At 48.8% G+C, this 286565-nt stretch overlaps 5 protein-coding genes across 7 annotated transcripts; 3 read left to right on the forward strand and 2 right to left on the reverse strand.

The window, feature by feature from the left end:
- Positions 1–11761: 11761 nt before the first annotated feature.
- On the reverse strand, positions 11762–25018 carry MPZ (myelin protein zero). Its single transcript, XM_073322556.1, is given in 6 exon segments — positions 11762–13792; positions 14384–14444; positions 15602–15737; positions 17477–17690; positions 17798–17964; positions 24791–25018. Coding segments are annotated over 6 exon segments (948 nt in total). The 5' UTR covers positions 24858–25018; the 3' UTR covers positions 11762–13489.
- A 29151-nt stretch (positions 25019–54169) lies between these two features.
- SDHC (succinate dehydrogenase complex subunit C) lies at positions 54170–74029 on the forward strand. Of its 2 annotated transcripts, none has more exons than XM_073323634.1 (6): positions 54170–54197; positions 62673–62729; positions 64438–64539; positions 65504–65565; positions 69658–69821; positions 73004–74029. In XM_073323634.1, exons 2-6 carry the CDS (start codon positions 62722–62724, stop codon positions 73106–73108), a joined length of 441 nt encoding a protein of 146 aa, XP_073179735.1. In that variant the 5' UTR covers positions 54170–54197; positions 62673–62721; the 3' UTR covers positions 73109–74029. The 2 variants fall into 2 exon arrangements, with proteins under 2 accessions (XP_073179735.1, XP_073179734.1); XM_073323633.1 differs by lacking the exon at positions 54170–54197 and adding an exon at positions 54209–54282.
- Positions 74030–79634: 5605 nt separating this feature from the next.
- CFAP126 (cilia and flagella associated protein 126) lies at positions 79635–86601 on the reverse strand. Of its 2 annotated transcripts, none has more exons than XM_073323053.1 (5): positions 85685–85761; positions 84174–84236; positions 83580–83660; positions 82501–82677; positions 79635–81000 (listed from the first exon to the last, which is right to left on the reverse strand). In XM_073323053.1, exons 1-5 carry the CDS (start codon positions 85709–85711, stop codon positions 80305–80307), a joined length of 1044 nt encoding a protein of 347 aa, XP_073179154.1. In that variant the 5' UTR covers positions 85712–85761; the 3' UTR covers positions 79635–80304. The 2 variants fall into 2 exon arrangements, with proteins under 2 accessions (XP_073179154.1, XP_073179155.1); XM_073323054.1 differs by lacking the exon at positions 85685–85761 and adding an exon at positions 86244–86601 and having other exon boundaries at positions 79637–81000.
- A 3769-nt stretch (positions 86602–90370) lies between these two features.
- LOC140902916 (NACHT, LRR and PYD domains-containing protein 12-like) lies at positions 90371–124506 on the forward strand. Its single transcript, XM_073323501.1, has 11 exons — positions 90371–90407; positions 90666–90792; positions 101753–101820; positions 102181–102347; positions 104109–104286; positions 105687–105752; positions 106857–108591; positions 112855–112941; positions 114125–114295; positions 115499–115666; positions 119706–124506. The coding sequence occupies exons 1-11, from the start codon at positions 90371–90373 to the stop codon at positions 119785–119787; spliced, it is 2886 nt and encodes a 961-aa protein (XP_073179602.1). The 3' UTR covers positions 119788–124506.
- A 4852-nt stretch (positions 124507–129358) lies between these two features.
- Positions 129359–152625, forward strand: LOC140902917 (NACHT, LRR and PYD domains-containing protein 12-like). Its single transcript, XM_073323502.1, has 10 exons — positions 129359–129443; positions 129768–129875; positions 133031–133197; positions 136467–136644; positions 140455–140520; positions 141736–143470; positions 145896–145982; positions 148682–148852; positions 149207–149374; positions 152470–152625. The coding sequence occupies exons 1-10, from the start codon at positions 129359–129361 to the stop codon at positions 152549–152551; spliced, it is 2847 nt and encodes a 948-aa protein (XP_073179603.1). The 3' UTR covers positions 152552–152625.
- The last annotated feature ends 133940 nt before the right edge of the window (positions 152626–286565 follow it).

The following is a 286565-nucleotide window of genomic DNA, read 5'->3' on the forward strand; positions in this document are numbered from 1 at the left end:
GGAACCCCCTTTCAGGTAGTTGAAAGCAGCTATCAAATCCTCCCTCATTCTTCTCTTCCGTAGACTAAACAAGCCCAGTTCCCTCAGCCTCTCCTCATAACTCATGTGTTCCAGTCCCCTAATCATTTTTGTTGCCCTCCGCTGGACTCTTTCCAATTTTTCCACATCCTTCTTGTAGTGTGGGGCCCAAAACTGGACACAGTACTCCAGATGAGGCCTCACCAGTGTCGAATAGAAGGGAAAGATCACGTCCCTCGATCTGCTGGCAATGCCCCTACTTATACACCCCAAAATGCCATTGGCCTTCTTGGCAACAAGGGCACACTGTGGACTCATATCCAGCTTCTTGTCCACTGTAACCCCTAGGTCCTTTTCTGTAGAACTGCTGCCGAGGCATTCGGTCCCTAGTCTGTAGCGGTGCATGGGGTTCTTCCGTCCTAAGTGCAGGACTCTGCACTTGTCCTTGTTGAACCTCATCAGATTTCCTTTGGGCCAATCCTCCAATTTGTCTAGGTCCCTCTGTATCCTATCCCTACCCTCCAGCGTATCTACCTCTCCTCCCAGTTTAGTGTCATCTGCAAATTTGCTGAGGGTGCAATCCACACCATCCTCCAGATCATTTATGAAGATATTGAACAAAACCGGCCCCAGGACTGACCCTTGGGGCACTCCACTTGATACCGGCTGCCAGCTAGACATGGAGCCATTGATCACGTCCACTGCTTTCCCCATAGCTCCAAAGCCAGTTATCTCATCATAGAAGGCAGTCAGGTTGGTCAGGCATGACTTGCCCTTGATGAATCCATGTTTACTTATGATGATAGTGACCAGCTTGAGGTGCTATAATCCCTTTTGCCTCCTTTGTGGTGCTGCTCTCTATCTCAGGTCCTTGTAGGTCCCCCATTACCATAGCATCTGAACGCCTCCCAGTCTTTACCATATTTCTCCTCACAACCGGCCTGTGGGGCAGGGCAGGGCAGGGCTTCCGTCCTCATTGTACAGATAGGGAACTGAGGTCCACAGAGGCTAAAGCCCAGATTATTAAAGGCATTGCAATGCCTAGCTGATTTAGGAGCCTAAATTCCACCAACTGTCCCTTTAAAATAGGATCATCCACCTCTTATTTAGAGCAGCAGACCCATGAATTCTGAGAGACCCCTCTCTTTTGTGCCCTGCCTCTTCCCTGCCAGCAATGCTGCCCCACTCCTAGGTCTCTGTCCCTCCCTCCCCGCAGGTTGTGAGCCACACTTTCTGTGCCCACCAGCTTCATGCCATGAAGTCCTCTCTTCCAGCTGTGCTGTTGCTCTGAGCTGCATGCGTCGAGAGCGGCTTTCTCCTGGAGTAGCATAACTCCCCACTCGCAGCAGGAAGGGGAGACTGTTATTCCCATTACGCAGGTGGGGAAACTGAGGCACAGAGCAGGGATGTGTCTTGCCCAAGGTCGCACAGAAAGTTGCTTGCAGAACTGGGAATAGAAAAGCCCAGGAGTCCTGCTTCCCAGTCCGGCCCACAGAGTGAACATTTCCCTTCCGGAGACATGATACAGTAAAGTAGCCCTGCAAAGAGCTACTGTAAACTGTAAAATGTGGAAAGAAAAGGAAGAGGGACCAGACCCTATGATTTATATCTGGGAACTGAAGATACCAGATCCTATGGCCTGGTTAGATAGCACAGCTGGTTTTCGTGGGTGGTAACTGCTGAGTGGAGTCAACAAGCAATCTTGTGTTGGCAGGAGTGCTCAGCTGGAGTGAGGGGGTGGGGTGTGTGAAGAGGGCAGGGGGTTGCAGGAAGCACTTTGTCAATGGAAAATCGTGCAGCTCTGACACTTCTAGTCAACAGCAGACGTTTGTGTGTCAGCTGGTACCTCTGTGTGTGTGTGAGGGAGAGAGAAAGGAAGGGGGTGAGGCAGACTCTTTCTGCAGCCCCAGTCTCACCGCACAGACCTGTGAAAACTTCTGTTCTTCTAAGGATATAGCTTTGGTTTTGCACAAGCAAGAGCCCTTTGGGATGTTACTGATTAAGCCCATTAACAGTCACAGGGAAGCACCAGGGTCAGGGATGCAAGGGGGCCTCCAGCCTGGGAGGGGCGGGTCTGTGTACTAAAGTAGTTTGGTTTCCAATTCACATGCACAGACACACACAGGTGAGCACACACACATACCCACACACACAGGGTCTGTCTTCAGGGCACAGTTAACTCGAGCTCCCTATGCTCCGATGACTCGACTCGAGTCAGCCCAGCTCACGTGAGAGCAGCCCCACTGTGCAGTAACCCTCCAGCTGCTGTGTCCACATTGGTGCTCCTGTGAGGCGCTATGGCTCCTGGGGGCACATCCCCTGGTTCTTAGCGCTGCTGTGAGCTGCTGCTCTGTGGATTCTTTCCCAGTGAACTAGGGGAGAACTTGTCTGTCCTTGCTGGGCCCACAGGGGAATTGTAGGAAGGTGCTGGAGGACTAGCAGCACTCGAGTGGAGCTGGTCTGCATCCACACTAGAGTGGTTGTGTTAGCTGCTGACTAGTTGTGCCCACACGAGCCGTCGCCTGTACCCCCGATGGCCCAGCCAACTCCAGTTAAAAGCAGCACACTCGAGTGAGGGGTTTGTGTGTGTGGACAAGACTCAGGTTAGGGGGAACACCCGCCGGAGAACTCGAGTTAACTCTGCAGTAAAGACAAGTGATTTCAGAGGGACCTGCTCACTCACACACCCAAAATTAAGCTGAACATGTATGTAGGATCAGAGCCTAAGTTACACACATGTGCTCTGGGTCATAGGCCTGCCCTGATCGGCTTGAGGAAAGGGGTGAGTTTTTACCCCACTATCAGGCAGCATGCGGGGAGGAATAGCTCAGTGGTTTGAGCATTGGCCATTTAGGGATCTGGGGCAAAAATTGGGGATTGGTCCTGCTTTGAGCAGGGGGTTGAACTAGATGACCTCCTGACGTCCTTTCCAACCCTGATATTGTATGGCATAAAGTTAGCACTATGCTTCTCCTGGGGGTAAAGGGCCTTTTTCTTCTGTGTTTTTTCCTTGGGAATATTTTTTAATTTCTCTGTAACTAGTTTCATGCAGCTCTGAAACCAGCCTCCTGTATCCTCTGCCGAACCTGCCCTCTGAGAAAGGGAGGCAAAGGCACAAACTCTTCCAATTTTTACTTTGTGCAGTTGCAAGAGATGTGAGGCCAGTGCTGCCCACCTCATGTCAGGCCTGTGTTTGCATCTGAGCTAACAGCGGGGAGGATCACAATTATACTAACCCAGCCTCCTCAAAGATCTTTTGAAAATGGCCAGTCAACAGCACACGCACCCTGTGATGTTCCCCTCTGGTGTTATCTGGACCAGTGATCTGCTAGGTCACTCCAGTCCTGGACTCTGGGAGCCAGCCTTATCCTGCCCTGCTGTGAGAACCCCCACTCCTGGGCTGTTCACGCACAGCCTCTGGCATGTAAGCTGCTCCTTGGATTGTGCAACCGAATGACACTAGCCAATATCTCTAGTCCCAGACACCACCCTAGGAACCTCCATTTTGCAGTGTCCAGTTAAGCACACTGGACACTGCAAACCTACATGAGTTTGTCAGTTTAACAAAGAAATTGATATGTACAAGGCTTGTTATCCCAAGAGGAGTCTTACATGCTTCAAACCAAACACACTGCTTCAGGTAGAATAAACAAACAAACAAACAACATTTATTAACTACAAAGATAAATTTTAAGTGATTATAAGTCAAAGCATAACAAGTCAGATTTGATCAAATGAAATAAAAGCAAAACGCATTCTAAGCTGATCTTAACTCTTTCAGGGCCCTTATAAACTTAGATGCTTCTTACCACAGGCTGGCTGGTTGCCCTTCAGCCAGGCTCTCCCCTTTGATCAGCGCTTCAGTCGCTGGGTGGTTGTGGTGTCTGTGGATGTAGGTGGAAGAGAGAGAACGAGCATGACAAACATCTCTCCCTTTTATCATGTTCTTTCTTCCCTCTTGGCTTTGCTCCCCCTGCCCTTCAGAGTCAGGTGAGCATTACATCATCGCAGACCCAAACTGACCAGAGGAAGGGGGGTGCCTCACTCGAGAGTCCAACAGATCCTTTGTTGCTGCTTAGGCCAGTGTCCTTTGTTCCTGTGAGGCTGGGCTGGGTTTGTCCCATACATGCCCTGATGAGGTGTGAACCTCTGCTCTTGGACAGTTTTTTCCTGGGCTTATTTTAAGCCATGAGGATACATTTTCAGACTCATAACTACATACATGAAATTATAACCTAACTATAACATTACTGTAACAATTACTATAACATCGCTGTAACAACCATGCTCAGTGCATAATGAGCCTTCCAAAAACACCCAACATGACAAACTTTGCACTGGATACCACACAATCATTTTATAAGGATGAACATCGGAGTGCAGGGTGTTCCCACAAGGTACAGAGCATCACATACACTAACCCAGCCTTCTCAAAGACGTTTTGAAAATGGCCAGTCAACAGCACATGCAGCCCAGCCCCCAAATGATGCCACTTCACTGTAGGAAGGGGGAAGGGGAACTCCTGGGCCAATGCTAGTTTCTCACTGGACAAGAGGGGGTGGGAGAAGGCGGGACTTGTGGTCCTACATGGGCTTCTGATTTATGGGTGGGGATGTGGCACCTATCAAAAATGGCATGGTGATGAAAGTTACTGAGGTTTCTCAAGTGAAAGATGGTTCACAGGGAGATGGGGGTTGCCAGAGTGGCTCAGAGCATTGGTCCATTGAGTTCAGAGGCTTTTCTTATGGTCACAGCCTCCTGGGCAGTGATGGGGGGTGGGGGGAGGAAGCAGTGGCTCCTCCCCTGGGGCTGTCAGCAGGGTTTGGTCCCTGCCTTCCTCTGGAGCCACAAATGCCAGAGGACTAGGCAGCTGGTGTGAATTCCTCACCTTCCCCAGGGTGGTGGGGTTTGGGCTTCTAGCTTCAGACCTGGGGTGGCAGCGCCAGGCTCCGGCCGCAGGGTTTCAGGCTCCATCCCCAAGCTGGGCTCACCTCATCGCCCCTGGCCTCCACTGCCTCCCTACTCACCTCTCCATCCATGGCTTAATTTGTCCCCAGGCTTGCCGGGGCTGCGTAAGTCTGCTGTGAAAAGCGATATTTGTATGTTTTTTAATACAACTTTTCATTGCCTCCCTGCTAGCTAGCAAGTCTACTGCTGTGAAAAGTGATACATACAAATATACAAATATCACTTTTCATAGCAGCAGCCTTACTAGCTAGCAAGTCTAAAAGAAAAAAAAAAAAGCAGCCAAAAAAGCAAAAGAAACAACAGTAAAAAAGACAAGAATGTGCAAAACACCTTATTTTGTTTCTATTCTGTTAAGGTCCAGTAAAAAACAGAGACAACTGTACATTATTTTTATTACTGAGTCTGAAAAACAACCCTACATAGATAAATGACAATGATTTGGACGTGGATATGTGCATATTTATTTATTTTTCCTAAAGTTAATCAAGTATTTTCGGAAAAATTGTCAGAGTGGCCACCAACAAGAGTTGGTGGCCGTACTCTGAGGCCACCAAAACATTTCTTGTGAGAACCCCTGGTTTAGCATCCGGTCCGTAGACAGCATCAGCTGCTTGAGAGGGAGGTGCCGGAACCCCACAGCAGACAGGTCTCAGAGTAACAGCCGTGTTAGTCTGTATTTGCAAAAAGAAAAGGAGGACTTGTGGCACCTTAGAGACTAACCAATTTATTTGAGCATGAGCTTTCGTGAGCTACAGCTCACTTCATCGGATGCATACCGTGGAAACTGCAGCAGACATTATATACACACAGAGATCATGAGACAATACCTCCTCCCGCCCCACAGCAGACAGTTATTGAGTGAACCACCCAGAGGGCGGATTATCCCAAGTCCAGTAGTCCAAGGTTGGCTGAAGGCTGTACCCCAGCAGTTACTATTACTGTTATAATACTGGCTGTTCTTGCTACCTAGACAAGTCCAAGTACAAAAGCTTTGTTTTACGGCTTCAGGTTGGGTAAGCGCGATCCCCTCAACATATACCTTGAGGACAAGTGATGGGTCATCTCTTAGCCAGGCCCTAGTGCCCACACAGTACATTTCCACTGACAACAACTGCCTGCACACCTCCACTGGAGCCTTCCTTCTGTCTCCTGTCGATAAGGGAACACCCTCCAACTCACAATCAGCTCCCTGCAATTAGAGCTGCCTGACATTTTTCAGACAAACAGTTCATTTGCCAGAAAATGCAGTCTCAGGGTGACTGAAACTTTGCAGATTTGGGCAAATCATTTTTGGGGTAAATAATAATTAAAAAAACTAATCCCCCCCCAAAAGTCCAAAATTTAGCTCGATTAATTTTTAGAAAAGTGTAAAAATGCACCTGAAAACTAAATGACCCCTCCCAAAAGTTGCTAGTTGAACAAAATGTTTTATTCAGCCTGAAGCAATTTATTCGTTATATTTTTATTTTTCATTTTTTTTATTTCAGTGAGCAAAACCAAAAGGTTTCAGTTTTGGGTTGACCTGAAATAATTTATTTTATTTTATTTTATTTTTCATATCAGCCACCAAACCCAAAAATCAACTCTTTGCTCAGCAATCCCCACGGTACAATACAAAGCAGGAACGACAACCTCAGCAACATGTGCACCTGTGCAGTGTTACTGTCTGTGCAGCGAGCTGGGCGTATGAGGTTGTAATTAAGGCTTTTTGGGAAAACGCAGCTATTCTGAGTAAGGGAAAATTGTGAATATAACAAGAAAGTTGGGGGGGAATCATCAATAACTTTGCTTAATTACAACCTAATCTCTCCAATGTACGTTCGTGGCTAGTTTGCCATGAGTCATAACTACATGAAAGTGTGAAGGACACAGAGCAGCCTTTGGTTAATAAACGGTACAAAAAAGGTGAGCTTCTGCAGACATTTTTTCTTGAACATCACATTTTAAACAAGATTTAGCTCATAAACTGAGTAAGAGATTTAGTTGAAGAGTCCCAGGAAATTCAGTTTTTACCCACAGCCTAAGTGCCGTAAGTGTAAGGGGACTGTTGCCCCCTTACTAACATTCAGTGGGTGTGTTTTAGTTGCTAGCTCCCAGTAATCAAAGGGGAAGGGTCGATGGGGAATCAGGACCCTGAGACTGACAGCCCCTAGGAACAATGGGGAGAGGCCAATGTCCAGGTCAGCCTGAATGACAGGGCTGGCAGGCTAATCAGGAGTCAGGAGGCCCCGTCCTCTGTGTGAGCTGGATTTGACTGGGTCAGACAAAGTGGGGCCGAGCTAAGGAGATAGCAGGGGCCTGAGCTGAGCTGGGGAGCAGAGCTGGGCCAGATCCAGAGGGACCAGAAAAGCAGCCCAGAGAGAGCAGAGCCTGTCCTGGGAGCAGAGCTGCAGCAACCAGAGCCAGAGGGGCCAGAGAAGCAGCCTGGGAAGCAGGTCAGTGCTGGGAGCAGAGTCACAGAAGCAGCCTGCGGAGCAGACCTGTCCTGGGAGCAGAGCTGCAGCAACCAGAGGCAGGGGGGCCAAAGAAGCAGCCCAGGGAGCTGGAGGCAAAGCAGCAGAGACAGAGTGGTGGAGCTGGGGCTGGAGCAGTCCGGAGCTGGGTGCGGTGAGTAGCTGGGGAAAGCGAGGGGGACCCTGGGCAGCGGGTCCAGCACAGGGAGGCCCCTCAGCCAAGAGGCTCTGCAGGCCAGACTTGGATCGTAACCCCAACAGGGCAGGGGTAACACCAGGAAGAAGGGTCCTACCACTTAGAGCCTGAGAGCTTGTGGCCACCACCAGAGCGAGTGTCCAACCCACAGCATCCCTGCAGCGCAGCCAGGGCCTGAGAAGGAGGCCTGGGACTTACAAGGAACAGTCTGGGAACTGCCCTGACGTTCCAGAGACACTGTTTGTGATGTTCCCTGCCACAGAGCGGGGTGGTGTGTTTCCTTTAACCTTTCCCATTTCCCCTTATTCTTTTTAAAATTAATTGTTGATTAAATAACTTGCATTTGCTTTAAATTGTATGTAATAATCAGTGGGTCAGAGAAGTGCCCAGTGCAGAGAGAGTACCTCGGAGTGGGGACACCCTAGCCCCTGTCCTAGGTGACCGCAGCAGGGTTGGGGGGTCGAGCCCCCCAGGAATCCTGGGCCCAGCGTTGTTGGGGTTACGAGGATTCTGCCAGATGGGAGAGTGGACGGGGAGTCCTCAAGGGCAGGGAGGCCACTGGGTAAAGGGAGTGGGAGCGAGGACTCAGATCCTTTCACTAGCCCACCTCATCGGGGTTATGCAGAAGCCAGGAATGTTCCCCACAATAGCGGGACTATTCCCCCGCTTACAGAAGCTTGGGAAAGATACGCTGCATTCTTCATATGAAGCGGAAAGGCTGAATCTCTGCTGTGAGTGAAACCGGAGGCGGCTGCTGCTGCCTTTAAGCTTATGAAGCCCATCCTTTACCCATAGAGGCTCATACTTTTAGATCCACAGGCCATAAATTCAGTCCTGGAAGGTGACCCACCCAAGGGGGTTGTTATAAAAACATCCAATGCTTTCTTGAATTCTCTGCTAACTCTTGGCCTCAGTGATAACTTGTGGCAGAGGATTCCAAAGGTTATTGTGCATTGTGAAGTAGTATTTCCCTTTGTTGGTTTAAAATCGGGTATCCCTGAACATCCCCTTGTTCTCTGAGGCAGGGTGAAGCTAAGGTACCTGGATATGCACAGTGCCCCCTAGGACCTGAGCTCAGGCCTGACCCCAGGAGGAGAGGGCTACTGGCAACACTTCCTACAGCCTTAGACCAGATACTGACCAGCCCCAGCCTGCTGAGATCCGGAGCTGAGACTGCATCCAGTCCTCTAGCAGGCTAAGGTTTTGAAATGAACCTGTTTATGCTAATTTACCTTTTTACAGTAAGCAAGTCTGGCAGGAAGGACAAGGCCCCAGCTCTGGTTAAACCGCTCTGCAGTACCAATAGTGCCGGCCAGCATCCCCCCAGAGAGCCCCGGGAGCCAGGAAAAGCAAGGTGAAGGGTGATGGTGAAGCAGAAATGACCTAGAAAGGTGTCTGCATTTCTCATCCATCCCAGCCAAGTGCTGCCCTGCCCTGCCCTGCCCTGCCTCACCCTGCTTAAATGGCCATTGTGTGACTTTGGGCAGACCACGTACCTCAGTTTCCCAGTCCATACTGATCCATGGCCCTTCCTCATGATCTTTAACCAGAGGCCTCCAATCGTTTTGCTAACCCTAGTGAAGCTCTGCAGCACCGCCTGGGGAAACTAAGGCACATAGAGAGGACGTGGAGCCCAGTCCTCTGCTCTAACCACTAGCCCCCACTCCCTTTCTATGGGGTGCACATGGCGAATGGGAGTCATACCTACTGCAGAGAGTGGGTGATTGGAAGCCTACAGTCCCTGGGACCAGAGCAATTCACCCCTCATGAGCCCAACCTTGCCCCTCTGGGCTGGGCTCCTGGGCAGGTAGGCACCCAGAGAGATTCTCTGTGCAGGGAGAGTATATGAGCCAGCCCCTGGGCTAGGCTCCAGGGGCTGGGCACAGAGCACCATGGGAGTAGCTCCAGGGGGCAGGAGGCTTGGAAAGGGGTTCTTCTGGAGTTTAGGTGTCTCCAGGCCCCCCCCCGACACATCCCACCCCCCCATCCTGGGCTCAGAGAAGGTCACCCAGCTCAGAGGAACGCAAGCCCACTAGTCACTGGGCTGGAAGCAGGAGTCCCAGGGTGAGGCTCTCTGGCCGGTACTAGGCCTGAGCTCAGCCAGGGTGAACCGAGCAGCCCCTTCTGGCCTTGCTCTTGGGGACCCCTGATTCGCTGCTGCCCTGCCCGCTGTGCCGTTGTGTGCACCAGGGCCCAGTGGGGCAGAGTGCTGCCAGATCTGGTGCAAATGACTGCACAAGACGCGGGGAATGGAGATGCCATGAACCCAAGGCACACAGCCCCAAGCCCTGGGATCCAGTGTGCCTATTCACACCCGGGCCCCAGTGCTCGGCTGGGGGCCACAGGTAACGGCAGGGCTGGACATGCCCCCCTCAGGGACTAGGCAGATATGACATGGGGACCCACAGCAGGAGTGGATGGGGTGAGAGGGTACTGAGGGGCTGCAGTGGCTCTTGCAGGCTGTCCAGTTCCCCTGCTAACCCCACTGTGGGACCAACGGGAGCAGGGTGGGTCAACTGACCCCTTCTTGGCATCATACCCTTCAAACCTGGAAGGAAAAAGCTGCAACTGAGCTTCACCTCATGCTGCTCTCCCCTCCTGTGCATGATGTGGGGGAAGAGTCCTCGTGCGTGAAGGGCTCCTTGCCCTGCCCTTCCCATGACCATTGACTATTACTTCCCATGAGCGATGCAACCCCTGTGCCCCTTTTGAAAATGGAAACCTTGGGAGCATCAGCTGGGGCAGTGTCCTGAGTTCCCTGCACAGGGGACTGCCTGGCCCCAAGGGAGTAGTCAGAGCCAGCTGTGAAGGGAGCCAGCACAGACAGATCCTTCCGCATCCGTCTGCCCTGCTACATCCACAGCTGCCTCTCCCAGCCGGCTGTTCAGGCTCCCCCATGGGATTGGGAGGAGAAGACTGGGGATGGGCTCCTTCATGCCCTTGCCCAGGCTCTGCTTGGCTGTGCCAGTCTTCCCCTGCGATATTCCAGCCACAAGTATTGTGTCCCCCGGAGCCTGGCAGAGATCTGAGCTCAGCAGCTTCTGGCTCCAACTTGTCGCTGAGTTTGTAACTGGCTAACAGCGTGGGTGGCTCGGGAAAGGATTTGTGTCCAGACGCCATTCATGGAGTAGCCAGGGCAAGTGACCACATGTAGCCCTCGCTGGTGGTTTGGGTGGCATGTCACCAGTTTGGCACAATGATATTTTGCAGGGTAGCTGGGACACCCCGCCCCCAGGGCCCCTGGAACTGGCTTGGACATGCTTCCTCCTCCTCCCAGCAAACCATGCAGTGGGGCATCCCCTACTGCGCTGCTTGGGTGCTACTCTGTGTGCATGTCCTCTGGGCAGCCCTCACCCTGCTAAGGCACTATAGGATAGCGGCCCAGATTTTCCCAGAATGCCCTGGGCTGGCAGCGTGGATGTGATGGACACAAATCTAGGTGCCATCCTGTTGCGTTGTGACAAAAGCTGCGGTAAGGACACAACTCAATGGCTATCCTGTCCTCGTGGCTGGGCGCTATGCGGGTGTTATCCAGACAGGGTTGCACTCTCAGGGTGGGTGAACAATTCCCAGCACGACACACTGGGCACAGGGTCAGTGAGCCAGCCAGGGAAGGGGACAGAGTCCCAATGGCACATGATGACAGATCTAGAGGAAAGCCATGTCACATCTGTCTAGACCCTGACTGGGGGAGGGCTCAGGGGCCACAGCCCTTGCATCACTGGGTCCAAGTCCAGCCCAAGCTGGTAGCAACCCAAAGTTGTGCCACTGGGTGGCTCATTTGGGCAGCAGCATGAGCTGGGGTGTTCTTTGGTTTCCTAGGAAATAATTGTCCGTGTCACAAAACTCCAGTGGTGCTAATGGCCAACTCCAGGGCCTATGTGGGTCAAAGGCAAAATTCCCAGCACGGTGTCAGGCCCTAAAGGGCTCCTTCCAGAGCAGGGAGGCCAAGGACTGAATTCCCTGCTCGCCCCTCCATGGGGTCCCACTCGGGCAGGGCTGAGGCTGTGTGGCATGCTTTTGACTAAGCCAGCCGGCCTCCTCTTGCCCATGGCTGATCTGTGGCAAAGGCCACTCGACCCACGGCGGGGGATGAGGGATAACAAGCCCAGCCTATTTGTCTGTCTTTTTGGTCCTAGAAATGTCAGTTTTTATTAAGGGTTTAATGGTGTCTTTGTTGCTCAGGGGAATGTACAGAACGTAGAAAATACACCGCGCTTCACTGGACACACACAGCTGCAGTTTAGTGGTTTAGAACAGCTCCTCATGGACGGACGTTATCTGCACAGCACGTGCACACAGCCTGCTATAGATACTGCTGTATCCACATACACCCAGAGTGACCCGATGGCCTGGCCCTGAGGGCACAGCCAGCCCTGGCTTGTCTTTCGGGGAAGGGCAGCCCAGCTTTGGGGCAGAGAGGAGGCCACAGGAGATGGGGGTCCCAGCAGCAGCCTGGGCAGGGGGTCCTCAATGTTGTGGCACCTCCTGGTCTTGAGGCAGTATCGCCTACCCCAGGAGCCGTTGGCTGCTGGCGAGGGGCCCCAGGGGCACAAGGGGGTTACCGAGTCCATCCTCACGACAGGGGTTAATCCAAAAATGGGCAGGGCAGGAGCGGAGAGACCTGGAGGGAGCGAGGGAGGGAGGGTCACCGTGTGACATCATTTGTGCTCAGTCACATCCCAGGAAGAGACGAGAAAATGGCAAGAAGGGACGAAAGAGCAAAAGGGACGAATCCAAGGTGAAAACCCGTCCATCACTGAGGGTTTGGAGCCGGGGGGCTGGGGGTGTCCCAGGATGGTGTAACTCCCACGTGGGCTGTGGGGCAGGGAGCAGGGGCCACGGGGCAGACATCGCAGTGCAGGGGGGTGGGAGGGCAGATGCTGGCAGGCACTGGGGTGGGACTAGCAGGTGCCCCTAGCTGCCCCTGCTCAAGGGAAGCCCCTGGGGAGGTGGGGGTTAAACCATCCTGCTGAATCCCAGAGTCACTGATTGTATCTTCAAATAAAAAATTACACCTGTGCCCGGGGTGCCGGGCGGGGGAGGGATTTTTACAGATGTTCACGCAGTGGAAGGTACCATATACAGGGGCCTCATGTCAGGGAAGAGGGGCCCCGGCTATCCCGTCCTCGTGGCTTCCATGTCTCGTCAGGCTCAGCGGCTGCTGGGAGTCCGGTCTCTCAGGCCGGGGCATTGGGCGGCCATTTCTGTGAGGACCCTGTCCAAGGACCACACCCAAATCCTTGTAGGGTCCCCCAGACTGAGGGCAGGGGCAGGCCCCGGAGGAGTCGGGGCCAGGGTGAGAGATGCCCCGCTGGCAGCACCCTTCTCCCCTGGGGCCGTCTCCTCTGCTCTGTCCCAGGCCTTCGTGTCACCTGGCCGGCCTGTGGCCATGTGCGGTGCACGCAGACCCACCAGGGCAACTCCCACCCTCATCCTCACACAGCCCCAGGGCAGGAGCAACCTGGCACCTCTCGCCAACCAGGCGCCTGCTGATGGGATTGGCACTGCCCTCACCCTAGCTATCTTAGCAGGGGCGCGTGATTCTGCCTGGCAGTGTCTCGCCTGCGGTGCCGGAAGGGGCTGACGCCCCCATCCCGGCTTGCCTCTGGTCTCCTCAAAGATCCTACATGCAGCTGCTCTGCACTGGGGTTCATGTAACCTCTGCAGTTGAGCCTAGAGAGAGGAGCCCGCACTGGTGTGCCATGGCCTAGCCCTGCCCCTCAGCCCGACCGACCAGTGCGGAGAGGTGAAGCCAGGAGGAGGGGATGGTGGGGCAGGCATCCTGGCCCCCTCCCTCAGAAAGCCTAGGGGGAGGGGCAGGACACCCCTTTCCTCGGTTTGGGGGCGTTCATCATTTTTCCGAGTCCATCTTGATGATGTTCATCAGGGCGTTTTTGAGGCTGTTCTTGCTGGGGGACTTGACGGCAGGTTTGAGGCTGGTGGCCTCAGCCTCGTCCCCCCTCAGTTCCATCTCGATGGTCATGACAACCTTTGAACTGCGGGGGGACTCGGCGCCCGCCTTGGGGGTACCTTCCCTGCCTGCTAACCGCTATTTCTTGTCCTTGCGAGACTCGCCCAGGCCGCCCTTGGATTTCTTCTCGCTGGCAGACTTGGTGCTCCGGCTGTGGTCCAGCATGGCGTACAGGACAGGGGGCTGTAGGGGGAAGGAAAGCGGTGAGGCTGGCAGCTGCAGTGGGGCAGCGAGGCTGTGGCTGATAGGTAAGCTCCACCCCTGAGTGTGTGGGGAGACACTGGCAGCAAGCGCTGTCAGGGCCGGCTCGGGGCAGTGTGGGGGCCTTAGTGTGCTGGGCCGTTTCCTGGGTCTGTAAGCCTCCTTCCAGCCCCGCTGGCACTCAGGCCCTGAGCCCGTGGGGTGCTAAGGGCAGCTCACAGGATCAGGCCCTAACTTGGGACCTTTCTGTGGGTCCCATTGGCGGCAGCGGGAGATTTACCAGTGACTTGAGGGAGAGCAGGTTACTTCCCTCTCTCCTTCCCAGGGTTGCGCTGTTTTCCTTGTGGGGCTGGAGTGTGAAGCTGGGAGCTGAGATAGGTGGGTTCTAGTCCTGCCTCCTGCTGCCCGTGTGTACCTCACTGCTCCTCCCTGGGCTTGTGTTTCCCTGACTGCAAAGGGGGACCCAGGTGCTTTACTCCCTTTGAAATCTGGGGCTGGCAGTAGCTCTGTTAGTGCTGGCCTATGAGTCTTCCCTCCCCGCTTTCCCCCACGGTCATGTTCTCTCCTGCTCACCTGGCGGCCTCGTTTTGACGAATCCTTGGCTGACCTCTGCAGTTTGCCTTTCTCCATAGCACTAAATGAGAACAGAAATTGGTCAGCACTGCCTGTAAGATGCCCAATTCATAGATTCCGCAGTCAGAGGGGAAGATTGTGACCATCTAATCTGACCTCCTGAATAACACAGACCATAGGACTTCCCTGAATTAATTCCTGTTTGAAGTAGAGCACAGCTTTTAGGAAAACATCCCATCTCAATTTAAAAATGACTAGTGATGGAGAATCCCCCACGACCTTTGGTAAGTTCTTCCAGTGGTTAATTACCCTCATTGTTAAAAAATTGCATCTTGTTTCTAGTCTGAATTTGTCTAGCTTCAACTTCCAGCCATTGGATTGTGCTAGACCTTTGCTAGACTGAAGAGCCAGTTATTAAATATTTGTTCTCTATGTAGGTACTTACAGATTGTGATCAAGTCACCCCTTAAGTTTCTCTTTGTTAAGCTAAATAGGTTGAGCTCCTTGAATCTATCATTAGGAGGCAGGTTTTCCAAACCATTAATTATTCTCATGGCTCTTCTCTTCTGACCCCTCTCCAGTTTGTCAACATGCTTTTTGAATTGTGGACACCTGAAATGGATGCAGGATTCCAGCAGCGGTCACACCAGAAAGGTGAAATAACCGACCGACTCTAACTTGATATTCCCCTGTTGATGTATCCAAGGACTGCAGTGGCCCTTTTGGTCACAGCCTCACACTGGGAGCCACGACCCCCAAATCTTTTGCAGAATCTCCTATCCTGTAAGCATGGCCTGCATTTTTTGCTCCTATGTGGAGACACTGACATTTGGCCATATTCAAATGCAGACTGTTTGCTTGTGTCCAGCCTGCCAAGTGATGCAGAGCAGAGCACGGGCAGCTGGATTCTGAACTAGCTGGGGGCTTCCGAAAGGAGCCGCTGTCTTCACACCAGCCTCACCATAGCTTCCCTGCAGATCGCAGCAGGAGCCAGGATGAGATCGCCCCGCCCTGCCATTACCCATCCTGTGAGCGAATTAGCCACCTGAGCCTTCCCCCTGCAGACACCCCGTAGGGGATGCCAGCCCAACATGCAGCCCCCAGCACAGCTCTTCCCCCTCCACCCCCTGCACAGTGCTCCACCCCATGCTCCATCTCCCAGCCCTCCAGCCCAGCACACCCCATGTCCCTCCAGCACTCTCTCTAAGCCATCCCTACCTGAGTTGCCTCTGCAGCGTTGCCTGCCTCCTTAGCCAGCAATACCTGATGAGATAGCCTGTCACCACCACGAGGATGACCAACCCCAGCACTCCTCCGATGACGGCCCCCAAGACCACACCATACCTGGTGGGCACTGTGGAGGAGAGGGACCTGTTACCAAGGCACATGCCCTAGGACTTTGGCTCAACCACCATATAGAGAGGTTGGAGGCTGGAAGCCCTGGGGGAGGGTCTCCGGCCTGGGTTCTGCAGCAGCTCTGACTAGGGTAGGCCCTCTGGCCTTAAAATCTGTGAAACCCATGGGGCTTTGGCGGGGCCCTCAACATGGTTCCTTAGCCGTATTTATTATCTGTAGTACAATCGCACTGAATGACCCAACTGAGAACAGACCCTCGTTGTGTCAGATGCTGCACAGACACACAGTGTCTCCAGGGAGCTCACAGTCTGAATATACAATGGGTGGGAGGGGAAACTGAGGCATAGCGAAGGGATGGGGCTTGCCCAAGGTTGGTGGCACAGCTGGGATTAGTGCACACACAGGAACACCTGGAATGCTGCTCATGCTCAAAGCTGGGGTGGTGGGACAGCCCGAGATACATGGCTCCAGTTCAGACCCCCATGGTACTGCCTGGGGGTGGTTCCTGTGTCACGACTGGGTCAGATGAGTTATTTGGGGGTCTCAGTGCTGCTCCTAGTGGCTGGCAGCAGATTAGCCTGTAGCACAGGGGCGGGCAAACTTTTTGGCCTGAGGGCTGCATTGGGTTTTGGAAATTGTATGGAGGGCCAGTTAGGGGAGGGGGTTGTGGCCCGGTCCACACCTCCTATCCACCCCCGCCATTCCCTGACAGCCCCCTGGGACCCCTGCCCCATCCACACACCTCCGCTCCCTGTCCCCTGACCGTCCCCGGACCCCTGCCCCTAACTGCCCCCTGCTACCCCATCCAACCCCTCCTCTCATTCCTGACTGCCCCCCCCAGGACCCCTGCCCCATCCAACCCCCCTGTTCCCTGACAGCCCCTGGAACCCCTGCCCCTGACTGCCCCCTGCTGCCCCATTCAACCCCCCATCCTTCCTGACTGCCCCCCATTCAACCCCCTGTTCCCACCCCAACCCCTATTCACACCCGTGCCCTCTGACCACCACCCTGAACTCCCCTGCCCTCCGCCAACACACCCTGCTCCGTGCCCCCTTACCGCACTGCCTGGAGCACTGGTGGCTGGCGGTCCTATAGCTGTGCCACCCAGATGGAGCTGGGCCATGCCGCCACCTGCCACCATGCAGCACAGAGCACCGGGTCTGGCCGGGCTCGGCAGCTGTGCTGCCCCAGGACCTCGCAGCCCCACTGCCCAGAGCATTGCGCCAGCGGCAGAGCGAGCTGAGGCTGCAAGAGAGGGGGGACAGCAGGGGAGGGGCCAGGGGCGAGCCTCCTGGGGCAGGAGCTCAGGGGCCGGACAGAAGGATCCCGTGGGCTGGATGTGGCCTGTGGGTTGTAGTTTGCCCACCTCTGCCGTAGCAGCATCAGCCAGTGACTGCAGGACTCCTTGCTCAGGTGTGTTGAGGCAGCCAGGCCTGTGGTGGGGTGAGAAATGGGGGGGATGGACGAGGTGGCTGCCAGTCTTGCCACTGGCTTAACACGAGGCCACTTATGGGTCTGAGGGGCAGGTTGGGGTCATGTGTGGGTTGAAGGGGCAGGACAGGACCATGTATGGGTTGAGAGGCAGGGTGGCGCCACATGCAGGTCTGGGGTGGGATCTGGTGTGGGGCAACCCAGATAACGGGCAGGCGAGGAGTGTGTTAATGGTGTGACTGGAAGTTATCAGGCTCCCACATCTCAGTGGGGCAGGGCCACGCTCTGAGCTCCTCCCCGACGTACCTTTTTCGAAGACATAGAGGGTGACCTGAGACGACTTGCCGCCAATATCGGGTGGGTTCTTGACGTCGCAGGTGAAGGTGCCGTTGTCGGTATAATCCAGGTTGCGGATGATGATGGAGCCGTCTTTGCGGTGTGGGTCCCCCACCCACTCCATGCGATTCTTGAAGGCACCCACTTCATCGACATAGGGCTGCCCTTTTACGAAGTGGAATATCTGGGGGAAGACAAAAGCGAGTGATGAGGATGCGAGCTAAGCCGGGGCAGAGCCTAGGGGATGGGACGGATGGACGTAGGGGCCTTCCTGAGCCGCCAGCCTCTTACTGAGATGGTGTCCTTGCCGCTCTCTGGCTGGAACAGCCAGGTGATGGAGATGTCATCGGAGATCCACTCGCTGGACCAGAAGCTGCAGGCGAGGGTGACCTGGTCTCCCACCGTGCCATGGACCTCCCGGTGTGTGTAAACGTGGATGGCCCAGGTTGGAGCCAGCACTGCAGGGAGACGAAGCCGAAGAGTCATTCCAGCCCTGCTGCCTAGGAGCAGGTCCGAGCCAGCCCCTGCCCACTGCTGTGTGAGTATGTTAGGCCCCTAGGCACCCTGCCCACATCTGCATGTGTAGGCAGGGAAGGGGCAAAATACCCAGCAATGGAGAGTCCCGGCTAGTAAATGACAATTCTCTCTCCCTTCCAGCCCAGGGAAGCCCTGCCACAGCCCGGGGCCTTGGTGTCTCTGTCTCACAGGGAGCACAGTGGCTTGCCCGAGTTCACGTCGCCAGGTCATGGCATAGCCATGACTGTAGCATGGATAGCCTGGATGCCAGGCTGGTGCTTTAGCCACAATGGGATCCTTCCCCTGTACGTGGAGCCAAAGCGTGGTGCCATGTGTCACACAGCTCCTCTCCTGGCAGGCAGAGGCTGTCCAGGCTGCGTGCAGGCCAGCAGCAGTGGAAGGAGATGTTAGCAGCTCCCATGGGACTCCCTTTTACGATAGCCCCCGTGCCTTGTGCAGTGGTGTAGGGCTATGCCACATGGGAGCACCATCTCCTGTCACCGGTGGCATGCCCGGTGCTGTGCTGGGCATGGAGAGTCTAGGGGGGTTTCCATCCTTAGTGCCAGGTGGAGGTGTTAGCAGAAACCCCTCTGCAGTGCGGTTGCTCCGACTTCTCTAGAGGAGCTCAGCCAGCCCTGACTCCCAGGGCAGCAGGTGTCTTGCTCCCTCAGGAGTCTGCGTGCCCACCTTGGCACAGCGCTTGCTGGAAACATGCCGGAGCCCCATGCCAATGCTACCGGCTGGGGGGCAAAGGCCCCTTTGTTCTATTTTGGAGAATACACAAGAGCTGGGACCTGACACTGGCCCATTGTCCCCACTGTGTATGGCTTTGTTCTGGTCCCCTCCCCTCCGCCCGGCCCAGCTCTGCTGGAGGAGGCTTTGGCGGGCTCACTGGGCTCTGGGTCGGGGGCCAGAACATTGCTGGGCCTGCTGGAGCCACTTGGGTGACACTGAGCTGGCAGCTCAAAGGGGGAATTGTGCTCCAGACAAGCACTTGCCTAGGCTTTTGTCCACCCCCGAGCTGACATTTCTGACAGTGGGGGGAGATTTCCCTGCTGTTCCACCCTGGCTTGGGGCCTCACCCACTTGCTGGCTTGAGGGGAAATCCTGGGCCAGACAGAGCAGCGGGGGCCAGACACCTCTCAGGAATGTCTGTCCAGCCTGGACCAGTACCACTGGCTAGATGGCCATTCACAGCTGCATCCAGGCCGGGGGATGCCCTGGCTGACACCAGAGGGGCCACTGCCCTCTGCGCCCCGTGTCTCTTCCAGCTCCCTTGTGCAGCCCTGTGGGGGATGGTGCCTCCTGCCCCCACATCAACGCTGAGGTGCTGGCTGGAGGCCAAGGCCATGCTGTGGCCTGGTCTGGGGCTCATCTTGGCTAGGAGAGGAGCTGAGCTTAGCTGATGCGTGCTAGCTAAGCTCCACCTCTCCCCTACTGCAGATGCCAGGTGCCCCTTGTTGCTGGTTTTAGCCATGGCTTCTCCTAGGATCTGACTCGACCACCTTCCCTCAGTGGGACGCACCCTAGCAGGGTGGTTTAGAGCCGCTGGGCCCTGTTCGGTGCCTCTGCATGAGCTGGACCCAGCCAGCACTCAGTGTTGCTCCTCTCTCCCGCTACAGGCAGCAGATCCTGTCCGATGGAGCTGGTGGGAGCTGGCAGCTGGTCACAGCCAGGCAGGAGCCATGGCATTTAACAGGCCAAGGATGGGGCAGAAAGCGTCTGTGAAACCAAAGGACCCTCAATTGCTCCCAGGCCACTGCTGTGGGCAGCTGGGCCCGGGAGCCAGGCTGGGCCCCTGGGGCTGCTTGTGGGGAGAGTCGTGCTGCTGTAGCTCCAGATGTCTGAGCTGGAAGTCTGTACTGTGCTCTGGTAACGCAGACACTCCTGTCAGCCACTGGCCCACCTCACATCACCTGCCCCACCCTGACTAAGGGGGGTCAGACCCTGCACTCCCCAGCCCCACTTACACTGATCAGGCAGGCCAGCGCTGTGGGGAAATGCCCCTGTGCAGGGGGGCGCACCAGGCCCATGTCTCCCTTCCCTCCCACAAGGACTGGTTGGAGCGGAAGGATGGCCCTATGGGCAGGGCACTAACATAGGAGACCTGCCTTCGATTCCCTTCCCTGCTATGGGCTCCCTGCCTAACCTTGGGCCAGTCACTCAGCTCGTGGGGCTTCACTTCCCCTCCTGTCCTCTCCTAGCTCTGGGGGCACGAGCCCTGCCCTGCCTCCCAGGGGGCTGTGAGGAGAAATACACTAATGACTGGGACGTGAAGGGGCCTCGAGAAGCACCCAGCACAGCTGGCTCAGGGCTGGCTGAGACTGGCATTCAGGAAAGCCTCTTATCTGATGCCTCTCCAAGGGAATCCCTTACCCGGTGGGTCGTGGCATCCTACCAAATACAAACTGAGCCATTGGGCCATAGGTCTGGGGGAAGGGCAGAGAATCATCGCAGCTGATGGGTAGAGGAAGCTCTAGGCAGTAAGAGAAGCAGGGACATGTCTGCCAGGTGTGCAGTGCCAGCCTTGTGCTGCTCTCTGTACCACCCAGCCCAGCTCTCCTTGAGTTTGTGCTTTAGGAGCTTTCTGGCAGTAAAACGTCCGTTCCCTGAAGATTGCTGGGTCCTCACAGCTGGTAAGGGGGGGCAGCTAATTATATTCCCCTGTGAGCTAAGGGGACGCAAAGCCAGAGGCAGACGCATGGGGCTGGCTGCGAACTTCCTCTCCAGACGGTGCCACAGAAGGGCCATTTTGGGTCTGAGGAGGGGAGGGGATGCAAACTCTGCAGCACGGCAGGTGTGCCCTACCTAGGTGCACTAGTGTCCCATCAAAGCGGCAAAGAGTCCCGTGGTACCTTATAGACTAACAGACGTATTGGAGCATGAGCTTTCGTGGGTGAACGCCCACTTCGTCGGATGCGTAGTGCCCCACGCAGCATGTCAGGTGTGCTCTAGCTGGATGCACTCGTGCTCCACGCAGTACAGAAGGTGTGTTTCTCCCAGGCGTACCTGGAGCCCTCTGTGGCCGAGCAGCTGTGCTAAGTGGGCTCCCTGGCAGCTCAGCAGCAGCAGAGTGGTAATGGGAAGTGCCAGCACACGTGCTTTAGCAAATGTGGTGGGTACCAACCAGGTAGCCAGGCCTTTCTGTGTTCAGAGAAATGGCGGCTGCGGATTTAACTCCCCTTTCCGCTTGTGTGCTAGCCATGGACATGAGCAGAGAAAGGTGCCATCAGACTTGCTCAGCACCTGCTAGTGTCTGTGCAGCTGGGCCCCCGGGAGGAGAGGGGGAGAGATGAAAAGAGCAAGCAAGGGGGAGAGGAGAGCGAACAGCCAAGGGATGAGCCACTTGAACCCCAGAGTGCAGGTTCCAGGCTGCCCAGTAGGAGAGAACATGCTGGTTCTGCCCCTGCCCAATGAGAACCTCCAACACTGCACATGTTAGGGACAAAACCTTTGCATCCTCCTGGGAGGCGGTCAGGATCGTCACTGCACAGATGGGGAAACTGAGTCACAGGGTGTGTGTGTGTGTCGGGTGGGAGGGGGTGACTTGCTCCCAAGGCTACAGAGCAGGTTGGTCACTCAGCTCCCTCTGTGATGCTTCAGCTACTGCATTAGGCACAGAGTGGATCACACGGGGTGCCCAGACTGCACTGGCCTCTTAGCTGCTTCCAGTTTGCAGGATGGAAGCTCTGCAAAGCCCAAAGTGAGCCCCCTGTGCCATGGAGACAGCTCAGACTGGCTGGGAGGATGAGCTTGTGAAGAGGTGAGGCCTGGCCCTCGAATTCGCAGTCCCTGAGGTGGTGAAGAGTCTGGCTCTGCGGGCTGTCCTGGTCCGCTACACCTGTGGGGTTGGATTGCAGTGTTTATGTGCAGCTAAACCCTGGGGGAGGTCGTCTCCCTGACATTTGCCATTCCAGGGCCATGGTTTTCGGTGGGTGGGGGTTTGGCAGGACCATTCTCCTGATCCAAGGGACAGTGTCATTTGGGCCAGGAGGCTGTGATGGGTGCATTTCAAAGACTACAGTAAATCAGTGTCAAAGCCAGGAATGGAACCCGGGAGTTCTGGTGGCAGCTGCCTCCTCTCACCACTAGACCCATTGCCCTGTCCCTTGTGTGGGCATTTTCACCAGTGCACAGTGGCTGTAAATGCTGTCACACCAGCATGGTGGCGCTGTGCACTGGTGTAAACAGCAGCACAAGGGACAGGACAATGGTGAATTTTCCCTCAAGGACTCACGACAGGTGTAACTCAGCCTAGTGCCAATGGCAGCCCATGGAGCAAGGCTGACTCACATCAGTGAGGGGTCTGGCCTGTTATTCACAAACCCAGGCAGGGACCAAGGTCAGCTAGACATGGGCGAGTTCTCTTCTGCTCTGCACGGCCCGCACCGAATGGCCAGGAACTCCTGGTGCCATCTCCAGGCAGGCACTGCTCTGGCAGGACACAGGGCTGTGCCCGCTGTCCCTGAGCCTTAGAGCTGTCAGGACAGGAGGAAAGCAAGGGGTGGGGGGAGGGAGATCTTCCCACATGGGTCTCCCCAACCCCTGCTCTGTTGGGAGAGCAAGGAGCACAGGTTCATTCACATGGTAGCCAGGCTGCAGTCTGAGCCAAAGGGCTTCCAGGAAGCTGGCACTGGAGCCTGGGCTGGCGGAGGAACTAAGGGGCAAGGAACCAATGAGGCTGGTGCCGTCCTGCCTGGGCTCTGGCCCTGGCCACTGGGCTGCAGCCTGATGCTGCCTTGAGAGACACAGAGCCAAATATCCCCAACTGACCCGAGGAAAAGAGACCCCAAAGGCAAACCTAGCTCTGGGGTAAAGGCAGGAGGTGGCGGTGGGTGTGTTCAGAGGAGCTGCCTGTTGCCACTCCAGGGACATGGTAGGCAGTGTGTTGGGGGCTGGCAGGAGCGCACTGTGGTGCTGACCTCTGGGGTGTTCTCTGAGTCGGGGGCCTGCCTCTTCCCTGTCCTCCCATCGCCCTGGGAGGAAGATGGGAACTGAGCAGCTAATCCTGATGAAGGAGATGGGATCATAGGAGAAATTGACCTGTGGAACTCACTGCTGCATGAGCTGGCTAGGAAGACACACCCTGCGGCTAGAACCCCACCAGGTTCTGCACTGACTAGGACTGACACAGGCCATTGGGTTAATCAGAGAGAGCAAACTCCATGCTCCAGCGTGTAAACTGATTACGCTGGGGTCAGGAGTGGGTTTTTCCATCACCTTGTGCAAGCCTGCCCAAAGTCCCTGGTACCACAGAAGGCAGGACAGGAGTGGATAGAAACCTGGTTCAGTCTAGTAACATTTGTAAATTCATTGATTCCCAGCAGAAGAACTGGTTCTAGCTTCACATATTATTTGTAATATCAGATGACTTGGACCAAGGAGCTGCAGGACATGGGGCTAGATACACCAACGATCTGACCTCACATGGCAGGAGAAGGGATACAAAACTATATGGAGGTACTGTCCATTCTGGCGCAGCAGCTCCAATGCTCTGATAGCTACAGGAGAGGTGCCATGAGAGCCTTGGGATGCTGCGCCTGCCATGTCACTGCTGGGGAGGCAGGGGGCAGATTGTTACAGGGATTTAGAAGCCTTGTGGGATTTTTAAAAACACCTTGATGCCGACTAGGCACCTAAATACCTTTACCAGTCTGGCCCTGAGAGCCTGCTACAGTCCGGGATGTGTCAGCCTGTTACACCCTCCCCTGACAGACATGGGGTCTGTTACCAATGAACAGAAATGTGTGCTGACGTGACAATGGCAGCCCCCCCCCGGGCCCAGCCGAGGGGCCCAAGAAGAGGGAGAGGGAAGCGCCCCTGAAGTTGCCCCCAGCAGCAAGTGCTCTGAGCAGCCGGGTCCTGTCTCTGCCCCACAGGACAGGAGGGAGGTTGGTGGGAAATGCAGTGACAGGAGCCAGGAACCGTCCCACGTGGGAATGCATGGAATGAAACAGGCCAGAGGATTCATCCCAGTTTGTGCCAATACCCCAGCCAGAGGTGGGCTCTTACTTCAGCCCCCAACTGGGGATGGAGGAGGCATCTCCCAGGGCCGGTGCAGGATTCTTCCCTCCTATCTTTGCCCAAGGACTGCAGGGCTCTCTGGACAGATGGGAACCAGATGTGCCAGGGGGTCATTGGCTCAAAGCAACGAGGCAGTTCAAGGATAGAGATGCAGATGTAATGCTTCAAACAGTCCCTGGAGCAATCCTGCTCCAGCCCCACCTCTGGCTCCTGTGACCCCAGAGACCCCATGAAATGCTCTGTCCACCCAGACCTTCCCCACTAATGTCACCCCCTTGTCTCCAGCTCCCTTGCACATGCTCCTCATTACAGGGCAGCTGGGTCCCTGGCAGCGCTGAGGAGACACCCAGAGCTGCATGCAGCTGGGTTCTGTTCCTGTGGCCTGGGAAAAACTTTGGGATCCTCAGGGAGGAAAGTGCAAGGGAAATGCCGGCTGTATGAGCAGCTCCTGGAGCAGCAGCATGGACCTTCCTGCAGAGGGTGCAGGTGCAGCCCAGCCTGCCCCGTTTTCCAGGGGCAGCCACTGCCAGTCTAACAGTCACAAAACTCGTCTCCCCATGAACCGAACCCCTGGCACTGGGGCTGCTCCACAACAGCCTCCCATCCCCACGTGTCTTCTGGTTACCACCGAGACACGCACCTCACAGGGCAGGGCCCACTCCCACCATGTGCCTCGCCACCCCTCCGGTCTCTGTGGGGACAGGGAGAGAACGGCTCCCCGCCCCCATGGGAGAAGTCACTTACCCAGTGCAGAGAACAGGGCAGCGACCAGCACGAGGCTCCCACTCCCCGAAGTGCCCTGGGACCCCATGGCTTCCAGTTACTGTATGACTCCTAGAGGCATGGGCAAGCCAGCAGTGGGACCAAGAGTTCCTCGCCGAAGGATGGCTGGAGAACGGCCCTGGGGTTTAAAAACAGCCAGTGCTTCGGTGATGCAGGGTCTGCAAAACGCCCGGGCCAATGGGAGCCTGGCATCCGGGGTGGTGGGGGAAAGAGAGAGAGAGAGGAACAAAACTGAAAGGGGGATTTTGTTTGGTGTGTGTGAGCGAGTGGTAAACACGCTGCGGGCACACAGCCACCTTTGTCAGGCAGCATTCTCGGCGGGCGCGTAGGGGCCGCTGCAGCCCCCAGGAGGAATGCAGTGCGAGCCAGAGGGCAGGAGCATGGCAAGCCCTGGCAGTCAGACAGATCTCAGTCCCTGAAACAGCTGGATCCATCGGCGGCAAAGAGCAAAGCGAGGAGCCCTGGGGTAAATCACCTGCCCAGCTCTATTTTCAACCCTGAGCACCTCCGCTCCTCTTTGCTGCTGTGCCACATGCAGGGCTGGCAGGCAGGACACACTGCCCCGGTCCTCCTGCCTCTTCAGGGGGCTTCCCTCTCTTGGGGGCGCATCACAGCCCCGCCATACAAAGTGCTGAAAAGACAAGCAAGCAGCCACTCTGAGCTCTCTGAGCTGGTAAAGGCAGTTTACACTGGGCATGAGCCCTGAGCTGCCAGCTGGGCTCTCGTTGTACTGCCCGGGAGTTCATGCTCTGCCTTCCCCCTGCCCCGTAGATCCCGTAGGCCCCTGGTGCTAGGAGGCCCCCGCATTGGGATGTGGCTCCTAACGTGGGTGAAGATTCCATGACGAGTCCCGAGGATGGTGCAAGGGCCTCGCTGTCATTGTCTGCAGGAGGCCTGGCCTAGCATGTCCTCAGGCCAGGCTGAAGGTGCCTGCTGGATCACAGTGGCGGGCAGACCCTAGACTTCTAAATCACACACACACCAGGGGCTGGGACCCTGCCACCCAGCTCCCTGCACAAGGCTGAGCTGAAGGAGACCTTCTCTAGCCTAGCAGCAGGGCCCTGATCCTCTCTGGGGCCAGGGCTGCACACCCCAAAGCCGGTCAGTGACCCCCTCACACCAGAGACCTCACTGCTCGCTGCATGCAGGGGGACAACCGTCCCATGCGAGGGCACCAGGCTGGTGTCCTTTGTGCTGATGAGAGGAGGTGGGAAAACAAGCTGTTGCCTCCTGGAGCAGTCCTTAGTGCTTTGGAGTTGGGCTGCCCTGGGTGGAGGCAGCAGTCGCCCATCTGTGAGGGAGCTGGGTGGGAGGGCCAGGAGCCTGGGCCAGGGGGGCAGTTTGTTACAATGGGTAGTTGGATTCCCTCCCATTTCACTGTGAGGCTCCTCAGCGGGGTGGGAGCTGGAAGGTGCCTGGCTCAGTCCCAGGGGGAGCCTGGGTGACCAAGCCCTGCTGCTGCAGTTCCCATTATAAATACTGGGTGGAAGCCAAGGTCAGTGTGAGGCATATGGTGGCAGAGGTGGGATGCCAGAGGTGGTCTGAAACCGGGGGTGATGTGGTAACTAGAACAGGATCCACCAGTCCCAAACCTAACCAGCCCCGCAGGTACCAAAGACAAGTGAAGACAAATGTTGCCAAGGAGACCCCTAGCATCCAAACCTTTTGTCATTGTTTACATCCCAGTGCCACTGAGAAGCCCCAGCCCAGCTCAGGGCCCCACTGTGCTAGGCCCTGTACAAACACACCTGAGAGGCAGTCCCTGCCCCAGAGAGCTCAGTCCAGATAGTTACAGAGGGGGAGGGAAACTGAGGCCCAGAGAGGGGAGGTGACTTGGCCAAGGTCCCACAGCAGGGCAGTGGCAGAACGGGGAGTTTCCTGGCTCCCCATCCACTAGGCACTCTGCCCCCCAGCTGTCTGTGGATGCAGCAGGGCCCTGACACAGCAGGTGAGAATGGCCCATCCAAGCCCCATTCCACCCAGCCAGGAATCACTCTTCAGTGCAGGCCGGGCTCCTGCTGGCAGAGGCAGACTTATGGTAATGCCACTCACAGGCACCAGAGCCTGCAAAGCTGCCACAGAGTGTGTGATGCCAGCACAGCAATGGGGGTCGGTGCCCCTGTGTAGCTGGGAGTGTGGGCTCTGGTTTCTGTGCCAACACTCAGCTACACTGCCTGGAGAGCTGCCATTTTGTGTTCTGTTCAGATGCAGCAGGTCGCAGAGGAGATGCACACAATGGGCTCTCGTGAGGAGACCCTACTTTGGGTCTTTCTCATGTCAGCTTGTCCTTGGCTGGGAAGAAAGGCCCCTCTGAGGGATGGTTCATTACAGGTGGGAACCAGAACTGGGAAGCATTCAGCTCGGACTTGGGAGAGGAGGGAAGAAGAGGGAAAACCTGGGGGGCTGAGAAGCCAGTACAAACGGATCTGTATTAGACAGGCATGGTCTGAGCACAGCACTGGGGGCCTGGAGTCTTGGGTTCTATTCCCAGCTGTGACACTGACTCCCAAGTGACTGTGGGTTAGTGTCTGCCTCAGTTTCCCCATCTGCGAAATGAGGCTAATGGATTTCACAGTCACTGCAAAGCGCATTGATAATGAAGCACGGACACAGTTTGTCAGGAGGTGCCTTGGATACAATGAGGCTGATGAGGGCTAGGACAGCCGTGTCCTCCAAGGGCAGTTGCCATGGTTCTGAGGCTTGGTGCCTTCCCATTGGTTCACGTGGCCCGAGGAGGGGACACTGCAGAGCTGCCATTTGTGAAGCATTTTCTGCCAAAGGCAGATTTTCTGCAGCATTTTGTTGCCAATGCGAAACTGGGGGGAATTCCTGGTGTTTTCGGAAAGTTCCCCCCAGTCCCCAGGCGAGAGAGGGAGAAGAGTCAGGAGGTGGGTTCGTTGGGCCAGGATTAAATGTCTGCAGTGATGGGACTTGGGGAGGCTGTTCCCCAGCCTGGGACCTTCTACTGGTCCCCAACTCTGCACCTAGTCCCTCCCCCGGCCTGTGTGCTATGTGCACTCCCTTGGGGATTACACCCTTCATCCTCACCAAGGAGCATGGCCCCCTTAGACAAGTGACCAATGCTCCTGGCCAATGGGAGTTGCAGAGCCGGCGCACAGGGTGTGGGCAGCGCACAGAGCCCTCCTGGCTGCCCTTCCGCCCAGGAGCAGGAGAGACATGTCGTAGCTTCTGAGAGCTGCAGGGAGCTGGGCAGGGAGCCTGCCAGCCCCACTCTGCAGCCAACGGTACTTTTAGCGGCCTAATCAGCGGGACTGGAGCCCAGGTCCCTTTTCAACTGGGTGTTCCAGTCAAAAAACGGACATCTGCCAAGCCTATCTCCAGCGCTTCTGGCAACCCTACCTCCAGTACTTCCCAGAACTGCTGGGATGTGGTAGAAGGCAGTCTGTCTTGATCCCAGCCTGTGCCAGCCACTGATTGCCCTACCGACTGGCTGGGCAGCCTGGAAGTGAGATCAAGGGGTGAAATCTCCCACACCAGATCTGGGAAGTTACTGGGGTCACTGGGCTCAAGCACTTGCCTTCTTCTGCCATCACTGGGTTTGTGACTGTCCCCTAGCCCAGTTCAGGCTCAGCCAGGTACCACCCTCGCCCCATGTCCCCTAACAATGGCTTCCTCACACCCGGGGACAGCACAGGACTTGCACTGGGGCTAGGATCCTCTGGCCCAGAGCCAGCCTCTGAGTCAGAGGCCGAAGCCATCACAAGTTCCACAGCAGTTGCAGCCCCTGTGTCTGCCAGCCATCCGGAAACAGGGTGGTGAAGAGCGGGCGTGCCACGCCTGCTAGCCAGCGCCACTGTGCTGCAGGATTTGGGATCTGCAGGAGCAGCCATAGGACATGGCCAGGAATTGGCTCCGCACAGCAGGAGCAGCCGGGTCACACTTAGCTGAGTACTGATTGTCAGTGGGCCCAGGGTAAAAGAAAACCTCGGTCCATGGTCAGATCCCAGGCTTGGCCCTGTCCCAGCAAAGCATGGGCTGAGTGTGGCACACTGGAGCCGTGCCACTGAGTTCAGTGCACACACTCACACATGTAATGTGTGAGCAAGTCCAGTGCTCTGCCTGATTCTCCAAGGTGCTGATCTCCCCAGGAGGCTCTTGGGTGCCTGGCTCAGACCCTCGGGCTGCTTTTTCACTGCTGTGCCTGGCTATGGACTCAGAAGTCCACCGCTGGGCTCCCACTTGTGCAAATCATGGTCTTTCCGTCTCTGCGACTAAATCCCCTTAATTCAGTGTGAAACCCAAGCCATGCAGCAGGCAACATCTCCAGAGCCACCAGTCCAGCTACCTGCCTCTCCCAAGCTCACCCTCCTGGCCAAGTTCCATTTGGTGCCTCTCCAAAATAAGCCACTACAGATGTGTTAGGATCTTCTCATTCCAATGGTTCCCCTGTTGTTTGGCCCACTGGGCAGCCACTCATATTGCCTACCTCTGCAAGTAGCCCTGCAGGCTGCTAATAAACAGTACATGAGACAAGGCAGGGCAACCAGCGCAACATCACTAGTAGAGAGAGAGCGAGATGGGTGTGCATAAGGACAGCTGAATGCAGGGGGAGAGAAAGTGCTGGACAAGAGCAAGGGATTATTCATGGAGTCCCTTTTCCATACCCCTGCGTGGATGGTGACTCGTGAGCACCTCCTGTAAAGCAGGGTCTCTGCAGCAGTCAGGGGGGCTCCGTCTGCCCTGCACTGAGCCGTGGCTGCTCCTGCATGTGGGCGCAAATGGAAGCATTCTGCAGGCTGAGGGATGTGCAGTTTCGATTGACAAAGAAAACCTTGTCCCCAGCTGGGCTGAGCCACATGGAGTGCACCAGCACAGACGGTATCTAGTGCAGAGCAGGGCGGATGGAGCCAGCAGCTGGACCAGTGGACATCGGAGTGCAGGGGAATCTGCATAGGTGCAGGGGATTTCAATGGGGTGGGAGTTCCCTGCAGCACGAAGCTCGAGGTTAGGTAGGAGGCCTGCAGCCTCTAGGCCAGAGGTGCGCAAACTACGGCCCGTGGGCCACATCCGGCCTGCGGGACCATGCTGCCCAGCCCCTGAGCTCCCAGCTGGGGAGGTTAGGCCCCTCCTCTGCAGCCTCAGCTCCCTGTGCCGTCAGCGCTCTGGGCAGTGGAGCTGCGAACTCCTGCCGAGCAGCAAGGCTGCGAGAGCCGCCAGGTGTAGTGTACGAATTGCTCCCCATAGGGATGTGCTACTTACGGAGTACCAGGACTGGCAGCTGTAAGTAGTACACTGTAAGTTGCTCATTCCAACGGGGAGCAATTTAGTACACTACAGTTTCACGGGCTGATTATGGTTTGTATGAAAAAGTACTTCCTTATTACTAGTGGCACCTTAGAGACTAACCAATTTATTTGAGCATAAGCTTTCGTGAGCTACAGCTCACTACATTGGATGCATTCAGTGGAAAATACAGTGAGGAGATTCCACTGAATGCATTCGATGGAGTGAGCTGGAGCTCACGAAAGCTTAGGCTCAAATAAATTGGTTAGTCTCTAAGGTGCCATTAGTCCTCCTTTTCTTTTTGCGAATACAGACTAACCCGGCTGCTACTCTGAAACCTTCCTTATTACTGTTATTTAACCTTTACCTTGCCATGGCACCTACAAGCCAACCAGGCTGGGCCCGCTGGCGCTGGGTTCTGTACAAACATAGAGTAAGTGACAATCCCTGCCCTTCACCAGGAGTCAGGCTCATCCTAAGGTCAAACCTCTGCAGCTCTTCTCCGGAGCGGCGTGCATGGCCTTTACACACCTTGCCTGCCTGGTTTTGTAGTATGAGACAGGGTGACTGGAGGTGCCTGCACCACCCCACTGTGACAGGCTCTGCTAACAAGAACAAGCCAACCCAGACGCACCTGTGAGTAGCTAACTGCCAAGGGCAGCAGCTAATTAGCTGAGGAACACCTGGGCCTAATAAAGGGTTATGAGAGCTCAGTCAAGAAGCCCAGAACTCAGAGGCTGGTCTCACAGTAGCTGATCAGGAAGCTCCCCAGGAATGGTGCCCCTAGAGGGGAGAGGTTGTGGAAAGGGAAAGCTATGAGTGCTAAGCCCTATGGAGACCCAACAAAAGGACCTTCCCAGACAGTAGCTAGAGGATCGCAGAGGGCTCCAGGGAAGAGCTGCAGTGGTCTGATCTCATGGGGGTCCAAAGTCCAAAGAGGGAGCTCTTCCCTTCCCAGGTGATGGCAAAAGGCCCAGCTCCAGGTAAGGAGGTAGGATGGAGGAGACAGATGGACTATGATTAACTCCTGCCCCCTGCTGGGGTGAAGGCTTGCTTGTGTACTACATTTTGGCCTTTGGTTAAATCCCTTAAACTCCTGAAGGCACACTGTGTGCTGTGCAAAAGCCTGATTAAAAGTTGTTACCTATCAGCTCTGTGTTCTTGGGTAACCAGGGTGCAGTATCCAGCCTGTCTGATGCATGAAAGACACCCCAGCCTCTGCCTGAACCAACATCGATCAGAAGAAAGTTGGGGATTGGTCCTGCTTTGAGCAGGGGGTTGGACTAGATGACCTCCTGAGGTCCCTTCCCACCCTGATATTCTATGAAAGACTACCACAAACAATGAAAAGGCTGTGGGAGACGCCTTAATGCTGCCCCCTTGTCGGGAGGGATTCAGGTGCAACTCCCCTAGTCTCATTTGCATCGAAGATGGGACAGGGAGGCATCTCCATTAGCATACAGAATGGAGAACAGAGATTCCAAGGCAAGAACCGCACTGAACTCTGGGACCAGAAAAGCAAGGAAGCACTGCATGATGGGGGATCTGTGCTCCAGGTGTTAATGAACACATGCCTGTACACACCCAGCTCAGTAGTTATCAGACCAATTCCAGTAATAAATCCTTTACTGGTATCCAAAATACTGAAGTTGCCTAATTGCATTGTGAGCTCCCTTGAAGGAACACTGCCCATAGCCAAGAATGAGCAGTTCCTATTGTCTACCCTGAACAAAACAAATTTGGTATCCTCCCTTGAGCCATCAGTTTACCCATAAAAAAATCTAGTGTTCTCCCTTGAACCATTGTTCTTTTTGTACAAAAACCCTGACCCACGCTCAAATAAGTGTTCTGATGCCTGGATCCAACATCTGTATCAGTTCCACTATAACTTCATCTTCTCCTGACTGATCGTGCTGGGGGCTCTGCCTGTCTCCATTACTCTGGCCCCTCAGCTACCACCACCACCTGGGAAACCCTGACCGGCTCAAGCTTCACAGAGTGAGGGGAACCCAGCTCTCTCTCTCTGAGGCTTTTTTTCTACTCTAGGTATAGCTTTCTAATCTTGACTTGTGTGATCAGTTACAGTTTTCTAAACCTGACTTTTGTAATCAAATTTAATATAGATTTAATATTGTAACTGGCTTTTTTGTTTGGCTCTCCTTATATGGTTATTACCTGGCAATAAATAACTTTTATGGTTAAGCTGGTTGCTTCCCTCTCTCTCGTCTTTTTGTCTTCCCCATTTGCTCTACAGCAACACTCCTCTTACCAAAGCTAAAGATCTCTGTAGTGCCCAAAAATCTTGTGGGGTTTGCTCATCAAATGGGTTACTACCAGAACAATTGTAATGTGAAAGTGGGAGGAGGGACGTGCTGAACATGGGGAATATGAGGGTGGCAGCTTGGAAGTGCTGCTTGACTCAGCCTGCTGAGTCCAGGGACATATAAGGGGTTAGCGTGGGAGTGCTGATTGACCCAGTCCTCTCAGATGCGCTGTGTGTGTGTATGTATAAGAACCCAGCCCTAGGGAACCTAGGTCCTGCAGGATGGCTCCACTGGGAGGGAACTTGCAGCAGGGAGAAGTAGAGCTCCGTATGAGAACACAAGTGACACAAGCAGTACACGGATAGAATTACAGACACCCCCCCCCCCCCCCGCCCCAGAAGAGTAACTTTAATAAATGACAGGTTTTAGAGTAGCAGCCGTGTTAGTTTATATTCGCAAAAAAGAAAAGGAGTACTTGTGGCACCTTAGAGACTAACCAATTTATTTGAGCATAAATGGTTAGTCTCTAAGGTGCCACAAGTACTCCTTTTCTCTTGTTAAAACCATTCTAAATTTTGCTCCCCAAAAGGAGGAGTCACTCTCCTGCACACTCTGGGGGTCACTCTCTCAAGTGAGTGAGATGTTTATTTTTGGGGTGTTGTATCTTGGGAACTCCCTGGTTAAATGGCCCCACATTTGGATCACTGACAGAATCCAGTGCCCCTATGAGGCACACCCAGTGTCAAGGCAATCCGAGTAAGCATGCAAATTTTAGAGACCTTGGAACAGTGTTAAACAGAAGACTGGTCTTGACCTTAACTCTACCAGAGCTGGTGCTCCCATGTCACAAACAGAAGTAAGTCAGTTACCTTTCAGCTCCCCAGATACATCCTCTCCCCCAGGGACATAGGGCAGCTGCGAGAGAGGAGGGGAATTCTCACTGCATTGCACAAGGCCATGGTCACCCTAACTATAGCCCTGACTCAGGGGATCTGGCTCTGACATGGTATGCTGCATAGGGAGGACGGAAGGTGAAATAAGGAAGGGGGTGGGGGTCAGTAGAACCAGTTGGAAAACAATTATTTTTCCTCTGGAAATTCTGACAAATTGTTTTTTTCTCTTTGAAAGTTCCCACCAAAGCGTTGCCGTTTTAAAATGACAAAGAAAAATCAACTAACAGTGTGGTTGGACACCAGCACTTCTGCTGGCTTTTGGCTTCTGCAGAAATTGGAAAATGTGGACCAAGAAACATATTTCTGCTCATAGATTCCAAGGCCAGAAGGGACCATTGTGATCATCGAGTCTGATCTTCTGTATCGCACAGGCCAGAGACCTGCCCCCAGATAATTCCTAGAGCAGAGCTGTTAGCAAACCGTCCAGTTTTGCTGTAAAAATCGTCAGTGGTGGTGGAGAATCCACCACGACCCTGGGTAAATAGTTCTAATGGTTAGTTACTCTATTAAAAATGTGTGCAGACATGCCAATTCTCACGATAAATTCTAAGTAAAATTTCTAAATTCAGCCTCACTCAGGATCTTGTGATAGAACTTTCAAATCGCCGGATTGTTTTCTACTGACGTAATTCACGTGCAGCGTCTTGTGCAACTTCCCTGTGTGCTGAAGACACGCTCGGGGGCAGGAGAGATGAGGGCTCCTAGGAGGTTAGCTGAGTAAGAGGCACATGTGTGTTCAGCTTTTGCATTGGACTCAGCGGGATCCTGACGCTTGAGCTCCCTGTTTGTGTCCCAGTAGCTAGGGCGGGGCTGGGCAGGGCACTGTGGTCAGGGGCCGGCCGTTCGAGTGCTGCAAGCTCGTGGGCCTGAGCTGCTGGAGTGGGGTGAGTCCAGGGCTGGAGCCTGGGCAGGGGCCGGCCGATGCTGCCTGGAGTTGCCAGCCTGGCAGGGAGGCACAGGAAGCAGGGCTCGCTTCTGCAGGGCCAGCCCCTGGGTCCCCCCTTCCTGTGGGCATGATGGTCAGGGGCGTAGGACCAGGGGAGCCCCTGGGCTCAGAAACTCCTCCCTGTGCAGCCTGGCCAGCAGCTGCCACTCTCCCACAGCTATGGGGTGCTGTGATCAAGAGGCAAGAAGCGGGATGGGCCTGCGGGAGCCCGCAGAAGGGAGCTCTGGGCAATGAGGGGGGACCATGGGCGGACGGTGACCCAGCTGTTGGGGGAGGATAGTCCCCAGTCCCTCCCGTTCTTCCCCTCCCCACGCAAGATCCCAGAGCACCCCCACTGTAGCCCCCAGCCTAAGTGCCAGGCGGCAAGGCCTCAGCCCTGGTGCTCTAGGCAGCCCCCAGCCCTGGTGCTCCAGGTGGTTGGGCAGCATGGCCGCAGTGCCTCCAGCCCCTGTGTGCTTGGCGACCAGCCCCACAGCACCGGGCGGTGCAGTCCGAGTGCCCGGGGGGCAACACAGCCCCAGCACCAGTCATCCCAAGTCTCTGCAGGAGGCAGGCCAGCCAGCCAGGGCTGGGTGCTGGGAACTGCAGAAGGGGGCCTGGCCTGGGGGCAGAGCGTGGGCGGGGCCATGCTAGGCTGTTTGGGGAGGCACAGCCTCCCCATGCCTACGATACCCACTGCCCAAGGGGAGGACGCAGCGGGGGCTGGAGGCAATGGGGAGGTGGAGAGCCCAGGGAGGCAGCGAGGGTCAGGGGAGATGAGGGGATGGATGAGGAGGCAACAGGGGCAGGGGGGATGGGTGGGGAGCCCTGGGAGACAGCGGGGGAAGGGGCACCAAAATAATGTTTTGCCCAGGATGCCATTTCCCTTATGGCTGGCCCTGGATGGGCAGCTTGAGTTTTAATTGACAAAGAAAACTCTGTGCCCAGCTGGGCCAAGCAGCTGCATGTGGTTGGCTCTGGGGTTGTGATGCAAGTCATTTCAGGACAGCCAGACCTGGTGCAGAGGGAGCTAGGCTAAAAGGGTGGAGAGACAGATCCACTGGTGAATAGGGATGGTCTGGGAGTGCTACTGATGTCTCTGCATCAGTGGGGTCTGCTTTGCTTCAATAACTGATTCAGTCCAGTATGTTCTGGGCCACAGAGTAGCCAGGCTTATGTCTCTTTATTATCCAGCACCAAGAGACCAGCCATGTTCACTGGTTGGAGATGTTGGGCGTTTTTGCTCTTCTCTCAGGTGCTAGGGAAATCAGGCAAGCTTCACTTTCAGAGCTGGCTCAAGGGGAATGGGTGGGGTCCCCTGCTCCAGAATAGGTGATTTCCCAAAAATTTACCCCCTCCATGGGGTTTGCTCTGATTCCTGTGTAATAAAGCTGGAGGGCAGGACTGCATTACAATGCACCAACTTCAGGCAGGGCTCCTTCTGAGCTGGCTGTTTACTGTTTCTCCTATTTCCCCCATTCTTTGTATTATTTAATTGGAGCTAATGAGATCCACCTAGTCTGACTGCCATAGAGAATTTGCAGAAATAGCTCTGCATCCCCACACAGGACCTAGAGCGTGAACCACTATGATTTCCATATTGTAACCTCTTAAATTCTCATGGCAGCTTTGATTTCTAAGGATCCCCAAATGCACCTTGTGACGAAGTGGGAATGTTCTTCATGATTTCTCCGAATACTGTGTGTGCCTCAGTTTCCCCGACGCATTTCTTAAGTATCTAGGTGGGAGGATAAGGGTGTGTTAGTGTTGCAGAGCCCGAGAGGGCCAGTGTGATGGCGTCTACAAAGAGAATGGCCAACACCCTGCCTCCTGGCAACTGATGGCCTGGGCCCCTCCCAGGGGTTGGAGAACAAAGAGATCAGGTGACCTCCTGGCCTGGGAAAGAGACAAAGGTGAGAGGAGGGGCTGGAGAGTTTCAGTTTGGAGCTGGCTGGGGAAATGGAGGGAGGCCCAGATGGGGCTCTGGCCTCCCTGCCCCCGAGACGGACCTAACTAAGGGATCCTGTTCTCTGTACCTACAAGCTCTGTTTTAGACCATGTTCCTGTCATCTAATAAACCTTCTGTTTTACAGGCTGGTTGAGAGTCATGTCTGACTGCGGAGTTGGGGTGCAGGGCCTTCTAGCTTCCCCAGGAGACTCGCCTGTGCAGACTCACTGAGGGAAGTGCATGGTGTGGAAGGGGATGCTGAATGCTCCGAGGTCAGACCCAGGAAGGTCGAAGCGGTGTAAGCTTCTTGCCCTGGGAAAGTATGCTCACAGAGAGGAGGCTCCCCCAGAGTGTTGACTGGCTTCGTATGGAGTGTGACAAGGTCAGGCCAGATGGCTATAGGAGAGTAATTTTTTTTTGAAGCAAAAGATGTTTTTATTTGCATAACACACTTACGTAACCCTTCTGCCAGGCCCAGTTGATAGCAGCAAGGGCCAGGTTCAGTACCCAGGGGTTCCCTCTCATCAAAGCAAATGCAAAACTGGCTCGAGCCCCCACGCAGTGACCTGGGAAAATGTTACACACCCCCTGGGCGCCTCAAAGAGGCAATACTTCCCCTCTCGCAAGCACAGAGTCTTGGTGTAGCAGAGAATCTTTAATAACATGAGGTAAAGGACATCAGCATTAAATTGGGGAAACACCACAACTAGTGTTCATTAACCAAACCATGAGCAAAGACCCACCCCAGCAAATTAGGCCACATCCTTTCCCTTGGGATCTTGAGTCCCAGAACCCAAACGTCTCTTGAGTCCAGCAATCCACAAATCACCCAAAGTCCAAAAAGTCCAGCCCCAGAGTTCAAAAGTTCATCTGCATAGTGTTGCTCCCCAGTCTGGCTAAAATGTGCCTGTGTGTGGGGAAAGAGGTAAGGGGCACCTTACGTGTCCTGAAGCTGACTGCCCTACAGGACTCCGCTCTGCACAGCTAGCCATCTCACGAACGCTCCACTCCACCGTCTCACAGACGGCTCCGCTCTGCACAGCTCGCCTCGCCATCTCACAAACAGCTCCACTCTGCACAGCTCGCCTCGCTGTCTCACGAACGCTCCGCCAGCCTATCCACAAACAGCACCACTGCACTCTAGATCTTCCGGCTCCCCACTGCTTGACACAGTGCTTAGTGATTTCAGCTCATAGTAGTGGGAGCCTTAGTGCTGGTGCACCATAAGGCCAAAGTGAATTCAGCACAGTACCTGTAGCAAGACTCTTAATAGACCCAAAATTAGCTCTGACATTCCACAGTGGAGAGAGACAGAGGTACAATTGGTGTTTCAGACTCTCACAAAGGGGCCCACACTACCAGGTATTAATACCTATCTCAAGCCTCTCTCAATTCACAGAGTTTTGGAACCCATGTCCTTTGCCTAGTGAGTGCTACTTAGTTGATGGTGAGTCCCTCCATCATAACAAAAGGCCAAGTACAGTTCCAAGCACAGTTCCCATAATCAGGGTAATAACAATTTATTCTTCCCGCCCCAATAACAGAGACACTGGGGATCCCACAACAGCCAAAGTGACCATTTGGGCAGTTATGGCCTCATTCTAGGTGGGGTGGGTGTGCCTATGCAAATGAGATCAGCCCCTGAAGTTCTTTTCCACAACTTGCCACACCTCACCACCAGATGTCAGGGTGGAGCTCATCCTGACTCTGCTTACACTTACAAAGTAAAAACAGCAGCATATGCAATGTGTAACACAGCAACCAATCACAATTGTTTTCTCATTAGCTTCAGGGGAGGGAAGTGTTCAAGCTTGCCTGGGCCCAGAGCGGGGGGCTTCATCAACTCTCGTGGTCTTCCACCCTTCCGAGTTACCTGGTGGCCCAGAGCGAGGGGGCTTCATCAACTCTCATGGTCTTCCACCCCGTTGAGTTACCTGGCACCATGCCCGAGTGTCACCAACAATTCCCTCCTCTGAAAGCACCCAACAAGAGGGACAGGCTGTGGGGTGGACAATCCAGAGCGGGAGGGGGGCACGTGCACCCACATGTGAAAGGACCCCTCTAAGGTGGTGGTGTCCGCAGCAGCAATGGCTGGGGCTGGGGTCCCTTACTCTCTCCCCCAATCAAAGGGTCAGACAAAGGGACCCGGCCAGGGACACCAAGCAGAGAACCTCGGACAGCACCCACCGCTCCTCAAAAGCATCAAGGGAGTTGGTGGATGCCGCCCAGAGGAACTCCGCCCGGATACGTGAACGGACCAAGGATCGAAAAACGGCCCCACAGTCTCAGGAAACTCCATCGGCCAACCTCTTCCTCTCTGGTTTTATAGATGGCCATTTTAGCCAGGGCCAGGAGGAGGTTAACTAGGAGATCCCACAACTTTGTGGGGCCACAGATGGGGAGTGCATAAATAAAAAGGTGAGAGGAAAAATGCAACCAAAAACATAATAGGAGATTTGTGAGGAGCTGGAACAGGGGCTGCAGCCTGGCACACTCCAAATATACGTGCGCCAGGGTTTCCCTCACTCCACAAAAGGGACAAGTATCTGGGACGGGGGTGAACCGCGCCAAGTACGTGCCCGTGCTCACAGCTCCATGAAGGAGCCGCCAACTGATGTCCCTGACGGGCCTCGGAACCAAGGTGGAGTATAGGCTGGCCCACTGGGGCTGCTCACCCTCCAAAGGTGGCAGAAGGTCTCGCCACTTTGTGTCAGGATGGGACACTAGGGTGAGGGCGTGAAGGGTGTGGAGCACGAGCATGTATAGACGCTTCCTTGGCGCCGTTTGGAAGTGTACCGGCTGCAGTTCATGCAGCAGGCTCGCAGTGAAGGGGTGAGGGGGTTGATTGGGTCTGCGGGGCAGGGGTCCAATTAAAAGGTCCGGCGGGCCTGGGGTAGAGGGTGGGCGGGGCGTGCCCTCGAGCAGGACCCGATCGAGGTAAGCTCTAGCAGCGGATGGCAAAGGGTACGAGGTCTGGAGAGCCCCATGCGCCAGGCAAGCATTAGGGGATCCAGCCAGTCTCCCCAGTCATAGTCCAGGAGGTCTCCGACTCTCGTGACTTCTGCCAGGATCAAGCTCTGGAGCACCAAGTGGGACTCTGCCACCTGCACACGGAGCTGGGGGTTCTGTAGCAGGGGCTCCGCGAGGAGATCTACCCCCTCGGTGGCCGCCACGGACCTGGTCGTTAAAAACAGTTTCCAAGTCTGGAGGAGGTCCTGGTAGAAGACCAGCAGCCCGGAGAGGTCTCGCGGAAGACCTCGCAGACGGAGATAAAAGAGCTGCCGGTCATATCGGAGCCCTCGGATGCGGCGCAGGATGGCGTGTGCCAGTGTGCTCCATGCCGAACTGCCTGCACTGTAGAGGAGCCTCTGTAGTGCCTGGAGGTGGAAGACACGGACCTGAGTGTGTAGACACTTCAGGCCCTGTCCTCCTTCCTTAAGGGGTAGATGAAGAACCCCTACAGGGGCCCAGTGCATTCCTGACCAAAAGAACCCCAGAATCGATGTCCGGAGGTTGGTCAGGAAACCCGGGACCGGGACCAGGGTGTTGAGCCGGTACCAGAGCATGGACAGGACTAGTTGATTAAGCACCAGCGCTCTCCCTCGGAGGGAGAGACATCGGAGTAGTCCCGTCCGTTTCCGGAGCCGCTCTATCACCCCTCCCTCTAAATTTTCCCAGTTTTCTGGCGGAGAGGGGTGCGTGGCAGAAAGGTAAATGCCGAGGTAGAGCAGCGGACCCGCGCTCCACCGGATGGTCTGAAGTGTGCGTGGGAGGGAGCTCGCCTGCCGCCAGTCTCCTACCGCCAAGCCAGAGCTCTTGACCCAGTTGACCTGGGCGGAGGTGGCTGCTGAATAGATGGCCTGGCAAGCCTCCACCCGTGCCAGGTCGCCGGGGTCCTGGATCATGAGGAGCACGTCATCGGCATACGCCGACAGGACCAGCCACAGCTCTGGCTCCCGCAGCACCAACCCTGTCAACCTCCTGCGGAGGAGACAGAGGAAGGGCTCGATCGCCAGAGAGTACAGCTGGCCCGAGAGGGGGCACCCCTGCCGTACTCCTCGCCCGAAGCTGACCGGTTTGGTCAGGGTCCAGTTGAGCTTAACCAGACACTCTGCGGAAGTGTAAAGCACCCAGAGAAAACCCACAAACTGGGGTCCGAAGCCAAACGCCCGCAGAGTGCTCAGGAGGTACCCGTGGTCCACCCTATTGAACGCCTTCTCCTGATCTAGGGACAGGAGGGCGAACGACAGACCGTCTCTACGCCTGAGTTCCAAAAGGTCCCAAACCATAAATAGGTTATCAAAGATACTGCGGTCCGGGATGGTGTAGGTCTGGTCTGGGCGGATCACGTCCGCCAGCACAGACCCTAGCTGCAGCGAGATGGCTTTCGCTACAATTTTGTAGTCTGTGCTGAGGAGTGAGACGGGACGCCAATTTTGTAAATTGTGGAGGTCCCCCTTTTTCGGCAATAAGGCGAGCACAGCTCGCCTGCATGAAAGAGGGAGGACCCCGCTCTGCAGAGACTCGGCCCAGACAGTGACTGGGTCTGGGCCGAGGACATCCCAAAACACGCGGTAGAATTCCACGGTCAGCTCGTCCATGCCTGGCGACTTATTAGTGGGCATATGATGGAGGGCTTCCGAGAACTCGGCCAGAGTCAGAGGCAACTCTAGCCGGTCTCGGTTGCTCGCGCTGACCGTAGGGAGCTCCTCCCAAAGCACTCTGTAAGCGCTAGGGTCGGTCGGATCCGGGGAGAAAAGACTTGTGTAGAAGACTCGGGCCCTCCCGCACATCTCCGCCGGTTCCATGAGGGGGGTGCCGTCTTCTGCCAGGAGGCAGGTGATGTGTTTCTTGGCCCCCCTCGTTTTCTCCAGGGCATAGAAGAAGCGGGAGCAGCAATCCATCTCCTGAAGGAGGCGGATGCGGGATCGAACAAAGGCGCCCCGGGCCTGATGGTCTTCGAGGGCCCGGAGCTCCTCCCGCTTCTCCCGGCACGCTCCGCAGAGGAGTGGGTCTTCGGGGCTGGTGGCCAGACGCCTCTCCAGCTCTAAGACATCCCGTTCCAACTGCTCTATCGCCGCATTTCTCCGTCGGCTAGTGCCCTGGGTGTAGTCGCGGCAGAAAAGCCGGGCGCGCACCTTCCCCAGGTCCCACCATCGCCGCGCCAAGGGAAAGTCACGCCGCTGCCCTCGCCAGGCCAGCCAGAATTCCCGGAAGGACATCACAAAGCCCTCATCCTCCAACAGGCTGTTGTTAAAATGCCAGTAAGCCGGCCCCGGCCTCTCCACACAGAGGGAGGCTGTCACGGTGGCTAGGTGATGGTCAGAAAATGGGGCCAGCCGAATGCTGGAGGAGTGGGCTCGTGAGAGATGGAAGTGTGATAAATAAATGCGGTCCAACCGGGAGTGGCTCGACCGATGGGCTTCCACCCGGACAAAGGTGAATGTGGAAGTGTCATCCGGGTGATGGTCATGCCAGATGTCCACTAGGGAGTGATGTTCAACTATCTCCTGGAGGGTGTCTGTGGTGGCCAGGCTCTGCTCGGTCCCTAAGCGGTCTCGCTTCTCGAGGGTGGTATTAAAATCCCCTCCCAGGACCAGGCACTCGTGAGAATCTAAGGTGCTGAGGAAAGCGGATGCCTGCTGATAGAATTGCAGCCGCTCCGGGCCCGATGTCGGGGCATAGACGTTAACGAGGTTAACCACGAGCCCCTCTATATGGACCTGGAGATGCAGCAGGCGACCCCGTATGGCCTCAGCGACCCCTAGTACCTCGGGCTGTAGGTCAGGGGAGAACAGGGTCGCCACTCCAGCCTGTTGAATCGTGGAATGGCTAAAGTAGACCCTGTCCCCCCACTCCAGCTGCCAACTGTCTTCGGTGGTCGGATCCGTATGGGTCTCCTGTAGGAAAATCACAGAGTACCCTCCCTCCTGAAGGAAGGAGAGCACCTGGGACCTGCAGAGAGCCATCCTACAACCCCGGGTGTTCAACGTTGCGATGGTGAGAGGTGTCATGGGGAGGGTTGGAGGGGTCCTCACTGGCAGGGACGCTCGCATCTCCCAGTGGGCCGCACAGCAGTCCGTGACCCATCCCGTAGGTGAGTAATTGTTCACGGAAGACGCAAACCCGCCAGTAGGCCACGGCATCCTGCTTTCCCGTCCCTTTGCCTTCCCCCATGAAGGCCCTTGTGGCCCTGAGGATTTGAGAAAAGTCCCCCCATCGCTGGAAAGCAAGTTGTACCTTGTTGCGGGAGCCGCGGACATCCTCTAAAAACTTCCACAGCTCTCATCACAGCTCATGGAGGGGTGGGGTTACGGTTTCCTGGTTGTTTCCCGGCGGGGCCCTTGCTGCAGCCCTGTGGTCCACTAAAACGGACAAGCAAGGTGTGGACCCCCGACGGGGTGCCTGATGGGCTGGAGCTTCTAGGCCCGCCTCAAGCTCTGGGGCGATAGGGGGTGGTGGAGGGAAAATAGCAGCTCCTAATGGGTCGGGGCAGGAGAACGCAAAGGCCGCTCCCTGGGGGTCATTGGTTGGAAAAGGGAAGAAGACAGGCCCGGGGGCGGCGATAACATCACAGGAGGTAGACTGGATGGGGTAGGGGCAGGGGCAGAGGCGAGGTTCTGGGTTTCGGGAGGCAAGCAGCTGGATGGTGGTGCCTCCCGATAAGGCTCAAGGGTTAAGGGGGTGGGGAGGGAGCTCTCAGTGATACTGGGCATGTGCTCTGTGGTGGATTTAGCGGCCACAGCATCAGGAGGTGGATTATCTTCTGTAGGGCCCCCGCCCGGCAAGGAAGTCAATTGCTCCGCACCAACGGGGGGTGCTCCGGCAACTCGTGCCATGGCCACGTGGCGCTGGCTGTCACCTGAGCAGGCTCGGTGGTTGTCAGCGGGATGCCATCAGCGGCCGGGTCGGTGGAGGAATGCAGGGGCTCCTCGGAGGTGGGAGCTAAAGCAACAGTTAAGGGGAGGGAGCATGGGGAAAAGAGGGATGGAGTGAGGTCGCCCACATCGAGATTTGCTGGCAAAAGGTCGTCCTCCCCCTGGGCGACTAGGGTCAGATCTAAGGCCTCGATCTCCTTGAACATGGAGGAGAGGACACTTTCCGCCACCCCGGGGTTCTCCCCGCTGGCACCCTCCACGACAGTTGTCTTGGGGTTCACGGGGGCTTCGGGTAGCGTCAGGACAGAAGGGGCTTCCTCGAGGGTCTCGGAGGGGAGGGTCTCCCGTGGAGGGGAAACACTACCCTCTGGTGCTGCCACGTCTTTCCCGGCTGACACTGGTGGATGGGACGCACTTGTGGGCAAAGCGGAAGGTTTGGCATCGGTGCCCCCCTTCCTGATCTTCCGGGGGGCCTCCTCCTCGGGTAGATGAGGCGGAGCTCGAGCCTTCCGCTTGCCTCGCTTCCCCTGGACTAGGGCCCAGCCCTCCATGGCATCATCTGGGGGCTGGTTAGCAGGGGTCGTGTCAGGGGGTAAAGGCGATGGCTCAGGGACTTGGGGGGGGAACGGTGGGGCAGCATAAAGGAGGGAGGATTCTCCCTGGGGCAGGCTCTCTCCCATGCCTGATGGTATCTCTGCCACACCCTCCTCCATAGGCCCCGCTAGATTGTCAGCAGCGAGGGCGGAGCTCTCCCGCTCCTCTGGGCGTTGTAGGGGAGGTGCCCCTTGGGCCTGAGCAGGAGTAGTGGTGGTCCGAAGAGGAGGGGGGCGGGTTCGGGTACCGGGTGGCCAGGGGCATCGGCAATGACAGGGCCGATGTCCTGCCGGGTCTTGGGGATCCCAGGTGCCCCTCTTTGCCAGGCTAAGGGGCAGTCCCTCCGGACATGCCCCGATGCCTGGCTGAGGGAGCACCGGGCTTCCCCCGTGGAAAAGTACACCCGGTAACGGGTCCCCGGTGGGGGACTAGGAAGGACCCCTCGAGTGCCACTCCATCGCGCACCACCGACGGCAATAAAAGTTGCACTTGCCAGCGGAAGGAAAAAATGTGATGGAGGGTGGGGTCTTTGCAGCCCAACGGGAGAGGGCTGATGACAGAAACAGGTTTCCCCAGGATGGAAAGAGCGGGTAGCAGGGCAGCATTGGGGAGAAAAGGAGGGACAGAGGTCAGGACCAGGCGGATGCCCAGGTCCTCTAGCGGCTCTAGGGGGACAAACAGCCCCCCCACCGCCAGGCCCCTCTCCACCGCTTCCTGAGTGGCAGCCTGCAATGCTAAGAAGAAGACAACCTTCCTGTACATTTTGGAGGCCGTCACAATGGCCGAGGGCCCCAGCACCCTCGCCAACGCCTGCACGTAGGTCTCCATGTGGGGCAAGGTGGGCACCAGGAGGCATCGGACACCGTGCTTCCTTGTCATGGTGGGAAAGGGGCCCCAGCCACTATTGATGGTGGCGGAGGTGGTGGGCGGGAGAGATGACGAGGCGGCAGGTGAGGGGGCTGCCACCGCCCAGGCATACGTCCTGGGGGCTGAGGGAGGGACATCCGCAGAGCTGGTGGAGGGGACAGCGGGGGAGGACGCCGTGGTCAGTGGTGGGGCCGCTGCAGTGGGAGTGGCCCCTGCCATGGAGGGCCCGGTGGTTTTAGCAGGGCCTTTCCCCTTCTTCTTGCCCTGGCTTTTCCCGCCGGCTGGAGGGGCGATGGGCATAGCAGCGGTGGAGGTCACCCCGGTGCCCTCCATTGCCAATGCCCCAGCGGGGGCAGTGGCAGGTGGTTAACAGGAGTTGGGGTCAGATAGAAAGGGACAAGCTGTAGGGTGGACAATTTGGGGGGGGCACATAAACCACCATATGCTTGTCCAGAGAGTCCTGTTTGGTTGGCTGGTGCTTCTGGTCCATGCGGTGGAATCAGGGCGAGCAGCTGAGTCCAGAGGCAGATGTTAGATAGCCAGCAAAGATGGCGGGGGGGGGGCAGTGAGGAAGGTCGTAGTGTGGGGGTTGGGAGGACACAGATGGATCGGGGGGCAGCTCTGTGCCACACCCCCTGTGTCCCTATAAACACAATTAAGACACAGTCAAGGCCTCCCCCCACACAAGAGCACAGTTCGAAAGTTACTCAGTCTTAGGCCTCCTCCACGGCGATTTGCAGGTTCCCCGGGTGGTGTTCCTCTGGTGGATGGCTTTTTCTCTGTCTATTCTGGGTTTTCTTTTTTTCAGCAACGGCATTCCAGAAATGCTGGAGTAAGTGATAAGAGTCCTCTTGACCGAAGACGGGACCGCAGACAAACAGCAAGCGGCTGGGTCTGGGGGCTGGGTCCTTCCACTCTCTCCCTGGGGGGGGCGGGGGGTTTCAGCTGGAGCGGCAGCAGCATTCAAGGGCGGGCCGGGGGGGGGGGGGGGGCTAACAGCCGGCCGGCAGCTGGCCAGCACTCTAGCAACAGCAGGAAATAAAAAAAAAAGACAACAAAAAGAAAAGAAAGGGAGGAGAACGGGGAGAGCGTCTGGCCCAGTCAGGGGGGAAGCTGAAAGCAGGGGCAAAAAGCAAGGAAAGCCTAGGCCAGAGGGCGGCAGCAGCAGGAGAGCAGGCTAAGTAGGTCCCTTTTCCCTGGGTAAGGTAACAGGGAAGATTCCAGATCAGGAACCTTCTGGAGACAATTAAGACAGGCTGATTAGAACACCTGCAGCCAATCAAGAAGCTACTAGAATCAATTAAGGCAGGCTAATCAGGGCACCTGGGTTTAAAAAGGAGCTCACTTCAGTTTGTGGTGTGTTTGTGAGGAGCTGGGAGCAGGAGGCACTAGGAGCTGAGAGTGAGAATGTATAGTGTTGGAGGACTGAGGAGTACAAGCATTATCAGACACCAGGAGGAAGGTCCTGTGGTGAGGATAAAGAAGGTGTTGGGAGGAGGCCATGGGGAAGTAGCCCAGGGAGTTGTAGCTGTCATACAGCTGTTCCAGGAGGTACTCTAGACAGCTGCATTCCACAGGGCCCTGAGCTGGAACCCGGAGTAGAGGGTGGGCCTGGGTTCCCCCCAAATCCTCCCAACTCCTGGTCAGACACAGGAGGAGTCGACCTGGACTGTGGGTTCAGAAAAACGGCCAAGCTGAGGGCTGCCATGAAACTCCAAGGTGAGCAAATCTGCCAATAAGTGCAAAACCCACCAAGGTAGAGCAGGAACTTTGTCACAGGAGTAGTTCCAGAGCAGTGCCTGGGGATGCCATGACACACCTAACCTTATGCACAGAGATCATTTCATCCCAGCACTGAAATGCAGCCACCTCTGGGGTGAAAGGTGGCAGCCATTTAACAGTGCACAGCCATGCTACACACAAGAAGTCAATGGATGGGTTGGGTGTGGAAAGGCTTTGGGATTGAGGTCCAAATCAGAACAAGATGCCTGAGATGGATTTTAATGCATTTTTCAAAAAACATTTATTGCAATTTAGTAGTTTAATAACAGCACATTCTTCAGTTTCTTGAAATTGCTAGTTTCTTCCATTTGCAAGACAGAAGGAGAGGTTCCTTTTTAACACACAGAAAGGGAACTCAGGGTTTTAAGAGCAATGTTTGACCTACTCTTCCTTTTTCTTAAATCTGTTTCCAGATTCCACATGCTGTTTCCTTTCAGAACAAATATGTCAATGCTCTTTTTGCCTGTAAAATTAAAACAGGCAGCCCCAACAGCCCAGGGTCTGTGTGCAACCCTATAATAACAAACCAGTGTGCGCCAGCTGGATTGGAAAAACTGAGAAGAGAAGACAACTTTATTCAACAACTTCCTTAGAAATTGCATCCCTAAAAGCCCTCAATCCAAATCTTACTGGTACCGAGTGAATAAAAACAATGGCCAAAGGAGAGAGAACACAAGAGAAGAGGGACATATTCTCAGCTGAATATGGGGAGGTACAAGGAAGCTGTTCCAGATAGCAGGAGCATCAGAAGGGAAGGCTCTCTGGATGCTAGCTGGATGGTGAGTGGGATGGAGAAGCACTAGATTCTAGTAGCAGAGGGGTTTCCTGTGATAGCAGGGGACTGGACTCGATGAGCATAGTACTGGAAGGGACCTCCTGTGTCCAGAGACAAAGGGCTCTGTCACTGGAGGTTTTTTAGAGCAGGTTAGACAAACACCTGTCAGGGATGGTCTAGATAATACTTAATCCTGCCATGAGTGCAGGGGATTGGACTAGATGACCTCTAGAGGTCCCTTCCAGTCCTACACGTTTATGATTCTATAAGGTCCCTGAGATCAAAGGGGGTCCATGGATGGTATTTCTATGATTCTTGTGATGGGTTATGCCCCTTAGGAATCCACCTGATGTGCTGAGATACCACTGAGTCTACCTGTTCTGCCAGCATTGGCCCCCTTTAACTTGTCTTGCTGAGCCCAGCGAGTAAAGCCTCCTCTAACACACACACAGGCAGGGCCATACCCAGCTGCAGATCAGCTCTGGGAAGACTCAGTTTAAGGGACTTGCCTCAGCACTCAGGTGTCCACCTCCCTTGGAATGCAGACCCAAAGGTATATTATGAAATTCACCTCCTCCCTCAGTGCGGAGGAAGGTATGCACAACTTCTCGCCCTCCCCTCTCCTGTTAAAAATTACAGAAACTGGGTTATATTGTAAACAAAACAAATTTTATTATCTACAAAAGGCAGATTTTAAGTGGCAAAAGGGGTAGCAAACAGAACAAAGCAGATTACTAAGCAAATGAAACCAAACACACAAACTAAGCTAGTTTCACTAAAGAAATTGGTTACAAACAGTATTTCTCACCCTAGATATTGTTGCAGGCAGATTAGAGAAAGTCCAAAAGGCCGCTGCATTGGTCTCCCTATTGAGACCTCAGGTATTATTACTCACAAGCTAGATGCCCTTCCAGCATGGGCTCAATCCTCCCTCCCCGCCCATCATTCAGTTCTTGCTTCCAGGTCTTTTTCAGTGTCTCTTGGGGGGGGGGGGAGGCAGAGGAAACCTTGATGATGTCACTCCCCTGCCTTATATAGCTCTTGTGTAAGGCGAGAACCCTTTGTCTTCTAGTGGAAAACCACTGGCATTCCACAGAGGAGGAGGGGTATCCAGCACCAGGTGACTCGGACCCATGTCTCTGCAGGGCTGTGGCAGCCATTGTTCGTAGGCTGTCTCCAGTGTCCACAGGAAGACTAAGCTCTTTCACAGTCCATTGTTTCTGCTGATGGCCCATTAGCTCTGTCTGGCTTTTCCATTGTGGTATCTGAAGGTACCTGGGGTGACACCCAAAGTTAACACATTTGAAATACAGATATATAGTTCATATTCCTAACTTCAGATATAGAAATGATACACGCATACATACGAGATAATCACATTCAGTAACTCATAAATGCCAAGAGTCAGGCTCCGACTGATCTCTGGGACACATCAATTCCATAGCCTGGATCCTTCACCAAGACCTGGTCCCATCAACAGAATAAAGTTCAGACCAGTCACATACATACTTGGTGCTGTCAAAAGGCCCATTTCACAGAACTGAAAACAATTATGAGCCAAAAGGCAGCAGAGCTCAATAAATAGGTGTGTTCTGTATTTGGGGGGAAACAGATGATGTTGTCTTATCACTGGGTGGGGATAACACTCTCTCCATTCCACTAGCATCTCTGGAGGATGTTAAAAGAAGTTACTAAAGACCTAGCCCTGAAAAAGAGCTCTCTGGAGCTCGAAAGCATGTCTCTTTTACCAACAGAAATTGGTCCAGTTAAAGATATTACCTTACCCACCTTGTCTTACTACTAAAGTTAGAAATTTTTAAATCAATTGGTTCAGACAACTTGGATCCAAGAGTTTTAAAAGATCACTGGACCATTAATGTTGATTTTCAGTAACTCTTGGAACACTAGGGAAGTTCCAGAAGACTGGAAGAAAGTTAGTGCTGTGACATTATTTAAAATGGTGACCCATATAATTATAGGCCTTTCAAGTTCACATCAATCTCAGGTAAAACAATGGAACCGCTGAAACAGCATTCAGTTATTAAAGAATTAAATTAGGGTAATATAATCAATGCTAATCCACATGGATTTATGGAAAATAGATCAGACTGTCAGACTAACTTGTTATCTTTTCTGATGAGATGAAAGGTTTGGTTGATAATAGCACTAGTGTTAATGTCTTGTACTGTACTTAGATTGTTGTAAGGTGTTGGGTTGGTACTGCATGACATTTTGATTGAGAAAACTGAATGATATAAAATCAGCACGGCAAACATTAAACGAATTAAAAACTGTCTGATAGATCTCAAACGGCAACTGTAAATGGGGAATCAAGTGGCTGATTTTCAGTGGAGTCCTGCAGGGATCAGTTCTTGGCCCTACACTAGTTAACATTTTTGTCAATGATCTGGTAGACAACTTAAAATCATCACTGATAAAGTCTGCAGATGACAAAGATTGTAGAAGCAGTAAATAGTAGCAGATCACTGATATGGAGTGACCTGGATAGCTTGGTAAATTGGAGGTAACCGTACAGTGTGCGATTATTATGGCCAAATGTAAAGTTCTACATTTAGAAACAAAGAATTTAAGCTATATTTACAGGATGGCGGACTCTATCCTGGGAAGCAGTGACTCTTCAAAGGATTGCGGGGTTGTGATGGAATACACCCCTGTGTTCATTTCACACCCTACACGCTACTTTAATAATCTTTGTACAAGATATACCTTGTGAGGTATCATTTGAAAACTCCTAATTTGCTGGTCAGTATTGTCTTGATAAAATATGTGTGGCAACATTGCATGTGAAGTTATAAGATTCCCCTATATGATGTTATTAACACATGTTCCAAATCCCACAGGCCTGGCTAAGAGACATTGGCTAACAGGTCTGTCCTAGACAAAGGAATGTGTGCTTGTCCTAATTTGCATGTAAGTAGTAAACAGAGTCACCAAGCGGGAAGGGAAAACAAAGGAAGCTCAAACAAGTGGAAAAAAGCCAGCAGGGAACATCTTTCCACATCAACTCTTTGTCTCTCAGTGCTCAGCTGGAAATGTTTTTCAAGAGGGGGACTGAAACTATACAAGTGTTTTGCAGGTCAGATGAGATTATCACAGTGGTCCCTTTTGGCTTTAGAATCTATGAATAAGGGTCCCTGTTGGTCACCCAGAGAGAGACAGTCACCTGGACACCCAAGTCCTGGCCTAGCTGAGGCTTTGTAGGGGAGGATCAGGTCCTTTATTTGGACTCTATGCTAGTCAGGTGACCAGAGTAGCATGCTCCTGTGATGTTGCTCTGTTCAGTCTGCTGTGCTTAGTGCAAGAGCTGTGATGTATTCCTCCCACTATAGCTCCCCTGAGCAGTTTTACGGATCAAACGACAGTCAGTTCTAGCTGCAACAGAACAAATCACCAGCTGCTGAGGTTTTCAGGGCAGGCAGGCCCGTTATTGGATTTGAAGAAGCTCAGATCCGAGAAAAGAACCCTGAGAAATGGTTTTCTTTGCTCCTATGACCCTGCCAATGCTCGTTTAGCTGAATTCTGTAAGAATTGTTCAGCTGGAATTTTATTTAATTGCACAGTATCCCTGCCTGAAAACAACTGGGATTACGAAGCCCTATTTATTGTGTCACAGCTGGAGTATTCAAGGCTGCGTTTCTAGGTAATGAGTACTGTAGTCCTGTGGGCCTCCGGGCTATGCCAGATGAGTAGCGGATTTGTTCCAGTCTGAAAAATGAGGTCGAAAATCTAGGGTGCTTGCTTTCTCTATGCCTCTTTCAAGCAGTTATTTGTAGATCCTGGTTATGACCCTGTGCCAGCAGGGCCTGGGAGCTTTCCCTTAGGATATATACACACTAAAACTTGGAGGCAAGACTGCAGTATGTCCAGGCGTACCTGAGCTAGCTTTGATAGAGTCAGGTTGTTAAAAGTAGTAGTGTAGCCACTGTTGAATATACAGCAGCAAGATCTGGCCACTCAGATACTATCCCCCCTGTTACCCACACAATCTAGGGCACCCGGCCTACACCCTGTTGAGGGCTCAAGGTGTGACCTGGTCAATTTAGGCACTTCCACCCTTTTCCTACCGAGAGCTTGGGGTGTAAGACACCTAGCCTTTCTCATGGGGCTCAGGGAGAGACCTGGTCAATTTAAGTACCCGCCCCTACCCATGGGGCTCGGGGCTGTACAGGTCTGCGTGACCTTTTCCCAGTGAAAGAGCCTCAGACAGCTGTGCTCTAAACATCTATTTATTGGCAACACACAGAGAATACATATACCAAGCAAATCTCTTATGCGCACCGCTCCCAAGGTACAGACAAATTTCACCTGATGGCCAGTCAGGATCCACTCATCTGGGGGTTCCTGGCGATGCGTCTGCACATCACGATCATGCAGAGGGGTCAGAGTTCCAGCGGCTTGATGTTGAACTACAGTCCAGAAATGGTTCCCAAAGAGCCTTGCTTTCCATTTACATTCTATCGGTAAAACTAGCTCCCCCCTTTCACTTCACTAAACCCATCACTCCTAAATAACAAACATTTTAACCAATTATACACTGGCACCTCTCTGTCCTCCTTCCTGCCCAAGTTTTTTACATTTTATCTTTCATGCCCAAATTGTAACTTAGCTGTGTCCTTTTCTGTTTGTGCAGCTGGTGAGCATAAAACACTGGTCAGAGCTTTTCTTACCATTTGTTGAGTCTCTTTCTGTATTCTTCCTAATTTCTCAGTGCCTGGGTGTCTCTACTTTATAACCTTGGTGGTTATAAGTCTCCTTAGGACATTCCTGAGGTGGGGGTGCTTTATCAGCAGTAGAACTTCCCCCCCACAATTTTAGTAGTGAATGCCCAGCGTTTTGTCCATGGCTGGTTTAATGGAGGGGGTAGGGGGTGGGGAGGGGAGGGGTTGATCAGGTCTCAGGCCAACATCTGGCACTGGCTACAATTAGAGGCAGGATAGCAGATGAGACAGACCCCAAATCTTGCAGTTTCTCTGCTCCTTGTCTGAAAATATTTAAGTACAAATATAATTTTGCCAGGTGCTACTTTAGCTCTTTTGGTAGCAGGAATGGGGAAGGTGTGGGGGGAGAGAAGATTTGTGAAGAGGTGCAAAGTATAAGAATTTGACCTCTGTGTGACTTTCAACATACATATATCAAGTTTCAGAGTGGTAGCTGTGTTAGTCCGTATCAGCAAAAACAACGAGGAGTACTTGTGGCACCTTAGAGACTAACAAATTTATTTGGGCATAAGCTTTCATGGGCTAAAACACTTTGTGGGCTAAAACCCACTGATGAAATGTGTTTTAGCCCACGAAAGCTTATGCCCAAATAAATTTGCTAGTCTATAAGGTGCCACAAGTACTCCTTGTTGTACATATATAAATTACTGGCCACTGTTATTGTTTCACTTATTGTAGGGTCTATTTTAAATGGCAGGGGGCATTGTATGAGAGGAAGGATACAGCGGGAAACAAGGAGTCAGGATACCTGGGTGTGTACTGAGCCCTGTCCCTCAATTGGATGTCACCTCCCCACCTTACAATGGAGATAATGTTGATCTACCTTGTGGGAGGGTTATGAGAATTCAGATAAGTTTCTGAAGCTGTGATGCTGGCAGAGGAAGGGCCAGTTCATGCTAAGGCTCCTAGGTGACAACTGAACACTGAAGGCTTGTCTACACTGGCAATTTACAGTGCTGTAACTTTCTCACTCAAGGGTGTGAAAAAACACCTCCCTGAGCGCAGCAAGTTTCATTGAGGTGTTTTTTTTTAAGAGTGCTGGGAGAGCTCTCTCCCAGTGCTCTGCTGCGACCCACAAGTGCTGACAAATAGCTGGAGCCAGTCTGCCTCACCTGTGTGCTGGAATGATTAAAATAGATATTAGAGTTATAAAAACATGCTCAGTGTTTAGACTTCAGGGAATGCTTGTAAGTTGCTGTGTGCATTAATCTCACTTATAATACCTGTAGGCCATGTTATAAAGTAATATTTAAGTGTTTGCTCTGTAACTGTAAATCACCAGAGAGGAGAGAAGCATTACCAAATGTGAAATACTTGTTTCCAGCAGGAAGTGCTATTTCTTGCCCAACGAAAGGTCCATCAACTCCAGGGAAACCACTGCTGAACATCAGAAGACAAATGGCTTTGTGCATTGCTTCCCCCTTCCCACCCCCATGAAGAGGAGATGTGCAACTGAACTCCTCCCAACAGCTGAATTCCCAACTCTAATGCTTGAGGAGTTCACACTTGTTACTTGGTTGAAATCTAAGGCCTTGTCTACCCTGCCACTTTACAGTGCTGAAACTTTCTCACTCAGGGGTGTAAAAAAACACCCCTCTGAGCCCTGCAAGTTTCAGCCCTGTAAAGTGACAGTATAGACAGTGCACCCCCTTGTGGGGGTGGGTTTTTTACAGCTCTCTCCCAGCACGGGTGCTGCGGCTACGCAGGCAGGTTGGAGTGCTGCTGTGGCAGCGCTTTGACATTGGTAGTGAAGACACACCCTAAGTATAGAGCTCGCAGCCAATTGGGGTTTGTGTCCTGCTTCCAAACAGCCAGCCGCAAAGTGACTTCGTAGTCAATTCTTCTTCGAGGCCCATAGCTGGATAGAAATACCTTTCGGGGACGCGGGCTTTGCTCTCAAAACTAAATAACTTATTTTTACACGTTCATAATCTAATTTAACCCCCCCCCCCCCCGGGGCCTCCCTCTGGGGCTCGAGCCAGGAGCGTCTGGCCCGCGTGTGACATGCGCGTTAAGCATTCAGGGGCCGGTTACACCCGCAGGGCACGCGCCAGGTCTGCTGCCCCTGGAAATCAGCGCGGGGGCTGCACCACCGTCGCCCCGGCCCCCGGGCAAACAGCGCTGACGCCGCCGCGGGGCTGGGGGCCCGCGAGACATGGAGCCGGGCTGGGCCACCTGCCTGCCGGGGTTAACGGGCGCGGCATCAAGCCCAGCGACCTGCCCGCGGCTCGCAGCGGGGCCTGAGCGGGGAGCGGAACCCAGGCGTCCCGGCTCCCAGCGCCTCCCGGCCCCGCTCCAGGGAGACGCGCAACGGGCGGGGACCGACCCCCGCGGCGGCCAGGAGCCCCGGCTGGGGGGTCGAACGGTCGCTGGGAGACGAGACCCCGCCCCGCGGGAGCGTAAGTAGGGCGGGGCACGTGCCTTGTGCGTCTGAGGTCACTTCCGGACCTTGGGGCGTGTCGGAATGGCGGCCTCTTTGTTGAGGTGACATCTAGGAGCGGGGGGAGCAATGGGGGCGGGGGAGGCTGGAGACCTGGAGAGAGTGAGGGGCGCCCGGGGCGGGGAGGCTGGAGACCTGGAGAGAGTGAGGGGCGCCCGGGGGGGCGGGGGAGGCTGGAGACCTGGAGAGAGTGAGGGGCGCTCGGGGGGGGCGGGGCGGGGAGGCTGGAGACCTGGAGAGAGTGAGGGGCGCTCGGGGGGGGCGGGGCGGGGAGGCTGGAGACCTGGAGAGAGTGAGGGGCGCCCGGGGGGGGCGGGGTGGGGAGGCTGGAGACCTGGAGAGAGTGGGGGGGCGGGGGAGGCTGGCGACCTGGAGAGAGTGAGGGGCGCCCGGGGGGGGTGGGGAGGCTGGAGACCTGGAGAGAGTGAGGGGCGCCCGGGGGGGGTGGGGAGGCTGGAGACCTGGAGAGAGTGAGGGGCGCCCGGGGGGGGGCGGGGAGGCTGGAGACCTGGAGAGAGTGGGGGGGCGGGGGAGGCTGGAGACCTGGAGAGAGTGGGGGGGCGGGGGAGGCTGGCGACCTGGAGAGAGTGAGGGGCGCCCGGGGGGGGTGGGGAGGCTGGAGACCTGGAGAGAGTGAGGGGCGCCCGGGGGGGGCGGGGAGGCTGGAGACCTGGAGAGAGTGAGGGGCGCCCGGGGGGGGTGGGGAGGCTGGAGACCTGGAGAGAGTGAGGGGCGCCCGGGGGGGGCGGGGTGGGGAGGCTGGAGACCTGGAGAGAGTGAGGGGCGCTCGGGGGGGGCGGGGTGGGGAGGCTGGAGACCTGGAGAGAGTGAGGGGCGCTCGGGGGGGGCGGGGTGGGGAGGCTGGAGACCTGGAGAGAGTGAGGGGCGCTCGGGGGGGGCGGGGTGGGGAGGCTGGAGACCTGGAGAGAGTGAGGGGCGCTCGGGGGGGGCGGGGTGGGGAGGCTGGAGACCTGGAGAGAGTGAGGGGCGCTCGGGGGGGGCGGGGTGGGGAGGCTGGAGACCTGGAGAGAGTGAGGGGCGCTCGGGGGGGGGGAGGCTGGAGACCTGGAGAGAGTGAGGGGCGCCCGGGGGGGGCGGGGCGGGGAGGCTGGAGACCTGGAGAGAGTGAGGGGCGCTCGGGGGGGGCGGGGCGGGGAGGCTGGAGACCTGGAGAGAGTGGGGGGGCGGGGGAGGCTGGCGACCTGGAGAGAGTGAGGGGCGCCCGGGGGGGGGTGGGGAGGCTGGAGACCTGGAGAGAGTGAGGGGCGCCCGGGGGGGGCGGGGAGGCTGGAGACCTGGAGAGAGTGGGGGGGCGGGGGAGGCTGGCGACCTGGAGAGAGTGAGGGGCGCCCGGGGGGGGCGGGGTGGGGAGGCTGGAGACCTGGAGATAGTGAGGGGCGCCCGGGGGGGCGGGGTGGGGAGGCTGGAGACCTGGAGAGAGTGAGGGGTGCCCGGGGGGGGCGGGGTGGGGAGGCTGGAGACCTGGAGAGAGTGAGGGGCGCTCGGGGGGCGATGCGATGTGGGGAGGGGGGAGAGGAAGGGGTGGCCTGGGGGAGATGGCGGGTGGGCCGGTGGCTGCCTGTGATGTGGCTGCGCTTCTACTGTTGGAGAGCTCGGGGCAGCGCTGGGAGCCTGCCCCTGGCTTCTCCCTGTCACCTACGGTGGTGCTGCACCTGGCCAAGTCAATGGCCTCCGTGACCTGCAGTGAAGCCTGACCAACTCCCGCTGCCATGGAGAGATTGTGATAGTCTTGTCTTAAAAACAGAGCCCTGGAAGGGCAGGGAATTCTGCAGTGTTAATAAGCAAAAGATCCTGAAGGTCCCTAAACAGCATCATCAGTTCCCCTCACTCGTGCGGCATAGGGAGGGCTCAGATAGACAGACATTTATGGTCACGTTGCACTGTCTAATGGATCTAAGCTGCCCATGCCTGGGTAGTCTGACCCTGCATCTTAGAACTGTGAGTCCGGGCTTGTGTCGACACAAACGTTGTGCAGCTTTAACTGTACTAGTGTAGGCAATGCGGTGTGAACTACCCCAGTGTGACACATTTATACCGGTGTAACTTATCCCCATACAGGAAGGGGAATAACTCATCCCCGTATAAAAGAGATAAGGTGGGTGAGATGATAACTTTTCCTGGACCAGCTCTACTGGTGAGAGAGAGGACCTTTGGAGTGTATAGAGAGCTCTTTTTCAGGCATCACCCACCTTGGTCCCAGGATATTAGGCAACACAGCTACAATAACCCAGTATAAGACATCTTTATATGAGTATAACTTCATCCCCACTAGGGGTTGGACCAGTATAATTATTTTGGCCTTTTTCATTGGTCATAAATTAGGAAAAAAAACAAATACCCAACAGTCCCTGCAAAAGACAAGCACTTTTCCTCATTCAGATCGCCTTTAAATGTATCACAGCATAGTAGTAACCAGCACAGGGTAGGTAGCTGAACAACAGGTATATCTGTGACTGGTTTCTCATTTATTGCCATTGCTGCAGTCACTGTGTGGCAGAATGATGACGTACCTTTGTCAGTGTCCTATGGAATGGGTAAAGCCCTACCAAATTCTTGGTCCATTTTGGTCAATTTTAGGGTCGTAGGATTTTAAAAATTGTAAATGTCATGATTTCAGATATTTAAATTTGAAATTTTATGGTGGTGTAACTGTAGGGGTCCTGCCCCTATAGGTGCTGTGTGTGTGTTTTTTTTTTCTTCAAAAGTTATTGGGGGGTCGTGGTATTGCCACCCTTACTTTTGCGCAGCTACTGGCAGTGGTGCTGCCTTCAGAGCTTGGTGGCTGGAGAGTGGCTGCTACTGGCTGGGAGTAGAAGTAAGGATGGAATGGTATGGTATGGCATAGCCACCTTACTTCTGTGCTGCTGCCTTCAGAGCTGGGCCCTTGGCCAGCAGCCGCCAATCTCCGGCTGCCTAGCTCTGAAGGCAGCAGCACAGAAATAAGCGTGGCAATACTGCGACCCCCCCCAACCCCCTTTTGGATCGGAACCCTCAGTTTGAGAAATGCTGGTCTCCCCCATGAAATCTGTGTAGTATAGAGTAAAAGTACACAAAAGACCAGATTTCATGGTCCATGACACGTTCTTCATGGCTGTGAATTTGGTATGGTCCTAGGAATGGGTTTTCGATGTTCGTATGGGTTCTAGTAGACAGGAGTTCTGGTTTTCTCTAACAGACAAAGGTTGATCTCACCGTAGTCTGTGGCTGTATCTCAATATGTTGCTGTTGAGTAAAGGAATATTGTGTCCAGTTTTGATGTCCCTGCTTGAGAAAGGCTGTTGAAAATTTGGAAAAAATTCAAAGAAGAGCCACAAGAGTGATCTGAGTGCTGGAAAGCTTGCCTTACAGTAGAAGACTAAAGGATTTTAGTCTGTTTAGTTTATTGGAGAGAAGGTTAAGAGGTGACTTGAGCATGGTCTAGAACTCTTCTTCAGCTATCACTCGATGCAATGATGATGTCTGCCAAAGGTGTTCATTGATGGGGTTTTTAAGTGGCTGAGGAGCCTGATTCGTGCCCTGCATATTTTCCCACAGAAGTGACAGGTGAAATCTTGGAGGAGATATAGTTGTTGCCTGGAGTGTTGTGCCCTTTCTTTCCTCCTTTGTCGCTTCTCTGTCTAATGAGCATGTCTGTTCTCAAAGTGGGCTGTGGCTTGGTGTATAGTTTGTTGCCTCTGTGTTCAAGTCCTCCCAGTTTGTTGGATCTATGTCTCCCTTTTTAAGGTGTACTTTCAGTATGTCCTTGAAGTTCTTCTGCTTCCCTCCATGATCCCTTCTTCTCTGGCTTAACTGAGAGAAGAGTAGTTGCTTTGGGAGACAAGTGTCAGGCATATGTACACAGTGACCAGCCCAGCAGAGTTGATGTTTCATGACCTGTGCTTCTATGCTGCTGATGTTGGCTGCAGAGAGAATGCTGATGTTAGTGTGTCGGTCTTTCCAGCTGATCCTGAGAATCCTCCTGAGGCAGTGCTGCTGGAACCACTCCATCTGCTTGAGATGTTGTTTGTAGGTTACCCAGGTCTCTGATCCATAGAGAAGGGTGGGGATGACAACTGCCTTGTAAACCAAGATCTTGGTACCTGTTTGTAGATCCCTATAATTGAAGACTCGTTTGAGTAGTCTTCCAAAGAATGTGCTAGCACAGCGGATCCTGTATTCAATTTCTGTGTCAATGCTGGCTGTTTGGGAGAAGTGGCTGCCAGGGTATGGAAAATGGTCCACTTTTTCCAGGGATTCTCTGCTAATGGTGATTTGTGGAGTACGAAGAGTAGTTTGTGCAGGTGAGGGCTGGTAGAATACCTTGGTTTTCCTGGTATTAAGAGAGAGACCCAAGCTGTAATAGGCATCTGCAAAAAGATTTAGGGTGCTTTGCAGGTCGGCCTCTGTGTCATCCTTCCACACACAATCATCTGCATACTGAATCAGTGATGCCAATTCTTGGGATCTTTAAATTTTGTTTGGAGACGTAGGAGTTTGAGGAGTTGGCCATTCATATGATACTCAATCCCGATTCCGTCAGGAAAGCCATCGCAGGTGAGACTCAGGATCATGGCAGGGTAAATGGAGAAGAGTATTGGAGCAATGACACAGCCTTGCTTGACACCAGTGCGAATGATGAATGGTTTGGTCTCTGAGCCGTTGCACAGAATGGTGGCAGTCATCCCATCATAGAGTAGTCTGATGGAAATAATTTTCTATGCACAGCCAAACCTACACAGCACCATCCATAGGGCAACATGATTGATAGAGTCAAAGGCCTTGGTTAGGTTGATGAATGCCATGAGTAGTTCCTGGTGTTGCTCTCTGCATTTCTCCTGAATCTGTCATGCCACAAAGATCATGTTGGTTGTGCCTCAGGATGGCTTGAAGCCACACTGTGGTTCGGGGAGGAGTTCCTCGGCAAGGGGGAGGAGGTGGTTTAATAGGATCCGGGCAAAGATCTGCCCTGTGACGGAGAGGAGGGCAATACCTCTGTAGTTCCTGTACAAAGATTTGTCCCCTTTCTTGAATATTGTAACAATGTTGGCATTAAAGTCATGTGGAATTTCTTCACAGGTCCAGATTTTGTCAAGGAATTGGCAAAGTTTGTGCTGGGGCATTGTTCTACCAGCTTTTAAAAACCTCAGCTGGGATGCTGTCTGGGCCTGGTGATTATTTTTATCTGGGTGATGGCATACTGTAATTCCTCAGAGGATGGGAAACTCTCTAACTTACTGACAATATCATTGACATTCAAGAGCACTGTGAATAGTATGTTTAAGTTGATCCCAGTGCATGTGCTGAAACTATAGGGTATTCCACTCATCGGCACCAAGACTGGTTTGACAAAAACAACAAGGAAATCGTAGCATTAATTCAGCAGAAAAGAAATGCATTCTGTAACTGGCAAAATGATTCCTCTAACCAACGAAAATATGAGGCCTATCATCTGCTCAAAGCCAAAGTCCAAAGGAGGCTACATGACATCAAAAACAGGTGGTGGCAAGAGAAGGTCCTCTGAGATCCAGGGTTTTGTAGACCAGGATGACATGAGAAGCTTCTTTCAAGCAACAAAAGCTCTATATGGGCCAAGCTCCAAAGGCCCAACCCCCTTACATTCCCAGGATGGCTCCACCCTCCTCAAGGACAATGCAGCAATCAAACAATGCTGGAAGGAGCACTTTGAGAGCCACTAAACTGTGAATCCATGGTCTCTGAAGACACCATTGAGTTCATTCCACAACACACAGCAGTGGAATACCTTGCTGATTCCCCCATCTTCTGAGGTCTATAACTACCAGTGCAGGGAGAAGATGTACTATTAGAGGGCTCTTTATTCTCCCTCTTGAGTTACTTATACACTTTTTCTTACTGCAATCGAGGTTAACAAAGGTGGTGTTTTTTTCTAGATATTTTCTTACCTTTTTTGTTTTAAAAGACAGTTTAGGCTTGGTGTGGTGTGGATGGAAAGAAACATGCTGGCTTGGGTGGAAAGCTTTCTGAGGTGTGCATAGATTCAATTCCGGTCACAGAAGCCACAGGCAGCTGTAAGTGAGCAGCCAAGGTCTGATTCATCATTTCCTTGCACTTTGCATAGTAGATTACACTCCTGTCATTCTGATTTTTTTTGGTGGCATTCTAAACTCACTGTGCAGCACTTTGAAACAATTCCACAAAGTGTAGGACAATGGTAAATTGGCCCCTGGATGTGCATAGACTAAGCCCAGACATTAAAGTAGAAGCAACTTGCCCATGCATGTATTTATTGTGACATTTGTGTTGGATTACATGGGTGCATTTTAATGTGCTCTCTGATGACTGTCTCTGTACATATGCTAAGGCTAACATACCCTCTTCCCCTGCTGATAAATACATTTTCTAACTGGCTTTCTGTCTGCATCCCCCAAAACTGTCGGATGCACTCCTAATTTTTTTTATCCATGGTACATATATGACCCCAATTATTGTAATGTCTGAGCACTTCACAATCTTTAATGTGTTTATCCTCAACCTCCTGTGAGGCAAGGTAGAGCTGTTATCCCCTTTATTCAGATGGGGACCTAAGGCACAGAAACTGCATGACTTGCCCAAGGTCATACAGGGAGTCTGTGGCAGAGTAGGGAATCCTGAATCCCTGCTTGCTTCCTAATGTCTGGATCCTCCTTCCTCCCCTCATTGCAGAATTGTCAGATTTGTTTAGCTGTGTTCCTTATTCAGTTTGCCTCCAGCTTACAGAAAAATCTTCCACTGACAGAAGTTGGAGAGAGATGAGGGGAGGAATCTGGCCATGCGGGAAGCCCCCAGCCTAAACGTGTGTTGTGGTAGTATTTGCTGTTGTCATTACCATAGCTCCGTAATGAAAGACACTGCAGACAACTGCATTGGGAACCGAGCATGGAGCAACCGTAAACTAGATTAACCCAGACAGTACTTATATTAATAGGGGGCAGTGAATTGATCTTGGGAGACAGGCGGTTCTGAATTGCTAATGCTGGCTCTGCCAGCTAACTCACAGTATGACCGTGGTCGAGTCATTGAACGAATGTGTGTTCTTTCCCTTCTTTGTTGTTTTATTTTGAATTGCAGGAAAGCGTAGGGGCCCCAGGCATGGACCGTGGCCCTGTTGTGCTAGGTGCTGTACAAACACAATAAAAAGAAGGTCCCTGCACTAAAGACTAAGTAAATTGTAAAATAAGGCTGATCCTCAGAGTGCAGAGCCGTCAACCCGGTCGTTTTGTATACTCGGTCTCTTTTTTTTTTTTTTTTTTTAAATCTGTTGTCTTCTGCCATCTGTGTAGACTGTGTCCAGGAGCCAGAGCTTCGATTTATGTAAATATTTATAGCTTAGTTGAGGTCAATGGAGCTATGATGCTCTGTTGAGGGTCTGGCCCCCAGGTGTTTTTACCGCTGTGTCCTCAGGTCTGCTGGCGGATGGTTAAAAATGCCAGTGCTGTGTTTACCAACTGGTGTTAATGAAACAGTGGGAGATTTCCTGAGATGCTGGAGCAGATGCAGTGTGCATGCATCTGAGGGTTAATTAATGTTTGTCAGTGTGCTGTAGATGAAAGTACAGAGTGTTGTTATACACTTAATTCTAATCATGTCACCAGGAAATGAAGTGCTGTCTTTTGTGCCTTGTCCTTGACAGTAACTGAGGAGAGAGAGTGGATGCTGTAGATTCCAACCCACATCTGCAAACTCTTGAGCTGTGGCTGGATTGGAGGCCTGGCTCTGCCCCTCTTGCTGGAGAAATGCCCTTGAATGTCAGTCACAATTACTGCAATTGATCTGTAGAGAATGGCTCCCACTGCTTTGAGGACCATAAAAACCTTATTTATCTCCCACCTCCAATGTTGATGTGCCTGAAATACTGTGTGCGTTGGGCCATGACATTGACCTGCCTTCTTGCTAACACTCAGAGAATAACCAATGGCAAGGGTGAAACAATATAATGAAAAAGAGCTTTTAGGAGGAAAGCTGGTGATCTCTTTATTTCAGAGGCTTGAAGAGTTGTAGTCTGAACCAGCTCTTTTCATACTGCTTGGCAGGCATGCCTTTCTGGGACATTTACCACCCAGTCCTGATAATTACTTCTCCTGAGGGTGAAGAATGGCGTGCATCAGCCTCGCTGTTAGTGCAGAGTACTGTTGATGCCTGTCTTATTAGCAAGGTATTACAGCTCAGTATGGTAATTACAGGGTATCATAAAGAGAGAACTCTTAGTTAAACTCTCCAAACTCTGCCCAACAGCTAGGCTCAGCGTTACAAGTGTTAAAAATAATTCCTCCTCTCCCAGATTCACTCTTAAAACATCAGGCATTGCACTGTGGTCTCCTCTGCTCCTGGTTATAAAAATGCCCCTGTATTGTGTGCATTTTCCCCTTTCTGTGTCTATCCGACATTCACAGAGCTCTTTCCGTCTTCTTTTTTGCAGACATGTGGGTCAGCGTTGCCTGTGGACTCGGCTCAGCCCCAGCCTTTCTATGCGACAGTGAGTTTTTGAGGTTTTATTGAGAGTAAAGGGATTAATTCCTTTCTCCCTAGGGGATCCCTTCTAAGACTTCACTGCGTGTGCACGTTCTACCTGCTTATTAATTCTGACCATTCCGATATCTGGCAGGTGCCATGTTTTGGCAGGGTATTTACTGTGTCATTACACGATAAATATGTGGCTAGTTAAATAACCTGCAGGTGTTTCTTTTGTGGGGTAATAATTGTGTCCTGGAATAAAATAAACTCCTGGGTGGAGGCTGGGGTGTGTTTTAGTCCTGGGCATTGTCTGTTATTGAATGCGTCAATGATGAATATGTACAGACACAGCTGGATTAGAATAGTGTAACTGGAATAAAAGCAGGCTCACTTTAGAAGGCGCTTTGGGATAGCATTGATCGGGATTTGCATGCCGCACAGGTGCACCAGTATGTTGCATCCCTGTGCTTTGCTCATCACTGCTGTCATTCTGTGTAAGCTGCAGTGCAGTGTACTCAGTAACTTTATACCTAACAAAGGTATGATTAACAGAAACCCTCCTGTGCTCCATGCAAGCTGCACAGCTGGGCTCGGTGGGAGGTGGGGGAAGCTGTTGTTTTTTGTTTTCTTTTTGCTAAATTGGGCTGTAAGAGTAATTGCTGAGTTATCTCAGGAACATGAAATTACAAGGTCTTTCTTTGGTACAATGTGCAATTACCATGGCAGTAAAGGGCAGATTGCATGGTATCAGCATTATATAATGTTATCAGATAGCTAATAGTCAGACTCGACTGTGGATGGTGCTTTTCAAGTTGGGAGAGCTAGGGAAATCAGTATGGAACTGAGCACAGCACTGTCTCGCCATCCTAAGTTTTATTATGAAATGCTTAGAGCTGCCTCTGACTCTCTCACCTCCTGTTTTTCGAGAGATCCATGCTGCATTACTGCAGTCGAGACCAGCAGAGGTGCTTGAGCTGGCAGCTTTTGTGAGGGGTTCTAGTTTGGAACTCTCCCTCCACCCACAAGTCCACCAGGGCCCAGTTTTGTTACCCTTCCAAACACATTGCGAAGCCTATCTTTCCCCTTTTGGTTAAGGCTGTTGAGGAGGGTGGGTTGACGTGGCTATATGTATGGGCACTCCTTGTTAAAGTTGTAATTTTGAAGTTGTGGGCTTGGTGCCCAGACCACTGGATGGCACCTATAGATGGATTTAGTAATTTTAATAAATAAATACTCCTCTGAGCAGGGAACGGAGGAGATGAGTTCATGTCAGTAGCCTGCTTCCCTGGCATCGCCATTCTCACTTATGGCCTCACTGCACCTTCCTTGGGCTTCATGCAGACCTGATGTCATGTTTATTCCGTCCTTTAGTTCTTTTTCTAGGTGCTGACTTGCAGGGCAGCTATGAGCTGGCCCCATTTTCAGAACTGTGCCCATGGTTCAGGTAACTTTCCTGTTTCAGGATAAAACTGCAAAGAGCAAAAAACTGCTCAGTGGAAGGGGCATTGTGTGTGGACTGTTTGACTTGTGCTGATGTGGAGATGGGTGAGCAGTGTCCCATGGGATGTACCAGTCCTGCAAGGTGAAATGCCCCTCTAGTGTTGCTCTGTGGACCTGGTACAGCCCTGCTTAGACAGTGATGTTCCACGGGCACAGGGTAACTCTGAGTCACTTAATTCTGTTGCTCTTCCTTTTACTTCTCTGATTTCCTGCCTCTCCTTTTGTTCCAGCGTGGTCCCCATGGGAACAGCAGCGAAGGAGGAGATGGCTCAATTTTGCGATAAAAACACCCAGTCAAACCGTCCCATGTCCCCTCATATCACCATCTACAAGTAAGAACTCCAGAGGCGTCTGCATCTCTGGGGGTTACATCCCAGAGTCTGGCAAAGAGCTTAACCCTCATCATCCTCCCCTTCATTGGAAAGAACTCTGTATGTTCCCTTTAGTCATCAGGGAGCACCTGCCTTGTGGTTAAGGAAGAGAAGTGGGAGACCTGGGTGTATTTCTAGCTCAGTCATAGACATTCTGAGACCTTGAGCAGCAGAGTGTTACTTTCCCACCTGTGACAGTTTCTTCATCTCTGCAATGGTAATAATGAAACTGCCCCACCTCAAGGGGTGGTGAGCCCTAGTTAATGTCTTCAGAACCCTCTGACGTCCTCGATGGAAGGCGCTAGACTGGGTCAAAGGATTATTCCCCCAAAAACCTTGAGTCCAAAGGGTGTTGGGGTGACCTGAGGCACAGGAAGGGATCATGTGAAGCCACCAGAGCACACCACCTCAGTGATCTGATTCTCTTGTGGTGAATTTCCTGTTGTGTTGGGATTTTTCTCATTTCTGTATATGTGTCTAGGAGCCTGAATCCTGGCCTGTCCCTCTGAATTGACGGCAGTGTTGCACTCTCCCCCCCATCCTCCCTCCTAGCAAACATGGGCTTTCTCCCTCCCAGGATTCCTGCCAGTGGGGTTTGTCATTCTTGAGCCACCCCTGCAAATTCCCCACCCATTTTCCTTTCCTTCTGGCTAGATTCCTTGAATAATTCTGACTGCAGAAATACACAGCCAGCAGCACAGAGCTGTCTGGGAACAGATCGGTCATGCCTCTGCCTCTGTGCCCCTTCTCAACAGGTTTATGTGAGTTCCCAGTGCCCAGCCAGTCCTTCATCCTCACATTACCTCAAGCCTCTCTCTAGAGAACCTCACCTCTAGCATGCTTCAGACACCCCAGATGTGTTGTTTGCATATCACCCACACTCGAGGAGTGGCTCATCTTTCTGACGAGGTCTATTGTTTTGCAGGTGGTCTCTGCCCATGTTGATGTCCATCGCCCACCGTGGCACTGGTGTTGCAATGAGTGCAGGTGTGTGATTCTCTGCCTCAGGTACCTTTGGGACTAGACGGGCTGTGGTCAGTATCAGTATAGAGAGCTTTAATTCGCAGTCACTAATTCTGATACAACTTGACTTTTATTCTGTTGATTACCTTCTCTCTCCTTGCCCTCAAGGCAAGGAGTTGGAGTGTCTCAGCTGTAGTTGCCATAGCTGGGATCTGTAATGGGCTGTACTGACTGCACAAATAAATACCCATTGCTCCTAATCTCATTTTTTTTCCTTCTGCAAGCTGTATCTTGCCACATACACTGGTAGAGCCCTGCGCGGATACACAATTTATATCCGCGGATATCTGCGGAGTTGCAGGGCTCTAGTGACGATGAGCGAGACCAGCAGGGACTTGGCCAGTGACTGGGTCAGGAACTGCAGCGGCGAAAGCAGCATGTTGAGCCACTGCTCCCAGAAGGCAGTTTCCAGCCCAGGCAGATCCTCTGGTGTGGCTGTACCGCCCCCAGCCCTGATCATTAGGGTAAGCACAAGGCTTACTGGCAGCTGTCCCTGGTCATGCTAGTGTGTGCAAGTGGCTTGCATGCTCCTGTCCCTTCCACCAGCAGTGTGGGTCTCCTGTCTGGGAGCATGCGAGCTGCTTGCACACACTAGTGGGACGAGGGATAGCTGCCGGTGGGACCAGGGATAGCTGCTGGTAAGCCTGGTGCCCACCCCAGTGGGCAGGGCTGGGGTGGTACAGCCTCCACCTTGGAGCTGCCCTGGCTGGTCGCTGGCTCCTGCAGGTAGCAGCCCGACATGCTGCTGCTTTCACTGCTGCAGTTCAGGGCCTGGTCACTGGCCATGGTCCTGCTGGTCTCGCTCGTTGTCGCTAGAGCCCTGCAGCTCCGCGGATATCCACTTTGTATCTGCGGATATAAACTGTGTATCTGTGCAAGGCCCTATACACCAGTGTCCAGACTCCTGTATGTTGTCAGACCCGGTGCCCTGCACATGTGTGCCATATGTAAGTAGTACCCTTCCTGGGAAAGTCAAGGAGGCAGCATTTTCTCTTGGTTAGAGCATGGGGGACTGGGAGTTGGAAAACCTGCATTCTGGTCTGAAATCTGCCACTCCCTTGCCTGAAATCGCAGAGCAAGTGACTTACCCTCCCAGGGCTTCACTTTTTGTCTGTGGGGACTGACTCACTCTTGTGGCTCTCACATGGGGTGCAATAGTTTAAATGCAAAGTGGTGTTCGCTTTCGCTTTGCCATGGCTTCCTGTTAAAGGGCCGCTGCCCCAAGCAAGAACCCCTGTCTGAGGAAGCCACTCATCAGGTATGAATTGAAAGAGCAAGTTCAGATTCAAATGGGTTTTCTAAGCTTTCTGCAGGTATTTATTATTTGTATTACTGTAGTGCCTTGGAGCCTTAGTCATGGATCAAGATCCTATTGGTGTAGGTCCTATATAGACATAGCAGCTGCCTCCCAGTTAGGGCCCCCTACAGAAACCCTGATAATGCACACTGGGTGGGGGAGTAGGAGGCACCAGGATTGGGGCCACTAAACCATGTCCAGACAGATAATTTGATCTTGTGCCATTTAACCAAAACACTAATGTTGAAACCTTAACCGTCTTTCTGACCCTCATTCTCCTAAGGCCTTTCCCTCTTTTTTTGTGACTCAGTACCAAATTTAACTCTGGTCTTTGTGGTGTGCTGCTGTGGGAGCAAAATGATCAGGAAGGAAAGGGAGAAAGTGAGGGGCTGATAAGGATAACTTCACCAGCCCTCCCCCTCTAACTCTTAAAGCTGGCCCTGGAACGTGGGGAATGTCTTTGGGGAGGCGCAACACCCGCCCCCCCCCCCACACACTTGATTTCCACAAGGTGGGTGGAATCTGAAATGAAATCCACAGCAAAGATGTGTCACAGGACCAGAAAACTCTGTTTTTGCCAGTGAGGGAGTTTAACTAAAGCTTATATAAAAATGGCACTAGAAACCTTGGTGCTGCTTCCAGATGGACTCATTAGACAGAGTTGCTTGTTTGAAGGGGATCTAGTGTAGGTTGGGCCTCAAGGCTTGAACTGACCATATGCTCCCTGCCTCCCTCTTGGCTTTCACTGAGTTAAACCCCAGAATTGCTAATCTGTGCAGCTAGGCATTATTGTCTCCCAGTAGAAAAGCTGAAGGTCCAGCCAGGTGCCAGATGTCAGCAGCATGAGCCGCAGAGTCTGAATTCAGTTACTGAAATGAGTTACAATGAGCACAGCAGTGTTTAATCTGATGTGAGTGCTTGCTGCAGATCACTCTGTTATATCAGCGCAATTTATCTCCTTGCTGGATCTTGTGAGCCCAGCGGGTTTATTCCGTAGTGCCCTTTGAGTTAGCCCATGTGCCCTTCTCTGTAATACTATACCAGGAAGAGTGACACCACTGTGCCAGGCAGAGAGGTGGTTTGTCAACATGGCCCAAGCCTTGCGGTCCCGTTGGTCATCCTCCGCAGCCCAAAGCTACTGACTTCCCAGAGGGCTGGGAAATGCCTGCCCTTCTGTGCGGGGTGCTTGGCCAGCAGCCAGTGTGCTATCGAACCTGCTAGTTGTTGTTCAAGCTCTCAGAGTTGCCATTGCCTGTAAAAGAGGATTTATTACTCACTTGCAAAACGAGCCCTCCATTGACCTCTGCCATGGGAGCAGCAAGAGGCCTTCTCCCCAGGCCTTTAGAATCCAAAGGGTAACCCCACACTGGCTGCACTGTCTCACCAGACAGATGTGCAGCCAACAAAATGGAACGGAGCAGGGAGCTCTGCTTTCACTGGCCAGGCCAGCAATTACATGAGCACTTGATTCCTGCAAAAAGAAAAGGAGTACTTGTGGCACCTTAGAGACTAACCAATTTATTTGAGCATGAGCTTTCGTGAGCTACAGCTCACTTCATCGGAGCTGTAGCTCACGAAAGCTCATGCTCAAATAAATTAGTTAGTCTCTAAGGTGCCACAAGTACTCCTTTTCTTTTTGCGAATACAGACTAACACGGCTGTTACTCTGAAACCTGTCTTGATTCCTGCACTGTCTCAAGGCAAACACAGAGGCCGTTGAAACCACGAATGGCTGAGCTGGGAAGCAGCGAGTTGGCTTAGAGGCACTGGCACTGCTGCTGATAGAGCTGCATAAGCCCGCGTACCAGAGGAGAGCAGTCGGGCTCCACTGAGTCACGGCTTGGCTAGCTCTTCTCTCTTTCATCACTCCCGTTCTTTTGGCAGCACCATCTGTAAAAAGCCTCTTGGCCTAGAAATGACAGAAGCTGCCACCACTTCTCCAGCTAGGATGCTCACTTACGTCAAGCCGTCTCTTTGTGTGCCAGCCTCTTCACTGATGTCCGCACGTGCCATTGGGCGGCTGGGCCTGGCTCCTGCTAAACTGTCTGTTTGGTTAGTGATTGGCGAGTGCATATTTTTGTCCTATTTTGGACTCTAGAGGACTTTCTGGTGGAGCTCCTCTCTTACAGTTCAGACCTTGAGGGGATCCTCTGAAACTTGCATTCCCAGATAGTTTGGCTTATGCTCTAAGGCCCCGATTCTGCAAATGCTTGAGCGTGTCACTGTGCTCTGAGGAATAGTCACTGGGGGCCACTTGCATGAGTCTGGTTACTCCCATACTTCAGTGTTGGCAGGACTGGGGCCAACAGTAAGGTTCTTAATAGCCTTGTTGACTTCAGGGGGTAATACTGTGGTAACAAAGTGACCTCACACCTTATATTCTGTTACTATTTATTTAGCAAAGCTGAGACTGTGACTGGAATTGTTCTTAAAGGCGTAAGTGTGTCAGAGCAAAAAGTGACCTCTCCTGCAATAATCACCTAAAAGTAACTCTCCTTCCATCTCCTCACTATGACATGCAGAATTGAAGGCCGCTCCCTGTGGGAGTTGTGCTGTACTGATACAGAGGAACCAGGAGAGTGGGAGAAGGAAGTTGGCTCATTTTGTGGAGAGTTAGCACTGGCTTTTCAGGCCTCAGGAATAGGAGTCCCTGGCTCTCAGCTGGGAAGTGCTGATTCTCTTGCAGAGCTTTCTCTTTCCTGACTTTCTCTTTCCTAACACTGGCAGCTGGTTTGACTTGTGGGTTCTTTCTTTTCCAGGGGTGTCTCTCTTTGGTCTGGCTGCCTTGATTCTCCCGGAACAGTTCCCCTATTACTTGGCATTTGTGAAGTCACTCAGCCTGGGGCCTGCTCTTATCTACTCTGCTAAGTTTGCCTTGGCTTTCCCCCTCACCTACCACACCTGGAACGGAATCCGACACCTTGTGAGTAGCCTTGATGGAGCTGCATGTATGTGTCTGTCTAAGGTGCAGGGGTTTGGGTGGGTATCTGGGGTAATACTTTCAGAAGTGCCTAAGTCCCATTTCCCAATGTGACTTAAGTCACTTTGGCACTCCTGAAAGTGTAACCTTTTGTTTAATATCCCCAGCTTGTAATGTCATTGTCCTGTGATGATGTGAGATCTTCCAAAATGACTGTTTTTCAGTGTCAATATCAGCTCACAATAGCCATGTTCTATTATATAGTAATATTATATTACATCTGTCTGTGATCTATTTTAGTCCCTTTATAGAAACCAGCCCTTAATATTTTCCCTGGGCTGAAACTTGGAAAACCGTCTCAGTGAAGGAGAACTTTGCAGATTTAAAAAACAGCTGAAGAGAATATTGGCTCCGCAATGTAGGAACAAGATGTGCTGCAGATAACGATTGTCTTGTGTTTCTGTAACTTCAAATATGTTTAGTTTTACAAAATCAAAATTGCAGAGGCAGCTGGCTCATAGTGTGACCTGATCCCTTCTGCTTTAGGGGAAGTGTGGCAAGTGTGGCTTCAGCACTTCAAACATGGATTTGTGCTGCACACGTTGGGTGCCCACTGTGTTCTCATCTTGGTGGCATAAGTATTGATTCCCAGAGTTTGTATCTTGCTTCTGGTATTACCAGATGCTTATGATGAAAGAAACGCATCATGCACCTGGCAGAGCTGTCCCTGTAGTGATCAGTGGCACCCTGAGGAGTGAGGTGAGGGGGCTTTGTAAATCCCGCAGCTGGAGAGACTGGTTGACTCTGGTATGGCTGACACTCCTGCAAACATTGTTCAGTTTGCAGCCTGCCAAGAATTCCAGATCAGATCTGCGAACATGAGGCCTGGCCCAGGGCTCCAGCATTGATCCAGCTGGCTGAGCCCCATTTGCTCATGGACTTGCTGTCAACCAAATAGAACAAGCCTTAACAATCATCTCATTAGGGCCTTTGAGTCAAATGTGGGTTGAAAGACTGTAACTGTGTATTTACATAAAAAAGGCAATGAAATGGCCTCCAAATCCATGTTAAAATAACCAGCAGTGCTGACAGCTGGCCAGGCTGATGGCTACATTGCACAAATGTGGGTCAGGGAACGGTTAATGCTTACATTGTTAGGTGTTGCATTTCCTTGAATAAATTGCAGTGCTGTGGTGGGGGGATTTGGGGGTGTGTGCATGTGCGTGCGTGTGCGTGCATGCACTCTGGTCGCTCCACTGCTGGAGAGCTGGTTATTGTTGTGCCTGGGCCTACATTCAGCCCTGTTATCACAGCACTAGCAACATAAACCAAAAACGCTGCCAGCTTAGGCTGAAATTTCCAGCTCTCTCCACCCTTAACTTAGACTTTTAGTGCATTGGTACATATTCTGATCACCTGATAGCACCTGTATGTGATACGGAGCAGTCCTACATTGGCCAGGGCTAGCAGCAGACTGAATGACCAACTAGGTCCATGTCTGACACTGTGGTGATTGACTCAGACCCCGTGTACAGAGGCACAATCAGAGAGATATTAAGACGATGAGGAAAATGACTCCTGAATGCTGCGTTCCCTGTCTTTGAGGGGATGGGGCTGACTGCATGGGTGGCTGGGTTAGGTGCAGTGCTGCTCTCTGGTAAGATTCCCCACTGGAGAAGGGAGATGCCTCCTGTGACTGATTTTGGCTCTCCTGTGGAGCTCCTTGGCGTAATACTGAGTGGGGTCAGGAAGTTCCCATGTACAGAGGGACAGCTGAGGCACGGAGTGACTATTACATCCAGTGTTTTCTGGAGTGTGGACTAACTGTGGTTGCTCACTCTGAGACATCTGGGGCCTGATTTTTCCAGTGGTGTCTCCATTAGATTTTCGTTTAGAGCTGAGGCTACCTCACACCTTTGAAAACCAGGACATTCTTGGGTTGATCACCCAGCATCAGTGGATGCTTAGAAAGTTTAGGCCTAAGTAACTAGCACAAACTCATACAGGTAGTCAGTGGCAGAACTGGGAACAGACAAGATGGTCTGCCTTGTCTGTTGCTGCCTGCCACCTCAGTGCATTACTGATGGCTAAGGCTAAGTTTTAGTCGGGTATTTTAAAGTCATGGGCAGTAAACAAAAATTCACAGCCAGTGACTTTTACTAAAAATACCCGTGACTAAAACTTGGATGGGGAGGGGGCTTCCCAGGGGCCCAGCGAGTGCTGGGGTAGTGCGGGTGGCGGAGCCCTGCCTGCTGCCTCTGCTGCCCCTGCAGCTCCCATTGGCCACGGTTCCCCGCCAATGGGAACTGCGAAGCCAGTGCTCTGGGCGGAGGCCTCGCACAGAACTGCCTGGCCATACCTCTGCCTAGCAGCTGAGCGTGGGGGATGTCGCAGCTTCCGGGGAGCCCCCCAGGTAAGCGCCACCCAGAGCCTGTCACATGCCCCAACCCCCTGCCCTGTCCCACACCCAAACTCTTCTGGTGCTGCAGGGGTCAGTGGCCTGAGACTGCCCCAGCAGCGGCTGGTGCGGCTGGCGCAGGAGCTGCCTGAGCTGCCCCTGAGCCAGGTGCACCAGCCGCTGCAGAAGTCACAAAGGTCACGGAAAGCCACGGAATCCGTGACCTCTGTGACAAACTCGCAGACTTGCTGATCGCCAGTCAGAAACCAGCTGGAACCAGCTTCGCTGGGACAGGGTTTGTCATTTGTGTGATGAATGAGTCACTGTAGCTAACTCCACAGGGCATTATCAAAGGTTGTTCATTTCTGTTGGGTCATCTAGGCCATTCCCAGGATGATCCTGGGCAGCAGCATCTCTAATGCTCTGTCCAGTCTAAGTGCTGGGGCTCGCACTGCCCCTGTGCGCAGCCTGCACCCTTCACCCTAGAGACTCCTACAGATCTTGTCATAGGCTCAACTGCCCCTTCCTCACTTGGGCAGTTCTGAACACCCGACTGCAAATGGGAGGGAGTGCAGAGAACACACTACTCCAAGTGGGATCTCGACAGCTCCATAGTCAGAGGGGCTGTTCCCTTCTCTGGCTTGTTCTTTGCATATTTTCTGCAATGCACTGATGGCCCTGGCTTTGGAGGCCTGGCATGCCTGGGGTTCGGTTGCAGACTGTGTGAGTGCCCCCGTGTGATGCCCTGATTCTTTGCTGAGTGTGTCTCTGTTCTCTTTGTCTCTAGATGTGGGACATGGGAAAAGGATTTAAGATTCCCCAAGTCTACCAGTCTGGAGTCCTGGTCCTGGTCTTGACCCTGCTTTCCTCTGCTGGACTCGCAGCCATGTGAAGGCGCCTCCCTCCTGAAGGCCCTCCCTTCTCCTACAAGGATTTGATTCATCTGGTGATCTGGTCCAGACAGAGCTCAGTGTGTATATGGGGGGAGGGCAGGAGGGACTAGAGACTCCTAGATAACTAAATTGTTGAGGCAAGATGGTGCTTTCCCTCTTTGTAAAGCATGTGAATGATCAGAGTTTGCTTATCACTAGCCCTGAGTGATGTGCTGTCTCCAGCTATCCTAGCCCAGCGAGATCTCAGAACACCCTTCCAGAATGCCACCAGCAGGAGTCCCAGTCCAGGATGTTCAAGACTCTAGGTAGCCACAAGCAGCTGGTAACTGACAGCTGATTCACAGTTGATTCTTATCCACCTAGAGCATGCTCAGAGGAGCTGCCTTTCTTAATTAATTGCTGTTCTTTCAAACTAACTCTGGTTCACTTGCTTTCTGCTCTGCCCTGAAGCTTGAGACAATACTGGCACTGTGTGCCCCCTCACTGGGCCTGAGGGGGGTTGGGGGAGGAGATGTGAGTGCCTCTAGCCTAGTGTATGTGTGTAGGCTCACATAAAAGACAACTCTCCCCATTCATGCTGGCGCTGGGTCTAGGGCAAGCACAGACTGAGCCGCCGACGCCAGCGCCCATGATGCTAGCAAGGGGAATAAGGAATTTGACGCTGTCCTGGGTAAAATGCCTAATTGCTGGAATCTGGCTTTCTGCTGCAGTCAGCATCCTGTGGGCTTTACAGTGGGGAGAGGGGCAGCCTGTAGTGGGCCCAGTGCTTGGGGGCTGGGCATGTTGAGTTCAAAGCGCTCTGTGCAGCAGCTCACAACTCTTCCAGCAGATGAAGGATAAGCACCCGTATATTTTTGGAGTCTTCAATCAAATGTGTTTTTTTTTTCCCCTCTGAAAATAAATCTGTTCTTTGAACCTTTTGGATGACTGCCAGTGCCACGGTCTCCCTCTCACTGTGCACTGTCACTCCGGCACGTGTGTTTGTAACAGACCCACCCTTCCTGGTAAAGCAGGCTTGCTCTTTCACACCGCACGCTGGCAGCTGAGGAGTTGTTACAGATTTTCAAATGAGCTGCCACTTCGGCTTTTCAATAGACTCTAATGAAACATCTGAAATCTGAACAGACATATGGAGTATTTACCCTGAGAAGATGGCGAATGTCGTGTTCTCTTCAGAGAAGCAGTGCAGAGGTGTGTGATGTGACTTGGGAGTCAGGGCCCTTTAATTTCATGTTATGGAGCTCATAGTGACTGGCTGCCCCTTGGGTATGTAGTTGAGGAACCTGATACTGTGGGCCTGCACCCCAAGGTCATTTACATTGATGTGAAATGCTCCTGCCTCAGTATGGTGGCATTTCAGACACAGTCTGTGCTCACTTTGTGCTAGGGTAATGGCTGCCCCAGGTGCAGGCTGCTGGAGAGTCTGCTCAGGGGGCTAGAGATTGCTGTTAAAACCCAACGTGCTCCAGTAGTTGTGTTTACACTGTTCTGCTCTTCCAAGTGACTGTAAAAATGGCCCCTTCCTATTCAGGGGCTCTGCCTCCTCTATGGAGCAGTTGGAGCTGTTGACTCTACTGTCTGTAGGAGAGGTTTTCCTCCCCCTCCTGTCGATGTGGTGGAGCCAGCATGGACTATCCTGAAACATGAATTCCTCTGTCTCCAGAGTGGCTCCAGGACCAGCAATAGCAGCACAAGGTTCCTCTCACACTGCCCCACACAATGCTTCAGCTCTGGGTGCTTTGGTGTCCAGTGACGATTTGGCCTCGGAGAGTAACAGTGAGGTTATAACTCCCCTGACAGCTCTAGGCCCTAGTGTGGGTTGCCATTGGGTTAAGATGCATGTGGCTATAACCACTCTAGTCAGTGCTGGTGACAGAGCAGTGTGGGGGGAGTGCCCTAAAACTGTCAGTGAAGGTGCAGACCCAGAGAGGCAGTGGTGCATGGGCACCTCTCCCGGAGGAGGCAGAGAGATGATCCCTCTTCCCGTCCAATGTCATGGAGCCAGCAAACAGCGCTGCCTTTTGGTGGCTACCAGCTTTAGTCTTTCACTGGTAATTCCCCACCCCAAGTGAGCCAGGCGAGTAGTGACCAAGCAGAAGCATGGACTGATCTGGAGGCCCCAGTGGTAAGGTCAGGGCCTGGTGCAAGTGGTGACTGGATAGAGGAGTGTCTGCTTAAAGTGCCCTGAAAAGCATTTATACAAGATGGGGTGTGGGCACCATGTCTGTGCTGGATCAGGGGGCCTAGCAGGGGATGAAAGGGTTTTTTTGCTTTTAGAAATATTAGCAGCCTCCAGTCTGCTTGTCTTGGTTTTTCTGGGGGATGTCTGTCCAGGAGTCTCAGGATGTCTATGAAGGGAGCACTAAAAGCCCTAGTTAAAAGGGAAGGGGTGGAGTCTTGCAAAGGCTTCCTTTATCCAAAGGGTTAGTCACTGATGTTAGATTCATAAATTCCAAGGCCAGAAGGGACCACTGTGATCATCTTGTCTGACCCCTTGGATAACACAGGAGAGAAACGCCTCAAAATCAGTCGAAGAGCAGAGCTTTTAGAAAAACGTCCAAACTTGATATAAAAATTGTCCGTGAGGGAGAATCCACCCTGAGCCTTGGTAAACTGTTCCAATGGTTAATTACTCTCACTGTTACAAATTGACACTTCTTTTCAGTCTGAACTTTTCTAGCTTCAACTTCCATCCACTGGATCGTGTTATACTTTTCTCTGATAGACTGAAGAGCTCATTATTAAATATTTGTTCCCCATTTAGATATTTAGAGACTTCGATCAAATCACCCCTTAACCATCTTTTTGTTAAGCTAAGTAGATTGGCCTCCTTGAGTCTATCACTGTAAGGCAGAAGTGGGCAAACTATGGCCCACAGGCCCCTCCTGCCCAGCCCCTGAGCTCCTGGTCGGGGGAGGCTAGCCCCTGGCCCCTCCCCTGCTGTCCCCCCCCTCCCCTGCAGCCTCAGCTCACTCCGCCGCCGGCACAGTGCTCTGGGCGGTGGGGCTGTGAGCTCCTGGGGCAGCACAGCTGCCGAGCCCAGCCAGACCTGGTGCTCTGTGCTGCGTGGTGGCAGCATGGCACGGCTGTAGTGCCGCCAGCCACCGGTGCTCCAGGCAGCGCAGTAAGGGGTGCCGGGGCAGGAGAGTTCGAGGTTGTGATCAGAGGGTGGGGGTGTGGATGGGGGTCAGGGCAGGAACAGGGGTTGAATGGGGACTAGGGTCCCGGGGGGCAGTCAGGAAGGAGGAGGAGTTGGATGGGGTGGCAGGGGGCAGTCAGGGGACAGGGAGGAGGGGTGGTTGGATGGGTCAGGGGTCCTGGGGGGGATGTGTGTGGTGGGGATAGGATGTGGAGGCTGGGCCACAACCCCCTCTCCTAACCAGTCCTTCATACAATTTCTGAAACCCAATGAGGCCCTCAGGCCAAAAAGTTTGCCTGCCCCCTGCTGTAAGGCATGTTTTCTAATCCTTTAATTGTTCTCATGGCTTTCTAAACCCTCCCCAATTTATCAACATCCTTCTTGAATTCTGGACTTCAGAACTGGACACAGTATTCCAACAGTCCAGTGCAGAGGTAAAATAACGCCTCTACTTCTACTCGAGATTCCCGTTGGAAGTGATCCAGAGATTCAGCTGATTATCCACCATGATCCTCCAATCTTTTCCAGTCAGTGCTTCCTAGGAGAGAGGCCCCTGTTGTGTAAGCATGACTGACATTCATTGTTCTTAGATGTATATGTTTACGTTTAGCCATGTTAAAATGCATATTATTTGCTTGCACCCAGTTTACCAGGTGACCTGTCCTCTTCATTACTTACCACTCCCCCGATTTTTGTATCATCTGCAAACTTTATCAGTGACGATTTTATGTTTTCTTCAAATTTATTGAAACAAGTGTTAAATAGCATAGGGCGGAAAACCAGTCCCTGCGGGATCCTACTAGAAACACCTGCGTGATGATTCCCAGTTTACAATTACAAAATTGCAAAACATAAAACAGCAAAAGCAAACACAGGAGTGTAACAGTCTGAACAAACCCTTCCTTCTGCCAGGTGTTCAGCTTTCACTTCTGGCTCCTGCGATATCATCCTCACTGGTTCCTCATTCACCACAGAGGTCTCCAAGCCCAGAGAAAACCTGAATCTCCAAATTCAAAAATCAAGCGGGGACAAATATCTTTTTTTTAAAAAAAAAGAGCTCTAGCCCTCCCCTCCGCATCAGAAAGTGTGTGTGTGGGGACGATGGACACAAACTCAATCCCACGTGCTTTGTAGCTGTATTCTGCAGCCATCCACTGATGGCAGCTCAGCAGGAGTTACCTTCTCTCAGAATGAAAATTGTATTTCAGCCCTTAAACCAATTTCATGTTGCAGTTGCTGAAATGACTTTTAATTGGAGTCCTCTTGATTTGAAATCAAGAGATTTGGCATATGCCAACTGTTATGTTTGGACTTTGCCATGCCTAATTACCTCTCACAAACGCTCCCGGTACCAAGTTGGCTTCAATGCAGACAGAGAGATGGGAAGACATGCTCTGAGTTCTGGGGAATCAGGGCAGCCCAGGACCCTGGTAACTCTGGGGGAGAAGCAACAGAGGCAGGCGCTGGTTTTACAGTTGCAGAAATTGGGGCAGCCATGTTTTCATCGTGCCCTTTCTGGTGCGTTGCCTACAATTTTTCTGTCCATTTGAAACCTGCCTTGTAAAATCTGACCCTGGGCTTGCGTCCCACCCTAAGAGAGTGGGGTGGATGTCACTGGCCGACTGGTTAAATTCCTGGCGATTGTTCTGGGCTCGCTAGGAGGCACTGGGCAGGAGTGGGGTGTGGCTTTTATTTGATGGGAGGCATGCCAGGGTGGGTTTGGGAGGATCCAGTCCTGTGCACCCTTGCCCACTCATGCTCCACAGCTGCTGCTGCTCAAACTGTTCTTCAGGCTGGGACTAGCAAAGGGAGGTGAGTCGGAGTGCGAGGGCAGATGGCAGGATGAGTATGGAGGAGCCTAATGCTGGGCCCTGGTGGTGGCATTGTCTAGCTGAGAGGCTGGGAGTGTGAGTGCCATAGCCTAGCTCTAGGTGGTGGCCAGTCAGGAGCGGGTGCACTGAAGGCCTTGGCCAGGTGATGCATTTTACAGCTGAGGCATGTTGTCCTCCAGCCTGATTCTTCTTAAATTATTTTTCTGTAATGAAAATTGATGCTAATAAAGGTGCTGCAGGGCCAGCTTCCCTTGGCCACAGGTCTTGCCCTGGAGAGCTCCACCCAGCCTCCATCTCCGTTCAAGCTGTGGCCTCTCTGGGGCTGCTGTTAGGGAGCTCGAAGATGCCCGTTAGGAAGAGCAGAAGGCCCCCTGCTCCCACAATCTGATAGCTGTTCTGTGCATTGCATCCCCTCTCTGGCTCATGCCAATCCTGGGCTGGGTTCAGACCAGCTGCTGAAAGGTGTTGGGTTTCCTAGCCCCTGCCAGCCCCCCGCGGCCCCCCCCCAGCCTGCCGCTCATCACTGCATTTTAGACAAGCACAGGGGCCCTACAGTGCAGTGAAAGCACCCCTATCCCCCAGGCTTCAGAAAGGATGATTCTTCTGCCAGCGCTGAGTGCGTTAGGCCTGGCTCGCCGTCCCCCATGCTGGGCAGAGAAGAGCCAGCCTGAAAAGGTGAGGCTACAGGTGGTGCAATACTGAGGGATTGCAGCCTGTATCCCTTTGGGACAGAGTCAGAACATCACTGAGCCCCCCTGGGGACTGGCGCTGCGTTTTTTTCCATGACTCTAGACTGCCCCACATTGGATGTTGTTCCAGGGGTGAGGGAAGCTCCTAGCTGTGCTAGTAGAAGAGCCAGCCCTGCAGGAAAGCACTCAACACCTCAAACTTGGTGAGGCCGCTTGTGGCTGAAGGCTGCAAGGGCATCTCACCAGGAGCCCCAGAGCTGCACCTAATCGGCCTGAAATGGAGAAGATTGCAGCCCCCCTGCAATTAGAACAAAGACAGGACCTGTGGAGAGCAAGAGGCCCAGCATACTGTGTTCTAGCATGGTCTGATGGTGCAGCATTGAGCATGCTGTCAGGAGCCAGAGTGGATGGGCGGCAGTGGAGGGTGAGTGGCCCTGGGTACTAACGTTTGGGGGAGTGGAGGCTGTGCGCCGGCCCGTGGCCCTGGGTGCTAATGCTTGTGGGAGTGGATGGTGAGTGCTAGCCCATGGCCTGCCACTGATCATAGAATCATAGAATATCAGGGTTGGAAGGGACCCCAGAAGGTCATCTAGTCCAACCCCCTGCTCAAAGCAGGACCAATTCCCAGTTAAATCATCCCAGCCAGGGCTTTGTCAAGCCTGACCTTAAAAACCTCTAAGGAAGGAGATTCTACCACCTCCCTAGGTAACGCATTCCAGTGTTTCACCACCCTCTTAGTGAAAAAGTTTTTCCTAATATCCAATCTAAACCTCCCCCACTGCAACTTGAGACCATTACTCCTCGTTCTGTCATCTGCTACCATTGAGAACAGTCTAGAGCCATCCTCTTTGGAACCCCCTTTCAGGTAGTTGAAAGCAGCTATCAAATCCCCCCTCATTCTTCTCTTCTGCAGGCTAAACAATCCCAGCTCCCTCAGCCTCTCCTCATAACTCATGTGTTCCAGTCCCCTAATCATTTTTGTTGATGCTAATGCTGGTAAATGAAAAGTGAGGGGAGAATTTTTTTAGTTTTTTTTAGTTTTATTTTTGGGTTGATTACAATGAACACACACGCTGGCCACATGGTACTGTCGAATCATCAGCATCACTTGGGCTCCTTCAGAACCAATCACCCTCTTGCCAACCTGGGCATCAACCCTGGCTGGTTTTGTTCCCACGCTCAGGTTGAAAAGCGATTTGTGCATATGGGTGAATGTCCCTGTGAGGCAGCATCTTGGTCTGAGAGCCCCAACCTTGGGGCTCGACAGGCTGGGAAGTCGATTGTGTCACTGCTGGGTCAGTTGGGCTCACTCTTATGTGGGGGGAAGCTCCTACTCGCAAAGAAACTAGCTCACAAACAGGATTAAAAGTTGAGATTTACAGCTAGATGGAGGGAAAGGAAACACCACCAGCCTGGGGATGGAGGTGACTAGAACTGAAGAAAGTAAAGGGCCAGAAGGCTTGAAATGCTGAGCAAGATGTTTGTCCTTGGTCTCATTAGCGTTCGTGTCTCGGACATAGAATTTGCTTTGACCTTCAGTTGAATGTTTGCCCAAATCTTTCTTCAGGGCAGGACTGGGGTCTCGCTGACCCTTCCATCTTGGGCGACATGCTCCCGTTCCCCTCCGCTACCCTCCTTGACATCCTCTTCTGGGTCTCAGCTGCTTCGCTAGCCTTTGAACCAGGGCGGCCTGATGCCAAGGCCTCAGGCGAGATGGCTCCCCTGGGGTTGGCCTCTATTGACCCAGAACAACATAAAGCCACAAGCTCAGGTGAGCTGACTCCTTTGGCTTTAGCCTCCATTGACCCAGGTCGACTTCCAGCTGGGACTTCGGCAGAGATGGCTCGCCTGGGATTAGCCTCCCTTGAAGGAGGTCGGTTGGAAGCTGGGACTTTGGGTGAAGAGATCTCTTTGATTCGAACATCCATGCAGCCAGGCTGGCGTGACAATGGGACTTCAGATGACACACTTCCTCTGTGCCAAGCCTCCTTTGAGCCTGGCTGGTGTGAACCTGAGATCTCTTGGGAGGTAGCTCCTTTGATTCGAACGTCCATGCAGCCAGGCTGGCGTGACAGTGGGACCTTGGGGGTGGTGGATCCTTTGTGATAAGCCTCCTCTTCAGGGGGCATTTTGGCTGAGGACCTGGGGCCCTCGGAGCCTCTGCCAGATGCCCGACTGTTCTTATTGGAAAGCTCCTTTGTGGTCTGTGTGTGTGATTCAGGCTCTCGGGGCTGTTTGGGGAGGAAGAGGCCATCAGTGCCAGGGAGGAGCATGCGAAGCCAGAGGGGGAGAGGGATGTGAAGAGCAGAGCTGGCACTATAGGCAAGCTCTTTACTGCCAGTTGGGCTCTTCACCTGGGCCCCCATGCAGAGAGGGGGTTTGCTGCAGTTCTTTCCCTGCCTGGGTCTCCACGTTCCTAGGTCCCTCCCCAGGCTGGCTGTAACCCCTTCCCTTCCGCAGTGCTGCTGCAGCAGGCTGTTTCCACTGACACCTGAGGATGAGCTGGTGCCGCTTAAGCACCGGCCAGGGACCATCTGCTTTCATCACTGACTCCAGCGGCACTGGAGACCTTACTGTCAGTGCTGCAAAGTTAACCCTTTAGAGATGTTAACTCATGGGATTCGGGCGCTGGCCAGAATCCCATGAGTTCAAGAAGGGCTTCTGGCCGCTGGGAGAACTGGTCAGGCCTGACCTGCCTACCTCCTACCAAAAGCCCCTTCTTCCTGCCCTGGGCAGCATGTCCAACATGACCTACCTTCACCTGTAGGTCTATGGTTCCAAGCCCCTCCCTTGGGAGGGCAATGTGGACAGAGGTCCCCACCTGCTTGGGGCATGGGCTTCTGTGCAAGAGTGAGTTTGTCAGGTAAGCAAAGAGATGCCACTCAGCACTACCAGGAGCAGCTGGGGCAGGGGCATTTCTGCATTCTGGGCAGCTCCCACTTTGGGCAGCTGTGGTTTGTGAGCACCCCCTGCTGGCACAGCTGCAGGACTGCATGGGCACACGCCCCAAGCTGCCACGGCAGGGTACACAATCAATGCTATACTGAACCCAGCAGCCCTGTCACACCGGCCAATGCAGCCCTACAAGCCAGCAGAGAAAACCCCCCAGCACCTACCCAATGGGAAAGGGACCAAACCAGGGGGGAGGAGAAGGTTCCACTCCCCAAATACCAGGAGCTGTCAGTTTCCAGAGCCCATGGCCATCGTGAGATGAGACCGAACCCTCAGCATTAGCCTCTGCTGTGCTAAGTACAGAGATTAGGGTTTTATTTGTGCATGTGGGTTGCAGATTGGGGGGTGGCAGCCCTTCAAGGTGCCTTTGCCATGCAGCTGAGTCAGCCCCTCCCCAGCACGGCACAGACTGCCATGTTCAGGAGATTAAATACGCTCTGAAAGGATGGAGAAGAGGCTAGGAGAGTGTCCTTGAAATCTGCCCTCGGGACACACCCAGCTGGCTTCATAAACCCCGGCCTTGGTATTTTGGGGCACAGCTACTATTTGATGACTTGCCCAGCCCAGAGACCCAGACACCCTCATGTCAGTCAGGGCAGGCACAGATTAATACCAACAGTTATATACACTTGCAATTTCCTAGTGCCCATTGAGGAGGCCCACAAGCCCCCCCCTCCAATTCTGCTCTGCAAGAGTTCAACCCAAACCTCGGCAAACAGGTGTCTGGTGCCACCTGCTCCCTGTAGGAAGGTGTGGCCCCTGCACGCAGGGCTCCCTACCTTGCCGGTGATCTGCGGGCGGAGGCCGTTGCAGGCGCTGGTCAGTGCGGTGGACTTGTGGATCCAGTTGGTGAGGTGCGAGGCTGCGGCAGCCGAGCGAGAGGTCAGGTTCAGTTTGGTTGGGGGAATCTTCAGTGGCATCTCCCAGGTTCCCATAAATGTTCCCCAGGGGGAAGCCTGCAGGGCAGGGGGAGATGGCTTTGGTCTTTGGCAGCAGAGCCCTGGGAACTTCTCTGTGAGACAGAGCAGCCCTGTCTGCACTGTCATCAAAGGACTGCTACAGCCATGTTTGAAGGGAGCTGAACCCAGCCAGCTGGCAGTGAAACCCCATTACCCAAAGCTTCCTGCCCCCAGAGGAAAATCGAGCCAGCAACAACCAGGTTCACGCACAATTGTAGCTTCCTTAGCTCTGGTTCTGAGGGGGGCAGGAACAACCCAGGAATCCAGCTACTGCCTCCGGCTCCTCCGCACCAGTTTCCTAGGGTGACTAAATACTGGCACTGGCTAGCTGCACCCTCTCTGAGGGAGGCACAGCCTGAGCTTTCACCTTACCAGGCAGAGCTAGTCCTCCCAGGAGAGGGCTCTGCACAGTGGATTGGATGCCCCGGGAAAGATGGGCTCTGTATAAAGCCAGCTGGTTTCCCAGCTCATGGTTAGAAAATACCTTCCCCACACAGAACTCCCTCAAACCGCGGCCAGGAAGGGCAAAATGCAGCAGCTTCTGCGGTGGGGGCTCATGGGCACATCCCCATCTGTTTGTGACCACACCCCTCCCTGGGCCAGCACCAGCACTGAGTGCTAACGGGCAGGGGCCTTCAGGGTTAACTACTCAATGTGATTCAACAACGGGACATGAAGAAGAGGAGTCGTCACCATCTGATCACCCAGGGCTTGGGCACTGCTGCTCAGTTTAGTTCCCTCTAGCCTTCACAGTGCAGGTCTGATGTACCTGGAAGGGCTTAGATACGATGGTGATGGGCACCAGAGACAAGGCAGATAGTTACTTGCCCACTCGCAGGGCTCCCAACTCCAAAACCTGAAAACTGCTTAGGAAACAGGAGCCAAACTAGCCCACTCACCTTTGAACGTGGCACTGCAGGGAGCAGGTGTCCTCGGTCATTGGCTACAAATTGGGTGTAGCCTTCCCGGGCAGAGGGGTGCTGAGGGCAGAAGGAAAACAACAGGGGTTAAAGTGTCCATGTATAGGTAGAACAGAAATGGACGGACACAGCCACTCAGGCTGGTCTATGAGGGAGTGCCTGGGAGGGCAGCGGGAGTCCACCAGCCTGGCTGTCAGCACTGGACAAACAGGGTTTCCCAGCTGCATGGGATCCAAACGCATAGGTCCCCAAACTGGCTGCCTGGCCCACTCTGGTCTGATCCCAGCACAGAGGCAAGTGGGAGGCAGGGTCTGTCTCCAGATTACTCTGGCTCCATTGACACTATCTTATTGCCACACCACTCCATTGGGTTCCAATTCATGTTAGAGGAGCAGCCAGGAAGAACAGCAGAGGTGGCCAGTGGGGCACAGGCTCTGTTGTGAGATGGTGCAGCCACCCTTTCTGCACAGGTGAGGTACAGATGCAGTATAGCCAGGCCTGCATAGAGCTCTGGAACCCGTCTCCATGAAAGGGAAGCAGAGGCAATGCAGGGTGAGGGCAGAGAGGTCCTACCTCCTTGTAGAGCTTGGGCAGGGTCCAGTTTTGCAAATTCTGTGCAGTGAAGGCATCCTCATACTGCAAAAGAGAGAGGGGGCAGGCCATTAAACAGAGCCAGAGAGCTCCACTGCCCACTGCAGGTACTCAGGGTATGCTTAAATAGCCTGGGATGGCTCATCCCCCAAACCTACCTCCTCCTCCCCTGCCAGAGGTCTCTCCAGCCCCTCCTACTGCACTGACACCCTTGTGCCCTTAACAGCAGGGGGCAGGTGGTGAGGAGGGCTCACAAAACCCTATTCCTGCTTGGGATGCATGTGAGCCACCCTTGGGTCCTGTGAAGCAACCCAGAAACACCAAGGTCGTGAGCTTCCAGTACAGCCCTGTGGCCAGGCAGCCTGGCCTGGGGGAAGGAGCCCGGGGTGGGAGCCAGTCACGCGTCAGCTCGGAGCCAGGGACCCTGGTCACACCTGCACTGCGACCTCGGACAAGTTGCTTCCCACTGGGCCTTAGTTTCCTATGCTATAAAGGGGGTGAGCATGATTCCGAATTCCCGGCCGTGGGTGGGTGGGTGGGGGGTAGGGCCAGGGAGAGCCCGCGAGGGGCCGGGGTCGGTGGGGACCCGCGCGGGGGGGGGATCGGTGGGGACCCGCGCGGGGGGGGGGTTGGTGGCGGCCCGCGGGGGTTTGGGGCAGGGGTCGGTGGCGGCCCGCGGGGGTTTGGGGCAGGGGTCGGTGGGGACCCGCGCGGGGGGGGGGGTCGGTGGGGACCCGCGCGGGGGGGGGGGGTCGGTGGCGGCCCGCGGGGGTTTGGGGCAGGGGTCGGTGGGGACCCGCGGGGGGGGGGCCGGGGTCGGTGGCGGCCCGCGGGGGTTTGGGGCAGGGGTCGGTGGGGACCCGCGGGGGGGGGGGCGGGGTCGGTGGGGACCCGCGCGGGGGGGGGGTCGGTGGCGGCCCGCGGGGGTTTGGGGCAGGGGTCGGTGGCGGCCCGCGGGGGTTTGGGGCAGGGGTCGGTGGCGGCCCGCGGGGGGGGGCCGGGGTCCGTGGCGGCCCGCGGGGGGGGTGGGGCCGGGGTCGGTGGGGACCCGCGCGGGGGGGGGGTTGGTGGCGGCCCGCGGGGGTTTGGGGCAGGGGTCGGTGGCGGCCCGCGGGGGTTTGGGGCAGGGGTCGGTGGGGACCCGCGCGGGGGGGGCGGGGTCGGTGGCGGCCCGCGGGGGTTTGGGGCAGGGGTCGGTGGCGGCCCGCGGGGGGGGGGCCGGGGTCGGTGGCGGCCCGCGGGGGGGGGGCCGGGGTCCGTGGCGGCCCGCGGGGGGGGTGGGGCCGGGGTCGGTGGGGACCCGCGCGGGGGGGGGGGGTCGGTGGGGACCCGCGCGGGGGGGGGGTCGGTGGCGGCCCGCGGGGGTTTGGGGCAGGGGTCGGTGGCGGCCCGCGGGGGGGGGGCCGGGGTCGGTGGCGGCCCGCGGGGGGGGGTGGGGCCGGGGTCGGGGTCAGTGGGGGGTCCCAGGGGGGTGCCCGCCCCCCGGCTCTCACCTGCCCCGCTTTGTAGTTCGTTGCCATGCCGCGTCCGGCAGCTTTCCGCTCTGTTTACACCTGTCTCCTAGCAACCACGCGGGGCAGACACCAACCAATGGGGAAACAGCGACCTGGGCCCGCCCCCGAATCCCACTAAGTCTCGCGTCACTATCCGAGAGCTGAGCCGTCCCTGTCGCCCCGCCCCACGTGACCTGCTCCGCCCCCTCCCTCCCCCCTCCTCGCTGGGGCCCCCCGCATTGGCTCCTCCTCCCAGCTCAGGGCCCCGCGACAAGCGCCCCCCCGAGACCCCGCCCCCGTCTGACGGGCTGACTCCGCCTCCCGGCGCTGCCCGCCCCGAGGCCGCCGGGCGCGCGGCGCGCGGAGAGGAGGGTCGGCGCGGGGCGGCCGCGCGGGGCCCGCTGCTCCCGCGGGGCGCCGGGAAAGCCGCTGTGTTTCGCTCCTTGTTGCTACTGCAGCGGCCCTGCCCTGCCCAGACAGGGAGCCCAGAGGCCCCGTTTTATAGGGACAGTCCCGGCGCTCGGGGCTGTGTCCCGTAGAGCTGCCTCCCCGCGCTGACCTGTCACACGAGCTGTCTGGGCCCCCGAAGTCTGGACCGGGCACAGCAGCTGGCCCAGGGAATTGCACAGCCGCTGCCGAGCCCTGCCGCCATCCCGCTGCCCAGGCTGGGTTGACAGCGAAGGTCCGTCTGGTCCTCTCCAGCATGACGCTGTGGCCCCCCAGGCGGGCAGAAGCACAGGCTCAGGCCTGCTGGGCGGGGAATGTGCTGGGCTGTTACCAGAGGCGCACAGCACCGCCCCTGTGCTCCTTACGCCAGGCTGCCACCTTGCCTGGCTGGTGTCATGGCCAGCTGGCAGTACCCCTCAGAGAAGGGCTGGAATCGAGCCCTGCAACAGCTGGCCCCCAAGCCAGACAGCAGCAGGAGAGGGCAAGGGGCAGGACATACATCCAGTTGCTGCAGGAGAGCTGCATTTTCGGCTGCAGAGCAACAGTGACGCCCTGTGGCTAAGTGGGGCTAACCACGGCTGCGGGATTTGTGCCTCCCCTGCCCCAGCTGTCCAGTACTGCAGGGCATGTTCCAAAGGGGCAGGGCTGGCTCCCAGGAGTTCTGATGTCTGAAGCTGAACTTCCCGATTATCACTTGGCTCAGTGCAGCCCATGTCCCTGCCGCTGTGTCATTACAGCTGGGCCCAGCCTCTGGGCTGCTGCCACATTCTTACAACAGGGCTCCAGGGATACTAGCCAACAAGCATACAGGTGCAGGTGTAAAACCGACAGACCCCAGTTCTCGGTGGGCAGGATCGAACCAAGGACCTCTGGAGCTTAGTGCATGAGCCTCTACCTCATGAGCTAAAAGCCAACTGCCTGTTAGCTAAGGTGGCAGAGCAGACTCATTTTCTCTCTCTCTTTAAGTGGTCTCAGTGCCACTAGATGGGACAGAACACCACACACAGAAGGTGTGTGGGTTACATAGGTACTTCAGTTGTATGTATATGTTTGTTGCCCCATAGGCCCTTGTAACAGTGCAAATCACAGCAGATCGTTTAGCAGGGAAACACCTACTCCGTATCCCTGCACAGCACTCCTTTCATCTGCTGTTGGATCATTGCATTGTGGGTCTCAGCACAGCTTCCCAGAGCACAGACTCAGACACCCCATGAAGAGTTGGCAGATTCCTAAAGGTTCAACACTCCTGCCATGAATGCTCCCAACACACATTTCTGGATCCTCCAGCAAAACCAGGGAAGCTCGGATTTGAAATTCTGGGCTTTCCATGGTAAACACCAGACAGAGGCTGCCCCCTTCACCCCAATGGGTCTTCTTCAGGCACCAGAAAGAAGCAAAAAAAGGCACAAACCCACTTTTTTTTGCTTAGTTCAATAAGTAAAACAAACCGCAAACAGACAAGATTTGTGAGGAAATATTGCAAATACTAGTGGCATAGAACCTTTGCTATGGCCAAAATGCCGACAGGAGGATCTGGGCACCTGCCCCTGAATCCATTGGGGTATCCAGAGAAGTCCTGTTGGACTATGCAAAGGGATGGGATTTCCAAAAGTGCTCAGTGTTGGCTTGATTCTGCTCCAGTTGAAGTCAATGGAAGTTTTACTATTTCCATGGGAGCAGAGTTAGGTCAACCCTGAGCCCCAGATCTGTGAAGGTATTTAGGCTCCTAACTCCCATAGAAATATATGGGAGTTAGGTGCCTAAATGCCTTTGTGGATCTGGAGCTGAATGCTTTTGCAGATCTCATGCAAGGTGCCTACATGTATCTGGGAGGCAGGGAAGAATGAACCTCTGGGTAGGTGCTGAGCCCTGCTCAGGGATAGAGGAGGGATGGCCTGTGCTCTTGGTGCTGCCAGGAGCCCATTTGGCCCCCAGCACAGATTAGAGCTGCACTACCAGATTTCCTAGCTTGTGACCTGGCTGCAAGAGCCCCCCTGGGATACCCTGACCAGCACCTTCCTGCCCCCACCCTGGGGACACCAGTGGGGTGGGAGGGCTGCAGCGCTGCTACGTCAATTGCACTGGCTAAGGAAGCCCCCATTCTGCAGGTTTTCTGTGCATTTCCATCCAGGCCAGCAGAAAGTGACCAGAGTGCACTGAGGAATCCCCTGCTAGCAGTGGGACAATGGTGGTCCTGGGCTGTTTGATAAATGCAGCCTCCGATACCTGTTCTCCTTCTCTTAAGGCTGCCAGTACACTGGGTCTCTGAGAAGTCCTGAGTGCAATGAGTTTGTGGTTCTCAGTCCAGTCCCTAGTGGGCCCACTTGACCCAAACCACCCTGCGACTGGCTGCAGTTGGCTCCCTTGACTGGCAGTGTTAGCAGCCTGAAAGTATCAAAGAGGATGACCCCACTTGGGGGTGTAGCGGGGCAGCTTGCCTTGTTGGTGCCCCTGCTGCCTCATTCTGCGGCGAGAACTGTGTCGTTCAGGCTGTGGTGTCCAGGCGGTGTTGCTGTCCCCTCTATCCCACCATGGTCACAATGGGATCTTTCCAGTCCTAGTGGGTTGACTTTGTCCTTTCACCCTAAAAACGTGAACGCACTTAGAGAAGAGGAAAGTGATCAGGAACAGTCAGCATGGATTCACCAAGAGCAAGTCATGTGTGACCAAACTGATTGCCTTCTATGACGAGATAACTGGCTCTATGGATGAGGGGAATCATAGAATCATAGAATATCGGGGTTGGAAGGGACCTCAGGAGGTCATCTAGTCCAACCCCCTGCTCAAAGCAGGACCAATCCCCAACTAAATCATCCCAGCCAGGGCTTAGTCAAGCCTGACCTTAAAAATATCTAAGGAAGGAGATTCCACCACCTCCCTAGGTAATGCAGTGGATGTGTTATTCCTTGACTTTAGCAAAGCTTTTGTTACAGTCTCCCACAGTATTTTTGCCAGCAAGTTAAAGAAGTATGAGCTGGATGAATGGACTATAAGGTGGATAGAAAGCTGGCTAGATCATCGGGCTCAATGGGTAGTGATCAATGGCTCCATGTCTAGTTGACAGCCGGTATCAAGGGGAGTGCCTGAAGGTCCCGGGGCTGGTTTTGTTCAATATCTTCATTAATGATCTGGAGGATGGCATGGACTGCACCCTCAGCAAGTTTGCAGATGACACTAAACTGGGAGGATTGGTAGATACGCTAGTGGGTAGGGATAGGATACAGAGGGACCAAGACAAATTAGAGGATTGGGCCACAAGAAATCTGATGATGTTCAACAAAGACACGTGCAGAATCCCGCACTTAGGATGGAAGAATCCCATGCACTGCTACAGACTAGGGACTGAGTGGCTAGAGAGCAGTTCTGCAGAAAAGGACCTGGGGGTTACAGTGGATGAGAAGCTGGATATGAGTCAACAGTGTGCCCTTGTTGCCAAGAAGGCCAATGGCATTTTGGGATGTATAAGTAGGGGCATTGCCAGCAGATTGAGGGACATGATCATTCCCCTCTATTCAGCATTGGTGAGGCCTCATCTGGAGTACTGTGTCCAGTTTTGAGCCCTACAATACAAGAAGTATGTGGAAAAATTGGAAAGAGTCCAGCGGAGAGCAACGAAAATAATTAGGGGGCTGGAGCACATGACTTATGAGGAGAGGAGGGAACTGGGATTATTTAGTCTGCAGAAGAGAAGAGTGAGGGGGGAATTTGATAGCTACCTGAAAGGGGGTTCCAAAGAGGATGGATCTTAACTGTTCTCAGTGGTAGCAGATGACAGAACAAGGAGTAATGGTCTCAAGTTGCAGTGGGGGAGATTTAGGTTGGATATTAGGAAACAGTTTTTCACTAGGAGGGTGGTGAAGCACTGGAATGTGTTACCTAGGGAGGTGGTGGAATCTCCTTCCTTAGAGGTTTTTAAGGTCATGCTTGACAAAGCCCCGGCTGGGATGATTTAGTTGGGGATTGGTCCTGCTTTGAGCAGAGGTTGGACTAGGTGACCTCCTGAGGCCCCTTCCAACCCTGATATTCTATGATTCTATGACATGACTGAGCCCAGTCTCCTCCAGCTCAGCTGGCAGTCATCCCCTTGCTTTAGGAGCCCTGTTTGACTCCACATAACTTAAATATCTGTGAGGGGGCATGAGTGTGTGTGTGTGTGTGTCTGCACAGAGGCGGGGTTTTCCTCCTCCAGGACTTCCTTCCTGGAGTCTGGCAACCCATACGGTGCAAGGCTGGGAGCATATGCTGCAGACGGTGCTGCCTCCCTGGAGCTTGCAAAGTAAGTGACAGGATTTCCTGGGGCTCTTCCCACTTCCCAGTCCAAGGGGAAGAGCTGGGATCAGATGAGGGGGACAGAATCTCCCCAAACTGCAGCTTTCTGAGTGTGAGGCGGAATAAAAATGAAAGTGAAAGTGATGGGTTGGGCGGGAGGAGGTTCTGCCGGAGGGGCTGGGGGTGGGGTGTCTGGCTTTTCCATTCCACCTGAGATCTTGGCAAGAGCTCAGCCGAGGAGCCTGTTCCCCAGAATGTGCCTGAGGGTTCTCCACAGGGGCCCAGACCTACAACCAGCCCCAGAACTCACTGGAGTCGCCTGCTTGTGCCGGGGCAGACTTTGACCTCCTAACAGGAAGGCTGCAGTTTTTGCACAGCTGGTCCAATGACCCGTAAGTGATCAGCTCAGTTTTCACTGCCAGAGGCTGCTGCCTGTTGAGCTGGTTCATGTGCCCATGCGCATGAAAGATAAGCCCTGCAGTTTGGGGCTGGTACAGGCAGGGTCTCCTCTCTGCACACTGACCAAACCTCCCATCCGCTGTGCTCAGTGTCTCAGGTTTTGGCTGTGGTGCGGAGTTAATTCGAGCTATAATTCAAGTGTTGCCCCTAATCTGAGTCCAGTCCACACACAAACCCTTCATTCGAGAGCAGTGGTGCTTTTAACTGGAGCTGGCTGGCCCGTCAGGTCATGGGCGGCCTGTGACCTGCCCGTTGGGGGAGGCTAGCCCTCGGCCCCTCCCCTTGTGCCCTCGGCCCCTCCCCTCCCTCTCCCCCTCCCCTTTTGCCCCACCTCCCCCGCAGGAGCCTAGAGCACCCCCGGTGTGCCAGGCAGCCAGCCCCGGAGCGCTGGGTGGCCGGGTGGCATGGCTGCAGCGGCCCCAGCCCTGAAGCGCCAGGCGGCCAGGCAGCAGGGTCTGAGCGTCAGGCAGGCAGTGCAGCCCCATAGTGTTGTCAATTTAGCTACTTTGTCACTAGATTTAGTGACTTTTTGGTTTCCCTAGCGAGAAAATAAGTGTCAAAGTGACCAGTGACAAATCTAGCGACTTTCGCTGCCAATTACAGTGACATTCAGAGAAAGAAGTCACCAATATGTATAGTCATAACATAATTCACAAGCAGCTCGATAGTGGTGATAAAATCCATTCCACGCTCTTCTTACTACATTCTGCTGCACACCAAGTCAATGTCATTATGTCTCAATTGAGCATGTCCTCAGAAGGAATCGCATTCCAGGACTTCTTGGGCTGAGATCACAGTAATCTGCAGGCGAGGAAAAGAAGTTTGTGGAGGCTAATTGAATACTTTGCTAAAGCCAGGCGCACTTTGGAGAGAGCAGCACATTAGCCAGGGCTTGTTTTTACCCAAATGTTCTTTCTCGCTGCTCCGTAGTAGGTAGCACAGCCTGTGATGCAGGGAAAGATGGGTAATGAAGCGGGCTGGGTGGGCGAGGCAGGTTAGCCAGTGAGGAGAGCCGCATGGATGGAAGGTGGGGTGGGATGAGACAGGGCCCTGTGCCCAAGGGGATGGGGGTCACCGTGCCTCCAGGAATGAAGCCCTTATTACAGGATCAAAGGTGGAGCTAGCTTGATTTCAGTTTCCCTTTACTCCTTCCCCTGGCTCTGGGCCCAACTGTTTTCAGAAATGAAACCCTGGAAGTGGGCGGAAGGGGTCTGGCAAGTGGATTTTTGTTTTTAAATCTACTTTCTTGGCTCTCTGCAGTGCTGAGCTCAGGCCAGGCGAATGCCCTCTTCCCCCTGGCTCTGGGCTCTCCCTTTCACTAACCTGTTGGGTCAAATCCAGGGTGGCAAGAAAGAGTCGGCTGAAATTAAGCAACCCCAGCCAGCCTGGGCTGCAGTGTACAGAGAATCCTTCCCAATCAGCAGAGGGCTGCAGTTTCCTTCCCAATCAGCAGAGGGTGACCTTCTGATGATGACAATGTACTGGTGTAGTTGCTGCTGGTGTGCAGCAGAATGTAGTAAGAAGAGCATGGAATGGATTTTATTAACACTACTGAACTGCTTGTCAGTGATTTTAGAACATTGCAAGCTCTCCCAGAGGCTGGGTCTCCAGCCCCGTCAGGTCACGCAGACTGCTAGTTTCGTCGATATAAGAGATCTCAGGTTGCCGTGTTGACCTTTTGTTCCTAGTCCTCCAGTTTGTCATGCACCTTCTAGTACAGCACAGAGCTGTGATAGTTTGTTGTTGTCGTCAAGGTTCCTTCCCCACTCTGAACTCTAGGGTACAGATGCGGGGACCTGCATGAAAGACCCCCTAAGCTTATTCTTACCAGCTTAAGTTAAAAACTTCCCCAAGGTACAAACTTTGCCTTGTCCTTGAACAGTACGCTGCCACCACCAAGTGTTTTAAACAAAGAACAGGGAAAGAGCCCACTTGGAGACGTCTTCCCCCAAAATATCCCCCCAAGCCCTATACCCCCTTTCCTGGGGAAAGCTTGATAATAATCCTCACCAATTGGTACAGGTAAACATATACCCAAACCCTTGGATCTTAAGAACAATGAAAAATCAGTCAATTAAAGAAAAGGTAAAAGACTCACCTCTGTAAAATCAGGATGGTAAATACCTTACAGGGTAATCAGATTCAAAACATAGAGAATATCTCTAGGCAAAACCTTAAGTTACAAAAAGACTCAAAAACAGGAATATACATTCCCTCCAGCACAGCTTATTTTACCAGCCATTAAACAAAAGAAAATCTTACACATTTTACTAGCTAGCTTACTTACTAACTCAACAGGAGTTGGAAGGCTTGCATTTCTGATCTGTTCCTGGCAGAAGCATCACACAGACAGACAGAACCCTTTGTTCCCCACCCCCAGATTTGAAAGTATCTTGTCCCCTCATTGGTCATTTTGGGTCAGGTGCCAGCGAGGTTACCTTAGCTTCTTAACCCTTTACAGGTGAAAGGGTTTTGCCTCTGGCCAGGAGGGATTTTATAGCACTGTATACAGAAAGGTGGTTACCCTTCCCTTTATAATTATGAGAGTTGTGTTCTCTCCCAAGGCCTGAAGCAGCTGGTCAATACCTGAGTACACAAGAAGGGAAGAATACTTTAGAAGAGCATGGAATGGTTTCTATTAACACTATTGAGCTGCTTGTGAACGATTTTGTGACTATACTTGCCTGGGTGTGTGTGTGTGTATATATAAACATTCTCTGTTGAATTCTCTGGGTATAATTCTCTGTAAACTTTGTTTGGTGACATTTTTTACTCCTTTTGAGTGCTTAAACAGCTACATCTAATGACTTTTCAGGGTTTGTTTGGTGACTTCCTGCTATGTGGAGTTGGCAACACTGACTTCCCCCCTTACCAAAACAAAACATTCCCCCAGCACGTTACACAAACACACTCCATCTAAATTCACATATGCCGGAGAGGGTTCCCCAAGCTCCCCACAGTTCTGAATGCCAGTCTCACAATTCCAACCATCACCAGCCCAGTCGGTGGAACCCCTTCTTCCTCTCAGCATTTGTGAGGGCTCTGAGCTCAGAGACTCTATTTCTCCCTCTTGCTCACTGAGCATCAGGATCAGGAGACCTCTGGTCTCCTGGGTGGCCAGCTGCTATTTCTCCTGGCAAGCCATCTGTAGTTCGCTTTCTGTGGCCTCCAGCCCCTCTGGGAGATCTCCAGTCCTCAGGATGGGAGCCATAAAACAGGCATCACCTGTTTTATTCCCAAACTTCCCTTTAGCCTAGTAGTCACTAGAAGGGAAAGCAACTCACAGTTTCCCAGAGGGTTACACAACAGTGGTAGAACTCTCAGTCTAGGGACTCAGTCATAGATTCCAAGGCCAGAGGGGACCATTGTCATCTAGTCTGACCTCCTGGATAACACAGGTCAGAGACCTGCCCCAAAATAATTCCTAGAGCTTTGAGAAAAACAGCCAATCTTGATTTAAAAATGGCCGGTGATGGAGAATCCACCACGACCTTGGGTAAATCGTTCCGGGGTTAATTACCTTCACTGTTAAAAATTTACACCTTATATCCAGTCTGAATTTGTCTAGCTTCAACTTCCAGCCATCAGATTGTGTTAGCCAGCAGGTCTCAAACTGTGGGTTAGGACCCCAAAGTGGGTTGCAATCCCGTTTTAATGGGGTTGCCAGGACTAGTGTTAGACTTGCTGGGACCCGCTGCCCGGGCCAAAGCCCGAGCCCTACCACGTGGCACTGAGGCCTGAGACTGAAGGCTTCAGCAGGTGGCAGGACTCAGGTTACAGGTCCCCTGCCTGAGGCTGAAGCCCTTGGGCTTCGGCTTTGGCCCCTCTGCCTGGAGTAGTGGGGCTCAGGCTTTGGCTTTGGCCCACCTGCCCGGTGCAGCGTGGCTCGGGCAGGCTCAGGTTTAGGTCCCCCCATCCTGGGGTCATGTAGTAGTTTTTGTTGCCAGAAAGGGGTTGCAGTGCAATGAAGCTTGAGAACCCCTGTGTTAGACCTTTCTCTGCTAGACTGAAAAAGTCCATTATTAAATATTTGTTCCCCATGTAGACACTTATCGACTGTGATCAAGTCTCCTGTAAACATTCTCTATGTTATGCTAAATACAGTGAGCTCTTTGAGTCTATCACTGTAAGGCAGGTTTTCAAATCCTTTAATCATTCTTGTGACTTTTCTCTGAACCCTGTCCAATTTATCAACATCCTTCTTGGATTGTGGGCACCAGAACTGGATGATTTTGTGTTTTCTTTCAGGTCATTGATAAAAACATTAAATAGCCAAGTAGGGCCAAGAACTGATTCCTGCGGGACCCTACTGGAAACATACTGGCTCAATGACAATCCCCTATTTACTGTTACATTTTGAGACCTATCAGTTAGCCAGTTTTTAATCCATTTAATGTGCCATGTTAATTTTATATCGTTCTAGTTTTTAATCAAAATGTTGTGCGATACCAAGTCAAACAGCTTACAGAAGTCTATGTATATTACGTCAACATTATTACCATTATCAACCAAACTCATAATGTCATCAAAAAAAGATGTCAAGTTAGACAGTGTCAAAGCTGAATCCCAACTCTGTCACTCTGAGTGTAGAAGTGGGGCCCGCAAGGATTTTAAAAATTAATACTGGCCACTCCAGGCTTGTATTAAACTCCCAAGGTTACAGTTTTTCTCTGACCCTGGCTTGGTAAATGCTGACACCACCCAAATGCAAAAAACCCAAACCCTTTGAATCCAGGAAGGAGCACTTGGGAATTTCTCCCTGTGGGGTACCCTCAAGCCCTTTCACCCCCCCTCCGGGGAAGAGCTGAGAAAGAAAACAAAGGAAATTAGCTGTGGTTATCAGCTAATCAAACAACATGCACAAACCTCTTGGGACACCAAAAATCCAATCCTGTTTTTAAAAGAGGTAAATTTTATTAAAAACAAAAAGAAAGAAAATACATTTGGAACATAGGCTTTTTTAGGGCTAGATTTTAAAAGAGCAATTCCAAAAATCAAGCACCCAAAATAGCTTTCTTGGGGGTTCAGCTTAAAGGTTACAAGCAAACAAAAGCATCTGGGGCTAGCACAGAGGAGTTCACAAGCCAATATGAAATAAAAGAAATAACCCTAATTGCGTCTAGCTAAACATTCTGATCTACTTACACATTTTGAGTTCAGATAAGTAGTTCTAGGCATGATCTGATGATTTATGATCATACCCAGCTTAAGCTGCTTATAGCATGGCTGCTCTTCCTCCAGCCCAGAGAACAACAGACAAAGGGAAAGTTTCTTTCCCAGCTTTAAAAAGTTCTACCTTCCAATTGGCTCTTTTGGCCAGGTGCCCACTTTTTTTCTTTACCTGGGGGACTTTTTAACCCTTTACAGGTAAAACAAGTAAAGAACAGCTACCAAGAGGGATTTTACAGCTAACTGGTTGGGTGGGTGTCCATCAAAGGGAGCTATCACCCTCTTTATTTATCACAGATAGAATCTACTTTCCATAAATCCATGTTGACTTGCATTAATTACATTAGCCTTTTAAAATTCTTTATTAATCGAGTCCCATATCACCCGCTCCATTATCTTGCTGTGGATTGATGTCATGCTGACAGGCCTATAATTACCAGTGCCATCCCATTTACCCTTTTTTAAAAATTGGCACATTAGCTTTCTTCCAGTCTTCTGAAACTTCCCCAGTGCTCCAAGACTTATTGAAAATCAACATTAATGGTCCAGTAAGGACCTTAGCCAGCTGTTTTGAAACTCTTGGATGCAAGTTATCTGGACCTGCAGATTTAAAAATATCTAACTTTAGTATCTCTGTTTAACATCCTCCAGAGATACTAGTGGAATAGAAGGAGTGTTATCACCATGTGATGAGACTATATAATCTGTTTTTTCCCTAAGTACAGAACAGAAATATTTATTAAACACTTCTGCCTTTTCTGCATTATTATTGTTTCTAATATATTAAAAATACCATTGTCAGCATTCTTTTTGTTTCTAATATATTAAAAAAAATCATAGAATCATAGAATATCAGGGTTGGAAGGGACCCCAGAAGGTCATCTAGTCCAACCCCCTGCTCGAAGCAGGACCAATTCCCAGTTAAATCATCCCAGCCAGGGCTTTGTCAAGCCTGACCTTAAAAACCTCTAAGGAAGGAGATTCTACCACCTCCCTAGGTAACGCATTCCAGTGTTTCACCACCCTCTTAGTGAAAAAGTTTTTCCTAATATCCAATCTAAACCTCCCCCACTGCAACTTGAGACCATTACTCCTCGTTCTGTCATCTGCTACCATTGAGAACAGTCTAGAGCCATCCTCTTTGGAACCCCCTTTCAGGTAGTTGAAAGCAGCTATCAAATCCCCCCTCATTCTTCTCTTCTGCAGGCTAAACAATCCCAGCTCCCTCAGCCTCTCCTCATAAGTCATGTGTTCTAGACCCCTAATCATTTTTGTTGCCCTTCGCTGGACTCTTTCCAATTTATCCACATCCTTCTTGTAGTGTGGGGCCCAAAACTGGACACAGTACTCCAGATGAGGCCTCACCAATGTCGAATAGAGGGGAACGATCACGTCCCTCGATCTGCTCGCTATTCCCCTACTTATACATCCCAAAATGCCATTGGCCTTCTTGGCAACAAGGGCACACTGCTGACTCATATCCAGCTTCTCGTCCACTGTCACCCCTAGGTCCTTTTCCGCAGAACTGCTGCCTAGCCATTCGGTCCCTAGTCTGTAGCGGTGCATTGGATTCTTCCGTCCTAAGTGCAGGACCCTGCACTTATCCTTATTGAACCTCATCAGATTTCTTTTGGCCCAATCCTCCAATTTGTCTAGGTCCTTCTGTATCCTATCCCTCCCCTCCAGCATATCTACCGCTCCTCCCAGTTTAGTATCATCCGCAAATTTGCTGAGAGTGCAATCCACACCATCCTCCAGATCATTTATGAAGATATTGAACAAAACCGGCCCCAGGACTGACCCTTGGGGCACTCCACTTGATACTGGCTGCCAACTAGACATGGAGCCATTGATCACTACCCGTTGAGCCCGACAATCTAGCCAGCTTTCTACCCACCTTATAGTGCATTCATCCAGCCCATACTTCCTTAACTTGCTGACAAGAATACTGTGGGAGACCGTGTCAAAAGCTTTGCTAAAGTCAAGAAACAATACATCCACTGCTTTCCCTTCATCCACAGAACCAGTAATCTCATCATAAAAGGCGATTAGATTAGTCAGGCATGACCTTCCCTTGGTGAATCCATGCTGGCTGTTCCTGATCACTTTCCTCTCATGCAAGTGCATCAGGATTGATTCTTTGAGGACCTGCTCCATGATTTTTCCAGGGACTGAGGTGAGGCTGACTGGCCTGTAGTTCCCAGGATCCTCCTTCTCCCCTTTTTTAAAGATTGGCACTACATTAGCCTTTTTCCAGTCATCCGGGACTTCCCCGGTTCGCCACGAGTTTTCAAAGATAATGGCCAATGGCTCTGCAATCACAGCCGCCAATTCCTTCAGCATTCTCGGATGCAACTCGTCCGGCCCCATGGACTTGTGCACGTCCAGCTTTTCTAAATAGTCCCTAACCACCTCTATCTCCACCGAGGGCTGGCCATCTCTTCCCCATTTTGTGATGCCCAGCGCAGCAGTCTGGGAGCTGACCTTGTTAGTGAAAACAGAGGCAAAAAAAGCATTGAGTACATTAGCTTTTTCCACATCCTCTGTCACTAGGTTGCCTCCCTCATTCAGTAAGGGGCCCACACTTTCCTTGGCTTTCTTCTTGTTGCCAACATACCTGAAGAAACCCTTCTTGTTACTCTTGACATCTCTTGCTAGCTGCAGCTCCAGGTGCGATTTGGCCCTCCTGATATCATTCCTACATGCCCGAGCAATATTTTTATACTCTTCCCTGGTCATATGTCCAACCTTCCACTTCTTGTAAGCTTCTTTTTTATGTTTAAGATCCGCTAGGATTTCACCATTAAGCCAAGCTGGTCGCCTGCCATATTTACTATTCTTTCGACTCATTGGGATGGTTTGTCCCTGTAACCTCAACAGGGATTCCTTGAAATACAGCCAGCTCTCCTGGACTCCTTTCCCCTTCAATTTAGTCCCCCAGGGGATCCTGGCCATCCGTTCCCTGAGGGAGTCGAAGTCTGCTTTCCTGAAGTCCAGGGTCCATATCCTGCTGCTTACCTTTCTTCCCTGCATCAGGATCCTGAACTCAACCAACTCATGGTCACTGCCTCCCAGATTCCCATCCACTTTTGCTTCCCCCACTAATTCTACCCGGTTTGTGAGCAGCAGGTCAAGAAAAGCGCCCCCCCTAGTTGGCTCCTCTAGCACTTGCGCTAGGAAATTGTCCCCTACGCTTTCCAAAAACTTCCTGGATTGTCTATGCACTGCTGTATTGCTCTCCCAGCAGATATCAGGAAAATTAAAGTCACCCATGAGAATCAGGGCATGCGATCTAGTAGCTTCCGTGAGCTGCCGGAAGAAAGCCTCATCTACCTCATCCCCCTGGTCCGGTGGTCTATAGCAGACTCCCACCACTACATCACACTTGTTGCACACACTTCTAAACTTAATCCAGAGACACTCAGGTTTTTCTACAGTTTCGTACCGGAGCTCTGAGCAGTCATACTCAGCAATCCTTCTTATTGTCCTTAACTCTGCTGGCCAGAGATTTTTCTTTGAGTCCCTTATAACTTTTCTACAATTCCTAACTTCTGATTAATATTCATTACTGTCAACTTGCCCTTTTCCCCACTTGTTATATAGTATTTTTTTATTTTTATAGCTGCCTTCACTTCCCCTCTAAACCAAATCTTTGTTTAACCAGCCCAGCCTTCTTCCTCAGTTTTGGGATTGTGGCTTTTGGGGCAACTAGTAAGGTGTTATTAAATAATTCCCAATGATCATTCACATTTTTCTGATTACATTTTTCCTCCCAGCTGATCTGGCCCATAATTGTTTTTGTGAAATTGGCCCTATTAAAGTATGTATATTACTGGTCTGGACTTCATTCTGCTTGCATATTACAAATGTGTTCAAGTGATGATCACGAAGCTATCATTAATTTTAATTCTGAGATGGAAGTGTGGTTTAGTGGTTAAAGCAGGCAAAACTGGGGGTCAGGAAGCATAAGTTCTACTCCTTGCGCTGAGAGGGGAGTATGACCCAGCAATTAGAACAACTGTGATAAACGGCATAGGTCTGACAGATTTGTGCTAAGTGGATGAGGTTGGAATCCACCATCTCAGAGACCAAGGTTCTATCCCCTGCTGTGCTAGGAATGACCTGGTCCAACCCCACGGTTTATTTGTAAAATGGGGCGGCTGATGCTTTTCTGCCTCTGCACCACTGTGATGAACATGGTGATGCTTGTTCTTGTTTGGGAGGGGTCAGGCAGGAAGAAGAAGATGGTCACTTAGAGCTGTCAGGGGACAAGGTCAGAACTATTGGAGCTCTGATGATGCTGGCTCGACCCCCTGCTGAGCCTACAGAATTGGCTTGGCCCGTGCCAAACTTGCCAACATTGCAGAAGCCTGCGGGAACCAGGTTGCGAATTCACTCAGATGTGGAAACTGAGGGGGTATCTGCGGAACATTGTTGGCCAAGTCACCGTGATGGCGCAGTAGTACTTGGGGTAAGGCAGACATGCCTTCAGGTTGTCCATTTTAACATCCTTTTCTCTAATGCTTTGTCCCCAATGCTCAATACAAATACTTGGCTTTGAGGAGGCTGCTGGTCATTAACACTGGTCACAGGCTCCTGAAGGGAAGATCCACAGGTGCCCAGAATCCAATTTTGCCTGACGGGTGTTAATGACAGGCACCTGGGGTAGCCTGACCTAGTCCTGGCCTAAGAGTGGAAGACTCCCGCAATTCCAACCTGTGATAGGCAAGTGGCCCAAGACCTGAGGTGAGTGCTCCCAGAGAAACCAGCAAGGGGAGAGAGGTTGAGCTAGCCTTGTAACCATGACAACCACTATTATGGTACAGGAGTAGAGGGTACGTACCATTTAGGTGTCTTAACTTTTTCATTTCCTTGTATTTGTGTCGGGACACCATGTGTAGATTACACAGAACCAGCAGAGTTTTCCCCAGGTTGTTGGATTAAGAAAAGCTCTCCAGCACAGCAACGGCTACTTCCAGGAAAAAGCAGATCTTTGTGAAAGCGCCCAGATGGCACCAGAGCTCCACATTCATCAGGGGCATTTCATGAAGATCTTATTCTTGTGGAAGTAGCCACTGTTCTTTCTAAGTCCTTCCTCTACAGTGCAACACAAATGTTAGTGGCCTAGAAAAATCCACTCCCGGGTTGGATGGAGGGCACACTGTCAAAGCTGGCTGTACCCATTTGTGACTCTCTACAGTCTGTAGTATTTAAGCTAGAGGTAAGAGATGATCAGGAGCTCAAACGTCTGAGGGTTTGTCTACATGGGGAAATTTACTTGCATAATTTCACCACTGTCGTTATACTGGTATAACTCCCATGTGGACACTCTTAGTCTGTGATAACTACAAAGGCCCTACTGCCTGTTTACATGCCTCTGGCAGCAAACTGTAATGTGTGCCCCATGTAAAGCCCTTTCACACAGCCAGAGTGATGTGCAGGGGCCTTAATGTGAAAGAAAACCAGGCCTTATCTGCAAACTTTTAAAAAACTGAATAGAACTCAGAAACTAATTAACAGATTTCCTTGAAAGTCTTCAGACAATCCAAGCTTTATCCTGAGACTAGGGTCTGAAAAGCAGAAGTAGATACACATTTTCATACAAAACACAGAGGTAAAATTCCAGATGTAGATATGGCTGCTCCTCCCTTATGCTGAGCTATTAGCCTGGAGATGGAAGTGACGTTCCTTGCCTCTGTGTGACGTACATTTCCCTCTCCCTAGACTTCTCAGAGACATAAGAGCAGAAGTGAATAAAATGGCTTCCAACCAACGGGCTGCGGTGAGTGAAGGTGAGTGTGACTGATGGGCTCCTCTCATCATAAGCAAAGCAGCACTGCTCCTACAGACAGTAAAACTCAGTGCGGTTCCTGACAGCGCCTCCTGGGAAAGGCTGGGACTAGAACAGTGAGGGCATTGTAACAGCCCTGCTCCTGAACCATTCCCTGCAGCGCCTCCTGCAGGGAGAGGCTGGCACTGCAGTTACTGTGACCAATGCTCCTATATGATTCCTTAAAATGCAACCTTCTGGTAGAGGCTGCATCTGGAGTAGCTGTGATGTCTCGGATAAGGGTGCTAGTTATCAGTGAGTGGATATGAGCCCACCCCAAGCTATAAGTGCCATACTGTCTAAGTGCTGGTCTTCTCCACAGACAATATTGTAGCCTTCAGAAATCACATGGATAATTATTCATCCGGGGAGCTGAAGAAGCTGAGCGACCACTTCCGCCCCGACTTGGTCTACGTCATTGAGAATGACATTCTCACTGTGCTGGAGGAACTCACCAGCAGAGGTGTCGTCACTGCTCAGCAGGCCCAGGTACAGCACCGCTCACTGACCAGCAGGAAACCAGGAAAGGCCCTAGGTATTCTAGAACCTTAGAGCTCTCCCCATGGAGACCTGGTCGCTTGTTGGTGACAGGAGAGAGGCTAATGCTGGTTATGAGGTCCAGGGAGATATAACAACAGATACCAGAAACTGTAAACCACAAGCAAAGGTAAATACAGTGTAGAAGTGAGCACCCAAGCTGAGTGACAGAGATCTGCCCCCAGCTCATCATTATTGTAATTCATGGTTAATTGTAATCACACCCACACCCACACCCACCCCCTCATGCACAGACTTCATGTTGCCTTTTATGAGATCTCTTGTTCTGAACGGTTCCCTGGCTGGTGGGACACTGTGTTGTTCAGCCACTTTCCAGCTTTCAAATACCTCTAGGAGTGAGGGCTCTCAGCCTGGCCCTCCATTCTAGGCCTCTTTGCATCCGTCCATCAGATGTCTCTACAGGTGTGCAGAGAACAAAGATAACCCTTAATTACACTTCGAGCTGGCAAGGAGAAGGCACTGTAAGAATGATATTTGCCCCTGACCTCTTCTGGGAATGAAAATGCAGCGCAGCCCCCAATCTGCATTGATCTGAGGACTAAATGCAATGGGGAATCATAGAATATCAGGGTTGGAAGGGACCTCAGGAGGTCATCTAGTCCAACCCCCTGCTCAAAAGCAGGACCAATCCCCAATTAAATCATCCCAGTCAGGGCTTTGTCAAGCCTGACCTTAAAAACTTCTAAGGAAGGAGATTCCACCACCTCCCTAGGCAACGCATTCCACTGTTTCACCACCCTCCTAGTGAAAAAGTTTTTCCTAATATCCAACCTAAACCTCCCCCACTGCAACTTGAGACCATTACTCCTTGTCCTGTCCTCTTCTACCACTGAGAATAGTCTAGAACCATCCTCTCTGGAACCACCTCTCAGGTAGTTGAAAGTAGCTATCAAATCCCCCCTCATTCTTCTCTTCTGCAGACTAAACAATCCCAGTTCCCTCAGCCTCTCCTCATAAGTCATGTGTTCCAGACCCCTAATCATTTTTGTTGCCCTTCGCTGGACTCTTTCCAATTTATCCACATCCTTCTTGTAGTGTGGGGCCCAAAACTGGACACAGTACTCCAGATGAGGCCTCACCAATGTCGAATAGAGGGGGACGATCACGTCCCTCGATCTGCTCACTATGCCCCTACTTTTACATCCCAAAATGCCATTGGCCTTCTTGGCAACAAGGGCACACTGCTGACTCATATCCAGCTTCTCGTCCACTGTCACCCCTAGGTCCTTTTCCGCAGAACTGCTGCCTAGCCATTCGGTCCCTAGTCTGTAGCTGTGCATTGGGTTCTTCCGTCCTAAGTGCAGGACCCTGCACTTATCCTTATTGAACCTCATCAGATTTCTTTTGGCCCAATCCTCCAATTTGTCTAGGTCCCTCTGTATCCTATCCCTGCCCTCCAGCGTATCTACCACTCCTCCCAGTTTAGTATCATCCGGGAGTCAGACATGAACCCAGATCTCTGCCACAACAACAAAACATCACCACTTTCACTTCCCCACCACTCTGCCCTGGCAGAGCCTTTCACTGCCCTTCTACCCAGGGGCCAGGTACTGTGTTGGTCACTTTTAAGAAGGAGCCCTTGGCCATGGGGCATTATGTCATGCTTCTGATTGCATTCTAGCTGCTACATTCCACCCTGCCATGGCAGGCAGCTTCTGACTCTTCCTCCTCTGGTGTCCCTCTGTGGTTTAGGATTACCATGACTGGGAGAGGAACCACGACTCAGCGAGCGCTGCAGAGAAGCTGGCAGATGACATTTTGGCTATGAACCAGGCCGCAGGGCTGGGTCTCTGGGAGTGTCTGTTTGCTCTGCAAAGCAGATGGGCTCACCCCAATCTCCATGGGATGGTGGAGGAAATCATTCAGAATGGTAATGTACCCATTGCACAGAATGGGGGACACATGAAGTGGGGGGCATAGGCGGTGGGTATAATAGGCAGCTGGTACCGTGGGATGCTGGGTTGCAGGTTTTTGCTTATTATTATGTGCCATGCAGACTCTGGGGCAGCTGAGGAGGCAGTATCTGCTATTCAGCTTCCTGGGTTCATCAGTCATCTCCTTGGACTCCAGGAAGATGACTGGTGAACCTGGGAAGCTGAGTAGCAGCTACCGCCTCTGCAGCCGCCCCGGAATCTGCATGGTGCATATAAAAAGCTCAGCGTTCTTCCGCTGGGTGGCTGGGGGTCACGGGACGGGAGGCATGCCGCATTTCTCATTCTTTGGCTGGCGCAGCTGGGGTTGTTGGGGATGGCCCAGGCCAGCTCAGGGCTGTTCAGGCTGGCTCAGGGCTGTGGCGGCTGGCCAGCATGACTTGGGCCAGCCCGGCTGGCTTGGGGCGACTGGGTTGGCCTGGGGCCAGCCCAGTGCTCGGGTCGGCCGGCCAGTGTGGCTTGGGTTACTCGGACTGGACCATCTGGGGCCGTCCCGGGGCTAGGGTGGCTGAGGCCAGGCTGGGGCTGGGGTGGCTGGGTCCAGCCTGGGGTTGGGCCAGTCGGCCGGCATGGCTGGGGCGGCTCGTGCTGGACCGGCTGGGGCTGGCCAGTGTCTCGGGTCAGCCCTCCGGTGAGGCTGGGGCTGGCCTGGGGCTTGGGTTGGCTGGCTGGTGTGGCTCGGGCTGGCCCAGGCTGGCCAGTGCTTCTCCGGTGGTGGGAAGGTGTGGGGCTTGGGGTTCCAGCCACTGGCGGGACCCTTGTATGGAAGGGGTGGGGCCGGGGGGGGCTAGCCTCCCCGAAGGCTATGTGAGGGGGAATCCACAGGAATCATATGATCAAGTGACCAGAGAGCTGAGGAAAAGCGAGTGTGACCAGAGCTGGCCATAAGCAGAGAGAAAGAAGGATCTTTACAGAAGAGGGAACCCCTTTCGGATGGATAAAGAGCCTGTAGAGAGATTGCTGGGCAGAGAGCAGCTCCTACAGTGCAGTGATGAGACAGAAAAGAACAGCAAATAAATGGTCTGGAGACAGAGGACTGTGTCCTGATCTCAGACACGGCTTCATGTCTGCACAAGGGTGGGAGCTGGTTTTACCAGCCATGTGGAGATGAGCCCAGGGTACCTGCGGTCTCTCTCTCATAGTAGGGAAGAAACAAGATTCAGTTGTAATAAATATAAAAGGGACACTCGGTGTTGCATTGCTGATGTTAAATAAAGAGGTAAAACTAAGATCCCAGAACAGTGAAATGTGATGGTATTAAGGCCATATTTGTAACAGTAACCCATGTTGCATAACAGTGTAGTCTGCTCCTTCTCTCTCTCTCTCTCTCTCTTTCTAGGTCAAAATTTGTTACAGGAAAATCTCCTGAATGAAAATGGGCATGCTCTTGATGCCGAACTGAAAGGTACCATGATGCAATTTCATCCCTGTTCATGCCAATAAAGGGCTCAGTCATGCCTTATAGGCACTGATCTGTACTGGGGTTGGGACAGAACTGCTTGACTCAGGGTCAGCTTCAGTGGGGCACAGCTCCACAGTGGTCCGAGGAAATACCCCTGTAGAGCATGCAGCTTACCCCCCACTGTGAGCCCAGCCATCTCTGCTAGCCAGGGCACCCAGAACAGGGCCATGGCCCTACCTCCTCCTCAGCCCCTGTAGGGGTCTCATGTGTCCCAGAAGGTGCTAGGAAGGTGCAGGCAGCAGGAGGAGGAAGCTGGATAATTGTGCCATTACAACTGTGTTCAGCTGCTGTAGAGGTAGGAAGGCTTCTTACACCCTTTCCCCCTTGTGAAAGCGTAGAGCAGCTAGGCTCAAACTGGCTTAGCATGGATTGAACTGCTGGGGCTTCTCTGCTCTCCTTCAGCTACACCTGCAGCGGCAGTTCTAGGGATCCTTATCTTACAGGCACACGGAACAAGCTGTGGTGAAAATTAGACCTATTGGAGTTGCTGGGTTTGCTGGCCTTGAATCACACAGGCTGGAACAGGAAACCTGATTCCATCTCAGTGCAAGTTCCAGGGTAAACCAGAAAGTATTCATGATCTGACTCAGCAAAGGAAAGGGCAGAGGGAAGACAGAGATGTGAGATCAGAGCAGTTACTTATCTGTCCAGGCCTCAGCTTGGTATCTGATTAGAATATAAATTAGAAGAAAAGTGTCTCTATCAGGCCCCTGCTTGGTATCTCTCCAGGTGCACATGGTCATGGGCAGTAAGGGGGAGGTCCGAAATGGGAAAGACAGAGAGAAATATGACTGGGGGGGTGTAAGAGAAAGGCTGTCTGGGTTTGTGCCATGTCCGTCTCAACACATTTCTTCATTCCAGTGTACCAAAAAAAGTACAAAGATGATCTCTGTGACCTGACATGGATGGTGAAGGAAAACAGGAGCTCAGGGAAGTCATAGGGACCTCAGCCTCCCTCCATCTCTAGCCACTTCCATTTACTAACCCTCATAAAATAAACAGCTATGAGATGAGGGAGGGGGAAATAACCGTAATTCTCCTTTTCAGCTTGTCAAGTAGAGCACAAAGCCAAACTCTGTGATCTCACAGGGATGATGAAGGAAAACAAGATGCCAGGGCGATCTGAAGGGCAGATTTTCCCCATCTCTAACCGCTACGTGGAGCTCAAGGTCATCTCAGACCATCACTTCAAGAAGCAGACACACCAGGAGCATGAGGCCCTAGCAGCAGCTGGGGAGCTGAATGAATATCGCCTCCAGAGAAGAATAAAGAGTGAGCTGGAGCGCATCACCCCTGACCGGCTCTTCCGCTGGTGCTTTCGAACCCACCATGTCCCCCTGTCTGTGATGGTGAGCGGAGTAGCTGGCGTAGGCAAGACAACCCTGGTGCAGAAATTCATCTTTGACTGGGCAATGGGGAAGCACTACCAGAAATTTGCCTTTGTTTTCTTCTTCAAGTTCCGGGACCTGAACACTATTACTCAGAAGAGAAGCCTAGAGTCTCTGATCTGTCAAACATATCCGCACCTCCAGGACAAGCTCCCAAGAGTCCTGGAAGACCCTGAGAAGTTGCTCTTCATCTTTGATGGCTTGGATGAGAGCAAGACTGATTTGAAATTAAGCAGAGGTGGATCCCAGGAGCTGTGTATGAACCTGGGGGATGTGAAGCCAGTTACTGTGATTGTCACCAGCCTGCTGAATCAGACTCTGCTGAAGGGATGTTCTGTGCTGCTGACCAGCCGCCCCAGCAAGTTGACCAGTTTGGAGGCTGGAGTCTTCCATAGGGTGGCCAGTATCGTGGGCTTCCTCTCCAAGGAAAGGGAAAGATACTTTTCCATGTTCTTTGGAGACGAGCGAGCCTCTAGAAAAGCCTTTGCATATGTGAGGGACAGTCAGGTTCTGTACACGCTGTGCTACAACCCGTCTTACTGCTGGATCACCTGCACGGCCCTGAAACCCTGCTTCATGGCCGCGGCAGGGAGACCACAGCCTGCACCCAAAACAGTGACCCAGCTCTTTGTCAGCTACGTCACCCATATTATGGCCAATCACACCCAGGAGCGGCCTGAGCCTCAGAGGATGCGAGATACATTGGTAAAGGTTGGATGGTTGGCTGAATACGGCATCACAAACCACATTCTAGTCTTTGATCTGAAGTATTTACAGGATTTCAATGTGGAGTTTTCTCCCTTCCTCAGTGGCTTCTTGGTGGAGAACCCTCAAACTGATGACTCTGCCCAGGTGACCTACTCCTTCCTTCACCTCACCATCCAGGAGTTCTTTGCTGCCCTCGTGCATTATCTCGATTACAAGGAGGACAAGTTCAGAGACACAATGGATAAAGCCAGGTCCTGTAAGGAAGGTGATTATGAGATCTTCTCTCGCTTCCTGGCTGGGCTCTCCCATCCTGCAACCAAGATGCCCCTGGAGAAATATGTGGGGAAGTTCTCTGCAGAGGCAACTCGCAAGGTTATTGAGTGGCTCAGTGAGATTAACTATGAGGAGCTGCAAAGCCCAGAAGAGCCCAAGGGGAAGAGGAGGCTGATGAATGTATTAAATTTGTTTTTTGAATCCCAGAACAGCCAACTTGTGCATGATGTTGTGGGTAAAGCTGCCCATATGGACTTCTCCGACTTATACCTCATGCCGGTGGATTGCACGGTCCTTGCTTATGTGTTGAGTTGCTGTGAAGAAATACAGCGCCTAACCCTAGATTCCTGCTTCATCCAGAACGAGGGCCTGGAGCGACTCAGACCTGAGCTGCACAAAGTCAGAGAACTGAGGTAGGAAAAGAGGTCGTGTGTAAAGTTTAAAATATCAGGACTTGACGTGCCAGTGGCCTCAACAGGGCTGTCAGGTAGATGGTGATTCCCAAGAGTGTTACAGATATGGACATTACACCATTTTGTAACATACAGGATCCAAGCCCATGTTATAGTCATCCTCTGTCTATTTCTCTTGTGGCCCATTTAGCAATAGAAAAGTCATTTCATGGACCAAACATCTCATCTCCCTAAGGCTTGCTTCCCAAATATTTAATTCTGCAGACCTCCAAGGAAGGGCTCCATGGATCACTGGTGGTCCACAGACCCACAAGTGGAACAGTCTGTCTATCTTAGGGTTTTATACTGGCACCCATCATCACAGTAGGTGAGCACCTTCAGCGTGAAATCTGTATCAATAGTGAAGTCCTTAATCTGGACGTGATGAAGCTCCAGCACTTCTCTATATTCAGAGTCAAAACTCTGCTTGGAGAAGGGTTTTTGTTTTTAGATTTTTTTAAAGCTTTTATTAAGTTTCTCTCTTTGGGGGGTTGGTAGAAGGTGTGTCCATGCCATGGCATGTAATTACATGGCATGTAATTACATGGCTGTGTAATTATTATCACTTAGTGGGAATGAGCACTTCCTGAAAAAGACAAGTTTAGAAGAGTTCTTTGCCCTGACAGGGATCCCCATTCAACATGTCAAGATTTAGGGTAGGTGTTTCTCTCATACTCACCCTCCGGAGCAGTGGTGTGGCAGAAATTCCTCCCCACTCTTGTGAATTCCTGACTCTCCCCAGAACATCATCCCTGGGATAAAATTGCTCCACCACCAAGCAGAGCCAAATGTGAATCAGTTTGGAGTCCAGCTCAATGGAGGAAGCATTCATGTCTCCTCCAGCTCTTCTCCCTGAGGCTCTTGCTGTGCACAAAACAAACTACCTCCTGTACCTGCAAAGTAGCAGGAAGCCCTGGTGTCCTTCCCGCTGCGATCTCTGTGATCGTTGTGTTTTTTGGTTACAGCTGCAGCTTTTTGTAAAAATTCTAAAGGAAATGGAATTAAAACATCCTCCCCAAGATGTTACCAGACTGTAACATTTAAAACTGGGAAAGCACAGGGAGGTTCTGTAGGACAGTGGTCTTCAGCTCTTGTTAGTGCTGGTCTCGGGGGGAGCTCAGCTTTTACAGCTGAGGTATTGGGGCAACAAAGTGAACAATAAGGTCTGAATTACTTTGGCCTCTTGCCACCATAGATTCAAATCCCAGGGGGATCCGCTTAGCAAAAAGATATACTTAGTTCCAGGGTGTTACTGTATGTGTGCTTGGAATCAAGGTCCATCAATAGCTATTAGCCAGGATGGGCAGGGATGCAAAACCATGCTCTGAGTGTCCCTAGCCTCCGTTTGCCAGAAGCTGGGAATGGGCGATAGGAGATGGATCACTTGATGATTGCCTGTTCTGTTCATTCTCTCTGAAGCATGTGGCATTGGCCACTGTCAGAAGACAGGATACTGGGCTAGATGGACCTTTAGTCTTACCCAGTATGGCCGTTCTTATGAATCAAACTTTAACAACCAAGGCTCTGAGGGGACAGTAAAGGCCCCTAGGCACTCTGGTTAAGAACAGGGTGTGATGGGATGCATGGGGTGCAGCCTGGGACTGTGGGACTGCTGTGCCCCCTTAACTCTCCAGCCTGGGCTGTTTCTTACAATGCTTTGCTAGCGACAAGCAGCAAACCCCTCCTGGTGCTGTGATCACTCAGCACAACCCCATGTGGAGCCCCACACCCAGCTAGATTGCATGAATGCTCCCAGACCCACTCATGGATCACACAGAGAAAGGCACCGGCCAAATCCCCCCAGCTCCCAGCCTTGTACCTCAGGAATATACCGTCTTTCACTGCTGAAGATGAACAGTGCAAACTTATTAATTGGTTCACCACTTCATCAATGGAATGTGGATATACACCAGCCTTTACAATCCTATTAGACTGGGCAACATCTAGATTAAGCAGTTTTTCTCACCTCATTGGGTATTGCAGTCCTTAGTATACAGGTTTGTCCCTTAAATCTGGGCCAGTCTCTTCTGTTGGAGTCTTCAGTCTTCTGAGTGTCCTTGTTGCTTGTAGCATAGGTGGGGGCAGGAGAAAGCACCCAGCATGTGGCCCCGGTGTTCTGTTTTATACCCTTAGTCCATATGCTTGGAGAACACACAAGTCCAGACATGTCTGATGGGGATTGCTGAGTCCCCAGGCAAGGTTGAGCAATTCCCCTGGTGTGGCCTTATGCAGGTAAGTCATTGCATTGTAGCTCCCTTGCTAGACAATGGCTGTTGATGGTTGTTTGACACCCCACCTGGGCACTGGTAATTTTCCTTGCTGTTGTCTCTGGGGAGCTAATATCTGGCCGATTCCGCAATTTACAGCATGTTTTACTGACAACCATACGACACAATCTCATAACTTCATACGGATTAATGACATACATATATTTAGATGAAACAGTGACTTTCAGCAGATTATAACCTTTCTCCTGATACCTTACAAGGTGTGCTTTATATGCAAGATCCCAATTCTATATAAATGAGGAATATGGGGGTTACAGGGCGCTCCCCCAAGGTATAGAATGTCACGCAGGGGTTTGCCCCAGTGTCCTGAGACAGACAAATTCCTCTTCCTCACCGAGGTGTAGTACACTGTAGCTCCTGCCTGTCACTGCAGAGCAGGTTGCATGTCAGTGCTAGTCTGTGTCCCTGGAACCCAATTCTGCTTGTCTTGTGCACCCAGCACTCCCACTGAACTCACAGGAGTTTTGTGTGGGCAGGAAGGGCAGGATCAGGCCTTGCACTTTGGGAGCCTGCAGGATGAAAAGTCCCCCCATGCTAGCTGCGGTGCAAGTGAAGGTTAAGATGCAGCTCCCCCTCTGCTGTGCTCTTGAAAGGAAGGATGGATTTGTGGTTAAAGCACAAGTTTCTGCCTGGCTCTGCCGCCGACTCACTGTGTGATCCTAGGCAAGTTGTTTCGCCTCTCTGAGCCTCAGTTTCCCCGTTTCAAAATAGCAACACTGTGGTAGCACATGGTGGGAGGGTTGGTGGCTGGGTGGTTTCACTAATCAGTGTCCATAGGGCATTTTAAGATCCTCAGGTGGCAGGAGCTGGTGAAATGCACAAAGCCGTTCGGCTGGACCTGGTTTCATTCTCTCCTAGCTGTCTCAGGATCTCTGAGCTGGGGATAGTCTTTAGAAGGCTTAAGCCCAAAGCAAAGCAAGTCCTGGCAGAACGCAGGAGTCGTGAGTGCCTGCCTGAATCATGCTGCCCCCCCGGGAATGAACAGAGAGCTCAGCCCAGGGGCGCAGCACTGAATGCAGCCCTGCACCAACTGGCCTGGAGGCTCCCAGGAGCCTTGGTCCTAAGCCGCCGCTTCATTCTCCCAATTAGGCACGTCACAGAGTGGTGGGGAGGCACTCTAGGCTGTGTCTCTATGGTTAGACCCCACCGTGGGAGGTCTCTAACCAGAGACCCCACATACAGCACAGCTCCCAACTTGCCTGCAGCCATAGAGCTGTGGCTAGAGTGACACTGTGCCGGGTGTTGTAGGGTGTCGCTCCGGCTGTTGCTGTGAGTGTGTTGGGGGCCCTGCTTTAGGCAGAGGTAGCTCTGGGTGGGGGACACTGAGTGTGGATGGGGGGACTTGAGCAGCTGCTAGGCACGGTGGGAGTCAGAGCAGGTTTCGGAGCACACCGAGGGTCTGTCTACACTGTGTTCAGAGGTGTGACTGCAGCCCGCGTCAACGTGCCTGAGTAGCTTCGATCTAGCTTGAGTGACAGCAGCGGTGAAGCCGCAGCAGCGTGGGCTATGCGTGCACAGTCCATGCTGCCATGACTTTGCTGCTGCTGTTATCTGAGCTAGCTGGATCTTTCTCCTTGGAGCGCAGCGTAGTGTGAGCGGGGGCAGGGCAGCCAGTGAGAGGAGAGTGGGGAGCCAGCCGGGAGGACTATGGGAAATGCCATTGGGGTGCCAGAGAGAGCCATGAGACAGGGAGGAAGCTCAAAGAGAGGATTCTGAGGCGCAGGGAGGATTTATGGATTGGAGAGGGAGGAGGAGCGAGCAATAGAAGGATTTGATGGGTCTGGAATTGATGTAAATGAGGTAATGCATATGGAACAAACATGCAAATCTTCCATTGCATAATTTGCATAGCCCATCCAGCTTTCCAAACCCGCAGTCTTTGCAGATTTGTCTCCTTATCCAGCCTGAAATGCTTTGTTCTTTCATTTCCCCCCAGTCTCCTGGATAATGATCTGAAGGATCCTACAATGAAGGATATTTGCAAGGCCCTAAAGCACCAGAACTGTAGGCTAGAGGCTCTGAGGTAACTGGGTGGTCGGTGTCTTATGAGTAATTCACTCACTTTCAAATGTATTTCATGTTCTGAAGCGTCATGGGGCCTGCAGCCTGTGTACATGGGGATGGGAGATAAGGCATAATGATAAGCTTGGGGCTCTGCCATTTTTTCCTGGGCCATTGTCTGTTCTTTTTGTTTTGTTCAGTACTTGGATGGGGGGTGGGGGATGGCCAGGGGAAATCCAGGATGCACAAGAGGTTGTGGTGGTGATTTGGAACACGGCTCTTTTCCTTTGGAGTTAGCACGGAACCAGTGTCCCAGCAGCGGCCATGCTAGGGAGCTGTGAAATCCAGCTCCTCCTCAGTGCTTGTGGTCACTAATTATCCTTTGGCTGCTCACTCTGCCAGCTGTAACCCATCCCCCTTGAGATCCTTCTGGCTCAAAGGCCTGTCTGGGTCTCCTCCCTGCCAGGCTGGCTCCTCAGTTCGGTAGTGTGATTTGTGCTTTATCCCTCGCCACCTCCTGGGGCCAGGTGTACTGCTCCCACAGGGCTCGCAGACCCTGCAGGGCCAGGAAGTGACAGGGTGAGTTTGAGAACTAAACCTGGGTCTCCTACTTGGCCACGTGCAGCTCAGACCCTAGTTCACCAGGCCTGTCCCCCACTCTTCCTCCCTGGCTGTGGAGTTGACTCTGTGTGTGAGTTATAGTGCAATGTTACACTCTCCTGGGGCTGCGCATGATTGCATTTCAGCAGGTCACTCTGCTAGAGTCCCAAAGACAGAATCACATCCCAGCATGCAAACTCTGCAGCTCCCAGTAGCAGTCTGTAGTGCTGCAGTGCAGAGTACGTGTTAAGCAAAAAGCTAATGTAACCGTCTGCTACTTCTTCCTCATTCTTCCCTGGGGCTCCTGCCCTCTCTGTGCATGTGGCCTCTGTATCCCATCCCCATCTGTGTGCCTTTGGTTCTGATGGGTCTCCTCCCTCCTGGCTGGCTGATTGTTCTTTGGGCCTCTCTCTCATTGTGTCTCTCACTTATTTCCTTCCTACCTCTGTTCTCATTTGTCAGCTTCTTGTCTCTTTGTTCTGTTCTCCTGTTTCTTCTCATTAATCCTCCTCCTGGCTTTGACAGTTTCTCTCTTTCTCCTCTTTATCTTTTCCTGTTTTTCTCTCTCATTCATTTGGCTCCTTCTCTCCCTGCCTGCTCTCTAGCCTAGGGAAGAATGCATTCACTGAACAGTGCTGTGAAGAACTGGCATCTGCCCTCGCGGGAAACTGGACCCTCCTGAGTCTTGACCTCAAGAAGAATAAACTGCGGACAGGGGGCCTTTCTTACCTATCAAGGGTGTTTGAGTCCCCAGAATGCAAGATTCAGAAATTAGGGTAAGTATAAGTCTGACAGTGATGCTTCGTCTGTCAAAGCCCTTCACCCATTTCCTGGCATAAGCATCATTTCAGATCCTGTCAGAGAAGGAGACACAGAAGCAAAGTTTCACAAGGTACAAAGAATCTTGTCAGGTTCACAACACATGCTGGTCCCATCTCCCGTGGGGCAAACCGCCCAGGGGAAGGGGAGGTGAAACATTCCTCCGCTTAAGGTGACCAGATATCCCAATTTTATAGGGACACTCCCGATACTCAGGGCTTTTTCTTATGTAGGCGCCTATTACCCCCCACCCCTGTCCCAATTTTTCACACTTGCTATCTGGTCACCCTACTCCTGCTCCATGTCCTTGGCAGGAATGGCCAGCCCTGCCTTGATCAGCCAGTTGCTGCCACAGGAGAGAGATCAATTAAATTTTCACCGCTCTGAAATCCCAGCCCAAAGGATCTCAAGATCCTGATCATGCCTGGGCTCCAGAAGCAAAATGCTTTCCAGAAAAGAGTGGTTGGGGCTGTTCTGATCTTGGGCTGGTGTGAGCACAGCAGGGAGTAGAAATGGAGGGGTTTCTAGGTACTCAGATCACTGGTCAGCTATAGCACTAGGAGGAATTATTTCTGGGAAGTTCTATGGGCTATGTTGTGCAGGAGGTCAAACCAGATGATCCTAATGGTCCCTTCTGGTCTGAGAATCTATGCATCTAGTGGATTGCCGATTAGGAATTAGCATGGTGAAGAGTCCCTGCTAATATGGATGCAGCCCCTGTGTCAGCTTTAGATTTGTTAAACCTGTGTGATTCTGCCATACGTGGTAAGATTAGCAGAAAGAGGGAGTGAGGCAGAGGGAGGCAAAGTGACATGGAGGAGTAAAGTGAGGATGGTCGGGAGATGGACATAGACATCGGCAGCCAGACAATGCAGGAAGCCCTGTCAATTCTCTGTTTCAGCCTTTCTCTAAGGCAGGGGTTCTCAAACTGGGGGTTGGGACCCCTCAGGGAGTCACGAGGTTATTACATGGGGGGGTCGCGAAGACAGCTTCCACCCCAAACCCCGCTTTGCCTGCAGCATTTATAATGGTGTTAAGGATATTAAAAAGTGTTTTTAATTTATAAGGGGGGGTCGCAAGCAGTGCTGGGTGAAAGGGGTCACCAGTACAAAAGTTTGAGAACCACTGCTCTAAGGTATGTGTCCGATGCTCTGCTGCAGCCTCCAGGAAACTGGTTTGTCAGATGAATCCTGCGGGGCACTCTGCTCTGCTCTCTCCCAAAACTCCACCCTCCGGCATCTGAACCTGAGTGCAAATAATTTCACTGATCGGTGCGCTGAAGACATGCATCTCCTTATCCTGACGTGCCCCAGCCTCACCGAGATCAGGTAAGGCTACGAACCTGGCTTGTCCTGCAGGGCAGACATGGCAAATTTGTTTTCTTTTCTCCTCTCGTTATGCACGCCCCCTTTGCCTGTGCAAACCTGTTGTGTAATTTCTTTATTCTTGGTTGTGAAGAGGTTGATGGGAGAGAGATGCCTCAGGGGACTGGGAATGGATCCAATCCTGGTTGGTGGGGCCCAAAGGTCACTGTCTCCCATGGCTGGTTGGTGACCCATGTCACAAACTATGGTGCTTTTAACCACTCCCTAGTGGACAAGTATCACATCACAACAGTCAGTCCCCAAACTGGCATCACTTACCCTGGTCTGCTGGCAATCTCAGAGACACCAAGGAAGACGTGGGCTGTGGAGCCGGGTAAGGAGTGAGGCACCGGCTAGTGCCAGTGCGCATGGCAGGGGCACGAGGGTTTCCTGTCCTGTGCTTATTCTGGGAATCTGCCAAGGAATCAGACTCCAGTGATGTCCGTTCAGCACTTGTCACTGCCCGAAAGTCCTCTGCCCCCCAAATAATGATTTAAAGAAACAACGATTGCCATTTGTGTTTTGTTCCTCCGAATGGAGGAGCTATTCAGAGCGGGCCTCGCCCGGCTGAGTTGGCCTTGCACATCCGTGGGCAGAACCATGTAATGAACAATGCAGGGAGCTCTGTGGATAAAGGGTGATGGGAGTCTGTTGGTCAGGCTTTAGAGAGTTTTTAGGCTGTCTTGGTGGTCCAGTGCCGGAGACCAGTGACTCAGTGGCCAAACAGCTGTGAAGGCCTTGGGGGGGGGGGGAGTTTGGCAGCTTTACAGGGCTGTGTGGACATTGCATTCAAGAGACCCTTTCTGTCTCTACAAAGATTGATCACAGGGACTTGAGCTGACGTCCTCCTGACTATTCCACCCTCCAGCTTTCTGCCCTCCCTGCTTTCCAGCTACTTTGTCTCAGATTTTATACCACACCCACCACTGTGGTGCCTTCCCAGTCCTGCTCTTCCCCGGTCTATTCAGAATGCAGCCAAAGTCACCTTGGCTCCCCACTCTGCATCCTGGTCCCCGGCGCACAGGGTTGCCTCTAGCATGCAAAATCACTCCCAGCTATGTTTCATTAATGCTCTGCCAGCCACTGATGAATTGTATTGCAGAGCGACACCAGTAAATTCCCAGTCCTAGCCTTGTCCCCCAGAAATGTGCATCTTGTACTGCCCAGCACTCTTCTGGACAATGCAAGCTCATAGAAAGTCCGTCATTGCATCAAAGGAAAATGATATGCATAGGCCCTGTTATCTCAAGTGAAGATTCCCGAACACTTCAATCCAAACATCCACTGGTTTAGATAAAGCCACAAAACAGCTTATTCACTACAAAAAGACAGATTTTAAGTGATTACAAGAAATGAGGCATAAAAGTCAGAATTGGTTGCAAAGAAAATAAAAAGATTAAACTGCAAGCTAATACCTAACTTAACTAGTTAAGTGAACGTAAAAAAGTAAAAAGGTTCTTTTTCTCACCAAAAGCTTATAGCAGTCTGTACTGGCTGAAAAGCCTCCCTGCCAGGACCCCTCTCCCAGTTCAATGATGCTTCTTTTGTCTTTGAACCACTATAGCTGCCATGAGTAGCTATAGGAGAAGAGAATTGTGAATTGTGTTGTGTGTGTCCTGTATTCTTATACCATTCCCCTCTTTGAGGATTATCTCCAACTGGGGTCCAGGTGACAGCCAGTCTCTTTAGACAGGACCTCCAGCTGTTTCATTGTCAATATATAAAGTTCTTGCTCACATCCTTCTTCCTGGCAAAGAATAGCTGCTTAACTAGGTGATGGGGGGCATGGATCAGCATTCACGTCACATTTCCCATCAATACCTGGCCCGGGCCGGGGAAGCTAATGATCCAACCAGCGGACTAAATTTGGTGATGAATCCTGGTCACATGCCACCTGAGACACGTTGCGCATATACTAAGAAGACTAGGCGATAGCCCATAGTAGGTCATCTGATTATGCTGATACCTGGCCGGGGCATCAGTGTGTCTTTTGTCTCTAAAAAACTTGTTTGGGCCTGCTTTTCTAATTCTGGAGGATGTTACAGAAATGCTATGCAGTAGAATTTTATAACTTTACATACAATGTTGAAACACATATTTTACCAGGATAATAATATTCTGCAGATTATATGTTTTGAAAGGATATCTCACAAGGTATTCTTTGTACAAAATGTATCATAGTATTGTAAAAGTGGTGAACATAATGGTATAGACTGGCACACTGGGTCTCTGTTTGTGTTTTCTATAATGCCAAGCATGCTGTCAGTGCTTAACAAATAACAATAAAACACGATTCTTGCAGTGAAAACAGCTGTTCTCTTAGAGCAGGAACAATATGGGACTGTAGGGCGGTCCGGCCGGGGTCGTCGCTCTCCGGGGCGGCGGGGAACCAGACCGCCTCGCTACTTCTGTCAGGTGTGTCAGGGAATTAGCCTGCTTGAGCAAAGAGTTCAATAGCAAGGCCCAGGCCGTGGATCAGGGCGGGGCAACAGTCAGTAGCTCAGGGCCCTCAGGCAGGGGCTGAGCAAAGAGTTCAATAGCAAAGCCCAGGCTCCTGGCTCCGAGCGGCCTGGGAGAGGGGGAGACTGCCACCCGTGAGATGGGTGGCAGGGGGGACGCAGGCCCACCCACTCCACTGCGTCCCAGCCGGGGGCCCTAGCAGTGGCAGAAGATCCGCTGCTGTGTCAGTGGGATTCCTGGCCGCAACACACTGACATGGGCTCTGGCAGCATTGCAGCCTGACTGGGGTTGGCTGCCCCCGGGCTACTTCCTACCTCCCCCTCCAGAGGTACCTGGGTCCGGCCGGCGTCCTCTTAGGGGTCGCACACCATGGGCTCCTCAGGGTAACTGGTGCACGGTTGGTTTGGCGGCTCCTTGGGGTAACTGGCGAATGGCAAGCTTGGCAGTGTCCCTGGGCTTGCGCTAGCATCAGGCATTGGCTGGTCTGGCCAGTCCTCGGGTCGCCCGCCGATCGCTGTGGTCTCCCAGCTGGGAGCTCCACCACATGCATCTGGTCTCTCCGGTGGCTGTGTTTCAACTGAGCTCTGGGGCTGGGCTTTTATACTTCCGGTCCTGCGCCTTGACCTGTGAGGGGCGGGCGCAGGGCTCACTGGCTCCACCCACTTTGGCATCCAGAGAGGCTCGTCCCGCTCTGGGGCGGCGGAGAACCAGAACGCCTCACTACAGGGACACAGAAAAGAACTGCTACATCTTGGAAATCAGAGATCATAGTGTTCTGTGTATAGAGACTAATCATGGAAGAAAGATATTCCATGTCTCTGTGGTCCTGGTAACCAGTGATATTCCTATAACAACATGGTAGCGCTGCAGTCCAGGGTTGCTGGGTAACAAGTGGAAAGATTATGCAGTGGTTAGGATGCTGGCTTGGGACTTGAGAGACCACCATTCATTTCCTTGCTCTGGCACAGAGTTTCTGTGGGCAAGTCACTTAGGATAAACTCTTCAAAAGCCCTTAAGTCCCATTTCCAAAACTAACTTTCAATGATACTTAGGTTTCATTGACTTCCATGGAGACTTAGGCACCTGAGCCATGTTTGAAAATGGGATTTGGGATTCTAAGTTACTTGGATGCTTTTGCAAATTTCACCCTTAGGACTTGTCAAGAAGAACAGTGAATGCGCGGCATGCTGGGGTATATACCTACAGCGCCCCAGTGTGCCACACATTAGGTGACCGTGTGGACCCTACTACTGCATGCTAAGAGTTCCCTAGTGCACATTGACCAGCTCTGAAATGGGTGTAGGTCAAAGAGCACCAGGGAACTTTCAGCGTGCGATAGCAAGGTTCACATGGCTGGTGAGCGCACAGCGGGCTCGTGTGTTGTAGATTACACCCCCTCCTAGGGGTGCTGCATGGATAAATATGCTAAGATTGAGAATAGAGCCATATAAATACCTAACAGAGAGAGCAATAACAGAGTCCTGTTCATTTGTGATGAGACTTACCGGAGGGTAACCCTGGGTATTTTCTGTTTGTCTTCAAGGCTAGGCTTGACCGACTTCTCTCCAGAGGTGGAAAAGCAGCTGAAGAGCCTGCAGAGAGAAGGGCTGGACATTCATTTTTGAAGACCAGAGCTCTGCTGTTCCCTGCTGTGAAAGCAGCACTGGACGCTACTGATGCACTGCCTGGTGCAGCGTCTACTGCCTGTGATTCAGTGCGAGGGGTGACAGCAGCTGGAGAGTAAAGCACACTGCATAAGACATATTGGGCCACATTGCAATGAAACTCGGGCCAATCTCCTATGATGGATCTGCTGAGCTGGGGACTACAACTCCCATCAGTCCCCTCTGCACATCCCCTTCCTCCTGGCCAGGTAAGTAAGTGGCTGCAGGGAAAATGAAACAGCAGCTGCATGGCAAGCAGGAAGTTGGGAAGAAGCTGAATTCAGAGTGGAGTTCCCAGGAACCATATGTGCGGAACACAGCCATGTGTGGAATCGGCTGTGACTGTCCGACATGACAGCGGGTGCAGGTCTGTGTGGGACTTATGGGGGAGCAGCAGCGGCTGGGCAGGAACCCAGCACAGAGGGGCCCCAATGACAGACACTAACTGAGCCTGGCCTGGAAACCTACAAGTTCCTATTTGCTTGGAATAGAGACTGGACTGGACAGGGCACCCCAGCACAAGGCGGGATGAGCCCTGACTCTTGATTGGACTGCCCCAGGGGCCCAAACGTTTACTGCTATCATTCCCTTTGAACTGTAATTGTTTAAGCCTCTGTACCTAGGGTATCTACAACCTTTCCTTTGCTGCTGGCATTTCTAAACCCTATTCAGCTGCGGAAGGACCTCGCTTCTCGGCTACAAATCCAGCATTTTAAAAGTCTCCCAGGCCTCTTGCCCTTCCTCCAGAGTCAAGGCAAGTTCTGATTTGAGCATCCATTTTTCTTGGATTTCAGTGGCAGATTACATGTTAGATTGTGTTAGAGGATAATAAGGCGATAAGTAACGGTCAACTTGGATTTGTTAAGAAGAAATCATGTCAAATCCATCTACTATCCTTCTTTGTCACAATAACAAGCCTTATGGATTGGGAGGGGAAGCTGCAGATGTGATATATCTCGACTTTAGTAAGGCTTTTGAGACTGTCTCACATGACCTTTTCATAAACAAAGTAGGGAAATACAGCCTGCTGTAGGGTAGGTGCACAACTGGTTGGAAAACCATACTCAGAGAGTACTTATCACTGGTTCACTGTCAAGCTGGAAGGGCATAATGAGTGGGGTCCTGCAGGGATCTGTCTTGGATATCTTTCTATTCACGATCTTCATAAATGATTTGGATAATGGCATAGAGAGTAGACTTATAAAGTCTGTGGACAATACTAAGCTGGGAGGGGTTGCAAGCGCTTTGGAGGACAGGAACAGAGTTCAAAATGATCTTGTCAAACTGGAGAAATGGTCTGAAATAAATAGGATGAAATTCAATAAGGACAAATGCAAAGTACTACCCTTAGGAAAGAGTAATCAGTTGCACAAATACAAAATGGGAAATGACTCCTGAGGCAGGAGTACTGTAGAAAAGGATCTGGGAGTTATAATGGATAACAAACTAAATAGGAATCAATAGTACCTCAGAAAAGTGAAGGTCATTCTGGGATGTATGAGCAGGAGTGCTGTAAGAAAGACACAAGAAGTAATTATTCCACTGTACTCATCACTGATAAGGCCTCAACTGTAGTATTATGTCCAGCTCTGGAAAAATGTGGACAAATTGGAGAAAGTCCACAGGTGAGCAACAAAAATTATTAAAGGGCTAGAAAACATGATCTATGAGGAAAGATTGAAAAAACTGGATTTGTTTAGTCTGGAGAAGAGAAGACTGAGTGCGAGATATAACATTCGTCAAGTATGTTATAAAGAGGAGGGTGATAAATTGTTCTCCTTATCCACTGAGGCCAGGACAAGAAGTAATGGGCTTAAATTGCAACAAGGGAGGTTTAGATTAGATATTAGGAAAAGCTGCCTAACTGTAAGGATAGTTAAGCACTGGAACAAGTTACCTACAGAGGTTGTGGAATCTCCATCACTGGAGGTTTTTAAGAGCAGGTTAGACAAACATCTGTCAGGGATGGTCTAGATCAGGGGTGGGCAAACTACAGCCCGCAGGCCGCTTCCAGCCCGTGACATGTTTTCACCTGGCCTTCGAGCTCCTGCCAGGGAGTGGGGTCAGGGGCTTGCTGCACTCCGCCCGCTGCTCCTGCTGGGGAACGGGGTTGGGGGCTTGCTGTGCTCCGCCCAGTGCTCCCAGCCCGACTCAGCGATGAGCAGTTTGACTTTGAGCATCATCTTCCATGAAGATTGTTCTGGCACACAGAAGAGCCACATTGCGCGGGTGCAACTTCACCATCCCTACGCAGCATTGCGCCAGATCCCCTCTTGGTCTCCTATGGCCCCACCCTTGAGAGCCTCGAGTGGAGGGAAATCGCACAGGGGCCACAGCTGCACCCATCCTAGCTTGGGGGCCTCTGCATGTGGCATTGCTGCCTTGGTGTCACACTGCCCGCAGGGCCCCTAGGAGTCCCTGGTACTGCCCCGTAGAGCCCCCCATGTGCCACACCTCATGAGTCCTCTCGCCATACCTCAGTAACGTTCCTAACATCTCTTACAAACTTTCAATGAATACAACAGTGCAAATAGAACTCAAAAGTACAACAGTAAGAACATTTTTTGTGGGAGGCTGGGGCATAAAGTTTCAGGTGTGTTTACCCCTGCCTCTGCTTCTTCTTGTCCACATGGGTTCTAGGATAGAGTGCCATGGCTCAAAATTGTCAGGGGCACTGACGCCCGACAAATTCAGGCTCGAGAGAGGGCCCAGTTTTTTCACAGTGCATGCCGTCTTGTAAAACAGCAGTTTGAAATAGGGGCAGCAGTTAGGATTTTCTTTTCCCTTTCAAAAATGAGTGCTGCAAAAAGTAAAAAAATAAAAGTGGACAGCGAGTGTTGGGTTTTCAACAAAGAATGGAATGCAAAATATTTTTTCACAAACATGAACTTGAAGGCTGTATGCCTGATTTGTCAGGAGAGCATTGTGGTGTTCAAGAAGTACAATCTGAATTGCCATTTTTCAACAAAACATCCTAATTATGGCAGCAATTTAACAACCGGGGAAAGGGCAAGAAAAATTGAGAAACTTGCCATGAACTTAAAAATTCAGCAAAATATTTATGGGTGACAAGCTGCAGTTCAGGAAGACACTACAAAGGCAAGTTATGTTCTGGCGTTTAAAATCGCTAACCAAAATAAGCCTTTTGCTGAAGGGGAGTTTTGGAAAGAATGCATGGTTGATGCTGCTGGCATGCTGTGCCCAGAATACTAAAACAAATTTGAGAACATTAGTTTGTCATGAAGAACTGTTTCTCGCCATGTAGAAGTGACTGATGAATATTTGGCTTCTGAGTTGAGCAAGAAAGCACAGGGCTTTATGTTGTTTTCATTAGCTCTCGATGACCACTCTGCCATTAAGGACACAGCACAGTTACTGATATTTTTCAGAGGAATTGACGACACATTTGAAATCACAGAGGAATTTTTATCAATTGAATCAATGAAAGGCACAACTAAGGGATCGGATTTATATGAGAGGGTGTCTGGCTGCCTTGAACATCTGAAGCTCCTCTGGAGTAAACTGGCAAACGTAACTACAGATGGATCACCAAATTTAACTGGGAAAAATGTAGGACCTTAAAAAAGAATTCAGAACAAAGTAAAAGAAGATGACCCTGATAAAGAGCCCGGCTAAGCAGCAGTTCTGCAGAAAAGGACCTGGATATTAGAGTGGATGAGAAGCTGGATATCAGTCAGCAGTGTGCCCTCATTGCCAAGAAGGCTAACGGCATATTAGGCTGCAGTAGTAGGAGCATTGCGAGCAGATCGAGGGAAGTGATTATTCCCCTCTATTCACACTGGTGAGGCCACACCTGGAGTATTGTGTCCAGTTTTGGTCCCCTCACTACAGAACGTTTGTGGACAAATTGGAGAGAGTCCACCGGAGGGCAACGAAAATGATTAGGTGGTTGGGGCACATGACTTATGAGGAGAGGCTGAGGGAACTGGGTTATTTAGTCTACAGAAGAGAAGAGTGAGGTGGGATTTGATAGCAGCCTTCAACTACCTGAAGGGGGGTTCCAAAGAGGACGGAGCTCGGCTGTTCTCAGTGATGGCAGACGACAGAACAAGAAGCAGTGGTCTCAAGTTGCAGTGGGGAGGTCTAGGTTGGATATTAGGAAACACTGTTTCACTAAGAGGCGGGGAAGCACTGGAATGGGTTACCTAGGGAGGTGGTGGAATCTCTATCCTTAGAGGTTTTTAAGGCCTGGCTTGACAAAGCCCTGGCTGGGATGATTTACTTGGTGTTGGTCCTGCTTTGAGCAGGGGATTGGACTAGATGACCTCCTGAGGTCTCTTCCAACACTAATCTTCTATGATAAGAACATAAGAACGGCCATACTTAGTCAGACCAAAGGTCCATCTAGCCCAGTATCCTGTCTTCCAACAGCGGCCAATGCCAGGTGCTGAATTACAACAAATCTTGCTACAGATAACTGACCAGCATCTCAGCTCAGTATTGCAGATTTCCACAACAAGAATGACACTGGACTTTGATGCCATTGTAAAGAAGGGTGACCAGCTGCATTGTTCACATTAATCAAAGAGGGTGTGGGAAGGGGTTAAGTTTGGTTTAATTATTGTAATACATTGTTATGATGGTATACTTATAATAGTAAGTAAGGTTTTATGTTTATTTCCACTAAAACATATCTTTATTAAATAGAGTTTATTTGAATATCTCTGAATTGTTAATTTTGTGAGCATTCATGGCCCACCATACAATTTCCATACCCAGATGCGGCCCACAGTCCAAAAAGTTTGCCCACCCCTTAGGAGGCAATACTTTCCCTCTCACAAGCACAGAGTCTGAGTGTAGCAAAAACTTTTATTAAAAGGACGGAAGTAACTCAGCATTAATTTGGGAAAACACCACAACTAGGGTTCATAAACATAAAACATGAGCAAAAGACCCACCCCTCAAGTAAGTTGGGCAGTGTCCTTTTCCCCTCAGGTTCTTAAGTCCAGCAACCCAAAAGTCTCTTTAACACCCCCCATCCCTTCTTTGCACCCCACTCACAGTTGTTTTCCTTGGCCAGTGCAGGCCCAGAGTTCAGAGGTTCATCCGCAGAGTTTACCTCCCACCCTGTGTGGACGGGAGTGGGGGTAAGGAGGCACCTTACACGCTCCACTGCTCAGGCACTCACTCATCGCCCAACAGCCGATTGCTGTGCCTCTCTGTAGGGCTCTGCTCTGACCCTCTCTGCCAGCCGCCCTGCTGTCCGCTTGCCATGCCTCTCCATCAGCCACCCTGCTGGCCGCACCTCTCTGCCAGCTGCCCGCATTAAGATGTCTTCAGGCCCCACACTTAACACAGCTCTTAGTGATTTCAGCTGTTATTGGGGGAGTCTCACTGCTAGTGCACACTAGGCACACTCTTGCAATAGAGACATTGTTCCAAAGTAGGTCTCCCCGCTCCATCTTTGGCTGCATGCCAGCGGCAGCTCGGCTCTCCCCGCTCCGTCTTCGGCGGCTCGGCTCTCCCCGCTCCGTCTTCGGCGGCTCGGCTCTCCCCGCTCCGTCTTCGGCGGCACGCAGGCGTCCGCTCAGCTCTTCCTGCTCCGTCTTCGGCGGCACGCCGGCGGCAGCTCTTCTTCCTTTTTTTTTTTTTGTTTTGCTTCTCCAGAGCTGGCCCTGTGGGTGCGCATTCAAAAAGTTTGGAGACCCCTGGTCTAGTTTGCTGATGTCTTTGCATTGCAGGGTAATGTGGGTGAGGAGATGTGGGGCTATAATGAGGGCCTGTAATTCAGCCGTGGTTTCAATGGTTTTAATCAGTTTTTACTACTCTCAGTTTGTCATGGGTGTTATGCGATTATTAAACTGTGCTCTTCTGGTCCCTGCTAGCAGCTGCTCTGTCCAAGGTCTCTTGATTACAGGTCTCTCAGACTTCCAGGGACACAGTCTTCACTCCCTGAATTCCCAGCAGCAACAGAGTACCTCTAGCCCTGCAGCCCTTTTTATGTGAGCCTCCTGGGCCATGATTGGCTGCTCCTTGCAGCCTCTCTCCTATTGACGGCTTCCCAGACAGCCTCCCTAGGGCTCTATTAACCCCTTTTATGCCAGTGTGGGTAAACTCTCCTATTACCGTCAATCTAATAAGAGACACTGGCTTAGCTGGCCAAGACTCTATTTTGCAACTCTGGTGTAAGTCTGTGACTAGAGAGACAACTAAAAGCACTTCCCTAAACAGCCTGATTCTGGTACAAGTTTGGCAGGTCTCAGGGTGGCTGACTGGACCATGGGCTGGGCTTGTGCTTCTCCAACAGTAAGTGTGCAAATGACAGTCAACTCCAGAGACAGACGCTGCCTTTTCTATCTTTGTTGTTCTCTTCTTTCCTCTTTTAGACTGCAGAACATAAGAACGGCCATACTGGGTCAGACCAAAGGTCCATCTAGCCCAGTATCCTGTTCTGACAGGTTTGGTCACAGAGACCCCCTTGGGACTGTCACCTGATGTGGTGAAATTACATCTGAGCCCATTTTCCCTGCCAGCTTGGGACTTCCAGAACCCTACCTTTTTGAGCCAGACACACTAGCCTGCTGAAACACAGACCCAGGTCTGGCCCCGCCCCCAAAGCTGCAGACTTAACTGAAAACAGCTCAGCAGGTTACCTATCTCTAGCACCCGGACACCCAGTTCCCAATGAGATCCAAACCCCAAATAAACCTGATTTACTCCGTATAACTCTTATACAGGGTAAACTCATAAATTGTCCGCCCTCTATAATTCTGATAGAAAGAGATGCATAGCTGTTTGCTCCCCCAGGTATTAATCACTTACTCTGAATTTATTAATAAACAAAAGTGATTTTACTAAGTATAAAAGGTAGGATTTAAGTGGTTTCAAGTCATAACAGACAGAACAAAGTAAGCCACCAAGCAAAATAAAATAAAACATGCAAGTCTAAGCCTAATACATTAAGAAACTGATTACAGGTAATACCTCACCTTCAGAGATGTTCCAATAAGCTTCTTTCACAGACTAGACTCCTCCCTAGTTTGAGCCCAATCCTTTCCCCCCTTGTTAGTTCCAGCAGACATTTCAGGTGGGAAGTGGGGTTTTCTCATGACTTGCAGCCCCTTTTATAGTTTTGGCACCAAGTGGGAATCTTTTGTCTCTCTGGGTCCCCATCCCTCCTACTAAATGGAAAAGTACCAGATTTAAGATGGATTTCATTATCAGGTGACATGGTCACATGTCACTATAAGACTCCTAGTCTCCATTCTTCCTGGGTTGGCCCACACATACACCTGAAGGCTTGCAGGTAAAGAAAGCATTTACAACCAATTGCCCTAGTCAATGGGAGCCATCAAGATTCTAAACCGCCATTAATCGCCCACACTTTGCATGATTACAATAGGACCTCAGAGATATAGTTCATATTTCTAGCTTCAGATACAAGAATGATACATGCATCGGAGGATCATATTCAGTACTTTATAACCTTCATTATGATACATTACAAGAGACCTTTTGCATAAAGCATATTCCAGTTACATCATATTCATAAGCATACTTCCATAAAGCATATGGAGTGCAACGTCACACCTGTCTTCCAGCAGTGGCCAATGCCAGGTTCCCCAGAAGGAATGAACAGAATAGGTACTTACTGAGTGTGTGTTTGTCTTGTTTTGTATTCTGAGAAATGGGTTTAGACTGTAACAACAGCAACACTGACAGCTGCAGCCCATCTCAACTCACTTCTCCTCATTTCCCCCAAAAGGACAGTAAATACAATTTTTCCTACTCTCTAAGAGACTGCCACATAGGGAAGGGAAAGGAAGGGAGGGTTCCTTTTAAAGACTTTCCAAAGCTAAGGGATCAAGGCTTAGTGTTAAAATGACAACCTTATTTAATACTTTATTTTGTAAATGCTAATTGTTTTCCTTCTTGTTCTGTATCCTTAATAAAAGGTTATTAAGATTTTGAATGGTGAGTTTGCCAGGGGACTAAGCAGGCTGAGGTCTGTGTACTTGGAACCCTGAACCATGTTTAAAACTATGAATAGTGTACAGGGACCCTTGAACCCAGGGAGTGGCATGCAGATAAGAAATGAGAAGCAGGGCTTCACTTCCGCACTGAGCTGCCTCTGACCCACGCAGAACCAGAGGACACATCTGGGAGGGGGCTGCAGATGGTGCTTCTTCCCACAGCCTGCAAGGTAAGTGACAGGCTTTTCCTGGGCTCTTTCCACCTCCCTCCCCCACGGAGGAGAGCTGGAGGCCTGAGATTGGGGTGGGGTGGGGGCAGAATCTCCCCAAAGTGCAGTTTTGGGGAGATTCTGGGGTGGGAGGCAGACTGAAAGTGAACGTGAGGGGCGGGGTGGGAGGAGGCAGTGCAGTCTGTGACGCTGCAGCAGGGCTTTTCCATTCTCTGCCAAGGAGTCCGAGATAGTTACATGAACTCAGTAAAGGACGTCAGAAAACAGGCTTAAGTCAGCCTCCTGAGGGCTCTTTGAAGGGGACAGGGGACCAGGACTACACCCAGCCCTGATGTACACACCTCGTATCCTTTGCAGATCAGCACAGCAGGGACTTGTCATACTTACTCATCACTGGGTTACAGGAGCCCAGGGAGCTGCATGGAGTGACACTTGGATAGATCTGACCATTGATTTAGAGCAAATGAAAGGGAATGACAGGGAACGGAAACATGTTCTATTTAGAATGGACCATTTAATATAAAGCATTCTCTAAACCACAGTTCTCCACTCAAATCCTGATGCAGTCAGAACCCACTTTGATTTAACAAAGTTATCTTGCCAGAAGGACACCTTATTTGCAAAGGTGGAACATTGGCCCCAGTAGGGACTGGTTGCCTCATTGCTCAAGCACTATGGAGCCTTTCCCCTGCAGGTTTCCAGTTCGATTCCTACCCAGCACAATTAGGATTAAAAGTTATTCCCATCTAATGGCTGTCTGGGCACCTGGAGATGAGTTTGGTGGGTCCAAATTCCAGCTCCCACATCACTGTGCTTAGCACTGGATTGTGAAATGTACCTGTGCCAGCTTTGATCAAACTAGCAGGCTAAAAACAGCAGTGTAGCTGCAGTGGCACAGGCTAGCTACCCAGGAACATATCTACGGACTCAGACAGGATGTACTCAGATGGCCAGCCCATGTTACCCCCCCAGCTCACTGGCTGCACTTCTGGTTTTAGTGCAGTAGCTCGCTCAGGGCTAGCACATGTAGTTCTACCCAAGCTGGACATTACACCTCCTGCTGCAGTGCAGATGTACCCTGTATCTTCCGATGTGTTTGTACAGTGCCCTGCACAATGGGGTCCCAATCGTGGGTAGGTCCTTTAACAAGAGCTCCTGCAGCAGCAGCTGAAAGCTAGTGCTGTATCCCGAATGGACTGTACGGGACCAGAATGCCCCCACTGGGGCGACCTCGCACGCAGGTCTGAGGTCACGCTGTTTGGAAAGTGCTATTTTGTTCCACAGAATGGCACCCTCCATGCGGTGTGACCTCGCATGTGTGTTGAGTGCAAGGACATGTTTTGTGGAGGATGCTATTGTGCGAGCAAAATGGCATCCTCCAGGCTGCAAAAGTGCCGGAATACCATTCTGGAGTATTCTGGCTCCATCACCCCGCGGCTGAAATGGCCCAATTGTGAGAGTTGCGTGCACTAGGTGTCACACCTGGTGGGGCTGGTGGGAGAAGGTCAGCAATTTGCAGACAGACCAAACCCCATGATGTCATCATTTTTTAATTTCATCATGTTTGAACTTTTGGTGTTAGCCATACCGCGGTTCGTAGAGCTTCGTAGAGCTTGCTGAGGTTTGTGAAGGCGAATCCCTGGATTGATGCTGAATGTTATTAATTCCGAGACAGGAACCCTTTATGGAGGGCATCAACTGTCTTCATAGATTTCTCCGAAGACCTAAAACACTAAGAACAAAACGTGAGACTGTCTTAGCTGTAGAGCGAAATGATCTCCCTGCCTCTGTCTGACGAACATTTTCCTCTCCGTAAACTTTCCAGAGAGAAAACGGCGCAGAGGGAATAAAATGGCTTCCAAACAAAGGTCTGCGGCAACCGAAGGTGAGTGTGACTGATGGGCATATCTCACTATTAATCAAGAATTAAAGGAAAGTAATATAATTAATATCAATCAACATGGATTTATGCAAAATAGTTCCTGTCAACGTAGCTTGATATTTTTTTGATGAGTTTGGTTGATAAGGGTAATAGTGGTGATGTAATATAATTAAGGCTTCTGTAAGACATTTGACTTTCTACCTCATGATATTTTGATGAAAAAACTAGAAAGATATAAAATTAACGTGGTGCACAGTAAGTGGCTTAAAAGCTGGCTAACTGATAGGTCTCAACATGTGATTGTAAGTGTGGAATCATCGAGCTGCTGTGTTTTTAATGTGGTCCCGCAAGGATCAGTTCTCAGCCCTATGCTCACTGACAGTTTACCAATGACCTGGAAGAAAATATAAAATCATCATTGCCAAAGTTTGCAAATGACACACAAATTGGGGGGTGGTAAATAATGAAAAGGACAGGTCACTGACACAGAGCATGGTAAGCTTGGCGCAAGCAAACAATATGCATTTTAACATGGCTAAATGTATATATATTGGAACAAAGAGTGTAGGCTGTACTTACAGAATGAGGGACTAAGCCCTGGGGAAGCAGTCACTCTGAAAAAGATTTGGGGGCACCTGATGGGTAATCAGTGGAACATGAGGTCCCAGTGGGATGGTGTGATAAAAAGGGCAATTGTGATCCTTAGATGCATAAACAGGAGAATCCTGAATAGGAGTAGAGAGGTTATTTTATCTCTATATTTGGCACTGTTATGACCAGTACTGGACTCCTGTGTCCAGCTCTGGTGTCCACAATTCAGGAAGGATGTTGATAAATTTGAGAGGATTCAGAGAAGAGTCATAAGAATGATCAAAGGATTAGAAAACAGGTCTGATAGTGATAGACTCAAAGAGCTCAATCTATTTAGTTTAACAAAGAGAAGGTGAAGGGGTGACAATCACAGTCTATAAGTATCTACACGGGGAACAGATATTTAATAATGGGCTCTTCAGTAAAACAGAGAAAGGTCTAACATGATCCAATGGCTGGAAGTTGAAGCTAGAAAAATTCAGAATGGAAATAAGGCGTACATTTTAACAGTGAGAGTCATTAACCACCATGTGCTGTGGTGGATTCTCCATCACTGACAGTTTGTAAATGAAGACTGGAGGTTTTTCTGCTCTAGGAATTATTTGGGGGAATTCTGTGGCCTGCATCGTACCGGAGGGCAGACTGGATTATCACAGTGGTCCCATTTGGCCTTGGAATCTGCGAATCATGAACAAAGCAGCACTGCTCCTACAATAGAGCTCAGCCCCACTGCCATAGCCCCTGCCCCATTCCTTACAGCGCTTCCTCCTAAAGGACTACACCTAAGGGTGCAGAATGCAGCAGCCCACCTCTTAGGTGATGCTCCTTGGTGGCAGCATGTTTTACTCGTGCTCTAATCTGCTCTGGCTACTGATTGGTTTGTGGGTTGAATAATATAAGGTGCTGGATTTGATGTGTGAACTCCTAGGTGGGGTTGGGACCTTGCTGCTTGAGTGACCCCCTTTCTTCTTGTACCAGATGGGCACAGCTGTGATAGGCAGAGGCGCCTGAGCTAGTCCCCCTTGGTTTTAAGGAGAGGGGGCTGGCAGCTGAGCACTTCCTGTGAGGGGCCCTCCGCTGGGGAACAGCTTTCCCACCAGCCTGAAATAGACCAGGTCTATTGACCTTCCAACCATGCTGCAAGAAACATCTGTTTCTGTGGGGTGTGGAAATCCAGGGGGCAGAAGGGAGTTTGGTGCTCAGTGGACAATCTCATGCTGTTTTCAGAATATCTGGTTGGGGCATGGATATTTTTAGTAAAAGTCATGGACAGGTCTCCGGCAATAAAGAAGAATTCACGGAAGCTCGTGACCTGTCCATGACTTTTATAAAAATATCCATGATAACATGGGAAGGGACTGGGTAGCTGTGGGGTGGCTGGGGAGCTCTGGGGCCCCCACCACCCATGGGGGCTCAGACCTCCAAGGTCCCCTTGCCCCCATGGCAGAGGGGAGCTTCAGGGTCCCCCTGCCCCTTCCCCAGCAGTGGGGAACTGTGGGAATTGCCTCCCCCACATTTGGGAGCTGTTGGGATCCCCCTGCCCGTTCCCCAGTGGTGGGGAGCTGCGGGAATCACCCTGCTGCCTCCACATTTGGGAGCTGTGGGATCCCCCTGCCCCATGGTGGCGGTGGGGAGCTGCTGGGATACCCCTGCCCCGCGGCGGGGAGCTTCCAGGATACTCCTGCTCCATGGCAGCAGCGGTGGGGAGCTGCAGGGATCCCCCGCCCACGGCGGTAGTGGGGAGCTGCCAGGATCCCCATGCCCTGCGGTGGGGAGTTGCCAAGGTCGTCTGCCTCGCGGCGGCAGCGGGAAGCTGCTGGAGTCTTCCTGGCCCCACGGCAGTGGCCGGGGAGCTGCAGGGGTCCTCCTGCCCCATGGCGGTGGCTGGGAGCTGCCAGGGTCCCCCTGCCGCTGCAGCTGGAGGGGAACTGTGGGGATCCCTCTGTCCCCCACAGTGGTTGGGAAATGCAGGGTACACCCCTGCCTGCAGTGGCGGGGAGCTGCAGGGTACCCCCCGCTGCCCAGGGCAGTTGGGAACTTGTGGGCACTGCTGCCTCAGGCGGCGGGGGTACCTCACAGCTCCCTTCCACTGCAGGAGGCAGCTCCCAGCCACCAGGGCTGAAGTCACAGAGGTCTTTGGAAGTCACAGATTCCATGACTTTTGCGACCTCCGTGACAAAATTGTAGCTGTATTTATGATCTGTATTACTGCTGCAGCTAGGAGCCCCAGTCATGGATCCCCAGTCCGTTGTGCTAGGTGCTGTACAAACTACAGCCTTAGCTACGAGCCACTTCTAAGTTTTTTTTATAATTGAATAGTCTAATCTGGGCAAAGGATGAGAGGAGAGTATCTGTGAGCTCCCCACAGCTCATGCTCCTGCCCAACTCCCTACTGCATCAACCACTGTGACCACAGCAGAGTGTGACTGACGGGCTCCTCTCATTATGGACCAAGCAGCACTCTGCCTGCAGTACAGTTAAGCTCTGGGATTAGAGATCACAGAACGGACACGAGTCCATGCCAGTCAGTAAGAGCCACGGTGTCTAAATGCTGGTCCTCTCCACAGGTGATGTTAAAGCCTTCAGCCAACACATGGATAATTATAGCCCTTGGGAGCTGAGGAGGCTGAGCGAGCACTTCCGCCCTGACATGGTCTATGTCATAGAGAACAACATTCCCATGGTGCTGCAGGAACTCATCCACGGACGCGTCATCACTGCACAGCAGGCCCAGGTACAGCACCCTGCATACAACAATGGACTCCCGGCTAAAGCTGCCATTCCCATTTCCCTAGAGAAACCTTGTCCGTGGATATCAGGGCAGATAGGGTTTGCGCACACCGAGTTGTCTTTTTCCAGGGCAGGAGAGTGTCTAGGGCTGCTGCTGGCCATACATGCCATGACATGCAGAGATAACAACAGGCTCCAGGAACTTCTGCTGGGGGACTAAGCATGCTCAGTAACACTGCTGAAGCCAGCTGCCCACACTCTGCTCCCTCTCTCCGCGTGGGCTGCACAGCAGGCTCCGATCGAACTGCCCAATAACCATAGACCTGTTAGAAGCGAAGGCAGCCGGCCAGGTTTATTGTCGACAAAGCACAGTATTAGTGCCCTATACTTGCTACAAGTACAAGTACGACATGTATGCCTGTGACAATGGACGCAGGTCAGTCAGTGGCAGGACTTTCCACTGCCCCCGAGGCCAGCCGAAGACACTCCCTCTGAGGCCTGGTCTACACTGTGTGTGTGGTTTCAGAGTAACAGCTGTGTTAGTTTGTATTCGCAAAAAGGAAAGGAGTATTTGTGGCACCTTACAGACTAACCAATTTATTTGAGCATAAGCTTTCGTGAGCTACAGCTCGCTTCATCGGATGCATACTGTGGAAAGTGTAGAAGATCTTTTTATACACACAAAGCATGAAAAAATACCTCCCCCCACCAGCAGGAGAGTGGGGTGGGGGGAGGTATTTTTTCATGCTTTGTGTGTATAAAAAGATCTTCTACAATTTCCACAGTATGCATCCGATGAAGCGAGCTGTAGCTCACGAAAGCTTATGCTCAAATAAATGGTTAGTCTCTAAGGTGCCACAAGTACTCCTTTTCTTACTGTGAGTGTGTGGATCTAAGTGACGCAACTTCAGCTATGTGAATAACATAGCTGAAGGCGACGTACTTAGATCTACTCAGCGCGGTGTCTTCACTGCGGTGAGTCGACTGCTGCTGCTCCCCCGTCGACTCCGCCTGCACTTCTCATGCCGGTGCAGTACAGGAGTCGACGGGAGAGTGCTCGGGGGTCGATTTATTGTGTCTAGACAACCTGGCGGGTAGTATAGGCATACCCTGAGATACCTCTTTATACACCCATACAAACAAGCTACATATAGCCCCTCTGATGAAGTTAGTTACTGCCCCCTAAGGTGGTTTGTTACCACCCATTACCTTGTACTTGTTGGTTTGATCAAAACATCTCTATCCATCACACTGAGGGCAGGGTGACCAGATGTCCCAATTTTACAGGGACAGTTCCGATTTTTGGAGCTTTTTCTTATATAGGCTCCCTATTACCCCCCACTCCCTGTCCCGATTTTTCACACTTGCTATCTGGTCACCCTAACTGGGGGTCAGTGTATCCTTGTATCATCTTTGGGGAGTGTGTTTGTCCCATACTTGGTATCGGGATGTTCTGGTACCATCCTTCCGGAATGTGTTTGCATGAGTGTCCTATGCCAAGCACTTCTCGGGGATGTGTGTGTTTTTGTTAAACCAGCCTTGGTCTTGCCACATTCTGTGAGCCTGCACGCAGACAGAGCCTGACTTCTGCGCACAGCCTGTCTCTTGCTCACTTTGCTTTATATTAGGAAGGCTTGACCGCTACTTTAGTTCAGGCCTCAGGCCCCATATTGGGCTCTGACACAAGGCTTTGTGTCTCAGGCTCCCTTTCAGCTACAGCAGGCATGGGTCGGCTCTGTCTCTGCATGCAAGAGTGTTTTCTGAAAGAGAAACAATCCATTCATTCCATTCCCTTAATTATAATTCCTGAGGAGGCCACTAGAGGGGTCTGTAAGAGTAGGACCCCCTACCCCACACCTCTCCTAGCAATGGAAATGCTTCAGTGTCCCAAATCTCGGTTGATTTGGGGAGTGAGAGCGGGGGGTGGTCTATCAGTGCCACATGCAGCCTTTACTCCATCACCAGGTCACTCTGCTATGGCAGAGCCTTTTGTTGCCCTTATAATCATGGACCAAGTGCCCAGATGGTCACTTTCAGGATGTAGCCCTTGGCCATAGGATGTTATGGGCCACTGATAAGGCCTCAAGTGGAGTACTGGGTCCAGTTCTGGGTACCACACATTGGGAAAGATGTGGACAAATTAGAGACAGTCCAGAGAAGAGTAACAAAATTAATTAAAGGTCTAGGAACCATGACCTACTCTGAAAGATTTTTTTAAAAGGGTTTGTTAGGTCTGGAGAAGAGAAGACTGAGGGGGGACATAACAACAGTCTTCAAGTATGTAAAAGCTTGCTGTAAAGAGGAGGGTGATAAACTGTTCTCTTTAACCACTGAGGATAGGACAAGAAGCAATGGGCTTAAATTGCAGCAAGGGCAGTTTACGTTGGACGTTAGGAAAAATTTCCGAATGGTCAGAGTGGTTAAGCACTGGAACAAATTACCTAGGGAGGTTGTGGAATCCTCATCATTGGAGGTGGTTAAGAACAGGTTAGACAAACACCTGTCAGGGATGGTTTGGATAATACTGAGCCCTGCGTCAGTGGTAGAGACTGGACTAGATGATCTATCTAGGTCAGAGGTGCCCGCGGGACCGTCCTGCCCAGCCCCTGAGCTCCTTGCCCAGGAGGCTTGCCCCTGGCCCCTCCCTCGCTGTTTCCCTTCCCACGCAGCTAAGCCGCCACGTGGGCAGCGGGGCTGTGAGCTCCTGCCACTCTGAGCGGCATGGTACAGGGGCAGCAGTGGGGGGGTTGGGTAGCAGGTCCTGAGGGGCAGTCAGGGCACAGGGAGCAGGGGGCGGTTGGATGGGGTAGAGGTTCTGGGGAGATCAGGGGTTGGGGAACAGGGGGGATTGGATAGAGTGTGGGAGTCCCGGGGGGCCTGTCAGGGGGTGGGGGTGTGGTTAGGTTGGGGAGTCAGGGTACAGGGAGCAGGGGGGGTTGGATAGGGGGTGTGATCCAGGGGGGCAGTTTGTGGCAGGGAGTCCCAGGAGGAGGCAGTCAGGGGACGGGAAATGGGAGGGGGAGAATAGGGGGCAGGGGCCAGGCTGTTTGTGGGGCACAGCCTTCCCTACCTGGCCCTCCATACAGTTGCACAACCTGATGTGGCCCTCAGGCCAAAAAGTTTGCCCACCCCTGATCTAGGTCCTTTTCTGTCCTCCATATCTATGATTCTATGTCACTCTTCTGATTACTATTATAGAAGCTCCCCCTCCCCTGCCCTGCCATTGCAGTCTGCTTCTGATTCTTCCGCCTCTTGTGTCCTTCTGTGTTTTAGGATTATAGTGGCTGGGAGAAGAACCATGACTCAACCAGCACCGCAGAGAAGCTAGTGGGTGATATTTTCGCTGTGAGCTATGCTGTGAGGCTGGGTCTCTGGGAGTGTCTGTTTGCTCTGCAGAGCAGGTGGGCTCACCCTAATCTCCATGGGATGCTGGATGAAATAATTCAGAATGGTAACGTAGCCATCGCACAGAGTGGGAAACAAGTCAACTGGGGGAATCCATGGGAACCTATGTTCTTCACTACAGGCTTTTCCTTGTCAAGCCCTCAGATCAAGGCTGTTTTCTGTGGGGTTCATTAATTAATCATAAGCTATGTCTTCACTGCATGCTAAGCACAGGGTAATTTAACCTGTGGTAGCCTAACTCACCATAGTGTGACCACACTACGATGCTGTCATGCCCTGCGCCTGCACTGGTGCCATAGCGGGCTGTGACACAGCTATATGGGCATGTATGCCAAGATCCGTATGTGATGGTTCTTGGGGTACCCAGTAATGTAAGTCACCCCTCTGCCTCCACCGTGAGGGTGTCTTGCTTGTACTTAACTGGGTGTCAGCTCCCTGACACCATGAGCCTATTACCACCTGAGCAACCTCCTCCAGGCTATGCCCCCTTACATTGCCTTCAGGCTAACACTAGGTGCACCCCAGTCCGTGAGCCCCTTTGAAGCGTCCCCCTGGAGTGTCCAGCCTGTCCTCCACTGAACACTCTCAGTGATACCAGGTCTGCTGTCCCCAAGAGAACAATATAAAGTATATCTCAGTTATGTCATATTCATATCATAAGCGTATTTTCATAAAGAATATGGAATGACACGTCACAGGAAGTAATTGGGCAGTGTGATTACTAAGTGCAGTATAAAGGGGTGTCTTCCTTACCTTCTTATATCTCCCAAAGTTTATTGTTTGTCACCAGAGTCATGACAACCCCCATAACTTATTCTTTGGTGAGCTGCCTCCCTGTTGACTTCATATGTAAATAGAGTTTCTATTGTCTTGGCTTACAATGTTTAATTTACATGTGGACAGGTAAATAAACATAGAATCATAGAATATCAGGGTTGGAAGGGACCCCAGAAGGTCATCTAGTCCAACCCCCTGCTCAAAGCAGGACCAATTCCCAGTTAAATCATCCCAGCCAGGGCTTTGTCAAGCCTGACCTTAAAAACCTCTAAGGAAGGAGATTCTACCACCTCCCTAGGTAACTCATTCCAGTGTTTCACCACCCTCTTAGTGAAAAAGTTTTTCCTAATATCCAATCTAAACCTCCCCCACTGCAACATCTTTGATCTGATAGAAAACCTATTTGTCAACTCTGCCTTGACACAGACTTTAGGAACATATTTTCAGTATACCTCGCAACTCATAGAATCATAGGACTAGAAGAGACCTTGAGAGATCTTCTAGTCCAGTCCCCTGCACTCAAGGCAGGACTAAGTATAATCTAGACCATCCCTGATGTGTACTTCTCTAACCTGATCTTAAAAATCTCCAGTGATGGAGATTCCACAACCTCCCTAGGTAATTTATTCCAGTGCTTAACCACCCTGACAGGAAGTTTTTCCTAATGTCCAACCTAAACCGCCCTTGCTGCAATTTAAGCCCATTGCTTCTTGACGTATCCTCAGAGGTTAAAGAGAATAATTTCTCTCTCTTCTCCTTGTAACAACCTTTTATGTACTTGAAAACTGTTATGTCCCCCCTCAGTCTTCTTTTCTCCAAACCCAATTTTTTCAATCTTCCCTCCTAGGTCATGTTTTCTAGACCTTTAATCATGTTTGTCACTCTTCTCTGGACTTTCTCCCATTTGTCCACATCCTTCCTAAAATGTGGCACCCAGAACTGGACACAGTTCTCCAGTTGAGGCCTAATCATCACAGAGTAGAGCAGTAGAATTACTCCTTGTGTCTTGCTTACAACACTCCTACTAATACAGCCTGGAACGATGTTCGCTTTTTTTGCAACAATGTTACACTTTTGACTCATATTAATCTTGTGATCTACTATGACCCCCCAGATCCCTTTCCGCAATACTCCTTCCTAGGCAGCCATTTCCCATTTTGTATGTGTGCAACTGATTGTTCCTTCCTAAGTGGAGTAGTTTGCATTCGTTCTTATTGAATTTCATTCTATTTACTTCAGACCATTTCTCCAGTTTGTCCAGATCATTTTGAATTTTAATCCTATCCTATCCAAAGCACTTGCAACCCCTCCCAGCATGGGTATCAGCTGCAAACTTTATAAGTGTACTCTCTAGGCTATTATCTAAATCACTGATGAAGGATATTGAACAGAACTGGACCCAGAACTGATCCCTGCAGGACCCCACTTGTCATGTCCTTCCAGCATGACTGTGAACCGCTAACTACTCTCTAGGAACGGTTTTCCAACCAGTTATGCACCCTCCCTATAGTAGCACTGTCATAAATATAAAGGGAAGGGTAAACACTTTTAAAATCCCTCCTGGCCAGAGGAAAAATCCTTTCACCTGTAAAGGGTTAAGAAGCTAGGATAACCTCGCTGGCACCTGACCAAAATGACCAATGAGGAGACAAGATACTTTCAAAAGCTGGGAGGAGGGAGAAGAACAAAAGGGTCTGTGTCTATCTGTGTGATGCTTTTGCCGGGGACAGAAGAGGAATGGAGTCTTAGAACTTAGTAAGTAATCTAGCTAGATATGCATTAGATTATGATTTCTTTAAATGGCTGAGAAATTAAGTTGTGCTGAATAGAATGAATATTCCTGTCTATGTGTCTTTTTGTAACTTAAGGTTTTGCCTAGAGGGATTCTCTAGGTTTTGAATCTAATTACCCTGTAAGGTATTTACCATCCTGATTTTACAGAAGTGATTCTTTTTTACTTTTTACTTCTTCTATTAAAATCCTTCTTTTCAGAAACTGAATGCTTATTCATTGTTCTTAAGATCCAAGGGGTTGGGTCTGTGGTCACCTATGCAAATTGGTGAGGATTGGTGGTAGAATCTCCTTCCTTAGAGGTTTTTAAGGTCAGGCTTGACAAAGCCCTGGCTGGGATGATTTAACTGGGAATTGGTCCTGCTTCGAGCAGGGGGTTGGACTAGATGACCTTCTGGGGTCCCTTCCAACCCTGATATTCTATGGTTCTATGATTCTATGATTTTTACCAAACCTTCCCTAGGAAGTGGGGTGTAAGGGTTGGGAGGATTTTGGGGGAAAAGACGTTTCCAAACAAGGCTTTCCTAATAAAAATAAACCCAGATATGGTTTGGTGGTGGCAGTGGAAGTCCAAGGGCAAAGGGTAAAATAGTTTGTACCTTGGGGAAGTTTTAACCTAAGCTGGTAAGAATAAGCTTAGGGGGTTTTCATGCAGGTCCCCACATCTGTACCCTAGAGTTTAGAGTGGGGAAGGAACCTTGACAAGCACCAACTAGGTTGTATTTCTCTAGTTTGTTTGTGGGGTCATGCAAGACCGTATCAAAAGCCTTAGTAATGTCAAAATATACCACATCCACCGCTTCCCCCCATCCACAAGGCTTGTTACTCCCTTCCTCCCTGAGCACTCCTTTCCTGGACATTTTCTACTTTCTGGGCTAATCCAGCCCATTTCCTGTCTATCAGTTATGCACAGCTTGCCCCCCAGGTTTAGTGTGGGGCGATTGAATTGGCGATCCAGTGATCAGAGTCCTGGTCTACCTGCTGCTGCCCAGCACTCCATCACAGGGGCACGGGAATGTGGGGAGCAGGAAGGAGATCGAAGGGGAAATACAGAGGAATGGGAGGTACAGAATAGAGCAGCCAGTAGCAGGGGAGGGCAACACAATGGTTCTTTGGGTCCAATGTCACTGAGACCTCATTAGCCTGCAGGTCCTGAGATCCAAAACATGGAGCCCCACAGGTGGAATTCAGAGTTGGACTGGATCTCTTGGAGCTGCTAACGTACAAGCATTGGGTACACTCTTCCATGCCAGCTAACCGCACAGTCTGTATCTTTCTCTCTGTTTAGGTCACAATCTGTTACTGGAAATTCTCCTGAATGAATCAGGACATGCCCTTGACCCAGAACTGAAAGGTACCATGAGGGAACTGAACTGCACTTAACTCTGCCAACACTGTGTCTCTTGTCAAGCCAAGAAGGGCTCGATCACAGGCCTGCCCTGCGGGCAATGTGGAGGCTGCTGGCCCCAGAGGGAGTGCTGAGAGGCGTTGTGCTTCAATGGGGCACAGTTCCTCTTGGAGTTCCGCAGCCTGTGGGGGAGCATGTCTTCTGCTTCCCCCATCCAAGGGATGCAGCATATACCCGTGTGTCCAACCAGCTCTGGTGTGCAGTATAGAGGAAGGACAGGACTATAGCCTTGCATCCTGCCTGCTCCACTGGGGGTTTGTATCCCAGGAAGCACTAGGAGGGAGCAAACCTGGTCACACTGTCTGAAGTGGCTCATGACTGTGAGTGCGCACCTCAGGGCAGACTGTCAGAAAACAGAGAAGAGACCCCACGCTGGTGGTGTGTTCTATGATTAGATTGCACCAAGCCAGTGACAAATATGAACTCTTGGATCACTATCTCAGTCTTACCATAGAGTCACAGACAGTCCCCTTAGACTCTCTAGTCTATCTTGCCACCCAGACAAACTGGACTTTGTGATAAAAGGTCACTTAAACCAGAAATCACACCACATCAGGTTACTGCCAGTCCTAAGAAACCAGTCACTTACCCCAGATCAATGGGTACTCTAGATCTTAGACCAAAGACAACATTGGTAGCCAATTCTATAGTAAACTAAAGCTTTATTAGCTAAGAAAAGGAAATGAGAATTATTGAGAGGTTAAAGCCAGTAAACTATGCACACAGGTGAGTCACAGTTTGTAATTCAAAATGGTGACAGTGATGTAATAAACTGCCAGTTTCCCGAAAGTCTTTTCTGGGTATCCAAATTGTCTCTGGGGATCTCTGCTTTGCCTCTGTCCCTCTGCTCAAGTGCAGGGATTCTGGTAAATTTCTGTTCCCTACTGGATTACATGAGCTGGACCAGGTAGTGCAGCGGTGCCCTGTCAGACTCAGGGCAAATTCCAGTAGAACTATTCATGATCAGGCCCAGCAGAGGAGAGAGGAGATGAAACAAGTGAGTCCAGAGCAACCATCCACCTAATTCCCTCACCATATTGTCTGATTAGAGTACAATTTAGAGGAGAAGTTTTTCTATCAAAACTTCCATTTACTAACCCTCAAAAAACAAACAGTGATGAGGTGAGGGAGAGGGGAAATAACCATATTTCTCCTTTTCAGCTTGTCAAGTAGAGCACAAAGCCAAACTCTGTGATCTCACAGGGATGATGAAGGAAAACAAGATGCCAGGGCGATCTGAAGGACAGATTTTCCCCATCTTTAACCGCTACGTGGAGCTCAAGGTCATCTCAGACCGTCACTTCAAGAAGCAGACACACCAGGAGCACGAAGCCCTAGCAGCAGCTGGGGAGCTGAATGAATATCGCCTCCAGAGAAGAATAAAGAGTGAGCTGGAGCGCATCACCCCTGACCGGCTCTTCCGCTGGTGCTTTCGAACCCACCATGTCCCCCTGTCTGTGATGGTGAGCGGAGTAGCTGGCGTAGGCAAGACAACCCTGGTGCAGAAATTCATCTTTGACTGGGCAACGGGGAAGCACTACCAGAAATTTGCCTTTGTTTTCTTCTTCAAGTTCCGGGACCTGAACACTATTACTGAGAAGAGGAGCCTAGAATCTCTGATCTGTCAAATATATCCACACCTCCAGGACAAGCTCCCAAGAGTCCTGGAAGACCCTGAGAAGTTGCTCTTCATCTTTGATGGCTTGGATGAGAGCAAGACTGATTTGAAATTAAGCAGAGGTGGATCCCAGGAGCTGTGTATGAACCTGGGGGATGTGAAGCCAGTTACTGTGATTGTCGCCAGCCTGCTGAATCAGACTCTGCTGAAGGGATGTTCTGTGCTGCTGACCAGCCGCCCCAGCAAGTTGACCAGTTTGGAGGCTGGAGTCTTCCATAGGGTGGCCAGTATCGTGGGCTTCCTCTCCAAGGAAAGGGAAAGATACTTTTCCATGTTCTTTGGAGACGAGCGAGCCTCTAGAAAAGCCTTTGCATATGTGAGGGACAGTCAGGTTCTGTACACGCTGTGCTACAACCCGTCTTACTGCTGGATCACCTGCACGGCCCTGAAACCCTGCTTCATGGCCACGGCAGGGAGACCACAGCCTGCACCCAAAACAGTGACCCAGCTCTTTGTCAGCTACATCACCCATATTATGGCCAATCACACCCAGGAGCGGCCTGAGCCTCAGAGGATGCGAGATATATTGGTAAATGTCGGACGGTTGGCTGAATATGGCCTCAGATATCGCACACTTGTCTTTCAGCCGCACTACTTAGAGGTTGCCAATGTGGAGTTTTCTCCCTTCCTCAGTGGCTTCTTGGTGGAGAACCCTCAAACTGATGACTCTGCCCAGGTGACCTACTCCTTTCTTCACCTCACTATCCAGGAGTTCTTTGCTGCCCTCGTGCAGTATCTCGATTACAAAGAGGACAAGTTCAGAGACACAATGGATAAAGCCAGGTCCTGTAAGGAAGGTGATTATGAGATCTTCTCTCGCTTCCTGGTTGGCCTCTCCCATCCTGCAACCAAGATGCCCCTGGAGAAATATGTGGGGAAGTTCTCTGCAGAGGCAACTCGCAAGGTTATTGAGTGCCTCAGTGAGATGAACTATGAAGAGCTGCAAAGCAGAGAAGATCCTGAAGGGAAGAGAAGGCTGATGAATTTATTGCATTTGCTGTTTGAATCCCGGAATAGCCAACTTGTGCCTGATGTGTTGGGCAAAGATGCCCACATGGACTTCTCAGAGTTATACCTCATGCCAGTGGATTGCACAGTCCTTGCTTATGTTCTGAGTTGCTGTGAAGAAATACAATGCCTAACCCTAGATTCCTGCTTCATCCAGAACGAGGGCCTGGAGCGACTCAGACCGGAGATGCACAAAGTCAGAGAACTGAGGTAGGAAAAGAGGTTGTATATAAAGTTGAAAATATCAGAGACTTGACATGTCAGTGGCCTCAGCAGTGCTGTCAGGCAGACAACAGTGTTACTGATACAGAGGTTACACCATTCGGTAACATACCACCAAACCCATCCTATCATTATGAATATGTATACGGGGCTAATTAAGATTACACAGACAACCTTAAATACTGGCATGTCAGTGTTCCCTCCCCACTCTGAGCTCTAGGGTACAGATGTGGGGATCTGCATGAAAGACCCCGTAAGCTTATTTCTACCAGCTTAGGTTAAAAACTTCCCCAAGGCACAAATACCTCCTTGTCCTTGGAATGGAATCGCTGTCACCACCAAGTGAGTTAGACAAAGATTTAGGAAAAGGACCACTTGGAGTTCCTGTTTCCCCAAAATATCCCCCCAAGCCCCTTCACCCCCTTTCCTGGGGAGGCTTGAGAGTAAACAAGGTGAGCATAGACCAGACCCTTGGGTTTTTAGTACCCTAAAAACCCCAATCAGGTTCTTAAAAACAGAACTTTTATTATAAAGAAAAAAAAGTAAAAGAAACACCTCTGTAAAATCAGGATGGAAGATAATTTTACAGGGTAATAAGATTTAAAACAGAGGATTCCTCTCTAGGCAAAACTTTAAAGTTACCAAAAACAGGAATAAACCTCCCTCTTAGCATAGAGAAAATTTACAAGCTAAAACAAGATATACTCAAATGCATTTCCTTGCTATTACTGACTATTTCTGTAATTTTAGATGCATCATTCAGTTGGAGCTGGATTACTTGGTCTGTCTCTTTTTGTGTCTCCAGAGAGAACACACAAACACAAAACAAAAGCCTTCCCCCACAGATTTCAAAGTATCTTCTCCCCTTATTGGTCCTTTTGGTCAGGTGCTAACCAGGTTATCTGAGTTTCTTAACCCTTTACAGGTAAAGGAGGGACTTTATGCTACCCTTAGCTGTATGTTTATGACATGGCATTTCCTAAATTTTGAGTGCTTCACTTTGCAACCTTAATAATGTTCTTTTAACTTAGACCTGTGTTTTGTGTGTGTGTAATTTCCTAGGTTTTAGAAAAAGCAAACAAACAACCCCCCCCCCCCCAGAAATCCCATCGTGTTGCCTCTTATTGACAGCCACATAGGCTATTAGCAGGGTCTAGATCCATTGCACAGACCTCTACCACTTGACCTAACTGAGTAACTGGTAACAGTAGTAGGTTGTCACCCACTGTGTTGTCTCTAAGGATGACACCCCTTGCCACTGGATTTTACAGCTATTTGCTGACAGCGAGGAATGGTTAGACTCAGGAATCTTGGGGTCCATTCCAGACTTTGGAGGGGAGTGTGCTCTAGTGGGCACAGACTCTTCTGCTGTTTTCCTCCATCCTATCACAGTCAGGCCAGGTCTCTTCTCTACCTGTGGTCCTTGTTCCAGTTCCATTCTCCTTGTCTACCCAGTCCCAGTCTCCACTACTCAGGCTTCACCTCCCAGTCTCAGTCACCTTGCCCAGCCAGTCCTAGTCAATCCCTCCAGGCTTGCTGTCCAAGTCCCACACTCCCCCACAATCCCAGTCTCTCCCTTTCCCTAAGCCCAGTCCCAGTCTCCTTGCCCAGCCAGTCCCAGTTCCCGATGCCCGGCTCCTTGTCTGAGCTGTCTCTCCCCTCTGCCGACACTGGTTTCCAGTTCCAGTTTCCATCTATGGGCTCCTCATTCAAACTCAGTTACTGCCCTGCCCCAGGCGTCCCCAGCTCCTTATCCAGTTTCTTTGCCCAGCAATCAGTCTCAATCTACCCTATCCGCCACCAGCTCCCAGACTCCTTGCTCAGCCAGTCCCAGTCTCCCCTCAACTCCCAGTCCCAGTCTCACCATACTCCTTGTCCCAGGCTACTCCTTTCCTTCATCCTGGTCTGGCTTTTGTCTTTTCTGCATTCAAATCAGGCATCCTCCTCCTCTGTGCAGCCTGGGCCCCAGCAGAAGAGATAATGGGGACATTGATGGGCTGGTTCCTTGCTCCGAGTTCTGGGTTTTGGTTTCACCCCAGCCCAGAGCAGCTGAAAGCATGTTCAGTTTAGCTCTGTGGGGATGGTGCATGAGCAGTCTGGGCAGCACTAGGAGTGGAAAGAGGCTGGAGCCTGCTCAGCGAGGATGGGATCTTGGGACCTTTTAGCTGTTAAGCTCTACCAGTCCCTGCTGAGCATGTGCAAATTGTAATTTTTCATTTGTAACAGAGTTGGAGATGGATTCCAGAAGTCCTGCTTGTCAGTTTTGTGCCTTATCCACAGGTCCATGCTGTCTTAGTAAACAGTACTCCTCCAAGGGACTGAAAGGGAAGCTCAGCCCAGGATTTCAGCTTTGAAGCTAACACAATGTGTCTGAGTCCAAGCCTGTAATTCTCTCTATTCATTTCCCCCCCAGCCTCTCAGACAACGATTTGAAGGATGATTCAATGAAGAATATTTGCTCTGTACTAAAGCATCCAAACTGTAGGCTAGAAGACCTGAGGTAACGTCATGCTTGTTTTCTGTCTGTGTCCTCAGAGTAATTCAGTGTTTTTGATTTCCAAATAAGTGATATGCCTGCAGTTGTACTGTCTTGTTCTGGGGTCTTGTCCTATCTTCAAAAAGCTAAGTGGCATTGGACCCGATGAGTGACTCACCAGGCAAAGCTGGCATGCTGCGTGAAGTGGGGATGATCACGTACTATGTGGCCTGGCACTCTTCCCTTTCAGTCACTGCTCAACCAATATCCCAGCAAGGGCTTTGCTACGGAGACACAAAACTTAGGTCCCTCCTGGGTGCTTGTGACCATTAAAGTTCCCGTGGTGGCCTTCACAAGATTAGAAGCATCAAATCTCATGACCTGGTCAAATTCTAATTGGATTTGTTGAACTCTGTTTCCCTAAATGCCCTCCGCTGTTTCTGTTTGTTAGAAAAGTCTTCACTAATTGCTCTAGCCTGTAAGTGATATTGCTGTATGCTGCTACGCAGCTTCTGGTCCCCACTGCAGAGGTGACGGCTTTTCAGTACGGGGTGAAATGATTCCTGTAAATAATACTATACTGTGTTAATTCTGAATGTCCAAATTAGGGAATAGCTAAGATAGAAACTACTCTTGGCTTATAAAATATTGAGGGTCATCTCACTGGTCATTGGAGAAGCATAATTATTCATAGATTTGCAACAACATACTGGATTTTCCCTGTACCCTCAAAACTGGTTGAATACATTTCTATATGAAAGGAATGCAGCTGAGATAATGGCTCAGAATTTTAGTAAAGCATTTGATACAGTGTATCTCAACATCTCATTTGAAAAATTAATTTATATTGGTTTGGATATGTCAGTATATAGCATGAAAGTGGGCGGAAGGGTAATGATAAACGGCCGATCATAATGTTGTGAGGAGGCACTTTGTGGCTTACTCTGTGGACTGGAGTTAGGGCCCATTTTATTTAGTATTTTAATAAATTGCTTGGAACAGGGAGTAAAGACCATGTTAATTACATTCAGAGATCACAGTAAATTGGGAGGAGTTGCAAACAGCATTGAGAACAGAAACGATACAAAGGGCTTGTCTACACAAACTAACTGGAAAAACTGAATCAGTTTTAATAGCTACTAAAGTCAGACACTCTTAAATCACCCATAGCTTGGATCTGAGAGTTTTAAAAGAGCAGGCTGAGCAGATCACTGGACTGTGAATGTTGAGTTTCAGTACATCCTGGAACACTAGGGAAGTTCCAAAGGACTAGAAGAAAGCTAACGTTGTGCCAATTTTTAAAAAGAGGGATGACTCAGATAATTATAGGTTTGTCAGCCTAACTTTGTTTCTGGGCAAAATAATGGAATGGCTGATGGGGCAGAGAAGAGCCATGAGAATGCTTAAAGGATTGGAAAAGAAATCCATGGAGCTCAATCTGTTAGTTTAACAAAGAGAAGGTTAAGGGATGACTGATCACTATCTATAAGTACCTGCACAGAAAACAAGGTAAGTGAGGTAGTATCTTTTATTAGATCAACTTCTGTTGATGGAAGGCACAAGCTTTAGAGCTTCACAGAGCTCTTCTTCTGGTCTAGGGAAGGAAGTAGAGTGTCTGAGCTAAATACAAGTTGGGACAGATTGTTAAGCAGAAGGGGTAATGCAGTCCCTTCTGGCCTTAAAATATATGAATATATGAATTCACATTAAATTATTTCAAAGCAAATGTGTGTGTGGATACTCTTATCTCAGAATAAAAAAAAAGTGTCCTATTTCAGTTTAGCCAAAGGCTTTTAGAAAACAAAGTAAGTTAAATCAAAATAGGATAATTTTATTTGGAAATATCAGTGTTCACACAGACTTGTACCAAAATAACAAAGGATGTGAATTAAAATGTGAATTATTTCAGTGCAAATCCGTTTGTAGTCAAGCCCAAAGGGGCCTAGAGAGATTAAAACCATGGGCAGGAAACAAGTTCAGGTTCAACTTGTACAAACAAAGCTAACACATCCAAGGATAAATCATTCAAAATACATATACCCGATAGGAAGGAGAAACCTAGCAAGCAGGAACAGTTGAAAAAGACTTTGCAGCCAGTATGGCCAAGACACTGGAGAATAGATGTTTGGGAACAATCCTACTCTAGCATCCTGGGCATGGACCAGATGCCCCATGTCTAACACTGGATCATAATTCAACGTTTCTCTTCCTGAGACTGCCTTTTATTGCACTGTATTGATCCCTCTGCTAGAGTCCCAAAGACAGAATCATATCCCAACATGCAGCCAGCTTGGCTCTCAAAAACACTGTGGAGTACTGGAGCGTCAAACATGTAGTAAGTGAAAAGCTAACGTAACCTTTTCCTGTTTCTTCCTCATTCTGCTCCTATGGCTTCCATCCTTTCTCTGCATTGTGGCTCTTGCATTCCACCCTCATGTGGTTTTTGTTCATTCTGATTTGTCTGCTCCTTCACATCTGGGTGATTCATGGGGCCTCTCTCCTATTCTTTCTTTCATTCATTGTCCACGACTCCTTTCACCCACCCTCCTGCCCCACTGTCTATTATTCTGGGTACTTTCTCTTTTTGATTTGTCCTCTTGTTTCTTCTACTGTTTTATTTTCACTCCATTTCCTGACTTGTCATTGTCTTGTTCCTCATCTCCTCTTTATCTTTTCCTCCTTCTCCCTTTCACTCTCTCTCTCTTTTCCTCTCTGCTCTCTAGCCTAGGGCAGAACATGTTCACAGAAGCAAGCTGTACAGCCCTGGCCTCTGCCCTCAAGGAGAACCAGACCCTCTTCAGTCTTGATCTGACCAGAAACAAAATGCGGAACACTGGCCTTTCCACCCTGTTAGAGGTGCTTGAGACCCCACAATGCAAGATTCAGAAATTAGTGTAAGTATCAACCTGATGGTGACACTTCTGCCTGAGGGCACTAATGGCTTCTAGAGCATCAGCTTTTTGGTTAAAATGTCCCCCCCCGCCAAATTTCTGTGGAAAGTGTACACTTTTTTGCAAAATTTTTTCATAAAACCCAAATTTTTTACTGAAAAACAGTTTTGACCAGCCCTGGTTGTACGCTGAGCAGAATGAAACCCTGATCAACATTTCTAGGTGTTCTCATAATATGAATATCAATAACAATATAGGGAAGATGGTGAGGAGATGCTCAGATGGGCACAAGCGATTAGATATGAACTGTCAATGTAGCCCATTTCTCTAACGGATTTGTCCAATGCTCTGACGCAGCCTCCAGGAAAATGGTTTATCAGATGACTCCTGTGGGAGACTCTGCTCTGCTCTCTCCAAAAACTCCACCCTCCGGCATCTGAACCTGAGTGCAAATGTTTACACTGATGGGTGCGCAGAAGACATGCATCTCCTTATCCTGACCAGCCCCAGCCTCACCGACATCAGGTAAAGTGGTGAGCTGGAGCCGGTTCGCACCAGTGCACGCGAACGGGTTGTTAAATTTTGAAGCAGTTTTAGAACCGGTTGTTAACCCTCTTCCCTGCAGGGGGCGCTGAGGCTTTGATGGGCTCCGGCCAGGAAGTGATGTAATTCCTCCTCTGGCCACCGGGGGCGCTGCACTGCGGGAGCCATGTGGGCTGCTGCCTGGCCCTGGGCACGAGCCCTGTTGCTGCTGCTCCCCCGACCCCTGGCCCTGGGGCTCCCGATGCTGCCTGGTGGGTCCCCGGCTGCTCTGCTGGGCCTGGGCTGTGTCCTGCTGCTCTCCCCGTGAGCACCCACCACCCTGCCCACAGCCAGCCCCTGCCCTGCCTGCAGCCAGCCCTGCCCTCCCTGCCCGCAGCCAGCCCCCCGCCGCACCCCCTGCCCTGCCCGCAGCCAGCCCCCCGCCGCACCCCCTGCCGCACTCCCTGCCCTGTATTCAGCCAATCCCTGCCACACCCCCTCCCTGCCCTGCCCGCAGCCAGCCCCTGTCTCCAGCCCCAGCCACACCTCCTGCCCTGCCCACAGCCAGCCCGTCTCCAGCCACCCCCGCACCCTCTGCCTGCAGCCAGCCCCTGCCACACCCCCTGCCCTGCCCGCAGCCAGCTCCTACCTCCAGCCAGCCCCTTTCCTGTCTCCAGCCAGCTCCACACCCCGTTGCCTCCAGCCAGCCCTGCACCCTCCTGTCTCCAGCCAGCTCCGGACCCCCTGCCCACAGCCAGCCCTGCCCCCCCTGCCTCCAGCTAGCCCTGCCCCACGCCCCTGTCTGCAGCTGGCCCCACGTCCACTGGTGCCCCGCAGTTCCCAGGGCAGTAACCCTGCACACCAGCCTCAATGAGGGGGGCAGGGAGCAGCTGGAACCCACACATGTGCACACCCTAGGGTAACCAGACAGCAAGTGTGAAAAATCAGGACAGGGGGTGGGAGGTAATAGGAGCCTATATAAGAAAAAGACCCTAAAATCGGGACATCTGGTCACCCTAGCACACCCCCAGGGAGTGGCAGGGACCCACACATGTGAAACGGAGCTCATTTCTAGTTCAGGCCCATCTTTTTAAAAAAAGAACTTTAGGCAGGGTTAACACACACCTGTATTTTCCCAGACAGGTCAGGCTTTTTGGTTCTTAAATTGCCGTCCGGGAGGAATTTTTAAATTTTAAAAATTCCTCCCGGGAAAATATGAACGTATGGTAACCCTGTTGGTACAAAAAATACATACTGGGGCACATCCCTTAAACCAGAACTTTGTATAGGGAACCGGTTGTTAAGATTTTGGCAGCTCATCACTACCTTCTACTGTCATAACTCCTGTTCCCTCCATACCCCTCTCCAGTGGATATATGAAAGAGAGTAATGGTTGTCAGTGGAATTCTTTGCTGATCAGAGAATGGTCTGGGAAGGAGATGTTCAGTGTTGCCCAACCCATCTGACTTGCTATTGGATTCCTGTGTGCATACTCATTTGATTGACAATACAGGAACTCTGTGGATATAAGGGAGAGATGAGCAGTAGTAATAGGAGTCTGGTGGTTGGGATTTAGAAAGTTTTTAGGCTGTCTTGGTGGCTCAGTGCAGGAGACCAATCATGTCAATGGCCAACCATAGCGAAGAATTTGGCTCGGATTTTGACTATATAATAGGGCCACATGAGCACCCCATTGAAGAGATCTCTTCTGCATCCACAAAGATTGATCAGAGGGACAAGAGTTGACCGCTTGACTACTCTAGTCTCTTCCTTTCAAGGCTCCTTTTCCCCCCAGCAAATGTATCTAGATTTTTATACCATGCCCACTGGTGTGGTTTCTTTTTAGCATCTTCCCCACCTTGCTTCCCTCCAATCCACTCACAACGCAGCAGCCAAAATCACCTTCCTTGCTTATGTTTTGGACCCTACCACTCCTGTATTCAGCTCTCTCCACTGACTCCTCTGACCTATAGCATCAAATCACTTTCAGATTATGATCCTCACTTTCAAGGCTCTATGGCCAACATCCCTGATCTTGTAGCTTATCAGATCCCACCTCATCCATTTCACTTCACCAGCAGTTGCAGCCCCACTGTTCTTTGGGTGCTTTCTTCCACTGTTGTGTTTATGCCTCCTTTCAGGCCATCTGCTATGATCTCTCCCAGTGTGCCATCTTCTTCTCATTTTAATCCCACTGCTTCTGCAAAGCCCACTGATATAAATCCACCTCAATATCAAGACAGCACTGCCTCCTTCTATCACAAATATTAAAAAGTTCTTTATGTCCGTTTGCTGGCTGTTTTTTTAAAAATGCAAAAGTCATTGGGATAGGGACTTAGTCTCTTTAATTTCTTGTACAGCTCCAAGCACCCTGTTAGGAGGAGAGGCGGAGGGAACTGGGGTTATTTAGTCTGCAGAAGAGAAGAGTGAGGGGGGATTTGATAGCAGCCTTCAACTACCTGAAGGGGGTTCCAAAGAGGTTGGAGCTCGGCTGTTCTCAGTGGTGGCAAATGGCAGAACAAGAAGCAATGGTTTCAAGTTGCAGTGGGGGAGGTCTAGGTTGGATATCAGAAAACACTATTTCACTAGGAGGGTGGTGAAACACTGGAATGGGTTACCTAGGGAGGTGGTGGAATCTCCATCCTTAGAGGTTTTTAAGGCCTGGCTTGACAAAGCCCTGGCTGGGATGATTTAGTTGGTGTTGGTGCTGCTTTGAGCAGAGGGTTGGACTAGATGACCCCCTGAGGTCTCTTCCAACCCTAATATTCTATGATTTAGTGCTTAACAAATAAAGATAATATTGAATGAGTCCTGCAGTAAGACACTAGCATCTGTCATGGAGTTGTTTTTGCAGAAAAATGTAAGGTGCGATAGAGAAGTTTACTGCAACCTCTCAGAAAGACAGAGAGCATAGAGTCCTATAAACAGACTGATCCTGGAAGACAGATATTCCAGGTCTCTGGTAACATGTCCAATTCCTATAGGAATAGGACAGGACTACTGGCCAAAGTTTGCCTTGTAACAGTACTAGAGTTATAACCATTTGGGTTGTGGGTTCCCAGACAATAACCCTGCGTGTTTTCCCGATTTGTTCCTAGATTGAGTTTGAACGACTTCTCTCCAGCAGTGGAAAGGCAGCTGAGGAGCCTTCAGAGAGAAGGTCTGAAGATTCATATTTAAAGGACTCTTTAATCTGACAGGTTTCAGAGTAACAGCCGTGTTAGTCTGTATTCGCAAAAAGAAAAGGAGGACTTGTGGCACCTTAGAGACTAACCAATTTATTTGAGCATAAGCTTTCGTGAGCTACAGCTCACTTCATCGGATGCTTCACGAAAGCTCATGCTCAAATAAATTGGTTAGTCTCTAAGGTGCCACAAGTCCTCCTTTTCTTTTAATCTGACAGTGCTGCTATGCTCTTCCATCCTGTGATAACAGCACTTGACTCTGGGAATTGCACCTCTCTGAATGCACTGCCTGGTTTAACCACCACTGGGATGATTTATTGTGGGAGTAAGACAGGGGGGGGAGGGGTGGCGGGGGGAAAATCTGATGCACATTCTGCTACATGTAAAACACCTGGAAATAACTTCCTGGAAACCCTGCCAGAACTTCCATCCCCAGCACTGGTGCAATGGGCTGCTCTTCGAATTCATTTCTTACTGCCATTAGTCAACCTGTTTGTTGGATTGAGATTCACTTACTCAGCAGATGGGTCTAACCAATCTTTATCACGGGAAAACATTCAGTAAGCAGTGATCATTTACAAGTGGGAAGCTCATCAGGATGATTCCATCGCAGTCACTTCCAGCGCTGGACAAAACACCTTCAACCTCCCTTTGTTACAGACTTATGACTTTTTGTATGCTTTTCTTAACTTATGCTTATGTATTAGTCTCATTTCCATGTTAACTCTCCTCCTCTGTCAGTACAGGGTTAGTATTAGTTCAAGATGGGGTTTTCTAGCTTTTTAGTTACTTTATCTTTTCTTTTTCTCACAAATATGAGTACTCTTCAATTTCTTACACGTACACAAACCAAACATGATTACACTGCAGTTTCTTCACATGTACAGTTTTACTTATGCATACATTGTGAAATATTATCAGAAAAGACTCTTAAAATTTAAAGCAGGCTTCAATCAGGTCTAAATATGCTGTCATTCCCAACATAGTTTATTTCTTTTTGAATTGATTCCAAACCCATTGTTGTCATGGAAACTTCAGATTTGTATTGTTGTGTGACATGGCAACTACAGCAAAAAGAATTGCCATAAACTGAGTGTGATGCTGTGTATAAAGAAAGGTGGCCATTTCTATCACCATTGTTACCAGTGTCACACAATTTCCATAAATCTTGTACAAAGTATGTAATGTAAGGGATCAGTAAGAAGAGTTATGAATTGCTAAGTATGATTATCCTGTTCATATGCATGTATAATATTTGTATCTGAAGTTATGAATATTGGCTATGCACTTGTATCTTAAATGTGTTGTATTTCTGGGTGACAGCCTCCAGATATAGATTTCCATCATCTCCAGCCAGGCCGTTGGAGAAACTCATCCCACTCAGACAGCTTTGCCTCTGGATGCCTCAGACAGTGAGGAGCCAATGGCCGCCCCCCGTGATTCAGCAAAACATATAGGGGCATGGGATATGCTCATGTGACCTTGGACTAGGCACAGGGGCTGTGGGCTTTGTTTGGGACAGTAACTTTCCATGCACATGGCAGAAGATATAAAAGGCACTTGAGACATCTTCATTTTGTCTCTTTCCTGCTCCAATTCTCTGGACTGTGGATTTACAATTAAAAAAAAACGTATTTTGAACTATGGACTGAGAATCTTCCAATCTTTTGGATGTTACCAGAGAGACTTTTGCAAGCCAGCTGTCTGTAACATCACTGCTACAATCCTGATCTAAGGACCTTGGAATCATTTATATGTATAAATCTATTAATCATTTTAACTCTGTTCTTTTCTTAATAAATGTTTAGTTAGTTTACTAAAGATTGGCTGACAGTGTGATATTTGGGTAAGATCTGAGGTACATATTGATCTGAAGGCAAGTGTCTGATCCTTTAGGATTAATAAGAACCACACATATGGTGAATTAGGTTTTCAATCACCCCTCACTATATTAGACCTCTTTGGATGGGAGCCAAGGGCTGGAGTGCCTAAAGGGGACTGTGTTTGGCTTCTGGTTAAGCAGTGTTATACTGCAGAGGCTCTTTTGCTACTGGCTCGGTGAATCTAATTTTAGAATACACCAGTTCTGGGGATTTCCTGCCCTATTTCTTGCACTCCGCCCTGACTATAGCATTCTCAGAGTGGTTCATCCTAGGCATCTGGTCACACCGAGTGCCATTCGGCCCTTTAGAAGCCTGCACTGGGGATGGCTCTGCTTTTACAGAGAGGACATCACAGCTCCTAAACGGCTCTGGCTATAACATTGCACTGAGATGCTGTTTCCTAGCTATGAGAGGCCTGCAGTTTGCATGTGTTCCTGTAACTCTTTCTGTAAAGAAGGGTGACACTGGGGAAATTTAGGAAGTTGTGTTTGGGGACGTCTACAGATGTGTGGCAGGTAGGTTTTGGGTTGGTCCCGGTTAGCAGAATTAGGAAGTGCAGTGTAAATTAAAGCAGCAACATTTGCCAACAGTTTTCTTTCAAGGGTTTCTGAGACATAGAATCATAGTATATTAGGGTTGGAAGAGATGTCAGGAGGTCATCTAATCCCGTCCCTTATTCAAAGCAGGACCAACACTCACTAAATCATCCCAGCCAGGGCTTTGTCAAGCTGGGCCTTAAAAACCTCTAAGGATGGAGATTTCACTACCGCCCTAGGTAACCCATTTCAGTGCTTCACCACCCTCCTCGTGAAATAGTGTTTCCTAATACCCAACCTAGACCTCCCCCACTGCAACTTGAGACCATCGCTTCTTGTTCGGTCATCTGCCACCTCTGAGAACAGCCGAGCTCCGTCCTCTTTGGAACCCTCCTTCAGGCAGTTGAAGGCTGCTATCAAAACTCCCCTCACTCGTCTTTGTAGACTAAATAAGCCCAGTTCCCTCAGCCTCTCCTCGTAAGTCAGGTGCCCCAGCCCCCGAATCATTTTTGTTGCCCTCCGCTGGACTCTCTCCAATTTGTCCACAGCCCTTCTGTAGTGGGGGGACCCCCACAACTAGACGCAATACTCCAGGTGTGGCCTCACCAGTGCCGAGTAGAGGGGAATGCTTATTTCCTGTTCTGTTCATACAAGTGTCTAATTTAGATGTTAAGTGGTTTTTATTCTATTCCTAGTTTATGTTTGTATAATTTAGATTGCAATTGGTGGCCTATTACTGTTTAATAACAATGAAAATTACTAATAGCATTGCAGCCTGGGGTACCCCAAGCCCCAGTGCTCATAGAATCCCCTGCACCAGGCCCAGCTACTTGGGCTTGGTGCAGGAGGGATTTGGGCTACCAGCTGTCTGCCATCACATTTCTCTTTTTGTTTGTTAACTCTCAGTGTCCTGTGTCTGACTAACTTGTTAGCCTCTCAGGGTACAGACCATGCATGAATCAAAACCTTTCAGGTCAGAATTGGAAATTGGGAGAAACCTTTGTTTAGGTGTCTAAATGGGAGTTGAGCTCATTTTGGAAATATAAGCATTAATCTCCCCCCCCCCCCAGCTTTAAACTTTTAGGCAGGGACTGTGAGATTGTCCAATACCTAAAATGATGGCCCAGTGGTCAGGGCACTAGCTTAGGGCTTGAGAAACCCAGGGGCGATTCCCTCCTGTACCACAGGGACTTTGGGCCTGTTGCTCAGCCTCTCCATGCCTCAGTTCCTCATCTGAACCAGGAGGAGAACAGCACTTCCCTGCCTCCTGGGGTGGGGTGGGGTCCTATGGTGCCGAGGGCCATGTAAGTACCATGGGTCAAGTGGGACCCTGATTTCAGAGTGGGACTGTAGGTGCTAGTGAAATAAAAATTAACCCTAATAAATTAATAACAGAGCTGCTCTGGAGAGAGACAAGGTAGGTAAGGTAATTTCTCTGTGATTACAAACAGATTCCTGGATCTATTTTTTGCCTTGATCACATGGTTAATGATCTAGGTACAGAACATGCTGTACTTTACCGGCAAGGTGTGTTTTAAGCCTTGCCTATTGTGTTATCTGTCCATAAATTCTAATATAACTTGTAATGTTTGCAGCACCAAATGCTGTAAATAAGGTTGCAACCTCACTACAACAAGAAATCCTTGTTTTCACTCATAGAGCATTGTTGACAATGTTCTTTCTCCAGCACATTTACTGTCTGAAGAGAGTCCCATTGCTGGGTCTTGTGGTTCTAGCTCAAAACTCAGCAAGATCTCCCAAAGCTATCATGTTTTAAGGGCCATTTCCCAATTCAATATCAGCAGGTGGCATATGACGGCCCTGCAGCCTTCTTATGCCTTCAAATGTCAATTGCTTTTCCCCCTAGACACAGGTGACGGAGTGTAAGATTAAAGAGGTGTACCACAATTCAGCAGCAAGCACTGCAGATGCTTCTGCAGCTTGGCCTTGTAGGTGCTCACCCTGGTGGGTCCCAGTTACCCCTTAGCACATGGCGAAGGGAAAGGGGATTTTACTAGGGCTCACAGGAAAGGGAAAGGTTGCAAATCCTCTAGGTACAAAGTCTTAGAGTTTGAATTCAAAGGGAGCAAGAACGTTGCTTGTTTAGGTCCCTAGGGAAGTCCTATTGAGAATCAGGGATTTCAGCCCTCGTGCCTTGGGTCCAGTCTCTACTTAAGCAAATAGGAGCTTGTGGATTTCTAAGGCAGGCTCAGTTAGTGTCTCTCATTGGGGCCCATCTGCACCAGATCCCTGCACAGCCACTGTTGCTTCCCCCCAAGGACACTGTGATAAGGCTTTCAGTGGCTGGGCAGCTGGTCAGGGGGGTTGTTGGAGGACCTGACCCTCCCTCTCCACCAGGTCCTGGCCTAGGAGTCTGTGTCACTCAACCCCCTACAACAGGGGAGATGGATCTTTCTCCCAGTCAGGGTATGTGTTCAGGACCTGTTTTCCTGGGCTGCTGCCTATGAAAGTTCTTTAGTTTGGGGTGTGGCTGCACTGGTCCTGTTACCTTGCAGTTGGGGCACACCTGCAGGCTCCCCTTAGCAGGGGAAGGGTTACTTTTCTCCAGTAGCTGGCAGGTTGCTGGTCTGGTCCATGCCTTCAGGCAGGCAAACTAAGAGCTTCTACCTTTTCACCAGTCAGCCCCTAACTGAGCCAGGCACCCTTCTTTTCTCCCCCTCCAGGCCTGGCCTTGGCTGCAGGTATAATGGGGCAGGGCTAGATGAACTCACAGGTTTTCTTTAACCACGACTGTGCCAGGCAGCACAGACATGCACTCCCTTGTGAACAACCAGCAGTTACAGCCTGTTCCACACCGGGCTCTGCATGCATGTGATTCCTGGGAAATCTTTCAGCCGCCATCGTCTTTGCGTGAATGTGAAGTTAGAAGGAGTTTTGCACAGACTCTACGAACACTGCAGACCTCAGAAGGGACTTGACAGTCTGGAGTAGGGCCAGTGTTAAAAGGGTAAGTGTTAAAGGGAATGTGGATGATTATACACATTTTAAAAAAGAGAAAACTATAAGTTCAATAAGAAAGTGAGTAGCACAGCAGCTAACACTGTCTTTTAGAAGAAGATTTTAAGTGTAGCAGCAGAAGTATTGATCTAAGTTGGTGGAGATTCAGAAAAGAATAAAGAAATCAAAGCAGCTGTAAAACAGAACTTTGCTAAAATACAGCCGTTCACAGAGCCCTGGCCAAAACAAAAAGAGAGTTCTCTCACCTGTGAAAAATGAATTCAAAGCTGAAATGCAAAAATAAAATGTCAGTTTAGAAACATGAATTGCTTAATTTAGAGGAGACCCACCGAAAAATGAGGAGGGTATTTTGATAGCCAAGGTGCTCGTGCAGAATGTCTCAGGGCTGGCCTCCCTGTACAATGCTGCAGCAGCAGGACTGGTGCTTCAGGGAATACCCTACATGCTCCAACAGGGGGCTTCTCCCATTGGAACGGGCAATCCACTTCTCTGAAAAACGGTAGCTGGGGGGGTGGGGGAGGGGGAGAGAATTCTTCTGGAGACCTAGCACTTTCTGCTTTCTATTTTCCACCCCTGTGAGCGATGTAATTATACCAAGCTAATTTCCTAGTGTAGAGCAGGCCTCAGATAAAAAGCCTTTTCCAACAGCCAGTTGGGAGGATCCCTACCATGTAAGGACAAGCTAGTCCATCAGTGTATCTGATTCAGGTAAAGCATGAACAAGGGGTGGTGAATCAATGGTTACACCCTCTGCAGCTGAAAGCATACAGAGGGAGGCACAGAAGTGAATCTACTTGTGGAACAACAGGGAAGTGGGAATATTTCTCTCTTTCAGGTATTTGGGACACAATGGTGACAGTGCACGTGGGGAAGAATGCCACCCTGGCCTTAGGATTTCCAGGTACTCATGCAGGAAAGCCTATGGTGTTCTGGTACAGACTGGACTGTAGCCAAGGTGGAGGAACCTGTAGCATAAGGAACCTGTAGAGTTTTGGCCTGGGGAACCTAGAAGGGATACTGTGTTTAAATGGGATGGTAAAGTCTAACCTAACCATGCATAATGCACAGTTAACACATGCAGGAAATACTACAGTTAGTTTAGCAGATCATCGAATTGCTGCCCATGATTCAGCCCACCATGCCAAGAAAGTGCCTGAGACTTTGACCTTCTATTTGAATGTGATTAAGGATTGGCAGAGCACCATGCACTATCCCTCCTGAAAACACTAGAGAAACTGGATGCCTCCTACTCCAGAATTGAAGCAAGATGATGAACCATGCCCAGAAACAGAAGCAGGACCTGACAATGGACTAAATGATAAATTATAAACATCAGATTACATATAGTAGAGTACAGTACCAAATGATACCTGTAGTATTGAATAACCAATTTTTCATTACCACAGCAGCTCTGGCATGCAAAATACATGCACTTCTATATGCAAATTATTGCAAAAATAGTGCAAAATTTCAGACAATCAATGGATTGGGTGGAATGAAGGAAATTTGGTGGCCTGAGAAGAGAGTCAGGGTAAGGGAGATGAGACACAGGACCAGTACTAGGAGATCAGCATGGACTCATATGGATATCACAGTATTGAGAGAGGTAAATCAGAAAACGAGAGTTCACTTACAAAACCTATTAACAAAGTTAAATAAATAAACAGAATGAGGATGCAGGGGAGGATGAAAAGGATATTCAGGATGCTAGGATAACAGGACAGCTGTTTAAGAAAGTGAAAAAGAGCAATAAATGAAATAGGAAAAGTCATGAACCAGCCTGATGTATCAACCTAACTCACTACAGCAGTTTCCTACTGCAGGAGCTACAGGGAATTCCAGGTGAGGAAGTGCCTGGGTTCATAACAGATACGATGCCAGAACAATGGAATTAATAGGAGTAGGGTTTGGTGCTACTCAAGGGTCTATTATGCTGAGAAAAGATGCAAGCTTGATTAAACATGGATCCTTCTGTATTCCCTTGGGGTTTAGAGAGCACAGCCCCTTTAAAATCTCACCCTGAGACAGAGGAAGTGCTGGTTATTCCAGGGTGAGGAGGATAGAGAGGGAGAGGTGTGTGTGTGTGTCTGGAGCTCCAGACAAGAAGGCTGCAGGGAGCAGGCCCTCATGTAGTGGAGCAGCCAAGAACCACCTTTAAGCCCAGGAGGGTCAGAGCATCTGACTGGGGATGTTCCACGACAAGAGCCAGGAGGAAAGCAGACTCCCATCATTCACTTGTGGCTAAGACTCCCATCTCTCTCAGTCTACCTAAGGAAACCCCCTGCCAGGTGACCGACAGGAATAACTGTCCCTTTTCCCATGCCGAGTGCCCTATGTCTCCTATAGGTGAGCCATGGGCCAGGTAGGAGGATGGAAGCTGTAGCCAACTGACTGAGAGACCCAGAAAACTGAAGGTCAAATGGAGCAAGCTGACTGATACCCCACAAAATCCAAACAACCTGGGAATTTAACTGGGAATTGGTCCTGCTTTGAGCAGGGGATTGGACTAGATGACCTCCTGAGGTCCCTTCCAACCCTGATATTCTATGATTCAAACCTTTGTTTGCCTGATTTATCAGATGTTCAGCTCTGTGTGAATAATTTGTCTTGTTCCTCCACTGTAATGTCTCTTGTCCTATGAGAAGTCCTGGAAGATGTGACGTGGAAGGTATTAGATACAATCAAAGAATATCTGGCCTGTGTCCATTGATTTAGAGGACTATAAGAGGTTGTTTCCTTTCTAAATGGTTGTTGCATTTAGAAGTGACAGCTATTGTCTAGCACAAGAAAAAAAAGGAATGTTAAAAGATAGAAGGCTATAAAAAGTGTGGAGCCCAGTCCCTAGTCCAGGCTAATACTGAAATACAATCCATGGAATGAATTAAACTTTCTGACTAACAGAAGCAAAGAAATTTGCCAATGGAAGCAGCAGGAAAACTAAGAGCGGATGTCCAAGTGCCAATGGAAATAAGCGATTGCTACCTCTGACCCTAAAACAGGGGATAACCCCCATGGACACCTCAGAGCTTTGCTGACCCTTGATGTAGGAAACACTCTCCCTCTGGTAAGGTCACAGAATGAAGCAAAATTGACTGAACCCACCAAGAAGTTGCAGAATCCACAAGTGCAACTGATGCCGGGACCAGCCAAGTGGAAAGTGCTCTCCCCAATGCCAGGGTTACTGGGTTAAGGAAAGTGGTGAAATTTTATTTTAAAAAATTGTATTTTTCCTTCTGTTCTTTAATGTAAAGAACTGAAGGTTTGCTGTTGAGTGTACACTCAGAGAGACCTCAAGTATCTGTGCTTTGGATTTTAAGCAATTAGTACCATATGAAGGCCCTGTGATGAAAGCCCAAACAAAATGGTCTAGGAGATATTTAAAACAATAAATTTCGGCTCCTGTGTGGGCAGTGCTTTAGCATGAGCTTCTGGGGGAGCAGTTTAGGATGACATCCTAGGAAGAGCTATTTAGGGCGAGGACTATGGAGAATGGTTTAGGATGAGCACCCAAGTGAGATTGTCTTTGGGTGAGTGACAGAGGGGAAGAAGTTTAGAGCAACATGTTGGGGTGGGTGGTTTAAGGTGAGGGTCTGAGCTGGAGAGACTTAGGTACAACACCTGAGGGATTGTTTTGGAGTGGGAACCTGGAGGGGGCCTGGGTCAGTATGAGCTCCTGGCAGAAGCAGTTTTGGGTGAGCTGTAATGGAGGAGCTGTTTAGAGGCACACTTAGGTGGGTAGGGCTGGATCATAATAAGAACACCTAGCTCTTATCTAGCATGTTTCTTCCATAGATCTCAAAGCATTTATGAAGGAGGCAAGTATCATTATCACCATGTTGCAGATGGGGAATCTGAGGCACACAGCAGGGAAGAGACTTGCCCAAGGTCCCCCAGCCAGCCAGCCGCAGAGTGAGAAATAGAGTGCAGGCCTCCTGAGTCCCACTCCAGTGCTCTAGCCACTTGCTCCACAGGTGCACATTCTGGACTCCCATAATGGTGAGTAAATTGCAACATTCATTTAAAACAAGTTACCTGATCTGAATGAGATCTGAGTGTGACCACTGCCACCACCTCTGCCTGAGTCTGCCGAGAGCCTAAGATGAGAGCTCAAGCCTACTGCTCTGGGGGTCCCCTGCCAACACCACCACAGCAGAGGCTCCACATCAGACAGCACTTATGTGGGTGGGCCACTGTCACTACCAGCCCAAACAGGATGGGGCAATGTCTCGAGGGTAGGACATACAGCAAAGCCATAAGGCATCCTGGCCTCAGTAGAGGAGAATGTGTTTAGGGTCTTGGATTGCTTTACTCTGATCTTGTAGCCAAACCCCAGAATTTGTTACTCATGTTCACATCAGATTTGCCGCTGTTCTCAGCCCTGCCTTGGAGTCACCAGGTATATCTGGGGTTTACTGGAAATCTGATTGTAAGTAGAGTGACCCTAATAAAGGTTAAATAAAAAGGAAAAGAAATGGATGAGATAAGAGATTGGTATCACCAGAAGTCCCTCCTAGCCTCACTGTCAGTGGAAATGATGCACCAGAAATGACAGTGTTCCAGATCCTAGCATTATGACCTAAACCCTTACCGTTCTGGGGACTGCTAACCTCTTACACATCCTGATTCCCAGCTGGAAGACCTACCTTGCCTAATGAGGGAAACCAGTGGGATTTGGTGGATGGCCCAGATCCCTGTAGCACCACCCCTCATCATGATAAAGAACTTCAGCTGAAAGCTTTAGGTTATATCCCCTAAAATATGTGGAAAGGGGCTTGTTAATTGAAAATGAATGTAAAGCTAACTTTTTAACTGAAATTACAGTACCATGTTTCTGCATGTGTAACTGCAGAGAAAATTGTACAAGGCCTACTTTTTTATAAAATAGCTTACAATAATACACACTATGTATTTTTATTCTACATTGTTGAATTAAAAGGGAAGGGGCATATGCAAAAGGTAAGGGAATCATAGACTGGAAGGGATCTTGAGAGGTCTAGTCCAGTCCCCTGCATCATGGCAGAACTAAGTTATCTAGACCATTCCTGACTGGTGTTTGTCTAACCTACTCTTTAAAATCTCCAGTGATGGAGATTCCACAACCTCCCTAGCCAATTTATTCCAGTGCTTAACCAGCCTGACAGTTAGGAAGTTTTTCTTGATGCCCAACTTAAATCACTTTTGGTGCAATTTAAGCCCATTGCTTCTTGTCCTAGCCTCAGAGATTAACAACCATTCTTCTCCCTCAGCCTTGTAACATGTTGAAACTGTTGTGTCCCCTCTCAATCTTCCCTTTTCCAGACTAAGCAAACCCAATTTTTTCAATCTTCCCTCATAGGTCATGTTTTCTAGATCTTTAATCACTTTTGTTGCTCTTCTCTGGAATTTCTCCAACATGTCCACATCTTTCCTAAAATGTGGCACCCAGAACTGGACACAATACTCCAGTTGAGACCTAATCAGCATGGAGTAGAGCGGAAGAATTACTTCTCATGTCTTGCTTACAACACTCCTACTAATACATCTCAGAATGATGGTCACTTTCTTTGCAAGAGTGTTACACTGTTGACTCATATTTAGCTTGTCATCCACTATGACCCTCCCAGATCTCTTTCCGCAGCAGTCATTTCCCATTTTGTATGAGTGCAACCGATTGTTCCTTCCTAAGTGGAGTACTTTGCATTCGTCCTTATTGAATTTCATTCTCTTTATTTCAGACCATTTTTCCAGTTTGTCCAGATCATTTGGACTTTTAATCCTATCCTCCAAAGGACTTGCAACCCCTCCCAGCTTGGTATTGTCCAAACTTTATAAGTGTACTCTCTATCCCATTATCTAAATCATTGATGAAGATATTGAACAGAACTGGACCCAAAACTGATTCCTTCGCGACCCCACTCATTATGCCCTTCCAGCATGACTGTGAACCACCAATAGCTACTCTCTGGGAAGGGTTTTCCAACCAGTTTTGCACCCACCTTATAGTAGCTCCATCTAAGTTGTATTTCCCTAGTTTGTTTATGAGACGGTCATGCAAGACAGTATCAAAAACTTTACTAAAATCAAGATATATCATGTCTGCCACTTTGCCCCTATCCACTAGGCTTATTACCCTGTCAAAGAAAGCTACCAGGTTGGTTTGACACACTTTGTTCTTGACAAATCCGTGCTGACTGTTACTTATTATCTTCTAGATGTTTGCAAATTGATTGCTTAATTATTTGCTCCATTATCTTTCCAGGGACAGAAATTAAACTGATTTGTCTGTATTTCCCTTTTTATAGATTGGAAAAGGGAGAATATAGTGCCAGTCTTGTGGAATCTCTCCTATCTTCCATGACTTTTCAAAGATCATTGCTAATGGCTCAGATATCTCCTCAGTCAGCTCCTTGAGTATTCTAGGATATATTTCATCAGGCCCTGGTGACTTGAAGACATCTAATTTGTCTAAGTAATTTTTAACTTGATCTTTCCCTATTTTAGCCTCTGATCCTGCCTCATTTTCACCGGCATTCATTATGTTAGACGTCCAATCACCACCAACCTTCTTGATGAAAACCAAAACAAAGAAGTCATTGAGCACCTCTGCATTTCCACATTTCCCCGCCTCAGTAATGGGTCTACCCTGTTCTTGGTCTTCCTCTGGCTTCTAACGTATTTGTAGAATGTTTTATTGTTACTGTGACAGGGTCAAGACTCACCATCGCTGGCACCTCCTGATGGTTGTTCCAGGAATTAGCTCTGTCCACTGCAAGGCATCCTCAGCACATGGTGTCTTGCCCATTGTCCATTCTGCTGCCCTGGGACCCACATTGCTCCCCGCTTGGCAGCATCCACTTCAGGACACTGCCCTTCGGCAGTGCCCACTACTCCAGACTCACCCGCTTCGGGGGGCCAGGCAGGGCAGGGAGTTGGTTAACAGCAGTCTTTGGGACTCGCAACTGCATCAGTGGCCAACCACAACCCAAAGTCTATCTCCTTAGTTCAGGGGCAAGTTGCAGTCTGTATTGGCCACAACTTCTGTGGCCAGGTGCAGTGTAAGGGGGGGAACCCAGGCCCACCCACTACTCTAGGTCCCAACCCAGGGACCCTCTAGCAGCAGCCTCTTTCTGCCCTCCTTAGTTCCCCTATTCTCCACCTATTCTTCCTGGGCCACTTCCCCTATGGCCCTGTGCACCTTCTCAGCCCTTTGTAGCAGAGGCTGGAGCTAGAGCTATCATCTGCTACGCAGGGCGGGCCAAGGTGCTAGCTCCTTACTAGTCAGGGAGAGACTGACCTCTCACTAGCTAGACAGCCCTTTATATAGGGCCTAGCCCAGCCCTGATTGGCTGCCTCTTGCTCTGCCCTGATTGGCTCCCCAAAGGCCTTTGCCAATTGGCTGCTGGTCTGCGCAGCCTCTCTGGCCTGTTCCAGCCCTTTTTCTCATGGGGTGGGACAGCCACCCCACCACAGTTACCCTTTATGTCTCTAGCTAGTTTGATTTCATTTTGTGCCTTGGCATTTCTAATTTTGTCCCTACATACTTGTGTTATTTGTTTATAGTCATCCTTTGTAATTTGACCTAGTTTCCACTTTTTGTAGGGCTCTTTTTTTGATTTTTAGATAATTGAAGATCTCCTGGTTAAGCCAGGGTGGTCTCCTGCCATACTTTCTATCTTTCCTATGCAGTGGGATAGTTTGCTCTTGTGCCTTAAATAATGAATGCAGCAGAGCTGAGGCATGGTAAGTTCTGAGACCCAGCATGCTGATTGGGTGAAAGGCCTAGTTTACCGTGTCCTTAAACAGCTGAATTGTTCCTCTATGACAGGTGATGAGTCACTACATTTACCTTATGTCTATTAGAGGGTGAATGTTTTCTCAAAGACAAAGGGCAAGCCAGGTGTCAAAAAAAACGGATGGACCATCACCTATCAAGTGGCCATTCTTGGCAAGAAGTTGCCCGGGGGGGCGGGAGGAGGGAAGGGACAAAGAGATCTATATCTTAGCAAAGAAACAGCATGAGGTCTCCTTCCTCCACCAGACCTGAAGGAGCAGAAACATGCCCATGTTCCCTTGGTGCACTCATTTCTGCCATAGATCCTGTTTCTCAATGAACACAGTCACTTTGTTTGACAATTTGACAAGAGCTGAGTGGTGCCCTCGCTTGCTAATATTAGTTGATTCAGGGGATCAAAGATATCAGCAAGATAAGCAAGCCAAGCCAGCCAGTTCTCCTCTGAGAATCTACCTGTAGATTTGTACATTTGCTCGTCCAAAAATACTTTCAGAGACTCACAAAGCTCAAAAATGCAATTCAAAACCTTTCCCTTGGAAAGGCGTCTGACCTCAGTGTGTAGGAGAAGGTTGTGATGCAATTTACCCATTTCTGCACACATTGCCGAAAAAAATACATACATTCAATCGGTGTGCTTTGATAAAGTTAACAACTTTTATTGTCTCGTCAAGTACATCTTTCAGGTCATCTGGCATCATTCTCATGATGAGGTTCTCCCTGTGAGGCACGCAATGCGTTACTTTTGCAAAAGGTGCAACATCTGTAATTTTTTTTGCACCCCCATTATGCCTCGCCATTATTGCAACTGCACCTTCTGTGCACACACCATAACACTGCCCCTAGTCTAGGTCGTTGCTTGTCATGAAATTATCCGGATACTTAAAAACCTCATCACTCGTTGTTTTTGTTGGTAGTGATCTGCAAAACAGCAGATCTTCTGTTTTCCCATCACAGATGTATCACACATAAACCAACAGCTGAACCTCACCAGACACATCCCAAGATTCATCAGTTGTAAGCTTTATTTCCCATATACTTGAATCCTGTGTAACAACTGGTGTTTCATGTCAGCTGCCACATCTGTAATTCACCTTTTAATGGTGTCGTTTGTTGCTGGCGCATTCTTCAATTTATTAGCAGCTTCATCCCCTAACATTTCATAGCACATATCCATTGCAGCTGGCATCATGAAAGTTTCAGCAATTGCATGTGACTTTCTGTTTTTAGCGATGCTAATTGCAACATTGTAGGATGCTTTGAGAGCCTTCTCTTGTACAGTTGACACAGTGTATATTGTCTTTTTTGATTTTAGTAAGAAATTTCCCCTTCTTTCAAAATATTCCACTGGCTTGTCAGTGGTTTCCACATGCAAAGACCTCAGATGTCTTGTAAGTTTTACCAGCTTAAGTGCTTCTTTGGAAAGATCTTCTCCACAAATTCTACACTAGGGTCTTGATTCTCCATCAACACATACATACACACATAAAACCAAGTACCCTCACTTTTTGTTTTTTTGAAGGGGGTTCAATTTTGCTTCTTTCCTTCTGTTCTGTCTTATTTGAGATGTTTTCTGCTTAATGAATGGCCAAACTAGACTGTCGTTTTATGAATAACAAACTTATCCACTATAGAAATTAAACCAATTAATTATATTTCACAGTTGCAGCTGAAATGATCATTAGCAGAGGCGACATGTAACTATTGAGAATTGGGGGGACACAATCTAAAGGTTCTGGGGGTGCACGTGACCATCCCATGTGTCGCCTCTGGATCTAACAGAGGTTTTCAAGCTGTAGGGCTTATGTTTGTTTTTTCTGTATTTCTATTGTAAAAAATTAATTAAAAAGGTTTAAATGAACTGTTTTGCAAAACATTTTGATGAAAATAAATATTTGTATCAAAAATGTTGGCCAAAAAATGTTGCACAGCTCCACACAGCAGTGTTGAAGTCAATGGAGCGTTATCAATGCGCACTGTGTTACAGCCTGAACTCTTGGCAGTGTAGTCAACCCAGTTATTCAAAAATCATGAGTCAGGCTCTGAAAATTGTGAGATTTGATTGAAAATCACAATTTTCTAGTTTTAGTGCGCTAGCTCAGTCCGAGCTACAAATTACAACTCCAGCTCCAATGCAGACGTACCCACAGGCTCTCTTTGCCCTGTAGTACTATTTATGAAGCCAAGGTGTGACTGTCTCATGGTATTTCCATGATCTGAGAACTTGAAGATGTGTGAGCGAGCACTGGCTCCCTGTGCAGGAGTGTAGGTTTACACACTTGCCCAGATTCACAGAGGTATTTAGGTGCCATGCTCACAATGATTTCAACAGGAGTTAGGTGCTTAAGGAGCTCTGTGAATCTGGGCCACAGTGGTTAGTAAATAAGGAATGGACCAGAAAGGAAGCCAGAAGGCTGGTATTATGATGCAGAATGACTTTAATGTCAAAAAGAAGAGGAGTACACCTCAAGAGACAGAAAGAATGCAAAATAGAAATAATATATTTCAGGGGTTTCAAGAAAGTCTACAATGAATCAGTAACTCAAAGATGATGCATTTCACACCAGATGTTTTTCTATCTTCATCACTGTAGAGTTTGACAATCAAGTCCTGTTTGCAACCATGTAAAGATATTTGTTTAATCACAGTCAGAATCAAACGAGACAAAACACAAGTTCAGCCAAAAAGGAAGCTGCTTCTCCAATACACAACATTTATAGTCCTGTTGAAAATAATGGTACATATTCATGAAACAAATGGTACATATTCATGAAAAGGCTCTAACACATAGGGCTAGATTCTCATTGACACTAAGACCCCTTTTACATGGCTCTTTAATGAACATTAAAATGAGTGTTCATTGTTTTGACCCACCAATTAGGCCCCTGCTTCATTTACCGTGTCAGAGGGGCCTAAAGGGGCCTTCATGGACTTGAGATTCATGCCTAAACAGATTATTCTTGAAGAAGCAGAGCGTATGGAAGGCAGTGGAGGAAACAATCATCAGGTGTAACCTGGGAAATATTAATATGGGGCAGATTTACTGAGCTGCTGAGCACTCACAGCTCCCATGGGAGTCGAGGTCGCTCTGCATTTTTGAAAGCCATTGTCCATAAGCTCATCTGGGAATCTGTATCCTGTGTTCCGTTTCCTGGTCTTTCCATGTTCTGGGTCTATTCCTCCTGGGCGAAACAGGGCCAACCCTTTCCATAGCCGTACCCCCAGCCCCAATGGCAAGGATAAGGGTACCAACAACCTTTGGGATAGCCCCAACAACACTTGTACGGCCTTCGACAATACCATGGCCTACAGTAGCCGTAACCTCTGGAACCACCCCAGCCCCCATAATGGTAGGGCTTATAATACAATTCGTCACTAAAGTTTTCATCAAAAGTCATCTTTCTGTGTCGGAGGTAAACCTGAAACACACAGAAGAGAAAAGAGTCAATACAGTAGAACCTTAAAGATACGAACACCAGAGTTACAGACTAACCGGTCAACTGGACACCATGGGGAACCGGAAGTAAGCTATCAGGCAGCAACAAAGCCAAAAACAAACAAACAAACAAAGAAACCAGCAAATACTGTACAGTGCCTAACAATTGCATCTTAAAGTTGGGCACATCTGAGCTGCCTATCCTAACCTACTCCATACTTGGCACGGTGCAGGGCAACCACTTACAGGTAGGAGGTGGTGAATGCTGTTTTCCCCTCTCCCTGCCTCCGGCTGGAAGGGGAACAAGCTTGCAAGTTCAGAACACAGGAAAGAAATTTCCCGAGGGGCTACTGAAACTTGGTCTGGAGTGTAAGCTGCTGGAGTCGGAGCCGAGCTCCTGCTTGCATGCGGCGCTCTGGTGCCCCAGGGTGCCTCATTCACCATGCTTGCTAGGCGGCTAGAACCAGCTGCCTGCTCTACCCCCATTCACCAGGCCACTACTGCAGAGCTGTGACCCCCCACTCCGAGCAGTGTGCCCTCAGGAGCATCCCATAATGGCTTGTTCAGAATTACGAACATTTCAGAGTTATGAACAACCTCCATTCCCGTAACTGTGAGGTTCTACTGTATAATGCATGGGAGTTGGTGGAATAAATGGGTCAAAGCTCAGTGGAGAAAGAGTGAGAGAGCAGGGAAATGATGACGTAGACCCTCAGTTGCTGGCTACGTGTTGCCTCCCATTTCATCCTCCTAATCCTCTTCTTCCACACACTCTTAACCTCCTTCTCAATCAACCCCTTTGATCCCCTCTCAATCCCTTTCTCTGAAAAATACTGTCCGTAGATTACACATATGTTATAGGCCATTTTTACCTTGCATGAATGAGATATTTATTCCCTTTTACAAAATGTTTATACAAAGTATGTCAAGGACAAAGTTCATAATGTTAGTTTCCTAGCGCGGATTTTGCCTCAGCAGTCGGACCACTTCTCTCCGTAAGCAGATTGTGGTGTGTTGGTTTGTTAAACTTGCGAGACAGCAATGCTTGCGACTGAATGAATGGCAAATGAATATTCTTTTTTCTGTACAAAATACTAAGGACCAGATTATGAGCTGGATTAAATCGACTCAGCTACACTGACATCAGTGGATCTGTGGTAATTTACCCCAGCCTAAGATCTGCATCTAAAATTGCTACCTGCACACAGAAGAACATAGGAACTGTCAGACTGGAGCAGACCGGTGATCTATTGAATCCGTTGTCCTGTCTGAAACAGTATGGAGTACGAGCCATTTCCGAATGAAGTAGAACACTGAAATGTCCCCTTATGGAAGAAAGTGTGGTAGTTTCTTCCCAAAATGACTCAATGAAAGTTGCACTGTGAGATTATTCAGAGCTACCAAAGGGATTCCAATTTCCTGTCTCTAGTGAGGAGTCATAGGAACTCGGTGTTGGAAACACATATGTGGCTCTGCAAATCCCGCCCTTAACTTCTAAAGCATGAATCTGCTAATACCTGCAACTTAACTACATAAAGTTGTGAAAAAACTCCTCACAAGTGCTGAGAATCACAGAGACTACATAGAAGATTCAGGCCTGAATTGAAAACATTACTAGTGTGACACCTCAGTAGTTATCAAGAGATTGATTGAAATCAGACTTACCCAGGTCACCGAGGAGAGTAAGTGAAGAGAAGAGGTTAGAAGATCCCTGTGTGGCAGGAGCTTTTATACAGTTTCTGAAACTGCCTGGAGGATCGAAGACACCATTTGTGCAGGAGGTCCTTATTAGTTACAAAACACATTTTGTTGGACTCTTTGTTGTGACTCTTCCAATTTATTTAATTGTTTCCTCAGTGTTTATGTTCATTAGTGTAATCTCAACCTCTCAGGCAAAGTACAACGTGCAGGTTTCTTTTATATGAACATTTTCATGGGTAGACTACATTCCTGGTATTATTCTCGTGACTTCCTTGGAGTTACAGTGGGAATGTATCTGAAGCAAATTCAGATCTGGAACTGAGCATCATTAGCATGTACAAGAATCCAGTCTGGTCTTTCAAAGCCATGCTGGTCTTTGTTTGGGATATTCTGGCATTAACCACTGCAATGTCAGGGAGCCTGTGCTCTGCATGCTCTGCACATCTACCATAAAGCATCTGATTCAATTCACACTGTAATGAATGGTATTTCTCCATTGACTTCAGTGAGTTGTTCTTGAGGCCCTATGATTTGGCATTCACTCTGGTGGAGGGCACTACAAGGCCTATAAACCTCTGAAGACCCTGTAAAGAAGTTCATTTGAATATATAGAACTTTAATGACTGTTTGTGAAGTACTTTGATATCCTGAGTTCTAAGGACACCACTTAACATCTGATACAAGTTTTGTTTCCTTATTTTCTATGCAAATAAAAAGAGGCACATTATGCAGAAGGTCACAGAAGGAGTCAGTTGCAGAGACAGAAATAAAACCATGTGGTCAGATTTATCATGCCACATGCTCCTTGCTGGGTTGAACATTATTAGACTGCATTAAAAGACAACATTAGTTAAGCGTCTTGTGAGTTTTTTTAGCTTCTTTATACGCAACTTATATGCAGGGTGCAATTTGTAATGAAAGAGGTGCCATACCTGTCCTGTCAGGCCGACAGGTGGGCTTTGAATGATTCCTTAAAATGGATGTTAATTATTTATGGTAAACAATCTGTTCCACCTTCTATTTAGCTGTGACATTTGAATACATTTCTCAGACTTGAAGAAGAGCTCTCTGTAAGCTGAAAACCTTGTCTCTCTTCCCATCAGAAGCTGGTCCCATCAACAATATATTGCCTCACCCATCTTTTCTCTCTAAAATTCTGGGACCAACAGGGTTACAATAACATCTTTTCCTAGTGAGCTGTTTGGAAGCCAAGAATGTGAAGGGATACCCAGATACATTTGATAGTCTCTAACGTACCACAAGAACTCCTCTTTTTTTTAATTGATACAGACTAAAACGGCTGCCCTGCTGTACCCTGTCACCATGGATCGTTGAGTGTACTTTGGAGCAGTTCTCTGAAGCTATCCCGTGACACTTTTTCCTGAGAGCATTCTCCCCACTGGGGAAGTGTCCAGCTATTGCTCACCTGCTGCTAATTACTATTAGATACCTCCAGGAGGTATCCCACAATGCCCACCATGACCACTTTGGACACCATTTTGAACTCTGCTCTCCTGCAGCCAGGTTCACAGGCGTGTGCCCCTCCCCTGTTAAAGTCCCGGGAAATTTTGAACTTGCTCTTCCCGTTTGCTCGGTGTGGAGAGCTGACATAGCTACTGCCCAGCTGAGCATGGGGGCTCCATGCAGCAAACATGTTCCCGCCTGGCGTACACGGGAGATGGTGGGTCTCCTGGGTGTGTGGGAAGAGGAGGCGGAGCAGGCACAGGTCCGCTCCAGCCACAGAAAGTTACTCCGGGCGCGGAGGAGAAGGGCCATGACGGCGAAACGAAGCAGAGCAGAGTAAAAATAAAACAGCTGCGGCAGGCACAGCAGGCAGAGCAGGAGGCCAAGAGTTGGTTTTGATGCAGCTCCACAGACATGCCGCTTCTATGAGGTGGGAGATGAGTTCAGGGAAGTGGTGTCTAGCCCCCTACCCCCCTTCATTGTGCTCCTCTCATACCATTGTGTTCATTACCCACAGGACGATATTGCAGAGCCGTGCAGGACCCATGCTTTCTGACATGGATGGATGGCTCGAAGGTTACCAGGGCAGTTGAAAAGCATCTGGAAACTAGTAGGATGCCTATGGAATGATGCGATTGAGAAACCTGCATCATGTGACACTGAGCCGACCTTAATGAGGCATTGCAAGCCCTTCCCGAAACACCCTGGGGCCGGTTGCACTGTGTGATAGCCACCCACTGTGCGCTGCTGTCTGTGCCAATGCAAGATCTGCTACTGTATCTATGCTCTGCTGACCCAAGGAGCAGAGTGTGGAAATGCAACAGCAGTATATTCATAGCGGTGGTCGTGTGTCGACTTAACTTTGTAGTGCAGACATGGCCTTAAGTGCCACTCTCCCAGTGATTTCAGGAGGAGTTAGGCATCTAAGGAGCTCTGTGAAGTTGGGCCACAGTGCTTGGTAAATAAGGCACGGAGCAGAAAGGAAAAGCAGAAGGCTGGTATTATGATTCAGAATGACTTAAATGTGAGTAAGAAGAGGAGTACTCAGCATGAGACAAAAAGAATGCAAAGTAGAGAGGATATATTTCAAGAGTTTCAAGAAGGTCTGCAATCCATCACTGGCTCCAAGGTGATGCATTTCACACCAGATGTTTTTGGTTCTTCATTACAGCTGTAAAGTTTGACCATCAAGTCCTATTTGCAACCATTTTAAGGTGCTAGTTTCATCCCAGTCAGAATCAAATGAGGCAAAGTACAACTTATGCCACAGATGAAACTACTTCTCTGCTATACAACTGATATAGCAAAGTTGAAAACAAAAGAATGGTATCTATGCATGAAAGGTCTAGAACACAGAGGGCTTCATTCTCATTGTCACTAAGACCATTTCAAACTGCTTTATAAGAAGACTTCAAGTGAGTGTCAATGTTTTATTCACCCTCACTTAAAGGCTCTGTTTAATTTACTGTGTCAGAGGGACCTAAAGGGGCCTTCATGGAATTTTTGTTTGTCAAACTTGTGAGGCAGCAATACTTGGTAATGAATGAATGGCAAATAAATATTATTTTTTTCAGGACAAAATACTAAGGACCAGTTGTGAGCTGGGTTAAATTGGCTCAGTTATACTGACTTCAGTGGAGCTATGATAACTTACCCCAATTTCAGATCTGCTTCTAAAATTGCTACTTCCAGAATAAGAACAGAGGAACTCTCAGACTAGGTCAGACTAGGTCTATTGAATCCATTATTGTGTTTCACACAGTAACGAGTACCAGCCACTTCCGAATGAAGTAGAGCACTGAAACGGCCCTTTTCAGAAGAAAGTGGAGGAGTTTCTTCCCAAAATGCCTCAATGAAAGTGGCGCTATGAGATTATTCACATCTTTCAAAGGATTAAATTTCCTGTCTTCAGTTAGAAATCATCGGATCTCGGTGTTGGAAACACATATGTTGCTCTGTAAATCGCACCCTTAATTAAGTGTTCTAGCTACAAGACTAAAATTGTTCCATCCACTCCAAAGAGAGCTTCCTCTAACCATGGAAAGGGAAGAGCATTTCTTCGATTTTCAGATGTCCTTGTAGTCAACAGAGCAGTAACAATTTACAGCAGCTCAGGATCTGGCCCATAATCTATAAAATGGAATTTTATACACAAGCGAACCACGGACCAGCTATTTAATAAAAATCAAAAAGCGACAAATTCTGAGGCTAGATATCAGGACCTGATTATGAGCTACAAATGAGAGAAATTGCAATACATATTTAAAGTGACCCTATTACTTAAAACATAGACATCTTCTGTGAACAAGCTGTTATTATTGTAATCATATGACATTTGCATATATAGAACTTTAATGACTGTTTGTGAAGTGCTTTGGTATCCTGAGTTCTAAGGATACCACTTAACATCAGACAAGAGTGTTAGTCTCTTTATTTTCTATGCAAATAAACAGAGGTCCATTGTGCTGAAGGTTACACAAGGAGTCAAGGGCAGAGATAGAGCTCAAACCACATAGTCCAATTTCTCATGACACATGCTACTCTCTCAGTTGAACATTCTTAGACTGAATTACAAGACAACATTAGTCAAGACGGGTTGGATCACAGCAAACCCCTTGGGAACTGCCAACTGATATGCTGAGACTACTCCGAGCCTGTTACCCCTGGCAGCTTGGGACTTCAGCGCCCTGCCTGGTTTGAGCCAGAGACGCTAGCCTGCTGCCAACCCAGACCCAGGTCTGAACTACGTCCCCTAACAACTGCAGGCTTAACTGAAAACGGCCTAAGAAGTGTTCCTGTTTCTAACACTCAGATGCGCAGCTCCCAAGGGGTCCAACCCCAAATAAATCCATTTTACCCTCCATAAAATCCATAAAAATCCATTTTATCCCTGTGGGACTGCCTACCCCGTCATTTTCCGCGCCCATGGAAAATCCATATATTCCATTGTAATCAATTGATTGACAGTGTCTCTGAGCCTAATAAGCAAGGTGACACTCCGTCAGCTCTGTACGTAATAAACTCCGATGCTTGATCTCTACACGTGTGGATTTATGTCCTTTACGATCCCAAAGTTTGTTGCTACCCTTCCCCTTGCCATGGGGGTGGGGATACGGCTACGGAAAGGGTTGGCCATGTTTCGCCCATGAGGAATAGACCCGGAACATGGAAAGACCAGGAAATGGAAAACAAGATACAGATTCACGGTTGATCTGATGGGCAATGGCTTTCAGAAATGCAGAGCAACCTCAGCTCCCATGGGAGCTGTGAGTGCTCAGCACCTCAGTAAATCTGCCCCATATCTCTATTTCCCAACTTACACTTGCTGACTGTTTCCTCCCTCTCTTCTGTACTCTCTGCTTCGTCTAGAATAACCTGTTAGGGCATGAATCTAAATTCCATGAAAACTCCTTTACGTCACTCTGACACAAACAATTAAACAGAGGCCTTAAGTTTGGGTGAAAAAACATTTGAACTCACTTGAAGGCTCCTGACAAAGCTGTGCAAAGGTGTCAAGGAGAATCAAGCTCTACGTGTTCTAGTCCTTTCCTGCATGTCTGCCATTTGCTTTTGTTTTCAAATTTGCTGTATAAATTGTTTACTGGAGACATAGTGTCTTCCGTGGCATAAGTTGTGCTTTGCCTCATTTGATTCTGACTGGGATCCACCTAGTACCTTAAAATGGTTGCAAAGAGGACTTGATTGTCAAACTTTACAGCTGTAATGAAGAACAAATAACATCTGGTGTGGAATGCATCACCTTGGAGCCAGTGATTCATTGTAGACCTTCTTGAAACCTTGGAAATATCATTTTAATTCTGAGGCTCTGCGAGAGGGGGGATGGTGGGGCAGGGGCCGGGGGAGGCTTCCCGGACGGGAGCTCAGGAAGCCGTCACAATTTTTAACAACCGGTTCTAAAACTGGTTCACGCAAACCCATGAGAACTGGCTCCAGTGCACCACTGTTTGTATGTACATATATAGCTTCTTACTGTATATTCCATTCTATGCATCCGATGAAGTGGGCTGTAGCCCACGAAAGCTTATGCTCAAATAAATTGGTTAGTCTCTAAGGTGCCACAAGTCCTCCTTTTCTTTTTGCGAATACAGACTAACACGGCTGTTACTCTGAAACCTAATACCTTAAAATGGTTGCAAAGAGGACTTGATTGTCAAACTTTACAGCTGTAATGAAGAACAAAGAACATCTGGTATGAAATGCATCACCTTGGAGCCAGTGATTGATTGTAGACCTTCTTGAAACCTTGGAAATATTATTTTAATTCTGAATTCTTTCTGTCACTTTCTGTGTACTTGGCTTCCGAGATGCATTGAAATGATTCTGTCATATCATAATATCATCCTTCTGGTTTTGCTTTCTGCTCCATTCCTCACTGACCAGCCAACTGAGACTAAAAGAAAATAAGTGGACTGAGAGCTTGAGTTTGGGTGACATTTAGGTAGAAGCTTATTATGGCTAAGAATATTAGGAAAGTTTTGGTGAAAGGCAATGGATTGAAGTTAGGAGAAGTGATGACCCAGTAGGGGTCACTAGGAGCTATAGGTTTTGTAAAAATTGGTTATAAAAAGACAAGATAATAGAGTGTACTTTGGAACTGTTCTGTGAAGCTATCCTGCAAGACATTTTTCCTGACATCATATTCCCCAGTGGAGAAGTGTCCAGCCGTTGCTGATCTGCTGCTAATTACTCGATACCGTCTCAGATTTGAGGTAATTATTTGGGATGTTCTAAACCTATTGCTTATGTCTGTGTGTGCTTAAATCTAATAAATGTTAGTTTTAGAGAAGAGCACGCTTACTAGCATCAAGTTTTCATCAGCTGGAAGTGCTGTGTTCCCATTGATTTATTCCTGTCACTGCCTGGAGTGAAACAGTTAAGTTACCACTGCTTAGGGTTCTGACAACCCTGGGTAACACCTAGCCACCATGGAAAGCAATACATATATGAAAAGATGGGAGTTGCCTTGCCAAGTGGGGGTCAGTGCTAACGAGGCCAATTCAATAAAGATGGAAGTGGCCTATTCCACTGTGATATATATACCAATGTCACATATGCCATCATGCCATCAGCAATGCCCCTCTTCCATGTACATTGGTGAAACCGGACAGTCTCTATGCAAAAGAATAAATGGACACAAATCAGACATCATGAATTGTAACATTCAAAAACTGGTAGGAGAGCACGTCAGTCTCTCTGGACACTCAGTAACAGACTTAAACGTGGCAATTCTTCAACAAAAAAACTTCAGAAACAGACTTCAACAAGAAACTGCAGAACTGGAATTAATTTGCAAACTGGACACCATCAAATTAGGCCTGAATAAAGACTGGAAGTGGATGGGTCACTAGAAAAAGTAATTTTCCCTCTGCTGATACTCACACCTTCTTGTCAATGGTTGGAAATGGACGACGTCCACCTTCATTGCATTGGCCTCGTTAGCACTACAAAAGTAATCAACTGTTGAGAATAGGCCACTTCCACCTTAATTGAATTGGCCTCGTTAGCACTGACCCCCCACTTGGTAAGGCAACTCCCATTTTTTCAAATATATACTGCTTACTGTGTTTTTCACTCCATGCATCTGATGAAGTGGGTTTTAGCCCACGACAGCTTATGCCCAAATAAATTTGTTCGTCTCAAAGGTGCCACAAGGACTCCTCGTTGTTTCAAAGAAGTGTGTTTCTCTTAATGAACCCCAGGGCAGGAGCACATGTAACAAGAAACCTAAGGTCATTAACTCCAGATCCAACTTTGGCTCCTGCAAAATAAAGTGCAAAGTTCCTGTGCCTGCCCAGGCTAACCTTCCAGAGCTGGAGGGAGATCACCCCCTAGGGCAGGCTGTTCTGCTTGTAGTCGCCTCCCCCTCCTCAGTTTCCTCTTGTTGTTTGAATGGTCACTAGGCTGGAGCAGGGAGTCCTCTTCATTGCACCCAGGCTGTTCTATTTGGGATCTCCAGGCTTACCCCTTAGAGGGGTCGTACACTCCTTCTCATACCTTCAACTTTGAGTGGCCCTATCAGTGCACTCATTGAACGTTCACAACTTCATCTGTTCTCCAGGGAAGCAGACCGGCTGTAATGCTAAGTACCAGTGGGTGAGGCAGGCATTTCAGTCCTGCGTTGTCTGGAGCCAGCGCAGAGCTGCATTATCGGTGAGCAGGACAAATGGTGTTGCAAACAGGGAGTCCATCACTTGCCAGTGTCTGGGCAAAGATTCTTTTTTGAGGGCCATGAATTATGTCTCCTTCTCCAGGAACTGTGTATTGGTAGGTAAGATGGAATCAGTGGGGCGAAACTATGACCAGAGACGATGTGTGGGAGGAGGGATGAGGGGGCCAAGTGCCCCCCAGATTGGCCTGGCGGGGCAGGGAGGGAGAGGGGCTCTGTCCTTCTCTCCCTGCGCTTTCCCCTCTCGGCATATTCAGCCGCTCTCCCTGGCAGCCAGGTGGGAAGAGCGATGGAGCTGCTGTAGCCTGTGAGAGCCTGGCTGGGAGGCAGTGGTGGCTGGGGCAGGAGGGAGGCTCTTGGCCCCTGTCCCCACAGCAGAGCGTGGGCAGGGGCTACCTGCTGCCGTCCCAGCTGCAGGGCATAGGGGATGAGTGAGCGAGAAACATGCCGGAGGGGAGAGGGGGCTCCTGCTCTTTCGGCCCCTGTCTCTGGCAGTTGGGACAGCAGTGGTCCTCTCCATGCCTGGGCCCTGGGAAAAGGGCCGAGGGAGGAGGAGCTCCCCTCCCCTTCCTGCACCTGTGTCCAGGCAGGGTGTGGACCGCAGCTGCTTCCCAGCCAGGCTCTCTCAGGCAGAAGCAGCTGTGTCCCTCTCCCCTTGCAGCTGCCAGGGAGAGCGGTGCAATGTGCTGGGGGTGGGGAGAGACACATATGGAGAGAAGGAGAGAACCCCCCTTTACCCATTCCATAGGTATCCTGGGGTGGGGAAAGTGCAGTGGCCCTGGGCTGGGTGCAGGGGTGCAGCACTGGGCATGGGAGACGTTACCTGAGGGGGGGACCTCTGTCCTACTCCCACTGTGCTGGAGACTTCTGAAGAGCAGGGCTCTCCAGAACCGCAGTGGCGGAAGGAGCAGAATGTGGGGCCGCTTGGTGGCCCCATGCCAGCCGTTCTGGAGTGGCTTTACCGACCCCAGCCCCACCCCCAGCCCTGTCCTCTGACCGGGCTGCTGTACAGACCCCAGACAGGAGACTCAGGTGTGTGGAAGGGCTTGGGGCGGTACAGCCACGCTGGAGAAGCTGCCGACGTGGGGCTGTTCTGTGTCTTTGCAGTACAGCGTACTGGCTAGAATAAATATCTGACTGGTACGGAATACCGGACTTACCGCCGTACTTGCACCACTAGGAGAGACACTTATTTGGACTACAGTAACTCCTCGCTTAACGTTGTAGTTATGTTCCTGAAAAATGCAACTTTAAGTGAAACGATGTTAAGCGAATCCAATTTCCCCATAAGAATTAATGTAAATGGGGAGGGGTCCCTGAAAAATGCTCTCTCCCTCCTACGAATTGCAGGGAGAACTGTGCAATGCCACCAACACCAGCCCACATGGCTTACCAGGACCAAAGTGGAGACCTCCATCTAATGGCAGACTTTGCACCTGTTACAGCTCTGACAATCTTTTACATCATTCCCATTAAGAAAAGGAGGACTTGTGGCACCTTAGAGACTAACCAATTTATTTGAGCATGAGCTTTCGTGAGCTACAGCTCACTTCATCGGATGCATGCCGTGGAAACTGCAGCAGACTTTATTTATACACAGAGAATATGAAAAAATACCTCCTCCCACCCCACTGTCCTGCTGGTAATAGCTTATCTAAAGTGATCATCAGGTGGGCCATTTCCAGCACAAATCCAGGTTTTCTCACCCTCCACCCCCCCACACAAATTCACTCTCCTGCTGGTGATAGCCCATCCAAAGTGACAACTCTTTACACAATGTGCATGACAATCAAGTTGGGCCATTTCCTGCACAAATCCAGGTTCTCTCACCCCCTCACCCCCCTCCCAAAACCCACACACACAAACTCACTTTCCTGCTGGTAATAGCTCATCCAAAGTGACCACTCTCCCTACAATGTGCATAATTAAGGTGGGCCATTTCCAGCACAAATCCAGGTTTTCTCACATCCCCCCCACCCCCATACACACACAAACTCACTCTCCTGCTGGTAATAGCTCATCCAAACTGACCACTCTCCAAGTTTAAATCCAAGTTAAACCAGAACATCTGGGGCGGGGGGGGGGTAGGAAAAAACAAGAGGAAATAGGCTACCTTGCATAATGACTTAGCCACTCCCAGTCTCTATTTAAGCCTAAATTAATAGTATCCAATTTGCAAATGAATTCCAATTCAGCAGTTTCTCGCTGGAGTCTGGATTTGAAGTTTTTTTGTTGTAAGATAGCGACCTTCATGTCTGTGATTGCGTGACCAGAGAGATTGAAGTGTTCTCCAACTGGTTTATGAATGTTATAATTCTTGACATCTGATTTGTGTCCATTTATTCTTTTACGTAGAGACTGTCCAGTTTGACCAGTGTACATGGCAGAGGGGCATTGCTGGCACATGATGGCATATATCACATTGGTGGATGTGCAGGTATACGAGCCTCTGATAGTGTGGCTGATGTTATTAGGCCCTGTGATGGTGTCTTCTGAATAGATATGTGGGCACAATTGGCAACGGGCTTTGTTGCAAGGATAAGTTCCTGGGTTAGTGGTTCTGTTGTGTGCTATGTGGTTGTTGGTGAGTATTTGCTTCAGGTTGCGGGGCTGTCTGTAGGCAAGGACTGGCCTGTCTCCCAAGATTTGTGAGAGTGTTGGGTCATCCTTTAGGATAGGTTGTAGATCCTTAATAATGCGTTGGAGGGGTTTTAGTTGGGGGCTGAAGGTGACGGCTAGTGGCGTTCTGTTATTTTCTTTGTTAGGCCTGTCCTGTAGTAGGTAACTTCTGGGAGGAAGAAACCTATAGGCTGTCTGGCGCATGTCAGACCATGTGAGGTTGAAAACACATGGTAATAATCCTGAAAACAAATTATATCAATTGAAGGAGTGACTCGCACAGCATAATATGTTTTCTAACTAATTAAGACCTTGAGCAAAAGGGTGTCTCGTATTCTCCAGGCAGTCTAAGAAATTGTATAAAAGCGCTCGCAACTCCAGGCTCCTTAACAACTTCTCTTGACTTATCCTCTTCAGCGACCGGGGTAAGTCCCATTTGTTTCATTCTCTCGAGAGCTATTGCGATGTCCCGTTAGTCACGGTTTAATTTAGGACTGCATCTTGCGCATGACTTTGTGATTATTGGCACGGTAAAGGGGGTTTGCCAATAACACAGTAGTTGTTAAGTTGCAGGCACTGATGCATTCGTGGTTTAGAAGTAAATGCTTCAATTTTCAGAGGTGCCTAGGCATTTGGGAGAGGAGTTCATGTTTACTATCACTAGGAATTAGGTGTTGGAATCCCATCAGTAGCTTTCAATAATTCCATATTCAGCTTTAAAGTTAGGGGAGTTAGGATGAAACTTCCCCAGTTTTTTTCAGAATAGGTCACTGTGTTGTTCCTTATTCTGTAGCAGAAAGTACTTGGCCAGATTTCAGACAGAATAATCAATGAGAAGGAGCTGTGGTCTGATCCAGCATGGAAATTTCTATGTTCCTACCTGCTCTAGTAGCAATGTTAGATGCAGATCCAAAGCTAGGTAAATTAGCCTAGACCCTTGAACTCAGCTGAACAGTGCCCTTATCTACCCGCTCAGGACTTGGCTCTTAATGTTTTGTTTTGAAAAAAGTATTTTAGAACATAAGAACGGCCATACTGGGTGAGATCAATGATCCAACTAGCCCAGTATCCTGTCTTCCAACAGTATCCAATGCCAGGTGCTTGAGAGGGAATGAACAGAACATGTAATCCTGAAGTGATCCATCCCGTCACCCGTTTCCAGCATATGGCAAACAGAGACTAGGGACATTTCAGAGCACGGTTTTCCCTTCCTTTATTAGCAAGTATTGTTGGCTCAGAAACTTTAGAAGCCAAACTGCCAGTCTGTTATTCAGAAGAGTGAGTGGAAGAAGGCGGCTAGGAGGAGGAACTAAGAGGCAACATGTATCCAGGAACTGAGGGTCTGGGTCATCATTTCCCTGAGCATTGAACCTTTTACTCTATGACCCTAGTGCATTATGTTGACTCTTTTCCCTGTTGTGTGTTTCAGGTTTACCTCCGACACAGAAAGATGACTTTTGACGAAAACTTTAGTGATGAATTGTATTACAAGCCCTACCACTATGGGGGCTGGGGTGGTTCCAGAGGTTACGGCTACTGTAGGCCATGGTATTGCCGAAGGCCGTACAAGTGTTGTTGGGGCTATCCCAAAGGTTGTTGGTACCCTTACCCTTGCCATTGGGGCTGGGGGCACGGCTTTGGAAAGGGCTGGCCATGTTTCGCCGAGGAGGAATAGACCCGGAACGTGGAAAAACCAGGAAACATTAAGCAAGATTCACAGATGAGTTTGTGGGCAATAGGTTTGAGAAATGCAGAGTGCCCTCAACTCCCATGGGTGCTGTGAGTGCTCAGCATCTCAGTAAATCTGCCCCATATCTCTATTTCCTCGGTTACACTGGTTGACTGTTTCCTCTACTGCCTTCCAGACTCTCTGCTTCTTCTAGAATAATGTGTTTGGGTGTGAATCTTAATTCCATGAAGGCCCCTTTTGGTCACGCTGACACAGTAAATGAAGCAGGCTCCTTACAAAGTCCTGCAAAGGGGTCTTAGTGTCAATGAGAATCAAGCCCTACGTGTTCTAGTCCTTTTATGCATTTGTGCCATTTGTTTCTGCTTTCAACTTTGCTTTATATGTTGTTTACTGGAGAGGTAGTTTCATCCTTGGTTTCAGTTGTGCTTTATCTCATTTGATTCTGACTGTGATGAAACTAATACCTTAAAATGGTTGCAAAGAGAACTTGACTGTAAAATCTACAGCTGTGATGAAGAATGAAGAACATCTGGTTTGAAATGCATCACCTTGGAGCCAGTGACTCATTGTAGCCCTTCTTGATACCTTGGAGATATTATTTTAATTCTGAATTCTTTGTGTCGCTTTCTGTGTACTTGTATTCCGATTCACATTAAAATGCTTCTGAATCATAATATCGTCCTTCTGAGTTTCCTTTCTGCTCCCTTCCTTATTGACCAGCCAGTCTGGCCCAGATTCACACAGGTAATTTGGTGCCTAAGGTTACTCTGGAATTGAGGGGTGTGTAACCCCAGAATTTCATCAAGCTAATTGTGGTCCTATTGTATGCATTCCGCCACCATGAATTGCTCAAATAGAACATCATGTAGTTTAGGGTTAGTTTGGACAAGGGCTTTTGGAGGCGAGGTTGAATACTGGCTGCACGTTTGTAGTTTCTGCTAACCAGAATGGGAAGTGGGGAGAAAAGAATCAACAAATTGAGACTGAAAGAAAATAAGTGAATGGAGACCTTGAGTTTGGGTGACTGAGATAGAAGCTTATTATGGCTAAGGTTGTTAGGAAAGTTTTGTTGATAGGCAATTGATTGAAGTGAGGAGAAGTGATGACCCAGTAGAGGTCACTATGAACTACAGGTTTTGTAAAAATTAGTTCTAAAAAGAAGCGATAATAGAGTGTACTTTGGAGCAGTTCTCTGAAGTTATCCTGAGAGACAGCATACTCCCCAGTGGGGAAGTGTCTAGCCATTGCTGACCTGCTGCTAATTACTAGATACCATCTCAGATTTTAGGTAATTATTTGGGATGTTCTAAAGCTATTGCTTACGTGCGTGTGTGCTTAAATCTAAAAAATATTAGTTTTAGATAAGAGCACGCTTGCTGTATCATCCAGGAACTATCAAGTCTAAAGAAGTGTGTTTCCCTGAATGAAGCCCTTAGAGGGGTCGTACACTCCTTCTCATACCTTCTCGTACCTACTCTTTGAGTGGACCTATCAGTGCACTCATTGAATGTTCACGTCTTCACCTGTTCTACCCAGAACCGGACCGGCTGTACCAGTGGGTGAGGAAGGCATTTCAGTCCAAGATTGTCTGGAGCCAGCTCAGAGCTGTATTATCGGTGAGCAGGACAATTGGTGTCGCAAACAGGGAGTCCATCACGGCCGAGTGTCAGGGCAAACATTCTTTTTTGAGGGCTGTCAGGGTTCCCTCCCTACTCTGAACTCTGGGGTACAGATGTGGGGACCCGCATGAAAGACCCCCTAAGCTTATATTTTACCCGCTTAGGTTAAAACTTCTCTATGCCACTAATTCCTTCGACTGATATTGCTGCCGTCACCAAGGGATTTACACAAAATATTCAGGGAAGGGTGACTTAGAACGCCTAGCCCCCAAAATATCCCCCCAAGCCCCTTCAGCCCCTTTCCTGGGGAGGCTTGAGAATAAACTACCAACCAGTAGTTTGCCTTAGCAATGTGAGCACAGACCAGACCCTTTGTCTTCAGGACACTGAAATCAATCAGGTTCTTAAAAGAAGACCTTTATTTTAAAAGAAAAAAGTGAAAGAATCACACCTGCAAAATCAGGATGGAAGGTAATCTCCAGGAGCTGTTTACTGGTAGACAAGATGGAATCAGTGGGGTAGAAGTATGACCGGAGATGACGTATGGGGGAGGAAAATGAGGGGGTCAAGTCCCTCCCAGATTGGCCTGGTGTGGGCACGGAGGGAGAGGGGCTCTGTCCTTCTCTCCCTGTTCCCCCCTCCCCCGCTCCCATGCCACGTTCAGCCGCTTTCCCTGGCAGCCAGGCAGGAAGGGCGACGAAGCTGCTTCTCTCTGTGAGAGCCTGGCTGGGAGGCCATGGTGGATCCCTGGGCGCGGCTGTCGGGGGACAGGGAGGGCAGGCTCCGGATCACTTGGCCCCTGACCCCGCAGCAGGGCTTGGGCAGGGGCTTCTCGCTGTTGCCCCAGCTGCGGGGCACAGGGGACAAGTGAGCCAGAAACATGCTGGGGGCAGTGGGGGCTCCTGCTTGTTCAGCCCCTGTCTCCGGCAGCTGGGACAGCAGTGGTCCTCCCTCTGTCCTGGACCTGCTACGGGGACAGGGGCTGAGTGAGCCAGAGCACCCTCCCCACCCAGCAACCGAGCCCAGGCAGGGAGTGGTTTGCTGTCACCCCCCACACAGGCTCTCTCTGAGGCACGAGCAGTTGCCAGGGAGAGCAGCTAAACATGCCGAGGGGGGGAGGCGCAGGGAGAGAAGGACAGAGCCCCCACCCCATACATAACCTGCGGTGGGGAAAGTGCAGTGGCCCTGGGCTGGATTCAGGGCTGGGGGGCAGGGACTGGGAAGGGGAGACACGTGGTGTGGTCATGTGTCCTCCCCTTTAGATTGTACCCCTGCAATTTAGGGGGGCACCAGTTGTCTAAGGGGTGACATGTAGGTCATATGACCCCCCAGATTTCTGCCAGGGTGGGAGTTGGGCTGAGGGGACGTGCCTGGGAAAGGCACCAGCCGGAGGCACTCCTGCTGTACCCCACGAGGTGGCGCCCAGAGCAGAGGAGCGAGACCGGGCTGGCAGCACAGCTCTCTGCCAGAGGGGGCGCGGGAAAGCCTGCTGAGTCTGTCCGTCTCCGCCAGCAGCCACATGGCCCCAGGGAGAATAACTCCTCTTCACTGCAGACACCGGCATGGTGACATGAGTGTTAAACCAGAAAGGAAAGTTATTTTCCTGTTTGTGTACGTGTCTAGACTAGCCTGCCAGGGTTGGGCAAACGGGAGCTCAGGGAGTCGGGGTGGTGGTGGGGGGAGGCAGTGAGGCCTGGTGGTGCTGGGGGTGGTGGTGAGGGTGTGGGGGAGGCAGCGGGAGCCAGGGGCGATGTCGGGGGTAGGGGGCTGGGGGAGCCACAGGGGTAAGGATGCCCAAATTCATAGGCAGGAGTTGTAGACCAAGCTGGATGAGCAAGCATCTCAGAGAGGTGATTAAGAAAAAGCAGAAAGCATACAGGGAGTGGAAGATGGCAGGGATCAGCAAGGAAAGCTACCTTATTGAGGTCGGAATATGTAGAGATAAAGTGAGAAAGGCTAAAAGCCATGCAGAGTAGGACCTTGCAAAGGGAATTAAAACCAATAGTAAAAGGTTCTATAGCCATATAAATAAGAAGAAAACAAAGAAAGAAGTGGGACCGCTAAACACTGAGGATGGAGTGGAGGTTAAGGATAATCTAGGCATGGCCCAATATCTAAACAAATACTTTGCCTCAGTCTTTACTAAGGCTAATGAGGAGCTTAGGGATAATGGTAGCATGACAAATGGGAATGAGGATATGCAGGTAGATATTACCATATCTGAGGTAGAAGCGAACAGCTTACTGGGACTAAATCGGGGGGCCCAGATAATCTTCATCCAAGAATATTAAAGGAATTGGCACATGAAATTGCAAGCCCATTAGCAAGAATTTTTAATGAATCTGTAAACTCGGGTTGTACCGTATGATTGGAGAATTGCTAACATAGTTCCTATTTTTAAGAAAGGGAAAAAAGGTGATCCGGGTAACTACAGGCCTGTTGCTTTGACATCTGTAGTATGCAAGGTCTTGGAAAAAAAATTTGAAGGAGAAAGTAGTTAAGGACATTGAGGTCAATGGTAAGTGGCACAAAATACAACATGGTTTTACAAAAGGTAGATGGTGCCAAACCCACCCGATCTCCTTCTTTGAGAAAGTAACAGATTTTTTAGACAAAGGAAATGCAGTGGATCTAATTTACCTAGATTTCAGTTAGGCGTTTTGATGCGGTGCCACATGGGGAATTATTACTTAAATTGGAAAAGATGGGGCTCAATATGAAAATTGAAAGGTGGATAAGGAATTGGTTAACAAGGAGACTGCAGCGGGTCATACTGACAGGTGAACTGTCAGGCTGGAGGGAGGTTACCAGTGGAGTTCCTCAGGGATCGGTTTTGGGACCAATCTTATTTAATCTTTTTATTACTGACCTCGGCACAAAAAGTGGGAGTGTCTTAATAAAGTTTGCAGATGATATAAAGCTGGGAGGTATTGCCAATTTGGAGAGAGACCGGGATATCATACAGGAAGATCTGGATGACCTTGTAAACTGGAGTAATAGTAATAGGATGAAATTTAATAGTGAGAAGTGTAAGGTCATGCATTTAGGGAATAATAATAAGAATTTTAGTTATAAGCTGGGGACCATCAGTTAGAAGTAACAGAGGAGGAGAAGGACCTTGGAGTATTGGCTGAGCACAGGATAACTATGAGCCGCCAATGTGATGTGGCCGTAAAAAAAGCTAAAGCGGTCTTAGGATGCATTAGGCAAGGTATTTCCAGTAGAGATAAGGAGGTTTTAGCACCGGTGAGACCTCACCTGGAATACTGTGTGCAGTTCTGGTCTCCCATGTTTAAGAAGGATGAATTCAAACTGGAACAGGTACAGAGAAGGGCTACTAGGATGATCCGAGGATGGAAAACCTGTCTTATGAAAGGAGACTCAAGGAGCTTGGCTTGTTTAGCCTAATCAAAAGAAGGTTGAGGGGAGATATGATTGCTCTCTGTAAATATATGAGAGGGATAAATACCGGAGAGGGAGAGGAATTATTTAAGCTCAGGACCAATGGGGACACAAGAACAAATGGATATAAACTGGTCATCGGGCAGTTTAGACTTGAAATTAGACAAATGTTTCTAACCATCAGAGGAGTGAAGTTTTGGAATAGCCTTCCAAGGGAAGCAGTGGGGGCAAAAGACCTATCTGGCTTTAAGATTAAACTCGATAAATTTATGGAGGAGTTGGTATGATGGGATAACATGATTTTGGCAATTAATTGATCTTTAAATATTCATGGTAAATAGGCCCAATGGCCTGTGATGGGATGTTAGATGGGGTGGGATCTGAGTTATTATAGGGAATTCTTTCCTGGGTATCTTGCCCATATGCTCAGGGTTCAGGTGATGGCCATATTTGGGGTCGGGAAGGAATTTTCCTTCATGGCAGATTGGAAGAGGCCCTGCAGGTTTTTTGCCTTCCTCTGTAGCATGGGGCATGGGTCACTTGCTGGAGGATTCTCTGCTCCTTGAAGTCTTTAAACCAGGATTTGAGGACTTCAATAGCTCAGACATAGGTGAGAGGTTTATCGCAGGAATGGGTGGGTGAGATTTTGTGGCCTGCATTGTGCAGGAGGTCAGACTAGATGATCATAATGGTCCCTTCTATGAATCTATGAAACTACAAGTTCACCCAAGGTGCCATATTTCCTATTGATGATTCTGGGAGGTGCGGCCTTAAGCGCGGGCAACATGGTTACGGGGAGCAATGCTCAAGAGGCTGATGCTGGAGGGTGCCTTTGCAGTCACCAGGAAGTTGAACGTAGCTGTGGTGTGGTGGGGAGGGCCTGCCAGTGTGCTCCCCCGCCCCACTATCTGCAGTTACCAGTTGCCTAGGTCCTTTCATGGTGTGGCTGGTGTAGATATGTGGGCAGAGTTGGCATCGAGGTTTGTTGCATGGATTGGTTCCTGAGTTAGAGTTACTAGGGTGCGGTGTGTAGTTGCTGGTGAGAATATGCTTCAGGTGGCGGGTTGTCCGTGGCTAAGGACTGGCCTGCCTCCCAAGGCCTGTGAAAGTGAGGGATCGTTGTCAAGGATGGGTTGTAGGTCACTGATAATGCAATGGAGATGTTTTAGCTGAGGACTGTATGTGATGGCCAGTGGAGTTCTGTTGGTTTCTTTCTTGGGCTTGTCTTGCAGCAGGAGGCTTCTGGGTACACATCTTACCTCCTGCTTCAAGACAAGCCCAAGAAAGAAACCAACAGATGTCTAGTTGGCATCCGGTATCAAGTGGAGTGCCCCAGGGATTGGTCCTGGGGCTGGTTTTGTTCAACATCTTTATCAGTGATCTGGATGATGGGATGGATTGCACCCTCAGCAAGTTCACAGATGACACTAAGCTGCGGGGAGAGGTGGATACCCTGGAGGGTAGAGAAATCTGATGAGGTTCAACAAGGACCAGAGTAGAGTCCTGCACTTAGGAAGTAAGAATCCCATGCACTGCTATAGGTTGGGGACCGACTGGCTAAGCGGCAGTTCTGGAGAAAAGGACCTGGGGATTACAGTGCACGAGAAGCTGGAGATGAGTCAGCAGTGTGTCCTCATTGCCAAGAAGGCCAAAGGTATATTGGGTTGTATTAGTAGGAACACTGCCAGCAGATCAAGGGAAGTGATTATTCCCCTCTATTCAGCACTGGTGAGGCCACACCAGGAGTAATGCATCCAGTATTGGTCCCCCCACTACAGAAGGGAGGTGGACAAATTGGAGAGAGTCCAGCGGAGGGCAACAAAAATCGTTAGGGGCTGGGGCACATGACTTATGAGGAGAGGCTGCGGGAACTGGGGTTATTTAGTGTGCGGAAGAGAAGAGTGAGTGGGGATTTGATAGCAGCCTTCAACTACCTGAAGGGGGGTTCCAAAGAGGATGGAGCTCGGCTGTTCTGAATGGTGGCAAATGGCAGAACAAGAAGCAATGGTTTCAAATTGCAGTGGGGGAGGTCTCGGTTGGATATTAGGAAACACTATTTCACTAGGGGTGTGGGTGAAGCACTGAAATGGGTTACCTAGGGAGATGGTGGAATCTGCATCCTTAGAGGATTTTAAGGCCCGGCTTGACAAAGCCTTGCCTGGGACGATTTAGTTGGTGTTGGTCCTGTTTTGAGCAGGGGATTGGACTAGATGACCTCCGGAGGTCTCTTCCAACCCTTATCTTCTATGATAAGAACGGCGATACTGGGTCAGACCAAAGGTCCACCAAGCCCAGTATCCTGTCTTCCAACAGCGACCAATGCCAGGTGCCCAGAGAGAATGAACAGAACAGGTAATCATCAAGTGATCCATCCCCTGTCACCCATTCCCACCTTCTGGCAAACAGAGGCTAGGGACATCATCCATGCCCTCCTGGCTAATAGCACTGTTCTCTGTTTCGATGCAGGAGCTGCTGCGGTGGATATGCTCTGCTGACACAAGAGGCATAGTGCGGACATGAAACAGCGGTATAATTACAGTGGTGGCTGTATGTGGACGTAACCTAAATTCACTTGACTTTGTAGCGTAGACATAGCTCACAGAGGACTTAGGCGCCTAAGGAGCTCTGTGAATTCGGGCCATAGTGATTGGTAAAAAAGGAATGGAGCAGAAAGGAAAACCAAAAGGCTGGTATTATGGAGCAGAATGAATTGAATGTGAAAAAGAAGCGCAGTACACAGCAAGTGACAGAAAGAATGCAAAGCAGAGAGGATATATTTCAAGGGTTTCACGAAGGCCTACAATGAATCACTGGCTCCAAGGTGATGTACTTCACACCAGATGTTCTTCGCTCTTCAACACAGCTATAGAGTTTGATAATTAAGTCCAGTTTGCAACTATTTTATGGTACTTGTTTCATCACAGCCAGTATCAAATAAAAGAAAGCACAGCTTTTGCCAAAAAGTACTGCTTCTCCAGAATACAACATTTATAGCACTGTTGAACTCAGAAAGAAATGGTACATATTCATGAAAAGGCTAGAGCCCATCGGCCTTGTTTCTCACTTACACATAGAGCTCTTTAAATGGATCTTTAAACATCCTTAAGATTTTACTTGGCTCTTTAACGAACCTTAAAATGAGTGTAAATGTTTTTGACACACCCATTAAGCTCCAGCTTCATTTACTGTGTCAGAGTTCCCTAAAAGGGCTTTCATGGAATTAAAGAGTCATGCATAAACAGATTATTCTAGAAGTAGAGCGTATGGAAGGCACTAGAGGAAACAGTCAACAACTGTAAAATAGGAAATATAAATATGGGGCAGATTTACTGAGCACTCACAGCTCCCATGGGAGTTGAGGGCGCTCTGCATTTATGAAAACCATTGCCCATAAACTCAGACATGAATCTGTATCTTGCTTTAGGTTTCCTGGTCATTCCATGTTCCGGGTCTATTCCTCCTGGGCAAAACACGGCCAGCCCTTTCCATAGCCGTACCCCCAGCCCCAGTGGAAAGGATAAGGGTACCAACAACCTTTGGGATAGCCCCAACAACACTTGTATGGCCTTTGGTAGCAGCATGGCTTACGGTAGCCGTAACATCTGGAACCACCCCAGCCCCCAGAATAGTAGGGCTTATAATACAATTCATCACTAAAAGTTTCATCGAAAGTCATCTTTCTGTGTTGGAGGTAAACCTGAAACACACAACAAGGGAAAGAGTCAACACAATGCACAGGGGCTGGTGGAATAAAAGAGTCAAACTCAGTTATTAGTGTATTGGAGGCCATGGAGAGAGAGAGAGCGCGCGCGAGCAGGGAAATGACGACCTAGACCTTCAGTTCCTGGCTACGTGTTGTCTCCCACTTCCTACTTCGAGACCGAAGGACCAGATTGTGAGCTGGGTTATATCGGCTCAGTTACACTGACTTCAATGAAGCTATGATACCTTACCCCAGCCTAAGAACTGCATCTGAAATTGCTACTTGCGTACATAAGAACATAAGAATTGTTATAGTAGATCAGACCAGTGGTCCACTGAATCCCTAGTCCAGTCTCAAACAATAGTGAGTACCAGCCACTTCCGAATGAAGGAGAACACTGCCTGGCCCTTTGTGGAAGAAAGTGGAGGAGTTTCTTCCCCAAATGCCTCAATGAAAGCTGCGCTCTCAGATTATTCAGGGATACCAAATGGATTCCAATTTCCTATCTTCGGTTGGGAGTGGTGAGAACTCAGTGTCAGAAACACATATGTGGTTCTGCAAATCCCACCCTTAACTTCTAAACCCAGGCCCACCCACTACTCTAGGTCCCAACCCAGGGACCCTCTAGCAGCAGCCTCTTTCTGCCCTCCTTAGTTCCCCTGTTCTCCACCTGTTCCACTTGCCCTATGGCCCCGTGCACCTTCTCTGCCCTTTGTAGCAGAGGCTGCAGCCTGGCAGTTGCTGGAGCCGGAGCCGGAGCTATCGCCTGCTCCCCCGAGCCTGCCCAGCACTGCTCTGTCCAAGGTGCTAGCTCCTTGCTTCAGAAGCCTGTCCCTCTCCCTAGCTAGGCAGCCCTTTATATAGGGCCTAGCCCAGCCCTGATTGGCTGCCTCTTGCTCTGCCCTGATTGGCTCCCCAAAGGCCTTTGCCAATTGGCTGCTGGTCTGCGCAGCCTCTCTGGCCTGTTCCAGCCCTTTTTCTCATGGGGTGGGACAGCCACCCCACCACAGTTACCCTTTATGTCTCTAGCTAGTTTGATTTCATTTTGTGCCTTGGCATTTCTAATTTTGTCCCTACATACTTGTGTTATTTGTTTATAGTCATCCTTTGTAATTTGACCTAGTTTCCACTTTTTGTAGGGCTCTTTTTTGATTTTTAGATAATTGAAGATCTCCTGGTTAAGCCAGGGTGGTCTCCTGCCATACTTTCTATCTTTCCTATGCAGTGGGATAGTTTGCTCTTGTGCCTTAAATAATGAATGCAGCAGAGCTGAGGCATGGTAAGTTCTGAGACCCAGTATGCTGATTGGGTGAAAGGCCTAGTTTACCGTGTCCTTAAACAGCTGAATTGTTCCTCTATGACAGGTGATGAGTCACTACATTTACCTTATGTCTATTAGAGGGTGACTGTTTTCTCAAAGACAAAGGGCAAGCCAGGTGTCAAAAAAAACGGATGGACCATCACCTATCAAGTGGCCATTCTTGGCAAGAAGTTGGGGGTGGGGGTAGGGACAAAGAGATCTATATCTTAGCAAAGAAACAGCATGAGGTCTCCTTCCTCCACCAGACCTGAAGGAGCAGAAACATGCCCATGTTCCCTTGGTGCACTCATTTCTGCCATAGATCCTGTTTCTCAATGAACACAGTCACTTTGTTTGACAATTTGACAAGAGCTGAGTGGTGCCCTCGCCTGCTAATATTAGTTGATTCAGGGGATCAAAGATATCGGCAAGATAAGCAAGCCAAGCCAGCCAGTTCTCCTCTGAGAATCTACCTGTAGATTTGTACATTTGCTCGTCCAAAAATACTTTCAGAGACTCACAAAGCTCAAAAATGCAATTCAAAACCTTTCCCTTGGAAAGGCGTCTGACCTCAGTGTGTAGGAGAAGGTTGTGATGCAATTTACCCATTTCTGCACACATTGCCGAAAAAAATACATACATTCAATCGGTGTGCTTTGATAAAGTTAACAACTTTTATTGTCTCGTCAAGTACATCTTTCAGGTCATCTGGCATCATTCTCATGATGAGGTTCTCCCTGTGAGGCACGCAATGCGTTACTTTTGCAAATGGTGGAACATCTGCAATTTTTTTTGCACCCCCATTATGCCTCGCCATTATTGCAACTGCACCTTCTGTGCACACACCATAACACTGCCCCTAGTCTAGGTCGTTGCTTGTCATGAAATTATCCAGATACTTAAAAACCTCATCACTCGTTGTTTTTGTTGGTAGTGATCTGCAAAACAGCAGATCTTCTGTTTTCCCATCACAGATGTATCACACATAAACCAACAGCTGAACCTCACCAGACACATCCCAAGATTCATCAGTTGTAAGCTTTATTTCCCATATACTTGAATCCTGTGTAACAACTGGTGTTTCATGTCAGCTGCCACATCTGTAATTCACCTTTTAATGGTGTCGTTTGTTGCTGGCGCATTCTTCAATTTATTAGCAGCTTCATCCCCTAACATTTCATAGCACATATCCATTGCAGCTGGCATCATGAAAGTTTCAGCAATTGCATGTGACTTTCTGTTTTTAGCGATGCTAATTGCAACATTGTAGGATGCTTTGAGAGCCTTCTCTTGTACAGTTGACACAGTGTATATTGTCTTTTTTGATTTTAGTAAGAAATTTCCCCTTCTTTCAAAATATTCCACTGGCTTGTCAGTGGTTTCCACATGCAAAGACCTCAGATGTCTTGTAAGTTTTACCAGCTTAAGTGCTTCTTTGGAAAGATCTTCTCCACAAATTCTACACTAGGGTCTTGATTCTCCATCAACACATACATACACACATAAAACCAAGTACCCTCACTTTTTGTTTTTTTGAAGGGGGTTCAATTTTGCTTCTTTCCTTCTGTTCTGTCTTATTTGAGATGTTTTCTGCTTAATGAATGGCCAAACTAGACTGTCGTTTTATGAATAACAAACTTATCCACTATAGAAATTAAACCAATTAATTATATTTCACAGTTGCAGCTGAAATGATCATTAGCAGAGGCGACATGTAACTATTGAGAATTGGGGGGACACAATCTAAAGGTTCTGGGGGTGCACGTGACCATCCCATGTGTCGCCTCTGGATCTAACAGAGGTTTTCAAGCTGTAGGGCTTATGTTTGTTTTTTCTGTATTTCTATTGTAAAAAATTAATTGAAAAGGTTTAAATGAACTGTTTTGCCAAACATTTTGATGAAAATAAATATTTGTATCAAAAATGTTGGCCAAAAAATGTTGCACAGCTCCACACAGCAGTGTTGAAGTCAATGGAGCGTTATCAATGCGCACTGTGTTACAGCCTGAACTCTTGGCAGTGTAGTCAACCCAGTTATTCAAAAATCATGAGTCAGGCTCTGAAAATTGTGAGATTTGATTGAAAATCACAATTTTCTAGTTTTAGTGCGCTAGCTCAGTCCGAGCTGCAAATTACAACTCCAGCTCCAATGCAGACGTACCCACAGGCTCTCTTTGCCCTGTAGTACTATTTATGAAGCCAAGGTGTGACTGTCTCATGGTATTTCCATGATCTGAGAACTTGAAGATGTGTGAGCGAGCACTGGCTCCCTGTGCAGGAGTGTAGGTTTACACACTTGCCCAGATTCACAGAGGTATTTAGGTGCCATGCTCACAATGATTTCAACAGGAGTTAGGTGCTTAAGGAGCTCTGTGAATCTGGGCCACAGTGGTTAGTAAATAAGGAATGGACCAGAAAGGAAGCCAGAAGGCTGGTATTATGATGCAGAATGACTTTAATGTCAAAAAGAAGAGGAGTACACCTCAAGAGACAGAAAGAATGCAAAATAGAAATAATATATTTCAGGGGTTTCAAGAAAGTCTACAATGAATCAATAACTCAAAGATGATGCATTTCACACCAGATGTTTTTCTATCTTCATCACTGTAGAGTTTGACAATCAAGTCCTGTTTGCAACCATGTAAAGATATTTGTTTAATCACAGTCAGAATCAAACGAGACAAAACACAAGTTCAGCCAAAAAGGAAGCTGCTTCTCCAATACACAACATTTATAGTCCTGTTGAAAATAATGGTACATATTCATGAAACAAATGGTACATATTCATGAAAAGGCTCTAACACATAGGGCTAGATTCTCATTGACACTAAGACCCCTTTTACATGGCTCTTTAATGAACATTAAAATGAGTGTTCATTGTTTTGACCCACCAATTAGGCCCCTGCTTCATTTACCGTGTCAGAGGGGCCTAAAGGGGCCTTCATGGACTTGAGATTCACGCCTAAACAGATTATTCTCGAAGAAGCAGAGCGTATGGAAGGCAGTGGAGGAAACAATCATCAGGTGTAACCTGGGAAATATTAATATGGGGCAGATTTACTGAGCTGCTGAGCACTCACAGCTCCCATGGGAGTCGAGGTCGCTCTGCATTTTTGAAAGCCATTGTCCATAAGCTCATCTGGGAATCTGTATCCTGTGTTCCGTTTCCTGGTCTTTCCATATTCTGGGTCTATTCCTCCTGGGCGAAACAGGGCCAACCCTTTCCATAGCCGTACCCCCAGCCCCAATGGCAAGGATAAGGGTACCAACAACCTTTGGGATAGCCCCAACAACACTTGTACGGCCTTCGACAATACCATGGCCTACAGTAGCCGTAACCTCTGGAACCACCCCAGCCCCCATAATGGTAGGGCTTATAATACAATTCGTCACTAAAGTTTTCATCAAAAGTCATCTTTCTGTGTCGGAGGTAAACCTGAAACACACAGAAGAGAAAAGAGTCAATACAGTAGAACCTTAAAGATACGAACACCAGAGTTACAGACGAACCGGTCAACTGGACACCATGGGGAACCGGAAGTAAGCTATCAGGCAGCAACAAAGCCAAAAACAAACAAACAAACAAAGAAACCAGCAAATACTGTACAGTGCCTAACAACTGCATCTTAAAGTTGGGCACATCTGAGCTGCCTATCCTAACCTACTCCATACTTGGCACGGTGCAGGGCAACCACTTACAGGTAGGAGGTGGTGAATGCTGTTTTCCCCCCTCCCTGCCTCCGGCTGGAAGGGGAACAAGCTTGCAAGTTCAGAACACAGGAAAGAAATCTCCCGAGGGGCTACTGAAACTTAGTCTGGAGTGTAAGCTGCTGGAGTCGGAGCCGAGCTCCTGCTTGCATGCGACGCTCTGGTGCCCCAGGGTGCCTCATTCACCACGCTTGCTAGGCGGCTAGAGCCAGCTGCCTGCTCTACCCCCACTCACCAGGCCACTACTGCAGAGCTGTGACCCCCCACTCTGAGCAGTCTGCCCTCAGGAGCATCCCATAATGGCCCATAATCCAACCCCCTGCTCAAAAGCAGGACCCATACCCAATTAAATCATCCCAGCCAGGGCTTTGCCAAGCCTGACCTTAAAAACTTCTAAGGAAGGAGATTCCACCACCTCCCTAGGCAACGCATTCCAGTGTTTCACCACCCTCCTAGTGAAAAAGTTTTCCTAATATCCAACCTGAACCTCCCCCACTGCATCTTGAGACCATTACTCCTTGTCCTGTCCTCTTCCACCACTGAGAATAGTCTAGAACCATCCTCTCTGGAACTACCTCTCAGGTAGTTGAAAGCAGCTATCAAATCCCCCCTCATTCTTCTCTTCTGCAGACTAAACAATCCCAGTTCCCTCAGCCTCTCCTCATAACTCATGTGTTCCAGACCCCTAATAATTTTCGTTGCCCTTCGCTGGACTCTCTCCAATTTATCCACATCCTTCTTGTAGTGTGGGGCCCAAAACTGGACACAGTACTCCAGATGAGGCCTCACCAATGTCGAATAGAGGGGGACGATCACGTCCCTCGATCTGCTCGCTATGCCCCTACTTATACATCCCAAAATGCCATTGGCCTTCTTGGCAACAAGGGCACACTGCTGGCTCATATCCAGCTTCTCGTCCACTGTCACCCCTAGGTCTTTTCCGCAGAACTGCTGCCTAGCCATTCGGTCCCTAGTCTGTAGTTGTGCATTGGGTTCTTCCGTCCTAAGTGCAGGACCCTGCACTTATCCTTATTGAACCTCATCAGATTTCTTTTGGCCCAATCCTCCAATTTGTCTAGGTCCCTCTGTATCCTATCCCAAGCCATAATGGCTTGTTCAGAATTACGAACATTTCAGAGTTATGAACAACCTCCATTCCCGTAACTGTGAGGTTCTACTGTATAATGCATGGGAGTTGGTGGAATAAATGGGTCAAAGCTCAGTGGAGAAAGAGTGAGAGAGCAGGGAAATGATGACGTAGACCCTCAGTTGCTGGCTACGTGTTGCCTCCCATTTCATCCTCCTAATCCTCTTCTTCCACACACTCTTAACCTCCTTCTCAATCAACCCCTTTGATCCCCTCTCAATCCCTTTCTCTGAAAAATACTGTCCGTAGATTACACATATGTTATAGGCCATTTTTACCTTGCATGAATGAGATATTTATTCCCTTTTACAAAATGTTTATACAAAGTATGTCAAGGACAAAGTTCATAATGTTTGGCAAATGAATATTCTTTTTTCTGTACAAAATACTAAGGACCAGATTATGAGCTGGATTAAATCGACTCAGCTACACTGATATCAGTGGATCTGTGGTAATTTACCCCAGCCTAAGATCTGCATCTAAAATTGCTACCTGCACACAGAAGAACATAGGAACTGTCAGACTGGAGCAGACCGGTGATCTATTGAATCCGTTGTCCTGTCTGAAACAGTATGGAGTACGAGCCATTTCCAAATGAAGTAGAACACTGAAATGTCCCCTTATGGAAGAAAGTGTGGTAGTTTCTTCCCAAAATGACTCAATGAAAGTTGCACTATGAGATTATTCAGAGCTACCAAAGGGATTCCAATTTCCTGTCTCTGGTGAGGAGTCATAGGAACTCGGTGTTGGAAACACATATGTGGCTCTGCAAATCCCGCCCTTAACTTCTAAAGCATGAATCTGCTAATACCTGCAACTTAACTACATAAAGTTGTGAAAAAACTCCTCACAAGTGCTGAGAATCACAGAGACAACATAGAAGATTCAGGCCTGAATTGAAAACATTACTAGTGTGACACCTCAGTAGTTATCAAGAGATTGATTGAAATCAGACTTACCCAGGTCACCGAGGAGAGTAAGTGAAGAGAAGAGGTTAGAAGATCCCTGTGTGGCAGGAGCTTTTATACAGTTTCTGAAACTGCCTGGAGGATCGAAGACACCATTTGTGCAGGAGGTCCTTATTAGTTACAAAACACATTTTGTTGGACTCTTTGTTGTGACTCTTTCAATGTATTTAATTGTTTCCTCAGTGTTTATGTTCATTAGTGTAATCTCAACCTCTCAGGCAAAGTACAACGTGCAGGTTTCTTTTATATGAACATTTTCATGGGTAGACTACATTCCTGGTATCATTCTCGTGACTTCCTTGGAGTTACAGTGGGAATGTATCTGAAGCAAATTCAGATCTGGAACTGAGCATCATTAGAATCATAGAATCATAGAATATCAGGGTTGGAAGGGACCCCAGAAGGTCATCTAGTCCAACCCCCTGCTCAAAGCAGGACCAATTCCCAGTTAAATCATCCCAGCCAGGGCTTTGTCAAGCCTGACCTTAAAAACCTCTAAGGAAGGAGATTCTACCACCTCCCTAGGTAACGCATTCCAGTGTTTCACCACCCTCTTAGTGAAAAAGTTTTTCCTAATATCCAATCTAAACCTCCCCCACTGCAACTTGAGACCATTACTCCTCGTTCTGTCATCTGCTATCATTGAGAACAGTCTAGAGCCATCCTCTTTGGAACCCCCTTTCAGGTAGTTGAAAGCAGCTATCAAATCCCCCCTCATTCTTCTCTTCTGCAGGCTAAACAATCCCAGCTCCCTCAGCCTCTCCTCATAACTCATGTGTTCCAGTCCCCTAATCATTTTTGTTGCCCTTCGCTGGACTCTCTCCAATTTATCCACATCCTTCTTGAAGTGTGGGGCCCAAAACTGGACACAGTACTCCAGATGAGGCCTCACCAATGTCGAATAGAGGGGAACGATCACGTCCCTCGATCTGCTCGCTATGCCCCTACTTATACATCCCAAAATGCCATTGGCCTTCTTGGCAACAAGGGCACACTGCTGACTCATATCCAGCTTCTCGTCCACTGTCACCCCTAGGTCCTTTTCTGCAGAACTGCTGCCTAGCCATTCGGTCCCTAGTCTGTAGCTGTGCATTGGGTTCTTCCGTCCTAAGTGCAGGACCCTGCACTTATCCTTATTGAACCTCATCAGATTCCTTTTGGCCCAATCTTCCAATTGGTCTAGGTCCTTCTGTATCCTATCCCTCCCCTCCAGCGTATCTACCACTCCTCCCAGTTTAGTATCATCCGCAAATTTGCTGAGAGTGCAATCCACACCATCCTCCAGATCATTTATGAAGATATTGAATAAAACCGGCCCCAGGACCGACCCCTGGGGCACTCCACTTGATACCGGCTGCCAACTAGACATGGAGCCATTGATCACTACCCGTTGAGCCCGACAATTTAGCCAGCTTTCTACCCACCTTATTGTGCATTCATCCAGCCCATACTTCCTTAACTTGCTGACAAGAATACTGTGGGAGACCGTGTCAAAAGCTTTGCTAAAGTCAAGAAACAATACATCCACTGCTTTCCCTTCATCCACAGAACCAGTAATCTCATCATAAAAGGCGATTAGATTAGTCAGGCATGACCTTCCCTTGGTGAATCCATGCTGGCTGTTCCTGATCACTTTCCTCTCATGCAAGTGCTTCAGGATTGATTCTTTGAGGACCTGCTCCATGATTTTTCCAGGGAAAAATTTTTTAGCATGTACAAGAATCCAGTCTGGTCTTTCAAAGCCATGCTGGTCTTTGTTTGGGATATTCTGGCATTAACCACTGCAATGTCAGGGAGCCTGTGCTCTGCATGCTCTGCACATCTACCATAAAGCATCTGATTCAATTCACGCTGTAATGAATGGTATTTCTCCGTTGACTTCAGTGAGTTGTTCTTGAGGCCCTATGATTTGGCATTCACTCTGGTGGAGGGCACTACAAGGCCTATAAACCTCTGAAGACCCTGTGGAGAAGTTCATTTGAATATATAGAACTTTAATGACTGTGAAGTACTTTGGTATCCTGAGTTCTAAGGACACCACTTAACATCTGATACAAGTTTTGTTTCCTTATTTTCTATGCAAATAAAAAGAGGCACATTATGCAGAAGGTCACAGAAGGAGTCAGTTGCAGAGACAGAAATAAAACCATGTGGTCAGATTTATCATGCCACATGCTCCTTGCTGGGTTGAACATTATTAGACTGCATTAAAAGACAACATTAGTTAAGCGTCTTGTGAGTTTTTTTAGCTTCTTTATACGCAACTTATATGCAGGGTGCAATTTGTAATGAAAGAGGTGCCATACCTGTCCTGTCAGGCCGACAGGTGGGCTTTGAATGATTCCTTAAAATGGATGTTAATTATTTATGGTAAACAATCTGTTCCACCTTCTATTTAGCTGTGACATTTGAATACATTTCTCAGACTTGAAGAAGAGCTCTCTGTAAGCTGAAAACCTTGTCTCTCTTCCCATCAGAAGCTGGTCCCATCAACAATATATTGCCTCACCCATCTTTTCTCTCTAAAATTCTGGGACCAACAGGGTTACAATAACATCTTTTCCTAGTGAGCTGTTTGGAAGCCAAGAATGTGAAGGGATACCCAGATACATTTGATAGTCTCTAACGTACCACAAGAACTCCTCTTTTTTTTAATTGATACAGACTAAAACGGCTGCCCTGCTGTACCCTGTCACCATGGATCGTTGAGTGTACTTTGGAGCAGTTCTCTGAAGCTATCCCGTGACACTTTTTCCTGAGAGCATTCTCCCCACTGGGGAAGTGTCCAGCTATTGCTCACCTGCTGCTAATTACTATTAGATACCTCCAGGAGGTATCCCACAATGCCCACCATGACCACTTTGGACACCATTTTGAACTCTGCTCTCCTGCAGCCAGGTTCACAGGGCTGTGCCCCTCCCCTGTTAAAGTCCCGGGAAATTTTGAACTTGCTCTTCCCGTTTGCTCGGTGTGGAGAGCTGACATAGCTACTGCCCAGCTGAGCATGGGGGCTCCATGCAGCAAACATGTTCCCGCCTGGCGTACACGGGAGATGGTGGGTCTCCTGGGTGTGTGGGAAGAGGAGGCGGAGCAGGCACAGGTCCGCTCCAGCCACAGAAAGTTACTCCGGGCGCGGAGGAGAAGGGCCATGACAGCGAAATGCAGCAGAGCAGAGTAAAAATAAAACAGCTGCGGCAGGCACAGCAGGCAGAGCAGGAGGCCAAGAGTTGGTTTTGATGCAGCTCCACAGACATGCCGCTTCTATGAGGTGGGAGATGAGTTCAGGGAAGTGGTGTCTAGCCCCCTACCCCCCTGCATTGTGCTCCTCTCATACCATTGTGTTCATTACCCACAGGACGATATTGCAGAGCCGTGCAGGACCCATGCTTTCTGACATGGATGGATGGCTCGAAGGTTACCAGGGCAGTTGAAAAGCATCTGGAAACTAGTAGGATGCCTATGGAATGATGCGATTGAGAAACCTGCATCATGTGACACTGAGCCGACCTTAATGAGGCATTGCAAGCCCTTCCCGAAACACCCTGGGGCCGGTTGCACTGTGGATAGCCACCCACTGTGCGCTGCTGTCTGTGCCAATGCAAGATCTGCTACTGTATCTATGCTGTGCTGACCCAAGGAGCAGAGTGTGGAAATGCAACAGCAGTATATTCATAGCGGTGGTCGTGTGTCGACTTAACTTTGTAGTGCAGACATGGCCTTAAGTGCCACTCTCCCAGTGATTTCAGGAGGAGTTAGGCATCTAAGGAGCTCTGTGAAGTTGGGCCACAGTGCTTGGTAAATAAGGCACGGAGCAGAAAGGAAAAGCAGAAGGCTGGTATTATGATTCAGAATGACTTAAATGTGAGTAAGAAGAGGAGTACTCAGCATGAGACAAAAAGAATGCAAAGTAGAGAGGATATATTTCAAGAGTTTCAAGAAGGTCTGCAATCCATCACTGGCTCCAAGGTGATGCATTTCACACCAGATGTTTTTGGTTCTTCATTACAGCTGTAAAGTTTGACCATCAAGTCCTATTTGCAACCATTTTAAGGTGCTAGGTTCATCCCAGTCAGAATCAAATGAGGCAAAGTACAACTTATGCCACAGATGAAACTACTTCTCCGCTATACAACTGATATAGCAAAGTTGAAAACAAAAGAATGGTATCTATGCATGAAAGGTCTAGAACACAGAGGGCTTCATTCTCATTGTCACTAAGACCATTTCAAACTGCTTTATAAGAAGACTTCAAGTGAGTGTCAATGTTTTATTCACCCTCACTTAAAGGCTCTGTTTAATTTACTGTGTCAGAGGGACCTAAAGGGGCCTTCATGGAATTTTTGTTTGTCAAACTTGTGAGGCAGCAATACTTGCTAATGAATGAATGGCAAATAAATATTATTTTTTTCAGGACAAAATACTAAGGACCAGTTGTGAGCTGGGTTAAATTGGCTCAGTTATACTGACTTCAGTGGAGCTATGATAATTTACCTCAATTTCAGATCTGCTTCTAAAATTGCTACTTCCAGAATAAGAACAGAGGAACTCTCAGACTAGGTCAGACTAGGTCTATTGAATCCATTATTGTGTTTCACACAGTAACGAGTACCAGCCACTTCCGAATGAAGTAGAGCACTGAAACGGCCCTTTTCAGAAGAAAGTGGAGGAGTTTCTTCCCAAAATGCCTCAATGAAAGTGGCGCTATGAGATTATTCACATCTTTCAAAGGATTAAATTTCCTGTCTTCAGTTAGAAATCATCGGATCTCGGTGTTGGAAACACATATGTTGCTCTGTAAATCGCACCCTTAATTAAGTGTTCTAGCTACAAGACTAAAATTGTTCCATCCACTCCAAAGAGAGCTTCCTCTAACCATGGAAAGGGAAGAGCATTTCTTCGATTTTCAGATGTCCTTGTAGTCAACAGAGCAGTAACAATTTACAGCAGCTCAGGATCTGGCCCATAATCTATAAAATGGAATTTTATACACAAGCGAACCACGGACCAGCTATTTAATAAAAATCAAAAAGCGACAAATTCTGAGGCTAGATATCAGGACCTGATTATGAGCTACAAATGAGAGAAATTGCAATACATATTTAAAGTGACCCTATTACTTAAAACATAGACATCTTCTGTGAACAAGCTGTTATTATTGTAATCATATGACATTTGCATATATAGAACTTTAATGACTGTTTGTGAAGTGCTTTGGTATCCTGAGTTCTAAGGATACCACTTAACATCAGACAAGAGTGTTAGTCTCTTTATTTTCTATGCAAATAAACAGAGGTCCATTGTGCTGAAGGTTACACAAGGAGTCAAGGGCAGAGATAGAGCTCAAACCACATAGTCCAATTTCTCATGACACATGCTACTCTCTCAGTTGAACATTCTTAGACTGAATTACAAGACAACATTAGTCAAGACGGGTTGGATCACAGCAAACCCCTTGGGAACTGCCAACTGATATGCTGAGACTACTCCGAGCCTGTTACCCCTGGCAGCTTGGGACTTCAGCGCCCTGCCTGGTTTGAGCCAGAGACGCTAGCCTGCTGCCAACCCAGACCCAGGTCTGAACTACGTCCCCTAACAACTGCAGGCTTAACTGAAAACGGCCTAAGAAGTGTTCCTGTTTCTAACACTCAGATGCGCAGCTCCCAAGGGGTCCAACCCCAAATAAATCCATTTTACCCTCCATAAAATCCATAAAAATCCATTTTATCCCTGTGGGACTGCCTACCCCGTCATTTTCCGCGCCCATGGAAAATCCATATATTCCATTGTAATCAATTGATTGACAGTGTCTCTGAGCCTAATAAGCGAGGTGACACTCCGTCAGCTCTGTACGTAATAAACTCCGATGCTTGATCTCTACACGTGTGGATTTATGTCCTTTACGATCCCAAAGTTTGTTGCTACCCTTCCCCTTGCCATGGGGGTGGGGATACGGCTACGGAAAGGGTTGGCCATGTTTCGCCCATGAGGAATAGACCCGGAACATGGAAAGACCAGGAAATGGAAAACAAGATACAGATTCACGGTTGATCTGATGGGCAATGGCTTTCAGAAATGCAGAGCAACCTCAGCTCCCATGGGAGCTGTGAGTGCTCAGCACCTCAGTAAATCTGCCCCATATCTCTATTTCCCAACTTACACTTGCTGACTGTTTCCTCCCTCTCTTCTGTACTCTCTGCTTCGTCTAGAATAACCTGTTAGGGCATGAATCTAAATTCCATGAAAACTCCTTTACGTCACTCTGACACAAACAATTAAACAGAGGCCTTAAGTTTGGGTGAAAAAACATTTGAACTCACTTGAAGGCTCCTGACAAAGCTGTGCAAAGGTGTCAAGGAGAATCAAGCTCTACGTGTTCTAGTCCTTTCCTGCATGTCTGCCATTTGCTTTTGTTTTCAAATTTGCTGTATAAATTGTTTACTGGAGACGTAGTGTCTTCCGTGGCATAAGTTGTGCTTTGCCTCATTTGATTCTGACTGGGATCCACCTAGTACCTTAAAATGGTTGCAAAGAGGACTTGATTGTCAAACTTTACAGCTGTAATGAAGAACAAATAACATCTGGTGTGGAATGCATCACCTTGGAGCCAGTGATTCATTGTAGACCTTCTTGAAACCTTGGAAATATCATTTTAATTCTGAGGCTCTGCGAGAGGGGGGATGGTGGGGCAGGGGCCCGGGGAGGCTTCCCGGACGGGAGCTCAGGAAGCCGTCACAATTTTTAACAACCGGTTCTAAAACTGGTTCACGCAAACCCATGAGAACTGGCTCCAGTGCACCACTGTTTGTATGTACATATATATCTTCTTACTGTATATTCCATTCTATGCATCCGATGAAGTGGGCTGTAGCCCACGAAAGCTTATGCTCAAATAAATTGGTTAGTCTCTAAGGTGCCACAAGTCCTCCTTTTCTTTTTGCGAATACAGACTAACACGGCTGTTACTCTGAAACCTAATACCTTAAAATGGTTGCAAAGAGGACTTGATTGTCAAACTTTACAGCTGTAATGAAGAACAAAGTACATCTGGTATGAAATGCATCACCTTGGAGCCAGTGATTGATTGTAGACCTTCTTGAAACCTTGGAAATATTATTTTAATTCTGAATTCTTTCTGTCACTTTCTGTGTACTTGGCTTCCGAGATGCATTGAAATGATTCTGTCATATCATAATATCATCCTTCTGGTTTTGCTTTCTGCTCCATTCCTCACTGACCAGCCAACTGAGACTAAAAGAAAATAAGTGGACTGAGAGCTTGAGTTTGGGTGACATTTAGGTAGAAGCTTATTATGGCTAAGAATATTAGGAAAGTTTTGGTGATAGGCAATGGATTGAAGTTAGGAGAAGTGATGACCCAGTAGGGGTCACTAGGAGCTATAGGTTTTGTAAAAATTGGTTATAAAAAGACGAGATAATAGAGTGTACTTTGGAACTGTTCTGTGAAGCTATCCTGCAAGACATTTTTCCTGACATCATATTCCCCAGTGGAGAAGTGTCCAGCCGTTGCTGATCTGCTGCTAATTACTCGATACCGTCTCAGATTTGAGGTAATTATTTGGGATGTTCTAAACCTATTGCTTATGTCTGTGTGTGCTTAAATCTAATAAATGTTAGTTTTAGAGAAGAGCACGCTTACTAGCATCAAGTTTTCATCAGCTGGAAGTGCTGTGTTCCCATTGATTTATTCCTGTCACTGCCTGGAGTGAAACAGTTAAGTTACCACTGCTTAGGGTTCTGACAACCCTGGGTAACACCTAGCCACCATGGAAAGCAATACATATATGAAAAGATGGGAGTTGCCTTGCCAAGTGGGGGTCAGTGCTAACGAGGCCAATTCAATAAAGATGGAAGTGGCCTATTCCACTGTGATATATATACCAATGTCACATATGCCATCATGCCATCAGCAATGCCCCTCTTCCATGTACATTGGTGAAACCGGACAGTCTCTATGCAAAAGAATAAATGGACACAAATCAGACATCATGAATTGTAACATTCAAAAACTGGTAGGAGAGCACGTCAGTCTCTCTGGACACTCAGTAACAGACTTAAACGTGGCAATTCTTCAACAAAAAAACTTCAGAAACAGACTTCAACAAGAAACTGCAGAACTGGAATTAATTTGCAAACTGGACACCATCAAATTAGGCCTGAATAAAGACTGGAAGTGGATGGGTCACTAGAAAAAGTAATTTTCCCTCTGCTGATACTCACACCTTCTTGTCAATGGTTGGAAATGGACGACGTCCACCTTCATTGCATTGGCCTCGTTAGCACTACAAAAGTAATCAACTGTTGAGAATAGGCCACTTCCACCTTAATTGAATTGGCCTCGTTAGCACTGACCCCCCACTTGGTAAGGCAACTCCCATTTTTTCAAATATATACTGCTTACTGTGTTTTTCACTCCATGCATCTGATGAAGTGGGTTTTAGCCCACGACAGCTTATGCCCAAATAAATTTGTTCGTCTCAAAGGTGCCACAAGGACTCCTCGTTGTTTCAAAGAAGTGTGTTTCTCTTAATGAACCCCAGGGCAGGAGCACATGTAACAAGAAACCTAAGGTCATTAACTCCAGATCCAACTTTGGCTCCTGCAAAATAAAGTGCAAAGTTCCTGTGCCTGCCCAGGCTAACCTTCCAGAGCTGGAGGGAGATCACCCCCTAGGACAGGCTGTTCTGCTTGTAGTCGCCTCCCCCTCCTCAGTTTCCTCTTGTTGTTTGAATGGTCACTAGGCTGGAGCAGGGAGTCCTCTTCATTGCACCCAGGCTGTTCTATTTGGGATCTCCAGGCTTACCCCTTAGAGGGGTCGTACACTCCTTCTCATACCTTCAACTTTGAGTGGCCCTATCAGTGCACTCATTGAACGTTCACAACTTCATCTGTTCTCCAGGGAAGCAGACCGGCTGTAATGCTAAGTACCAGTGGGTGAGGCAGGCATTTCAGTCCTGCGTTGTCTGGAGCCAGCGCAGAGCTGCATTATCGGTGAGCAGGACAAATGGTGTTGCAAACAGGGAGTCCATCACTTGCCAGTGTCTGGGCAAAGATTCTTTTTTGAGGGCCATGAATTATGTCTCCTTCTCCAGGAACTGTGTATTGGTAGGTAAGATGGAATCAGTGGGGCGAAACTATGACCAGAGACGATGTGTGGGAGGAGGGATGAGGGGGCCAAGTGCCCCCCAGATTGGCCTGGCGGGGCAGAGAGGGAGAGGGGCTCTGTCCTTCTCTCCCTGCGCTTCCCCCACTCGGCACATTCAGCCGCTCTCCCTGGCAGCCAGGTGGGAAGAGCGATGGAGCTGCTGTAGCCTGTGAGAGCCTGGCTGGGAGGCAGTGGTGGCCGGGGCAGGAGGGAGGCTCTTGGCCCCTGTCCCCACAGCAGAGCGTGGGCAGGGGCTACCTGCTGCCGTCCCAGCTGCAGGGCATAGGGGATGAGTGAGCGAGAAACATGCCGGAGGGGAGAGGGGGCTCCTGCTCTTTCGGCCCCTGTCTCTGGCAGTTGGGACAGCAGTGGTCCTCTCCATGCCTGGGCCCTGGGAAAAGGGCCGAGGGAGGAGGAGCTCCCCTCCCCTTCCTGCACCTGTGTCCAGGCAGGGTGTGGACCGCAGCTGCTTCCCAGCCAGGCTCTCTCAGGCAGAAGCAGCTGTGTCCCTCTCCCCTTGCAGCTGCCAGGGAGAGCGGTGCAATGTGCTGGGGGTGGGGAGAGACACATATGGAGAGAAGGAGAGAACCCCCCTTTACCCATTCCATAGGTATCCTGGGGTGGGGAGAGTGCAGTGGCCCTGGGCTGGGTGCAGGGGTGCAGCACTGGGCATGGGAGACGTTACCTGAGGGGGGAACCTCTGTCCTACTCCCACTGTGCTGGAGACTTCTGAAGAGCAGGGCTCTCCAGAACCGCAGTGGCGGAAGGAGCAGAATGTGGGGCCGCTTGGTGGCCCCATGCCAGCCGTTCTGGAGTGGCTTTACCGACCCCAGCCCCACCCCCAGCCCTGTCCTCTGGCCAGGCTGCTGTACAGACCCCAGACAGGAGACTCAGGTGTGTGGAAGGGCTTGGGGCAGTACAGCCACGCTGGAGAAGCTGCCGACGTGGGGCTGTTCTGTGTCTTTGCAGTACAGCGTACTGGCTAGAATAAATATCTGACTGGTACGGAATACCGGACTTACCGCCGTACTTGCACCACTAGGAGAGACACTTATTTGGACTACAGTAACTCCTCGCTTAACGTTGTAGTTATGTTCCTGAAAAATGCGACTTTAAGTGAAACGATGTTAAGCGAATCCAATTTCCCCATAAGAATTAATGTAAATGGGGAGGGGTCCCTGAAAAATGCTCTCTCCCTCCTACGAATTGCAGGGAGAACTGTGCAATGCCACCAACACCAGCCCACATGGCTTACCAGGACCAAAGTGGAGACCTCCATCTAATGGCAGACTTTGCACCTGTTACAGCTCTGACAATCTTTTACATCATTCCCATTAAGAAAAGGAGGACTTGTGGCACCTTAGAGACTAACCAATTTATTTGAGCATGAGCTTTCGTGAGCTACAGCTCACTTCATCGGATGCATGCCGTGGAAACTGCAGCAGACTTTATTTATACACAGAGAATATGAAAAAATACCTCCTCCCACCCCACTGTCCTGCTGGTAATAGCTTATCTAAAGTGATCATCAGGTGGGCCATTTCCAGCACAAATCCAGGTTTTCTCACCCTCCACCCCCCCACACAAATTCACTCTCCTGCTGGTGATAGCCCATCCAAAGTGACAACTCTTTACACAATGTGCATGACAATCAAGTTGGGCCATTTCCTGCACAAATCCAGGTTCTCTCACCCCCTCACCCCCCTCCCAAAACCCACACACACAAACTCACTTTCCTGCTGGTAATAGCTCATCCAAAGTGACCATTCTCCCTACAATGTGCATAATTAAGGTGGGCCATTTCCAGCACAAATCCAGGTTTTCTCACATCCCCCCCACCCCCATACACACACAAACTCACTCTCCTGCTGGTAATAGCTCATCCAAACTGACCACTCTCCAAGTTTAAATCCAAGTTAAACCAGAACATCTGGGGCGGGGGGGGGTAGGAAAAAACAAGAGGAAATAGGCTACCTTGCATAATGACTTAGCCACTCCCAGTCTCTATTTAAGCCTAAATTAATAGTATCCAATTTGCAAATGAATTCCAATTCAGCAGTTTCTCGCTGGGGTCTGGATTTGAAGTTTTTTTGTTGTAAGATAGCGACCTTCATGTCTGTGATTGCGTGACCAGAGAGATTGAAGTGTTCTCCAACTGGTTTATGAATGTTATAATTCTTGACATCTGATTTGTGTCCATTTATTCTTTTACGTAGAGACTGTCCAGTTTGACCAGTGTACATGGCAGAGGGGCATTGCTGGCACATGATGGCATATATCACATTGGTGGATGTGCAGGTATACGAGCCTCTGATAGTGTGGCTGATGTTATTAGGCCCTGTGATGGTGTCTTCTGAATAGATATGTGGGCACAATTGGCAACGGGCTTTGTTGCAAGGATAAGTTCCTGGGTTAGTGGTTCTGTTGTGTGCTATGTGGTTGTTGGTGAGTATTTGCTTCAGGTTGCGGGGCTGTCTGTAGGCAAGGACTGGCCTGTCTCCCAAGATTTGTGAGAGTGTTGGGTCATCCTTTAGGATAGGTTGTAGATCCTTAATAATGCGTTGGAGGGGTTTTAGTTGGGGGCTGAAGGTGACGGCTAGTGGCGTTCTGTTATTTTCTTTGTTAGGCCTGTCCTGTAGTAGGTAACTTCTGGGAGGAAGAAACCTATAGGCTGTCTGGCGCATGTCAGACCATGTGAGGTTGAAAACACATGGTAATAATCCTGAAAACAAATTATATCAATTGAAGGAGTGACTCGCACAGCATAATATGTTTTCTAACTAATTAAGACCTTGAGCAAAAGGGTGTCTCGTATTCTCCAGGCAGTCTAAGAAATTGTATAAAAGCGCTCGCAACTCCAGGCTCCTTAACAACTTCTCTTGACTTATCCTCTTCAGCGACCGGGGTAAGTCCCATTTGTTTCATTCTCTCGAGAGCTATTGCGATGTCCCGTTAGTCACGGTTTAATTTAGGACTGCATCTTGCGCATGACTTTGTGATTATTGGCACGGTAAAGGGGGTTTGCCAATAACACAGTAGTTGTTAAGTTGCAGGCACTGATGCATTCGTGGTTTAGAAGTAAATGCTTCAATTTTCAGAGGTGCCTAGGCATTTGGGAGAGGAGTTCATGTTTACTATCACTAGGAATTAGGTGTTGGAATCCCATCAGTAGCTTTCAATAATTCCATATTCAGCTTTAAAGTTAGGGGAGTTAGGATGAAACTTCCCCAGTTTTTTTCAGAATAGGTCACTGTGTTGTTCCTTATTCTGTAGCAGAAGGTACTCGGCCAGATTTCAGACAGAATAATCAATGAGAAGGAGCTGTGGTCTGATCCAGCATGGAAATTTCTATGTTCCTACCTGCTCTAGTAGCAATGTTAGATGCAGATCCAAAGCTAGGTAAATTAGTCTAGACCCTTGAACTCAGCTGAACAGTGCCCTTATCTACCCGCTCAGGACTTGGCTCTTAATGTTTTGTTTTGAAAAAAGTATTTTAGAACATAAGAACGGCCATACTGGGTGAGATCAATGATCCAACTAGCCCAGTATCCTGTCTTCCAACAGTATCCAATGCCAGGTGCTTGAGAGGGAATGAACAGAACATGTAATCCTGAAGTGATCCATCCCGTCACCCGTTTCCAGCATATGGCAAACAGAGACTAGGGACATTTCAGAGCACGGTTTTCCCTTCCTTTATTAGCAAGTATTGTTGGCTCAGAAACTTTAGAAGCCAAACTGCCAGTCTGTTATTCAGAAGAGTGAGTGGAAGAAGGCGGCTAGGAGGAGGAACTAAGAGGCAACATGTATCCAGGAACTGAGGGTCTGGGTCATCATTTCCCTGAGCATTGAACCTTTTACTCTATGACCCTAGTGCATTATGTTGACTCTTTTCCCTGTTGTGTGTTTCAGGTTTACCTCCGACACAGAAAGATGACTTTTGACGAAAACTTTAGTGATGAATTGTATTACAAGCCCTACCACTATGGGGGCTGGGGTGGTTCCAGAGGTTACGGCTACTGTAGGCCATGGTATTGCCGAAGGCCGTACAAGTGTTGTTGGGGCTATCCCAAAGGTTGTTGGTACCCTTACCCTTGCCATTGGGGCTGGGGGCACGGCTTTGGAAAGGGCTGGCCATGTTTCGCCGAGGAGGAATAGACCCGGAACGTGGAAAAACCAGGAAACATTAAGCAAGATTCACAGATGAGTTTGTGGGCAATAGGTTTGAGAAATGCAGAGTGCCCTCAACTCCCATGGGTGCTGTGAGTGCTCAGCATCTCAGTAAATCTGCCCCATATCTCTATTTCCTCGGTTACACTGGTTGACTGTTTCCTCTACTGCCTTCCAGACTCTCTGCTTCTTCTAGAATAATGTGTTTGGGTGTGAATCTTAATTCCATGAAGGCCCCTTTTGGTCACGCTGACACAGTAAATGAAGCAGGCTCCTTACAAAGTCCTGCAAAGGGGTCTTAGTGTCAATGAGAATCAAGCCCTACGTGTTCTAGTCCTTTTATGCATTTGTGCCATTTGTTTCTGCTTTCAACTTTGCTTTATATGTTGTTTACTGGAGAGGTAGTTTCATCCTTGGTTTCAGTTGTGCTTTATCTCATTTGATTCTGACTGTGATGAAACTAATACCTTAAAATGGTTGCAAAGAGAACTTGACTGTAAAATCTACAGCTGTGATGAAGAATGAAGAACATCTGGTTTGAAATGCATCACCTTGGAGCCAGTGACTCATTGTAGCCCTTCTTGATACCTTGGAGATATTATTTTAATTCTGAATTCTTTGTGTCGCTTTCTGTGTACTTGTATTCCGATTCACATTAAAATGCTTCTGAATCATAATATCGTCCTTCTGAGTTTCCTTTCTGCTCCCTTCCTTATTGACCAGCCAGTCTGGCCCAGATTCACACAGGTAGTTTGGTGCCTAAGGTTACTCTGGAATTGAGGGGTGTGTAACCCCAGAATTTCATCAAGCTAATTGTGGTCCTATTGTATGCATTCCGCCACCATGAATTGCTCAAATAGAACATCATGTAGTTTAGGGTTAGTTTGGACAAGGGCTTTTGGAGGCGAGGTTGAATACTGGCTGCACGTTTGTAGTTTCTGCTAACCAGAATGGGAAGTGGGGAGAAAAGAATCAACAAATTGAGACTGAAAGAAAATAAGTGAATGGAGACCTTGAGTTTGGGTGACTGAGATAGAAGCTTATTATGGCTAAGGTTGTTAGGAAAGTTTTGTTGATAGGCAATTGATTGAAGTGAGGAGAAGTGATGACCCAGTAGAGGTCACTATGAACTACAGGTTTTGTAAAAATTAGTTCTAAAAAGAAGCGATAATAGAGTGTACTTTGGAGCAGTTCTCTGAAGTTATCCTGAGAGACAGCATACTCCCCAGTGGGGAAGTGTCTAGCCATTGCTGACCTGCTGCTAATTACTAGATACCATCTCAGATTTTAGGTAATTATTTGGGATGTTCTAAAGCTATTGCTTACGTGCGTGTGTGCTTAAATCTAAAAAATATTAGTTTTAGATAAGAGCACGCTTGCTGTATCATCCAGGAACTATCTAGTCTAAAGAAGTGTGTTTCCCTGAATGAAGCCCTTAGAGGGGTCGTACACTCCTTCTCATACCTTCTCGTACCTACTCTTTGAGTGGACCTATCAGTGCACTCATTGAATGTTCACGTCTTCACCTGTTCTACCCAGAACCGGACCGGCTGTACCAGTGGGTGAGGAAGGCATTTCAGTCCAAGATTGTCTGGAGCCAGCTCAGAGCTGCATTATCGGTGAGCAGGACAATTGGTGTCGCAAACAGGGAGTCCATCACGGCCGAGTGTCAGGGCAAACATTCTTTTTTGAGGGCTGTCAGGGTTCCCTCCCTACTCTGAACTCTGGGGTACAGATGTGGGGACCCGCATGAAAGACCCCCTAAGCTTATATTTTACCCGCTTAGGTTAAAACTTCTCTATGCCACTAATTCCTTCGACTGATATTGCTGCCGTCACCAAGGGATTTACACAAAATATTCAGGGAAGGGTGACTTAGAACCCCTAGCCCCCAAAATATCCCCCCAAGCCCCTTCAGCCCCTTTCCTGGGGAGGCTTGAGAATAAACTACCAACCAGTAGTTTGCCTTAGCAATGTGAGCACAGACCAGACCCTTTGTCTTCAGGACACTGAAATCAATCAGGTTCTTAAAAGAAGACCTTTATTTTAAAAGAAAAAAGTGAAAGAATCACACCTGCAAAATCAGGATGGAAGGTAATCTCCAGGAGCTGTTTACTGGTAGACAAGATGGAATCAGTGGGGTAGAAGTATGACCGGAGATGACGTATGGGGGAGGAAAATGAGGGGGTCAAGTCCCTCCCAGATTGGCCTGGTGTGGGCACGGAGGGAGAGGGGCTCTGTCCTTCTCTCCCTGTTCCCCCCTCCCCCGCTCCCATGCCACGTTCAGCCGCTTTCCCTGGCAGCCAGGCAGGAAGGGCGACGAAGCCGCTTCTCTCTGTGAGAGCCTGGCTGGGAGGCCATGGTGGATCCCTGGGCGCGGCTGTCGGGGGACAGGGAGGGCAGGCTCCGGATCACTTGGCCCCTGACCCCGCAGCAGGGCTTGGGCAGGGGCTTCTCGCTGTTGCCCCAGCTGCGGGGCACAGGGGACAAGTGAGCCAGAAACATGCTGGGGGCAGTGGGGGCTCCTGCTTGTTCAGCCCCTGTCTCCGGCAGCTGGGACAGCAGTGGTCCTCCCTCTGTCCTGGACCTGCTACGGGGACAGGGGCTGAGTGAGCCAGAGCACCCTCCCCACCCAGCAACCGAGCCCAGGCAGGGAGTGGTTTGCTGTCACCCCCCACACAGGCTCTCTCTGAGGCACGAGCAGTTGCCAGGGAGAGCGGCTGAACATGCCGAGGGGGGGAGGCGCAGGGAGAGAAGGACAGAGCCCCCACCCCATACATAACCTGCGGTGGGGAAAGTGCAGTGGCCCTGGGCTGGATTCAGGGCTGGGGGGCAGGGACTGGGAAGGGGAGACACGTGGTGTGGTCATGTGTCCTCCCCTTTAGATTGTACCCCTGCAATTTAGGGGGGCACCAGTTGTCTAAGGGGTGACATGTAGGTCATATGACCCCCCAGATTTCTGCCAGGGTGGGAGTTGGGCTGAGGGGACGTGCCTGGGAAAGGCACCAGCCGGAGGCACTCCTGCTGTACCCCACGAGGTGGCGCCCAGAGCAGAGGAGCGAGACCGGGCTGGCAGCACAGCTCTCTGCCAGAGGGGGCGCGGGAAAGCCTGCTGAGTCTGTCCGTCTCCGCCAGCAGCCACATGGCCCCAGGGAGAATAACTCCTCTTCACTGCAGACACCGGCATGGTGACATGAGTGTTAAACCAGAAAGGAAAGTTATTTTCCTGTTTGTGTACGTGTCTAGACTAGCCTGCCAGGGGTGGGCAAACGGGAGCTCAGGGAGTCGGGGCGGTGGTGGGGGGAGGCAGTGAGGCCTGGTGGTGCTGGGGGTGGTGGTGAGGGTGTGGGGGAGGCAGCGGGAGCCAGGAGCGATGTCGGGGGTAGGGGGCTGGGGGAGCCACAGGGGTAAGGATGCCCAAATTCATAGGCAGGAGTTGTAGACCAAGCTGGATGAGCAAGCATCTCAGAGAGGTGATTAAGAAAAAGCAGAAAGCATACAGGGAGTGGAAGATGGCAGGGATCAGCAAGGAAAGCTACCTTATTGAGGTCGGAATATGTAGAGATAAAGTGAGAAAGGCTAAAAGCCATGCAGAGTAGGACCTTGCAAAGGGAATTAAAACCAATAGTAAAAGGTTCTATAGCCATATAAATAAGAAGAAAACAAAGAAAGAAGTGGGACCGCTAAACACTGAGGATGGAGTGGAGGTTAAGGATAATCTAGGCATGGCCCAATATCTAAACAAATACTTTGCCTCAGTCTTTACTAAGGCTAATGAGGAGCTTAGGGATAATGGTAGCATGACAAATGGGAATGAGGATATGCAGGTAGATATTACCATATCTGAGGTAGAAGCGAACAGCTTACTGGGACTAAATCGGGGGGCCCAGATAATCTTCATCCAAGAATATTAAAGGAATTGGCACATGAAATTGCAAGCCCATTAGCAAGAATTTTTAATGAATCTGTAAACTCGGGTTGTACCGTATGATTGGAGAATTGCTAACATAGTTCCTATTTTTAAGAAAGGGAAAAAAGGTGATCCGGGTAACTACAGGCCTGTTGCTTTGACATCTGTTGTATGCAAGGTCTTGGAAAAAAAATTTGAAGGAGAAAGTAGTTAAGGACATTGAGGTCAATGGTAAGTGGCACAAAATACAACATGGTTTTACAAAAGGTAGATGGTGCCAAACCCACCCGATCTCCTTCTTTGAGAAAGTAACAGATTTTTTAGACAAAGGAAATGCAGTGGATCTAATTTACCTAGATTTCAGTTAGGCGTTTTGATGCGGTGCCACATGGGGAATTATTACTTAAATTGGAAAAGATGGGGCTCAATATGAAAATTGAAAGGTGGATAAGGAATTGGTTAACAAGGAGACTGCAGCGGGTCATACTGACAGGTGAACTGTCAGGCTGGAGGGAGGTTACCAGTGGAGTTCCTCAGGGATCGGTTTTGGGACCAATCTTATTTAATCTTTTTATTACTGACCTCGGCACAAAAAGTGGGAGTGTCTTAATAAAGTTTGCAGATGATATAAAGCTGGGAGGTATTGCCAATTTGGAGAGAGACAGGGATATCATACAGGAAGATCTGGATGACCTTGTAAACTGGAGTAATAGTAATAGGATGAAATTTAATAGTGAGAAGTGTAAGGTCATGCATTTAGGGAATAATAATAAGAATTTTAGTTATAAGCTGGGGGCCATCAGTTAGAAGTAACAGAGGAGGAGAAGGACCTTGGAGTATTGGCTGAGCACAGGATAACTATGAGCCGCCAATGTGATGTGGCCGTAAAAAAAGCTAAAGCGGTCTTGGGATGCATTAGGCAAGGTATTTCCAGTAGAGATAAGGAGGTTTTAGCACTGGTGAGACCTCACCTGGAATACTGTGTGCAGTTCTGGTCTCCCATGTTTAAGAAGGATGAATTCAAACTGGAACAGGTACAGAGAAGGGCTACTAGGATGATCCGAGGATGGAAAACCTGTCTTATGAAAGGAGACTCAAGGAGCTTGGCTTGTTTAGCCTAATCAAAAGAAGGTTGAGGGGAGATATGATTGCTCTCTGTAAATATATGAGAGGGATAAATACCGGAGAGGGAGAGGAATTATTTAAGCTCAGGACCAATGGGGACACAAGAACAAATGGATATAAACTGGTCATCGGGCAGTTTAGACTTGAAATTAGACAAATGTTTCTAACCATCAGAGGAGTGAAGTTTTGGAATAGCCTTCCAAGGGAAGCAGTGGGGGCAAAAGACCTATCTGGCTTTAAGATTAAACTCGATAAATTTATGGAGGAGATGGTATGATGGGATAACATGATTTTGGCAATTAATTGATCTTTAAATATTCATGGTAAATAGGCCCAATGGCCTGTGATGGGATGTTAGATGGGGTGGGATCTGAGTTATTATAGGGAATTCTTTCCTGGGTATCTTGCCCATATGCTCAGGGTTCAGGTGATGGCCATATTTGGGGTCGGGAAGGAATTTTCCTTCATGGCAGATTGGAAGAGGCCCTGCAGGTTTTTTGCCTTCCTCTGTAGCATGGGGCATGGGTCACTTGCTGGAGGATTCTCTGCTCCTTGAAGTCTTTAAACCAGGATTTGAGGACTTCAATAGCTCAGACATAGGTGAGAGGTTTATCGCAGGAATGGGTGGGTGAGATTTTGTGGCCTGCATTGTGCAGGAGGTCAGACTAGATGATCATAATGGTCCCTTCTATGAATCTATGAAACTACAAGTTCACCCAAGGTGCCATATTTCCTATTGATGATTCTGGGAGGTGCGGCCTTAAGCGCGGGCAACATGGTTACGGGGAGCAATGCTCAAGAGGCTGATGCTGGAGGGTGCCTTTGCAGTCACCAGGAAGTTGAACGTAGCTGTGGTGTGGTGGGGAGGGCCTGCCAGTGTGCTCCCCCGCCCCACTATCTGCAGTTACCAGTTGCCTAGGTCCTTTCATGGTGTGGCTGGTGTAGATATGTGGGCAGAGTTGGCATCGAGGTTTGTTGCATGGATTGGTTCCTGAGTTAGAGTTACTAGGGTGCGGTGTGTAGGTGCTGGTGAGAATATGCTTCAGGTGGCGGGTTGTCCGTGGCTAAGGACTGGCCTGCCTCCCAAGGCCTGTGAAAGTGAGGGATCGTTGTCAAGGATGGGTTGTAGGTCACTGATAATGCAATGGAGATGTTTTAGCTGAGGACTGTATGTGATGGCCAGTGGAGTTCTGTTGGTTTCTTTCTTGGGCTTGTCTTGCAGCAGGAGGCTTCTGGGTACACATCTTACCTCCTGCTTCAAGACAAGCCCAAGAAAGAAACCAACAGATGTCTAGTTGGCATCTGGTATCAAGTGGAGTGCCCCAGGGATTGGTCCTGGGGCTGGTTTTGTTCAACATCTTTATCAGTGATCTGGATGATGGGATGGATTGCACCCTCAGCAAGTTCACAGATGACACTAAGCTGCGGGGAGAGGTGGATACCCTGGAGGGTAGAGAAATCTGATGAGGTTCAACAAGGACCAGAGTAGAGTCCTGCACTTAGGAAGTAAGAATCCCATGCACTGCTATAGGTTGGGGACCGACTGGCTAAGCGGCAGTTCTGGAGAAAAGGACCTGGGGATTACAGTGCACGAGAAGCTGGAGATGAGTCAGCAGTGTGTCCTCATTGCCAAGAAGGCCAAAGGTATATTGGGTTGTATTAGTAGGAACACTGCCAGCAGATCAAGGGAAGTGATTATTCCCCTCTATTCAGCACTGGTGAGGCCACACCAGGAGTAATGCATCCAGTTTTGGTCCCCCCACTACAGAAGGGAGGTGGACAAATTGGAGAGAGTCCAGCGGAGGGCAACAAAAATCGTTAGGGGGCTGGGGCACATGACTTATGAGGAGAGGCTGCGGGAACTGGGGTTATTTAGTGTGCGGAAGAGAAGAATGAGTGGGGATTTGATAGCAGCCTTCAACTACCTGAAGGGGGGTTCCAAAGAGGATGGAGCTCGGCTGTTCTGAATGGTGGCAAATGGCAGAACAAGAAGCAATGGTTTCAAATTGCAGTGGGGGAGGTCTCGGTTGGATATTAGGAAACACTATTTCACTAGGGGTGTGGGTGAAGCACTGAAATGGGTTACCTAGGGAGATGGTGGAATCTGCATCCTTAGAGGATTTTAAGGCCCGGCTTGACAAAGCCTTGCCTGGGACGATTTAGTTGGTGTTGGTCCTGTTTTGAGCAGGGGATTGGACTAGATGACCTCCGGAGGTCTCTTCCAACCCTTATCTTCTATGATAAGAACGGCGATACTGGGTCAGACCAAAGGTCCACCAAGCCCAGTATCCTGTCTTCCAACAGCGACCAATGCCAGGTGCCCAGAGAGAATGAACAGAACAGGTAATCATCAAGTGATCCATCCCCTGTCACCCATTCCCACCTTCTGGCAAACAGAGGCTAGGGACATCATCCATGCCCTCCTGGCTAATAGCACTGTTCTCTGTTTCGATGCAGGAGCTGCTGCGGTGGATATGCTCTGCTGACACAAGAGGCATAGTGCGGACATGAAACAGCGGTATAATTACAGTGGTGGCTGTAGGTGGACGTAACCTAAGTTCACTTGACTTTGTAGCGTAGACATAGCTCACAGAGGACTTAGGCGCCTAAGGAGCTCTGTGAATTCGGGCCATAGTGATTGGTAAATAAGGAATGGAGCAGAAAGGAAAACCAAAAGGCTGGTATTATGGAGCAGAATGAATTGAATGTGAAAAAGAAGCGCAGTACACAGCAAGTGACAGAAAGAATGCAAAGCAGAGAGGATATATTTCAAGGGTTTCACGAAGGCCTACAATGAATCACTGGCTCCAAGGTGATGTACTTCACACCAGATGTTCTTCGCTCTTCAACACAGCTATAGAGTTTGATAATTAAGTCCAGTTTGCAACTATTTTATGGTACTTGTTTCATCACAGCCAGTATCAAATAAAAGAAAGCACAGCTTTTGCCAAAAAGTACTGCTTCTCCAGAATACAACATTTATAGCACTGTTGAACTCAGAAAGAAATGGTACATATTCATGAAAAGGCTAGAGCCCATCGGCCTTGATTCTCACTTACACATAGAGCTCTTTAAATGGATCTTTAAACATCCTTAAGATTTTACTTGGCTCTTTAACGAACCTTAAAATGAGTGTAAATGTTTTTGACACACCCATTAAGCTCCAGCTTCATTTACTGTGTCAGAGTTCCCTAAAAGGGCTTTCATGGAATTAAAGAGTCATGCATAAACAGATTATTCTAGAAGTAGAGCGTATGGAAGGCACTAGAGGAAACAGTCAACAACTGTAAAATAGGAAATATAAATATGGGGCAGATTTACTGAGCACTCACAGCTCCCATGGGAGTTGAGGGCGCTCTGCATTTATGAAAACCATTGCCCATAAACTCAGACATGAATCTGTATCTTGCTTTAGGTTTCCTGGTCATTCCATGTTCCGGGTCTATTCCTCCTGGGCGAAACACGGCCAGCCCTTTCCATAGCCGTACCCCCAGCCCCAGTGGAAAGGATAAGGGTACCAACAACCTTTGGGATAACCCCAACAACACTTGTATGGCCTTTGGTAGCAGCATGGCTTACGGTAGCCGTAACCTCTGGAACCACCCCAGCCCCCAGAATAGTAGGGCTTATAATACAATTCATCACTAAAAGTTTCATCGAAAGTCATCTTTCTGTGTTGGAGGTAAACCTGAAACACACAACAAGGGAAAGAGTCAACACAATGCACAGGGGCTGGTGGAATAAAAGAGTCAAACTCAGTTATTAGTGTATTGGAGGCCATGGAGAGAGAGAGAGCGCGCGCGAGCAGGGAAATGACGACCTAGACCCTCAGTTCCTGGCTACGTGTTGTCTCCCACTTCCTACTTCGAGACCGAAGGACCAGATTGTGAGCTGGGTTATATCGGCTCAGTTACACTGACTTCAATGAAGCTATGATACCTTACCCCAGCCAAAGAACTGCATCTGAAATTGCTACTTGCGTACATAAGAACATAAGAATTGTTATAGTAGATCAGACCAGTGGTCCACTGAATCCCTAGTCCAGTCTCAAACAATAGTGAGTACCAGCCACTTCCGAATGAAGGAGAACACTGCCTGGCCCTTTGTGGAAGAAAGTGGAGGAGTTTCTTCCCCAAATGCCTCAATGAAAGCTGCGCTCTAAGATTATTCAGGGATACCAAAAGGATTCCAATTTCCTATCTTCGGTTGGGAGTGGTGAGAACTCAGTGTCAGAAACACATATGTGGTTCTACAAATCCCACCCTTAACTTCTAAACCCAGGCCCGCCCACTACTCTAGGTCCCAACCCAGGGACCCTCTAGCAGCAGCCTCTTTCTGCCCTCCTTAGTTCCCCTGTTCTCCACCTATTCCTCCTGGGCTACTTGCCCTATGGCCCCGTGCACCTTCTCTGCCCTTTGTAGCAGAGGCTGCAGCCTGGCAGTTAATGGAGCCGGAGCCGGAGCCGGAGCCGGAGCCGGAGCCGGAGCCGGAGCCGGAGCTATCGCCTGCTCCCCCGAGCCTGCCCAGCACTGCTCTGTCCAAGGTGCTAGCTCCTTGCTTCAGAAGCCTGTCCCTCTCCCTAGCTAGGCAGCCCTTTATATAGGGCCTAGCCGAGCCCTGATTGGCTGCCTCTTGCTCTGCCCTGATTGGCTCCCCAAAGGCCTTTGCCAATTGGCTGCTGGTCTGCGCAGCCTCTCTGGCCTGTTCCAGCCCTTTTTCTCATGGGGTGGGACAGCCACCCCACCACAGTTACCCTTTATGTCTCTAGCTAGTTTGATTTCATTTTGTGCCTTGGCATTTCTAATTTTGTCCCTACATACTTGTGTTATTTGTTTATAGTCATCCTTTGTAATTTGACCTAGTTTCCACTTTTTGTAGGGCTCTTTTTTGATTTTTAGATAATTGAAGATCTCCTGGTTAAGCCAGGGTGGTCTCCTGCCATACTTTCTATCTTTCCTATGCAGTGGGATAGTTTGCTCTTGTGCCTTAAATAATGAATGCAGCAGAGCTGAGGCATGGTAAGTTCTGAGACCCAGCATGCTGATTGGGTGAAAGGCCTAGTTTACCGTGTCCTTAAACAGCTGAATTGTTCCTCTATGACAGGTGATGAGTCACTACATTTACCTTATGTCTATTAGAGGGTGAATGTTTTCTCAAAGATAAAGGGCAAGCCAGGTGTCAAAAAAAACGGATGGACCATCACCTATCAAGTGGCCATTCTTGGCAAGAAGTTGGGGGTGGGGGTAGGGACAAGGAGATCTATATCTTAGCAAAGAAACAGCATGAGGTCTCCTTCCTCCACCAGACCTGAAGGAGCAGAAACATGCCCATGTTCCCTTGGTGCACTCATTTCTGCCATAGATCCTGTTTCTCAATGAACACAGTCACTTTGTTTGACAATTTGACAAGAGCTGAGTGGTGCCCTCGCTTGCTAATATTAGTTGATTCAGGGGATCAAAGATATCAGCAAGATAAGCAAGCCAAGCCAGCCAGTTCTCCTCTGAGAATCTACCTGTAGATTTGTACATTTGCTCGTCCAAAAATACTTTCAGAGACTCACAAAGCTCAAAAATGCAATTCAAAACCTTTCCCTTGGAAAGGCGTCTGACCTCAGTGTGTAGGAGAAGGTTGTGATGCAATTTACCCATTTCTGCACACATTGCCGAAAAAAATACATACATTCAATCGGTGTGCTTTGATAAAGTTAACAACTTTTATTGTCTCGTCAAGTACATCTTTCAGGTCATCTGGCATCATTCTCATGATGAGGTTCTCCCTGTGAGGCACGCAATGCGTTACTTTTGCAAATGGTGGAACATCTGCAATTTTTTTTGCACCCCCATTATGCCTCGCCATTATTGCAACTGCACCTTCTGTGCACACACCATAACACTGCCCCTAGTCTAGGTCGTTGCTTGTCATGAAATTATCCAGATACTTAAAAACCTCATCACTCGTTGTTTTTGTTGGTAGTGATCTGCAAAACAGCAGATCTTCTGTTTTCCCATCACAGATGTATCACACATAAACCAACAGCTGAACCTCACCAGACACATCCCAAGATTCATCAGTTGTAAGCTTTATTTCCCATATACTTGAATCCTGTGTAACAACTGGTGTTTCATGTCAGCTGCCACATCTGTAATTCACCTTTTAATGGTGTCGTTTGTTGCTGGCGCATTCTTCAATTTATTAGCAGCTTCATCCCCTAACATTTCATAGCACATATCCATTGCAGCTGGCATCATGAAAGTTTCAGCAATTGCATGTGACTTTCTGTTTTTAGCGATGCTAATTGCAACATTGTAGGATGCTTTGAGAGCCTTCTCTTGTACAGTTGACACAGTGTATATTGTCTTTTTTGATTTTAGTAAGAAATTTCCCCTTCTTTCAAAATATTCCACTGGCTTGTCAGTGGTTTCCACATGCAAAGACCTCAGATGTCTTGTAAGTTTTACCAGCTTAAGTGCTTCTTTGGAAAGATCTTCTCCACAAATTCTACACTAGGGTCTTGATTCTCCATCAACACATACATACACACATAAAACCAAGTACCCTCACTTTTTGTTTTTTTGAAGGGGGTTCAATTTTGCTTCTTTCCTTCTGTTCTGTCTTATTTGAGATGTTTTCTGCTTAATGAATGGCCAAACTAGACTGTCGTTTTATGAATAACAAACTTATCCACTATAGAAATTAAACCAATTAATTATATTTCACAGTTGCAGCTGAAATGATCATTAGCAGAGGCGACATGTAACTATTGAGAATTGGGGGGACACAATCTAAAGGTTCTGGGGGTGCACGTGACCATCCCATGTGTCGCCTCTGGATCTAACAGAGGTTTTCAAGCTGTAGGGCTTATGTTTGTTTTTTCTGTATTTCTATTGTAAAAAATTAATTGAAAAGGTTTAAATGAACTGTTTTGCCAAACATTTTGATGAAAATAAATATTTGTATCAAAAATGTTGGCCAAAAAATGTTGCACAGCTCCACACAGCAGTGTTGAAGTCAATGGAGCGTTATCAATGCGCACTGTGTTACAGCCTGAACTCTTGGCAGTGTAGTCAACCCAGTTATTCAAAAATCATGAGTCAGGCTCTGAAAATTGTGAGATTTGATTGAAAATCACAATTTTCTAGTTTTAGTGCGCTAGCTCAGTCCGAGCTGCAAATTACAACTCCAGCTCCAATGCAGACGTACCCACAGGCTCTCTTTGCCCTGTAGTACTATTTATGAAGCCAAGGTGTGACTGTCTCATGGTATTTCCATGATCTGAGAACTTGAAGATGTGTGAGCGAGCACTGGCTCCCTGTGCAGGAGTGTAGGTTTACACACTTGCCCAGATTCACAGAGGTATTTAGGTGCCATGCTCACAATGATTTCAACAGGAGTTAGGTGCTTAAGGAGCTCTGTGAATCTGGGCCACAGTGGTTAGTAAATAAGGAATGGACCAGAAAGGAAGCCAGAAGGCTGGTATTATGATGCAGAATGACTTTAATGTCAAAAAGAAGAGGAGTACACCTCAAGAGACAGAAAGAATGCAAAATAGAAATAATATATTTCAGGGGTTTCAAGAAAGTCTACAATGAATCAATAACTCAAAGATGATGCATTTCACACCAGATGTTTTTCTATCTTCATCACTGTAGAGTTTGACAATCAAGTCCTGTTTGCAACCATGTAAAGATATTTGTTTAATCACAGTCAGAATCAAACGAGACAAAACACAAGTTCAGCCAAAAAGGAAGCTGCTTCTCCAATACACAACATTTATAGTCCTGTTGAAAATAATGGTACATATTCATGAAACAAATGGTACATATTCATGAAAAGGCTCTAACACATAGGGCTAGATTCTCATTGACACTAAGACCCCTTTTACATGGCTCTTTAATGAACATTAAAATGAGTGTTCATTGTTTTGACCCACCAATTAGGCCCCTGCTTCATTTACCGTGTCAGAGGGGCCTAAAGGGGCCTTCATGGACTTGAGATTCACGCCTAAACAGATTATTCTCGAAGAAGCAGAGCGTATGGAAGGCAGTGGAGGAAACAATCATCAGGTGTAACCTGGGAAATATTAATATGGGGCAGATTTACTGAGCTGCTGAGCACTCACAGCTCCCATGGGAGTCGAGGTCGCTCTGCATTTTTGAAAGCCATTGTCCATAAGCTCATCTGGGAATCTGTATCCTGTGTTCCGTTTCCTGGTCTTTCCATGTTCTGGGTCTATTCCTCCTGGGCGAAACAGGGCCAACCCTTTCCATAGCCGTACCCCCAGCCCCAATGGCAAGGATAAGGGTACCAACAACCTTTGGGATAGCCCCAACAACACTTGTACGGCCTTCGACAATACCATGGCCTACAGTAGCCGTAACCTCTGGAACCACCCCAGCCCCCATAATGGTAGGGCTTATAATACAATTCGTCACTAAAGTTTTCATCAAAAGTCATCTTTCTGTGTCGGAGGTAAACCTGAAACACACAGAAGAGAAAAGAGTCAATACAGTAGAACCTTAAAGATACGAACACCAGAGTTACAGACGAACCGGTCAACTGGACACCATGGGGAACCGGAAGTAAGCTATCAGGCAGCAACAAAGCCAAAAACAAACAAACAAACAAAGAAACCAGCAAATACTGTACAGTGCCTAACAACTGCATCTTAAAGTTGGGCACATCTGAGCTGCCTATCCTAACCTACTCCATACTTGGCACGGTGCAGGGCAACCACTTACAGGTAGGAGGTGGTGAATGCTGTTTTCCCCCCTCCCTGCCTCCGGCTGGAAGGGGAACAAGCTTGCAAGTTCAGAACACAGGAAAGAAATCTCCCGAGGGGCTACTGAAACTTAGTCTGGCGTGTAAGCTGCTGGAGTCGGAGCCGAGCTCCTGCTTGCATGCGACGCTCTGGTGCCCCAGGGTGCCTCATTCACCACGCTTGCTAGGCGGCTAGAGCCAGCTGCCTGCTCTACCCCCACTCACCAGGCCACTACTGCAGAGCTGTGACCCCCCACTCCGAGCAGTCTGCCCTCAGGAGCATCCCATAATGGCCCATAATCCAACCCCCTGCTCAAAAGCAGGACCGATACCCAATTAAATCATCCCAGCCAGGGCTTTGTCAAGCCTGACCTTAAAAACTTCTAAGGAAGGAGATTCCACCACCTCCCTAGGCAACGCATTCCAGTGTTTCACCACCCTCCTAGTGAAAAAGTTTTCCTAATATCCAACCTGAACCTCCCCCACTGCATCTTGAGACCATTACTCCTTGTCCTGTCCTCTTCCACCACTGAGAATAGTCTAGAACCATCCTCTCTGGAACTACCTCTCAGGTAGTTGAAAGCAGCTATCAAATCCCCCCTCATTCTTCTCTTCTGCAGACTAAACAATCCCAGTTCCCTCAGCCTCTCCTCATAACTCATGTGTTCCAGACCCCTAATAATTTTCGTTGCCCTTCGCTGGACTCTCTCCAATTTATCCACATCCTTCTTGTAGTGTGGGGCCCAAAACTGGACACAGTACTCCAGATGAGGCCTCACCAATGTCGAATAGAGGGGGACGATCACGTCCCTCGATCTGCTCGCTATGCCCCTACTTATACATCCCAAAATGCCATTGGCCTTCTTGGCAACAAGGGCACACTGCTGGCTCATATCCAGCTTCTCGTTCACTGTCACCCCTAGGTCTTTTCCGCAGAACTGCTGCCTAGCCATTCGGTCCCTAGTCTGTAGTTGTGCATTGGGTTCTTCCGTCCTAAGTGCAGGACCCTGCACTTATCCTTATTGAACCTCATCAGATTTCTTTTGGCCCAATCCTCCAATTTGTCTAGGTCCCTCTGTATCCTATCCCAAGCCATAATGGCTTGTTCAGAATTACGAACATTTCAGAGTTATGAACAACCTCCATTCCCGTAACTGTGAGGTTCTACTGTATAATGCATGGGAGTTGGTGGAATAAATGGGTCAAAGCTCAGTGGAGAAAGAGTGAGAGAGCAGGGAAATGATGACGTAGACCCTCAGTTGCTGGCTACGTGTTGCCTCCCATTTCATCCTCCTAATCCTCTTCTTCCACACACTCTTAACCTCCTTCTCAATCAACCCCTTTGATCCCCTCTCAATCCCTTTCTCTGAAAAATACTGTCCGTAGATTACACATATGTTATAGGCCATTTTTACCTTGCATGAATGAGATATTTATTCCCTTTTACAAAATGTTTATACAAAGTATGTCAAGGACAAAGTTCATAATGTTTGGCAAATGAATATTCTTTTTTCTGTACAAAATACTAAGGACCAGATTATGAGCTGGATTAAATCGACTCAGCTACACTGATATCAGTGGATCTGTGGTAATTTACCCCAGCCTAAGATCTGCATCTAAAATTGCTACCTGCACACAGAAGAACATAGGAACTGTCAGACTGGAGCAGACCGGTGATCTATTGAATCCGTTGTCCTGTCTGAAACAGTATGGAGTACGAGCCATTTCCAAATGAAGTAGAACACTGAAATGTCCCCTTATGGAAGAAAGTGTGGTAGTTTCTTCCCAAAATGACTCAATGAAAGTTGCACTATGAGATTATTCAGAGCTACCAAAGGGATTCCAATTTCCTGTCTCTGGTGAGGAGTCATAGGAACTCGGTGTTGGAAACACATATGTGGCTCTGCAAATCCCGCCCTTAACTTCTAAAGCATGAATCTGCTAATACCTGCAACTTAACTACATAAAGTTGTGAAAAAACTCCTCACAAGTGCTGAGAATCACAGAGACAACATAGAAGATTCAGGCCTGAATTGAAAACATTACTAGTGTGACACCTAAGTAGTTATCAAGAGATTGATTGAAATCAGACTTACCCAGGTCACCGAGGAGAGTAAGTGAAGAGAAGAGGTTAGAAGATCCCTGTGTGGCAGGAGCTTTTATACAGTTTCTGAAACTGCCTGGAGGATCGAAGACACCATTTGTGCAGGAGGTCCTTATTAGTTACAAAACACATTTTGTTGGACTCTTTGTTGTGACTCTTTCAATGTATTTAATTGTTTCCTCAGTGTTTATGTTCATTAGTGTAATCTCAACCTCTCAGGCAAAGTTCAACGTGCAGGTTTCTTTTATATGAACATTTTCATGGGTAGACTACATTCCTGGTATCATTCTCGTGACTTCCTTGGAGTTACAGTGGGAATGTATCTGAAGCAAATTCAGATCTGGAACTGAGCATCATTAGCATGTACAAGAATCCAGTCTGGTCTTTCAAAGCCATGCTGGTCTTTGTTTGGGATATTCTGGCATTAACCACTGCAATGTCAGGGAGCCTGTGCTCTGCATGCTCTGCACATCTACCATAAAGCATCTGATTCAATTCACGCTGTAATGAATGGTATTTCTCCGTTGACTTCAGTGAGTTGTTCTTGAGGCCCTATGATTTGGCATTCACTCTGGTGGAGGGCACTACAAGGCCTATAAACCTCTGAAGACCCTGTGGAGAAGTTCATTTGAATATATAGAACTTTAATGACTGTTTGTGAAGTACTTTGGTATCCTGAGTTCTAAGGACACCACTTAACATCTGATACAAGTTTTGTTTCCTTATTTTCTATGCAAATAAAAAGAGGCACATTATGCAGAAGGTCACAGAAGGAGTCAGTTGCAGAGACAGAAATAAAACCATGTGGTCAGATTTATCATGCCACATGCTCCTTGCTGGGTTGAACATTATTAGACTGCATTAAAAGACAACATTAGTTAAGCGTCTTGTGAGTTTTTTTAGCTTCTTTATACGCAACTTATATGCAGGGTGCAATTTGTAATGAAAGAGGTGCCATACCTGTCCTGTCAGGCCGACAGGTGGGCTTTGAATGATTCCTTAAAATGGATGTTAATTATTTATGGTAAACAATCTGTTCCACCTTCTATTTAGCTGTGACATTTGAATACATTTCTCAGACTTGAAGAAGAGCTCTCTGTAAGCTGAAAACCTTGTCTCTCTTCCCATCAGAAGCTGGTCCCATCAACAATATATTGCCTCACCCATCTTTTCTCTCTAAAATTCTGGGACCAACAGGGTTACAATAACATCTTTTCCTAGTGAGCTGTTTGGAAGCCAAGAATGTGAAGGGATACCCAGATACATTTGATAGTCTCTAACGTACCACAAGAACTCCTCTTTTTTTTAATTGATACAGACTAAAACGGCTGCCCTGCTGTACCCTGTCACCATGGATCGTTGAGTGTACTTTGGAGCAGTTCTCTGAAGCTATCCCGTGACACTTTTTCCTGAGAGCATTCTCCCCACTGGGGAAGTGTCCAGCTATTGCTCACCTGCTGCTAATTACTATTAGATACCTCCAGGAGGTATCCCACAATGCCCACCATGACCACTTTGGACACCATTTTGAACTCTGCTCTCCTGCAGCCAGGTTCACAGGGCTGTGCCCCTCCCCTGTTAAAGTCCCGGGAAATTTTGAACTTGCTCTTCCCGTTTGCTCGGTGTGGAGAGCTGACATAGCTACTGCCCAGCTGAGCATGGGGGCTCCATGCAGCAAACATGTTCCCGCCTGGCGTACACGGGAGATGGTGGGTCTCCTGGGTGTGTGGGAAGAGGAGGCGGAGCAGGCACAGGTCCGCTCCAGCCACAGAAAGTTACTCCGGGCGCGGAGGAGAAGGGCCATGACAGCGAAACGCAGCAGAGCAGAGTAAAAATAAAACAGCTGCGGCAGGCACAGCAGGCAGAGCAGGAGGCCAAGAGTTGGTTTTGATGCAGCTCCACAGACATGTCGCTTCTATGAGGTGGGAGATGAGTTCAGGGAAGTGGTGTCTAGCCCCCTACCCCCCTGCATTGTGCTCCTCTCATACCATTGTGTTCATTACCCACAGGACAATATTGCAGAGCCGTGCAGGACCCATGCTTTCTGACATGGATGGATGGCTCGAAGGTTACCAGGGCAGTTGAAAAGCATCTGGAAACTAGTAGGATGCCTATGGAATGATGCGATTGAGAAACCTGCATCATGTGACACTGAGCCGACCTTAATGAGGCATTGCAAGCCCTTCCCGAAACACCCTGGGGCCGGTTGCACTGTGGGATAGCCACCCACTGTGCGCTGCTGTCTGTGCCAATGCAAGATCTGCTACTGTATCTATGCTCTGCTGACCCAAGGAGCAGAGTGTGGAAATGCAACAGCAGTATATTCATAGCGGTGGTCGTGTGTCGACTTAACTTTGTAGTGCAGACATGGCCTTAAGTGCCACTCTCCCAGTGATTTCAGGAGGAGTTAGGCATCTAAGGAGCTCTGTGAAGTTGGGCCACAGTGCTTGGTAAATAAGGCACGGAGCAGAAAGGAAAAGCAGAAGGCTGGTATTATGATTCAGAATGACTTAAATGTGAGTAAGAAGAGGAGTACTCAGCATGAGACAAAAAGAATGCAAAGTAGAGAGGATATATTTCAAGAGTTTCAAGAAGGTCTGCAATCCATCACTGGCTCCAAGGTGATGCATTTCACACCAGATGTTTTTGGTTCTTCATTACAGCTGTAAAGTTTGACCATCAAGTCCTATTTGCAACCATTTTAAGGTGCTAGGTTCATCCCAGTCAGAATCAAATGAGGCAAAGTACAACTTATGCCACAGATGAAACTACTTCTCCGCTATACAACTGATATAGCAAAGTTGAAAACAAAAGAATGGTATCTATGCATGAAAGGTCTAGAACACAGAGGGCTTCATTCTCATTGTCACTAAGACCATTTCAAACTGCTTTATAAGAAGACTTCAAGTGAGTGTCAATGTTTTATTCACCCTCACTTAAAGGCTCTGTTTAATTTACTGTGTCAGAGGGACCTAAAGGGGCCTTCATGGAATTTTTGTTTGTCAAACTTGTGAGGCAGCAATACTTGCTAATGAATGAATGGCAAATAAATATTATTTTTTTCAGGACAAAATACTAAGGACCAGTTGTGAGCTGGGTTAAATTGGCTCAGTTATACTGACTTCAGTGGAGCTATGATAATTTACCTCAATTTCAGATCTGCTTCTAAAATTGCTACTTCCAGAATAAGAACAGAGGAACTCTCAGACTAGGTCAGACTAGGTCTATTGAATCCATTATTGTGTTTCACACAGTAACGAGTACCAGCCACTTCCGAATGAAGTAGAGCACTGAAACGGCCCTTTTCAGAAGAAAGTGGAGGAGTTTCTTCCCAAAATGCCTCAATGAAAGTGGCGCTATGAGATTATTCACATCTTTCAAAGGATTAAATTTCCTGTCTTCAGTTAGAAATCATCGGATCTCGGTGTTGGAAACACATATGTTGCTCTGTAAATCGCACCCTTAATTAAGTGTTCTAGCTACAAGACTAAAATTGTTCCATCCACTCCAAAGAGAGCTTCCTCTAACCATGGAAAGGGAAGAACATTTCTTCGATTTTCAGATGTCCTTGTAGTCAACAGAGCAGTAACAATTTACAGCAGCTCAGGATCTGGCCCATAATCTATAAAATGGAATTTTATACACAAGCGAACCACGGACCAGCTATTTAATAAAAATCAAAAAGCGACAAATTCTGAGGCTAGATATCAGGACCTGATTATGAGCTACAAATGAGAGAAATTGCAATACATATTTAAAGTGACCCTATTACTTAAAACATAGACATCTTCTGTGAACAAGCTGTTATTATTGTAATCATATGACATTTGCATATATAGAACTTTAATGACTGTTTGTGAAGTGCTTTGGTATCCTGAGTTCTAAGGATACCACTTAACATCAGACAAGAGTGTTAGTCTCTTTATTTTCTATGCAAATAAACAGAGGTCCATTGTGCTGAAGGTTACACAAGGAGTCAAGGGCAGAGATAGAGCTCAAACCACATAGTCCAATTTCTCATGACACATGCTACTCTCTCAGTTGAACATTCTTAGACTGAATTACAAGACAACATTAGTCAAGACGGGTTGGATCACAGCAAACCCCTTGGGAACTGCCAACTGATATGCTGAGACTACTCCGAGCCTGTTACCCCTGGCAGCTTGGGACTTCAGCGCCCTGCCTGGTTTGAGCCAGAGACGCTAGCCTGCTGCCAACCCAGACCCAGGTCTGAACTACGTCCCCTAACAACTGCAGGCTTAACTGAAAACGGCCTAAGAAGTGTTCCTGTTTCTAACACTCAGATGCGCAGCTCCCAAGGGGTCCAACCCCAAATAAATCCATTTTACCCTCCATAAAATCCATAAAAATCCATTTTATCCCTGTGGGACTGCCTACCCCGTCATTTTCCGCGCCCATGGAAAATCCATATATTCCATTGTAATCAATTGATTGACAGTGTCTCTGAGCCTAATAAGCGAGGTGACACTCCGTCAGCTCTGTACGTAATAAACTCCGATGCTTGATCTCTACACGTGTGGATTTATGTCCTTTACGATCCCAAAGTTTGTTGCTACCCTTCCCCTTGCCATGGGGGTGGGGATACGGCTACGGAAAGGGTTGGCCATGTTTCGCCCATGAGGAATAGACCCGGAACATGGAAAGACCAGGAAATGGAAAACAAGATACAGATTCACGGTTGATCTGATGGGCAATGGCTTTCAGAAATGCAGAGCAACCTCAGCTCCCATGGGAGCTGTGAGTGCTCAGCACCTCAGTAAATCTGCCCCATATCTCTATTTCCCAACTTACACTTGCTGACTGTTTCCTCCCTCTCTTCTGTACTCTCTGCTTCGTCTAGAATAACCTGTTAGGGCATGAATCTAAATTCCATGAAAACTCCTTTACGTCACTCTGACACAAACAATTAAACAGAGGCCTTAAGTTTGGGTGAAAAAACATTTGAACTCACTTGAAGGCTCCTGACAAAGCTGTGCAAAGGTGTCAAGGAGAATCAAGCTCTACGTGTTCTAGTCCTTTCCTGCATGTCTGCCATTTGCTTTTGTTTTCAAATTTGCTGTATAAATTGTTTACTGGAGACGTAGTGTCTTCCGTGGCATAAGTTGTGCTTTGCCTCATTTGATTCTGACTGGGATCCACCTAGTACCTTAAAATGGTTGCAAAGAGGACTTGATTGTCAAACTTTACAGCTGTAATGAAGAACAAATAACATCTGGTGTGGAATGCATCACCTTGGAGCCAGTGATTCATTGTAGACCTTCTTGAAACCTTGGAAATATCATTTTAATTCTGAGGCTCTGCGAGAGGGGGGATGGTGGGGCAGGGGCCGGGGGAGGCTTCCCGGACGGGAGCTCAGGAAGCCGTCACAATTTTTAACAACCGGTTCTAAAACTGGTTCACGCAAACCCATGAGAACTGGCTCCAGTGCACCACTGTTTGTATGTACATATATAGCTTCTTACTGTATATTCCATTCTATGCATCCGATGAAGTGGGCTGTAGCCCACGAAAGCTTATGCTCAAATAAATTGGTTAGTCTCTAAGGTGCCACAAGTCCTCCTTTTCTTTTTGCGAATACAGACTAACACGGCTGTTACTCTGAAACCTAATACCTTAAAATGGTTGCAAAGAGGACTTGATTGTCAAACTTTACAGCTGTAATGAAGAACAAAGAACATCTGGTATGAAATGCATCACCTTGGAGCCAGTGATTGATTGTAGACCTTCTTGAAACCTTGGAAATATTATTTTAATTCTGAATTCTTTCTGTCACTTTCTGTGTACTTGGCTTCCGAGATGCATTGAAATGATTCTGTCATATCATAATATCATCCTTCTGGTTTTGCTTTCTGCTCCATTCCTCACTGACCAGCCAACTGAGACTAAAAGAAAATAAGTGGACTGAGAGCTTGAGTTTGGGTGACATTTAGGTAGAAGCTTATTATGGCTAAGAATATTAGGAAAGTTTTGGTGATAGGCAATGGATTGAAGTTAGGAGAAGTGATGACCCAGTAGGGGTCACTAGGAGCTATAGGTTTTGTAAAAATTGGTTATAAAAAGACGAGATAATAGAGTGTACTTTGGAACTGTTCTGTGAAGCTATCCTGCAAGACATTTTTCCTGACATCATATTCCCCAGTGGAGAAGTGTCCAGCCGTTGCTGATCTGCTGCTAATTACTCGATACCGTCTCAGATTTGAGGTAATTATTTGGGATGTTCTAAACCTATTGCTTATGTCTGTGTGTGCTTAAATCTAATAAATGTTAGTTTTAGAGAAGAGCACGCTTACTAGCATCAAGTTTTCATCAGCTGGAAGTGCTGTGTTCCCATTGATTTATTCCTGTCACTGCCTGGAGTGAAACAGTTAAGTTACCACTGCTTTGGGTTCTGACAACCCTGGGTAACACCTAGCCACCATGGAAAGCAATACATATATGAAAAGATGGGAGTTGCCTTGCCAAGTGGGGGTCAGTGCTAACGAGGCCAATTCAATAAAGATGGAAGTGGCCTATTCCACTGTGATATATATACCAATGTCACATATGCCATCATGCCATCAGCAATGCCCCTCTTCCATGTACATTGGTGAAACCGGACAGTCTCTATGCAAAAGAATAAATGGACACAAATCAGACATCATGAATTGTAACATTCAAAAACTGGTAGGAGAGCACGTCAGTCTCTCTGGACACTCAGTAACAGACTTAAACGTGGCAATTCTTCAACAAAAAAACTTCAGAAACAGACTTCAACAAGAAACTGCAGAACTGGAATTAATTTGCAAACTGGACACCATCAAATTAGGCCTGAATAAAGACTGGAAGTGGATGGGTCACTAGAAAAAGTAATTTTCCCTCTGCTGATACTCACACCTTCTTGTCAATGGTTGGAAATGGACGACGTCCACCTTCATTGCATTGGCCTCGTTAGCACTACAAAAGTAATCAACTGTTGAGAATAGGCCACTTCCACCTTAATTGAATTGGCCTCGTTAGCACTGACCCCCCACTTGGTAAGGCAACTCCCATTTTTTCAAATATATACTGCTTACTGTGTTTTTCACTCCATGCATCTGATGAAGTGGGTTTTAGCCCACGACAGCTTATGCCCAAATAAATTTGTTCGTCTCAAAGGTGCCACAAGGACTCCTCGTTGTTTCAAAGAAGTGTGTTTCTCTTAATGAACCCCAGGGCAGGAGCACATGTAACAAGAAACCTAAGGTCATTAACTCCAGATCCAACTTTGGCTCCTGCAAAATAAAGTGCAAAGTTCCTGTGCCTGCCCAGGCTAACCTTCCAGAGCTGGAGGGAGATCACCCCCTAGGACAGGCTGTTCTGCTTGTAGTCGCCTCCCCCTCCTCAGTTTCCTCTTGTTGTTTGAATGGTCACTAGGCTGGAGCAGGGAGTCCTCTTCATTGCACCCAGGCTGTTCTATTTGGGATCTCCAGGCTTACCCCTTAGAGGGGTCGTACACTCCTTCTCATACCTTCAACTTTGAGTGGCCCTATCAGTGCACTCATTGAACGTTCACAACTTCATCTGTTCTCCAGGGAAGCAGACCGGCTGTAATGCTAAGTACCAGTGGGTGAGGCAGGCATTTCAGTCCTGCGTTGTCTGGAGCCAGCGCAGAGCTGCATTATCGGTGAGCAGGACAAATGGTGTTGCAAACAGGGAGTCCATCACTTGCCAGTGTCTGGGCAAAGATTCTTTTTTGAGGGCCATGAATTATGTCTCCTTCTCCAGGAACTGTGTATTGGTAGGTAAGATGGAATCAGTGGGGCGAAACTATGACCAGAGACGATGTGTGGGAGGAGGGATGAGGGGGCCAAGTGCCCCCCAGATTGGCCTGGCGGGGCAGAGAGGGAGAGGGGCTCTGTCCTTCTCTCCCTGCGCTTCCCCCACTCGGCACATTCAGCCGCTCTCCCTGGCAGCCAGGTGGGAAGAGCGATGGAGCTGCTGTAGCCTGTGAGAGCCTGGCTGGGAGGCAGTGGTGGCCGGGGCAGGAGGGAGGCTCTTGGCCCCTGTCCCCACAGCAGAGCGTGGGCAGGGGCTACCTGCTGCCGTCCCAGCTGCAGGGCATAGGGGATGAGTGAGCGAGAAACATGCCGGAGGGGAGAGGGGGCTCCTGCTCTTTCGGCCCCTGTCTCTGGCAGTTGGGACAGCAGTGGTCCTCTCCATGCCTGGGCCCTGGGAAAAGGGCCGAGGGAGGAGGAGCTCCCCTCCCCTTCCTGCACCTGTGTCCAGGCAGGGTGTGGACCGCAGCTGCTTCCCAGCCAGGCTCTCTCAGGCAGAAGCAGCTGTGTCCCTCTCCCCTTGCAGCTGCCAGGGAGAGCGGTGCAATGTGCTGGGGGTGGGGAGAGACACATATGGAGAGAAGGAGAGAACCCCCCTTTACCCATTCCATAGGTATCCTGGGGTGGGGAGAGTGCAGTGGCCCTGGGCTGGGTGCAGGGGTGCAGCACTGGGCATGGGAGACGTTACCTGAGGGGGGAACCTCTGTCCTACTCCCACTGTGCTGGAGACTTCTGAAGAGCAGGGCTCTCCAGAACCGCAGTGGCGGAAGGAGCAGAATGTGGGGCCACTTGGTGGCCCCATGCCAGCCGTTCTGGAGTGGCTTTACCGACCCCAGCCCCACCCCCAGCCCTGTCCTCTGGCCAGGCTGCTGTACAGACCCCAGACAGGAGACTCAGGTGTGTGGAAGGGCTTGGGGCAGTACAGCCACGCTGGAGAAGCTGCCGACGTGGGGCTGTTCTGTGTCTTTGCAGTACAGCGTACTGGCTAGAATAAATATCTGACTGGTATGGAATACCGGACTTACCGCCGTACTTGCACCACTAGGAGAGACACTTATTTGGACTACAGTAACTCCTCGCTTAACGTTGTAGTTATGTTCCTGAAAAATGCGACTTTAAGTGAAACGATGTTAAGCGAATCCAATTTCCCCATAAGAATTAATGTAAATGGGGAGGGGTCCCTGAAAAATGCTCTCTCCCTCCTACGAATTGCAGGGAGAACTGTGCAATGCCACCAACACCAGCCCACATGGCTTACCAGGACCAAAGTGGAGACCTCCATCTAATGGCAGACTTTGCACCTGTTACAGCTCTGACAATCTTTTACATCATTCCCATTAAGAAAAGGAGGACTTGTGGCACCTTAGAGACTAACCAATTTATTTGAGCATGAGCTTTCGTGAGCTACAGCTCACTTCATCGGATGCATGCCGTGGAAACTGCAGCAGACTTTATTTATACACAGAGAATATGAAAAAATACCTCCTCCCACCCCACTGTCCTGCTGGTAATAGCTTATCTAAAGTGATCATCAGGTGGGCCATTTCCAGCACAAATCCAGGTTTTCTCACCCTCCACCCCCCCACACAAATTCACTCTCCTGCTGGTGATAGCCCATCCAAAGTGACAACTCTTTACACAATGTGCATGACAATCAAGTTGGGCCATTTCCTGCACAAATCCAGGTTCTCTCACCCCCTCACCCCCCTCCCAAAACCCACACACACGAACTCACTTTCCTGCTGGTAATAGCTCATCCAAAGTGACCATTCTCCCTACAATGTGCATAATTAAGGTGGGCCATTTCCAGCACAAATCCAGGTTTTCTCACATCCCCCCCACCCCCATACACACACAAACTCACTCTCCTGCTGGTAATAGCTCATCCAAACTGACCACTCTCCAAGTTTAAATCCAAGTTAAACCAGAACATCTGGGGCGGGGGGGGTAGGAAAAAACAAGAGGAAATAGGCTACCTTGCATAATGACTTAGCCACTCCCAGTCTCTATTTAAGCCTAAATTAATAGTATCCAATTTGCAAATGAATTCCAATTCAGCAGTTTCTCGCTGGAGTCTGGATTTGAAGTTTTTTTGTTGTAAGATAGCGACCTTCATGTCTGTGATTGCGTGACCAGAGAGATTGAAGTGTTCTCCAACTGGTTTATGAATGTTATAATTCTTGACATCTGATTTGTGTCCATTTATTCTTTTACGTAGAGACTGTCCAGTTTGACCAGTGTACATGGCAGAGGGGCATTGCTGGCACATGATGGCATATATCACATTGGTGGATGTGCAGGTATACGAGCCTCTGATAGTGTGGCTGATGTTATTAGGCCCTGTGATGGTGTCTTCTGAATAGATATGTGGGCACAATTGGCAACGGGCTTTGTTGCAAGGATAAGTTCCTGGGTTAGTGGTTCTGTTGTGTGCTATGTGGTTGTTGGTGAGTATTTGCTTCAGGTTGCGGGGCTGTCTGTAGGCAAGGACTGGCCTGTCTCCCAAGATTTGTGAGAGTGTTGGGTCATCCTTTAGGATAGGTTGTAGATCCTTAATAATGCGTTGGAGGGGTTTTAGTTGGGGGCTGAAGGTGACGGCTAGTGGCGTTCTGTTATTTTCTTTGTTAGGCCTGTCCTGTAGTAGGTAACTTCTGGGAGGAAGAAACCTATAGGCTGTCTGGCGCATGTCAGACCATGTGAGGTTGAAAACACATGGTAATAATCCTGAAAACAAATTATATCAATTGAAGGAGTGACTCGCACAGCATAATATGTTTTCTAACTAATTAAGACCTTGAGCAAAAGGGTGTCTCGTATTCTCCAGGCAGTCTAAGAAATTGTATAAAAGCGCTCGCAACTCCAGGCTCCTTAACAACTTCTCTTGACTTATCCTCTTCAGCGACCGGGGTAAGTCCCATTTGTTTCATTCTCTCGAGAGCTATTGCGATGTCCCGTTAGTCACGGTTTAATTTAGGACTGCATCTTGCGCATGACTTTGTGATTATTGGCACGGTAAAGGGGGTTTGCCAATAACACAGTAGTTGTTAAGTTGCAGGCACTGATGCATTCGTGGTTTAGAAGTAAATGCTTCAATTTTCAGAGGTGCCTAGGCATTTGGGAGAGGAGTTCATGTTTACTATCACTAGGAATTAGGTGTTGGAATCCCATCAGTAGCTTTCAATAATTCCATATTCAGCTTTAAAGTTAGGGGAGTTAGGATGAAACTTCCCCAGTTTTTTTCAGAATAGGTCACTGTGTTGTTCCTTATTCTGTAGCAGAAGGTACTCGGCCAGATTTCAGACAGAATAATCAATGAGAAGGAGCTGTGGTCTGATCCAGCATGGAAATTTCTATGTTCCTACCTGCTCTAGTAGCAATGTTAGATGCAGATCCAAAGCTAGGTAAATTAGTCTAGACCCTTGAACTCAGCTGAACAGTGCCCTTATCTACCCGCTCAGGACTTGGCTCTTAATGTTTTGTTTTGAAAAAAGTATTTTAGAACATAAGAACGGCCATACTGGGTGAGATCAATGATCCAACTAGCCCAGTATCCTGTCTTCCAACAGTATCCAATGCCAGGTGCTTGAGAGGGAATGAACAGAACATGTAATCCTGAAGTGATCCATCCCGTCACCCGTTTCCAGCATATGGCAAACAGAGACTAGGGACATTTCAGAGCACGGTTTTCCCTTCCTTTATTAGCAAGTATTGTTGGCTCAGAAACTTTAGAAGCCAAACTGCCAGTCTGTTATTCAGAAGAGTGAGTGGAAGAAGGCGGCTAGGAGGAGGAACTAAGAGGCAACATGTATCCAGGAACTGAGGGTCTGGGTCATCATTTCCCTGAGCATTGAACCTTTTACTCTATGACCCTAGTGCATTATGTTGACTCTTTTCCCTGTTGTGTGTTTCAGGTTTACCTCCGACACAGAAAGATGACTTTTGACGAAAACTTTAGTGATGAATTGTATTACAAGCCCTACCACTATGGGGGCTGGGGTGGTTCCAGAGGTTACGGCTACTGTAGGCCATGGTATTGCCGAAGGCCGTACAAGTGTTGTTGGGGCTATCCCAAAGGTTGTTGGTACCCTTACCCTTGCCATTGGGGCTGGGGGCACGGCTTTGGAAAGGGCTGGCCATGTTTCGCCGAGGAGGAATAGACCCGGAACGTGGAAAAACCAGGAAACATTAAGCAAGATTCACAGATGAGTTTGTGGGCAATAGGTTTGAGAAATGCAGAGTGCCCTCAACTCCCATGGGTGCTGTGAGTGCTCAGCATCTCAGTAAATCTGCCCCATATCTCTATTTCCTCGGTTACACTGGTTGACTGTTTCCTCTACTGCCTTCCAGACTCTCTGCTTCTTCTAGAATAATGTGTTTGGGTGTGAATCTTAATTCCATGAAGGCCCCTTTTGGTCACGCTGACACAGTAAATGAAGCAGGCTCCTTACAAAGTCCTGCAAAGGGGTCTTAGTGTCAATGAGAATCAAGCCCTACGTGTTCTAGTCCTTTTATGCATTTGTGCCATTTGTTTCTGCTTTCAACTTTGCTTTATATGTTGTTTACTGGAGAGGTAGTTTCATCCTTGGTTTCAGTTGTGCTTTATCTCATTTGATTCTGACTGTGATGAAACTAATACCTTAAAATGGTTGCAAAGAGAACTTGACTGTAAAATCTACAGCTGTGATGAAGAATGAAGAACATCTGGTTTGAAATGCATCACCTTGGAGCCAGTGACTCATTGTAGCCCTTCTTGATACCTTGGAGATATTATTTTAATTCTGAATTCTTTGTGTCGCTTTCTGTGTACTTGTATTCCGATTCACATTAAAATGCTTCTGAATCATAATATCGTCCTTCTGAGTTTCCTTTCTGCTCCCTTCCTTATTGACCAGCCAGTCTGGCCCAGATTCACACAGGTAGTTTGGTGCCTAAGGTTACTCTGGAATTGAGGGGTGTGTAACCCCAGAATTTCATCAAGCTAATTGTGGTCCTATTGTATGCATTCCGCCACCATGAATTGCTCAAATAGAACATCATGTAGTTTAGGGTTAGTTTGGACAAGGGCTTTTGGAGGCGAGGTTGAATACTGGCTGCACGTTTGTAGTTTCTGCTAACCAGAATGGGAAGTGGGGAGAAAAGAATCAACAAATTGAGACTGAAAGAAAATAAGTGAATGGAGACCTTGAGTTTGGGTGACTGAGATAGAAGCTTATTATGGCTAAGGTTGTTAGGAAAGTTTTGTTGATAGGCAATTGATTGAAGTGAGGAGAAGTGATGACCCAGTAGAGGTCACTATGAACTACAGGTTTTGTAAAAATTAGTTCTAAAAAGAAGCGATAATAGAGTGTACTTTGGAGCAGTTCTCTGAAGTTATCCTGAGAGACAGCATACTCCCCAGTGGGGAAGTGTCTAGCCATTGCTGACCTGCTGCTAATTACTAGATACCATCTCAGATTTTAGGTAATTATTTGGGATGTTCTAAAGCTATTGCTTACGTGCGTGTGTGCTTAAATCTAAAAAATATTAGTTTTAGATAAGAGCACGCTTGCTGTATCATCCAGGAACTATCTAGTCTAAAGAAGTGTGTTTCCCTGAATGAAGCCCTTAGAGGGGTCGTACACTCCTTCTCATACCTTCTCGTACCTACTCTTTGAGTGGACCTATCAGTGCACTCATTGAATGTTCACGTCTTCACCTGTTCTACCCAGAACCGGACCGGCTGTACCAGTGGGTGAGGAAGGCATTTCAGTCCAAGATTGTCTGGAGCCAGCTCAGAGCTGCATTATCGGTGAGCAGGACAATTGGTGTCGCAAACAGGGAGTCCATCACGGCCGAGTGTCAGGGCAAACATTCTTTTTTGAGGGCTGTCAGGGTTCCCTCCCTACTCTGAACTCTGGGGTACAGATGTGGGGACCCGCATGAAAGACCCCCTAAGCTTATATTTTACCCGCTTAGGTTAAAACTTCTCTATGCCACTAATTCCTTCGACTGATATTGCTGCCGTCACCAAGGGATTTACACAAAATATTCAGGGAAGGGTGACTTAGAACGCCTAGCCCCCAAAATATCCCCCCAAGCCCCTTCAGCCCCTTTCCTGGGGAGGCTTGAGAATAAACTACCAACCAGTAGTTTGCCTTAGCAATGTGAGCACAGACCAGACCCTTTGTCTTCAGGACACTGAAATCAATCAGGTTCTTAAAAGAAGACCTTTATTTTAAAAGAAAAAAGTGAAAGAATCACACCTGCAAAATCAGGATGGAAGGTAATCTCCAGGAGCTGTTTACTGGTAGACAAGATGGAATCAGTGGGGTAGAAGTATGACCGGAGATGACGTATGGGGGAGGAAAATGAGGGGGTCAAGTCCCTCCCAGATTGGCCTGGTGTGGGCACGGAGGGAGAGGGGCTCTGTCCTTCTCTCCCTGTTCCCCCCTCCCCTGCTCCCATGCCACGTTCAGCCGCTTTCCCTGGCAGCCAGGCAGGAAGGGCGACGAAGCCGCTTCTCTCTGTGAGAGCCTGGCTGGGAGGCCATGGTGGATCCCTGGGCGCGGCTGTCGGGGGACAGGGAGGGCAGGCTCCGGATCACTTGGCCCCTGACCCCGCAGCAGGGCTTGGGCAGGGGCTTCTCGCTGTTGCCCCAGCTGCGGGGCACAGGGGACAAGTGAGCCAGAAACATGCTGGGGGCAGTGGGGGCTCCTGCTTGTTCAGCCCCTGTCTCCGGCAGCTGGGACAGCAGTGGTCCTCCCTCTGTCCTGGACCTGCTACGGGGACAGGGGCTGAGTGAGCCAGAGCACCCTCCCCACCCAGCAACCGAGCCCAGGCAGGGAGTGGTTTGCTGTCACCCCCCACACAGGCTCTCTCTGAGGCATGAGCAGTTGCCAGGGAGAGCGGCTGAACATGCCGAGGGGGGGAGGCGCAGGGAGAGAAGGACAGAGCCCCCACCCCATACATAACCTGCGGTGGGGAAAGTGCAGTGGCCCTGGGCTGGATTCAGGGCTGGGGGGCAGGGACTGGGAAGGGGAGACACGTGGTGTGGTCATGTGTCCTCCCCTTTAGATTGTACCCCTGCAATTTAGGGGGGCACCAGTTGTCTAAGGGGTGACATGTAGGTCATATGACCCCCCAGATTTCTGCCAGGGTGGGAGTTGGGCTGAGGGGACGTGCCTGGGAAAGGCACCAGCCGGAGGCACTCCTGCTGTACCCCACGAGGTGGCGCCCAGAGCAGAGGAGCGAGACCGGGCTGGCAGCACAGCTCTCTGCCAGATGGGGCGCGGGAAAGCCTGCTGAGTCTGTCCGTCTCCGCCAGCAGCCACATGGCCCCAGGGAGAATAACTCCTCTTCACTGCAGACACCGGCATGGTGACATGAGTGTTAAACCAGAAAGGAAAGTTATTTTCCTGTTTGTGTACGTGTCTAGACTAGCCTGCCAGGGGTGGGCAAACGGGAGCTCAGGGAGTCGGGGCGGTGGTGGGGGGAGGCAGTGAGGCCTGGTGGTGCTGGGGGTGGTGGTGAGGGTGTGGGGGAGGCAGCGGGAGCCAGGGGCGATGTCGGGGGTAGGGGGCTGGGGGAGCCACAGGGGTAAGGATGCCCAAATTCATAGGCAGGAGTTGTAGACCAAGCTGGATGAGCAAGCATCTCAGAGAGGTGATTAAGAAAAAGCAGAAAGCATACAGGGAGTGGAAGATGGCAGGGATCAGCAAGGAAAGCTACCTTATTGAGGTCGGAATATGTAGAGATAAAGTGAGAAAGGCTAAAAGCCATGCAGAGTAGGACCTTGCAAAGGGAATTAAAACCAATAGTAAAAGGTTCTATAGCCATATAAATAAGAAGAAAACAAAGAAAGAAGTGGGACCGCTAAACACTGAGGATGGAGTGGAGGTTAAGGATAATCTAGGCATGGCCCAATATCTAAACAAATACTTTGCCTCAGTCTTTACTAAGGCTAATGAGGAGCTTAGGGATAATGGTAGCATGACAAATGGGAATGAGGATATGCAGGTAGATATTACCATATCTGAGGTAGAAGCGAACAGCTTACTGGGACTAAATCGGGGGGCCCAGATAATCTTCATCCAAGAATATTAAAGGAATTGGCACATGAAATTGCAAGCCCATTAGCAAGAATTTTTAATGAATCTGTAAACTCGGGTTGTACCGTATGATTGGAGAATTGCTAACATAGTTCCTATTTTTAAGAAAGGGAAAAAAGGTGATCCGGGTAACTACAGGCCTGTTGCTTTGACATCTGTTGTATGCAAGGTCTTGGAAAAAAAATTTGAAGGAGAAAGTAGTTAAGGACATTGAGGTCAATGGTAAGTGGCACAAAATACAACATGGTTTTACAAAAGGTAGATGGTGCCAAACCCACCCGATCTCCTTCTTTGAGAAAGTAACAGATTTTTTAGACAAAGGAAATGCAGTGGATCTAATTTACCTAGATTTCAGTTAGGCGTTTTGATGCGGTGCCACATGGGGAATTATTACTTAAATTGGAAAAGATGGGGCTCAATATGAAAATTGAAAGGTGGATAAGGAATTGGTTAACAAGGAGACTGCAGCGGGTCATACTGACAGGTGAACTGTCAGGCTGGAGGGAGGTTACCAGTGGAGTTCCTCAGGGATCGGTTTTGGGACCAATCTTATTTAATCTTTTTATTACTGACCTCGGCACAAAAAGTGGGAGTGTCTTAATAAAGTTTGCAGATGATATAAAGCTGGGAGGTATTGCCAATTTGGAGAGAGACTGGGATATCATACAGGAAGATCTGGATGACCTTGTAAACTGGAGTAATAGTAATAGGATGAAATTTAATAGTGAGAAGTGTAAGGTCATGCATTTAGGGAATAATAAGAAGAATTTTAGTTATAAGCTGGGGGCCATCAGTTAGAAGTAACAGAGGAGGAGAAGGACCTTGGAGTATTGGCTGAGCACAGGATAACTATGAGCCGCCAATGTGATGTGGCCGTAAAAAAAGCTAAAGCGGTCTTGGGATGCATTAGGCAAGGTATTTCCAGTAGAGATAAGGAGGTTTTAGCATTGGTGAGACCTCACCTGGAATACTGTGTGCAGTTCTGGTCTCCCATGTTTAAGAAGGATGAATTCAAACTGGAACAGGTACAGAGAAGGGCTACTAGGATGATCCGAGGATGGAAAACCTGTCTTATGAAAGGAGACTCAAGGAGCTTGGCTTGTTTAGCCTAATCAAAAGAAGGTTGAGGGGAGATATGATTGCTCTCTGTAAATATATGAGAGGGATAAATACCGGAGAGGGAGAGGAATTATTTAAGCTCAGGACCAATGGGGACACAAGAACAAATGGATATAAACTGGTCATCGGGCAGTTTAGACTTGAAATTAGACAAATGTTTCTAACCATCAGAGGAGTGAAGTTTTGGAATAGCCTTCCAAGGGAAGCAGTGGGGGCAAAAGACCTATCTGGCTTTAAGATTAAACTCGATAAATTTATGGAGGAGATGGTATGATGGGATAACATGATTTTGGCAATTAATTGATCTTTAAATATTCATGGTAAATAGGCCCAATGGCCTGTGATGGGATGTTAGATGGGGTGGGATCTGAGTTATTATAGGGAATTCTTTCCTGGGTATCTTGCCCATATGCTCAGGGTTCAGGTGATGGCCATATTTGGGGTCGGGAAGGAATTTTCCTTCATGGCAGATTGGAAGAGGCCCTGCAGGTTTTTTGCCTTCCTCTGTAGCATGGGGCATGGGTCACTTGCTGGAGGATTCTCTGCTCCTTGAAGTCTTTAAACCAGGATTTGAGGACTTCAATAGCTCAGACATAGGTGAGAGGTTTATCGCAGGAATGGGTGGGTGAGATTTTGTGGCCTGCATTGTGCAGGAGGTCAGACTAGATGATCATAATGGTCCCTTCTATGAATCTATGAAACTACAAGTTCACCCAAGGTGCCATATTTCCTATTGATGATTCTGGGAGGTGCGGCCTTAAGCGCGGGCAACATGGTTACGGGGAGCAATGCTCAAGAGGCTGATGCTGGAGGGTGCCTTTGCAGTCACCAGGAAGTTGAACGTAGCTGTGGTGTGGTGGGGAGGGCCTGCCAGTGTGCTCCCCCGCCCCACTATCTGCAGTTACCAGTTGCCTAGGTCCTTTCATGGTGTGGCTGGTGTAGATATGTGGGCAGAGTTGGCATCGAGGTTTGTTGCATGGATTGGTTCCTGAGTTAGAGTTACTAGGGTGCGGTGTGTAGGTGCTGGTGAGAATATGCTTCAGGTGGCGGGTTGTCCGTGGCTAAGGACTGGCCTGCCTCCCAAGGCCTGTGAAAGTGAGGGATCGTTGTCAAGGATGGGTTGTAGGTCACTGATAATGCAGTGGAGATGTTTTAGCTGAGGACTGTATGTGATGGCCAGTGGAGTTCTGTTGGTTTCTTTCTTGGGCTTGTCTTGCAGCAGGAGGCTTCTGGGTACACATCTTACCTCCTGCTTCAAGACAAGCCCAAGAAAGAAACCAACAGATGTCTAGTTGGCATCTGGTATCAAGTGGAGTGCCCCAGGGATTGGTCCTGGGGCTGGTTTTGTTCAACATCTTTATCAGTGATCTGGATGATGGGATGGATTGCACCCTCAGCAAGTTCACAGATGACACTAAGCTGCGGGGAGAGGTGGATACCCTGGAGGGTAGAGAAATCTGATGAGGTTCAACAAGGACCAGAGCAGAGTCCTGCACTTAGGAAGTAAGAATCCCATGCACTGCTATAGGTTGGGGACCGACTGGCTAAGCGGCAGTTCTGGAGAAAAGGACCTGGGGATTACAGTGCACGAGAAGCTGGAGATGAGTCAGCAGTGTGTCCTCATTGCCAAGAAGGCCAAAGGTATATTGGGTTGTATTAGTAGGAACACTGCCAGCAGATCAAGGGAAGTGATTATTCCCCTCTATTCAGCACTGGTGAGGCCACACCAGGAGTAATGCATCCAGTTTTGGTCCCCCCACTACAGAAGGGAGGTGGACAAATTGGAGAGAGTCCAGCGGAGGGCAACAAAAATCGTTAGGGAGCTGGGGCACATGACTTATGAGGAGAGGCTGCGGGAACTGGGGTTATTTAGTGTGCGGAAGAGAAGAGTGAGTGGGGATTTGATAGCAGCCTTCAACTACCTGAAGGGGGGTTCCAAAGAGGATGGAGCTCGGCTGTTCTGAATGGTGGCAAATGGCAGAACAAGAAGCAATGGTTTCAAATTGCAGTGGGGGAGGTCTCGGTTGGATATTAGGAAACACTATTTCACTAGGGGTGTGGGTGAAGCACTGAAATGGGTTACCTAGGGAGATGGTGGAATCTGCATCCTTAGAGGATTTTAAGGCCCGGCTTGACAAAGCCTTGCCTGGGACGATTTAGTTGGTGTTGGTCCTGTTTTGAGCAGGGGATTGGACTAGATGACCTCCGGAGGTCTCTTCCAACCCTTATCTTCTATGATAAGAACGGCGATACTGGGTCAGACCAAAGGTCCACCAAGCCCAGTATCCTGTCTTCCAACAGCGACCAATGCCAGGTGCCCAGAGAGAATGAACAGAACAGGTAATCATCAAGTGATCCATCCCCTGTCACCCATTCCCACCTTCTGGCAAACAGAGGCTAGGGACATCATCCATGCCCTCCTGGCTAATAGCACTGTTCTCTGTTTCGATGCAGGAGCTGCTGCGGTGGATATGCTCTGCTGACACAAGAGGCATAGTGCGGACATGAAACAGCGGTATAATTACAGTGGTGGCTGTAGGTGGACGTAACCTAAGTTCACTTGACTTTGTAGCGTAGACATAGCTCACAGAGGACTTAGGCGCCTAAGGAGCTCTGTGAATTCGGGCCATAGTGATTGGTAAATAAGGAATGGAGCAGAAAGGAAAACCAAAAGGCTGGTATTATGGAGCAGAATGAATTGAATGTGAAAAAGAAGCGCAGTACACAGCAAGTGACAGAAAGAATGCAAAGCAGAGAGGATATATTTCAAGGGTTTCACGAAGGCCTACAATGAATCACTGGCTCCAAGGTGATGTACTTCACACCAGATGTTCTTCGCTCTTCAACACAGCTATAGAGTTTGATAATTAAGTCCAGTTTGCAACTATTTTATGGTACTTGTTTCATCACAGCCAGTATCAAATAAAAGAAAGCACAGCTTTTGCCAAAAAGTACTGCTTCTCCAGAATACAACATTTATAGCACTGTTGAACTCAGAAAGAAATGGTACATATTCATGAAAAGGCTAGAGCCCATCGGCCTTGATTCTCACTTACACATAGAGCTCTTTAAATGGATCTTTAAACATCCTTAAGATTTTACTTGGCTCTTTAACGAACCTTAAAATGAGTGTAAATGTTTTTGACACACCCATTAAGCTCCAGCTTCATTTACTGTGTCAGAGTTCCCTAAAAGGGCTTTCATGGAATTAAAGAGTCATGCATAAACAGATTATTCTAGAAGTAGAGTGTATGGAAGGCACTAGAGGAAACAGTCAACAACTGTAAAATAGGAAATATAAATATGGGGCAGATTTACTGAGCACTCACAGCTCCCATGGGAGTTGAGGGCGCTCTGCATTTATGAAAACCATTGCCCATAAACTCAGACATGAATCTGTATCTTGCTTTAGGTTTCCTGGTCATTCCATGTTCCGGGTCTATTCCTCCTGGGCAAAACACGGCCAGCCCTTTCCATAGCCGTACCCCCAGCCCCAGTGGAAAGGATAAGGGTACCAACAACCTTTGGGATAACCCCAACAACACTTGTATGGCCTTTGGTAGCAGCATGGCTTACGGTAGCCGTAACCTCTGGAACCACCCCAGCCCCCAGAATAGTAGGGCTTATAATACAATTCATCACTAAAAGTTTCATCGAAAGTCATCTTTCTGTGTTGGAGGTAAACCTGAAACACACAACAAGGGAAAGAGTCAACACAATGCACAGGGGCTGGTGGAATAAAAGAGTCAAACTCAGTTATTAGTGTATTGGAGGCCATGGAGAGAGAGAGAGCGCGCGCGAGCAGGGAAATGACGACCTAGACCCTCAGTTCCTGGCTACGTGTTGTCTCCCACTTCCTACTTCGAGACCGAAGGACCAGATTGTGAGCTGGGTTATATCGGCTCAGTTACACTGACTTCAATGAAGCTATGATACCTTACCCCAGCCAAAGAACTGCATCTGAAATTGCTACTTGCGTACATAAGAACATAAGAATTGTTATAGTAGATCAGACCAGTGGTCCACTGAATCCCTAGTCCAGTCTCAAACAATAGTGAGTACCAGCCACTTCCGAATGAAGGAGAACACTGCCTGGCCCTTTGTGGAAGAAAGTGGAGGAGTTTCTTCCCCAAATGCCTCAATGAAAGCTGCGCTCTAAGATTATTCAGGGATACCAAAAGGATTCCAATTTCCTATCTTCGGTTGGGAGTGGTGAGAACTCAGTGTCAGAAACACATATGTGGTTCTACAAATCCCACCCTTAACTTCTAAACCCAGGCCCGCCCACTACTCTAGGTCCCAACCCAGGGACCCTCTAGCAGCAGCCTCTTTCTGCCCTCCTTAGTTCCCCTGTTCTCCACCTATTCCTCCTGGGCTACTTGCCCTATGGCCCCGTGCACCTTCTCTGCCCTTTGTAGCAGAGGCTGCAGCCTGGCAGTTAATGGAGCCGGAGCCGGAGCCGGAGCCGGAGCTATCGCCTGCTCCCCCGAGCCTGCCCAGCACTGCTCTGTCCAAGGTGCTAGCTCCTTGCTTCAGAAGCCTGTCCCTCTCCCTAGCTAGGCAGCCCTTTATATAGGGCCTAGCCGAGCCCTGATTGGCTGCCTCTTGCTCTGCCCTGATTGGCTCCCCAAAGGCCTTTGCCAATTGGCTGCTGGTCTGCGCAGCCTCTCTGGCCTGTTCCAGCCCTTTTTCTCATGGGGTGGGACAGCCACCCCACCACAGTTACCCTTTATGTCTCTAGCTAGTTTGATTTCATTTTGTGCCTTGGCATTTCTAATTTTGTCCCTACATACTTGTGTTATTTGTTTATAGTCATCCTTTGTAATTTGACCTAGTTTCCACTTTTTGTAGGGCTCTTTTTTGATTTTTAGATAATTGAAGATCTCCTGGTTAAGCCAGGGTGGTCTCCTGCCATACTTTCTATCTTTCCTATGCAGTGGGATAGTTTGCTCTTGTGCCTTAAATAATGAATGCAGCAGAGCTGAGGCATGGTAAGTTCTGAGACCCAGCATGCTGATTGGGTGAAAGGCCTAGTTTACCGTGTCCTTAAACAGCTGAATTGTTCCTCTATGACAGGTGATGAGTCACTACATTTACCTTATGTCTATTAGAGGGTGAATGTTTTCTCAAAGATAAAGGGCAAGCCAGGTGTCAAAAAAAATGGATGGACCATCACCTATCAAGTGGCCATTCTTGGCAAGAAGTTGGGGGTGGGGGTAGGGACAAGGAGATCTATATCTTAGCAAAGAAACAGCATGAGGTCTCCTTCCTCCACCAGACCTGAAGGAGCAGAAACATGCCCATGTTCCCTTGGTGCACTCATTTCTGCCATAGATCCTGTTTCTCAATGAACACAGTCACTTTGTTTGACAATTTGACAAGAGCTGAGTGGTGCCCTCGCCTGCTAATATTAGTTGATTCAGGGGATCAAAGATATCAGCAAGATAAGCAAGCCAAGCCAGCCAGTTCTCCTCTGAGAATCTACCTGTAGATTTGTACATTTGCTCGTCCAAAAATACTTTCAGAGACTCACAAAGCTCAAAAATGCAATTCAAAACCTTTCCCTTGGAAAGGCGTCTGACCTCAGTGTGTAGGAGAAGGTTGTGATGCAATTTACCCATTTCTGCACACATTGCCGAAAAAAATACATACATTCAATCGGTGTGCTTTGATAAAGTTAACAACTTTTATTGTCTCGTCAAGTACATCTTTCAGGTCATCTGGCATCATTCTCATGATGAGGTTCTCCCTGTGAGGCACGCAATGCGTTACTTATGCAAATGGTGCAACATCTGTAATTTTTTTTGCACCCCCATTATGCCTCGCCATTATTGCAACTGCACCTTCTGTGCACACACCATAACACTGCCCCTAGTCTAGGTCGTTGCTTGTCATGAAATTATCCAGATACTTAAAAACCTCATCACTCGTTGTTTTTGTTGGTAGTGATCTGCAAAACAGCAGATCTTCTGTTTTCCCATCACAGATGTATCACACATAAACCAACAGCTGAACCTCACCAGACACATCCCAAGATTCATCAGTTGTAAGCTTTATTTCCCATATACTTGAATCCTGTGTAACAACTGGTGTTTCATGTCAGCTGCCACATCTGTAATTCACCTTTTAATGGTGTCGTTTGATGCTGGCGCATTCTTCAATTTATTAGCAGCTTCATCCCCTAACATTTCATAGCACATATCCATTGCAGCTGGCATCATGAAAGTTTCAGCAATTGCATGTGACTTTCTGTTTTTAGCGATGCTAATTGCAACATTGTAGGATGCTTTGAGAGCCTTCTCTTGTACAGTTGACACAGTGTATATTGTCTTTTTTGATTTTAGTAAGAAATTTCCCCTTCTTTCAAAATATTCCACTGGCTTGTCAGTGGTTTCCACGTGCAAAGACCTCAGATGTCTTGTAAGTTTTACCAGCTTAAGTGCTTCTTTGGAAAGATCTTCTCCACAAATTCTACACTAGGGTCTTGATTCTCCATCAACACATACATACACACATAAAACCAAGTACCCTCACTTTTTGTTTTTTTGAAGGGGGTTCAATTTTGCTTCTTTCCTTCTTTTCTGTCTTATTTGAGATGTTTTCTGCTTAATGAATGGCCAAACTAGACTGTCGTTTTATGAATAACAAACTTATCCACTATAGAAATTAAACCAATTAATTATATTTCACAGTTGCAGCTGAAATGATCATTAGCAGAGGCGACATGTAACTATTGAGAATTGGGGGGACACAATCTAAAGGTTCTGGGGGTGCACGTGACCATCCCATGTGTCGCCTCTGGATCTAACAGAGGTTTTCAAGCTGTAGGGCTTATGTTTGTTTTTTCTGTATTTCTATTGTAAAAAATTAATTAAAAAGGTTTAAATGAACTGTTTTGCCAAACATTTTGATGAAAATAAATATTTGTATCAAAAATGTTGGCCAAAAAATGTTGCACAGCTCCACACAGCAGTGTTGAAGTCAATGGAGCGTTATCAATGCGCACTGTGTTACAGCCTGAACTCTTGGCAGTGTAGTCAACCCAGTTATTCAAAAATCATGAGTCAGGCTCTGAAAATTGTGAGATTTGATTGAAAATCACAATTTTCTAGTGTTAGTGCGCTAGCTCAGTCCGAGCTGCAAATTACAACTCCAGCTCCAATGCAGACGTACCCACAGGCTCTCTTTGCCCTGTAGTACTATTTATGAAGCCAAGGTGTGACTGTCTCATGGTATTTCCATGATCTGAGAACTTGAAGATGTGTGAGCGAGCACTGGCTCCCTGTGCAGGAGTGTAGGTTTACACACTTGCCCAGATTCACAGAGGTATTTAGGTGCCATGCTCACAATGATTTCAACAGGAGTTAGGTGCTTAAGGAGCTCTGTGAATCTGGGCCACAGTGGTTAGTAAATAAGGAATGGACCAGAAAGGAAGCCAGAAGGCTGGTATTATGATGCAGAATGATTTTAATGTCAAAAAGAAGAGGAGTACACCTCAAGAGACAGAAAGAATGCAAAATAGAAATAATATATTTCAGGGGTTTCAAGAAAGTCTACAATGAATCAATAACTCAAAGATGATGCATTTCACACCAGATGTTTTTCTATCTTCATCACTGTAGAGTTTGACAATCAAGTCCTGTTTGCAACCATGTAAAGATATTTGTTTAATCACAGTCAGAATCAAACGAGACAAAACACAAGTTCAGCCAAAAAGGAAGCTGCTTCTCCAATACACAACATTTATAGTCCTGTTGAAAATAATGGTACATATTCATGAAACAAATGGTACATATTCATGAAAAGGCTCTAACACATAGGGCTAGATTCTCATTGACACTAAGACCCCTTTTACATGGCTCTTTAATGAACATTAAAATGAGTGTTCATTGTTTTGACCCACCAATTAGGCCCCTGCTTCATTTACCGTGTCAGAGGGGCCTAAAGGGGCCTTCATGGACTTGAGATTCACGCCTAAACAGATTATTCTAGAAGAAGCAGAGCGTATGGAAGGCAGTGGAGGAAACAATCATCAGGTGTAACCTGGGAAATATTAATATGGGGCAGATTTACTGAGCTGCTGAGCACTCACAGCTCCCATGGGAGTCGAGGTCGCTCTGCATTTTTGAAAGCCATTGTCCATAAGCTCATCTGGGAATCTGTATCCTGTGTTCCGTTTCCTGGTCTTTCCATATTCTGGGTCTATTCCTCCTGGGCGAAACAGGGCCAACCCTTTCCATAGCCGTACCCCCAGCCCCAATGGCAAGGATAAGGGTACCAACAACCTTTGGGATAGCCCCAACAACACTTGTACGGCCTTCGACAATACCATGGCCTACAGTAGCCGTAACCTCTGGAACCACCCCAGCCCCCATAATGGTAGGGCTTATAATACAATTCGTCACTAAAGTTTTCATCAAAAGTCATCTTTCTGTGTCGGAGGTAAACCTGAAACACACAGAAGAGAAAAGAGTCAATACAGTAGAACCTTAAAGATATGAACACCAGAGTTACAGACGAACCGGTCAACTGGACACCATGGGGAACCGGAAGTAAGCTATCAGGCAGCAACAAAGCCAAAAACAAACAAACAAACAAAGAAACCAGCAAATACTGTACAGTGCCTAACAACTGCATCTTAAAGTTGGGCACATCTGAGCTGCCTATCCTAACCTACTCCATACTTGGCACGGTGCAGGGCAACCACTTACAGGTAGGAGGTGGTGAATGCTGTTTTCCCCCCTCCCTGCCTCCGGCTGGAAGGGGAACAAGCTTGCAAGTTCAGAACACAGGAAAGAAATCTCCCGAGGGGCTACTGAAACTTAGTCTGGAGTGTAAGCTGCTGGAGTCGGAGCCGAGCTCCTGCTTGCATGCGACGCTCTGGTGCCCCAGGGTGCCTCATTCACCACGCTTGCTAGGCGGCTAGAGCCAGCTGCCTGCTCTACCCCCACTCACCAGGCCACTACTGCAGAGCTGTGACCCCCCACTCCGAGCAGTCTGCCCTCAGGAGCATCCCATAATGGCCCATAATCCAACCCCCTGCTCAAAAGCAGGACCCATACCCAATTAAATCATCCCAGCCAGGGCTTTGTCAAGCCTGACCTTAAAAACTTCTAAGGAAGGAGATTCCACCACCTCCCTAGGCAACGCATTCCAGTGTTTCACCACCCTCCTAGTGAAAAAGTTTTCCTAATATCCAACCTGAACCTCCCCCACTGCATCTTGAGACCATTACTCCTTGTCCTGTCCTCTTCCACCACTGAGAATAGTCTAGAACCATCCTCTCTGGAACTACCTCTCAGGTAGTTGAAAGCAGCTATCAAATCCCCCCTCATTCTTCTCTTCTGCAGACTAAACAATCCCAGTTCCCTCAGCCTCTCCTCATAACTCATGTGTTCCAGACCCCTAATAATTTTCGTTGCCCTTCGCTGGACTCTCTCCAATTTATCCACATCCTTCTTGTAGTGTGGGGCCCAAAACTGGACACAGTACTCCAGATGAGGCCTCACCAATGTCGAATAGAGGGGGACGATCACGTCCCTCGATCTGCTCGCTATGCCCCTACTTATACATCCCAAAATGCCATTGGCCTTCTTGGCAACAAGGGCACACTGCTGGCTCATATCCAGCTTCTCGTCCACTGTCACCCCTAGGTCCTTTTCCGCAGAACTGCTGCCTAGCCATTCGGTCCCTAGTCTGTAGTTGTGCATTGGGTTCTTCCGTCCTAAGTGCAGGACCCTGCACTTATCCTTATTGAACCTCATCAGATTTCTTTTGGCCCAATCCTCCAATTTGTCTAGGTCCCTCTGTATCCTATCCCAAGCCATAATGGCTTGTTCAGAATTACGAACATTTCAGAGTTATGAACAACCTCCATTCCCGTAACTGTGAGGTTCTACTGTATAATGCATGGGAGTTGGTGGAATAAATGGGTCAAAGCTCAGTGGAGAAAGAGTGAGAGAGCAGGGAAATGATGACGTAGACCCTCAGTTGCTGGCTACGTGTTGCCTCCCATTTCATCCTCCTAATCCTCTTCTTCCACACACTCTTAACCTCTTTCTCAATCAACCCCTTTGATCCCCTCTCAATCCCTTTCTCTGAAAAATACTGTCCGTAGATTACACATATGTTATAGGCCATTTTTACCTTGCATGAATGAGATATTTATTCCCTTTTACAAAATGTTTATACAAAGTATGTCAAGGACAAAGTTCATAATGTTTGGCAAATGAATATTCTTTTTTCTGTACAAAATACTAAGGACCAGATTATGAGCTGGATTAAATCGACTCAGCTACACTGATATCAGTGGATCTGTGGTAATTTACCCCAGCCTAAGATCTGCATCTAAAATTGCTACCTGCACACAGAAGAACATAGGAACTGTCAGACTGGAGCAGACCGGTGATCTATTGAATCCGTTGTCCTGTCTGAAACAGTATGGAGTACGAGCCATTTCCAAATGAAGTAGAACACTGAAATGTCCCCTTATGGAAGAAAGTGTGGTAGTTTCTTCCCAAAATGACTCAATGAAAGTTGCACTATGAGATTATTCAGAGCTACCAAAGGGATTCCAATTTCCTGTCTCTGGTGAGGAGTCATAGGAACTCGGTGTTGGAAACACATATGTGGCTCTGCAAATCCCGCCCTTAACTTCTAAAGCATGAATCTGCTAATACCTGCAACTTAACTACATAAAGTTGTGAAAAAACTCCTCACAAGTGCTGAGAATCACAGAGACAACATAGAAGATTCAGGCCTGAATTGAAAACATTACTAGTGTGACACCTCAGTAGTTATCAAGAGATTGATTGAAATCAGACTTACCCAGGTCACCGAGGAGAGTAAGTGAAGAGAAGAGGTTAGAAGATCCCTGTGTGGCAGGAGCTTTTATACAGTTTCTGAAACTGCCTGGAGGATCGAAGACACCATTTGTGCAGGAGGTCCTTATTAGTTACAAAACACATTTTGTTGGACTCTTTGTTGTGACTCTTCCAATGTATTTAATTGTTTCCTCAGTGTTTATGTTCATTAGTGTAATCTCAACCTCTCAGGCAAAGTACAACGTGCAGGTTTCTTTTATATGAACATTTTCATGGGTAGACTACATTCCTGGTATCATTCTCGTGACTTCCTTGGAGTTACAGTGGGAATGTATCTGAAGCAAATTCAGATCTGGAACTGAGCATCATTAGCATGTACAAGAATCCAGTCTGGTCTTTCAAAGCCATGCTGGTCTTTGTTTGGGATATTCTGGCATTAACCACTGCAATGTCAGGGAGCCTGTGCTCTGCATGCTCTGCACATCTACCATAAAGCATCTGATTCAATTCACACTGTAATGAATGGTATTTCTCCGTTGACTTCAGTGAGTTGTTCTTGAGGCCCTATGATTTGGCATTCACTCTGGTGGAGGGCACTACAAGGCCTATAAACCTCTGAAGACCCTGTGGAGAAGTTCATTTGAATATATAGAACTTTAATGACTGTTTGTGAAGTACTTTGGTATCCTGAGTTCTAAGGACACCACTTAACATCTGATACAAGTTTTGTTTCCTTATTTTCTATGCAAATAAAAAGAGGCACATTATGCAGAAGGTCACAGAAGGAGTCAGTTGCAGAGACAGAAATAAAACCATGTGGTCAGATTTATCATGCCACATGCTCCTTGCTGGGTTGAACATTATTAGACTGCATTAAAAGACAACATTAGTTAAGCGTCTTGTGAGTTTTTTTAGCTTCTTTATACGCAACTTATATGCAGGGTGCAATTTGTAATGAAAGAGGTGCCATACCTGTCCTGTCAGGCCGACAGGTGGGCTTTGAATGATTCCTTAAAATGGATGTTAATTATTTATGGTAAACAATCTGTTCCACCTTCTATTTAGCTGTGACATTTGAATACATTTCTCAGACTTGAAGAAGAGCTCTCTGTAAGCTGAAAACCTTGTCTCTCTTCCCATCAGAAGCTGGTCCCATCAACAATATATTGCCTCACCCATCTTTTCTCTCTAAAATTCTGGGACCAACAGGGTTACAATAACATCTTTTCCTAGTGAGCTGTTTGGAAGCCAAGAATGTGAAGGGATACCCAGATACATTTGATAGTCTCTAACGTACCACAAGAACTCCTCTTTTTTTTAATTGATACAGACTAAAACGGCTGCCCTGCTGTACCCTGTCACCATGGATCGTTGAGTGTACTTTGGAGCAGTTCTCTGAAGCTATCCCGTGACACTTTTTCCTGAGAGCATTCTCCCCACTGGGGAAGTGTCCAGCTATTGCTCACCTGCTGCTAATTACTATTAGATACCTCCAGGAGGTATCCCACAATGCCCACCATGACCACTTTGGACACCATTTTGAACTCTGCTCTCCTGCAGCCAGGTTCACAGGGCTGTGCCCCTCCCCTGTTAAAGTCCCGGGAAATTTTGAACTTGCTCTTCCCGTTTGCTCGGTGTGGAGAGCTGACATAGCTACTGCCCAGCTGAGCATGGGGGCTCCATGCAGCAAACATGTTCCCGCCTGGCGTACACGGGAGATGGTGGGTCTCCTGGGTGTGTGGGAAGAGGAGGCGGAGCAGGCACAGGTCCGCTCCAGCCACAGAAAGTTACTCCGGGCGCGGAGGAGAAGGGCCATGACAGCGAAACGCAGCAGAGCAGAGTAAAAATAAAACAGCTGCGGCAGGCACAGCAGGCAGAGCAGGAGGCCAAGAGTTGGTTTTGATGCAGCTCCACAGACATGTCGCTTCTATGAGGTGGGAGATGAGTTCAGGGAAGTGGTGTCTAGCCCCCTACCCCCCTGCATTGTGCTCCTCTCATACCATTGTGTTCATTACCCACAGGACAATATTGCAGAGCCGTGCAGGACCCATGCTTTCTGACATGGATGGATGGCTCGAAGGTTACCAGGGCAGTTGAAAAGCATCTGGAAACTAGTAGGATGCCTATGGAATGATGCGATTGAGAAACCTGCATCATGTGACACTGAGCCGACCTTAATGAGGCATTGCAAGCCCTTCCCGAAACACCCTGGGGCCGGTTGCACTGTGGATAGCCACCCACTGTGCGCTGCTGTCTGTGCCAATGCAAGATCTGCTACTGTATCTATGCTCTGCTGACCCAAGGAGCAGAGTGTGGAAATGCAACAGCAGTATATTCATAGCGGTGGTCGTGTGTCGACTTAACTTTGTAGTGCAGACATGGCCTTAAGTGCCACTCTCCCAGTGATTTCAGGAGGAGTTAGGCATCTAAGGAGCTCTGTGAAGTTGGGCCACAGTGCTTGGTAAATAAGGCACGGAGCAGAAAGGAAAAGCAGAAGGCTGGTATTATGATTCAGAATGACTTAAATGTGAGTAAGAAGAGGAGTACTCAGCCTGAGACAAAAAGAATGCAAAGTAGAGAGGATATATTTCAAGAGTTTCAAGAAGGTCTGCAATCCATCACTGGCTCCAAGGTGATGCATTTCACACCAGATGTTTTTGGTTCTTCATTACAGCTGTAAAGTTTGACCATCAAGTCCTATTTGCAACCATTTTAAGGTGCTAGGTTCATCCCAGTCAGAATCAAATGAGGCAAAGTACAACTTATGCCACAGATGAAACTACTTCTCCGCTATACAACTGATATAGCAAAGTTGAAAACAAAAGAATGGTATCTATGCATGAAAGGTCTAGAACACAGAGGGCTTCATTCTCATTGTCACTAAGACCATTTCAAACTGCTTTATAAGAAGACTTCAAGTGAGTGTCAATGTTTTATTCACCCTCACTTAAAGGCTCTGTTTAATTTACTGTGTCAGAGGGACCTAAAGGGGCCTTCATGGAATTTTTGTTTGTCAAACTTGTGAGGCAGCAATACTTGCTAATGAATGAATGGCAAATAAATATTATTTTTTTCAGGACAAAATACTAAGGACCAGTTGTGAGCTGGGTTAAATTGGCTCAGTTATACTGACTTCAGTGGAGCTATGATAATTTACCTCAATTTCAGATCTGCTTCTAAAATTGCTACTTCCAGAATAAGAACAGAGGAACTCTCAGACTAGGTCAGACTAGGTCTATTGAATCCATTATTGTGTTTCACACAGTAACGAGTACCAGCCACTTCCGAATGAAGTAGAGCACTGAAACGGCCCTTTTCAGAAGAAAGTGGAGGAGTTTCTTCCCAAAATGCCTCAATGAAAGTGGCGCTATGAGATTATTCACATCTTTCAAAGGATTAAATTTCCTGTCTTCAGTTAGAAATCATCGGATCTCGGTGTTGGAAACACATATGTTGCTCTGTAAATCGCACCCTTAATTAAGTGTTCTAGCTACAAGACTAAAATTGTTCCATCCACTCCAAAGAGAGCTTCCTCTAACCATGGAAAGGGAAGAACATTTCTTCGATTTTCAGATGTCCTTGTAGTCAACAGAGCAGTAACAATTTACAGCAGCTCAGGATCTGGCCCATAATCTATAAAATGGAATTTTATACACAAGCGAACCACGGACCAGCTATTTAATAAAAATCAAAAAGCGACAAATTCTGAGGCTAGATATCAGGACCTGATTATGAGCTACAAATGAGAGAAATTGCAATACATATTTAAAGTGACCCTATTACTTAAAACATAGACATCTTCTGTGAACAAGCTGTTATTATTGTAATCATATGACATTTGCATATATAGAACTTTAATGACTGTTTGTGAAGTGCTTTGGTATCCTGAGTTCTAAGGATACCACTTAACATCAGACAAGAGTGTTAGTCTCTTTATTTTCTATGCAAATAAACAGAGGTCCATTGTGCTGAAGGTTACACAAGGAGTCAAGGGCAGAGATAGAGCTCAAACCACATAGTCCAATTTCTCATGACACATGCTACTCTCTCAGTTGAACATTCTTAGACTGAATTACAAGACAACATTAGTCAAGACGGGTTGGATCACAGCAAACCCCTTGGGAACTGCCAACTGATATGCTGAGACTACTCCGAGCCTGTTACCCCTGGCAGCTTGGGACTTCAGCGCCCTGCCTGGTTTGAGCCAGAGACGCTAGCCTGCTGCCAACCCAGACCCAGGTCTGAACTACGTCCCCTAACAACTGCAGGCTTAACTGAAAACGGCCTAAGAAGTGTTCCTGTTTCTAACACTCAGATGCGCAGCTCCCAAGGGGTCCAACCCCAAATAAATCCATTTTACCCTCCATAAAATCCATAAAAATCCATTTTATCCCTGTGGGACTGCCTACCCCGTCATTTTCCGCGCCCATGGAAAATCCATATATTCCATTGTAATCAATTGATTGACAGTGTCTCTGAGCCTAATAAGCGAGGTGACACTCCGTCAGCTCTGTACGTAATAAACTCCGATGCTTGATCTCTACACGTGTGGATTTATGTCCTTTACGATCCCAAAGTTTGTTGCTACCCTTCCCCTTGCCATGGGGGTGGGGATACGGCTACGGAAAGGGTTGGCCATGTTTCGCCCATGAGGAATAGACCCGGAACATGGAAAGACCAGGAAATGGAAAACAAGATACAGATTCACGGTTGATCTGATGGGCAATGGCTTTCAGAAATGCAGAGCAACCTCAGCTCCCATGGGAGCTGTGAGTGCTCAGCACCTCAGTAAATCTGCCCCATATCTCTATTTCCCAACTTACACTTGCTGACTGTTTCCTCCCTCTCTTCTGTACTCTCTGCTTCGTCTAGAATAACCTGTTAGGGCATGAATCTAAATTCCATGAAAACTCCTTTACGTCACTCTGACACAAACAATTAAACAGAGGCCTTAAGTTTGGGTGAAAAAACATTTGAACTCACTTGAAGGCTCCTGACAAAGCTGTGCAAAGGTGTCAAGGAGAATCAAGCTCTACGTGTTCTAGTCCTTTCCTGCATGTCTGCCATTTGCTTTTGTTTTCAAATTTGCTGTATAAATTGTTTACTGGAGACGTAGTGTCTTCCGTGGCATAAGTTGTGCTTTGCCTCATTTGATTCTGACTGGGATCCACCTAGTACCTTAAAATGGTTGCAAAGAGGACTTGATTGTCAAACTTTACAGCTGTAATGAAGAACAAATAACATCTGGTGTGGAATGCATCACCTTGGAGCCAGTGATTCATTGTAGACCTTCTTGAAACCTTGGAAATATCATTTTAATTCTGAGGCTCTGCGAGAGGGGGGATGGTGGGGCAGGGGCCGGGGGAGGCTTCCCGGACGGGAGCTCAGGAAGCCGTCACAATTTTTAACAACCGGTTCTAAAACTGGTTCACGCAAACCCATGAGAACTGGCTCCAGTGCACCACTGTTTGTATGTACATATATAGCTTCTTACTGTATATTCCATTCTATGCATCCGATGAAGTGGGCTGTAGCCCACGAAAGCTTATGCTCAAATAAATTGGTTAGTCTCTAAGGTGCCACAAGTCCTCCTTTTCTTTTTGCGAATACAGACTAACACGGCTGTTACTCTGAAACCTAATACCTTAAAATGGTTGCAAAGAGGACTTGATTGTCAAACTTTACAGCTGTAATGAAGAACAAAGAACATCTGGTATGAAATGCATCACCTTGGAGCCAGTGATTGATTGTAGACCTTCTTGAAACCTTGGAAATATTATTTTAATTCTGAATTCTTTCTGTCACTTTCTGTGTACTTGGCTTCCGAGATGCATTGAAATGATTCTGTCATATCATAATATCATCCTTCTGGTTTTGCTTTCTGCTCCATTCCTCACTGACCAGCCAACTGAGACTAAAAGAAAATAAGTGGACTGAGAGCTTGAGTTTGGGTGACATTTAGGTAGAAGCTTATTATGGCTAAGAATATTAGGAAAGTTTTGGTGATAGGCAATGGATTGAAGTTAGGAGAAGTGATGACCCAGTAGGGGTCACTAGGAGCTATAGGTTTTGTAAAAATTGGTTATAAAAAGACGAGATAATAGAGTGTACTTTGGAACTGTTCTGTGAAGCTATCCTGCAAGACATTTTTCCTGACATCATATTCCCCAGTGGAGAAGTGTCCAGCCGTTGCTGATCTGCTGCTAATTACTCGATACCGTCTCAGATTTGAGGTAATTATTTGGGATGTTCTAAACCTATTGCTTATGTCTGTGTGTGCTTAAATCTAATAAATGTTAGTTTTAGAGAAGAGCACGCTTACTAGCATCAAGTTTTCATCAGCTGGAAGTGCTGTGTTCCCATTGATTTATTCCTGTCACTGCCTGGAGTGAAACAGTTAAGTTACCACTGCTTTGGGTTCTGACAACCCTGGGTAACACCTAGCCACCATGGAAAGCAATACATATATGAAAAGATGGGAGTTGCCTTGCCAAGTGGGGGTCAGTGCTAACGAGGCCAATTCAATAAAGATGGAAGTGGCCTATTCCACTGTGATATATATACCAATGTCACATATGCCATCATGCCATCAGCAATGCCCCTCTTCCATGTACATTGGTGAAACCGGACAGTCTCTATGCAAAAGAATAAATGGACACAAATCAGACATCATGAATTGTAACATTCAAAAACTGGTAGGAGAGCACGTCAGTCTCTCTGGACACTCAGTAACAGACTTAAACGTGGCAATTCTTCAACAAAAAAACTTCAGAAACAGACTTCAACAAGAAACTGCAGAACTGGAATTAATTTGCAAACTGGACACCATCAAATTAGGCCTGAATAAAGACTGGAAGTGGATGGGTCACTAGAAAAAGTAATTTTCCCTCTGCTGATACTCACACCTTCTTGTCAATGGTTGGAAATGGACGACGTCCACCTTCATTGCATTGGCCTCGTTAGCACTACAAAAGTAATCAACTGTTGAGAATAGGCCACTTCCACCTTAATTGAATTGGCCTCGTTAGCACTGACCCCCCACTTGGTAAGGCAACTCCCATTTTTTCAAATATATACTGCTTACTGTGTTTTTCACTCCATGCATCTGATGAAGTGGGTTTTAGCCCACGACAGCTTATGCCCAAATAAATTTGTTCGTCTCAAAGGTGCCACAAGGACTCCTCGTTGTTTCAAAGAAGTGTGTTTCTCTTAATGAACCCCAGGGCAGGAGCACATGTAACAAGAAACCTAAGGTCATTAACTCCAGATCCAACTTTGGCTCCTGCAAAATAAAGTGCAAAGTTCCTGTGCCTGCCCAGGCTAACCTTCCAGAGCTGGAGGGAGATCACCCCCTAGGACAGGCTGTTCTGCTTGTAGTCGCCTCCCCCTCCTCAGTTTCCTCTTGTTGTTTGAATGGTCACTAGGCTGGAGCAGGGAGTCCTCTTCATTGCACCCAGGCTGTTCTATTTGGGATCTCCAGGCTTACCCCTTAGAGGGGTCGTACACTCCTTCTCATACCTTCAACTTTGAGTGGCCCTATCAGTGCACTCATTGAACGTTCACAACTTCATCTGTTCTCCAGGGAAGCAGACCGGCTGTAATGCTAAGTACCAGTGGGTGAGGCAGGCATTTCAGTCCTGCGTTGTCTGGAGCCAGCGCAGAGCTGCATTATCGGTGAGCAGGACAAATGGTGTTGCAAACAGGGAGTCCATCACTTGCCAGTGTCTGGGCAAAGATTCTTTTTTGAGGGCCATGAATTATGTCTCCTTCTCCAGGAACTGTGTATTGGTAGGTAAGATGGAATCAGTGGGGCGAAACTATGACCAGAGACGATGTGTGGGAGGAGGGATGAGGGGGCCAAGTGCCCCCCAGATTGGCCTGGCGGGGCAGAGAGGGAGAGGGGCTCTGTCCTTCTCTCCCTGCGCTTCCCCCACTCGGCACATTCAGCCGCTCTCCCTGGCAGCCAGGTGGGAAGAGCGATGGAGCTGCTGTAGCCTGTGAGAGCCTGGCTGGGAGGCAGTGGTGGCCGGGGCAGGAGGGAGGCTCTTGGCCCCTGTCCCCACAGCAGAGCGTGGGCAGGGGCTACCTGCTGCCGTCCCAGCTGCAGGGCATAGGGGATGAGTGAGCGAGAAACATGCCGGAGGGGAGAGGGGGCTCCTGCTCTTTCGGCCCCTGTCTCTGGCAGTTGGGACAGCAGTGGTCCTCTCCATGCCTGGGCCCTGGGAAAAGGGCCGAGGGAGGAGGAGCTCCCCTCCCCTTCCTGCACCTGTGTCCAGGCAGGGTGTGGACCGCAGCTGCTTCCCAGCCAGGCTCTCTCAGGCAGAAGCAGCTGTGTCCCTCTCCCCTTGCAGCTGCCAGGGAGAGCGGTGCAATGTGCTGGGGGTGGGGAGAGACACATATGGAGAGAAGGAGAGAACCCCCCTTTACCCATTCCATAGGTATCCTGGGGTGGGGAGAGTGCAGTGGCCCTGGGCTGGGTGCAGGGGTGCAGCACTGGGCATGGGAGACGTTACCTGAGGGGGGAACCTCTGTCCTACTCCCACTGTGCTGGAGACTTCTGAAGAGCAGGGCTCTCCAGAACCGCAGTGGCGGAAGGAGCAGAATGTGGGGCCACTTGGTGGCCCCATGCCAGCCGTTCTGGAGTGGCTTTACCGACCCCAGCCCCACCCCCAGCCCTGTCCTCTGGCCAGGCTGCTGTACAGACCCCAGACAGGAGACTCAGGTGTGTGGAAGGGCTTGGGGCAGTACAGCCACGCTGGAGAAGCTGCCGACGTGGGGCTGTTCTGTGTCTTTGCAGTACAGCGTACTGGCTAGAATAAATATCTGACTGGTATGGAATACCGGACTTACCGCCGTACTTGCACCACTAGGAGAGACACTTATTTGGACTACAGTAACTCCTCGCTTAACGTTGTAGTTATGTTCCTGAAAAATGCGACTTTAAGTGAAACGATGTTAAGCGAATCCAATTTCCCCATAAGAATTAATGTAAATGGGGAGGGGTCCCTGAAAAATGCTCTCTCCCTCCTACGAATTGCAGGGAGAACTGTGCAATGCCACCAACACCAGCCCACATGGCTTACCAGGACCAAAGTGGAGACCTCCATCTAATGGCAGACTTTGCACCTGTTACAGCTCTGACAATCTTTTACATCATTCCCATTAAGAAAAGGAGGACTTGTGGCACCTTAGAGACTAACCAATTTATTTGAGCATGAGCTTTCGTGAGCTACAGCTCACTTCATCGGATGCATGCCGTGGAAACTGCAGCAGACTTTATTTATACACAGAGAATATGAAAAAATACCTCCTCCCACCCCACTGTCCTGCTGGTAATAGCTTATCTAAAGTGATCATCAGGTGGGCCATTTCCAGCACAAATCCAGGTTTTCTCACCCTCCACCCCCCCACACAAATTCACTCTCCTGCTGGTGATAGCCCATCCAAAGTGACAACTCTTTACACAATGTGCATGACAATCAAGTTGGGCCATTTCCTGCACAAATCCAGGTTCTCTCACCCCCTCACCCCCCTCCCAAAACCCACACACACGAACTCACTTTCCTGCTGGTAATAGCTCATCCAAAGTGACCATTCTCCCTACAATGTGCATAATTAAGGTGGGCCATTTCCAGCACAAATCCAGGTTTTCTCACATCCCCCCCACCCCCATACACACACAAACTCACTCTCCTGCTGGTAATAGCTCATCCAAACTGACCACTCTCCAAGTTTAAATCCAAGTTAAACCAGAACATCTGGGGCGGGGGGGGGGGGTAGGAAAAAACAAGAGGAAATAGGCTACCTTGCATAATGACTTAGCCACTCCCAGTCTCTATTTAAGCCTAAATTAATAGTATCCAATTTGCAAATGAATTCCAATTCAGCAGTTTCTCGCTGGAGTCTGGATTTGAAGTTTTTTTGTTGTAAGATAGCGACCTTCATGTCTGTGATTGCGTGACCAGAGAGATTGAAGTGTTCTCCAACTGGTTTATGAATGTTATAATTCTTGACATCTGATTTGTGTCCATTTATTCTTTTACGTAGAGACTGTCCAGTTTGACCAGTGTACATGGCAGAGGGGCATTGCTGGCACATGATGGCATATATCACATTGGTGGATGTGCAGGTATACGAGCCTCTGATAGTGTGGCTGATGTTATTAGGCCCTGTGATGGTGTCCCCTGAATAGATATGTGGGCACAATTGGCAACGGGCTTTGTTGCAAGGATAAGTTCCTGGGTTAGTGGTTCTGTTGTGTGCTATGTGGTTGTTGGTGAGTATTTGCTTCAGGTTGCGGGGCTGTCTGTAGGCAAGGACTGGCCTGTCTCCCAAGATTTGTGAGAGTGTTGGGTCATCCTTTAGGATAGGTTGTAGATCCTTAATAATGCGTTGGAGGGGTTTTAGTTGGGGGCTGAAGGTGACGGCTAGTGGCGTTCTGTTATTTTCTTTGTTAGGCCTGTCCTGTAGTAGGTAACTTCTGGGAGGAAGAAACCTATAGGCTGTCTGGCGCATGTCAGACCATGTGAGGTTGAAAACACATGGTAATAATCCTGAAAACAAATTATATCAATTGAAGGAGTGACTCGCACAGCATAATATGTTTTCTAACTAATTAAGACCTTGAGCAAAAGGGTGTCTCGTATTCTCCAGGCAGTCTAAGAAATTGTATAAAAGCGCTCGCAACTCCAGGCTCCTTAACAACTTCTCTTGACTTATCCTCTTCAGCGACCGGGGTAAGTCCCATTTGTTTCATTCTCTCGAGAGCTATTGCGATGTCCCGTTAGTCACGGTTTAATTTAGGACTGCATCTTGCGCATGACTTTGTGATTATTGGCACGGTAAAGGGGGTTTGCCAATAACACAGTAGTTGTTAAGTTGCAGGCACTGATGCATTCGTGGTTTAGAAGTAAATGCTTCAATTTTCAGAGGTGCCTAGGCATTTGGGAGAGGAGTTCATGTTTACTATCACTAGGAATTAGGTGTTGGAATCCCATCAGTAGCTTTCAATAATTCCATATTCAGCTTTAAAGTTAGGGGAGTTAGGATGAAACTTCCCCAGTTTTTTTCAGAATAGGTCACTGTGTTGTTCCTTATTCTGTAGCAGAAGGTACTCGGCCAGATTTCAGACAGAATAATCAATGAGAAGGAGCTGTGGTCTGATCCAGCATGGAAATTTCTATGTTCCTACCTGCTCTAGTAGCAATGTTAGATGCAGATCCAAAGCTAGGTAAATTAGTCTAGACCCTTGAACTCAGCTGAACAGTGCCCTTATCTACCCGTTCAGGACTTGGCTCTTAATGTTTTGTTTTGAAAAAAGTATTTTAGAACATAAGAACGGCCATACTGGGTGAGATCAATGATCCAACTAGCCCAGTATCCTGTCTTCCAACAGTATCCAATGCCAGGTGCTTGAGAGGGAATGAACAGAACATGTAATCCTGAAGTGATCCATCCCGTCACCCGTTTCCAGCATATGGCAAACAGAGACTAGGGACATTTCAGAGCACGGTTTTCCCTTCCTTTATTAGCAAGTATTGTTGGCTCAGAAACTTTAGAAGCCAAACTGCCAGTCTGTTATTCAGAAGAGTGAGTGGAAGAAGGCGGCTAGGAGGAGGAACTAAGAGGCAACATGTATCCAGGAACTGAGGGTCTGGGTCATCATTTCCCTGAGCATTGAACCTTTTACTCTATGACCCTAGTGCATTATGTTGACTCTTTTCCCTGTTGTGTGTTTCAGGTTTACCTCCGACACAGAAAGATGACTTTTGACGAAAACTTTAGTGATGAATTGTATTACAAGCCCTACCACTATGGGGGCTGGGGTGGTTCCAGAGGTTACGGCTACTGTAGGCCATGGTATTGCCAAAGGCCGTACAAGTGTTGTTGGGGCTATCCCAAAGGTTGTTGGTACCCTTACCCTTGCCATTGGGGCTGGGGGCACGGCTTTGGAAAGGGCTGGCCATGTTTCGCCGAGGAGGAATAGACCCGGAACGTGGAAAAACCAGGAAACATTAAGCAAGATTCACAGATGAGTTTGTGGGCAATAGGTTTGAGAAATGCAGAGTGCCCTCAACTCCCATGGGTGCTGTGAGTGCTCAGCATCTCAGTAAATCTGCCCCATATCTCTATTTCCTCGGTTACACTGGTTGACTGTTTCCTCTACTGCCTTCCAGACTCTCTGCTTCTTCTAGAATAATGTGTTTGGGTGTGAATCTTAATTCCATGAAGGCCCCTTTTGGTCACGCTGACACAGTAAATGAAGCAGGCTCCTTACAAAGTCCTGCAAAGGGGTCTTAGTGTCAATGAGAATCAAGCCCTACGTGTTCTAGTCCTTTTATGCATTTGTGCCATTTGTTTCTGCTTTCAACTTTGCTTTATATGTTGTTTACTGGAGAGGTAGTTTCATCCTTGGTTTCAGTTGTGCTTTGTCTCATTTGATTCTGACTGTGATGAAACTAATACCTTAAAATGGTTGCAAAGAGAACTTGACTGTAAAATCTACAGCTGTGATGAAGAATGAAGAACATCTGGTTTGAAATGCATCACCTTGGAGCCAGTGACTCATTGTAGCCCTTCTTGATACCTTGGAGATATTATTTTAATTCTGAATTCTTTGTGTCGCTTTCTGTGTACTTGTATTCCGATTCACATTAAAATGCTTCTGAATCATAATATCATCCTTCTGAGTTTCCTTTCTGCTCCCTTCCTTATTGACCAGCCAGTCTGGCCCAGATTCACACAGGTAATTTGGTGCCTAAGGTTACTCTGGAATTGAGGGGTGTGTAACCCCAGAATTTCATCAAGCTAATTGTGGTCCTATTGTATGCATTCCGCCACCATGAATTGCTCAAATAGAACATCATGTAGTTTAGGGTTAGTTTGGACAAGGGCTTTTGGAGGCGAGGTTGAATACTGGCTGCACGTTTGTAGTTTCTGCTAACCAGAATGGGAAGTGGGGAGAAAAGAATCAACAAATTGAGACTGAAAGAAAATAAGTGAATGGAGACCTTGAGTTTGGGTGACTGAGATAGAAGCTTATTATGGCTAAGGTTGTTAGGAAAGTTTTGTTGATAGGCAATTGATTGAAGTTAGGAGAAGTGATGACCCAGTAGAGGTCACTATGAACTACAGGTTTTGTAAAAATTAGTTCTAAAAAGAAGCGATAATAGAGTGTACTTTGGAGCAGTTCTCTGAAGTTATCCTGAGAGACAGCATACTCCCCAGTGGGGAAGTGTCTAGCCATTGCTGACCTGCTGCTAATTACTAGATACCATCTCAGATTTTAGGTAATTATTTGGGATGTTCTAAAGCTATTGCTTACGTGCGTGTGTGCTTAAATCTAAAAAATATTAGTTTTAGATAAGAGCACGCTTGCTGTATCATCCAGGAACTATCTAGTCTAAAGAAGTGTGTTTCCCTGAATGAAGCCCTTAGAGGGGTCGTACACTCCTTCTCATACCTTCTCGTACCTACTCTTTGAGTGGACCTATCAGTGCACTCATTGAATGTTCACGTCTTCACCTGTTCTACCCAGAACCGGACCGGCCGTACCAGTGGGTGAGGAAGGCATTTCAGTCCAAGATTGTCTGGAGCCAGTTCAGAGCTGCATTATCGGTGAGCAGGACAATTGGTGTCGCAAACAGGGAGTCCATCACGGCCGAGTGTCAGGGCAAACATTCTTTTTTGAGGGCTGTCAGGGTTCCCTCCCTACTCTGAACTCTGGGGTACAGATGTGGGGACCCGCATGAAAGACCCCCTAAGCTTATATTTTACCCGCTTAGGTTAAAACTTCTCTATGCCACTAATTCCTTCGACTGATATTGCTGCCGTCACCAAGGGATTTACACAAAATATTCAGGGAAGGGTGACTTAGAACCCCTAGCCCCCAAAATATCCCCCCAAGCCCCTTCAGCCCCTTTCCTGGGGAGGCTTGAGAATAAACTACCAACCAGTAGTTTGCCTTAGCAATGTGAGCACAGACCAGACCCTTTGTCTTCAGGACACTGAAATCAATCAGGTTCTTAAAAGAAGACCTTTATTTTAAAAGAAAAAAGTGAAAGAATCACACCTGCAAAATCAGGATGGAAGGTAATCTCCAGGAGCTGTTTACTGGTAGACAAGATGGAATCAGTGGGGTAGAAGTATGACCGGAGATGACGTATGGGGGAGGAAAATGAGGGGGTCAAGTCCCTCCCAGATTGGCCTGGTGTGGGCACGGAGGGAGAGGGGCTCTGTCCTTCTCTCCCTGTTCCCCCCTCCCCTGCTCCCATGCCATGTTCAGCCGCTTTCCCTGGCAGCCAGGCAGGAAGGGCGACGAAGCCGCTTCTCTCTGTGAGAGCCTGGCTGGGAGGCCATGGTGGATCCCTGGGCGCGGCTGTCGGGGGACAGGGAGGGCAGGCTCCGGATCACTTGGCCCCTGACCCCGCAGCAGGGCTTGGGCAGGGGCTTCTCGCTGTTGCCCCAGCTGCAGGGCACAGGGGACAAGTGAGCCAGAAACATGCTGGGGGCAGTGGGGGCTCCTGCTTGTTCAGCCCCTGTCTCCGGCAGCTGGGACAGCAGTGGTCCTCCCTCTGTCCTGGACCTGCTATGGGGACAGGGGCCGAGTGAGCCAGAGCACCCTCCCCACCCAGCAACCGAGCCCAGGCAGGGAGTGGTTTGCTGTCACCCCCCACACAGGCTCTCTCTGAGGCACGAGCAGTTGCCAGGGAGAGCGGCTGAACATGCCGAGGGGGGGAGGCGCAGGGAGAGAAGGACAGAGCCCCCACCCCATACATAACCTGCGGTGGGGAAAGTGCAGTGGCCCTGGGCTGGATTCAGGGCTGGGGGGCGGGGACTGGGAAGGGGAGACACGTGGTGTGGTCATGTGTCCTCCCCTTTAGATTGTACCCCCGCAATTTAGGGGGGCACCAGTTGTCTAAGGGGTGACATGTAGGTCATATGACCCCCCAGATTTCTGCCAGGGTGGGAGTTGGGCTGAGGGGACGTGCCTGGGAAAGGCACCAGCCGGAGGCACTCCTGCTGTACCCCACGAGGTGGCGCCCAGAGCAGAGGAGCGAGACCGGGTTGGCAGCACAGCTCTCTGCCAGAGGGGGCGCGGGAAAGCCTGCTGAGTCTGTCCGTCTCCGCCAGCAGCCACATGGCCCCAGGGAGAATAACTCCTCTTCACTGCAGACACCGGCATGGTGACATGAGTGTTAAACCAGAAAGGAAAGTTATTTTCCTGTTTGTGTACGTGTCTAGACTAGCCTGCCAGGGGTGGGCAAAAGGGAGCTCAGGGAGTCGGGGCGGTGGTGGGGGGAGGCAGTGAGGCCTGGTGGTGCTGGGGGTGGTGGTGAGGGTGTGGGGGAGAAAGCGGGAGCCAGGGGTGATGTCGGGGGTGGGGGGCTGGGGGAGCCACGGGGTAAGGATGCCAAAATTCATAGGCAGGAGTTGTAGACCAAGCTGGATGAGCAAGCATCTCAGAGAGGTGATTAAGAAAAAGCAGAAAGCATACAGGGAGTGGAAGATGGCAGGGATCAGCAAGGAAAGCTACCTTATTGAGGTCAGAATATGTAGAGATAAAGTGAGAAAGGCTAAAAGCCATGCAGAGTAGGACCTTGCAAAGGGAATTTATACCAATAGTAAAAGGTTCTATAGCCATATAAATAAGAAGAAAACAAAGAAAGAAGTGGGACCGCTAAACACTGAGGATGGAGTGGAGGTTAAGGATAATCTAGGCATGGCCCAATATCTAAACAAATACTTTGCCTCAGTCTTTACTAAGGCTAATGAGGAGCTTAGGGATAATGGTAGCATGACAAATGGGAACGAGGATATGTAGGTAGATATTACCATATCTGAGGTAGAAGCGAACAGTTTACTGGGACTAAATCGGGGGGCCCAGATAATCTTCATCCAAGAATATTAAAGGAATTGGCACATGAAATTGCAAGCCCATTAGCAAGAATTTTTAATGAATCTGTAAACTCGGGTTGTACCGTATGATTGGAGAATTGCTAACATAGCTCCTATTTTTAAGAAAGGGAAAAAAGGTGATCCGGGTAACTACAGGCCTGTTGCTTTGACATCTGTAGTATGCAAGGTCTTGGAAAAAAAATTTGAAGGAGAAAGTAGTTAAGGACATTGAGGTCAATGGTAAGTGGCACAAAATACAACATGGTTTTACAAAAGGTAGATGGTGCCAAACCCACCTGATCTCCTTCTTTGAGAAAGTAACAGATTTTTTAGACAAAGGAAATGCAGTGGATCTAATTTACCTAGATTTCAGTTAGGCGTTTTGATGCGGTGCCACATGGGGAATTATTACTTAAATTGGAAAAGATGGGGCTCAATATGAAAATTGAAAGGTGGATAAGGAATTGGTTAACAAGGAGACTGCAGCGGGTCATACTGACAGGTGAACTGTCAGGCTGGAGGGAGGTTACCAGTGGAGTTCCTCAGGGATCGGTTTTGGGACCAATCTTATTTAATCTTTTTATTACTGACCTCGGCACAAAAAGTGGGAGTGTCTTAATAAAGTTTGCAGATGATATAAAGCTGGGAGGTATTGCCAATTTGGAGAGAGACCGGGATATCATACAGGAAGATCTGGATGACCTTGTAAACTGGAGTAATAGTAATAGGATGAAATTTAATAGTGAGAAGTGTAAGGTCATGCATTTAGGGATTAATAACAAGAATTTTAGTTATAAGCTGGGGGCGCATCAGTTAGAAGTAACAGAGGAGGAGAAGGACCTTGGAGTATTGGTTGAGCACAGGATAACTATGAGCCGACAATGTGATGTGGCCGTGAAAAAAGCTAAAGCGGTCTTGGGATGCATTAGGCAAGGTATTTCCAGTAGAGATAAGGAGGTTTTAGCACCGGTGAGACCTCACCTGGAATACTGTGTGCAGTTCTGGTCTCCCATGTTTAAGAAGGATGAATTCAAACTGGAACAGGTACAGAGAAGGGCTACTAGGATGATCCGAGGATGGAAAACCTGTCTTATGAAAGGAGACTCAAGGAGCTTGGCTTGTTTAGCCTAATCAAAGGAAGGTTGAGGGGAGATATGATTGCTCTCTGTAAATATATGAGAGGGATAAATACCGGAGAGGGAGAGGAATTATTTAAGCTCAGGACCAATGGGGACACAAGAACAAATGGATATAAACTGGTCATCGGGCAGTTTAGACTTGAAATTAGACAAATGTTTCTAACCATCAGAGGAGTGAAGTTTTGGAATAGCCTTCCAAGGGAAGCAGTGGGGGCAAAAGACCTATCTGGCTTTAAGATTAAACTCGATAAATTTATGGAGGAGATGGTATGATGGGATATCAATTAATTGCCAAAATCATGTTCTTTAAATATTCATGGTAAATAGGCCCAATGGCCTGTGATGGGATGTTAGATGGGGTGGGATCTGAGTTATTATAGGGAATTCTTTCCTGGGTATCTTGCCCATATGCTCAGGGTTCAGGTGATGGCCATATTTGGGGTCGGGAAGGAATTTTCCTTCATGGCAGATTGGAAGAGGCCCTGCAGGTTTTTGCCTTCCTCTGCAGCATGGGGCATGGGTCACTTGCTGGAGGATTCTCTGCTCCTTGAAGTCTTTAAACCAGGATTTGAGGACTTCAATAGCTCAGACATAGGTGAGAGGTTTATCGCAGGAATGGGTGGGTGAGATTTTGTGGCCTGCATTGTGCAGGAGGTCAGACTAGATGATCATAATGGTCCCTTCTATGAATCTATGAAACTACAAGTTCACCCAAGGTGCCATATTTCCTATTGATGATTCTGGGAGGTGCGGCCTTAAGCGTGGGCAACATGGTTACGGGGAGCAATGCTCAAGAGGCTGATGCTGGAGGGTGCCTTTGCAGTCACTGGGAAGTTGAACGCAGCTGTGGTGTGGTGGGGAGGGCCTGCCAGTGTGCTCCCCCGCCCCACTATCTGCAGTTACCAGTTGCCTAGGTCCTTTCATGGTGTGGCTGGTGTAGATATGTGGGCAGAGTTGGCATCGAGGTTTGTTGCATGGATTGGTTCCTGAGTTAGAATTACTAGGGTGCGGTGTGTAGTTGCTGGTGAGACTATGCTTCAGGTGGCGGGTTGTCCGTGGCCAAGGACTGGCCTGCCTCCCAAGGCCTGTGAAAGTGAGGGATCGTTGTCAAGGATGGGTTGTAGGTCACTGATAATGCAGTGGAGATGTTTTAGCTGAGGACTGTATGTGATGGCCAGTGGAGTTCTGTTGGTTTCTTTCTTGGGCTTGTCTTGCAGCAGGAGGCTTCTGGGTACACATCTTACCTCCTGCTTCAAGACAAGCCCAAGAAAGAAACCAACAGATGTCTAGTTGGCATCCGGTATCAAGTGGAGTGCCCCAGGGATTGGTCCTGGGGCTGGTTTTGTTCAACATCTTTATCAGTGATCTGGATGATGGGATGGATTGCACCCTCAGCAAGTTCACAGATGACACTAAGCTGCGGGGAGAGGTGGATACCCTGGAGGGTAGAGAAATCTGATGAGGTTCAACAAGGACCAGAGCAGAGTCCTGCACTTAGGAAGTAAGAATCCCATGCACTGCTATAGGTTGGGGACCGACTGGCTAAGCGGCAGTTCTGGAGAAAAGGACCTGGGGATTACAGTGCACAAGAAGCTGGAGATGAGTCAGCAGTGTGTCCTCATTGCCAAGAAGGCCAAAGGTATATTGGGTTGTATTAGTAGGAACACTGCCAGCAGATCAAGGGAAGTGATTATTCCCCTCTATTCAGCACTGGTGAGGCCACACCAGGAGTAATGCATCCAGTTTTGGTCCCCCCACTACAGAAGGGAGGTGGACAAATTGGAGAGAGTCCAGCGGAGGGCAACAAAAATCGTTAGAGGGCTGGGGCACATGACTTATGAGGAGAGGCTGCGGGAACTGGGGTTATTTAGTGTGCGGAAGAGAAGAGTGAGTGGGGATTTGATAGCAGCCTTCAACTACCTGAAGGGGGGTTCCAAAGAGGATGGAGCTCGGCTGTTCTGAATGGTGGCAAATGGCAGAACAAGAAGCAATGGTTTCAAATTGCAGTGGGGGAGGTCTCGGTTGGATATTAGGAAACACTATTTCACTAGGGGTGTGGGTGAAGCACTGAAATGGGTTACCTAGGGAGATGGTGGAATCTGCATCCTTAGAGGATTTTAAGGCCCGGCTTGACAAAGCCTTGCCTGGGACGATTTAGTTGGTGTTGGTCCTGTTTTGAGCAGGGGATTGGACTAGATGACCTCCGGAGGTCTCTTCCAACCCTTATCTTCTATGATAAGAACGGCGATACTGGGTCAGACCAAAGGTCCACCAAGCCCAGTATCCTGTCTTCCAACAGCGACCAATGCCAGGTGCCCAGAGAGAATGAACAGAACAGGTAATCATCAAGTGATCCATCCCCTGTCACCCATTCCCACCTTCTGGCAAACAGAGGCTAGGGACATCATCCATGCCCTCCTGGCTAATAGCACTGTTCTCTGTTTCGATGCAGGAGCTGCTGCGGTGGATATGCTCTGCTGACACAAGAGGCATAGTGCGGACATGAAACAGCGGTATAATTACAGTGGTGGCTGTAGGTGGACGTAACCTAAGTTCACTTGACTTTGTAGCGTAGACATAGCTCACAGAGGACTTAGGCGCCTAAGGAGCTCTGTGAATTCGGGCCATAGTGATTGGTAAATAAGGAATGGAGCAGAAAGGAAAACCAAAAGGCTAGTATTATGGAGCAGAATGAATTGAATGTGAAAAAGAAGCGCAGTACACAGCAAGTGACAGAAAGAATGCAAAGCAGAGAGGATATATTTCAAGGGTTTCACGAAGGCCTACAATGAATCACTGGCTCCAAGGTGATGTACTTCACACCAGATGTTCTTCGCTCTTCAACACAGCTATAGAGTTTGATAATTAAGTCCAGTTTGCAACTATTTTATGGTACTTGTTTCATCACAGCCAGTATCAAATAAAAGAAAGCACAGCTTTTGCCAAAAAGTACTGCTTCTCCAGAATACAACATTTATAGCACTGTTGAACTCAGAAAGAAATGGTACATATTCATGAAAAGGCTAGAGCCCATCGGCCTTGTTTCTCACTTACACATAGAGCTCTTTAAATGGATCTTTAAACATCCTTAAGATTTTACTTGGCTCTTTAACGAACCTTAAAATGAGTGTAAATGTTTTTGACACACCCATTAAGCTCCAGCTTCATTTACTGTGTCAGAGTTCCCTAAAAGGGCTTTCATGGAATTAAAGAGTCATGCATAAACAGATTATTCTAGAAGTAGAGCGTATGGAAGGCACTAGAGGAAACAGTCAACAACTGTAAAATAGGAAATATAAATATGGGGCAGATTTACTGAGCACTCACAGCTCCCATGGGAGTTGAGGGCGCTCTGCATTTATGAAAACCATTGCCCATAAACTCAGACATGAATCTGTATCTTGCTTTAGGTTTCCTGGTCATTCCATGTTCCGGGTCTATTCCTCCTGGGTGAAACACGGCCAGCCCTTTCCATAGCTGTACCCCCAGCCCCAGTGGAAAGGATAAGGGTACCAACAACCTTTGGGATAGCCCCAACAACACTTGTATGGCCTTTGGTAGCAGCATGGCTTACGGTAGCCGTAACATCTGGAACCACCCCAGCCCCCAGAATAGTAGGGCTTATAATACAATTCATCACTAAAAGTTTCATCGAAAGTCATCTTTCTGTGTTGGAGGTAAACCTGAAACACACAACAAGGGAAAGAGTCAACACAATGCACAGGGGCTGGTGGAATAAAAGAGTCAAACTCAGTTATTAGTGTATTGGAGGCCATGGAGAGAGAGAGAGCGCGCGCGAGCAGGGAAATGACGACCTAGACCTTCAGTTCCTGGCTACGTGTTGTCTCCCACTTCCTACTTCGAGACCGAAGGACCAGATTGTGAGCTGGGTTATATCGGTTCAGTTACACTGACTTCAATGAAGCTATGATACCTTACCCCAGCCTAAGAACTGCACCTGAAATTGCTACTTGCGTACATAAGAACATAAGAATTGTTATAGTAGATCAGACCAGTGGTCCACTGAATCCCTAGTCCAGTCTCAAACAATAGTGAGTACCAGCCACTTCCGAATGAAGGAGAACACTGCCTGGCCCTTTGTGGAAGAAAGTGGAGGAGTTTCTTCCCCAAATGCCTCAATGAAAGCTGCGCTCTAAGATTATTCAGGGATACCAAACGGATTCCAATTTCCTATCTTCGGTTGGGAGTGGTGAGAACTCAGTGTCAGAAACACATATGTGGTTCTGCAAATCCCACCCTTAACTTCTAAACCCAGGCCCACCCACTACTCTAGGTCCCAACCCAGGGACCCTCTAGCAGCAGCCTCTTTCTGCCCTCCTTAGTTCCCCTGTTCTCCACCTATTCCTCCTGGGCTACTTGCCCTATGGCCCCGTGCACCTTCTCTGCCCTTTGTAGCAGAGGCTGCAGCCTGGCAGTTGCTGGAGCCGGAGCCGGAGCCGGAGCCGGAGCCGGAGCCGGAGCCGGAGCCGGAGCCGGAGCCGGAGCCGGAGCTATCGCCTGCTCCCCCGAGCCTGCCCAGCACTGCTCTGTCCAAGGTGCTAGCTCCTTGCTTCAGAAGCCTGTCCCTCTCCCTAGCTAGGCAGCCCTTTATATAGGGCCTAGCCGAGCCCTGATTGGCTGCCTCTTGCTCTGCCCTGATTGGCTCCCCAAAGGCCTTTGCCAATTGGCTGCTGGTCTGCGCAGCCTCTCTGGCCTGTTCCAGCCCTTTTTCTCATGGGGTGGGACAGCCACCCCACCACAGTTACCCTTTATGTCTCTAGCTAGTTTGATTTCATTTTGTGCCTTGGCATTTCTAATTTTGTCCCTACATACTTGTGTTATTTGTTTATAGTCATCCTTTGTAATTTGACCTAGTTTCCACTTTTTGTAGGGCTCTTTTTTGATTTTTAGATAATTGAAGATCTCCTGGTTAAGCCAGGGTGGTCTCCTGCCATACTTTCTATCTTTCCTATGCAGTGGGATAGTTTGCTCTTGTGCCTTAAATAATGAATGCAGCAGAGCTGAGGCATGGTAAGTTCTGAGACCCAGCATGCTGATTGGGTGAAAGGCCTAGTTTACCGTGTCCTTAAACAGCTGAATTGTTCCTCTATGACAGGTGATGAGTCACTACATTTACCTTATGTCTATTAGAGGGTGACTGTTTTCTCAAAGACAAAGGGCAAGCCAGGTGTCAAAAAAAACGGATGGACCATCACCTATCAAGTGGCCATTCTTGGCAAGAAGTTGGGGGTGGGGGTAGGGACAAGGAGATCTATATCTTAGCAAAGAAACAGCATGAGGTCTCCTTCCTCCACCAGACCTGAAGGAGCAGAAACATGCCCATGTTCCCTTGGTGCACTCATTTCTGCCATAGATCCTGTTTCTCAATGAACACAGTCACTTTGTTTGACAATTTGACAAGAGCTGAGTGGTGCCCTCGCCTGCTAATATTAGTTGATTCAGGGGATCAAAGATATCGGCAAGATAAGCAAGCCAAGCCAGCCAGTTCTCCTCTGAGAATCTACCTGTAGATTTGTACATTTGCTCGTCCAAAAATACTTTCAGAGACTCACAAAGCTCAAAAATGCAATTCAAAACCTTTCCCTTGGAAAGGCGTCTGACCTCAGTGTGTAGGAGAAGGTTGTGATGCAATTTACCCATTTCTGCACACATTGCCGAAAAAAATACATACATTCAATCGGTGTGCTTTGATAAAGTTAACAACTTTTATTGTCTCGTTAAGTACATCTTTCAGGTCATCTGGCATCATTCTCATGATGAGGTTCTCCCTGTGAGGCACGCAATGCGTTACTTTTGCAAATGGTGCAACATCTGTAATTTTTTTGCACCCCCATTATGCCTCGCCATTATTGCAACTGCACCTTCTGTGCACACACCATAACACTGCCCCTAGTCTAGGTCGTTGCTTGTCATGAAATTATCCAGATACTTAAAAACCTCATCACTCGTTGTTTTTGTTGGTAGTGATCTGCAAAACAGCAGATCTTCTGTTTTCCCATCACAGATGTATCACACATAAATCAACAGCTGAACCTCACCAGACACATCCCAAGATTCATCAGTTGTAAGCTTTATTTCCCATATACTTGAATCCTGTGTAACAACTGGTGTTTCATGTCAGCTGCCACATCTGTAATTCACCTTTTAATGGTGTCGTTTGATGCTGGCGCATTCTTCAATTTATTAGCAGCTTCATCCCCTAACATTTCATAGCACATATCCATTGCAGCTGGCATCATGAAAGTTTCAGCAATTGCATGTGACTTTCTGTTTTTAGCGATGCTAATTGCAACATTGTAGGATGCTTTGAGAGCCTTCTCTTGTACAGTTGACACAGTGTATATTGTCTTTTTTGATTTTAGTAAGAAATTTCCCCTTCTTTCAAAATATTCCACTGGCTTGTCAGTGGTTTCCACATGCAAAGACCTCAGATGTCTTGTAAGTTTTACCAGCTTAAGTGCTTCTTTGGAAAGATCTTCTCCACAAATTCTACACTAGGGTCTTGATTCTCCATCAACACATACATACACACATAAAACCAAGTACCCTCACTTTTTGTTTTTTTGAAGGGGGTTCAATTTTGCTTCTTTCCTTCTGTTCTGTCTTATTTGAGATGTTTTCTGCTTAATGAATGGCCAAACTAGACTGTCGTTTTATGAATAACAAACTTATCCACTATAGAAATTAAACCAATTAATTATATTTCACAGTTGCAGCTGAAATGATCATTAGCAGAGGCGACATGTAACTATTGAGAATTGGGGGGACACAATCTAAAGGTTCTGGGGGTGCACGTGACCATCCCATGTGTCGCCTCTGGAACTAACAGAGGTTTTCAAGCTGTAGGGCTTATGTTTGTTTTTTCTGTATTTCTATTGTAAAAAATTAATTGAAAAGGTTTAAATGAACTGTTTTGCCAAACATTTTGATGAAAATAAATATTTGTATCAAAAATGTTGGCCAAAAAATGTTGCACAGCTCCACACAGCAGTGTTGAAGTCAATGGAGCGTTATCAATGCGCACTGTGTTACAGCCTGAACTCTTGGCAGTGTAGTCAACCCAGTTATTCAAAAATCATGAGTCAGGCTCTGAAAATTGTGAGATTTGATTGAAAATCACAATTTTCTAGTTTTAGTGCGCTAGCTCAGTCCGAGCTGCAAATTACAACTCCAGCTCCAATGCAGACGTACCCACAGGCTCTCTTTGCCCTGTAGTACTATTTATGAAGCCAAGGTGTGACTGTCTCATGGTATTTCCATGATCTGAGAACTTGAAGATGTGTGAGCGAGCACTGGCTCCCTGTGCAGGAGTGTAGGTTTACACACTTGCCCAGATTCACAGAGGTATTTAGGTGCCATGCTCACAATGATTTCAACAGGAGTTAGGTGCTTAAGGAGCTCTGTGAATCTGGGCCACAGTGGTTGGTAAATAAGGAATGGACCAGAAAGGAAGCCAGAAGGCTGGTATTATGATGCAGAATGACTTTAATGTCAAAAAGAAGAGGAGTACACCTCAAGAGACAGAAAGAATGCAAAATAGAAATAATATATTTCAGGGGTTTCAAGAAAGTCTACAATGAATCAATAACTCAAAGATGATGCATTTCACACCAGATGTTTTTCTATCTTCATCACTGTAGAGTTTGACAATCAAGTCCTGTTTGCAACCATGTAAAGATATTTGTTTAATCACAGTTAGAATCAAACGAGACAAAACACAAGTTCAGCCAAAAAGGAAGCTGCTTCTCCAATATACAACATATATAGTCCTGTCGAAAACAATGGTACATATTCATGAAACAAATGGTACATATTCACGAAAAGGCTCTAACACATAGGGCTAGATTCTCATTGACACTAAGACCCCTTTTACATGGCTCTTTAATGAACATTAAAATGAGTGTTCATTGTTTTGACCCACCAATTAGGCCCCTGCTTCATTTACCGTGTCAGAGGGGCCTAAAGGGGCCTTCATGGACTTGAGATTCATGCCTAAACAGATTATTCTTGAAGAAGCAGAGCATATGGAAGGCAGTGGAGGAAACAATCATCAGGTGTAACCTGGGAAATATTAATATGGGGCAGATTTACTGAGCTGCTGAGCACTCACAGCTCCCATGGGAGTCGAGGTCGCTCTGCATTTTTGAAAGCCATTGTCCATAAGCTCATCTGGGAATCTGTATCCTGTGTTCCGTTTCCTGGTCTTTCCATGTTCTGGGTCTATTCCTCCTGGGCGAAACAGGGCCAACCCTTTCCATAGCCGTACCCCCAGCCCCAATGGCAAGGATAAGGGTACCAACAACCTTTGGGATAGCCCCAACAACACTTGTACGGCCTTCGACAATACCATGGCCTACAGTAGCCGTAACCTCTGGAACCACCCCAGCCCCCATAATGGTAGGGCTTATAATACAATTCGTCACTAAAGTTTTCATCAAAAGTCATCTTTCTGTGTCGGAGGTAAACCTGAAACACACAGAAGAGAAAAGAGTCAATACAGTAGAACCTTAAAGATACGAACACCAGAGTTACAGACGAACCGGTCAACTGGACACCATGGGGAACCGGAAGTAAGCTATCAGGCAGCAACAAAGCCAAAAACAAACAAACAAACAAAGAAACCAGCAAATACTGTACAGTGCCTAACAATTGCATCTTAAAGTTAGGCACATCTGAGCTGCCTATCCTAACCTACTCCATACTTGGCACGGTGCAGGGCAACCACTTACAGGTAGGAGGTGGTGAATGCTGTTTTCCCCTCTCCCTGCCTCCTGCTGGAAGGGGAACAAGCTTGCAAGTTCAGAACACAGGAAAGAAATTTCCCGAGGGGCTACTGAAACTTGGTCTGGGGTGTAAGCTGCTGGAGTCGGAGCCGAGCTCCTGCTTGCATGCGACGCTCTGGTGCCCCAGGGTGCCTCATTCACCACGCTTGCTAGGCGGCTAGAACCAGCTGCCTGCTCTACCCCCACTCACCAGGCCACTACTGCAGAGCTGTGACGCCCCACTCCGAGCAGTTTGCCCTCAGGAGCATCCCATAGAATCATAGAATCATAGAATATCAGGGTTGGAAGGGACCTCAGGAGGTCATCTAGTCCAACCCCCTGCTCAAAAGCAGGACCCATACCCAATTAAATCATCCCAGCCAGGGCTTTGTCAAGCCTGACCTTAAAAACTTCTAAGGAAGGAGATTCCACCACCTCCCTAGGCAACGCATTCCAGTGTTTCACCACCCTCCTAGTGAAAAAGTTTTCCTAATATCCAACCTGAACCTCCCCCACTGCAACTTGAGACCATTACTCCTTGTCCTGTCCTCTTCCACCACTGAGAATAGTCTAGAACCATCCTCTCTGGAACTACCTCTCAGGTAGTTGAAAGCAGCTATCAAATCCCCCCTCATTCTTCTCTTCTGCAGACTAAACAATCCCAGTTCCCTCAGCCTCGCCTCATAACTCATGTGTTCCAGACCCCTAATAATTTTCGTTGCCCTTCGCTGGACTCTCTCCAATTTATCCACATCCTTCTTGTAGTGTGGGGCCCAAAACTGGACACAGTACTCCAGATGAGGCCTCACCAATGTCGAATAGAGGGGGACGATCACGTCCCTCGATCTGCTCGCTATGCCCCTACTTATACATCCCAAAATGCCATTGGCCTTCTTGGCAACAAGGGCACACTGCTGGCTCATATCCAGCTTCTCGTCCACTGTCACCCCTAGGTCCTTTTCCGCAGAACTGCTGCCTAGCCATTCGGTCCCTAGTCTGTAGTTGTGCATTGGGTTCTTCCGTCCTAAGTGCAGGACCCTGCACTTATCCTTATTGAACCTCATCAGATTTCTTTTGGCCCAATCCTCCAATTTGTCTAGGTCCCTCTGTATCCTATCCCAAGCCATAATGGCTTGTTCAGAATTACGAACATTTCAGAGTTATGAACAACCTCCATTCCCGTAACTGTGAGGTTCTACTGTATAATGCATGGGAGTTGGTGGAATAAATGGGTCAAAGCTCAGTGGAGAAAGAGTGAGAGAGCAGGGAAATGATGACGTAGACCCTCAGTTGCTGGCTACGTGTTGCCTCCCATTTCATCCTCCTAATCCTCTTCTTCCACACACTCTTAACCTCCTTCTCAATCAACCCCTTTGATCCCCTCTCAATCCCTTTCTCTGAAAAATACTGTCCGTAGATTACACATATGTTATAGGCCATGCATGAATGAGATATTTATTCCCTTTTACAAAATGTTTATACAAAGTATGTCAAGGACAAAGTTCATAATGTTAGTTTCCTAGCGCGGATTTTGCCTCAGCAGTCGGACCACTTCTCTCCGTAAGCAGATTGTGGTGTGTTCGTTTGTCAAACTTGCGAGACAGCAATGCTTGCGACTGAATGAATGGCAAATGAATATTCTTTTTTCTGTACAAAATACTAAGGACCAGATTATGAGCTGGATTAAATCGACTCAGCTACACTGACATCAGTGGATCTATAGTAATTTACCCCAGCCTAAGATCTGCATCTAAAATTGCTACCTGCACACAGAAGAACATAGGAACTGTCAGACTGGAGCAGACTAGTGATCTATTGAATCCGTTGTCCTGTCTGAAACAGTATGGAGTACGAGCTATTTCCAAATGAAGTAGAACACTGAAATGTCCCCTTATGGAAGAAAGTGTGGTAGTTTCTTCCCAAAATGACTCAATGAAAGCTGCACTGTGAGATTATTCAGAGCTACCAAAGGGATTCCAATTTCCTGTCTCTGGTGGGGAGTCATAGGAACTCGGTGTTGGAAGCACATATGTGGCTCTGCAAATCCCGCCCTTAACTTCTAAAGCATGAATCTGCTAATACCTGCAACTTAACTACATAAAGTTGTGAAAAAACTCCTCACAAGTGCTGAGAATCACAGAGACAACATAGAAGATTCAGGCCTGAATTGAAAACATTACTAATGTGACACCTCAATAGTTATCAAGAGATTGATTGAAATCAGACTTACCCAGGTCACCGAGGAGAGTAAGTGAAGAGAAGAGGTTAGAAGATCCCTGTGTGGCAGGAGCTTTTATACAGTTTCTGAAACTGCCTGGAGGATCGAAGACACCATTTGTGCAGGAGGTCCTTATTAGTTACAAAACACATTTTGTTGGACTCTTTGTTGTGACTCTTTCAATGTATTTAATTGTTTCCTCAGTGTTTATGTTCATTAGTGTAATCTCAACCTCTCAGGCAAAGTACAACGTGCAGGTTTCTTTTATATGAACATTTTCATGGGTAGACTACATTCCTGGTATCATTCTCGTGACTTCCTTGGAGTTACAGTGGGAATGTATCTGAAGCAAATTCAGAGCTGGAACTTGTGGCACCTTAGAGACTAACCAATTTATTTGAGCATCAGCTTTCGTGAGCTACAGCTCACTTCCTCAGATGCTGTAGCTCACGAAAGCTGATGCTCAAATAAATTGGTTAGTCTCTAAGGTGCCACAAGTCCTCCTTTTCTTTTTGCGAATACAGACTGACACGGCTGTTACTCTGAGAGCTGGAACTGAGCATCATTAGCATGTACAAGAATCCAGTCTGGTCTTTCAAAGTCATGCTGGTCTTTGTTTGGGATATTCTGGCATTAACCACTGCAATGTCAGGGAGCCTGTGCTCTGCATGCTCTGCACATCTACCATAAAGCATCTGATTCAATTCACACTGTAATGAATGGTATTTCTCCATTGACTTCAGTGAGTTGTTCTTGAGGCCCTATCATTTGGCATTCACTCTGGTGGAGGGCACTACAAGGCCTATAAACCTCTGAAGACCCTGCGGGGAAGTTCATTTGAATATATAGAACTTTAATGACTGTTTGTGAAGTACTTTGATATCCTGAGTTCAATGGACACCACTTAACATCTGATACAAGTTTTTGTTTCCTTATTTTCTATGCAAATAAAAAGAGGCACATTATGCAGAAGGTCACAGAAGGAGTCAGTTGCAGAGACAGAAATAAAACCATGTGGTCAGATTTATCATGCCACATGCTACTTGCTGGGTTGAACATTATTAGACTGCATTAAAAGACAACATTAGTTAAGTGTCTTGTGAGTTTTTTTAGCTTCTTTATACGCAACTTATATGCAGGGTGCAATTTGTAATGAAAGAGGTGCCATACCTGACCTGTCAGGCCGACAGGTGGGCTTTGAATGATTCCTTAAAATGGATGTTAATTATTTATGGTAAACAATCTGTTCCACCTTCTATTTAGCTGTGACATTTGAATACATTTCTCAGACTTGAAGAAGAGCTCTCTGTAAGCTGAAAACCTTGTCTCTCTCCCCATCAGAAGCTGGTCCCATCAACAATATATTGCCTCACCCATCTTTTCTCTCTAAAATCCTGGGACCAACAGGGTTACAATAACATCTTTTCCTAGTGAGCTGTTTGGAAGCCAAGAATGTGAAGGGTCCAAGAGGGTTCAGGTTCAATGGTAAATAGTCTCTAAGGTGCCACAAGGACTCCTCTTTTTTTTTTCTGATACAGACTAAAACGGCTCCCCTGCTGAACCCGGTCACCATGGATTGTAGAGTGTACTTTGGAGCAGTTCTCTGAAGCTATCCTGGGACACCTTTTCCTGAGAACATACTCCCCGTTGGGGAAGTGTCCAGCTATTGCTCACCTGCTGCTAATTACTATTAGATACCTCCAGGAGGTATCCCACCATGACCACTTTGGACACCATTTTGAACTCTGCTCTCCTGCAGCCAGGTTCACAGGGCTGTGCCCCTCCCCTGTTAAAGTCCCGGGAAATTTTGAACTTGCTCTTCCTGTTTGCTCGGTGTGGAGAGCTCACATAGCTACTGCCCAGCTGAGCATGGGGGCTTCACGCAGCAAACATGTTCCCGCCTGGCGTACACGGGAGATGGTGGGTCTCCTCGGTGTGTGGGGAGAGGAGGCGGAGCAGGCACAGGTCCGCTCCAGCCACAGAAAGTTACTCCGGGCGTAGAGGAGAAGGGCCGTGACAGCGAAACGCAGCAGAGCAGAGTAAAAATAAAACAGCTGTGGCAGGCACAGCAGGCAGAGCAGGAGGCCAAGAGTTGGTTTTGGTGCAGCTCCACAGAATGCTGCTTCTATCAGGTGGGAGATGAGTTCAGGGAAGTGGTGTCTAGCCCCCCACCCCCTCGCATTCTGCTCCTCTCATACCATTGTGTTCATTACCCACAGGACAATATTGCAGAGCCGTGCAGGACCCATGCTTTCTGACATGGATGGATGGCTCGAAGGTTACCAGGGCAGTTGAAAAGCATCTGGAAACTAGTAGGATGCCTATGGAATGATGCGATTGAGAAACCTGCATCATGTGACACTGAGCCGACCTTAATGAGGCATTGCAAGCCCTTCCCGAAACACCCTGGGGCCGGTTGCGCTGTGGGATAGCCACCCACTGTGCGCTGCTGTCTGTGCCAATGCAAGATCTGCTACTGTATCTATGCTCTGCTGACCCAAGGAGCAGAGTGTGGAAATGCAACAGCAGTATATTCATAGCGGTGGTCGTGTGTCGACTTAACTTTGTAACTTTGTAGTGCAGACATGGCCTTAGGTGCCACGCTCACAGTGATTTCAGGAGGAGTTAGGCATCTAAGGAGCTCTGTGAAGTTGGGCCACAGTGCTTGGTAAATAAGGTACGGAGCAGAAAGGAAAAGCAGAAGGCTGGTATTATGATTCAGAATGACTTTAATATGAGTAAGAAGAGGAGTACACAGCATGAGACAAAAAGAATGCAAAGTAGAGAGGATATAT

Source organism: Lepidochelys kempii, chromosome 24, assembly GCF_965140265.1.
Source record: "Lepidochelys kempii isolate rLepKem1 chromosome 24, rLepKem1.hap2, whole genome shotgun sequence".
Taxonomy (NCBI): domain Eukaryota; kingdom Metazoa; phylum Chordata; order Testudines; family Cheloniidae; genus Lepidochelys; species Lepidochelys kempii.

Coding starts and splice junctions, on each gene's coding strand:
- SDHC (XM_073323633.1), top strand. CDS start 54,263: ATGGCGGCCTCTTTGTTGAG. Junction 62,730..64,437: donor CCCAGCCTTTCTATGCGACA/GTGAGTTTTTGA, acceptor CTTTTGTTCCAG/CGTGGTCCCCATGGGAACAG. Junction 64,540..65,503: donor CCTCATATCACCATCTACAA/GTAAGAACTCCA, acceptor ATTGTTTTGCAG/GTGGTCTCTGCCCATGTTGA.
- CFAP126 (XM_073323053.1), bottom strand. CDS start 85,711: ATGGCAACGAACTACAAAGCGGGGCAG. Junction 84,237..85,684: donor CGAACTACAAAGCGGGGCAG/GTGAGAGCCGGG, acceptor TCTCTTTTGCAG/TATGAGGATGCCTTCACTGC. Junction 81,001..82,500: donor GCCCGCAGATCACCGGCAAG/GTAGGGAGCCCT, acceptor CTCCCCAAACAG/CCCCGAGAGCCTGAATCACA.
- LOC140902916 (XM_073323501.1), top strand. CDS start 90,371: ATGCTGCAGACGGTGCTGCCTCCCTGGAGCTTGCAAA. Junction 102,348..104,108: donor TCACTGCTCAGCAGGCCCAG/GTACAGCACCGC, acceptor TCTGTGGTTTAG/GATTACCATGACTGGGAGAG. Junction 114,296..115,498: donor TGCAAGATTCAGAAATTAGG/GTAAGTATAAGT, acceptor GCTCTGCTGCAG/CCTCCAGGAAACTGGTTTGT.
- LOC140902917 (XM_073323502.1), top strand. CDS start 129,359: ATGGCATCCTCCAGGCTGCAAAAGTGCCGGAATACCATTCTGGAGTAT. Junction 129,876..133,030: donor AAGGTCTGCGGCAACCGAAG/GTGAGTGTGACT, acceptor TCCTCTCCACAG/GTGATGTTAAAGCCTTCAGC. Junction 136,645..140,454: donor GGATGAAATAATTCAGAATG/GTAACGTAGCCA, acceptor CTCTCTGTTTAG/GTCACAATCTGTTACTGGAA.